The following is a 246,377-nucleotide window of genomic DNA, read 5'->3' as shown; positions in this document are numbered from 1 at the left end:
TGCAACAGTTTATTCAAATTCGTTCTAATGCACTTAATATTATCTGCTCCCACTTTTTCCCTTCTTTGAATTATATAGTTACATACAGGAAAATTTGCTGCTTTTAGTGTACCTTTCTGTGATTTTTGACAAACACACAGAATATAAGGCCTCCTCCTAGAATATGGAATAGCCCATTCATATGGGGTTTCTTTAAATGAGAGAAATTCCAGACAGAAAATATCCTTAAAAGGAATGTAGACAGAATTATAACCAATATCAAGTATAATACTATGCTACAAAGAAAATAAGTAGCCAATTTGGACACTTATGTTGTAGCCACTGCCACTTGTGAGATATTTGGAACTTTTTGTACAAAAACAATAGAGTTCCTGGCTCTGGTCAGGTTGCTCAATTGGTTACAGCCTTGTCCCATACACCAAGAGGTTGCAGGTTCGAGTCTGGTCAGGGCACGTACCTAAATTGCAGATTTGATGGGGGCGGAGCGCCAAGGCGTATATGGGAATTAATGTTTCTCTTTCACATTGATGTTTCTCTCTCTCCGTTTCTCTCTCTAAATATATCTTGGGGTGAAGATTACAAAAAAAAAATAGTTTCTGGTTTCTAACCTTATTTTTATATTTGGTTTCTCTTGGAAATCTGAGGTGTTTTAAATATATCTTACAATTAGTGTGTTTTCTTCTTGGTTACAATATTCTTCCTATCATAGATTCTTAATATTAGTTTTTTCTCCCTTGGAACTAGGACATTTCAAGACTTGAATGCTGCCTAGGAAATGTAGCCAGTTTTCATTAACTGATTCAATTCAGTCCAAATACTTTTCTTCATTATAGTCTAAAAGAAATGCATGTAGAAATTTGTCATTCAGCGGAGGCACAGATTTTGTGTGTGGTCGTATGGCTGCGATATTGCTGAGGAGAATGTCCTTGTAAATCAGGGAGCAGGAGGGCTCTCTGGTCTGACCCTGGTCTGCTGCACATTGGAACCATGTCTGGGCCAGGAGGAGGGACCTGCTTCCCCTGCAGGGCTGGTGGCAAGCAGAGTCTTTGGGCTGAGGGCCCCTAGACATCATCGCTTCTCCATGCTGCTGAGGCCTGTGGTGCACCAGTTTATTGCTGGCTCTGAGACTGGCAAGTATCCCAGGCATGACTGGGTACATGGGAAGTTGTGTCTGAGTCCAAGTATATTAGTAATTCAAGTAAACATAAATGTATGTGTTCAGTGAGATGCCTGCCCCTTGGGCCAATGCTTTGATAGGAGCAAGTGAGCCAAGTCTGGGCACAATCAGCAGCCCAGGCCTGGGGCCGGGAGCCCTGCAGGAACCCTGAAGGCCTATCTGTTTTCAGGACGGTAGCCCTGTTGGTTTTTAAATGTTTTAGATGTTTTGGGGACTCATCTCTCAGATGAAGGTCTTGAAAATTAGGTGCTTGATGTGAGGCGTGGACTTCGTTCCTCAGGGGGAATCTGCAGGCTTTAAGTTCCCCCCTGACGGTGGATTGTTGCACGTGGGTTGAAGTTTACCGTGATACTGGGCCCCAGCCTCTCCTACCCGATTAAATGTGTGTGTTTTTTCTTGTTTGTCTGATGCGTTGGAGTTGCTTGGCCAGCCTTTATTTAGGTTTTATCCAGAGGAAACTGTTCCTGATGGAGATCTGAGCGTGTGAGGGAGGAGGTGAGTTCAGGGTCTCCCTTTGCCTCCGTCTTGAACCGAACCCTAGGGCTCCGTCTTGCTCATTATGGAACCCCTGGTGGGAATCAGGGTACTTGGTATATCGTTTAATCAACAAATACTGGTTGTTTGAGTTAAGGAACCAGCTCTCTTGTGATTATACCTAAGGATTATACTATTTAAGGTTGATTATTTCTGCTTTTACTAACATTTCTTAATGAGTCCTCTTGGACATTTTATCTGTGCATTTACCCTATCTTTTTTCCCCTTACACATAGAGATACAGCCTCTACACACATTTCTGAAAGCCAAATTTTGGGGCCAATACCTTGCAAAAATGTTTTTTGTTGTTGTGGGGGTTTTTTGCAATATGTTGCTGAACTCTATTGTGAAATCTTGAAACAACTTGTAATTCTTCAATAGCTCTGATCAAATCACTGGAAGCCAATTAGCTGGAAAAAGGGTGTTGAAAAGTGTCTTGTATTTGATCTACGAGTGTTTGCCATTTTACCGGCAGAGAAGTCAACACTTCAAAAAATCCTAAATAATCTGGCAAATTGATTTCTTTTTCTTTTTTTCTTTTTAATAATTTTAGTGTGTTTATTTGAACCAAACTGTCTACAATTGCTGGGAAGGAGAATCTCAAGGTATTGAGATAATCCTCCAGAGAATGGTGGTTTTTCACCTAGTGTGTTTTTAAAAATTCTTTATTGTTTAAAGTATTACATGTGTCTCATTTTCCCTCATCGACCTCTCCCAGGCCGACCCCACACCCAGCACATGTCCTCACCCTCCTAGTGTCTGTGTCCATTGGTTATGCTTGTACGCATGCATACAAGTCCTTTGGTTGATCTCTGGCTCTATTTTTGTTCATCAGTTTATGTTGTTCATTATATTCCACAAATGAGTGAGATCATGTGATATTTATCTTTCTCCGACTGGCTTATTTCACTTAGTATAATGCTCTCCAGGTCCATCCATGCTGTTGTGAATGGTAAGAGTTCTTTCTTTTTTACAGCAGCGTAGTATTCCATTGTGTAAATGTACCACCATTTTTTAATCCATTCATCTGCTGATGGGCACTTAGGCTGTTTCCAAATCTTAGCTATTGTAAATTGTGCTGCTATGAACATAGGGGTGCATATATCCTTTCTGATTAGTGTTTCTGATTTCTTAGGATATATTCCTAGAAGTGGGATTATTGGGTCAAATTCAAGTTCCATTTTTAGCAAACTGATTTCTTAGTAAAATGATATTTGATTATTTGGAAACCCTCCCTCAGCAATTGCCATAATAATTATAGATACACTTTGGGCAAATAAATATTTTATACCCCAAGTGATCATCCTGAAGTTAAACTTGAAATATGAATTACAAATACAACACTAAGCACTTGTGCTAACACATCATTACATCTCTGTCACTTTAATTAAAGCCCATTAAGTATATCTACCTATTCTGAGAACACTGGGAAACTGTTCTTCAAATTATGAAGAAAAAAAAAAAAAAGATCCTTCTGGTCTAAAAAAATGACTCATAATCCCACCAATTTCATTCAAATGTAGAATGGGTCAAGAAACTATGGACTATTCTTACAAGGAAATACTTAACATTAGTGAATTAGACCAAGTACAAGTAACAACATGATAAATCCCACAAATATGCTGTGGAAGAAAGAAGCCGAACATGAAGGAATACATGTTGCATTATTCCATTGATAACGTTTAAAAACAGGAAGAAGCATATGCTAGTGTATTGTTTACCTTTGGAGAAGTACTGAAGGCTTTTGGGTACTAGCAACATTCTATTTCGTGATCTGTGTACTGGTGTTCTGAATATTTACTTTGAGATAGTTTATTATGCTGATAAAATAAAGTTAAAACTAACAGAGCTTAATGGTTTAAAATCCACCCAGCAGTTTTCTAAAGCCAGGACAGCTTTTAAATTATGCATTTCTACAGAAAGGTGCACCAAGTACTGTGTTGTGGCTTTACTTTTAGCATGTGAGTTAATGGTGTCATGAACCAGAAACAGCCATGAAATGTTCATGTTTCAATAATCACAGTGAATACTGCCTACCTGAGTTCTTACATCTGATTGCAAAAGGGTGTGTTTGGTGAAGTTGATATGAGTTAACAAATCGATACTAAGAATATTCTTTTAAAAAATATATCAGGGTGCTTGATAAGGATACAATCCATAACAGGAAGTTTTAGAAAGTCTCCCAAATTTACAAGCTGCCCCTATTCTGCAGAAATACTTCTCAGTGGTCCACAGTGCCCAGTGTTTGTTCGCTTTGCCCAAATGCATGATTAGCATCAGCAGGCTCTGTGCATTAGCAGAGTAGTCCTGTGATCTTTAAAATACAGAGGTCTCAGTGTGACACTTGGCAGCCAACCAAGACCACAGACTATGTCTAAGAGGAAACCCTAAGGAACAGCAGATACTGGTCAGTGGGAGTTAGCAGGAAATCACACTGTTTGTACTGGAGAAATAGGATGGGTTTTTTTGCTTGATAGGTGTGCCAGCACTGCAATAAGCCCAGTGCCAGGCAATTAAACTGAGGATGCCATATGGCCATCCTGAATGATTTGCAGAATCCAAAATGCCACTCAGCTTAGGACCAGTGGAACAGTAAGTCATGCTCTCGTATAGAAATGCTTTTGCTATGCAGTGCCATGCAATGAAGAAGCCTAAGAGGGCACACTCCTGAGGCTTGTGCACCTCACTCCTCTAGCTGCCCCTGTCCTTGCTGGTCCTTGCTGGTGAGCCAATGGAAATGTCCATTCTGTCTGCCCTCCTCTCTACTCCCATCACTATTGAAGCTTTTCCTGAATTCTATTTTCTGGCACTAGAACATTTATATATCTTATTAGAGGCCTGATTTCTTCACCATCGTCTGTAGATGCTTGAGTCCTAACACCTGATTCTACAAGGTGGCTTCTTGGGGAGAACATATCTGTATTGCCATGTTCTGCTGGGAGAACCTAGAATATTCTGAAGCATCATCATCAACCAGCTGCTTTTCCCTAAATAAGGGTTTATCTGGATCTGGTCCACAGAGGATTCATTGGGAATTAGAAAGACTGGACCTTTTTTTCATAAAATAATAAAGTAAAATCATACAGAAGTATATGAAATAAAAATACAAGTTCCTTCTCCCAATCCAATTCTATTTTACAAGGTGACAGCTATTCAGTTTTCTGCTAACCAGCAGAATTGGATCTGGAAATAGAGATTTAAAAAATATTTTTGTCACAGAGTTGAATTTATGGGTTGTGAAATGTGTAGCCAGTAGACTAAGATTACTGGGTCAGAGTAATGACCCAGTGCTCTGTGAATGGCACAGCCTCCCTAAAATTGAGCACATTTGAAAGTTTTCATTTTTTTTACATTTGGATGTCACATTTATTAGGAAGCATGAATGCATTCAATGATACTGTCTCTGCTATCAAGACAGTACGCGCTGGGGACACTGGTCCTCTGGTCTTCTTGCTCAGAACTAAAGAAGCAGCAGAAGGTGCTGGCGGGGAAGTGGCCACCACCTTTCTGTCGTCCCAGTGACCTGCGGAGGGGCTTCTCTCTCTGCTCACCAAGAGCAACTGCATAGTGATGGGTCTGTCAAAAGTCTGTTCTTCATCTTCCAACCTATGAATTTGAATACAAAGATTCAAGAAGACCAATATCTATTTCAGAAACCCACAGCATACTCTACCAGACAAAGATAAAAATAGGAAATGAATGTGACACATGACTCATGATTCCTTAGACTTGGTGTTGCACACTGGACTGATTCACAGAAATTAAAGTCCCCAACCTGATTCAGCTGCAAGAGGAGTGAGAGTAATGTGTCTAGATGGAAAATTTATTCCAGAATGAAGATGGAAACTCATCTCACGATGATGAAGCCAAGAGCACTGGGTATAGGGTATGCTTAGTAATTAAATGGATTTGGTCCACTTCCAACACTCCTTCAGAATCCAGATATTTCTTCTCTAAGAGGAACAGAAATCTTGAAATTTGGGTGTTCTGTGTTCATGGATGCTCACAGAATGGGGTGCAGTTGGGGCTGTTTGGACACACATCCAAAGAAGAAATAGGGCTTGGCTGGCCATGATGGGAGGTGAAAGGTGTTTGTGGTGATGATGCCTTCAGACTGCTGGCTTCTTGATGGGTGACAGCACTTATATATTAACTCAATTCTCCCAACAACTCAACGGGATAGTTCCTATTAATTTCTGTTTTATGGCGATGATAAACACTTGTCAAGTGCTACTTTAAACACCTGTTATGGGGAACTGCTGACTGCCTGTTAGACAATGGCACAAACTTCATAATGTTGGCATTCTGTAAATAACTATCCAAAGGTCAATCCTTGGCACCATATGCTCCTTTGAAATAGTGAGCACTGCTTTACCTTTGCCAAGGAAGGGCGTGTTGTTGTGGGAAAGCAAATATTCCTGATTGATGGCCCTGGGAGGCTCAGTGGGACCCCTTATGCTGTAGTTATAGAAGAGAGGTGAAAGGTATGAGTTTTCCAGCCAGTTACCCAGGCCAACTGCTAATTATATGGCCATGAAAATCACTTTTCTAAAGTTCAGTTTCATCATCTATAAAATCAAGGTGAGAATAGGACAACTTAGGGGTAGTGTGATGACTAAATGAGATAACACATGAGTTTAGCCAGGGACCCCATGAGCTCTGTGGAAGGGCCAAAGGCATGCTAGTGGGAGGGTCTGCAGTCCCCACCCATTTTCCCCTGGGCAGTGCAGGGGGAGGGGCTTAGTTAGTAATTGCTACTGTTGGTATGCTAGAGGAGAATGATATTTTTCTGGGATTTCAATCTTTCCTTTTTGACTGCTAATAAGGCTAATAACCAGTTCTTTTGGAGTGCTTATGCGATGCAGTAATAAAGACATATATTAACTTATGTCTTCTGGATATTTCTCTGATATGGTTTCTTTTAATACTGCTTCTCTACCATTGCCTCTATCTTGTTTTTTTTTATTTGTTCCTTGAATATTTGGTGGACTTCATAGTGAAGCTACTTGGACCTAGAGTTGCCTTTTGGGGAAGATTTTAAGTGACTGGTTCAATTTCCTTAATGTTTCTGTTATGATTCAAGTTTTAAATAAGTCAGTGTTTATAAGTTGTATATTTATAGAAAATTTCTTTTTTCTCTAAGTCTTTCAAGCTATCGGCATAAAGATGTTCAGGGACATTTTGATATTTGTAGTCACTACTTTCTAAACATTGTCTAATTTTCATTTCCTATTTAACCCATGGACAAGTTGGAAGTCTGTAGTTATAGAAGGAAGGTCAAAGGTATGAGTTACTTTCCCAACTATGAGGATTTTCTAGTTATTTTCTTGTCATTGATTTGTCATATAATTACATTGCGGTCAAAGAATAAATTCTGTGTGATTTCAATCTTGTGAGATTTGTGTAGATTTACTTTTTGACTCTACAGGATGTAGTCTGTTTCCTTGAATATTGTGTGCACCATGAAAGAATGTGTATTACCCAGCACTGTGTGCAGATTTTTATGTACATCCATTTGTTTGATTTTGTAATTCTGTTGTTTATAGTTTCAATATTTATATCGGCATATTTTGTCTGCCTGTTCTATAATTTACTCAGAGAGGTGAGTTTTAATCATTCACTCTGTCTATGGATTTGTCTATTTTGTTTTGTAATTCTATGATTATTTATTTACTTATTTATTAAAATATATTTTTATTTATTTCAGAGAGAGAGGGAGAGGGAGAGAGATAGAAACATCAATGACGAGAGAGAATCATTGATCGGCTGCCTCCTGCATGCCCCCTACTGGGGATCGAACCCGCAACTGGGCATGTGCCCTTGACCGAAATAAAACCTGGGACCCTTCAGTCCATAGACCGACGCTCTATCCACTAAGCCAAACTAGCTAGAGCCTTATTTATTTATTTATTTATTTGCAAAGTTGTTTAGGACAGCAACTTAAAATTATTTTATCTTCCTGGGGGATTGAGTCTTTTATCACCATCACCACCACCACCAACAACAAAACTCCTCCACTGGGCACCCTACCACAGAAAATGGGTGTAATAGCTAAAAGGTTGCTACTTACAATAGTGTGAAAGGTGAATAGTGAAAGTTATAAACCTGATGTCAAAAAAAATCATTGAAAACCATACAATGGAGAACACTTTGCAATGAATTAAGAACAAAATTATGAAGTAAGTTTAGTATTCATAATACATTATTGAATTCCAATGCAGATTAAAAAACAATTTGAAACATCTATGTATAGAGAAAAAATCTGGAGGATCTGCATCAAAATGTTAATTGTCACTGGATGCACAAATTATAACCTGTATTTGCTTCATTTTACTTGTATGTAGTTTCTACCTTTCACAGTGCCCATGGAGTACCAGTGTCATCGTTGAAAGTTGAGTAAAAATGAATAAATCCACCTACTTAATTCCCCCTCCTGCACCTAAGAGAACAAACATACAGTGTGTGAATATTTTGTTCTCATAGCACCTTCAGCCATCTGACCATGTTAATACTGTGTTCTGCTGATGGTTTGTATCCCCTTCTCACTCTTCCTGCCACCTCTCTCCGAGTGCCAACTGAGCAGCCCTAGAAATTTCAGTCATTCTGACAGGACTTTGTTCCTGCTCCACTTTATTTTGCATTAATGAGTTCTCTTCTCACTGTAGTAGTAATTGCTAGGGTGTTCTCTAGAGACCACACCACTGGCTGTGTTTAGTTCTGAGCCTCTCGATTGCAGGCAAGAGGCAGGAAAGACTTGAGAGAAGATTGCTGGAAGTACTTCAGGGGGCCCTGGAGGCACTGATTTAGGAGGCGGTTGAAAGACATACATGTGAATATGTCAACTCTGCACTGACTAAATAGGGAATGTGGGAAAACAGGCTTCCGGTTTGTGAAAAATGTAAACACCAGGAGCATTCCATAGGGTGAGTAGGTGAGACCCCCTGGGAGGGAGAGAGCGGGGGCTGGGCTGGGAAAGCATCTTACACAGGGCAGGACAATTCTGCCTCCAGAGAATCCCTAAGAAGAGCGTTCACCCCAGGATTGCCAAATTTTGAGAAAACATTCAACAAAGCAAATGGGATGAAGAACTTGTTTTTTCACTCACCATCACCTCATGGAAATTGTTCTATACCAGTACATCTAGTTTCCTTCCTTAAAACAAAACAAAACAAAAAATTGCATTGTATTCCATAGTATGAAGGTATCAAATTATTTCAACATCTTGTTTTTTAAGTTCTTTGCAGTCTCTTTTGCAGTGAATTTCCTTGTCTACACATCTCCTGCACTTGTGTCATTGTGTGATGGAGTTGCATCAACACATTTGAGTGAGCTCAACTAGTGAGAATGAAAAACATCCCATAAATTTCTGAAATGATGGATTCCTCTGTAGCCATGATAACAAGGAGCCACTAGAATTCCACATAATCCAACGGGTCAATAACTTAAACAGGTTTTTGTGTTTGTTTGTCTTTTACCAGCCAATCAATTAACGTCACTCCCACCCTTCTGAAAACCAACCAGAGAAGGAATGCATTCCAATGAATATGCCTTAAATTCCAAACAACCAACAATGTCACCCAAGTAACCAGACTTCTATAGATGATGTCAGCCCACTTACACATCTGAAAAGCTGCAACCTCTCAATTTTATGTTTTAAAAAACAAAGCAGTTCATGCCAGTGTAGCTCAGCTGGTTGGGCGTCATCCAATGCATCTGGTCAGGGCACAGGCCTGGGTTGCAGTGGAGATCCCCCAGTAGGAAGCCTGCAAGAGGCAACCAATGGATGTTGCCCTTAGATTGATGTTGCCCTCTCATATCGATGTTTTTCTCTCTGCCCCTCTCTCTAAAAATCAATGTAAAAGTCTTAAAAACACACACACAGATAAGCTCCGCCATGTACTCTATGCAGAGGCAATGTGCCCGAGCAGAACTCCCCTTCAACATCAATAACTTCAGCTTGGCCTTCTTATTTCAGGTGCTGTGTGATGGTCTCCTCATCCTTTGTTACTAGAAATGCTGTAAAATTATATTTGGCATGTGTGTGTCTACACATTTATACATTTCTTACACATAGATTACATTACAACTCTGTCAGGCATGCTGTACTTGGAGGTGAATTGAAGGGATTTCAAGGTAAATTTGTAACTTTTGCATAGATTTTAACAAAATCTGGCCCCTTCAGAAGCTTCGACTTCGGTCCATTTGTGGTCCATTTTTAGAAGTGGAATTGCTGAGGAATAAGAGATGGATATTTTGAAATTTGATACACACTATCCTGCAAAGAGATTTCTCAATTTATTTAACCATCATCAATGAGCAGGATGCTTATTTGTCTCATAATCAATACAATTTTTAAATCTTTTGTGACTCCACAAAGTTAAAAAAAATTTTTTCCTTAGATTTCTATTTCATATTTTTCCAATTAAATAATCTTCTCTATATAAAAAATGTATTTCCTTTTTTGTGTGGTGTGTATAGTCTGTGGACTAAATGATTTTTGGAAATGATCCTCGAGGCTGATTGTCTCAGGGATAGTACTCTGCATGAAGAAAGGAGAAAAGCAGTTGTCATGCATTTTTGTGTACAGTTGGTTAACCACTAAATGTTCTATTTGATCAATTAATTTCTAATATCAGAAAAACAATTCATTATTTGAAGAAAAACAGAGTGTTCTTAAGATGAAAAGGAGGAGAAAAGTTTGAACTAAGGTTGAGGCAGTTCTCTGCCCCCACTTGTGTTAAAGCCCACACAGGTTAAAGTGGTTTCTATTTTTAAAGAGCAGAGATGGCAGCTGTTGTGGAGTGCAGGCCTGCTCAGCAGGCACCTGGGGAAGATAATTGGCAGGTACCACTGAAGGTCCATGCAAAGTACTGAGCGCTGCCCACTCTGAGAGACCCAGGGAGGCGTGGGCTCAGTAAACCTGCAGAGGCTCAGCTCACAAGTGACCATTGGCCAGCTGCCACGTTCCCTTCTTATCTGGGAAGGTATGTCAAATAACGTTAATAAAATTCTTTGTGTGGGTCTTAGTGTTACTGAGCACTTTTACCGGTATTATTCCTACTGCCATACTTTATGCTAGAGAACCGGGCCGTTTGGGGAATGGAAACAAATTTTAAAGTAGCCCAAATAAAGAAAAGTTAAGAAGGTAATCCTGGCATCCTAGTGTATGAGCTTTATTTTTACCACCCCCCCTCTAATAAATGGGGAACACTTAAAGCACAGAGAGATTAACAGAGGGTACCTGCTGTGAGGGTGAGATGGAAATACAGATCTGCTTACTTGGAACTCTGTCTCTTTGCATCATAATACACTGAAAACTATATACATAAACACGCCAAAATATTACCTCTTCAGTATGTACATACTAAGAATCATTTTTTAAAAAAAATATGTTTTTATTAATTTTAGAGAGGAAGGGAGAGGGAGAGTGAGAGAAACATTGATCAGCTGCCTCCTGCACGCCCCTTACTAAGGATCTAGCCCACAACATGAGCATGTGCCCTGGCTGGGGATGGAACTGGTGACTTCTTGGTGCATGGGATGACTCTCAACTGACTAGCCACACCAGCAGGGCACTAGGAATTCTTTTTCAAATAGCAACCTAATTTGCCAAGTATACGAATTAGTGGAGGATGAAAGAGTAATGCAGAACGACAGAAGATTTGAATTTATGTTGAAAGCTTTTGGAACCAATGCTGTATCGGACAAACAGCACGAGTACTGCCGATTTGGTTCTGATTTCAAAGCTTAGGAAAGCTGTCTAAAGTGGCCCACGTGGCATTTTTGTATTTATAACAATTGTTTTAAGATTTACTTTTATTGTCTGAAATTAGTTTGTATATGTTGTCTCCTGGTGCAACGTCTGCCTCAAGAACTGAGCTGTTTGTTTCTCCTTCCAGCAAACACTGGTTGTAGAGCTTAATGATACAGTATCTTTGTCTGATTATGCAGTTTTTATTTTCAACTTGTACAGTAGAGCTGTCATACTAATAATGTCCTCAGACCCAAAATTAATTTTGATCCTTTAAAGGTAAACATCTATGTGCTCTGTGTGTGTGAATGTTCTTGGCAATCTTATTGAGCAACTTTCCCTCCACCAGACCATTATGAATTTGACAAATTTGGCAGACCTATGAGGAACTATTGAGCTGAGAATCTGCATTGTGCTTATAAACTCTAAGATTCTTTGCTTATCACTGATTTAAATTTTCCGTTAGGAAGGAGAAGTCAGAAAGAACAAGCAACATAGTTGAAGAAATCAGAGACATACTGGATGCTTAAACAAAAAACAACGGAGGACACCAGAGGTCAGTGGCTGGGCCTTTTCTTGCCTCTAGCACAGCGGTTCTCAACCTGTGGGTCGCGACCCCTTTGGGGGTCGCCTAAGGCCATCAGAAAACACATATATAATTATATATTGCTTTTGTGATGAATCACTATGCTTTAATTATGTTCAATTTGTAACAATGAAATTGGGGGTCACCACAACATGAGGAACTGTATTAAAGGGTCTCGGCATTAGGAAGGTTGAGAACCACTGCTCTAGCAGTTAATGACCTGACTCTCACACTACAGTTGTCAGTCTCAGCTTTGCAGTTGCAACTGGAAACCTCAGCAGTGCCCTGCAATGCGGGGCTAGCTTGGCAGCCAGTTCTAGTGTCAGATTCAGATTCTTAATTTTTAGGAATGCCTTCCTTCTCTAAATTTCTCACTTTAATTGCACTTAGTATTTTGAATCTATCCATTTTTAAATGGACATTAACTGAGTTGTTACCATGGGCCAAATATTGTCATTCATTCACTAAAAATTAATCATTTGCCTGCTATGAACCAGGAACTGGGTTAAATGTTATGGATTTGACAGTGAGCAAAACTGATGCTCATGGGGTTTACAATAGTGTGGGGGAGAGAAATGTTTGTGAAATCACATCACACACACACACACACACACACACACACTACATACATGGTTATAATCTGTGATGAGTGCTCTGAAGGAAAAGAATGAGGTGCCCTAAGAGAGTGGGGAGTCAGGGACCTTTTCCCTGGTCAGTGTTGTCACTTTCATATGCATTACTCGTTTACTCTTCATATCCACCCTTTGGTACAGAAGCCACCATCCTCACTTTGCAGTTAAGGACCTGAGAACACAAAAGAGGTTCAAGTGCTCATTATACCACACCTAGGATGCTCCTGTAGCAATTAAATACAAATGAAAGGGGAGTGCTGATTGGTTGGTATATGAGCTCTTTGAAATCATCCTACTGTCCTTTGTTTATTCTGAAAATTTTGTGTCAACATATCCCTGAAAAGATAAACAGGCTATTATTATAGCTTCGAAATGATGTGGAAATAGTTCAAAATGTCTGTAGCAAAACCAACCAATGGCAAATATTATACACTTGTAATTGAAGGCACAGTTATCCTCCATTATGTATATACAGTTCATCAGCTTCAGACTAGCTGCTGCATGTTTTAACAGCAAGTCTGACTTCAGATGCAACTCCTCCCAAGGTTAGAGGAGAGTTGCTTTAAGTGAGGCCCACAAGAGGCAAACGAGCAGCACTGTTAGAATTAGAAATAAAAGTTCTTGGGCACTAACCAGTTCTGGTAAGTCAGACTCGCTAGGGGCGGGGCGCAGCAATCTGCCTTTTAACCATCTCTTCAGGTGATTCTTATGCATGATAAAGCTTGACCTGTGTTGCCCTTTAAAATGTGGGCTAGTGCTAAAACTTGCCTCAACCATATAATACTTACAAATGAGAATGCACGTAGACCAATGAATCCATATCAGCTATTGCTCTACTTATATAGGATATTAGAACTGGCAGGAAGCATTGACTGGCAAAGCAACTTTTACTTTTGAAGAAGTTGCAAAAAGTATGGACATGTGAGTAAAATATATGCTGATGCATATTTTTGGTATCATCCATTTTACTCTTTCTAGTATGTTCTCTAATAACTCTGATAATCAAGTGTATCGTGGTATATGGTGAGTTGCTGAGAGAATCAGAGGTGGGTCAGTCAGTAAGCTTGCTATGTCTGTCCTGTAATTCTGCTTCGAGATCAAGAAAAGAACCTCGTGGAAAATTATGCATCGATCTCATACGAACACATCATCTCTCTGGGATAAACTCCAGGCAGGTGACCAGCAAAGTCATATCTCTGTAACTGACTAGTACAAGGGGCCTGGCCCTGGATTTAACGGTGGATGGGCAGATTAATAATAATCATGTTCATTTTCAAAATGCCCCTCCTGCCCTCCAACCCTTTTCTCAGCTGTCCCCAATTTACTTTTTATGTTTGCTTTCACCTTCATACAAATGGCTCTGGATCAAATCCAACCAATGGCAATATAGCTGCTGTTTATGTATTTGGTAGTTTACAAAACATGCCAATGTGCCTGTGGGCATGAGAACAATATAAATCATAAGCCATAAATAAATGACAGAACAACAAAAACAAAACCAAGTAAAAGCTGAAACTCACGTGCCTTTGTAAGTAATACGCCTTTTTTTCGCTTATCAGAGGAAAAGGCAGCCAATTCTCTATTAGCTCTCTCATACCTGCGAGTATTCTTTTTCAATAAAAAAGCTGACTGGATACCAGGATTAGCTGGCTAAAGGAAACATGTCAGAAATAACTTCTAAAAGAATTCTAATGGTTGCCTTCAGGTAAGGAAATATGGTTGATTTAAGCTTTTGTCTTTTTACTTTTCCATATTTTCTTCAATGAGTAATAACAGTAATGACAGCCATTATATATTTAGTGCTTGCTAAGCTGTTGTTTACTTTTCACAATAAGCTTATAGGGTCCTTGTGGGTTTACTGTAAAAGCTCCTATAAATTCAAAGCATCTGAGTAATTTACCTGGTTACCCAGGTAATGAAGCCCGGGACTGACACTGGGCCCCAAATCGGCCTCCTCCAAGGTCTCTTACTCTGCTCCTCAGCATGGCTTGCTCCTTCCTTGCACTCCCAACCCTATGGGGCTCCCTTTCACTTCTTGTTAGAAAAGACCTGTAAACATAAGAGTTGCAACAAGAAGGCGAAGCATCCTCGTCAACCTCGGCTGGGAAGGTGTGCACCCAGGGACTTCTTTCCAGAGGGTTCAAGAGGAAGAAGCTGGGGCTCAGCTTGCTGGTTCCCTAGTTTGACCCTCTGACTTCCACTCAGTCTCTGCGAACAGGAAAGCACAGCCCCTCCCTGGCGCCTGCCTTGACCAGCAGATGGGAGGCAGGAACTCAGCAGATAAACCTGCCCAGTGCTCTCCGTCAGCATTCCATCATGGGCAAGAGCTCCTCTGCCTGCCTTCTCAGTGACTCCGAGCTGGTTTTGGAAAGTTCGGTGGCCCTGAGAAGAAAGTGCTGATGACAGAAATGACGAGGTGGAAGAGAGCGATGGCTGTTAGGAAACAGAAGTTTGGGATAAATTAAAAATATAAAGTCACCCGCCTGGCATGGCTCAGTGGTTGAGCATTGACCCATGAACCAGGAGGTCACCACTTGATTCCCAGTCAGGGCACATGCCTGGGTGGTGGGCTAGATCCCCAGTGGGGGGAATGCAGAGGCAGCCGATTAATGGTTCTCTCTCATCAATGTTTCTCCCTCTCTCTCTCTCCCTTTCTCTCTGTCTCTCAAATCAATCAAAACATATTCTCGGGTGAGGATTAAAACATAACGAGAGTAATAATAGTGTCTCTCTCACAGGGAGTGGGGAGGAGTGAATGAATTAATGTATGTAATATGCTTAGAACAGTGCCAGGCATGGAATAAGCATTCATGGTTATGACCATGCTTTGTTATCCCAGCGACCTCCTCCCTTTGGTTATCTGCTCATCCCTCCTTTAGATAATGGGAGTTTGGTAAGGCCTCCTCTCTCTGATCCACATCACACGTTGGGTGGACCTATCAGGGCAAGCCAGTCATTTTCAAAGGACCAGGCTGCTCTGAGTTAGAGGGAGGCCGGATGCAGCTCTATGGTGCTTATACCAGAACCCTTTCCACAGCTTCCACTCTTGAAAGAACACCTGCTTCCCAGGGGCTTCCAGGGCACACATCAAAGCCAAGAGGCTGTGGGAAGAGAGAATGAGATAAGAAGGAAGAGCAGGATACTCAGATGATAGTGAAGTGACAAAGGAGAGGTGAGAAAGCCTAGGAGAGGGTAAGACGAGGATCCCGGGGCCTCCCTTCTTGCCAAGTCAGCCTGCATAGTTGCAGACAGTGTCTTCATGGATCCCGGTGCATTACAGTGCTGTCTCCTTCGCCATCCATCCTGCCAGAAGGTCACAGATCCAGGACATACAGAAGTTGGTTCAGAATTTGAAGAAAAGTCTCCTGTATGGCACATGAGTCTATGACTGTTGGAGCTCTTGTCAAAGGACTGCGTCCTTTTCTTAACACCCGGCAGCGAGATCTCTGCACAGAAGACCAGCAACATGGGATTGGGTTCCCCAGGATTTGCAGCCTTGGATGCTGGAGCCAGAGGCCCAAGGTAGGTCACTGCTGGAGTCAGGCGCCAACGTGGAGACAAGGGTACCTGGCCCTCCTACCCGCGTCTAGGGAAATGCTCACCACTAGCAGCAAGGTAAATGCGGGTAGAAGAAAGGGGTTATTCCTCATTCGTGCCCAGGGAGTTGCACGAATCCCTGGGCTCCCCCCACCCTGCCACCCCGCCTCCCTGCTGCTGTAGGGACCCTGCCCATAAGGCAAGAACTTGGGACCATTGCTCCCAAATGGGCACCAGTAACCCCAAAACCTCCAGGAGAGAGAGGGCCCACCAAAGAGCCAGGCCCAGGCCGGTTCCAAACCAACGCCCGGGCCCCTCTGAGCGGTCCCGGCGAACAGCAGGTGTCACCCTTCTGCTTCCAAACCCCCACTGCCTCCAGGTGCATCTCGCTCTCCAAACTTGAGTGTTCTCAGCTGCGCGCCCCGCAGAGCGGCTGCGCCCGCGTGCGCTCGCCGCGCGCTCCCGCGCCCCGGGGTAGGGTGGGGGTGGAGGGCCGCAGGTGTCCGAGCAGCCCGCCGGGCCGGGAGGTGCGGGCCGCGGCTCCGCTGCCAAGTCCCTCTCCTTCCCCAGCAGTTTCTCCCGGCGCCCGGGGCGCGGAGGAGGTGCCGCCAGGGTTCCGGGCGAGGCGCGCGCACCATGGCCGCGGCCCCAGCTCCAGGCCGGGTCCCCGCGCGCCTGCACTACCGCGTGCAGCTGCGCTTCGTGACGGAGGAGCAGCTCTTCACGCCCGGGCCGCTCACGACCCCCAACCCGAAATCTCTGCGGCTGGAGGTGCACGCAGCGGGGGAGGAGGCAGACGCCACGGTGACTGACGGTGAAGTACTGGGCGCCACCCACCCCGCCAGGCCCGCTCGCAGTAGCGGCCTGTGGGCGCGCGTACGGGGAGCCGCGGTGGGAAAGGACGCGCGAGGGCGGGCGGGGTGTGAGCCGGGCGCGTGTCCCCGGGCGCGGGCGCGCATCTGGGGCCTACGCAGGTGTGCACCCCGATGGGTTCTGGGGTGAGGACCCCGGCCCCGAAAAGGCCCAGTGCATCCCCATGGGTCTGTATTGCTCTCCGAGAAGTTGGACGCCAGGGACAGAGAGGCCCTGAGAATTAGGCTTGGCCTACGTCAGCGATGTCAGCAGTGAGTCCTGAGAAGAAAGGCCTGAGTTCTCGCTGGGAACCTCCTTTTTAAAAAAATTTATTTATTTATTTTAATTTAAATTCTTTATTGTTGAAAGTATTACGTATGTCTCCGCCCCCCTCCATCCTCCCCCCCCCCCCCATTTAACCTCTCCCCGCCGCCCCCACCCCCCAGCACATGCCCTCACCCCCCTGCTATCTGTGAGTCGCTGGGAACCTCTTCGCGGGCAGAGCAGGGCAGGAACCCGTCCCCTGACTTCCCGTCCTGCTGAAGTTCGACCTGCTGGGAGGACTGGGTGGGCGTGCACCTGTCTGAGCGGCTGTCACAGCCGGTGTAGCGTGTAACTAGGGATTAATTTTTGGTTCCAAAGGTAACCTATATCGAACTCGTGCAAGTGCAATCCCCTGGGTCTCTGCAGTTGTGGGTATGTTGAGGGAATGCTTCTAACTTTAGTGGAAATCTCAGACCTTCTTGAGAATTCAAGGAAATGTATGGAACCTGGCCCCCAGAAAATGCGCTTACATAGGCACTAACTCTGGATATAATACATGGGAGAGGCGCACACCTCCTCCCCCCAGCTTGTAACCCTTTTGTAGTAAGTGCAGAGCCATCTTCCCGCCCTAACATAACATTTCAAGTCAAGTTCAGAGTGCTCTGCACTGCGGTGTGGTTCCAGTGGGGATTTCACGTAACTCACAAGTGCCATGGAAGGCTCCTCAGTGATAAGTAGAATACAAATTCACCGCTCTATCTCCAAGGCCTTATACAGCCTCTGGCACGTAGTAGGCACTCAATAAATGCTTGTGAAAGGAAAGGAGGCCTGGAAATGGGTCTTCTAACTTTATGCTCCTTTGGGAGGGGGTGGTTTGGGTATTTAAAAGAGAAGTATTAAATACCATTTGACTGATGTCTTGGGAAGCTGGAGGCTTGGCAAGAGATCAAAAGCCTTACTCAGCAACTCATTGATTTCTCTTTTAGATGCAAGAAGGAAAAGGAGTAGCTTTCAGTGTTTCTCCTGGGAATTCTGAAATGCAAGCTGCCAGAAAAGAGTTCAGTTTGCCTATTATGGTAATTTTATTTAATCTGTAGCCAGGCTCAGAGAGAAACAGAAGCAGATTTTGAGATTTACACATTGCTTGGTGTCCTACGAATTTCTTTCCTACACGTGTGCGTTAAGAAATGTGCTAGGTTAAAGGTAACTAAGGGTGTAGACTCCACAACGCGTAACCGAATGCCTGGTCTATGAGGATGTAATTATCTTACAGAGAGGAATAAGCTTTCCTTCACTGCAGTAAATCGAGTCTAGAGATGACCTCGGTGATGTGTATTAAGCCAAACTAATGGAAATGGAAAGAATAATTCAAGCTAAGGCAGGCAGTCATTGTCACCAGATTTTAACTAAATTTCTTGGGAAAGAGTTATACAAGGAAGCAGAGAACTCTCTCTCTAACAACTTGAGTCCTAAAATGTGCTCTATGTATGATCACAGTTATTAAAGCTTGCTAGTCTTCTATGGAGAATTTTTGGAGAGAGCCTATTCTGGAGTTTGTTTTTAGTAGCACATTTTATCTTATGACCAAATGGACCCCTGTGGATGGTGGCCAGGCAAAGCCAGCTTAAAAACAAATTCTAATAAACCATTAGCAGAAAGATTCTGGTATACACAAATATCACAGATTTAGTAGCAACATTTTGAATGGGTAGAATATCTCCTGGGATGAAGATTGGCCCAAATTCTTTAATGGAATTAACAGTTTCTTAGCTCACATCTAGAATTAGTTGATAAACAAGTGTACTCTGGAGTAACACTGTCTGGGTTCAAGTGCTGATGCTACTTTTCATTAGCTGTGCTGCATTTAGCAAATTACTTAAGCTTGGGTGTTTTTCATCAGTAAAATAAGGGTGATAATACATGTTAAGTTATTAAATAAAATGATGTACACACCATAGGTATAAATTAAGAGCCCAATAAGTGCTCAACTTACAAGTTTAATTTGTTCCGTGACGGAGCTCGTAACTCAAATTACTCATATGTCAAATCTTAAAGTGAACGAGTGAGACACGTGATGCTGGGCTGATGTTGGGGCGTTCACTGTGACGTTCGCTGCGCCAACTAGCTGTGGGGTATCTGAAGCTGGCTCGTAACCCGAATTTTAGCTCGCAACTCAAAGCAAAAAATCGGCCGAGTGACGGCTCGTATCTCGAAAAACTCGTTAGTCGGGACACTCGTAAGTCAAGGCCCCACTGTAATATATTTATGTTCTGTCCCCAAAAAACAGTTCCCTCCAGCTGTTCTGAGCGATAGTTAGGCTGTATTTCTGTGAAGATATTCCAAACAAGACTTAAGTTAAATCTTGGAAAAATTGAATAATCTTTCATATTCCCAACCTTAATAGCTTGTGTAAAGAATGGAACAAAAAGACAAGTCAGTTTATTCTCTTTTCAAGCCCTCTGATGTTGACAGTTATTTTATGAATGGAACACACCAGGTTATCCAGCAAGTAATTCATGCCTGCTTGTGAACTCTGGGAAGACATTCATTCATTCCTTCTCTTCTTAAATATTTCTTGAGTCCTTACCCTGCCAGGAGCCTGCCTGAGAGCATGTTTAATTCATCCTCCTGTCCCCAGAACTTTCCATAATACCTTGTATACTCAAGGCATCGATAATTTTTTCTTGAGTGAATCAGTGATCTAAATCAAGAATTTTAAAATCTTGCTAAAATAAGACTTAAAATGCTGTGAGCACTGAGAGTGCAGAATCTCAGTTGCGCCTAAATGATTGAGACACTGACTTTATTTATTGGTGTTTTAAAATACAGTCTATTAATTGAAAATTTGGGTTATAGTATGGTCATTGGATCAGAAGATGACTGCCATGGGAAAGTTAGTTTGTTACAGTTTCCAAGAGGAGGGGACACAGCACACTGTGGGTGGGGGTGCAAGGAGAAGCACCAGACTTGGTCCAGAGGCAGAGGGAGACGTGCAACTGTGGGCAGGAGCCTTCCCTGTGGTTCTGTGGGAAGGAAGGGGTGAAGCAGCATCAGCAGGTTTAGCGTGGCTAGTTTGAGTGACTTCAGTGGGTTCTGGGGTGTAGAGGCTGTCCCTAGTTGTTTAGTGCCTGCCCAAGTAGAGAGTAGCCCTTGAGTATGAGAGACCAGTCAAGTTAGTGGTTGAGGGTGAGCCCTGGATTGGTTGGCCTTTGAAAAGTGTGCTTGCAGGCGAGCTGTTTCTACCTCTAGGAATTGGCTAACCTGGGAGGGGCAGGCTTTCCAGGGGCAGCAAGGCCCCAAATGTCAAAGCATCGGAATACAGAAAATAAGGACATGGTTCATAGGAGGGAGAATCCTAATCCAAGGGGATTAGTGAGTATGCAGATGGGAGTGGATGTCTGCTAGGCTCGGAGGGGCTGTAGGTGGGAAGGGCCTGCAGATAAGGTCTTGAGTTCAGATGATGGGAAAAGTATATAAAGTGTTTTCATAGCTCAAGTGTATGAAAGAACTGGAAAATGAAGGGGAAACAAGAAGGGTAGGGGGTGGGCCTGCTTTCCACCTCCTTCTCCAATTGCTGGGGGCTGCGGGAGAAAGACATCAAGAGCTGAGACTATGTCGCACCAAGGCCAAGGCTAGAGTGGCTCTCCAGGAGAGACGATGGAACATTTTCCCTTTCTCAGTTTAGATTTGTCTTTCAATTAATCTGGAAGAGTTAGGAAAATATCTACATAAGCCACATAGACAGTCAAGTATAAAAATGCAGTGATTTTTGTCTCTGAGATATTGTAAAAGGATTCTAGGGGTTTTGTTCCCTAGTAGTTGCTCATCTCATTAGAGGAGGAAAAAAGGAACAGAGGAAAAGTCAGAGAAAAACATCCTTTGTATCACATAGGAGTTTTAATCTTCCTTCATTAAATTCTACGAAAACAGAGTTAGTAAATTGAGGCCTGTGGACAGAATCCTGAAGTCAGTCACCTACATACTATATCAGCATTCATTACTTTTCATTCAACAAATAGTTATTGAACACATCTTCATGCTAATCACTGTGCAAGCAATAAGTGAGCTGCATAAAGACCCATCTCTATGGAGCTAATATTTTAATCAGGGAGGACAATAGCCAAAGACACAGCAAGATAATTTCAGATCAAGATAAATGTTTTGAATAAAATGAGCAGAATGAAAAAAAAAAGAGAGACATAGAGAGAGAGGGAAGCCAATTTTAGATAGTATGGTCAGCGAAGGTCTCTCTGAGGAAATAATATTTGATCTGAGGCAGGAAGGATGAAAGGTGCCAGCTAAGCAAAGAGCTGGAGGAAAAGTGTTACAGGCAGAAGGAATGACAGTGAAAAGTAGAGGTCCTCAAACTTTTTAAACAGGGGGCCAGTTCACTGTCCCTCAGACATTCCACACATGCGCACTGCGGGCCCGGGACGAGTCGGTTGCTAAGCAGGACAGGCAGCGGCGGCAAAAACACCCAGCGGGCCGGATAAATGTTTTCGTCGGGCTGCATGTGGCCCGTGGGCCGTAGTTTGAGGACGCCTGGTGAAAAGGCTCTGAGGCTAGGAGTTGGTGTGTTTGAGATGGTCAGTGTAGCTGATGCTTGTTAAGAGGGATGGGGAGTAATTCAAGTTGGAGTTAGCATTCCAGTTATTGGAGCATAACAAGCTACCTGTACACTTGGTGACTTAACTATTTTATAGTGTTCTCGACGCTGTGGTTAGGAACAGGCAGTGCTTGGCCAGGTGATCTTTTGCTCCTTATGACATCAACTGGGGGTTCTCTTCGGCTCTCAGCTGGTGGCCAGCTGGTCTGGAAGAGCCAAGAAGGCTTCATTCACCTGAGCTGGTATCTGGGCAGGCGTGATGGCTCATTTTTTTGTGTTAATTGGGTGGGCCATGTGCCCAGATATTTATTCAAACATTGTACTGGATGTTTCTGTGAGGGTGTTTTGGGTGAGATGGTTTAAATCGGTGACTTTGAGTAAAGCAGGTTACCCTCCAGAATGTGGGTGGTCCTCATCTAATTAGTAGAAGGAGCTAATAGAACAAAGACTGATCTTCCCTGAACAAATAAGGATTCTGCCGGCAGTGCTTTAACTGCAACACTGGCTCTTCCCTGCACCTTCCCCCTGCCAGCCTACCCTGCAGATTTTGAACTTGCCAGTTTCCATAATTGTTTGGGTTCATTCCTTGAAATAAATCACTTTCTGTCAATATGCACACTTTAGGGTTTTGTGTCTTGGGAGAGCCTCAACTAATACAATGGCGATGAATGAAAGACTAGGACTCTCAGTGGGGAGCCCTCACACCATAGACTTCTCCCATGGAGATTCATGGTTCCAAGTGGGAGTTTTCTAGCAGATAAAGCCGGAGCTGCATTATTGTTTGTGACCCATCCCTGGCAATTAATTGACATCACCTATGTCATGCTCTATTGGCCAGAGCAGGTACAGGCCTGCCCACGTTCAGGAGAAGAGGATGTGAACTTCCCCACTTTGTGGGAGGACTGTCAGAGACATTGAGGACAGTGCTATAACATTGTCATGTGGAATGTGACTCTCATTCATTCACTCTCTCTTTCTCCCTCTTTCACTCTTGTTTTAGGGGGGGGGGGGGGGGGTGGGCTGTAATAACAGCCCTCTTCATCACCATCACTGAAAAAGCTGTCCAGAGAGCATGAGTTTTGATGTGCACCCCAATAAACTTCCTAATTCTTCCCTCATAATTTGAACCTGTCCCCACCCCCAAAAGGAAAAACACATGCAGGCCTACCACTTGGGCAGAACAGCCCAGAAAACACCTTCTCTGTAGGCAAGCACACCAGGAAACAAGGGATGAGGTGGCCGGCCTGGACAGGTTTCTGTCCTTCTCCCCAAGAGAACCCTGGGTGGGGAGAGAGACTAGAATTGTTACGGGGGCTCAGTATTTCTCAATGCAGCATGAATAGCATATGTGCTGAGACCTTCTTCATTGTGAGAGACATTGCAGAATGGTTAGCACCGTGGTTCCTTCCCAGTAAATGCCAGCAACCCCCACTCTCGTGCCCCAGTTACTGTGACAGTGAAGAACAGCCTTCATGCAAGCTAGCAGAACTCCTTTCACATGGACACAGGAGGGAGGACAAATGAACAGTCCCGTCTCCTGACCTCTCCCCTCCCCATAACCACAACCTTGGACACTCCCACACTTCTCCATCTAAACCAGCGGTTCTCAACCTGGGGGTCGAATGACCCTTTCACAGGGGTCGCCTAAGACCATCGGAAAACACATAGATAATTACATATTGTTTTTGTGATTAATCACTATGCTTTAATTATGTTCAATTTATAACAATGAAAATACATCCTGCATATCAAATATTTACAGTATGGTTCATAACAGTAGCAAAATTACAGTTATGAAGTAGCAATAAAAATAATTTTATGGTTGGGGGTCACCATAACATGAGGAACTGTATTAAAGGGTCGTGGCATTAGGAAGGTTGAGAACCACTGATCTAAACGATCTGAAAGTCACCACATCGATCTTTGGCACAGTGGCTCCCTCTCCCAAACAGTAGACCACTGCTTATGTTCACAGTCACAACCCACCTTGCAACCATTTCATCCCAGCAACTATCTAGATATTCTGGTTGCACGGAAGAGTTGCTAAAGCATGTGAAATAGTCAGAATCCTGCCAAGTAACTCCTTTCTTTTATTGTTATTTTACCAAGAGCAACGTTTACATGATTTCGTTACAGCTTTCCAAGAAATAAACTTAATGCCCCTACACTGAGACTTTCAGCTGGACCTGCCTTTGTGTTCCAGCATTATGGGCACATCAATGGAGAGAAAGCATTTCCTTCCTCTTTCAGGCTGTAGCGGTACCTCGAATGGATGACAAATGGAAAACCGTCCAAGGCCCCTGTGTATCTGAGTCTAAAGACACCAGAAGTGAAACCAGATGAAAAGACTTGTTTTCATGGTCAAATAAAGACCCTCTAACATCCCTTTCTCCTCCCATTTTCAATAGTGGTACTAAGATGGGGTCTGTATTCAGCCGACGAATAAATCAGCTCAAAGACAGGCAATCCGCTGATTAATACTTTCACTCCATGCCACTGAAAAGAGAAACAAAGCATGCGGATCTGGGGCGTAAATTGTAGATAGCACCATAGAGCTTCATTTTAAGAAGTAGTACTGAAATAATATATGATAAAAAAAGCATTAATACTGAAACCAAGAGACTATTGAGCAAGAAAAGGACACATCACTGACATCATGTTTGTGCTTTGTGTTGTGTTGTGACTGGCCCCTGGATATTTGAAATAATGAGGCTCATAACCATGTGCCAGACCAGCACCGCCCTGATGATGAAGATCCCTCTTCACTGCTTCCTCCCTCTCCCTGGAAGAGGTTGAGACTATGTCGCACAGGGTCACAGACAGGAGCACCTCCCCCCCCACCCCCCACCCCAGGGGTTTGAAGTGGATTAAGGACTGAGTCCATTCTGTCATCAGGATCCCATCTTCCCAGGGTTTTCCTCCCTCAAAATCCCTATGCCTGGGCCTGGGGCTTCCCCCCCCCCCCCTCCCCCCCAGAATTCCTTTTCCTTCCAACCTGGGGTTTCCACCTGAAGAGTTTCTGATAAAAGGTTTACCCAGCGCATTAGCATTTTAATAGACAAATCCATGCCTCAGAGCAATGACTTTAGATTCTTGAGTAGGGTCTTTCTTTCAGGTCTGAGAGATCACTGGGTATCCCAGATCACTCTCTTATTATTATGTTTATTATTATTATTATTATTATTATTTTAGCTAAACTACTCTCTTATTGTGGGTGCTAGACACATTATCTCTAGCCTCACAGTAACCTGGAGGGTAGAAATATCAGAAATTTCCAGGTTATTTTATGGGTTCATTTTGTCTCAGATATATTGTCCTCAAAACCTGTACTCCCCACTTTCCATGGCACCACCTAGGGTTTAGTTATCACCTTTAACCCAGAGTAAAGCTGGACTTCTAGCCACAGACCCATAGTTGCATTTGTCTATAGACTAAAAAGAAATTTTAAAAGTTATTTCCTTTTGGTTAATAAGTAAATAACCAAGTTGGAATCACAGGCTACAAATCACAAGTGTATTTAATGAGACACCTTCCGAGGAAGGGGAGGCAGTTGATTCAAATGCTTTTGAGAATATGAATAAGAAGCTTTAGGCATATTTTCAAATTAGGAACCATAAAGGCGAAAAGAATAAAAAGCACTAGCCAGGTCAGCTGAAAGGACTATTTGAGCTACACGTATTCTAAATATTGTCATCACGAAATTGAGTTCCTGGTCAGTCTCTTTGGTAAGATGGATAAAAAGGTCTCCAGTAACACTTCATCTTTAACTATAGAAAGCTTATTGTAATCTTCTGGGAAATATAAGTCAACCCTGAGGCTATATGAGAACTGAAAAACTGGTTTAACATGTTTGTTTTCAGAAATTGTATTTATTTATGATGTGTTTATTTTAGAAAATTGCATTTGTTAGCATGTTTATTGTAGAAAATTGAATTTATTCACCTCATTGTGTTGTACACAGCAGCGCTGAGATGAACAGCTTTCTCACTTTCTTCAGTAACTCTCCCCATACCAGTGACAGGAATTCATTTCATTTGTTGATTCATGCAATTCATATTCATTGCACACCGAGTAGGAGCCAGGTTACTATTCAAGACCCAGGGGAAATAGCAGTGTATTAGTTACCTGTTTAGTGGCTTAAAACAACACACACTGATGATCTCACTGCCTCTGTGGTCAGTAACGTCAATGGTCCTCTGCTCAGGGTGTCAGAGGCTTCAGTCAGGGCTCTGGCTGGGGCTGGGGGAAGGAGCCTCCGCAAAGCCCACGCGTGTGGGTGCTGGCTCAGCTCACCTCATCCGGGCTGTTCTCTGAAGGCTTCAGGTCCTGGCTGCCAGTTCATCAGAGCTCACCTTCAGGTTCTTAGCAGATAGGCCTACCCAGCTTGGCAACTCGTTCCATCAAAACCAGCCAGAGAGAGTCTGTTAGCAAGATGAATGTCTCAATCTTACGTGGCCTAACCTTGGAAGTAACATCCATGACTTCTGTTGTAGTTACTGATCTTCGGCCACTCCATCCTCCAGGGGAAAGGATTCCATAATGGCATGAAGTTGGAGACCGGGCTCCTTGAGGGCCATCTGAGAGTCTGCCTGCCACAAGGAATGAGCAAACCAAAGCCACCACTTCTACAGAGCACACGCGCTCTGGTGCCATTGGGGAAGCATCAAGGTTGCTGTCTGCGCTGCACTTCCGATAGGCCTGTTGGACAAAAACGTATTTGTGCTTCTAACACAAATTGTTAAACACCACGTGAAGTATTTTCTTTTTGCAAATGACTTATCAGATGTAGTCCTGTCCTGAACTCGCAGGGAGCCAGCAGTCACACTGCAGAACTGAAGCATGTGTATACAACAGCAGAAGACGGCCCTTAGCAGAGCTGCACTGGTCAGTGCAACAGAAAATAAGCTCCAGCGTGCTTTTGGTTCTGGATCCTGCGCTGCACTGTGGGTAGCTGGCCAGGGGAGGCCCCTATTGATGAAGACAAATCCCCTTGTGGTACCTGCTGTTGGATTTTTAGGGAGCTCTCCTTAGTCCTGACTTCATTCCTTTGTAGTCAGGGCTTAGCTAGCTTTTCTTTGCAGGGAAGAGGTGTATTGAAGATAAGTTTTGCCTTGTGTGTCTGTTCTCACACCAAATACTTTTATTAAATCACTAGCAGGGGAGCCAGAGTGAGCTGCTGTTTCAAATACTAGAAATTAAAGTGACGTTTTATGGAGTGAAGCAAAGAAGTGTGTACAGGATGGGAAAGGAAAAAGAAAGAGAGAAAATGGACAGTAGGAGAGAGGAAGGGAGAAGGGAGGGAGGAGGGGAGAAGGAGGAAAGGGAAAGGACAGAAGAAAGGAAAGAAGGAAGGAGGAAGCAAAGAGGGGAAGAAAAAAGTAAGGGAAGAGAACCGGAAGCTGGACCCTTACCGTGGACTTGCTGCATCTTGCCAGATAAATAAGTGGTACACTCCATGGACATTGCTGTGATCTGTACTGGCCATGGTTTAGGGCTTTAAATCATTATCTAAAACATGTCTCACGAACCTTGAAATTTCCTCAGTCGTGCGTTTAGAATTTAATTTTTAAAAGACATGGATGGAGATAGACTGTGGACAGGCTTGAGAGAACACCCGCGCCTTGGATTTCAGGTATCAGAAACATCAAAGATGAATGAAAAGCCATAGCTCAGAAAGGGAAGAGGAAGTGAATCTGAGCTGTGTGCATTGCCCTTAGCCTCAGCAAGTCTGGCTGATAACACCGCAGATTAATGTGAGGTATCCTGCAGGGACTTGGAAAAAATTGAGGCACAATTTTCAGGACCTGCCCTAAGACAATGGAGGAAAGAGCAGAGCTGAGATGCACACCCACTCACTGGGGGGCTAGTGTCTGAGGCGCCATAATGCTTCTCTGCTTGGGAAACGAAAGGCCTGTGTAATTGCTTCATGTCTTTGCTTTGGATAAAGCCTATTTCCCCTTACAGGGAAACTCATTTCTGATTTCTTTTTTTTTCTTCCTCAGAGGAGTTTTTTATCCTGTTTCCACAGATTCATGCCCTTCAGAACATGAATTGTATTTCCTTAGATTTTTAGGACTATCAGATCTGAAGAGCAGAGAGCATGTCAACTGTAGGCAATGGATATTAATTTCCTAATCTATAGAATAATAAGAGCCTTAGAAGAGAGTGTGGTGCAGAGCGGTGGATGAATCTTTGGGCTTACCTAGCAAGTACTTGCTAGAGCCAGGGCTAGAGCCCAGCTCCCCGATGCCCAGTTCCACGCTCTCTGCCGCAGGCTCCTTCGGGCCACACTCTCTCAGCCAACTCATAGGATTTTTATCTCCTGACTCCCAGGAATAGTTGTGATTTTTCTTTTTCATATTCAAGAGGGCTTTGTCTGTCTGTTTCAGAAAGCATTTGATTCTCTGATGTTCTATTTAGAATGGCAATACACTTTCTTATGTTGAAGCATTTCATCAGTTCTACTTCCTTTGCATTTCCCCACACTATGATGTGGCCCTTTACTTTCAGCTTTGTGAGATCAGGGCTTGTGTCCTAACCTTTCCAGCATTTCTAGCAAGATGTACAGTAGGACCTGGTTCTAGTGGGTAGAGTGATGCAGCATCTGGGTCAGAAAGTACAAGTTTTTCTAGGAAAATACGGACCTAGAACCCATATGAGCTTTACTCAGCCATTAATAAAGTGAGAGAATTTTTCTGTAACCTTTCTCAAAAATTAATCAAGTTTCTCCTTACTTTTATTGGTTAATTTTGTTCCACTTGGAGTAAACTCTTCCTAATCATAATGTGTGCCTGAACTTTAAAATAAAAAAAATAACATGACAAGAGAAGGGAGTCAGTGGAGCTAATTTGCAATGTCTACCTCAACAAAGCATTATTTAATGGAATCATCTCTAAGCTTTCACACACATGCCCCCCCCCCCACTTCTTTCTTAAATGTGTTGTCATGCTTTTAGTTAGTATAGTTCACATGGGGCCAAACATATTTGCAATCTTTAGCTAGCACCCACCTTTCAAAACAGCCCTGAAATTCCTAACAAACCCAAAAGTTTCCCTTAGAAATCTAGAGAGGAAAGTTTTCTCAATGTAGCTTAGATCCCAATAAATAGGGACTTCATGCCATTTGCAGCAGGATGATTCCTACTCTTGATCGTTTGATCTAAGAGGAACAGAGACTGTTGTCAGAAGTTGGTGGACCTAGAGTCTGCAGCTTATGAAAAGGTGCCTTCTTGCCCTTACATCTCTTGACATGTCCTCCTTGACTATCTCCTTGGAGACCATTAGCTCTTAAATTTATAGAGTGAAATTTCTAAGCCAAAAAAGCCAGTCAGAGAAAGACAATTATCACACGATCCAACTCATATGTGGAATCTACTGAACAGAATAAACTGATGAACAAAATAGATCCAGAGACCTAGAAGCATGGAACAGACTGTCAAATCTCAGAGGAAAGGTGCGGGTGGGTGGGAAGAGATCTACTAAAGAACTTGTATGCATATATGTATACATAACCCATGACACAGACAATAGGGTGGTAAAGGCCTGGGGTAGGTGGGCTAGAAGAGGTCAATTGGGGGATAAAAGGGAACATATGTAATACTTTTAACAAAGATTTTTAAAAAATTCATTGTTATGTTTTAAAAAGATACCAGTAATATATACAGAATAAGAGGCAAGAAACATAACACAGATAAATTGAGGCATGAGAGGCAGAGTAGTGAAGCCTTGAAAGAAACATGAACCCCTGTCCATCCTATCTAATAAAGAGGAAATATGTTAATTGACCCTCACACCATCACAAAGATGGTGGCACCCACAGCCAATAATGAGGGAATATGCTAATTGACTGCCCAGCCCTCAAAGATGGTGGTGTCCACAGCCACAAGATGCCGGTGCCCAGCCTTAGCCCTGCCTGGGCCACAGGTGCAACCCAAGGTGGGCCTAGCCGCTCCACACACCTGCCTCCGGAGTCCCCCAGTCCCCTCAGCCCCCCAGCCGCCCAGGGTCGCCCGAGGCACAGGTAACCAGGGCCAGCCGAGGCTTGCGCTGCTGACAGTGGGAGCAGCAGAGGTGTGATGGGGCATCTCCTTCCCCTCATCACCGAGTCACCTCCCGCCCCTGAGGGCTCCCGGACCATGAGAGGGGCCAGGCCGGGCTGAGGGACCCCCACTCCAGTGCATGAATTTTCATGCACCAGGCCTCTAGTCTTCTTATAAGAGCCTTCAGTAAAAGTCTTTTATTGGAGACCACTGCACCATGTAACTGCTCCCCAACATTCTGCTTTCCCTTTTTGTCTCACATTTTTCACTTTTAGCTAGTTATCTAGCTAGTGTATGGTGGTAGGAATCCATCTTTTTGGACAGACCTCCCAATACGTGTAAGTCTTCTGTGATTCTGGCACTCATTTTTCCTGTGTCATTTCAGGTATAACAGTGTACACCCACGAGAACTAGTAAAGTGTTTTGATATAGGTATGACAAGGGTTGGAAACTAGGGTTCTCACAGCTGACAGTCATTAGAAATGTTGTGTGTGGTGACACAGCATTATTAAACATTTAATTTGCTGGACAGTTGATGTAATGGTGATAGTATAAATTGTACTCTCCCCAAATGTCCTTCCCACCCCAAACAAAAATAACAATAAGAACTAAAACTCATGCTTTCAGCATAACAAGAAGACAAATACTGTCTAAACTTCAAAATACCTGCAGCTACAAAAACAAATACAAAAATCTCGTTGAGTTTTCTCCATCCTCCTGGGTTACAAGGGCAACCCCTGGAAAATCGCATAGAAGAGAGAAGGAAGAACTAGCAGCAGGCCTGATAGGATCTAAAATCATTACCATAAAGGGAAGGTTCACTATAAGAGTGAAAACAAAAAAAGTGATCTAGTAGATTAGGAAACTGAAAAGAGGGAAGAAATGTAAAATTTCAAACAGGTGTCAAGAGACAATTTTAGAAAGATAACACTTCAGGAGACAAGAAGTTTAAAATGGAGAGGCACCCTTTGAAACCACATGTAGAAGAGAAATTTTAAAGAGCACGTTGGTAATCCTACAAGGCAAGAGAAAAAAAGCGAATAGTCCCAACCCTAGTGCCCTGATTCTAAAAAAAAGGAACCATCCAGTAAATCAGCCACATTTCAATCCTCAGAGAGGAATGGATTTTTGAACTGGGTATCTCTCAAACTGCTCCCAACCCTAGTCCCATACACAGACGTACAGAGGCACAAACAGTTTTCATTTATAAATAACTACCATAAAAATATAGCAGGAAATGAGAACCAAATTAATTCAGCTGATGAACATTCCACTCACTAACTGGAAAGGAATGAAATATTCTCAAGTAAGCATTTGGGGATTTGAAAAGCAAACCACTTTGAAACGGAAATTTAAAACCAAGAACATGAAATGGACATATAATGAAAAAGACTAAAACGAGGATTGATTACATTCAGGAAAAACAGAGAAGAAATAGTCTAAATTATATAGGAAATGAAGAGTAATTTAAGAATTCCCTAAGGAATAAAATATTCAAACAAAAGTTAAGAGCATTGAAGAAAAACAGGAGAACATCAAGAGAATAACAAATGAGATTAAAAGATAAATTAAAAGAATAAAAAAGTGTTTTAAATGAAATGCATGTAAAGATGATCCAATTAGATATAATTGGAGTCCCTGAAAGAACATACAAAAGATACAAAACAATGGAACAGAATTAATATTTAAAATTATGATTTTAAAAATACCTTTATTGAAATAGAAGGTTAAACAGACCAATTTCCATCAAAGAAATAGAGAAGGAATCACCAAACCTGGATGGTTCACTGGAGAATTCTATTAAACATTCAACGACCACATAGAGCCAGTGTTCTATAACTTACCTAAAGTGTCAAATTCTTTTAAGGAAGTAAGCTAATGGCAGACTAATTAGAAAGTTATTACTAATATCACTTATGAATATTGATGCAGAGGTACTTAATAAAACATTAGTAATCTAAACCAAACTTCTCAATAAAACCTGATAAACCATCATTAAGCAATTTATTTTTAGGAGTGCAAACTTGGTTCCCTACTTGGAAATCCAGGAAAATGATATACTATATTAACAGATCTAGAGCGAACAAAGATCATATGAATATCTCCAAAGGTGCTAAAAAAAGATTTTGGACAAAATTCAACTTAATAAAAAATATATTCCGTTCTTAATACAAGTATCCTACTTAATGGATGGAAAATACTAGAAGCACTTCCACTAAGATTAAGAACAAAGAAAACATGCCTTATGTCTCCATTACTATTCAACCTTGTCCTGGAAGTAATAGCCAGGACAATTAGAGGGATGAGAACTGGAAAGAGAAAGCAATTTATATTTGCAGATAATATGATCATGTACCTGGAAAACCCTAGGGGAACAATGGTAAAAGTTTCTTCAATAATAAAATAATTCAGTAAAGCAGCAGAATATAAAACTAACATAAGGAAATGGAAATTACTAGTGATTAGATACAGAAACAATAACCAGTTTGTGAATATAATGGGAGAGAAACCTCATTTAAATAGCAACAAAGGAGATTAAGTACTTAAAGTTAATTCAACATTAAATTTGTAAAAACTAAACAAGGCAGTCTTTAAAACACTCCAGAAAGACACAGAAGCATGTGAATAAATTAAAGACTGCCTCCTCTGTTCTTGGAAAGGATGACTCACATCATAAAGATGTCACTTTCCCTAAATTAATTTAAAAGTTTAACACTATCCCAATAAAATAACAAACTTTTTGTTTAAGTGAAATTGGATGACTTAATATGAGAGTTTATATGGGAACAGTACATAGCTAGGAGAACATTAAAAAAGAAGAACTATGCCGAAACAGTACCCCTACCATATATTAAAAAAATACCACAAAGAGAGAACTCCCCTGCTTGGATTTCTTTCTTCCTCAGAGAATAAGAAATCTGTCTTTCTCTTCATATAATTAAAACAGGAAGAGAAAGACAGATCAATGGAATAGAATAAAAGCCTAGCAGTAGACCCAAGACTACCTGGAACTATAATATAAAGATGTCATCTCAAATCTTCAGACCAAAGATAGATTTTTAATAAGTGATTCTGGGACAACTGGTTAGCCATTTGGAAAAAGATAAAATTAGATCATACACATCACACACAAGGATAAACTCCAGATGGATCTGAAACCTAAATATAAAAAATAAAATCATATAAGTACCAGAAGAAAACATACATTCTTCTTCTTTTACCTGCATGAGGAAAGATGTGATTGGTCTCAAAATACTGATGCAGTTAAAGAAAGTATTAATAAAATTTAATGTAGAAAAACACAAAATGTTTGCAGTTCAATGCATAACTGACAAACTGAGAAGATTTTGCAATATATATCACAAAGGTAATATCCTTAATATATAAGGCAATCTTAAAAATAAGGGGGAAATTCAGTAATGTGCAAAATATATTAACAGATAATTCATAGAAAAAGTGAAAAATGGTCTTTCAATGGTAGCTGAATGGATGCGGTAACAAGATCCATATATATGCTATATACAACAGACCCACTTCGGAACAAAAGGCACATACAAACTGAAAATAAAGAAATGGAAAAAGATATTTTATACAAATGGAAATGAAAAAGGCTCGGGGTAGCAATATTTATATCAGACAAAATAGACTTTAAAGCAAAAGTTATAATAAGAGACAAAGAAGGAGAGTACATAATGACAAAGGGATCAATCCAACAAGAGGATATAATCCTTGTAAACATTTATGCAACCAACATAGTAGCACATCCTATATAATAAAAGGCTAATATACAATCAACCAAACAGTGGATCGACCAGTTGCTATGACATGCAACTGACCACCAGGGGGCAGACGCTCAATGCAGGAGCTGCCCCCTGGTGGTCAGTGTGCTCTCATAGAGGGTGCGCTGCTCAGCCAGAAGCTGGGCTCATGGCTGGTGAGTGCAGCAGTGGTGGTGGGAGGGCCTTCGTGGCAGCGCTAAGGATGTCCAACTGACTGCTTAGGCCCACTCCCCATGGGCCTAAGCCATCAGTTGGACATCCCCCAAGGGCTCTAGGACTGCGAGAGGGTACAGGCTGGGCTGAGGGACACCCCCCCCCCTCCCCCCAGTGCATGAATTTCATGCACTGGACCTCTAGTAAATATATAAAACAAATATTGATGGATATAAAGGGAGAGAACAACAGTAATACAATCATATTAAAGGAGCTTAACATCGTTGACATCAATGGATAGATCTTCCAGACAGAAAATCAACAAGGAAACAGCAGCCTTAAATGACACATTAGACCAAATGAACTTAATTGATATTTATAAAGCATTTCATTCCAAAGCAGCAAATATACATTATTTTCTAGTGCATATGGAACATTTTCCAGGGTAGACCACATGTTAAGCCACAAAACAAGTTTCAATAAATTTAAGGAGATTGAAATAATATCCAGCATCTTCTCTGACCACAATGATATGAAACCAGAAATCAATTATAAGAAAAATATCTATAAAATACACAGACACATGAATCTAAATAATGTTACTAAGTAATAAATGGGTTAACAATAAGATCAAAAGATATACCAAGACATCAAAAGCTACATGAGGAAATCAAAAGATATACTGAGACAAATGAAAATGAAACCATAACAAACCAAATCTGTGGGACACAAGCAAAAGCAGTCCTAAAAAGGAAATTCATAACAATATAGCCAACCGCAAAAACAAGAATCTCAAACAACCTAACCTTAAACCTAAAGAAAAAAAAAAAAAACTTGGAAAAGAACAATAAAGCCCAGTGAGTAGAAGAAGAAAATAGTAAAGATCAGAGCATAAATAAACAAGATAGAGTTTAAAAAAATACAAAATGATCAATGAATCCAAAAACTGGTTCTAAAAAAAAAGCAAGCTTAATTAACCTTTAACCAGACTCATCAAGAAAAAAAGAGAGAGAACCTAAATAAATAAAATCAGAAGTAACAATTGACACTACAGAAATAGAAAGGATTATAAGAAAATACTTTGAATGATTATATGGCAAAAAATTAGACAATCTGGATGAAATGGATAAATTATTAGAAATATACAGTCTTCCAAACGGAATCAAGAAGAAACAGAAAATCTGAACAGACTAATTATAAAGAGTGAATCAAAGTAGTAATAAAAACTCCCAGTAAAGCAAAAGTCCTGGATGAGATGGCCTCACAGGTGAATGTTACCAAACATTCAAAGAAGAGCTAACACTTGTCTTTCTCAAAAAAAAATTCAAGAGTAGGGAAGATGCTTAAGATTCCACCAAAAAACTACTAGAACTGATAAATGAATTCAGCAAAGTTGCAGGATACAAAATAAATACTCAGAAATCACTTTCATTTTTATAAACCAATAATTAACTATCAAAAAGAGAAGATAATCCCATTTATAGTTTCATAAAAAAAAAAATAACATACCCAACAATAGCTTTAACAAAGGAGGTAAAAGACCTATACTTGGAAAATTATAAGACACTAAAGAAAGAAATTAAAAAAGATACAGATAAATAGGAGCATATCCATAAGTGGATAGGAATTATCAACATCACTAAAATGTCCATACTGCCCAAAGCAATATATAGATTCATATGCACTTGAAGAGAATGTATATATTCTGTTGCTTTGGAGTAATATGCTCTGAAGACATCAATTATATAATCTGATCTAGTGCTGTTTGGAAGATCTATCCATTGATGCGGTGTATGATTGTATTACTGTTGATCTCTCCATTTATGTCTATCAGGATTTGCTTTACATATTTAGGTGCTCCTATGTTGGGTGTATAAGTGTTTATAAGGGTTATATTTTCTTGTTGGAGTGCTCCCATTATCACTACAAAATGATAATTATTTAGTGACCTTCTTTGTCTCTAGTGTAGCCTTTCTTTTACAGTCTATTTTGTCAGCTATAAGTATTACTACCCCAGCTTTTAAAAAAATTTTTTACACAAAATATCTCTTTTATTCCTTTACTTTTAGTCTGTGTGTATCTTTTATTCTGAGGTGCGTCCTTGTAGACAGCATATGCATGGAACTTATATTCTTATCCATTCAGCTACCCAATGTATTTTGATTGGAGCATTTAAGCCACTTACACTTAATTATTTATAGGTATGTATTTATTGCCATTTTATTCTTTTAACTATGTTCCTCTCTTTTATTATTCCTCTTCCTCCTCCTCCTCCTCCTCCTCCTCCTCCTCCTCCTCCTCCTCCTCCTCTTCCTCCTTCTTAAAGAAGACCTTTTAGCATTTCTTATAATACTGGTCTGCTGGTCACGAACTCCTTTAGCTTTCTGTTGTCTGGGAAGCTCTTTATTTCTTCTTTAATTTTAAATGATAGCCTTGCTGGATAAAGTAGTCTTGGTTGTAGTATTGCTTTTGAATACTTCAAGCCAATCTCTTGGTTGTAGTATTGCTTTTGAATACTTCAAGCCAATCTCTTCTCATCTGCAAAGTCTCTGTGGAGAAATCAGCTGACAGTCATATGAGAGCTCCCTTTTAGGTAACTGTCTTTCTCTTGCTGCTTTAAGATTCTTTGTCTTTAACTTTTACCATTTTAATTACGATGTACCTTGGTGGGCATCCTTGGGTTCATCTTGTTTGGTACTTTTCTTTATGCTTCCTGGACTTCTGTGTTAGGGAAGTTTTAACTCATTTCTTCAAATATGTTCTTGAACTCTTGCTCTCTCTTTTCTCCTTCGGTTATCCCTATGATGTAGACATTGTTATATTTTGTGTTGTTCTAGAGGTCCCTTAAACTATCCTCATTAAAAAAATTATTTTTCTGCTTCGGTTGGGTGGGTTCTGCTACCTTGTCTTGTAAATCACTGATTCAGTCCTCTGCTTCATCTAATCTATTGTTTATTCTTTCCAGTATATTCTTCATTTTAGATATTCTTCATTTATGATTGATTATTTTTTATTGATTTCAGAGAGGAAGGGAGAGGGAAAGAGAGATAGAAACATTCATGATGAGAGAGAATTTTTGATTGGCTGCCTCCTGCACAGCCCCTGCTGGGGATCAAACCTGCAACCTGGGTATGCTCCCTGACCAGAATCAAACCATGACCCTCTGGTTCACAGGTCGATGCTCAACCACTGAACCACACCTGACCGGGCTATGATTGGTTCTTTATTATGGTTTTATGTCCTTTTTCATGCTGTTGTAGTTCTCAGAAAGTTCCTTAAGCATCTTTATCACCCTGTTTTGAACTTTGTATCTGGTAAATTGTTTGTGCCTGTTTTATTTAGCTCTTTTTCTGGAGATTTCTCCTGTTCTTTAATTTGTGGCATGTTTGTTTGTCTCCACATTTTGGTTGTCCCTTGGTGTTTGTTTCTCTGTATTAAGTAAATCTGCTATGTCTCCCAATCTTTGTAGGGTGGGCTACGTTGTACATGGGATCGGTGGCACAGTCTCCTTGATCATCCAAGCGGGGTGCTTCAGGAATGTCACTTGTGCGAGTTATGTGAGCCCTTCTGTTGTATTTGAGTCTTGATTGCTATTGGCCTGTTTGCGTGTGGGGGCAACCCTCAGGGTGGCTTACTCTGAGGATCAACCATAACCATAGTGTACAACCTGTTGTGCAAGTCCTGACAACTCAGAAGGGAAGTCACCTCAGCAGGTCTAGTGCCTCCCAAGATCTGCCTTTGCATATGCTGCTTATGAAGCCAATTGTCTCCTGCTCTGATGTTGTGTGAAGCTGACCACTGTGTTCTGGGGCCTCTTGGGAGAGACTCTGGGATAGGTCAGTGTCAGATGCTGCCTGTGACTGGCCATGGGCCACCTGTTTTAAGCTGCCACCGTTTGTGGCTGCCTCTGCTGGACCTGGGTGTGCATGGCCAAGGTCATGTATGAAAAAAGACATATGTACCAAGGCCAGCTTCCCCAGCACTGAGTCCTGTGGCAGGTCAAAAAAAGGCCCAAAACTCCCAGAGATCCTCCTTTGCCTGCCTCTACTTGTAGAGGGTAGCAGTACTTACATCTACATGGCTGCCTGTCCCCTCAGTCACTGAAAGAGCTTCTGACAATAATCACGTTCCACCAGGAAGGTTCGCATTGAGTCACCAGGTAGGGGTGAGGTTCAATCTCGGTGCCAGTGCTGGGTCTGAGCAAACTCAGCAGATTTCTCAGGGTATACCGAGCCTAGCTGCCACCCACTGGGTGTCTGCATACCTTTGTGGTGAGGCCAGGTCTCAGGAAGCTGTCAGGGTTTTTTTTTTATATCAGGTTTTAAGCAGAATTTATCAGGCTTAAGCAGGCCAAGATTTCGCTGTATGAAGGTAAGGCTCTGCAACTGTCATTCACGCAAAGCAAAAATGACTACCATCCTAGAGCCATACAACTCAGTTTTTCTCAGATTCTGCCAGGAGCCTGCGCTCAGTAGGGAGTCAGAATGGTGGGGTTAATGTGTATCCCATGGGGTGGAGCGCCAGTCATGCTTGGTGGCGGGAGGGAGGAGTGGCCCCTGCTTCACAGCCACACAATTCAGTCACTGACACCCCTGAGTCTGCCTGTGCCTGTACACTCCTGAGCAGGCAGCTGACTCCTCAGTAGGGTGTGAGCTGTGCAGGTTGGGACAACAGGTGGGGCTATTGCATTCACCCAGACTGATAGCATAAGGAGGGGAGAGTTCCACCCAAGAAAGATGGTGTTTACAGTGTGGGAGAGGGACTTAGCACAGAGGTTCTGGCAACTGTCCCTTCAGCTCTCTTCTCAGAGCCCCAAGCCGCAGACTCTCCTCCTGCACCTCTAGTCTGTTCTACCCTCCCTCCACAGGAGCCCATGCTGAGTGTCTGTGAACAAGATTTTGTGTGTTAGCCCTTTAAGAGTGTGCCTGTGTCTCTAGCAGATTTCTGTCTCTCCCTGGAAGACAGACTCCCTACTGATTTTCACTGCCAGATGTTATATGGGTGCCTCTTATGGGCTCTGATGCTCTGGGTTGGGGGTCCTAGCATGGGTTTGAGACTTTATGACCCTAAAGGGGAACCTTTACAGCTGAGATGTCACTTCTAGGATCATAGCCGCCAACTGTGGGAGCGGGGCCAGCCCTTTTCACATCCCCGCCCATCCTACCAGTCTTGCTGTAGCTTCTTTTATAAATCTTTGATCTTCTGCAAATCCGTGATCTTCTGTAAATCCTTCATCTTATGACTTCTGATCAGGGAGTCTTCAGTTGCTTATTTTGGTTGATTGATCTGTGTTTTAGTTATCATTCCAGTTTGGTCCCAAGAGGAGGTGAATATAGTTTCCACCTACTCCCCTGCCGATAGAAACATCAGTGTGTGGCCTACCCTAGAAAATGTTCTATATGCACCGAAGAGAATGTATATTCTGTTGTTTTGGAGTAAAATGCTCTGAAGTTGTCAGTTATATACATCTGATCTAGTGTGTCATTTAAAGCAGCTGAGAGATAAACATCTGATCTAGTGTGCCACTTAAGGCTTCTGGCCCGGTGTGACGAACCCGGGCATAATGCTCCAGGATGGAGTTCTTCCCTGCGTCTTGAATCCTGCTTGGGTGTTTTCTGTTATCTTGTCCTCTAAATTGGTGATTTGATCTTCTGTTTCGTCTCACCTGCTATTGATTTCTTCTAGTGTGTTCTTCATTTCCACTATTGTATTCTTCATTCCTGACTGGTTCTTTTTTAATGGTTTATTTGTTGTTGTTTTCTATGCTTGCTATCTCTTTAAGTTCTCACTGAATTTATACATTTGTCCCCTAAGTTCCCTGAGCACAGTTATAACCATTGTTTTGAACTCTGTATCTGGTAGATTGCTTTCCTACATTTTATTTAGTTCTTTTTTTCTGGGGATTTCTCCTGTTCTTTCATTTGGGGCATGCTTATTTGTCTTTTCATTTGGCTGCCTCTCTGTATTTGTTTTTGTGAATTAGGTAGATCTGCTATCTCTCCCTATTTTTGTAGGATGACATTATATGGTAAGTGCTTTGTGGGGCTCTCTAATACAGTCTCCCTGGTCACCTGAGCCAGCTGCTTCAGGAATGTCTCTAATCCTAACCCAAGCAACATTACCACCAGCCTAGACAAGGGCATTTTCCCACTCCTCAAACATTCAGTGAGATGATAGCCTGGAAATACTCAGAAATGAGGATTCACACTTATACCAGGCCCACAAGTTTTTAAGTCTCCCAGCTAAAGGAATAGGGACTTTATCCATCTATTTCACAGTGAGAATAGTCATAAAAATAAATATGAACAGCCATGTTATTTTTATGAGTTAAGAAACTTCACAAACACTATACAACCAAATTTCTATAAATAATTAAAAGAATTGGTTTTCCTCTATCTTAAATTCAATTATCATATAAAAGTTTCCTATTGGTAATAGGAGAGAATTGGTGGGATTTTTAGAAATGAAAGGTCATATTAAGAAGCAAGAAAAAAAATCCTTCCAACAGTGCATAGAAGTTAAACACCAGCCAAGTGAATATCATTCTCCCACAAGTATGCATGGGGAAATATTCTATTTAACTATATTCAATTATTTTTCAAATATATGCTCTGAGTAGTTTCAATGTTACACTTGTCATTGGAGTAGCCAATATCTGCTTTCTTATGGCTAAAAGAACTTTCATTTGAACCAGAAACTAAACAAAAATTAAACTGTTAAAAATTTGACTTCTTTAACACAGCCTTTCTATTTTGGTTAAATAAGAAAAATAATTTCTTACTTAAAGGATGTGTACTTTTATATTCCACAAAATATTTTGAAACATATTTTTATAGAGGTTTTTATTTAGCAATCAAATAAATTAATAAATTATATTTGAACTCTGGCTTGAAACCTCACTAAATCAAGACAGAAAGACTGAGAAAGAATTTTAAAAATATTTTACATGAACTTCCAGAGTCTCAGGAGAATTGTCAAATTAGAGACTTTTCTTCTGGTAAGTCAGTCTTTTCTTTTAGCACATCAACTTCTGTTTCATTATCTTCTTTTCAATTCATGTGAGAGGAACCTGAGGTCTTTATATGTCAGTACATAGAGACCCTGCACCCACTTTAGCAGCTGCTCAGCTTCCCTCATCCATGTGACCAGGATTGGCGTACCCATCGCCCCTCCAACTCCCTGCAATTTCATCATTGCCTGATGGGCAGTCTGAAACACTCATCTTTGAAGATTTCTGCAAGAATTTCTTTGAGGGAACCCTTTAGGGTGAGCACTGCTAGGTGAAGTGTACACCGTAAAACTGTGACACGTCCTGCACACTGTTCTCCCACAGGAGGTTCCTCCTGGGGGATCTGCTGGAGCCTCTGTTGCCTCACCTTGTCCCCAGGGCTGGTCCTCACTAGACAAGAAGCCTGCCAGTCTGAGGGTGACAGGGCTCTCTCCCCGGTGTTGACAGGGTGTGTCTCCCCACTGGGGAGGTGGGGCATCTCTGACATGTGCTGGTGTGGGCACTGCCTCTAGATAGACAGTGGTGATGCTTGCCCAGCATCATGAATGAACTTCATGCTCAGGAATGGCACCATTTAAAATACAAATGATATCATTTATTTATTATTTACAATGGATTATACAATGGAAAAATGAAGGCTAAAAACAGAAAAAAGATAATAATACAAGCAAATAAACCCCCAAATAATACAAATAAAAAAACAAAAAAATGAACCACGCCATGGAGAAGATAAAAACAAAAGAAAAAAAGAAAAGAAAAGAAAAAGATCAAAGAGTGGGGGTATGACAAGTTTTTCCCTTGGGACAGGGTGAGCACATTTAAGAGGCAGCCCTTGAGATGGGCCCTCCACTGGCAGCTGCTCCTCTGAGGCAGGACCCAGCATGGATCCCAGGGAGGGTTCTTCATCCAGCCGCGCTGAGGCCTCAGTTTGGTCTGGGGCCGGCCCTGGCTCCTCAGATGCAGCTGGAGAGGCTGCTGGAGGTGGTGAAAGCTCTCGAGATGGACATGCCTTCAGCTCTGAATCCTGCTCCTCAGGATGGACTTTGGGTGTGACAGGAGCCGCCTCCTCTGCCTCCTGGGCTGCTGCTGGAGTTGGGAGAGGAGAAAAGATCACCCAGGTGCCTGCATGTCCATCTGTCCCCCAAAGACAGAACACTGGGCACAGCCCAGGACCCACCACAGGACGTCCTTCACGCCCAAAGTCCAACAGATGGGTGGTCAGAGGCCAGTCTTTACTCCTGGCCAGGCTCTGGGGTTGCTCCCTGTGTGTCTGGCAACAATTTCTCCCCATAAACTCACATGGACTTCCCCCACCCTTCCCTCTCCCACACCTCCCCACCTTCTCACCCTCGGGCTCTGCCTTCTTGGGCTCCAGGTCTTCTGGACTGGTGTGATCATCATAGAAATAGCGCTCCACATCAGAGTTGAAAGTTACCCTCCGGGTGTTGGGACTGAACGGCTTTGAGGTTGGAGGCTTGTAGAGCCTGCGAGGCTTCAGTGGAGGAGTCCTCCTCCGTCCACCCACGAGCCCTGGCTCCCCAGATGCCCAGGTGGCCACACTCTCTTGAGGGTTTCCTGGCCCCTCAATGCTGGACATGGGGCAGGGAACTTCCTCCACAAGCTGCTGTTCCAACTTGATCTGGTTTGAGCTCTGCAATGACAGCGACCGGCAGCAGGTCAGGAGGCCTCAAGCCCTGCCCAACCCTAGTCGCTGCTGCTTCTGCCCCCTGGACCTTCTGCTCCCGGATCAGGCCCAGCCCTGTGTCTGCACAGACCTCCACCCAGGGGAAATGAGAGTCACCTCCAGGGCTCGGGATAGACCTCGGGCAGTAGGTAACCTTGATCTGGGGTTTGAACTTGACTGGTCCTGACCCCCCAATCCAACCTGTTCCTATTCTGGGCAGGACCTCCTCATGTGGACACCACTTCACCCCCCAACACACATATACACACACACACACACACACACACACACTCACTCACACGGAGGGGACATAGGGCTGCTCAGGTGGGATCAGAGTGGTGGCCCGGCCCAAACAAGACCTCCCTGTAATACCTCCGGGTCCCGGCGTGAAAAGGGCCACAGGTGTTGCCTCGGTTGAGCCCTGATCCAGTGGCGGGCACGGCCAAACACACTCTCATCGCTGCCTCTCTTGAGGCCTCGGCGTCGGCACACTGGGACACAACAGGAAAACATGGTGTCCTCTCCAGTGTCTCTGTCCGAGTGAGCCGGGAAGGGGCAGTTATAGAATGTGGTGCGTGGTTACCAGGTTCTGTTGGGCTCCATCGTCAGGAAGTGAGGTCACTGCTCATGTCTGAGGAGATGCTCAGGGTAGGGGACCCAGAGGTGACCTCACTTCCTGACGATGGAGCCCAACAGAACCTGGTAACCACGCACCACATTCTATAACTGCCCCTTCCCGGCTCACTCGGACAGAGACACTGGAGAGGACACCATGTTTTCCTGTTGTGTCCCAGTGTGCCGACGCCGAGGCCTCAAGAGAGGCAGCGATGAGAGTGTGTTTGGCCGTGCCCGCCACTGGATCAGGGCTCAACCGAGGCAACACCTGTGGCCCTTTTCACGCCGGGACCTGGAGGTATTACAGGGAGGTCTTGTTTGGGCCGGGCCACCACTCTGATCCCACCTGAGCAGCCCTATGTCCCCTCCGTGTGAGTGAGTGTGTGTGTGTGTGTGTGTGTGTGTATATGTGTGTTGGGGGGTGAAGTGGTGTCCACATGAGGAGGTCCTGCCCAGAATAGGAACAGGTTGGATTGGGGGGTCAGGACCAGTCAAGTTCAAACCCCAGATCAAGGTTACCTACTGCCCGAGGTCTATCCCGAGCCCTGGAGGTGACTCTCATTTCCCCTGGGTGGAGGTCTGTGCAGACACAGGGCTGGGCCTGATCCGGGAGCAGAAGGTCCAGGGGGCAGAAGCAGCAGCGACTAGGGTTGGGCAGGGCTTGAGGCCTCCTGACCTGCTGCCGGTCGCTGTCATTGCAGAGCTCAAACCAGATCAAGTTGGAACAGCAGCTTGTGGAGGAAGTTCCCTGCCCCATGTCCAGCATTGAGGGGCCAGGAAACCCTCAAGAGAGTGTGGCCACCTGGGCATCTGGGGAGCCAGGGCTCGTGGGTGGACAGAGGAGGACTCCTCCACTGAAGCCTCGCAGGCTCTACAAGCCTCCAACCTCAAAGCCGTTCAGTCCCAACACCCGGAGGGTAACTTTCAACTCTGATGTGGAGCGCTATTTCTATGATGATCACACCAGTCCAGAAGACCTGGAGCCCAAGAAGGCAGAGCCCGAGGGTGAGAAGGTGGGGAGGTGTGGGAGAGGGAAGGGTGGGGGAAGTCCATGTGAGTTTATGGGGAGAAATTGTTGCCAGACACACAGGGAGCAACCCCAGAGCCTGGCCAGGAGTAAAGACTGGCCTCTGACCACCCATCTGTTGGACTTTGGGCGTGAAGGACGTCCTGTGGTGGGTCCTGGGCTGTGCCCAGTGTTCTGTCTTTGGGGGACAGATGGACATGCAGGCACCTGGGTGATCTTTTCTCCTCTCCCAACTCCAGCAGCAGCCCAGGAGGCAGAGGAGGCGGCTCCTGTCACACCCAAAGTCCATCCTGAGGAGCAGGATTCAGAGCTGAAGGCATGTCCATCTCGAGAGCTTTCACCACCTCCAGCAGCCTCTCCAGCTGCATCTGAGGAGCCAGGGCCGGCCCCAGACCAAACTGAGGCCTCAGCGCGGCTGGATGAAGAACCCTCCCTGGGATCCATGCTGGGTCCTGCCTCAGAGGAGCAGCTGCCAGTGGAGGGCCCATCTCAAGGGCTGCCTCTTAAATGTGCTCGCCCTGTCCCAAGGGAAAAACTTGTCATACCCCCACTCTTTGATCTTTTTCTTTTCTTTTCTTTTTTTCTTTTGTTTTTATCTTCTCCATGGCGTGGTTCATTTTTTTGTTTTTTTATTTGTATTATTTGGGGGTTTATTTGCTTGTATTATTATCTTTTTTCTGTTTTTAGCCTTCATTTTTCCATTGTATAATCCATTGTAAATAATAAATAAATGATATTGTTTGTATTTTAAATGGTGCCATTCCTGAGCATGACGGACACTCACGATGCTATTTAAGCACCACCACCGTCTAGTTGCAGGATGTTCCATTCCCCAAAAGGAGACCCTGCACCAGCAGTACTCAGTCCCCAGGCCTCCGGTCCCTGGCTACCCCTGGTCTGCTTTCTGTCTCTGCCCCTTTACCTGTTCCAGATGTTTCCTAGAAATGGAATCTTGCAATAGGTGCCATTTCCTGTTTGTTGAAATATTTTTGTTTGTTTGTTTGTTTTTATCTGAAAAAGCTTTTTCTTTATTTGAAAGGAAAATCCCAGGTAGTAATCAAATGTTAAAAAAAAGCCCTTTAAGTAAGTGTGTACATGATCTATGATTTCCTGGTAGAGACCTCTGTGCTAAATGTGAACCCAGGGCCAGAAGCCACTCAGGCAATGGCTGGTTCATCTTGTGCTCAAAACAGAAAAAGAGAAAAATGCAGAAATCTGGAAAGATACCACAAGCTGGAAAGCATTCCTCACAACCCAAGAACCCGAGAGAGATTTAATATCCCTGTGGCGGAGAAAACTCTCAAAAGTGGGTGTTTTCTAAATGGACAAAGAGCAAACACAAGAACTTCTAGAGAGAGGCAGTGCACATATACTAGGATGTGTCAGAGCTGCCTGACTATCCCAGTGGGAAACACGCATTGTCAACACTGGGGAGAGCACACCGTCACCATCAGACTGGCAGGCTTCTGCTCTTGTGGGGACCAGGCCCCTCCTCTGGGAGAACAGTGAGCAAGACCCGTCAGAATCCCACAGGGGCACACCTGCACCTGGCAGTGCTCCCCCTAGGGCAGTGGTTCTCAACCTTCCTAATGCTGTGACCTTTTAATATACTTCCTCATGTTGTGGTGACCCCCAATTTCATTGTTACAAATTGAACATAATTAAAGCATAGTGACTAATCATAAAAACAATATGTAATTATATATGTGTTTACCGATGGTCTTAGGCGACCCCTGTGAAAGGGTCATTCGACCCCAAAAGGGGTCGCGCCCACAGGTTGAGAACCGCTGCCCTAGGGGTTGCCCCACAGAAACTCTTGCACCATTGTTCAAACTACCCGTCAGCACTGATGAAACAGCTGGGCATTAGACAAAACACTAATGTCCATAGGAAGCATTGGGATCTACCAGTCCTGGTCCACATGGAGGAGGGAAGCTGAGCAGCTGCTCACGTGGGTGCAGAGGTCTCTACGTGCTGACACATAAAGACCTCAGGGGTCCTCTCACATGAGACACATGGACAAACCGTCTACATCCAGGATCCCATCAGTCAGACCACATACATGTGATTTCAACAGGTAGACACGCATATTGTATGTAGAGAACCCTAAAGATTCTACCAAAAACTACTAGTACTGGTAACTGAACTTAGTAAAGTAGCAGGATCCACAATAAATTCCAGAAATTAGTTGCATTTACTGGTATATACACCAATAATTAACTATCACAGAGGGAAAAGAAGAAAATAATTCCATTTAAAATGGAATAAAAAAATAAATTATACTGGAATAAATTTAACAAAGCATGTAAAATATCTGAACTTCAAAAATTATAAGACACTGAAGAAAGAAGTTGAAGAAGGTACATATAAGTGGAAGCATATACTGTGTTCATGGATTGGAAGAATTATTATTAAAATACCCATAACTACCCAAAGCAATTTATAGATTCAGCACAATTCCTATGAAGATACCAATGGTGTACTTCACAGAATTGGAACAAATATTCCAGAAATTATATGGAACCACAAAAGATACCAAATAGTCATAGCAACTTGAGAAGGAACAACAAAATTGGAGGTATCTCACTACCTGATATCAAACTATACTACAAGGCCATCCTAATCACACAGCATGGCACTGGCATTAAAATAGACATAAAAATCCATGGGTCAGAATAGAGAGCCCAGGAATAAACCCATGTACCTATGGTCAATTAAGATTTAACAACGGTGATTGCTTAGGCAGCACACATGGGAAAAAAAAGATTTAACAACGGAGTCAAGGACATACAGTGGGGTAAATACAGTCTGTTCAATAAATGGTGTTGAAAAAGTTGGACAGATAACAGCAACAAATTGAAACAACTATCTTCTTACAGCAGACACAAGAATAAACTCAAAATGGATAAAGGACTTAAATGATAAACTCGAAGCCACAAAAATCCTAAAACAAAACATAGGCACTAAGATCTTGGATATTTCTCATAGCAAAATTTTTTCCTGATAATCTCTTCAGGCAAGGGGAACAAAAGATAAAATAAACTAATGGGACTAAATTAAACTAAAACGCTTTTGCATAGGAAAGGTAACCATCAACAAAACGAAAAGACAGCCCACTATATGGAAGAACATATTTGCCAGTGATATATCTGATAAGCGGTTAATATCCAAAATTTATACAGAACTCAAACTACCCGTTAAAAACAAACAATCCATTTAAAAAATAGGCAAAGGACCTGAATAGACACTTCTCCAAGGAGGACATAGAAATGGCCAATAGACATAAGGAAAGATGCTCAATGTCACTAACCAGCAGATAAATCCAAATTAAAATGACAGTAAGATATCACCTCACACCTGTCAGAATGGCTATCATCAATAAATTGACAAATAATAAGTATTGGCAATGATGTGGCAAAAAGGGAATGCTCTTGTAGTACTGGTGAGAATGTAAATTGGTGCAGAAACTGTAGGAAACAGTATAGGGGTTCCTCAAAATATTAACAATGGAACTGCCTTATGACACAGTAATTCCACTTCTGGGTATACAATCAAAGAAACCCAAACACCAATTCAAAAAGATGTATGCACCCCTACGTTTATTACAGTGTTATTTACAGTGTTCAAGATATGGAAACAACTCAAGTGTCCATCAATAGATGAGTGGATAAAAAAGCAGTGCTACAAATATACAATGGAATAATACTTGGCCACTGAAAACAATGAAATCTTACCATTTGCAACAGCATGGATGGTCTTAGAGGGTGTTATTGCTAAGCGAAATAAGTCAGTCAGAGAAAGACAAATACCATATGATCTCACTTATACATGGACTTTAAAGAATAAAATAAATGAACAAACTAAATAGAAACAGACTCAGAGATACAGAGAACAAACTGATTGTTGCCCGATGGGAGAGGGATTGGGGGGTTGGGTGAAGAAATTAAGAAATACAAATTGACAGTTACAAAATAGTCCTAGGAATGTTAAGTACATCCTAAGGAATATAGTCACTAATATTGTAGTAACTATGTATGGTGCCAAGTAAGTACTAGACTTATTAGGGGGATCACTTCATAAATTATATAAGCTTCTAACCACTATGCTGTACACCTGAAACTAACATAAAATAAAATTGAATATCAAATATAATTGAAAAGTAAAATTAAAAGTAAGAAATTATAAAAAAAACCCCATGACACTATTTTTATTTACTTTATGAATAAAAAACAGTAAATACCATGAATAATTTCTTTTTAAATATAACTTACAAAATTGACCATATTAGAAGCAGAAGCCCTATACAGAACAATTGTCACAGAAGGAAATGGAGGAAATATATAAAGAGTTCCCCCAATAAAAGCACCAGGCCTAGATAGTGTCATGGGAAGTCTGCCAAAATGTTTATAGGTCAAAATACAAAGAAAACGTAAACTACTCCAAAGCAGAGCAAGTGACATTTTTTTTTTCCAAACTTGTTTTACGGAACATTTATCATTGACCCCCAAACTGATGAAGACGTCATAAAAATTTATTAGTTTTAAAATGTATAACCAATCTCAGTTGTGACTGTTGATGCAAACATTTTAAATAAGAGTTAACAGATTCTAACAGAGTATTTTAAAGATAACCAATAAGGTTTCTTTCTTAGATTACTGAGAAACCATTAATTTATTATTTTAGGTGAGCTAAGGAGGAAGATAAGTGTGCGGTCTCCATAGATGTAGTGAAGACATTCGACCCTTCTAGGCCAGCCTGCTCCCTCTGATCGGCTGTCAGACTCTGCACCCTTTGCCACCAGGCATGAGGTGGCCCTCTCAGGATTCCTGCCCTGCCTTCAGTCTTTCTCTTATGCACCCAGTGGAGGCCCATAGGACAGAGTCGGTGAGTGGGCAAGGAATCCACTTGTGTCCGGGACTTCCAGGGATTCTAAACTCTCACGTTAGTCTACCTTTCATCTCTAAAAATTCATTAGTTTCCAGTTGATTCCCCCCTCCCTGGTTTTAATTTTCCCCGGGTCTGCCAAGAGTGGAACAATTTGTATCTTCCATCTCTCCTCAGACGGGTTTGTCAACCTTTTGAATTCAGTTTGCATGGTTGCTTTGTAAGCTCAGCTTTAGGTTTTCTAGAGAGTTCAGAGGGCAGAAGATCCGTGTCCCAGCTCAAGTAATCAGGAAAGAAGGGCTGAATACTTCCTACCTCTGCCTTTTTGTTTTATTCAAGTCCTCAGCGAATTGGATGATGCCCACCCACATTGAGGAGGGCAACCGACTTCACTGATTGTACCAATTCAAATGCTAATTTCATCCAGTTCACACCCAGAAATAACATTTAGCCAAATATCTGGATACCCCACAATCCAGTCAAGTTGACTCAAAACACACACACACACACACACACACACACACACACACACACGGCTTATTCATCAATGTCACCCAGTAACTAGTCATATTCACGTCTCCTATTAATAACCTCATTATTGGTTTAAAGTAGACAAGTTACATTAATTGGAGGATTTTCTATTTTTCTGTCTTCAATGTATAAAGAATTTCAATATTTACTTGTGGTTACTCCCCAGTGGTGGCATTTTGAAAACAACTGATAGTATTTATTAGAAAATTACCTGACCATATTTCAGGAATGAAAGAGGAGCTGTAACTAATAAGCCAGTATACAGGAGAAGAGAAACAAATCCTTCTACAGACAAATACATATTGGTATATTAAATAAAGATGAAGGAATAATCACCAAGCTTTTCGTGAACAGAATACCTTTCTGAGATTAGTCACTAACCTCAGGTTTTCAATCAGAGACTCTCTAAGGACCACCCGGGCTTTGTTTTGTGTTGTCAGAGTTCCTGCCTCATGTGAATATTGGGTTTAGGGTGAAGAGCACAATCACAAACCAAATCAGTGCAAAATTAAATGCATAGCTGGGTGATCCTTTAAAACTACATACAGCCAGCAAGACTGTAGAAATTAATGAGCATTCTATTTACTCTTCATCTCTCCTAGCCTCCGTTCTATAAGTTGTTTCTCTTGGTTTCTGACTTGTGTCATTTATTTATTGATCTTATTATTAAAAAATACACTTTTCTTCTGATTTTGGATCCTTGCAGCCATTGTTCTTGTGCCTAAGTTTGGCCTCAGCTTCACTACTTACCCCAGTTCTCGCTTCTCTGACAGGTGCTCCTGTAGGTAAACACCCCTGATGCGATCAAGCCCCATCCCCTGGCCAGTGTTCCAGATGTGATGAGGACCTTTTCCTTGGATATTTCACATCTCTTTCACCTTTTTTTTGTAATTTCTATCCAGTGGCAGCTTTATCTGGGTTAGCTTATATTAATCCAGATCCATCTACATCTCCTACTTGCTCATTCACTCAAACTGATTTGTGGGTTATTGTATCTAAGTGATATGTATACATTTAAAAAAATATACACACACACACACACACACACACACACACACACATTGATTTCAGAGAGGAAGGGAGAGGGAGAGAGAGATAGAAACATCAATGATGAGAGAGAATCATTGATCACCTGCCTCCTGCCGCCCCCTACTGGGGATTGAGCCTACATGATTCCGGTCATGTGCCCTTGACCGGAATCGAACCTGGGACCCTTCAGTCCGCAGGCCGACGCTCTATCCACTGAGCCAAACCAGCTAGGACGATGTGTATACATTTTAGTCTTTCCCTGTGATAGTGGAATCTGTGTATGACTCTGGTGAGTCATTGGTGGATCAATTGTGGTATGTCTGATCATAGGCAAGATCGAAGCTTAACCCATTGCTTAACCTTAGAACAAAGCTCAATTTCATGCTTTTTGGGAGGACGCAATGAAGCCTTTTGTGATTCTGGTGCCCTCCTTGTGAGCTGAAATTAACGTATACCTTTTAGTAGTTGTTTGGAAATGCTTGAGTTTAGACATGCTAGGGATGATAATGAGTTATATGAAAAGCAGTTTTACAGAGTTTGTGGAAGATAATGCATAGCAAGCATCCATATTATCTATTCTTATTATCTTTTGTACCATTTTCTTTTGGGACTGAAAAAAAAAAAGCATGTCCATAATTATTTAACCGCTGAGGACTCTGATAATCTCCATTTATTTCTGACAGTACAGGTGACCAATTCTTTTTTGAAGTGGAACAAATTCATTGTAACCCTGACAGACTTTCAAAAATGCTGCCTCCTTCCCCATTCTCAAATCTGCTGGTTCAGGCAGACTGTCTCCTGTGTGGACAATATCTAACTGAACAGATATACCACCTCTAGTTTACTTCTTCCTCTGTTGCTTTCCAAGTTAACTCTCCCCACCACCTTGACTTTTTACAAAATTTCTCTTTTCCTCAAAGTTCTTGAATGATGAGTGACTTCGTTTGAGCTGCTATAACAAAATACCATAGACGGGGTGTCTTATAAACAACAGAAGTGTGTTTCTCACAGTTCTGAAGGCTGGAAGGAGGTCGGGGTACCAGCCTGGTCAGGTCTGGTAACAACCCTCTTCCGGTTGCAGATGGCTGACTTCTCATTGTATCCTCACCTATGGAAAGAATTCCTGGGGGTCTTGTAATTGAGATCCCATTTATGAGAGCTCCACCCTCATGTCCTAAGCACCTCCCAAAAGCCCTACCTTCTAATGCCATCATTTCAGGGTTAGAATGTCAACATAGGGATTTTGGGGAGACATAAACATTTATACATGTCAATGTCACAGTTTGAACCAACTAGATCTTTTTTTTTTTAATTAAATATATTTTATTGATTTTTTACAAAGAGGAAGGGAGAGGGATAGAGAATTAGAAACATCGATGAGAGAGAAACATCGATCAGCTGCCTCTTGCACACCTCCTACTGGGGATGTGCCCGCAACCAAGGTATATGCCCTTGGCCGGAACCTTTCAGTCCGCAGGCCGATGCTCTATCCACTGAGCAAAACCGGTTAGGGCGAACCAACTAGATCTTAAGTTATGTGAAATTTTTGGCTATATAGAACACATTAAACTTCAAATATCTTTGGGAAAATTGCCTTAAAAATCAGTTTTGGTCAGCAACACCAGTCCAATTTTTCTTGGATAATCCAATTTTTAAAATCCTGGTGTTTGGGGCACTTAGGCTGTTTCTAAGTCTCAGCTATTGTAAATTGCGCTGCTATAAACATAGGGGTGCATCTATTCTTTCTGATTAGTATTTCAGGTTTCTTAGGATCTATTCCTAGAAGTTGGATTACTGAGTCTAATGGGAGTTTCATTTTGCAGATGAGTGGATAAAAAAAACTATGGTACATTTACACAGTGGAATACTGTGCGGCAATAAAAAAGAAAGAACTCTTACCATTTGCAACAGCATGGATGGACCTGGAGAGTATTAATGCTGAGCAAAATATGCCAGTCAGAGAAAGATAGGTATCACATGATCTCACTCATATGTGGAATCTAATGAATCAAATAAACTGATGATAAGAAAAAAATAGATCCAGAGTCATGGAAGCAGGAACAGACTGTTGAACCTCGGAGGCAAGGTAGGGGAGGCTGGGTGGGAAGAGATCCACCAATGAACGTATGCATCTATGTATAACCCGTGGGCATGGACAATGGTGAGGGCCTGGGGTTGGGAGGATGCGAGCGGGCTGGAAGAGGTTAATGGGGGGAAAAGGAGGGCCTATGTAACACTTTGAACAATAACGATTTAAAAAATAAATAAAATCCTGGTGTTTTGTTTCTCTCAATCGTGTCATACCAATTTACACTTTAAAAAGTTTGCTGTGTGAATTAAAAACAGTGTTATTTAGCAAAGGCAATTATTTGATTACCTCCCCGGTGCTAGTCACAGCCTGGCATTTAATCTGGCTGAGGCCCACAGACGGCAATTTGAACAATCAGGGAGGGTAGTTTTCTGTAATTGCAATAAATCATATCATTAACCATGGCAGACTTTTCCTCCCACAGATTTTTTTTTTTTTTCAGTAACAGTTAACTCCTGAACTCCTCGTGAAAGCCAGATTTCACTGCAGGCAAGTGAATTTCATAGTCATCTGGCAGAATATAAAGCTAGAGTCTCTGTTGGGAAAACACTGATGTACCAAGAGTGGAGCCTAAAGAGGTCGCTTCTGATGTAAGGAAAATGGATATGCCACACATAGTGGCCATCTGAAAGAATAATTCATGAATTATCTGCTACAAGGCTGTTTAACTTTCTAACAGGGAAACACATGGAGATCAAGACGTGAGGCGTACTTCCATTGTTACATTACATTTTGGTCATTTATATAAAATACACCTGCTACTGTATTGAGGCTTCCTGTGACAAAAACATGAAAAGAGGAAATATTTTAAAAGGAACATTTATTACCACCTTGTGTAAGCTCATTTTACAATATGTCCCCTTCATTATAGAAATTTAAAAAGTTAAAAATGTTCAGGGCTCTGCCATCTTAAAGACTTGATCTTAATATTGCCCAGTCCAGTGCCTGATAACATAGCCCTGTTTAATAGTTTATGATTTCAAGTGATACACTTTTCTTTGTTATGCAGTTGGTGTTCTGTTGCCTCTCACAATGGAAAGTGAGAAGTTTAGAGCATTTTTACTCTAACATTATTGATTTTGTTAAGCATGTATTCTTTTTCTCATTATTGATGTTTTAACCATTTATACTATGTTCCATATTTCTAAGTCTCCTGTGCTTTGTCTGTAAATTTAATAAAATAGCATAGTATGATGTTTATCTAAATTTTACTTAAAATAGTACCAAATACTAATTATAGAGAAATAAATTAATTCCATTTTGCTAAACCCTTGATAATCAAAGAGGAATGTCCCAATATCAAGGATTCATTCTCCTTTTAAATTTCTTCTGAGCTTTCTTTCTATTTTTAAGGTATTCTTGGCTCCTTTCTGTGTGCTGTATTGGATGCATGGGAGGTAAATTCTCAGTCTTGTATGACTCAAACTGTCTTTATTTTGTCCTCAAATTAATTTCTGTCTACTGGCTATACAGTTCTAGATGCAAGATTATTTGAATGCATTGCCATGGTCTCCTGGTATCCAGTGCCGTGTCAAGAAGTCTGCTCTTAGTTTAAACTATTTTTTTTGGTAGGTAATCTATCTTTTTCCTCTATAGTAGTTTTATTTTTCTCTCTATAGCTGGTATTCTGAAACATTATGAATCTTAATTTTTTTTTCTTTTAAAATTTATCTTCCTTACTATTTGGTAGCCTCTCACCTTTTTGTTTTTTACACTTGTTCATTCTAATAACCATGCCATTCCATTTCAAAATCCTTTTTAATTTTCATTCCTCAATTATTGTCCTTGTTATATAGATACGAGAAGCCTGGTGCACAAAATTTATGCATGGATAGGGTCCCTAGGCCTGGCTGGCAATCAGGACTGATCAGTGGGGCAACTGGTGGGATGATTGGGGAGCCCCCGCTGGCACCCGCCTTAGAGGCGACAGGGGGAGAGGGGCAATCGGGGGGCCTGAGGGCTGGGGTCAGCTCCTGCGTTGAGTGTCTGCCCCGTGGTGGTCAGTGCGCATCATAGTGACTGGTCGTTCCACTGGTTGTTCCGCCATTCAGTCTATTTGCATATTAGGCTTTTATTATATAGGATAATATCTTTTTGCCTGTTGACATTTAAAAAAAATTTATGAACACAAAGATTATTGAAAAGTGGGTTTAATGAATAACTATTTCCTTCCAATGTAATTCAGCCATTGCTAACATTTGATGCAATATCCTTTGAAATCTCTATGTGGATATCAAACCTCCTAAAATATCCTCTTCTTTTTAGTAAATTATTTCTCTTTCTTTTGGTGTCAATTGTTCCGGTTATTTCTCTTGGTTATTCCCTTTGGTGCCATTGGTTTTCCTTAGTTGCTTATATATATATTTTTTAAATATATTTTATTGATTTTTTACAGAGAGGAAGGGAGAGAGATAGAGAGTCAGAAACATCGATGAGAGAGAAACATCGATCAGCTGCCTCCTGCACATCTCCTACTGGGGATGTGCCCATGCCCTTGACCGGAATCGAACCTGGGACCTTTCAGTCCGCAGGCCGATGCTCTATCCACTGAGCCAAATCGGTTTCGGCTAGTTGCTTATATTTTATATTAGTTGTTTATATTAGTTAGTTTAATTAAAAAACAAAAACAAAACTAGCTTGACCGGCAGGAGTTTCCCATGCAGTTGTGTGTTGATTATTCTGTCAGCTGGCATGAGTTGCTGCTGGCATGCATTTGTGTTATTTTGCTATTTCTCATTTTTCTCTTCAGTGAGAAGTCTGATAATAGGCTCTGTGTGAGAGAGCGGCGGGGGGGGGGGGGTTGGGGGGGGGGCGCAGTTGGCAGTTGGCAGTTGGCAGGCTTCACTTTCAGTGCCAATTGCCAAAGGTAAGATGACTTCAGGACTTCAGTGTGTTTGTTTCTGGGCAGAGTGATTGCTCCTCTTTTTCCTCCTATGTATCTGTTGTGCTATTCCAGCATTATCTTCAGCTTGCTTTGCTTGTCTGGTAGATTTCTACATACAGGGCCATTGCTGAGTTAGAAGAAGGTACCTTGCTCTGCACAGATAAAGAGATGTGGTAACAAGAGCATGGCCTGGACTTCTGCCCCTGCTTAACACCTTGCTGGGAACCCATGTGCAATATAAACCTACACACCTGGCTGTGGTGGCCTTACCTACAGCCAAGACCTAAGAGCCTTCCCAGAGTGTAGTTCACTTTAAAAAAAAATACGTTTTTATTGACTTCAGAGAAGAAGGGAGAGGGAGAGAGAGATAAAAACATCAATGACGAGAGAGAATCATTAATCAGCCGCCTCCTGCATGCTTCAACTGGGGATTGAGCTTGTTACCTGGGCAGGTGCCCTGACTGGGAATCCAACCGTGACCTCCTAGTTCATAGGTCGATGCTCAACCACTGAGCCACACCCTAGTTCACTTTTAAAAGCTCCATAAGGATGAAGCAATAGATGGAAGGCTATAGTAGCATTTCTATTGCCCATCTCAATTCCCACCTAAATATAGTTTCTCCATTGCAACCTATTCGTAAACATAACATGTTCACTTGCCCAACAACAGAGGGAGATGCGAGTGTGAGGCCTCAGTCCTTAGTGAAGTTATATTAATAGATCATGGGAAGTCATGTTAGGGGAGCTACTGGGGGGTTGAGACAAGGGAAGGCTAAACAGAGATGAAGTGCCCACATGTGAGGTAAGAGGTGTGAGGGTAAAACTCAGGAAAGGTCAGGGTTAGAGATGATGTCTGGAGAACCACCTCGATGGAGGTGAGAGGTTGCTGAACTTGAGGGGTTTGCCACTTGGGGTGTTCTCATCAGGAAAGAGACGTGGTTGTCCTTAGGTAGTTTTACTTAACTTGCAGCCTTGTCCCCGCAGAGGGAGGCGTAGTCATTGCTTATGTACACCATTTGGTCAATTACATGTTGATTTCTTCTTTGTAGTGGGCTACCCTTAATCTGGTTGGGTTTCTGTCAAGTTCCTCTTGTTTACAGCTGCATCTTTGAAATACTGCGCTACATTTTAACATTTAGCAAAAATAGCATTTAGTAAGAACTGCCCAGCCCTGATACCCTCCCTTGTCCTATGTAACAATGAGAATGAAAGAAACTGCGAGGTGCTGAATGCACTGAGTACAGAGCATCACCAACACATCAAGGATGGGAAAGGCAAGAAGAATTTATTAAGCGAAGAGAAGAAAAAAACTCCAGGCACCTAACAATATATGCCATTTTCGTCCTAACATTTGTAGCTGTAAAGTCTCTTCATTGACACAGTCAGACTGTTGTGCATGACAAACAGTTTCCTCCAGGATGTGGCCACTGCTTAGCCTCCACCTCTCCCACTACCTCCAGCGTTTGTGTGCACTCCTGCATTTCCAAATCCTTTGTGGCACCTTGAACACTGTTTTCTCTCAGTTGCCTGCTTTGAACATAAGACTTTATCTAATTGTCTTTCACCAACCTGGAAAATACATTTGCCTTCCCCTACCCTTAGCGAGAGATCTTTCTGCCACTTAAAACCATCCCCATGTTGAGTTGATTTGCTCTTCCATCCTCCTCGCTCTGTATGTTGCCCTTAAATTGTGTTGCATTTGTTTAATTATTCATAGAGGACTATTTCCTTCCAGAATTGTCCTCATCATGGCATCCACATTACTTAATACTTAACAGGAAGATGCTTAGCAATTATCAGGTAAATGGATAAATGAGATCCATGCCCCACCCCTCTCTAACCCTTCATTCTCTGATACATCCTCTCCCTCTTTGGCCCTCTTTTCTATATTAATAACTTCTTCAAATTCAGAAAAACCCATCTGAAAGACTTAACTTCTCAAAGGATACGATAGCAGGTTATTCCTCCACCCATTCAATACACACTGTGTTCCCGGCCCTGGCACACACATTGGAGATGAACAAAAGAAGACCTAGTTTCTCATCTTAGAGCTGACTGTTTAGTGGGAGAGGTTGACGTGAATCACCTGCTTGTGCAGACAGGTGTAATCTTACTCTCCAAAGGAAAAACCCATGGTGCTGCGTGACCCTCTAATGGGGCAGTAGGCAGTTAAGAGAGCTACGGAAGGCTGCTTCGGGGACAGTAACTCATGAGCTGAGATTGAAAAGGAGGAGAAGAGTGATGTAACATGAGTGAGCAGTACATGCAAAGACCCGGTGGCTGGCACAGGGAATAGAATGCACTAAAAGGAAGGTGAGCACATTGAAGAAGGTGGAAGGCATCAGTGCACTGTGTCCTCTGGGCTCTGCTGAGTCGCGTTTGCCTGGGACCAGACTGCCTGAGTGTGTACCTGACTCTAGCACTTACTTCCTGTGTGACTTTGGGCAGTCTCTGCCTCATATTTTAAATCTGTAACATGACTATATTAGTACCTGTCTTATGAATATTAAGTGAGTTAGTATGAAAAGCATTAGAGCAGTGCCTAGCACATAGCACTATGATAATTGCTAAGTCATGGAAATCATATGTTTATTTATGAAATATATACCTCTGATGATACATATACACACATGTATATGATATATATACAGATGGTATAGCTATGCATATATGCATATACAGGGTGACCCCAAAAAGTATACACACTTTAACTGCTGATAGCTCAATTTTGAAAATAAAATGTTTACTGAACACTACCTTTATAAGTATTCAATGTATACATTTTGGGGGACACCCTATATCACATGTATATATGTGTATATGTATATATGTACATCTATATCATCATCAGTATGTATTTTATGTACACATATTTTTATAATCATTGGTGTATTTTTTATTTACATGTATGTGTATATATATATATATATATATATATATATATATATATCGTTGTACACACACTGATATATGATTTCCATGACTTCGTGTAAATACTTCCTTATATCTAATCCTGCCCATTCTTATTTTGGTAATATGCCTGGGAAAGACATTTTGTATTGGAAACTAGAGAGAAATTAAGGGATTGTTTTTCTAATTTTCCCTTTCAAAAACTGTAATTTTGAGACTTATGAAGTCTTTGACACAGTTAAAAACCTCTGTGTATAAAGGGTTATTTTTTTCTCTCCATTTCTCACCCCTATTAAGAGCAGGGAGACCCTGTAGGTAGAATTTTTCTGTAAGCTAAGAAACAGCATGCCTCAAGCAACTAAATACATTGATCCAGCACCTCTTGACCCCCTAAGTCAAGGTAAACGTGCAGTAGCAGAAATCTTGCTGATAAAAACCCTCTTTTTTCAAGTCACTAACTACTACTAAGACATACTTGCATAAAGGGTATAAAGGGATTTCATTTCAAGCATCATTGAGTTGTGAAGGTAAGAATTATACATAATTTGATTCACTGGAACCGTTATTTAAGTGGCCTTATTGATTTTCATTGGTGATCACATATAACTTGCAGCATTGCTTTCAATGATCATTTTGATTGCAATTGTGTTAAAATAGCATCCAAAGCACAGATAGGAGAAAAAGAGAGGTTTCATTTAGAACTCCCTTTTCACTGAGTGCCTGCTTTGTGGTATTTGGCGAAAGTGGAGCCTGGTGTGTGGGTGTGTGTGTGTGTGTGTGTGTGTGTGTGTGGTTTTCTACAAGGAACACCAAGTATAGTGTCTCTTAGAAGATATTAGCTTCTGAATACAGTTGGACCATGAAACAATATTTCTCTTTGTCTCCCTTTGTCATTGTTAATTAGGAAAAGTTGCCAGACTCCCCAGTGGTAGCATGTCTAATTTAATAACCTGAGAATCTGATGCTTGAAAAATATAATGAAATATACTAAATACCGTGGCCGTTTTATAATCACTGATACAAACGTATTGTAACTAATCTTTACTGATTACAAAAGACTTTTATAAAGCACAAAATATAGTCAGATGAGATCTACAGCGCTGTCTGCATAATTTAATATAATTATCGATCAGGAGAGTGTTTTTGAGCATGGTTTAACAGGCCAGAATTTGAAGATGAAGAATATCAGTTGACAATCCCCTGCTAGATTTTTCCTTAATGCTCCCTCCCCCCCAAAACACACACACCCACACACACCCACACACACACACCCACACCCACACCACACACACACACACACACACACACACAAATAATTTAGTGGAAATCTCTTTTTCTCTGGAAAAGCTTGTACCACGTGGTTTTCATCAGCAGCCTAGAGGATCATCCTAACAGAACTGTCGATTTTGCTTGATGTTTTGGTATGTTGTATATACTGCCTGAGCTAATATTTCTATTCACTTTAGAAAACCCAGTCTCTTTAGATATTTTCTTTATTTTAAAATATTATATAGGTGGCATTGTGGAATAGGAGGGCTTATTTGCATTGAATCCTGGTTTGAGTCTTCCCTGGTCGTGTGACCTCAGAGAAAGATAAAATCTGGCAGGTGACTTGACCTTGGAATCTCAATTTCCTTATCTGAAGACACAGGTACATTTAATATGGGAATTAAATGAGATTCCACTACATTGCACGTTACCTGACACACCATAGTTAATCCAAACATGTTCTTTCTCTTCTACCTTTCCTCCTGAGAGAGCAGCCATGATATGGCGGCAGTGACACACGAAGACTTAGTGTAACCCAGGTTTTAAAGCACAAGACATAATTTATTTGTTTACGTTTAAGTGCCTTTAATTTTATGGGAAGAGTTTAGCCCTGTGTGCATGGGAGATGGTTGAGTGTGGTGATTCAGAGCTTGGAGGCAAATGAATTCAAGGTTGGATGAACTTCAATCCTGGGTCTGTTACTTAGGAGTTTTGTGGTTCTGGGGAGATTACTTAGTCTCTGGGAACTTTATTTTCCTTATCTGTATAACGGGGATAATAATAATACCACTTGGACTTAAATGGTGAAGGTTAAATAAATTGAAGTATTTATACACCTCATGCAATCAGGGACACATGGATGTCTTCCTGTGTCCTGTGTTTCCAGGGTTTCTCTTACAATTCACACATCCTTCTGATGTTGTATCATCTGACATTCCCTTACGGCAAAGCATGGGTTTTTATTCCCCATTTAGCAATCAATTTGACTATGCATATATTGCAAGGATAGTTTAACTAATTAGATTAAGTGGATTTGTGATTGGTAATGGAATCAGAACTTATTCCTATTAATAGTAAAGGGGTTTGAGAGCAGACAGAAGCTACTACAGGCTACTCCAAAGAATAAAAATGTATCTGCATATGCTCTCCCACATCATAAATTTCGGGATAGTTTCAGGGAGTTGAAAAGATAGAAGCTCCAACATGTTGCCTGTTTCAAAACATGTTCACATTTTTTCTTTAGCAAAGACCACATTTTCTGCATATGCCATTTGTTTGTTTCACACACTTTATTCAATGAACATTTGTTAAGCACTTAATAGGATACAAAGGTTTGGGTATGATCCCACCCCCAATTTGTTCACAGTTGAGGAATGATGGGGACAGGCACAAATGTATAATGCTGTAATGTCCTAGATTAGGACAGAGTTAGAGAATGCAAAAGTGTTAAGGGAACACGAAAAGGGACCCCTGCCCTAGCCTGGGAAAGAGCAGGAAGGGAAAAAGAGACGATGAATAGGAATTGGTTTTAAATGAGAGGTGGTTCTATACTCCCAGGAGGTGTTTAGAATATGTAGAAGCATTTTTGGTTGCCACAGTGTTCAGGGGGCGGTATTATTGGCTTTGAGTGAGTGAGGGCAGCAATGCTAAACGTCCTTCCATATACAGGACAGTCTCACACCACAGATATCGTCCTTTCCCAATGTCCGCGTGTCCTGGTTGGGAAACATGGTGGGGTGAGGGGAAATAAAGGAGTGGTATTCATATCTCATGTATGCTGTGGGGTGGGGGAAAGGTTTGCTTTAAGCTTGTATCCTTTGTGAAAATAAAGGCAGTTAGAAAGCGAGAATAATCCTCTTCTGTCCATTGCTTCTGTCGGAGTTCCTTGAACTGGTTTTTCAATCCTCCGAGTTTCCCAAAGCCTAATGCAATGACGCATGTTAGCTTGAATATGCTACCGGGGAGGCCTGAGCTGAGGTCCCAGGAGAAGGAATCCACTTAGATCACGACCAGAATGATGAAAACCCGGGAAAGAACATTTTCAGGGTTTTTTTGTGTCTTTCCACAAACTGCCAAGTTACGAGGGGGCGAACTATAAAACAGTAGTGACATTCGGAACCAGAAAACCTGTTTTTATTTGCTTTGATACATAAAATAGATTTGCTTAGATATCTAGAGCAGTTAATAGAGTTGTCCATGGCTGTGGCCTAAAGGAGAGAAGACACCAGAGAAATAATTGAGTTGTATACATGCAGGAGCAGGAGGAAAGGAAGAGGAACTGGGGACCGGAGTCTAGGAGCCACTGGCCCCAGGGCACAGCCCAGACTCACAGAAGACATAGCCCAATAGTTCAGGAGCACACATGGAGCCGCAGGATTTCAGCAGAAACGGAAGTCTCAGGATGATATAGGCAAAGGTTCACACGCTGCTCCGTCACATCCCAGGGGTCTGCAGAGGTTGTACAGGCCAGAGTTGGGCACTGGGTGGAGGGGTAAGACAAATGCGAAGTGGGCTAAGGAGATGCCCATCAGCCAGTTCCTCCCCTTGCCTTTCTTTAGCCTGTATTTCTGACTATTAGACAGAGGATGTCCTGAAAAATGTATCCATACACTTTGAATAAGTATAAAGGCAGTCTTTATTAAAATATATTTCATTTTCAAAATGGAGCTATCAGCTGTTAAAATACATATACATTATTTTGGGCCACCCTGTATATCGGTGTCCTGTGTAGTGGAGTTCTGTGTAAGATTTCATTTTAGAATAATGAGAAGAGTTATTCTTTAAAAACTATTTGAAAACCATGAGTATTGAAAAGAGCATTGGAGTACTCATTCCCATGTCAGCTAATCATGTAGAAATTAGCCCGCTGTGCAACTTTGGTCAAGTGTCTAGGCCTCTCTGTGCTTCTGTTTTTTTTCTCCTCTGGGTAATGAGGGGTTCAGACTAAATTTCTAAGTTTCCTTCAGCTTTAACAGTCTGTGCATTTTCAAACGTATGAACCAATTTACTGCACTGTTCTGAAAGAGAATGATTCGGTAGCCTAAGTAAGGATTGATTCAGAACTACTAACAGATGAACCCCGCAGAAGACCTAGGAGAGTCTAGGTTTTTGATCTGAAAGTTTTAAAAGAGGTGTGAAATGAAAATGAGGTTATTTATGGAAATTCACAGTTTTCTGAATTTACAGTTGCTAGTGGTTTCATTAAGGCAGAACATCTTGACAAACAAAGAACAGGAGCCCTGCTCATCCATTTACTCAATGTTCTACTTCTGGTCTTTAACTGGGACAAAGAGTGGGCCTGCCTTACACTGGGTAGATGTGTTGGTTTTTATGGAGCAACTCATTTTTTTACTGTGGGATGGTCAGGAAAAGAATCCTAGCAATTCATGGTAAATGCTCACAGTGAGTTCGATACAGGTGCATGGGGTATACATTTATTTTTTAAGAGAATCCTTTGATTAAACAATACTCTCGTTATGGCTGTGCTTCCCATGCAGGGATTTGGAAACACTGTGCAGCCTGTCTATTCCGACAGTTCCATCCGTGCATTTGTTTCCCATTTTCCTATTAGCTGTTTAAAAATTGTGTTACTTTATTCGACCTCTGTTCATTTTAAGCACTTTATCCCGGCTGAAGGTTCAAGCTGCTGGTTAAGGAGCAGCACCTCTGGGTTCTGCTCTCACTTCCTCTGTTTGCCTGGGTAGGTCCCTTGGCCATTGCCCAGTAATTTAAAATGGTTTGCAGGGTTGCTGGATTTAGGCTTGCTTTCTGCTTGCTTTGAAATAGACTAGTGGCATTGTAGAAGTTTGTTCAGGGTGATCGCTACATTAAACAGAAATGAAATGCCCAAGGAGAAAAGCAGAGCTCTTCATGCAGTGATTACAAACCCACACACTGGTATTTGATTTAAGCCTCACAGTAACCCCCGAGGAAGGTATTATTATTATTACCACCATCATCATTATTATTTCATAATTATAGTTTAGGAAATTGAGGCTTACAAAGGTGAAATAGATTACCCAGAGTCTTATGAGCCAATTTCCATTGCTTGGTAAACGTTCTTAGCCAACATGAACTTGGTGGTTGCTTGTAGACATTATAAAGGTATATGGCAATATATCCTTCAGTCACTCATACACTTTTATAGCCTAACTAGAGGCCCGGTGCACGTGATTCATGCACTGGAGGGGGGAGATCCCTCAGCCCAGTCTGTGCCCTCTTGCAGTCCAGAACCCCTTGGGGGATGTCTGCCTGCTGACTTAAGCCCGATTCCCCCCTCCCCCGACCCATGAGCCCGGCTTCTGGCTGAGCAGCGCTCCCCCTGTGGGAGCGCACTGACCACCAGGGGGCAGCTCCTGCATTGATAGGAGGCAGGCAAAACTAAAATATTCTCTAAGACAGTCATCACTACTACTTTGTGTTTCTGTGTCTCTTTGTTAAATATTTTTTTTTATGTATGTGTTTTTACAATGTGCAAAAAATTGATGCTGTGGCTTTTCATTGATCATAATGGTAGTTTTGATCATAACGGCATTGCCCCCTGGTGGTCAGTGCGTGTCATAGCGACCATTTGTTCTGCCAGTCAGTCAATTTGCATATTAGGCTTTTATTATATAGGATATCCCAGAGTTCTGTACTAATTTAGATGGCAAGGAGAGCTCAGAGCTTTTATTAGATTAATTCACACTCAGGTCTGGTGAAATGTCTTGGACACCAAGGGAAGGTTGACTGTTATTGTGGGCAGGTGTTTTCGTGGTTTATTGCTGGTGCACCCATCCTCATACAGTGGCTAAGTAAAGTGCAGCCCGGTCCATAACTACTGAATGCACAGCCATGGATGTCTCTCAGTTATGTTTTGTGATTCTGAGTTGGAGAATTCTCCATCTGGTGCCTTTCCTTTGTTACGAAAACAGCTCAGAAACCTGCAGTCTTCTTTCTGTGAGTGCTTGTAGACCAATGGGGAGAGAAGAGGGTTCATTGTCTTCCAGCCTTGCTAACAAGAGAAGGAGTAAGCAGAGAGGTGGGTTCAAGTGATGTCACGTATCCATGCTGGTTTGCTTTGCTGGCCCAGCACAATCACTCCCAGCGGTTCTCAACCTGTGGGTAGTGACCCCTTTGGTGGTCGAACGACCCTTTCACAGAGGTCGCCTAAGACCATCCTGCATATCAGATATTTACATTATGATTCATAACAGTAGCAACATTACAGTTATGAAGTAGCAACGAAAATAATTTTATGGTTGGGTCACAACATGAGGAACTGTATTTAAAGGGCCAGAAAGTAGAGAACCACTGCTTCAGAATACTGTCAGCATTTAACATTGCCTTGCCTGGGGCCTCTGCAGTTCTCAGAGTTGCCAGGATTCTCAGGGACACAGTAAAATAGCGCAAGCACGGTGGCCGGTGCGTGCCAAGTTCACGGGATTCTTCAAGGAGGGTTGTCACAAGTTTTCCCCTCTTTTGACTCATCAGATCTTATAAACAGCCTAAAATCCTTATCTGAAGTAGCTATGGATGTAAATCACAAATGAATAATTTCTACAAACTGTGTACTGGGCCCAGTACCTCCCTCCTGCTGCATTTCTCTACTTCAATTTAGGCCAATTTCTTGCACTTTTTTTTAAACATGTTGCTCGGTTATTATTTTAATTTAATTTCATGTATGTGCAAATTGTCTCTTAAAGTTTTTGAGAGCATTGAATTATATTCATTTTTCAATATAAAGTTTTGATTTCTTTTTCTCAGAATTGAAGTACTACAAACGCATTATGTAAAGAAAAAAAGGAAAAGATAAAAAGATAGAAGGCAGGCAAAACCAAAATATTCTCTAAGACAGTCATCACTGCTACTTTGTGTTTCTGTGTCTCTTTGTTAAACATTTTTTTTTTTTACATATGTGTTTTTACAATGTGCATAAAATTGATTCTCTGGCTTTTCATTGAACATAACGGTAGTTTTCTATGCTAAAAAATAAAAACCTCTCTAAATGTCATTCTAATTAAATCTATGGTTATGTATTAAGAAATATCCAACATAATTTTATGCTATTAAACTAGAACAGGGAAGGGTTCCAAAAATTTTTAAGGCTATAGATTTCCACCCAACAGCCTATTTCATAATGATGAGATATGAAAAGCTTTAACTACTGGAAAGCACAAGGCAGGTACCACCAGATGGGTTGGCCAGGAGCCTTTGAGCTGTGCAGGAGTCTTCCAAGCCCCTGCTGTGTGAAGCTTTAACCTTCCTCAGGAGGAGACTGAGAGTTTCCTGGTGGTGACCAGACAGCAGATCTTTATCAGCCCATAAGGTCATACCGACAGACTGGCTGAAAATTCGTTCTGCCTTTTCTTTTAGAGTCAGGACCAGGACAAGGGCACCTGCTATAATTATGATTGTTTTGGCAAATTCTAACATATTCAGTGGCAATTGTCAAAAATAAGAAAAAAGGGAAGAAATAAAATTGATAAGTGATTTCATTATCAACCTAGAAAATCTAAGGAGAACCAATAGGAAAATAAGAGTTATCAAGAGTTATGTGATCAGATTAAAGAATATGAAAAAATAATTAACATTACCACAGAGTAGCAAAAACATAATAGAGCCTGTAATGGAATAGATTCTGCATAGATAGTTTTCCTAAATATAAAATCCCTAGTAATAGACTTAACAAATGTCTAGAGATCTATTTGTGTGGATCTTTACTGAGAGTCATAAAAAGCTTGGATAAATGAAGAAACTTACTGTATTCCCCATTGGGAAAACTCATCATTATTACTGCTGATGTTAAAATTTACTCCAAACTATAACTAATAGATTGACCAATTGGAGAGAATTGCCAGAAACAGGCCAAAGTATCCCATTGCACATACCATAGATGTTATTGTGGGGTATTATGGGATCGTATTGTGGGAGAGGATATATATGGAGGTTAAGGTAAATACTCTGTGGAATTAGACAGGCATGTATTAAAATCTCAAATATGCTAATTTTTGTAGTTTTCAGTTATTTTTCATTGATGTAAATGTGGGGATAATAACTCCTGTTATTGAGGATTAAATGGCACATGATATGTAGTCAATAAGTGGTAGAATTAATTAAATGTTATTTCATCTTCACATATTTGGAAAATTAGGCATTCTGATATTTTCCTTATATATTATACTTAAAATTTAAAAATATAGTCTTAAGTCTGTATTTGTGTTGGAATTATTAAAGATAAAGAAAATATCAAATTTTACTCCTTTGAAGTGTAAAGAAATTCATATTATATTTTACCTGTCTTCACAGTTCAGCCCATAATTAATCATCATGAACTCTATTTTTACCTAGGTTCTGGGAATATCTTAGAAACAAGTCATATATTTCTATGATTAAATTATTTGCAATGTCAGGTCTATGATATACCATACTGTTATGTCTAAGTGATCCTTGGTTAGAAGAATGAGAGTTGTCTATTGTAGAAAGTTTGAAAAACACCAAAAGGTATGAAGAAGAAAGTTGAATTACTCATAATTCCATCACTTAAAGATAACCATCATTAATATTCTGTCTTTCCTTCTGGATTCTCTTTCCACTTAGGTGTGCATTTGATTTTAGGAATTAGTAAATACATTTAACCCAATTTCAATAAAAATCTCAACTGAACTTGCTAGAAGTTCAGTTTAACATAAAATTATTTCAAAATTTTTCTGGAAGAATGAATAGTAAGAGCATTTTCAAAAATGCTTTGGAAAAAAAAATATTTAGGGGAGACTCTTCCCCTTCCAGATATGAAACTGTGCTGTGAAATTACCAGAATTGAGTTGTATTTTGGCAAGTTTGAACAGTGGACTTGTGGTATCATAGAAATCCCGGAAATAGAATTTACTGTTCAGAAGAATTTAGTATATGATAAGGATTGCTATCATTATCGGTGGAAGGAAGCATATAAGCAATTTTGCTGAGATAATAAATTAGATCATCACCTTCTACCATAAAGCAAAATAAATTACAAACTAACCTAAGGTTAAATCCATTAGAGTTTTAAGTCAGGTACCATGTTTTTAATTTTAATACAGGCTTTCTTTATCTTAGATATACCCGTCTGGTAATAGCTTCCTTTATTTTAAAAAAGGCATTTTCTTCTTTTATCTTATTGAGTAATTGGAGTATACAATTAAACATTTTTCTTTCAGTAAATGCTTTATAAAAGTGACTGTTATTTAAGAGCATTCCCATTATTTATTAGGATTATTTTGTGTTTCAGAATAATCTCATAGGCCTGGGACAATTTTTCTCTTTACTTATCTGTACAGAGAGAGGACTATTTATTTCATTGTAGCAGAGTAAGTTTTTTAAGCTTTGTAGATGGCTTCTGGGATCTTTTAAGGAAAATTCAGAAGGCATTTTTCATGGCACACACCCAAGTGCCCATTATGACTTATGTCTGGTTTGTGTTTGTTTGTTTATTTTTGTTTATCCTTACCTGAGGATATTTTTCCATTGATTTTTAGGGAGAGTGGAAAAGAGAGGGAAAGACAGTGAGAAACATCCATGTGAGAGAAACACATTGATTGGTTGCCTCCTGCACGAGCCCCAACCAGGGCTCAGGCCAGGGAGAAGCCTGCAACTAAGGTACATGCCTTTGACCAGAATGGAACCTGGGACCCTTTGGTCTGCAGGCTGATGTTCTATCCACTGAGCCAAACCAACTAGGGCTATCTAGTTTATTTTTCTTTCATTTCTCTCATTTTATATTGTATGTGCACACTAAGCTCCTCATACCTCATGACTCAATCTAATCTAGAGAGAATTCTACTTATTTGGATTTCTGTGAAGCAAAATAAGATTATGACTTGTATGACTCAGAGTTGCTTCATCAAATACAACTGAAAATGCAGGCAGAGGTTGCTGAGACTGCTAACATTTTAATTGTTGGAGATAGAGGAATTATTCCAGAAGGACCCAAGAATTCTGTGGCTGAATGATTGACACTTCTGGAAGGCTCTGTACAGTTTGATTGCACCCCGTAGCTTGCCCAGGATAGAGTAGATCCGTCATTCCCCTCGACATTTGATCACTTCACAATTTTTATTTTTGATTTGTGACATGCTGGGTGTGTTCAGTGATTTTAGTGGTGTTAGAAAATTCTAGAAACAGGTCTCAAGGTTAAAATTAATTGGGACGTATTATGAGCAAGAATCTCAGATGGCTTACAGAAGAATGATAGAGGAGTTTGATGTGATTAGAATTAAAAAAATAATAAATGAGTGATAGGATAATAAGCGCTAGTTATGAAGTCCCAAATACTGAAATGTCAAGCCGTCCCTGTTATGTGAACGAACCCTTTTTGTTAGAAATAAAGCTTGCAATAAAGTTGTTGTTTGCTTTTCCTTTTCCTGCAGCTGCCAAGAGGGTTCAGTTGCTAGTGAAAATGCCTTTGTCTATTTTTAAACTGTGTGTTAGAATGTGCTTTGGAGAGATGAGTACTTGTTTTCTTGTTTCACAACTCTTGTAATAATCTCTATCGATGTGCTAATCTTCTATTTGTCTGAATTTACAACGTGTTGTAAGAAATGTCATGATATAAGAACGTTCAGCATCATACCATAGGCAAAGAAGAGCAATATATACTATGTCCCTTAAGGTTTTTTTAAATTAACTATTTGGTGAGAAAGTTTGATGATTGCATTTAACTTAATATATTTGGTGTATTTATTTGAACAATACTAAGTTTTGAATGAAGATTTTTTTAAGGGGATAAAATGCATCATAGCATTGTATCAGCAATGTGCACAAGTGACAGTTTTTCAAGATAACAAATATAATTCATTCATTAACAAAAATATGACCTCAGAGTTCCATAATATAAAGATTTATTTAACTTGTAAAACCTATAGCAGATCTTTCATATATTCCGAGGTGGAAAATAGGCCAAGGAAATTTTTATCATGTGATCTCTAATACAGAATTAATTAAGGTAGCTATTAGTTAAGCAGTAAGAATGTGTGAATTTCCATGTTTCATGTTTCCAATTCTAAATTGAGGTGGATGGAACTAGAATACTTTTAGTAAGTATTCTCTTGAAATGAGAAGGAACTTTTCAGTGTGACTCTCCAATTTCAGGAAGCACATCGTGGCTTCTCAATATCTGAGATGACCCATACATTTACGAAATACTGCCACCAGGCAAAGTTTTCAGACGTGTTTGATGTTCATGGACCAGTGTGATTAGACTATCTGTGTAGTTTATGCCAGGTTTGTGCAAATCCCATAAGAGGAGAAAACAGAAGCTATACCTGGTTTTACGGAGCATTGCCTTGCCCAGAGTTATTATCCAAGTGGCACAACTAGGAGTAGAATATGTACTTACAATTACGTAATACAGGCCATGCGCTGTTTTCTCCTACTAAATTCTGTCCCAACGAGTTAGCTCCTCTGTGCAGTCAATCTCATGTGGTTGACATGGCTAAAAACCAAAGCCTAACTGTTTGGGTATTTTGAGCTCTTTTGGTCCATGGACAAGATTTTACAAACAGCATATGGTGCAAGTGTCACATATTGTGTCAATATCACCGTCCCCAAGCCAGTTGTAGCTGGTGATTCATCCCTTATATGGAACCACCAATAGCACTCCACATATATCCTCAGAAAATTGTGTTCCTCTGTGCCTTCTTTCCTGCCTTCTTTTGGATTATTGAAATAATTTTTAGAAATCCATTTAAATTTACCTATTAACGGTTTAGCCATACCTCTGTAGTTTTAGGGGCAGCCTTAGGTATTATCGTATACATTTTAACTTTTCACGGTTGACTTAGAATTATTATTATACCACTTATAAAAAATGTAGAAAATGGGAAGCCATAGAGTTTCATCCACTTTTCTATTGTTTATATTATGTTTATCATATGTATTGCATATCCATGTTATTTTAAATTATCACGAATGCTTACAAAATACCGGGCCTTGTGCAAGGGTTTTATAACTATTACTGTTCTCAGAGAGGTTAACTAATGTACCAAGTGGACTAAGAAAGGGGAAGAGCTGAGAACTGAACTCATAAAGTTTGCCTTTGAAGGCCGTGATATTGTTTACTTATCATAGTGAACTTGTGCTCTGCAATGACTCTCTAATTCCTCTCCCATGTATCATCTGCCTACGTGATTCATTATGTATCTTTCCTGAGGGCAACAATTTTGTCTTTTTCATCTTTATCTTAGGATAGATAATAGTGTCTTGCACATAGTAGGTGGTCAATAAATGTGTGCTGAATTAAGTTGTTTATATTCTATCATTGTAGTCTATCAGGCCTGCTATTATAATCTCTCACTGCACTTACATTTTCCCTTCATAATGATTTATATCATGATGTATTATTCTTTCTTTATAAGATTATTTATCTCTTCAACTATATCATGTGTATTTTATAAATACATATTCGATAAATATATACCAGGCAATGAACATATTTAACATATTGTATGACTTATTTGTTCATTTATTTATTTATTTTTAAAAGTTTTAGTATATGCTAGGCCTGTGCTAGATTCTGGGGATACAACTATAAAAAATGCAAATTCCCAAACTAATAACCATGCCTCCTAACTCACTAAATTTCCTGGAGAGCATTTCTCTAATTTTGTCTTTCGTCTTGAATTCAATATCCTTTGCCTGGGTGATTATCAAGCCTATAGAAATCAAATCTGAAAAAAGTATTCTATTCCTTCAAGTCATTGGTAAAAAGTCATTCCCAATCACAGTGCTCTACCTTCAAGCACTTTCTCAGTGAATTCAGGTGAATACAGTTGCAACGTCCAGCTGGTGGTGATTGGCACACGTCACTGAGCATCAAGAAGCACATCGGAGCTTCAGATTTACTGCTCAGACTTCAGGACAGCCCTGCTGAGACTTTAGATGACAACTTGTCCATTCACTGAGCGGCCTCCAACGGGAGACAGTGCTCTAGCCGGCTGTTCAGTGTGTGCTCAGACTCATCGAATGGCTGACCATGTCCGCGTGTAGCCTGTGATGGCGTTTCTCGGAGGGAAGAGTGGAAGACTTTGCTAGTGAGCGCTATGCTGTCTGTAACTGTGTTTGCTTGGCACACATATTTAAGACCATTTACTCCAAACACACCAGCCTACATTTCTGTTGGCAAGTGTTGGATTTTTGGTCTGAAAGTATCGCGGGGTCTCCTCTTTGGGGGAGAACTGCTCCTAAGGGCGTGAACTCCCTGACACTCCTAACTGGCTTTGCGCATGAGCTGAGCACATTTAAGAGCCACAAGCTTTCAGGTAAAGGGACACAGAAGCTCACGGTGGAAAGTTGTTGGCATGAAGCGGAAACATTCTCCTAGCTGCAGGTGATCACTGTGCTTATTGGTAGGAAGCTGACAGCACATAGTCCAGAGTGTGTTTGGTGTTTATATCCATCCGGTAAAGGTATCTTACCTGGAATATGAAAAGAACTCCTACAAATTAATAAGTAAAAGGCAGGCATATTAAAAGAAAAATGTACAAAAGCTCAAATTGGTTTTCAAAAAGAAGGATATTCAAATGACTAATAAACATAAGAAAAAGCTTTTAATCTCAGTAGGTCTTAGGGGAATTAATGTAATACTTTAAACCAGAGGTTCTCAACCTGTGGGCCGCGACCCCTTTGGGGGTCGAACGACCCTTTCACAGGGGTCTCCTAAGACCATCAGAAAACACATATATAATTACCTATTGTTTTTGTGATTAATCACTATGCTTTAATTATGTTCAATTTGTAACAATGAAATTGGAGGTCACCACAACATGAGGAACTGTATTGAAGGGTCACGGCATTAAGAAGATTGAGAACCATTGCTTTAAAAAATAAAGAATTTTTAAAAAGGAACCTTAGTAACATATCATTATGCATACACCAAAATGGATAAAATTTTTAAATCTGATGATACCAAGTATTGGCAAGAATTACATTCCTGGTGGGAGTGTAAATTGTTACAAGCCCTTTGGAAAACTGTCTGGCAGTAGTTATTAAATTAAACATACTCATATCCTATCACCAAGCAAATATGCCTGCCAGGTATTTACAGAAATTGTGCCTCCCAAGCATATTATAGAAATGCTTTTATATGTATGAGTGACATGCACAATGTTTGTAGCAGCACCATTTGTAATAGCTCCACACTGGAAGGAACCCAAATGCCCATCAACAATAGAGTGGATAACTTAATTACGAACTTTTTATAAAATGGAATATTTTACAACAAAAACAAAAGATGGAATTAAGTATTGTTACACATAATATGAAAGAATCTCAATATTTAGTTTAAGAAAAAACAGCAGACACAAAAGTGACTCACAGTGTGATTCCATTTATATGAAATTTAAGCAGACAGTGCTAATTTACGGTGCCAACAGTTAGCATAGCAACAAAAGAGAAGTGCTGGGTGTGAGTGGGTGCTAGAAGGTAACATTTCTGCATATTGGTGCTGAATACATGTTGAATTTATGAAAATTCACCAAACTATACCCTTACGGTTTTTAATTTTTTTTCACATTTCTTTTTTATGTTATATTTGGTATTTACTTAGGATATAGGTACAAGATGAAAAAATACAGTTTTGGAACTCTCCCTTCATAGTGAAATAGTTTTTAAAACATTCTGGTTGTGGAAAAGTACTTTTTACTCTTCTTCAGCAAACTTGCATGTCTTAATACAGAAGAACCAAGTAAACAAGTATGTAATGAAATTCTAATTAAATTTATTTCACATTGTGATAACCAATAATCTCTTAAGTAATTTGGGCATTCATTTTATTTTAATAACCTAGTTCTTTGAAATCTAATAGCTCAGACAGGCATTTAATTTGATCCAGCCAAAAAGTGAATATGGCCTTTTGATCCAATTTCTCTCTCTCTCCCTCTCCCTTTCTCTCTCTTCTCTCTCTCTCTTTTCTCTGTGGCTATCTTTCCCCTCCCCTCCCCTCCCCTCCCCTCCCTCCCTCCCTCCCTTCCTTCCTTCCTTCCTTCCTTCCTTCCTTCCTTCCTTCCTTCCTTCCCTTCCTCCCTCCCTCCCTCCCTCCCTCCCTCCCTCCCTCCCTCCCTTCCTCCCTCGCTCCCTTCCTTCCTTCCTTCCCTTTGCTTTTGGGAGGCTTCTGATTTTTTTATTGAATAGGTAAGGCTTTATTGACATACTAGTGGCCTGGTGTATGGATTCGTGCACACTGAAAGGAAATTAATTAGAAGAAATATTTTAATATCGCTATTCACCCTTTCTCTATAATAGAAGTGTCAACCAAATTCACGATTGACAATGGCAGATAGAAACACGCGTGCAACAGGAGCTTTATATGTATTGTGCATGTGGGAGTCAACGTTTATTTTTAAATTGCCAGTGCGCGTTATATGTACCGGCCAGTTGGTTGGTTGGTCAGATGGTCGGACGGACAGACGGTCAGTCACTTAGCCTTATATATATATATAGATTTTGTAGTGGCTCTGTTGAAGGAGAAATTTTATGAAAATCATTGGTAAGACCCTGGTTCTAAAGAGGTCATGATAATATGTTCCTGGATAGGATAATGATCTTGATGGGTCCTAGAGCAGTGATGGTGAACCTATGACACGCGTGTCAGAGGTGACACGTGAACTCATTTTTTTGGTTGATTTTTCTTTGTTAAATGGCATCTAAATATATAAAATAAATATCAAAAATATAAATCTTTGTTTTACTATGGTTGCAAATATCAAAAAATTTCTATATGTGACACGGCACCAGAGTTAAGTTGGGGTTTTTCAAAATGCTGACACGCCGAGCTCAAAAGGTTCGCCATCACTGGCCTAGACCATAGTTAACATTGTAGCTTTAAGTAACTCCCTTAAAGATGCATTAGCCTTGAGACACATGAGGGGAAAGGATATATAGGCCTCAGGCTAAATCTGAGGTGACCATATCACACTGAAGGATGTAATAATATAAATCTTCTGTGAAGAAGGTTAATTTTACATAATTAACCATAAAAATTCCCCATAGGAATATTTCCTCACATTTTTGAGCGAGCAGTTTTGAGCAGCTTTAAAGGGACTAACGTCACTAACATATGCAGAACTCATATAATGTGTACAGTCTATAGAGATGCCAATCAGTTCCTTAGCAGCAGACCTTATTCAGTTTGGACACTTCTCCATTAGAACTGCATTGTTATCCATTTGATGTTCATAAATTTCAGCATATTTTGATATTGTTTACTAAAACATAACTTGCTTTTGGTCTCCCTAAACCATTAATCCCTGTTATTCTTTTCTTGAATTATTTCTTTTGTTATATTATTTATGCCTAGCAGATTACCATCATTCATTCATTCAGTGGCTCATTTTCATAGTCATTCACTTATTCATAGCTAATCAAATATTTATTGAAAGTGCTTGGTGCTAGTCACAGTATAGGCTTCTCGAGAAGGAACTGTAATTAGGTCACAGTCTTGAGCCTTCAGGAGCTCCCTATCCACTAAGAGAGGCCAATAGCTAAATACATATTTGAAATGTAGTGAGCTAAGTGCCACGTGACATAGGACTCTACAAAGTGTAAGAGAAAGAGGTGTTCAGTTTTGCTCATAGTCCAGGGGGGTTGGTGGATTGAAGGGGTAGGGAAGAATCTATCTATCTATCTATCTATCTATCTATCTATCTATCTATCTATCTATCCATCCATCCATCCATCCATCCATCTATCTATCTGTCTGTCTATCTATCTCTCTATCTATCTATCCATTTTCAGAGTTTAGATACTTGGATTGGGTCTAGCAAAAGAGAAGTTCACCTGCTAGAATAGGTGGTCAAAGGATGGGACATAAAGTGGGATGTGGTGGGAATTATTTAATGCAGAGGTAACTGTAGCTATAAGTAGCTTGTTATTAACAGAACAGGTCACAGTTAATGAAGAAGGAGGTAAACTGTTAACAACAGCTAATATGATTTAAGCACTAAATCTCAGAAATTGTTCTTAATGTGTTATATATATATCAACTCTTATCACCTTCCCAACAACTCTATGGTAGTTACTCTATCGCCTTTACATAGATGAGGAAACTGAGGCCAGAGAGGTTACATAATTTTTATAGCTAGCAGTATATGGTAATTGGTGAGGCCAGGATATGAACTCTTAACTCTTATGCCTCTTAAATAAGAAATAAGAGTTTGGAGAAAGAAATCTTGGAGGCCCCATACAAATGAATTTGAAATCAGTTCTATATACAGGGTGGGGCATAAGTATGTTTACAGTTGTACATATGGAAAATAATACAATAATTAATAACTAATAATACAAGGATAAATTCTGTGTTTCGCATACTCACAACTGTAAACCTACTTTTGCCTAACCCTGTATTAGGAGATCCTTTAGAAAGTTTCAAGCAGGGAGTGGGATGATAAAAAGTTTATAATAGAAAATTCATTCAATATCCATGGGGAAAAGAAATATTATCAAAGCAATTCCAGAGGCAGGAATATCAGCTATTTATCTTTTTTCTTTTTCATTCCAAAATTAAATTAAGGCGACAACTTACAGTATAAAAACTAAGTAGGAAAGAAAGATAAAGAGAAAAAAAAGGGTAAGAATATGAAATTGCCAGGATTAAGGCAAGGGCAGCAAATATAAGGTGCTATGCCATATGTCTGCTGAGGCTGTATCACAAGTTTAGTTCTAATCCACCAACATGAACATGGAAATACTAGAGGCCCAGTGCATGAAATTCCTGCAGGGGTATGGTCCCTAGACCTGGCCTGCGGCCAGGGAAGATGGTTAGTGCACATGCCTGGGTTTCAGGCTCAATCCCCAGTTGGGGGTGTGCAGGAGGCAGCCAATCGATGATTCTCTCTCATCATTGATGTTTCTATCTCTCTCTCCCTCTCCCTTCCTCTCCGAAATCAATAAAAAAAAATTTTAATATGTTGCATGCCTGAATAGAACTAGTCTGAATGCCTCCTCCTGTTCCATTGCTCACCCATGCAGTCATGCACATGTATTCTGCTTGGAAATGAACTGCCGGGCAAGGGTTGAAATTAGAGACCCAAAGGCAGGATCAATATTATTATAAGGAAAAAAACTTCCATCTGTGCTAACATAGAGTCAGTATGTACAGACCAAGACTAAGCATTCTACTCCATAGCATGACCATGCAAAAGTTTAGTCTGGAAAAATTGTTAAAATAGGTGCAACCAAATATGCACCACAGTCATAATTCATTAAAACTTCCAACAGGCTAGGTTCGAACTGGACAGCCTCCTAGTGTATCTTCCAAGATTAATTATTTGTGAAATGAAAAGCAAAGGGACTGAAGTAATATGGAATTATTTGACAAAAATCAGTTCATAGTTTTTCTGAAGCTCATTGTAGTGGCTCTATTTAGACAATAGGATCAATTTCTTATGAAGGCTCACCTGGCTCATAATTAGAAAAGTCTTCTGTTATAAAAGATGAGGGGAACTTCAGATAGAAGATGAAGGTGATGGGGGACAAGACCGGGGGTCCAGTAGAGGGCTTTTGGAGGCCAAGGAGTGATGGGATAGTGGGCCAGATAAATGAATGACTTCAGAGGCTTGCTATTCCAGTTTTGTCTGAGGTTAATGAAAGTGTGAGGCATAATGGAAAAAGTCCTGACTGTGAGGAAAGTGAGCAACCAGCTGGAAGTCTGGGGCCGTGTCATCATTCTCTCCTGCAGTTCCAGGTGGTGTGGCAGCAAAGAGGTGGGTAAAGTTCTCTGCAACTATGAGGGGGTGTCTTTGTCTTTCCGGAGAGTGTGGTATTGGGAGTTGGGAGAGAACTGCCACTTCCTTATAGAGAGTAGAGAGTATACATAGTAGAGAGACACAATATCCTGAAAAACTTAGCAGATAATAGATATAGTGATGATGTAATTGGCCTTAGATTATAAAGCAGAGAAAGTAAGTTTCCCACGTATTAACCTGCATCTCTAGGCTTTCAATGTTGTAACTCTTCACTCTACCGCTTAAAATCCGTGGTGCCTATAGCTAACATTTTACTTAATTGTGGAATACAGAAAACGTGGTCCCTAAGATCAAGAATGAGACAGGATGTTCAATCTCACTAGTTCTAGACAACATGGTACTGGAGGTTCTATCCAGGGAATTTAGATAAGAAAATGAAATCAAAGGCATTCAGACTGAAAAGGAAGAAGCAAGAGTATATCTATCTGCATATAAAATATCCTAAGGAACCCACACACATTTTAAAAAATTAGAATTATTATGTAGTTCAGCAGTATAAAAGATTAGCACACAAAAGTAACTTGTCTTTCTAGACAGTCAGTCTGAAGATAATATTTTAAAATTCCAATTTGTTTGAATAAAATCCTTAGAAATAAATTTAACAAAATAGATGTGAGACTTATACAGTGAACACTATAAGAAATTAAGTAAGACAAATGGAGAAATATCCGGTGTTCATAGGTTGGAATACTTAATATTATTAAAATGATATTGGAAGACTAAATATTAAGATGACAATACTTGCCAAATTGATCTACAGATTCAGTACAATCTCTATCAAAAATCCAACTACCTCTATTGCAGACATGAACAAACTGATCCTAAAATGTATATGGAAATGCAGAGGACCCAGAATAGACACAACAGTCTTACAAAAGAAGAATAAAGTTGGAAAACTAACACTTCTCAATTTCAAAACTTTCTATGAAGCTATAGCATCAAAACAGTATGATATTGGCATAAAAACAGGCTTTTAGAGCAATGGACCTAGAATTGAGAGTTCAGAAATGAACCCATACATCTATGGTCAGTTGATTTTCAACAAGAGTGTCAAGTCAATTAAATGGGTGAAAATAGGTTTTTGGTTGTTGTTTTTTCTCAGCAAATAATACTAGGACAATTAGATATCTACATGCAAACAAAAAAAGAATTTGGCCCTTCCACCATATATATAAAAATTAACTCAAAATGGAAAACAGTGTAAGATTAAAAGTTATAAAACTCTTAGAAGAAAACATAGGCTTTAATCTTGTGACCTTGGATTAGGTAATGATTTCTTATATATGATACTTTAAAGTACAAGCCACTAAAGAAAAAACAACTAAATTGGACTTGATCAAAATTAAAAAAAAAACCACTTCTTTGCATCAGAGAATATTATAAAAAAGTGAAAAGAATATATAGATAGGGAGAAAATATGGGCAAAAGATTTGCATGAACATTTCTCCAAAGAAGATATAAAATGGCCAATAAATGAAAAGATACCAACCATCCTTAGTCATAAGGGAAATACAAATCAAAACCACAACAAAATACCACTTCACACCCATTAGGATGGCAAAATAACAACAACAATAATAATATAATAAAACAGATAATAACTAGTGTTGGAGAAGATGTGGAGAAGTTGGAAGCCTCATACATTCCTGGTGGGAATGTAACATGGTGCACCTATGGTGGAAAACAGTTTGACGGTTCCTCAAAAGTTAAACATAGAGTTACTATGTGACCTAACAATTCCACTCCTGGGTATATACCCAAGAAAATTAAAAGCATATGTTAAAACAAAAACAAGAATGTCCATAGCAGCATTATTCACGATAGCAAAAAACTGAAGACAACCCAACCGATGAATGGATGAACTCATGAATTTATAAACAAATTGTGGTATATCCACACATTGGGATATTATTCAGTTGTAAAAAGAAATGAAGTATTAATACATATCTAGGATGATGAACCTTGAACATACTATGCTAAGTGAAAAAAGCCAGACACAAAGATCACCTATTATATGAATCCATTTATTTGAAATGTCCAGAATCAGCAAATACATAGAGACAAAATAAATTGGTGGTTAGCAGGGGCTGGAGGAAAGAGGAATGGAGAGTGACTGATAATGGGTACAGGCTTTCTTTTTAGGGTGGTAAAATGTTTTGGAATTACATAATGATGATGTTTGTACAACCTTATGCATTCAAAAACACTGCTGAATTGTACATTCGAAAATGGTGAATTTTATGGCATGTGAATTGTATCTCAAAAAACAAAAAGTGCCAAGCTTATTATCATGGTGTGCTGAAGACCATAGTTTTGATCACTTGAATCCATCTCAACTCCCTTGCAGTAAGCTTGAATGCTTGCTGGAGACAGTGTTCACCAAGCAGGTGGACCTGGAAGCATTGAAAGCCCGAAGTGACACAGAGGCATTGCTTTGATCGTTCTACCATGAGCACATTGGGATTGTTAAATTTTGTATGTTTCTCAGTGGCAGAGGTAGCACAGTTCCCAGGATCTGTTTCATAGTTTCATGGGTGTTGAGAGCCAGGACTGAAACAGCCATTTGCAGATATCGACTGAAGCTGAAGGCGTGGGGCCCTGGAGCCAGCAGCCGCAGCAGTAGCTTCTAGAGCCCCCAATTCCGGATCACGGCAGAGATGGCTGCTTCGAGGATCATTTGGGAGGGGTTGTTGTGGGGCTCCCTCCTTAAAGATCAGCCTCGAAGCTTCTTACAAACCTCTTCCAATGATTTTCTAAGCCCCCGTTTCTCTGAATCACTGTCTTCTTATTTAATTTGCCAAAATGATTTCTGCTCCTTCAATGAAAACCTGATGGATGAACATGGTGCATGAGGCTCCTGCCAACCACCTGCCCTGCTTTTTCATGCCTCTGTGCCTTTGTAACTGCTGTTACTTATGCCTGGATTATTCCATTCACACTTCTCTGCCTAGTCATTTTCAAAGCCTCAGTCATCGCCTGGAGGTGTCATCGTCTGGAGGAAGCCTCTCCTGGAGGTCTCTTGTAACACCTCCTCCCTCAGGCTGGGCAGGTGCTCCACCCCTGTGCACACCGCCTCCGTACACCATGCTGCATTGCAACACTCGACTTATACGTTGAGACTGTGTGCACCTGCAGGGCAGGACCTCTTCACACTCTTCTCTCTTACCCCTTTACTTACTTAGCAGAGGCTGGACCATTCATGCTTGCTTTTCAGAATTGAATTGTATGCCTTTGAACATTCCTAGTAATGTGTGTGTGTGTGTGTGTGTGTGACATCATATAAGGACTAAAGACCAGCTTGAGAAAAGTAGGTTAAAATACCAGAATTATACATAAGGGAAAAGATAATAAATTGGGGCTCTATTTGTAGGTCCATGATGGAGTACAATTATTTCTTAATTTAAGTTGCCTCTTCAGGTTGATTTAAGAGCTCATTAAAATGAGAAATACTTTTCACAGAACTGTGAATATGGTGAAATTAGGATATCCTTTAATCTACTTATGCAGGCAGTAGTTAGTGTTTACTACTTAAATTAGAAAATTTGTGTAATATGTTCATTGAATGGTAAACACATTCCAAATTACCATTATTTTTTTCTCTTTATTGTGAACAAGTACTTTTAATCCACAGATATATATATATATATTGTATATCTTTATGAATGTAAAGGAGAAAGTGTTGCAAGGGTTCCAGAGCCACAGTCTGAAGACGGGTCCTCATCCTTGTCACAAGGCTGGACACAACTTTTGATTAAAAACATGGCAGAGGAGAGACAATAGGAGAGGGAAATTGTTGGCCTGCAGCCTTTCAGAGGGTGGCCTTGGACTGTGAGTGGCTGGGCAAAGTCTCTCATCTGTACACAGGTTTCAAGTTCTGGGCTTATCAGAAAGAATTAAACCAATAAAGATTGAGTCTTTTAAAAACTAGGCAGATGGTCAAGTTAGGAAAGCTCGCTACTCGACAATACAGCATGGTCTTTTTGAATAGTGAGTTGGGAAGATATGCATAAATACCATGCTAGTTATGAAATTGCACTAATTTCTTTGGGAGCCTATGTGAATTTTTACGGAAATGTGGGAAGACAGGCACACTCCTCACACTTTGTGTTGCACTTACCGAGTTCAAGGTCAAAGGCATTCTAATAATTCCCTGGACTGCAGTTTCAGTGCAGTCTCCTACGTACATATGATTCATTTTCTGGGCCTTTCAATTCAATAAAATACTAAGTGATTATTACCATTTCAAGGCATGTTGATATATGCTATGTTTCTCTCTCTTTTTTTTTGGTAAAAATAACTTTTTTTTTTTTATTATTATTGAGCAAGCTGTGCATACTAATTACTGGGAAATTAAAAAAAAAAATAAAACATGGAGGTAAGCAAGAAGATAACCTGTAATTCTACATGCCAGATAAAAATACTGTGAAAGCTCCAGTGTCTATGCTTCCAGACACTTTTCTAAGTGTATAATTTTTCCTTATGGAATTATAGTTACACTAATAAAACATTTTATTCTTCTAGAATACAAGAGGAACAGCTATCCGTGTTAACATTATTTTTGGCAGTTCCATGGTGTCCCTTCATGTGGATTACCATGATCTACTTAATTAATCCCCTATTGCTTGACATTTAAAATTTTCCAATTTTTCAAAAGTACAAGCAGCACGGTGATGAATAGAAATGTAATTAAATCTTTTCACACAACCTTTATTATAGTCTAAGGATAAACTCACCAAACTGAAATTACTGGGTCAGAGGGCATGATTATTTTAAAAGCTTTTGATATATATTACCAAATTGCCCTTTGAAAATATTCTATCATTTACATTTTCTTCATATGACAGTGCCATTTCTCTCTATTTTAACCTACAGCCACTAAAAACATTAAAAATATCTTCACAAATCTGGATAGACAAAAATGTGCTTATTTCTTTGTGAGTCTTTAAACATTATCCATTGTTGTTATTACAGCATATTTCCAGTTTGTAACTTGTCTTAAGTTTGTGAGCTTTTGAAGAACAGATTGTCAAATGTATTTGTTTTTTTTTTCCTTCATGGCTTCTGTCCTTGGTATCATGCTTGGGAAATGCATACAAATATTATGCAGCCCAAGTTTATGTAGCAATTTACCTATATTTTATTCTATTACTTTGTGCTTTCATTTTTTCAAAACAAAAAGAAATCTTTAGACCTAGCCATTTTGGCTCAGTGGGTAGAACATCAGCCTGTGCAGGGAAGGGTCCCGGGTTTGATTCTGGTCTGGGGCCACATGCCCAGGTTGTGGGTGGGGTCCCCAGTGGGGGGCTGGCAGGAGGCAGCCAATCAATGACTCTCTCTCATCATTGATGTTTCTCTCCCTCTCCCTTCCTCTCTGAAATCAGTAAAAATATATTTTTTTAAAAAAAAGTAATTTAGTTGTTTGAAAGTTTGCATTGTGTTCTGTAAAAACATGCTGATCTGAGCTTTTAATATCCCTTCCAGGACTGCAGTAAAAATGCAAATGCTGTATCAGATAGACTCATTTGTAAAGTGAAGGGTGGGGCAGCATTATTATTTGACTGCCAGTGAGGGCCTTCTTGGCCATCACTCTTTAAAACTAAAATGTCATAAAAAATTCCAAGGCAAGATCTGGTGCATTAAACAGCATTAGAAAAATATTTCCTAGGTGCTCCCTAATGGTAAAAGAATTTTAAAAATATTAGACATTTAAAAATTCTAGGCGGCTTATCTATTTAGTAACAAATTTGAAAAATAGAATACTAACTGATTTCTTGTACTTCTTAAAAAAATTAATACCATTAAGGAAAACTGGAAATGCTCCCATAAATCATTGATTATTATAAAAGCTGGTGTATCACAGAGCTGAATTCACTCAATAACTAATTAGAATTTTTTCTCATGTTACGTTTGCAAATATTATGATTTATAAGAAATATTTATTTGGTCACTCAGAAGACCAAATGAGAAATAAATATTTCTCATTCCACAGTTCCTGGTTCACAGCTCCCCAAACCCTTAGAATTTCCTAAATATTGAGAGAGATAAAGTGCCTTTTGTTATGTTAATGAGGTAACTTTGGAATTCACTTAAGGATGAAGGCTGGTTGCCTCCCATTGGGGCAGAGACTGGAGGTTGAATTAATCACCAAAGGCCATGGACAATGAATCATGCCTGCGTAATGAAGCCTCCCTAAAAACCCAAAAGGACTGTGTTCCTCAGCTTTGGTTTGGTGAACACACGAAGGTGTTGGGAGACTGGCATGCCTGGAGGGGACATGGAAGCTTCTTCACTTTTCCCATACCCTGCCCTTGCATCTCTTCCATCAGGCTGTTCCTGATAAACTAGTAATCTCGGAAGCAACATGCTCCTCTAAGTTCTGTGAGGGGCTCTAGCAAATCAAACCCAAGAAGAGGGTTGTGGGAACTTCTGATCCGTAGCCAGAAGAACAACCTGGACTTGCTATTGGCATCTGAAGTGGGGGTAAGCAGTCCTGTAGGACTGGACCCTCAACCTGTGGAATCTAATGCTATCTCTGCATTGATAGTGTCAAAATTGAGTGGAATTCTCAGACAACCTGTGATACCTGGGGAATTTCTTGTTGGTGTGGGTATCCTGTTAGGGTTGGCAAAGGAGGAACACATGAGGCCAAAGGGGGTAAAGAATTATGAATTTACTAGAGGCCTGGTGCATGAATTTGTGCATGGGTGGGGTCCCCCAGCCTGGCTGGTGATTGGCCGATCGGGGCGGCCAGGAGGGGGTGGGGATGGGGAGGACCACGGGAGATTGGCTGTGGGAGTGCACTGACCACCAGGGGGCAGCTCCTGCATTGAGCATCTGCCCTCTGGTGGTCAATGCACGTCATAGTGACCGGTCGACCTGTTGTTCAGTCGACCAGTTGTAATGGTCACTTAGACTTTTATTTGTAGGTAGGTAGGTAGGTAGATAGATAGATAGATAGATAGATAGATAAGGTCATCTGGATACCAGATGGGCTGAGCCCCAAAATGGTGCCAGAACCCAAAAACGGGGAGTCAGAGATTTTTAAAGGACTCTACTAGTAGGTGGGCTTTTTCTGGGCGGAGAATTCTCTGTGCAGGTCTGGATTCCGGGAAACTCCGGAGGGGGAGAGATAATGGTCTTAGCAGGTGGAATGTGGTCTAAGCAAGTGGAGTGTCCATTGTGAAGTGGCCTAAACATCAGTTCCAGGGGAGGGGGTATTGATTCAATGCTTTGATCAGACCTAACATCCCCCACACATTGGGTTTGGTACCAGGAACCTAGTTTAACCTTTATGTACACAAAAGAGCAAATATGTTAAATCATCTATTTATTAAGGATTACTGTAGCAGTCATTGAAGTAAGCTTACTTGAGTGGCGTTAGAAATTACTTTTGAATGGGACAGAGATTTAGTCAAAAGTCTAATGGTCCCAACAGTATTTTGAGTGGTCAGTTTTAGGGTTTTTTCAAATAGCAAAGGTGCTGAAAATATAGGCACATGTGCTATAAAGGGATGACCGAACAGAAAGCAATATGGAAAGAAAATATGTGGTATGACAGGAAAAATAGGGTGGACAACCCCTGCTTTTGGATGGTTAGAGCAGTCCTCAAACTTTTTTGTGTATATGAGTCATCCTGGGATCTTGATAAGATATATACATATTCTGATTCAGAATCAGAATAGGCCCGAGTCAACATTTCTAACAAGCCTCAGATGCCAAGGATCCTTGGAGCACACTTTGAGTAGCAATAAATTAGAGGAATTTGACTTCATTTCAGCTCCACAATTCTAGGCTTCGCGAACAGCAAGAGATTCCTCATTTACTTGGTAAAGAGACATCAGAGGCTCAAATTTTTTCAAGTATATTTCTGTTTCGGTATGAGAATCACCCACACTCACATCCAGAATCTAGACCAGGGGTGGGCAAACTATGGCCCGCGGGCCGGATCCAGCCCGTTTGAAATGAATAAAACTAAAAAAAAAAAAAGACCGTACCCTTTTATGTAATGATGTTTACTTTGAATTTATATTAGTTCACACAAACACTCCATCCATGCTTTTGTTCCGGCCCTCCAGTCCAGTTTAAGAACCCATTGTGGCCCTCGAGTCAAAAAGTTTGCCCACCCCTGATAGACCCTCGAGTAAATTACTTACCCCTGAAGGTAATGAGGAAGGTGATGGCGTGTTCTCAGATTTCTGAACGCAGAGATAGTAGAACTACAACGTAGGCAGCAGGACGTCAGTAGTGCCGGACAATGAAAACGTTAGCACAGAGCATGCAAACAGACTTGTGCAATCTCTTACACTGGGTAGCCAGGACCAGCCACCGTGGAGTCACTCTGCAGTAAGCTGTCCAAACCACACAAGAGCTGCTTCTGATTTTCCTGACCATCCTTGGGTCTGTTCTCTAATCTATGGTAATCGTATTAGCGGGCACAAGAGGCTGTGGAAGTGAGAATGTGGATGTGTATCAACTGGCAAATAATTTCAGGTTGTTGAATAAGTGTTTTAAGGCCAATGTAACCAACTACGAAGAAAATTCCAACTTTGCCGATTTCTGCTTGCAAGGAGGTTAATGGAAGACGTTAAAGATCTAGTCCCAGATCTGCTATTAACTAACTATATGGTCTTGAACGAATCATTTTACAGCCTGGGCTTCAGGCCCTCACTTATTAAATGAGTGAGGTGGGTAAGGTGACCTATAGTACCTTTCAAGTGAATAATGTCATAAAAAGAGCTTGATATAAAACCTAAACTTGGGCTTTGAGCCTTTTATTTTCATAAGGAATTAATACATTACACATGTTAGGCCCAGAGGGTCAGCTTTCTAAATTAAAAAAATATACTTTCTTAGTTTCTGATTTTGAAGATGGTTTATAATAGGAACAGCATCTTTCTTTTGGCAATTGCCAGTGTCATTTCCATTCCTGTGTAGTTGATGGATTTTTTGCTCTCTGGCTGCCTCAGTGATTTTTCTCTTAGATTTGGTATACTGAAATGTCACCACAATATATCTAAATATGAAATTTCTTTTTCTTTATCCTGATGGTAACTCATGCGTCTAGTATATGGTGATTCATATTTTCCATAAGTTTTATCATATTCTCATCCCATATTTTCAAGTATTCTTCCCCTATTCTCTTTATTATCATAGAACTTTTATTAGATGTGTATTAGTTCTTCTTGTTATGTTCTGAGTTTCTTAACCAGTGTTATGTTTTCTGTCTCTGTGTGTCTTTCTCTGTGATTCTCTGTAACAGTGGTTCTCAACTTTCTGGCCCTTTAAATACAGTTCCTCATGTTGTGGTGACCCCCAACCATAAAATTATTTTCATTGCTACTTCATAACTGTAATGTTGCTACTGTTATGAATTGTAATGTAAATATATGATATGCAGAATGGTCTTAGGCGACCCCTGTGAAAGGGTTGTTTGACTGCCAAAGGGGTCGCGACCCACAGGTTGAGAACCGCTGCTCTGTAAGATTGCCTGAGATGTGTTCATTAAATCTTTATTCAGCTGTTTCACCTATTATTTTAGTGTGTTTTTTAATTTTTAAACTTTCTATTTGGTTCTATTTTAAACCTACCCATGCTTTCTTCATCTTTCCTTCCTTATTGTGTCTACTTTTTCATGTACCTCTTTCATCATTGAAAAGACACATTGTGCTAGCAACACTTGATCTGAACACTTGCATGTACACTTAAGCCTTCTCTGATATTTGAGAAATACTTTTCTACAATCTGACTTATTTTGAAAATTGCTGTTTGCTCTTTATGACATTTTTTTTTTGAGTACAATACGATAGGTAGGGATCTCTATGAGTTAGGATTCGATGCAGCTGTGCACAATGGCAAACTCCCAAATAACAGTGTCTTTAAAAAATAGAAGTACGTTGTGCCTCACATAAAAGAAATGCAGTAGTCACCAGTCCAGAGTTGGCTCCAGGAAATTTTAAAGAACCTAGCTTCCTCTCAACTCACTGCTCTGTCACCTAACTCTCCTCGTATCAATCGTTACAAAATGGCTAATGAGCTCCAGGCGTCACACCCGCTCTCCAGGCAGCAGAATAAAGGGAGGAAAAGGGTAAATTTCCTCATTGAAGGAAGTTTTCCCTCTGTCAAGAAACTAAAATTGTCCACTGTTTTTTTTTTTTTTTTGGTATCGCTTGTTTAAAGAGCAATCCTTTACACATTGAACTTGCAATGCCACCTTCATCAAAAACTAAATTCTTAGATAACTTAATTTCTGAGCCCCGCTTCCCCCCCTTACATCCATCCATTTGCTTACTGATACAGCAGAACTACATAGCTTTCATTTTCAACTTTTAATTTCTGATATACTGTAGCTGCTATTTATCCCACCACTACCCACCCTCACCATAAAGAGAAAACTCGTGGCTATTTTCTTTTTTTAAAATTTCTTGATATATAAGATTTTTATTGTATAATAAGTATAAAGTTTGTACTATATTCTTGATTAATCATGCAGTTACATATATAATAGTATAAGAGCACATTAGGAAATAGTATAACAGATAAGAGTATAATATTCCTTGATTTGCCTTAGATATTGCAAATTTTGAGAAGCTTTGGCTTTAGTATTAGTTCTATTGGTTAAGTTCATTGTTATTTATATTCTCCAAAATTAGTGTTAAAAGGAGCACAAAAGTGGATCTTGATGGGAAAGTGACAATATGACACCAATACAGTCCAAATACTTATGAAGATGAATGATGATATATTACTTCTGGAGTTCATATGGTCCAATTTATTTCTTTTTTAAATTCTTTATTGCTCAAAGTATTGCATATGTCTTCTTTGTTCCCCATTGACCTCTCCCTGCCCACTCCCGCCCCCCAGCACAGGCCCTCACCACCTTACTGTCTGTGTCCATTCGTTATTCTTATATGCATGCATATAAGTCCTTTAGTTGATCTCTTACTCTTCCCCCCTCCCCCCACTTTCCCCTGCTTTCCCTCTGAAGTTTGACAGTCTGTTTGATGCTTCTGTGTCTCTGGATCTATTTTTGTTCATCAATTTATGTTGTTCATTATATTCCACAAATGAGTGAGATCATGTGATACTTATCTGTCTCAGACTGGCATATTTCACTTAGCATAATGCTCTCCAGGTCCATCCATGCTGTTGCAAATGGTAAGAATTCCTTCTTTTTTTTATGGCAGCGTAGTATTCCATGGTGTAGATGTACCACAGCTTTTTTATCCACTCATCTGCTGATGGGCACTTAGGCTGTTTCCATAGCTTAGCTATTGTAAATTGGGCTGCTATGAACATAGGGGTGCATATATCCTTTCTGATTGGTGTTTCTAGTTTCTTGGGGTATATTCCTAGAAGTGGGATTACTGGGTCAAATGGGAGTTCCACTTTTAATTTTTTGAAGAAACTCCATACTGTTCTCCTCAGTGGCTGCACCAGTCTGCATTCCCACCAGCAGTGCAGGAGGGTTCCTTTTTCTCCACATCCTCGCCAGCACTTGTCATTTGTTGATTTGTTGATGATAGCCATTCTGACAGATGTGAGATGGAACCTCGTTGTCATTTTGATTTGCATCTCTTGGATGATTAGTGACTTTGAGCATGTTTTCATATGTCTCTTGGCTTTCTATATGTCCACTTTCGAAAAGTGTCTATTTAGGTCTGTTGCCCATTTTTTGATTGGATTGTTTATCTTCCTTTTGTTAAGATGTATAAGTTCCCTATACATTTTGGAGATTAAACCCTTATCGGATGTAACATTGGCAAATATGTTCTCCCTTGCAGTGGGCTTTCTTGTTTTGTTGATGGTTTCTTTTGCTGTGCAGAAGCTTTTTATTTTGACGTAGTCCCACTTGTTTATTTTCTCCTTAGTTTCCATGGTCCTAGGAGATGTAGCAGTAAAGATATTGCTACAAGATATGTCTGATATTTTTCTACCTATGGATTCTTCTAAGATTTTTATGGTTTCCTGTCTTATTTTAAGTCTTTTATCCATTTTGAGTTTATTTTTGTTTATGGTGTAAGTTAGTGGCCTAATTTTATTTTATTTTTTTGCATGTATTTGTCCAATTTTCCCAGCACCATTTATTGAAGAGATTGTCTTGACTCCACTGTATGCTCTTGCCTCCTTTTTCAAATATTATTTGAGTGTAACGGCTTGGGCAGATTTCTGGTTTCTCTGTTCTATTTCATTGGTCTATAATATGTTCTTGTGCACTTGTGGTTATTTTCATTCATTTACTTACTTGAAAAGAATTTAGAGTCATGGGTTAATTTACACACACACACACACACACACACACACGACAGACAATCTTGGAATCATAGGCAACTTCTAGACTTTGCATTGATCTGTGTTTTACACGCCCTCGCTTTTGCAGTTCTGTTAACATGGTCTAGTCCAGTGATGGTGAACCTTTTGAGCTCACCGTGTAAGCATTTTGAAAAACCCTAACTTAACTCTGGTGCCGTGTCACATATAGAAATTTTTTGATATTTGCAACCATAGTAAAACAAAGACTTATATTTTTGACATTTATTTTATATATTTAAATGCCATTTAACAAAGAAAAATCAACCAAAAAAATGAGTTCGCGTATCACCTCTGACACGCGTGTCATAGGTTCGCCATCACTTGTCTAGTCTTTCACAGTTCTTGCTAAATTCATTTCTAATTGTTTTTATGATTTTGTTGCTATTTAATATAGAATTATATGTTTAACAGTACTTTTTGGAAGAGCTGATATATAAAACAACTACTTAGTAATTTCATTTTGTAACCAGTGTTCTTTCTCAGCTCTCTACTTGGTGTAAGTTTTAAATTGATGCTCTTGATTCTTTCAGGCCCACAATCAAACCACCTCCTTTCTCATATTTAAACCTCTTATTTATTTTCATGCTTCACTACCTTGGTTAGAACTCTGAGAACAAGGTCAATTAATAGAGATTTGGGCAAACTCTTTAGTTGGTGTTATTTTCAACTTGAAATTAATTTCAAACTTAAGCCCCATATTGACTTTTTGGTCAATACAAATATTCCTTATTGTAATAAAGAGTTACCCTAGATTGCTAAAAGTTTTATTTTAGTGAAAGCTTTTTGTTTTGTTTTTCTCTTGCACTTTATTTGCTGTATTGATAAAAGGAAGTACATATTTTCCTTCAACATGTTAAAATGATATTAATATTAATGACTAGAGGAGTTGTTAATCATAGGGGACCTAGAGCCAGAATGCCTGAGTTCAAATCCAGTCTCTACCATATAAGAGCTTTGTAAAGGTAGTATTTTTCTGCTTGTTATCTCGGTTACTCCCTTGTAAAGTGAGGATTAGGGTAATAAGCCAGGGTTGTTGTGAAGATTAGATGTTAATGTACGTAGTTCTTAGAACAGTGCCAGATACGTGGTAAATATGAGCATCACCATTATTTTTTTTTGTTGAGTTTGGACTAACTTTATCTATAATAATAACAGCATAATATGCTAATTAGACTGGAAGTCCTTCCGGACGACCTTCCAGATAATGCCAGGGTTTTCGAGGGAAGCCCAGGTCCTGGGTGCCTGCTGGCAGCCAGAGGGAAGCCCAGGTCCTGGGTGCCTGCCAGCAGCCTGAGGGAAGCCCAGGTCCAGGGTGCCAGAGGGAAGCCGGTGCTGGCAGCTGGGGGAAGGAAGGCCTACTCTTGCATGAATTTTGTGCATCAGGCCTCTAGTGTTATATTATGTTATTTTATTTATTATGTTATGAATAAAAAGCATAGTTATGAAAAGTTTAAATAATATTTCTAAAGAGATAAAGTTAATAAGTGTTCTCACCAAGATTTAAACCAAGATTAACTCCATCCTCCCTCCATACTCATAATGGAATTTAATATTTATTTTGGGAGTATCATTGTCAAGTTTATTATTGCCTTATATTGGCGTTGTAAATGATTTAGGCAGTATCCCGTCTTTTCTGGACCAGTTTAAGTAGCATAGAAACTACCTGCTCCTCAAATGTTTGATAAAATATTGCTTGTAGACCATCTGGGATCTTTAATTTCTTTGGAGGAAATTCTCAGGTGCTTCAAAAATGTTCTCAGAGCCCAGTCAAAGAGTCTTGGGGAACCAACATTTAATGACTGTGTTTTGTGCCTAAGGGATTGTTCTAGGGATTGTTGGGTAAAAAGATATGAATAAGGCATCCGAAGGAGTTTACTGATTGAGACTTAGATAGGACTGGTTCAAAAAGAGCAGATAAACACCGTATGGCAAGAAATTAAGATAATGAAAGGAAGCTATGCTTAATCAATTATTATGGGCTAGAGTGATCCCATACCCCTTATGGATCAGGTGGGGTATGAAGCAGGCTTTTAAGAGTAGCTAAGATTGCCCTAGCTGGTTTGGCTCAGTGGATAGAGTGTCAGCCTACAGACTGAAAGGTCCCAGGTTCTATTCCGGTCAAGGGCACATGCCAGGGGTTGCGGGCTCAATCCCCAGTAGGGGGCATGCAGAAGGCAGAAAATCAGTGATTCTCTCTCATCATTGATGTTTCTCTCTCTCTCCCTCTCCTTTCCTCTCTGAAATCAATAAAAGTATATTTAAAAAAATAAGAGTAGCTAAGATTAAGTAGTAAGAGAAAGGGATATGAACCCCTGCTCGCCTTGAAAGCAGGATTTCAGAGCTCATAGATTGAGAAAACTTGACATGCCTTTGTCCCTTTCCCCTTCCTTTTCCTAGTCATAGGGAGCAACATAGCGCAGAGCAATGAGAATAGACTTTGAAGCGGTCCAGATGGAAGGGAGCTTACGCAAATGCCCCAGTAACTCTGAGCCTCAGGTTTCCTGTTTATAGGATGAACATAAGGAGCCCCACCTCATGCTGCAGCAGTGAGGAACAAATGAGGTGCAAGGTGGGAAAATGCTCAACAAAGGTAGCTAGTTGCCCAGTTGCCCCACTTCTCTTTTTCACAGGCAACTGTTCATCAGTCAAAATGGCAACACGAATTGCAGCAAATCGAAAGTGGCGTGGGGAGAGAAGGGGGTCCTAATACGTGGTGGCAGAAGAAGGTCTGACTTGGGGTGGTGGGCACACAGTGCAATATTCAGATTCTGTAACACAGAAACCCACACCTGAAACCTACCTGTTCATGTTGACCAATATCATCCCAATAAATTTAATTTTAAAAAATAAAAAAACCATTTAAAATTCCTCTTCCAGTTGCCCTATGCAATTTGATATATTAGCACTCATTCCTCCACCTACAAACCACGTGGGACTGCTTACTCCTCATTTCCAGACCTGCCATGTTCATTTATGACATGTTCGTTCACTAGCCTTTTAAAGAGGCTGTTCCCTTTGTTTGGAATGACCTTTTCCTCTTCTTTCCTTTCTGTTGAAAGCTCTTATTTTTCGTCCAAGCCTCGAGTCCGGTGTACTGTCTCCTGTGAGGGATCTCCCAGACAGAACGAGTTGCTTGTTCCTCTGGGGTACCACAGCATTTGAACAGATCCCTTCCCCTTGCACTGCAAGCTCTCTCAAGGCTGTGTCTACAGTTTGTTTGTTTTTGCATCTTCCCCTATTGCCAATCAACAGTGACTGGCTTACAGCAGATGCTCCTAAGTGTTAGCTGCATATGCATGTATGAATGAATTCCCACACCAAGCCTTGCAGACATCTGGTTCCACCAGATCAGCTGCAGGGCAGAAACAAAAATGAATCTCTAGAACAGCTCTTGACAGCCAAGTCATTATTTCATTCTCTTTCATTGGAAGCTCCCACTTTTTTGTTGTTATAGCTGGGGAAACCACATCGGAGCAATTATCCCCGACTGAGTGAATTCAAGTGGATAGTTTATAATCTCTAGCAACCACAAGGAGAAAGCTGATGATCTGAGGAAACGCTACCCAGAAAGACTGCAGATGCCATAATATTTAGCTTCCCCGAAGAGACATTCACAGTGAAATTAAATTTAAATCTCAGAGAAGCCGCTCGTTCAAGGAAAGTAGGGAAAACTTTACATTCTTATGAAGAAATGAGGAAGTGAACTTTTTCTTGACCTCATATCATAATTGGAAAAACATTTTATAAACCGGAAGGTCTAAACCACTTGTCAGAGTGGAAAAAAAATACAGTCAGCTAAAAATACCATGTGTTTGATTGTCCCTTTCACATCTGTACTGCTCTGAGATTTCATGCTCTTTGTTTTATGTAATTTAGGAAGCCACCAAGATTTTATGGTCGTATTGATTCAGTTGGTTAAGTCAATAAACATTATCAATCATAAACTACGTGCTGAACGCTGTGCTGGGAACAGTAGACATGAATTTCATAGGAAAGTGTTGAGATTTTTAAAGGAACAAGATCTAGTAACCCAGCGGTTCTCAACCTGTGGGTTGCGACCCCTTTGGCGGTCGAATGACCCTTTCATAGGGGTCACCTAAGACCATCCTGCATATCAGATATTTACATTACGATTCATAACAGTAGCAACATTACAGTTGTGAAGTAGCAACGAAAACAATCTTATGGTTGGGTCACAACCTGAGGTTGAGAACCACTGTTTTCCTGGGATTCCAAGTAACCATGGGTTCTCTGGCTGCTTGTCACCTTCCTGCCGAGAGAAATTCCTAGGGGAGCCGAAGGATTACTCAGACAAGCGTTGCAAATAAATTTCAGGGAACAGTGGGTTCTTAGAGAAGCTGTTAGGGAAGTGACATACTCTTTCATTAAAGGCAGAATGAAATGTTACTTCCTTCTGATCTGAGAATATTGGTCACAGAGGTGTTTAAAATTTCATTATGGAGTTGGTTTCAGTGTTTATTTGTTCTTTCTACTGTGATCATGTGTGGGGAGAAGGATGCGGAAGGAAAGGGAATTGTTTACAAAAATGAGGCTGACTCAGAGACCAGAAAGATGAGCTCAGTTTGTCCTTTTACTTTGTTTTTAACAGCGGGTATGGCGAATAGGCCTTATGTGTCTGAGCTGGGATGATGCTGATGGTGGTTCCAGTCAAATTGACTATTCACAATCCCTGCTGTGCACCAGGTCCTCCAGGGGAAGCAAAGATAAGGAGACACTCTGCCCTTGGACAGTCTGGCCAAACGGATAATAAGAATGGGGCACAAATGAGAAAATAAGCTACGTACTGTAAGGGAAGTACAGAGTGCTGTTGGGTTAGTGAAGTGAGGGAGGTAACCTGGGCCAGTTGTGGGGCAGGCAGGAAAGGTGCCATTTGAAGTGGACATTAATCAATTAGGACATTAATCAATTAGGTAATATTTTTGGTGGCAGAAGGGGCGCTTTGTCACTTCGGAAGTCCCGATCTTTTATTTCACATTTCTTCAGACACCATAATGATAAGCCCCTTCGGAGAGTAGCTGGTAGTTTGGCTGGAGTGTGGTAGAGGTTTGGAGAGCTAGGAGTTAGTGGGTTGGAGCAGGAATGTGCCTGTGGGATTTATAGTTTCAAGCCGGAGAGTCTGTCCTTTCATATTCAGTGGGGGTTATTGGAAGGTTTGAGCAGAGCATTGCAAGGACTGCACATGCTCTCCGTTAATGTAACCCGACAGCTTGGAAGAGTGTGAACTCACTTTCAATTGCAGGAGCAGGTAACAGAGGAGAGATGGTCGCAGTTGTCCAGTTAAGATGTAATGAAACCATAGGATGAACAGGTCAGGGGACTCAGGTGAAGAGTTCCTAAACTTGACAACAAAAGGTGGTTCATAAAAAAAAAAAAAAAGATTGATAGATTGGATGTCATCAAAATTTAAACTTTCGTCCTGTGAAATTTTGTTAAGAGAAAGAAAAGACAAAGCTACAGAATGGGAGAAAATATTTGTAGACCACATAGCTGACAAAGGACCAGTATCTAGGATATATGAAGAACTTCCAAAGCTCAATAGTAAAAAACAAAAACAATCCAATTTGAAAATGTGTAAAAGACATAAACAGGCATTCACTGAAGAGGATATACAGGTGGTAAATAAGCACATGAAAAGATGTTCCGCATCATTAGCCATCAGGAAAGTGCAAGTTAAACCCACAACGAGGCATTACTATACAGCTATACGAATATCTAAAGGAAAAAATGATGACAATCCAAATATTGTCAAGGATGTAGAAAAAAATGACTCATTTGTCTATTGCTGATGGGAATACTAAGTGAAACAGAATTTGGTAGTTTCTTATAAAACTGTAGTGTAATTTATCATCCTTCTAAAAGTTCATGAAATGATATTCACATAAAGATGATTAACAGGAAAGTACTGAGGTCAAATCCCAACAGTTACTATAAGAAAAAAGGCAAAAGGGGGCAAAATAACAGTCCTACCAACAATAAAAGCATGCTAGAAAGACATGCTACAAAAATATTCCTGTAAGATTTATTTGCAGAATAAATTAAGGGATATTAAGAAAATTATACAGGGCATGAAAGAATAACATCAATCAGAATTAGGAGAACTCAATAATGAAATTACAGAATTTAAGAAATAATTAGAAATAAAATATATATTAAAAATGAAATAATTTTTAGAAATGAAAGCTAAATTAGAAGGAATAAAAAATACATCAAATAAAGAAGAAAAAATAGGAAAGTTTTAAAATGTAAAAGGAAATGTAAAAAGAGATAAAATGGATTCAAAAGAAAGTTGCAAATGTTGAAGATAAACAAAAACAAAAAATTCCAACACACACATAAGAGTCTCTGAAGCAGACATCAGGAAAGAAAAAAACACAAACAAAAAAACCAAGAAACAAACAAAACAAATACTAAATTAATAATTAAGAAAATTTTATTGAAATAAATTGAAAACATATATTGAAAAAATGTACTTTATACCTGAAAATACTGGCCTAGAATGACCAGCGTAACACACATTCTGGTAAAAATTACTGGCCGTTAAAGAAAGGGAAACATCTTTTGGATATCTAGACAATGTGAGTATATTATTGTAAGAGAGAAATTAGATTATCGCTAGACCTTTTGATGCTATGTGTGAGAATAGAATAGCGTAACATATTCCATTGGAATACCATAAGATCTGAAAGAAAAAACATGTTAGCCAGGGATTTTATATCCAGAAAACCTGACCTTCAAAAATAAGAAGACGACAACTATTCGTGTGCAAGAATTTGAGGAATATTTTTTCCAATGACTCTTCCTAAGGAATCTTGTAAAGGATTTGTTCAGTGAGCCCTTCCTAAGATTCTGCTAGAGAACGACTTTGGACAATCGAAATGACTAGAGAGACAAGTACGTGGAACTGTTGGTGGGCACTAAATTGTTATTAAATGAGGGCCCAAAGGAGATAGTATTACTATGTAATGGCTGTATGATTTGGTTGTGTAGACTTGGTAAAATTAAACATCAATATGTAGAGGAAGGGGATAACATTTGTAAACAAAACAAAACAAAAACCCCCATCAAACTCAAAACCAAAACCAAATGACCAGACAACTGTTGTTCTGAACCTAATGTCCTAAAAGCCGTTTTTTCCCCCATCTCTCTGACTCTCTCACATATGGTAGCTACCCCAATTCTCAATTCTAAAACCTTTTCCAAATCCCTTCCTTTTTCTGCTTACCTTCCCATTCTTTTCATTTCTCTTCTGCTGTTAACACTGGGCCCATTTCAATCTGAAAGAATTAATCCATTTTCAGTTTTCTTCACTATCATTACTCTAGCTAGCAAAATCCTAGAAACTAATCTTTCAAATACAGAATTCTCCTTACCAGGTAGAGGAGAGGAAGAAGCTGTGAATATATATTACTATTTTTTCATATCTCATAGGAGATTGTTATTAATGTGCTCAGTATTGGTGCCTAATTTTAATATTAGTTATCTTTTTTAAACCATAATCATGTTCTCTTTAACACTCATTTTCTGAGGTTAAATTTGCTAAAAATAATAACTGCACAGTGATCCATATGATTTACTCCCATCTATATATGCGCTGCCTGTACCATCATTTTTTAGTTACCTGTTTCTAGGAAACACGTTTATTAGGTAGACTAACTTCCTATTTCTAGATAGGAAAATATTAAAGGGTCACTTAGCAAAGACTTGGCATAAATGCAATATTATTAGGTCATAAGTACTCTCTGTCCATGGATTTATACATAAAACTGTATCTTAGAACTTCTGTTCTAGACCATGCCTGATATATAATATTCTTAGTCAGGGCTGTAGTTTTCTTATGGAGATTGAATTTCTGCATCTGCATAGGCTGAAAGGAGAGGGGTATATGTAAGGAGAAGTAAGGCATTTTGTTGTTAAAGTCAAGGGCAATTCTCTCGACCTTACCCTGAGGCATTTTCCAGGGTTACCTGTGTGTACTTGTGAATGGGTAGGTCCTGGATTTCTCTGTGAACTGTTAAAAGTTTTGTCAAATGAGGCTGAAGTGGAGGATAGAGCAAGGCATCTGGATTCACCATGATTATCGTTTTCTTTGAGAGTCCTTTCGGGGAACTAGTGGCTTTTCCTCAAGGAGGGAGTGACATAGCTCTAGGCTTTCCTAAAGCCGTCTAAATTTTGTGCACAGGAAGTTATTCTGCTTGTTACTTACTTTGTTGCCACCAGCAGAGTAGGACTTGCCCTATGAAGAAGCAGCAAAGAGTGTCACTGATGAGAATCAAGTTCAAAAGCACAATTACAGTAGCTCTGGCCAGTGCAGCTCAGTCGGTTGGAACCTCGTCCCATACACAGAAAGGTGGTGGGTTCAATTCCCAGTCAGGGCACATACCCAGGTTGTGGGTTTGATCCCCAGTTGGAGTGTGTGTGAGAGGTAACAGATTGATGTTTTTTTCTCTCTCTCTCTCTCTCTCAAATCAATAAAAACAAACAAAAATAAAACCAAACAAACAATAAAACCATGCCCTCAGGTGAGGATTTAAAAAAAAGAGCCCAATGATAATAAATACACAGAAGCAGCCAGCCTTCTGTGCCACTGAAGATATGAAATGAGATGTTTGGCAAGGGTGTAGTTAGTATTATTATTATTATTACTAGTAATAATAACTTGATAAATGCCCTATACCTTGGTATAATGTACATTGAAAATGTATTTGATTTTTGAGTATTCTCAATAAACACATTTACCTCTGAATGTATTAGTACCTGATTTTAGCCATAAAAAAATAAAAAATAAAGAAAATGGTCTCCACACCATCCCTGTTTTTCCCAGTGTTGTAGTATTTCCTGGTCTTGGATTTATATATGTTCCTTAATTTTTTAGTGTATTCCTTAATTTTTCTAAAATAAATTCTTTAAATTTAAAAAGACGTATTTCTAGATTAATATGATATTCTCCTCTAAAATAGCTGCGTTTTCTTCTTGATCCCATTTGTTAACAGGAATCATTTAGAATGTTTTTATGTACTAACATGGTCAAGGTCAGGATAGGAAATCAACACAAGAAGTTTTTACATTAGCAAACAAAAATGTAAGAAGACATTCATTTCCATGAATGATTTAAAAACGGAGAATGAACATAATGATTATATTTACTATCTTGGATGCAGTAATTTCTAAATAAATATTTTAAAATGAATGAAGTACCAGCTAATATCTGGTAAACAAAAAAGTGTAAAGAATAGTGATACCCACCAAGAATGAGAATGTGGTGAAGAATCTTAGTGATAGTAGTGTGTCTTTTGCTTGATTGCTTTTTTTTTTTAACCAAATGAATAGCTTTCTTGTCTTTTCTAACTAGAAAAATAAGTAGTCACTTAGAAAATTCAAACAAGGCAGACAAATAAAAATGACCCCAAATTTCTCCATCCAGAGGAAACAACTAATGACACTTTGGTGTATATCTTTTTAAACAACTTTCTACAAAAATAAACACAATGTTAAATTGCTACAAAAATATCACACGTGCTGTTCTGCAACCTGAACACAGATGTATCATGTTTAATTTAACCAACCATGTAAGTGATGGACTCTTAGCTTTAATATACACATCCTTAAATATACATCCATTCACAATTGATAAAGTACATCCTGGAAGAAACTGTTATGAGTAGAACGTCTAACAGAGAGTACATAGATTTTAAATTTTAAACCATATGGCCAAAATACATTTCAGGAATATAGAAATTTACATTCTTAGTAATGGCACCCAGTGACTTCTCACAGCCTTTCCAATGTTTGATACAAAATTTTTAAAAATTTTGCTATTGACATTTCCCAGTTGTCAATTGCCTACTGACTCCTTACTAACTTTTTAATAGGGATGTTTATTTCTTCTTATATTTTAGAGCTAATTGTATATTGGGGATAGTAAGTCATTGTTATGTATGTTGAGAACATATGCCTAGCTTATCATTGCTTTTCAACTTTGTTTCAAGTATTAAAAATTTTTTGCCACAGGTATATTTTAACATTTGAAGTAGTTCCCAGTACTTTCTGGATATAATGGCATACTTAAAAAGACTTCCCCCACCATATTTAAAAAGAAAATAGGGAGGGAATAAAGAAAAGAGGATGTATGGCTAAGCATTTTGCAATTTATGAAGGTAGGAAAAAACAGCAACTCAATGTATACCCTAATTAAATCACAAACAAACAACAACAAAAGAAAAAAATCAAAAGTCTATCTAGTTAAGGAGGATTGAGTAATACATTTTTAAACTTATCTATTCTGGGGTGGGATGCAATCAATACATGGAGAAATGCTTTCACTAATTCAAAAAATATTAAGTATTAGATACTGTGCTAGGCTTTGATGCAGAGAGAAAAAAAAGAATGAACCCCCAAATAAAGTGAAATTGCCCTGCTCACAAAGAGCGCACAGACTGTAATATTCATGTTTGTACAAGGAGCTGAGGAAGACTAGAATCTCCTTCCTTCTTCATCCTATCTCATCCTACTTCAAAACCATAAGGAAAACAATTGGTAAATGCTAATAATCCCAATTTCTTGAAAAAATATTTCTTGTGACTTTAAGAAAACATATTGTTTCAGAGAGCCCCAAACTCCCTTCTGCATCTGCATTCACGGCTGCCACCCTGTGAGGAGACGTTGATGCCTTAGAGACACTGACTGGGCTGTAATAACAACCTGTAACCATGTTTTATGCCAAGAAAATGTTTTCAAAACATCTGCACTATTTAACCAGCCAAGATGTTTCATGAAAAGTATCTGTGAATGCCTCCATCAGGAGGTACTCATTCATATGAAGTAGTGGTTAAAAATATTTGAAAACATTTAATCATCTTAACTCTGTGTGTGTTTTTTGAATGTATGTGCACAAATGTGCATATGCTCATGTGTAACACTGGAATTTTATAAACAACTAGAGACCTGGTGCACAAAATTTGTGCACTTGGGGGGGGGAGGGTCCCTTATCGGCCTGTGCCCTCTCTCAGTCCAGAGGTGGGAGAGGCTCCCGCCAACGCCGCTGCACTTGCCAGCTGGGAGCCCGGCTCAGGGCTTCTGGCTGAGCAGCACTCCCCCTGTGGGAGCGCACTGACCACCAGGGGCAGCTCCTCCGTTGAGCGTCTGCTCCCTGGTGGTCAGTGCACATCATAGCAACCAGTCGTTCTGCCGTTTGGTCAATTTGCATATTAGCCTTTTATTATATAGGATTATGTTTTTAATTATAATTCAATTTAATACACATACTGTAATTGATTTTGTAAAGGAGAACAGAAGACATTAAAGATAAGAGCTAAGAATATATATATATGGCTAATATGCTGTGTCCAACCAGTCGCTATGACGTGCACTGACCACCAGGGGGCAGATGCTCAACACAGGAGCTGCTGAGCTGCAGTGACTTGGCAGCAGCAGTTCTTGGGTGACACACCTCGAAACCAGAGAGGAGGGAGCCCGATTCCTCGTAGGGCTGCACGATTCCACCTTCAGCCGTGGGTTATGTTGTTCCTGGGGCACTGTCAGCCCCGAATCTGGTTTACTGCACACTTGCATTTGCGTTCCACACCCTGTACCAGAGCAACTTTGCAGAGTGCCCTCTTGCACTCCGGGACCCCTTGGGGCGGTGTTGGAGAGTCAGTTTGGCCCAATCCCTGCAGGCCAGGCCGAGGGACCCCACCTGGTGGAGGGACCCCACTTACTCCACAGATGCCAGGAAAAGACTGTGGGAGGTTGGCTCCAGGGCGTGTCGAGCCCGTTTCGCCCAGTCCCGCCCCGCCAGCCACCTTCTAATTAATTTCCTTTCAATGTGCATAAATCCGTGCACCAGGTCACTACTTTATAATCAGAGAAATATTAATACTCTCTTATTGGTTTAATAGGATTTTAGAAATTATTTAAACTTTACCATTCAGTCTTAACAAAGCATCAATATTTTCATTTTACGTAATGAAAAAACGTGATTCCATGTGTTTAGGTGATTAAGCTCCTCAGTAAGTATCTATAATAATAAAAACGTAATATGCTCATTAGACCGGACGTCTTTCTGGACGTCCTTCTAGACAAAGCCAGGGCTGTGAGGGAAACCTGGGTCCCGGGTGCCAGAGGGAAGCCGGTGTTGGCAGCCGGGGGAAGGAAGGCCTACTCTTGCATGGATTTCATGCATCAGGCCTCTAGTAAAAGATAAAGCAAAACCCAAAGTCATTGCTTTTCCCACCACACTACAGCTGCCCCAATGCTAACAGCATTAGTGAGTTAGTTCCCAATTATCTATGCATGAATCTAATGAGAACCTAGCCACTTACCATGGGCCCTTCTTGGGAAACTTTTTATCACACTTGCCTTGGCACAATGTGGTAGGAGCAACATGGCTTTGGAGTCAACTTCAACCCTGGGCTTGAATTCTTGCCCTGCTGCATATTAGCTGTGCATATATGGACGTAAACTCTGCCTCGTCTTCACCTAGGAACATTGGCAGTGATGATACTTGCAATGGAATTTTTGCGTGATATCTCTGGCACATAGTAGGTGCTCAGTCACCCACAGCGACATTACCTGGTCTCTCCTAGGATGGCATCAAGAGATACAAAATGGTCCTGGCCAGTGTGTGTCAGTGGTTAGAGCATCAGCCTGTGCACTGGAGGGTCAGAGGTTCGATACCCGGTCAAGGGCACATACCTGAATTGCAGGTTCCATTTGCAGGTTCCATCTCCAGCCCTGGTGAGGGAGGCTACCAATGGATATGTCTCTCTCACATAGATGTGTCTCTCCTCTCCCTTTCTTTCCCTCTTCTGTCCCCCCCACCCCCACACACACAAACCAAAACAAACAAAAACCCAGCCTCATTTGTCCGGTGAGGATTTAAAAAAAAGAGAGTTATAAAATGATTTTGGGAATATTGGGTTATGGGTAATGGAGCCCTGGCAAGATCCAATAGGAGTCTGTTTTAAGTGGTGTTAAACACCTGCAAAGAATTGGTATTCGGCCATATAGTCATTTCTTGAACTCAGTGGTCGGCAAACCGCGGCTCACGAGCCACATGCGGCTCTTTGGCCCCTTGAGTGTGGCTCTTCCACAGAATACCACATGCGGGCGCGCACGTGCAGTGCAATTGAAACTTCGTGGCCCATGCGCAGAATTCGTTTTTCGGCCTGAGTGAGTTTATTTTGAAGAAGTGGCATTAGAAGAAGTGGGGGGTGTCGGTCAGTCGGGCAGCGGGATACACAGCACGGGGAAGGCGGGTGCGATTCATGCACCAGTTGAGTGAGACTGGCTACAAGACGAGTGTGGATGGGAGAGTTGGAAGGGGTCGACCTCAGCGAACGTACCTCAGTCAGACTGAGGACGTTTTTAGCAAAGGCCAGCTTAGGAGTACCCTAATTAAGTTAATAACAGTGTACCTACCTATATAGTTTAAGTTTAAAAAATTTGGCTCTCAAAAGAAATTTCAATCGTTGTACTGTTGATATTTGGCTCTGTTGACTAATGAGTTTGCCGACCACTGCTTTAACTGATATCCTCATATTCCCATATGTCCCAGGAGAAATTGTATTAAGAAAAAAGAAATGAGGCACCTAGAGAACATGAGAAAATGTAGGAATGCATTTAGGCATTGGTGAGCCTTTTGACAATGCTCAAAATGGATTTTCCTAATCCTTTTTTTTTTCCACTCTTTATAGCTGATGGCGTCTGTGTCTTTAAATGCCTACTCAACCGAGACACCGAATGTTGCAGGGTGGGGAAGGAATCCGTCTTGATTACCCTGGGGTACAACAGTGCTCTGCTGAAGTTTGAGTCTTATGCTGGTAAGTTTTGTGCTTGTCATGACCCCCTGTCTTTGCTGAAAATGAATCCCCTGATTGGTTGACTTTTTGCTGTTAATGATTGGTTGGCTTTCAGCAGAATGTTTCCTGATGTGGGTTGTTCTAGATTAAAACAATGATATAAAACTGGTTCTGGTGCTTACCTGATACCCAGGCTGGAGCACTGTCAGCCTTTCCCTAGACCATGAGAACGTTTCTATTCTCCCCACTTTGGGTTCTCCTTCATCCAGAGCTGATTTTCCTTGAAGAGGAGGCTGTTTGCAGAAATGTGACTTCCCGCTTCTTTGCCAATCAGAATGTTTTCATCCTATTTTTGTCTTTGGATCACTTGTCGAACATTTTTAGATTCTGGACAACAAATGTCAGGCAATAGGGAGGTAAACTAAAGTGTAACTAGAGCTATTTTAAGAAAGGGCTAAAAGGCACCCCGGGAGATTTCCAGTCCGATAAAGGTAATTAGGGTTAACAATGCCATCGTCTACCTTTGATGGTCTGTCATCATTTCTTTAACTTAGATATGAAGTGTTCATTTCATGGTGTTAATCCAGACGACACAAAGTATTAGCAGTGGTACAGATTCTCCTCTGGGTAGTTAAATATTATGGTAACTACTTGGGATAAAGAAGTTAACCTGGTTTGTAGTTTCGGAACTGACTCGGAGTCAGCCAGAGAGCGGAAGCTGTTTTATCATATACCTATTCATCTCTTCATCATCCCTGGTGAGACACATTTCTTTTTAAGAAAGAAATAGCCAGTGAAATAACAGGGAGCGATTGTACAGTACGAAGACTGAAGGGAAAAGCTTTCTTCTAATGTGTTCACACTTGGAACACTCAATGCTCGAGGAAGTCATGCTGCTCAACTCCACATAGAATGCGTATGTCCACAATGTCCATGTTTCAAGCATAGGGTACTGTTCAGAGTTGGTATGTAGAGTCTAAACAGGGTTAGGAGTTTTATTTTTTAGGGGCTCTCAACTTGAACTGCCTTCACTGTCTGGACAAAAACTTTTCTTTGAGTCTTTCTTTAAATTGCAGTGAAATAGAACTAAGTCCAAAGATATTGGGATCCATTTTACTGCGCTGCTTCCAGCCCTCTAGTTAAATAGCCTAGATAGTTGTGAGGCCCGGAACCAACTCAGTGTTGGGGGCCAACGACAGGAGCCTATTGGTCCTACACAAAGGCCCCTGTAAGTAATATCTGATGCCTTAGCGGACAAGGAGAGGGAGTGAACGGACCCTTTTCGTTACATTCCTTGATACAGAGATTTTGGACTTAGTAATGAAATTTGTATTCCATGTGCTTTTGCCTAACTTAGAATACAAATGACTAAGTTTCTACATAATTTGTTTATACCAATCAAAAAAGCAAGAAGGGAACTTTTAAATAGGGAGCTCCTAGGTGGGACTAATTCTGAGATCATGAATTCATTATTGGTTCAGCGTGTAACCTGTGTTTCAGAAATGAGCACAGAGACCTTGGCCTACCTTGCTTTAGGACACTGGCTGTAATTGATTAGCCTCCTTTGTTCTGTAAGAAGGAAAGATAATCGATACCAAGAATTTCAGACTCTACTTGAGAATTTTCCCAAGGGTACCTTATACCATCTTGCTATTCTGGAGTTTGTGTGTGTCTTGATTTTGCTAGGATTGAATCGCAGCACCATATGGATCCCAAGTACAGATGTTTGCAAATTAATGGTCCTCCTTAGTTTAATTTAATAATAGTTTTCAAAAGCAACTGATGTCCCTGGGGAGTGGGTTGCCTGTCTGATTTTCCTGGCCCTAGAGACTGAACAAGCCAAGCACCTGGTCCCTCATTCTGGATCTGTCAAGGCAGGTTGTGTGCGAGGGACCGGAGTCCACAGCTGCAGGCTGGTAGTGTGGCAACTGAGGAGCAAGCTGGCTGTGACTCAGTGGGTCCCCGAGGGCCCAGGTCCCAGGTGGCAGTGGGATCCTGTCATTTGTCAGCTTGGGTGTTGACAGAAAGCTGTGTACATCAGACACAATTGCTACATTTTTGAGATGTGCTCTGCTTTTCTGGAGTAAGACCATGTGGCATTTGAAATGTGAGCCTGCGATTTTACATTTAGAAGTGAACAGCTGCCAATTTTCTAGAGCTTGGGTAAGAAAGAAAATTCAACTTTATTGGGAAGTTGATCAGTAGTGATAATTAGACACTACTAGAAAGGAATGATCAAATACCCAAATATATCTCTAAGGAATATTTCTTTCCTTCCTCCTTTCCTTCTTCAGAATTGTGACTCGGTGCTCTCCAAGCCTGATTTAGTCACATGTCAAATACTCGCCAGTGTTCTCCGAGACCACTGTGAAATCTGGCCATTAAATCTCACTGTATTTTAGAAGCAGTGGGAATATTTAATGATGACAGATGTCAACAGAGAAAAAGGTTTTAATTAAATGGACTTAATATCTATGACAAACTGACTATGAATGGACTAGATATGTGCAGGGTTTCCTTCCTGTTCATTCATTCATTCATTCATTCATTCAACAAATATATATTGAGAGCCTGTAATGTGCCAAGCACTTAGTTATGTGCTAAAGATACAGCACTGAGTAAATAGAAGTCCTTACAAATATGTAGCTAACATTTTATGAGGACACAGACAATAAATGAACATACTGGTAGATAGTGAAAATAAACCAGGGAAAGAGACAGAGAATGACTGGGGATTAAGTGTGTATACTCTTCTAGGTACTTTCTGAGGGAAAGCCTCACTGATTAGCTGCCATTGGAGCCGTAGTGGACGAGGGAAGGAGCAGAGCCCTGTGTGTGTCAGAGTAAGGGTGGTCCAGACAGAGGAACAGAACCACAAAGACCCTAAGCCAGGTTGTACTTGAAGAATAGCACTGAGAGCAGAGGGCCCAGGTGGAATGAGGGAGGAGAACGGTGAGATCAGCGAACTGGAGGCCAGATCAGGGGGGACGTTGGAGACCATGGTGAGCGTCTTGGTTTTCCTCTGAGGAGGATTGAAAGCATCTGAGGGCTTGCCGCAGCGGCCCAGCATTGTCTGAGTCTTACTTAACTTTTAGATTCTTTTTAGAGGTAGGTATTTATACCTTCTCTCTTATTCTCACAGCAGAATTATTGTTGGTGTTTATTCCCATTTTTAAGCAAAGCCATTAAGGCTCATCGGTTCGAAGGAAATTGCCCACGTGACAAAAAGAAAATGTAAGGCCCATGTTCTTTCAACAGCTTCCCAACTTCCCCTCCACTCTTCACTGGTTGACATTTCATCGAGAAAACTCACACTTTGAATTGGGGTAACACAGCCATGGAAAGCCAGCTTTTATCGGCATTTCACTAATGGAGAAAAAGAAATAAAGATACTGGTGGTCCTTATTTTGGAAGTTTATGAATCAAGAGAAATTTCTTTATCCTTTTTTATTTTGAAAAAAATTTCCAACTTAAAAGTTTCTTAAACAATACTGAGAATTTCTGGAAATCCTTTAAACAGATTCATTAATTTACAATAGTTTGTCACACTTGATTTATCTACGTGTATGTGTGTGTACATATGTAAATACATATTATCATTTTATTTCTGAAACCATTTGAGAGTAATTTGCATGTCATACTCCTTTACTCCTTAGTACTTCACAGGAATATCCCATCTTATATAATAAAAGCCTAATATGCTAAATGTCCAGTTGTCTGGTCACCCTTTCAACCAATCAAAGTGTAATATGCTAATGATATGTTAAGGCTGCTCAACGGCTCACTATGACATGCACTGACCACCAGGGAGCAGACGCTCCGACCAGTAGGTTAGCTTGCTGCTGGGGTCCTGCCTATGGGGAGTGAGTGAGATGGGCCAGACATGCCCTGGAGCCCTCCCAGTCCCTCCTTGGCCCCAGTTGTGCACCAGTGGGGTTCCTCAGCCTGGCCTGTGCCCTCTCGCAATCTGGGACCCCTTGGGGGATTTCGGAGAGCTGGTTTCAGCCCGATCCTGCAGGCCAGGCCAAGGGACCCCACTGGTGCACAAATTCGTGCACCAGGCCTCTAGTAAACAAGAATATTCTCTTTTGTAACCACAGTAGGATTACCAAACTCAGGAACTTAGCATCTCTATGTATTTATATTTAATTTACAGTTCATAGTCCAGTTTCATAAATTATCCCAATAATGTCTTTTATAGCACTTTTCTCTCTTAGTACTACATCTGGCCTAGGATCATGTATTGTACTTAGTTGTCATGTCTCTTTAGACTCTTTAATTTGGTTGAGTTCCTCACCCCTTTTTCTTTCTTTGATGACATTAAGATATTTGGAGAAGAGGGATCAGTTATTTTATAGAATATTCTCTAATTGGGGTTTTTCTAATATTTCCTTGTGAAAAGGTTCAGGTTTTGCATCCCCAGTCAGGAAACTACCTACCTGATATTGTGTCCTTCTCAGAATATCACCTCAGCAAGCACTGAGGTCTACCTACCCCTTGTTGGTAGTACGAGTTTTGATCACCAGGTCAAGGCATTTTCTATAGACAGTTACTGTGCTTTCCCTGATAGATGTAAATAGTAAGGAGTCTGGGCCAAGGCACTTTGGTATCATGCAAATATCCTGTTCCTCATCAAATAGCCCAAATTTAGTATATATTTATTATCCATTTCTTTGGATGTGAAGTTGAGGGTTTTTTTTGATATGTTAACCTTGTATCCTGCAGTAATCTTGCTAAATCACTTAATTCTTGTAGGTTGTTTTTTTATAGATTCCCTAGGATTTTCTACATAAATGATTGCATCATCTGTGATTAGAGATAGTTTTGCATTCCCCTTTCCTAGCTGCATTTGGTGTGTGTGTGTGTGTGTGTGTGTGTGTGTGTGTGTGTGTGTGTTTTGTTGTTGTTTTTTGTTTGCACCAGCCAGGCCTTCTAGTATAATGTTGCAGAGAAGAAGTTAGAGCGGGCCTCCTTACCTTGTTCATGATCTCAGGAAAAGCATTCAGTTTTCACTCTTAGTTGTAGGGTTTTTGTTGTTGATGTTCTTTATCAGACTGAGTAAAGTCCATTATATTCCTAACTTGCTCATAGTTTCTATCTTGAATTGTATTTTAATTCAAGATAGAAACTCTATCTGAGTCTATGAAGATGAACGAATCATTTTTATTTTTAGCTTATTAATATGATTAATTAAATTGATTGAGTTTTGAATGTTGAAACAACCTTGAATTTCTGAGTTTAAACTTGGTCATGACATATGAGCATTTTATATAGAGCTAAATTAGATTTGCTAGAATTTTATAAATATTTTTGTGTCTATGCTTCTTAAGTATTGCTTTGTAGTTTTCTTTATGTCTTTGTCTGATTTGGGTATCAGAGTAATATTGGTCTTATAAAATAGGAGCATATTCCCTAACCTCCTTTGGTGAATTCTTTGTAAAGAATTTGGCATCATTTCTTCTTTAAATGTTTGTTAAAATTAACAACCAAATTCAAATGGATCTTGATTTTTTGTGTGTGTGAAAAGGTTTTAACTACAAAGTCAGTTTATTTTATACAAATAAATCTATTTAATGTATCTTCTGTTTATTGATTGAGCTTTAATTGTCTTTCATGGAATTATCTATTTCATCTTGGTTGTCAAATTAATTGCTATTAAGTCATTCATAATATTTCTTTATGTCAGTATGATCTGTAATAATGTTCTTTCTCTTATTTCTTATATGATAATATATGTTTTTATTAATTTACTTAGAGGCTTATCAACTTTATTGATTATTTCAATGAAATAGCTTTTTGGTTCATTCATTTTTCTCCATTTTCTGTCTTATTGATTCTTGCTTTTATATTTATTTTCTTCCTTCTCATTACTTTGATTCTCTGATTACTATTTTCTCTTTAACTTTAAAAATATATATTTTTTATTGACTTCAGAGAGGAGGGGAGAGGGAGAGAGAGATAGAAACATTAATGATGAAAGAGAATCATGAATTGGCTGCCTCCTGCACCCCCCCTATTGGGGATCATGCTTGCAAACCAGGCATGTGCCAGACCGGGAATCGAACCATGACCTCCTAGTTCACAGGTTGACACTCAACCTCTGAGCCACACTGGTCATGCTTCTATTTAACTTTTTAAGGAAGAGGCTTAAATCATTAATTTGAGTCCTTTCTTTTTCTAATACATGCTTTACTGCTATACAGTTCTTTCTGTATACTGTTCTAGCTGCATCCCATAAATTTGGTATATTGTGTTTTCCTTGCCCTACAATTCAGAATAATTTGTATTGTTATTTGTTCTTTGGCCTATGAATTTTTTTGACCCATGAAGTATTTAGAATTATATTGTTCAATTTGGAAACGTTTGGAGATTTTCCAGATAACTTTCTGTATTTTTATTGAACTCTTCTGTGATGTGAATGAAAATGTGGTTTGTATGATATCAGTGGTTTCAGATGTGTTGGAGTTTGTTTTATGGCTCACAATATGGTATATCTTGGTGAATGTTCCATATGCACTTGAAAAGAATATGTGTTCTGTTATTATTGTGTGAACTATTCTCTAAATATCAGTTAGGTCAAGTTGATTGATCTTTAATGATTCTTGGACTACTTGTTTATCAATTTTTGAGAGAGGAGATTTGAAATTACTGACTATAACTGGATTTTGTCTGTTGTAGTTGTTTATGACCCTTTGCGATATGAAAGTTGATATTCTATTGAGTATATGTGAGGTTATGCTTCAGATAATGACTCAAAGAAGCGAACAGTGAAGATCCAAGTTTCTAGTAGCTGTTTTTCAATTTTTTTCTTTTATGAGGAAAATTCATACTTGAGTGAAACCCAGCTGGAGCATGCCTGATCCCTGCCTCCCTGCTCTCAGCATTTATTACAGTAACCATATTTTCTGGTTCCTATTTTCTGCTGAACAGTCTATCTGCATACTACTGAAATATTTATGGGATCAAACCTGCAACCTTTTCGCGTATGGAACGATGCTCCAACCAACTGAGGTACCCTGTCAGGGCACACCCTATTCTTATGCTTTATCTTGCTGGGGCGTGTCAAAGGAACTTATCCTATCTAATAAAAGACAAAAAGGGTAATTGACCTTACCTTCGCTACGCTTCCCATTGGCTAATCAGGGAGATATGCAAATTAACCGCCAACAAAGATGGCGGCCAGCAGACACGCAGCTGAAGCAAGCAGGAGGCGTGCTTGCTCCAGTAATGGAGGAAGCCAAGGTTCCCCCCCTGCCGCGGCCCGGCTCTGAACTCCGAAAGCAACAAAGTTTCAATTATAGAAGCTAAACAAACTCCAGATACCTGCTTTCAGCAGGCCGTGGCCACAGAGCTGGAGCTCGGCTCTTAGCTCCAGTGACGGAAACAAAGTTTCAATTATAGAAGCTAAACAAACCCCAGATAACTGCTTTCAGCAGGCTGTGGCCTCAGAGCTGGAGTGAGCAGTGGCCTGTTTCAGCTCCAGTGACAACAACAAAGTTTCAATTATAGAAGGTAAATAAATCCCAGAATAAAAGGAAAAAAAAGAAAAAAAGGAGAGGCTGGGAGCTTCAGTTGCCAGCCAGCCTGAAAATGGCCCTCAGCCCCTCACCCAGACTGGCCAGGCACCCCAGTGGGGACCCCCACCCTAAAAGGGGTGTGGCCAGCCTGAAAACAGCCATTAGCCCTTCATCCAGGCTGGCCAGGCACCCCAGTGGGGACCCCCACCCTGAAGGGGGTGTGACCAGCTGCAAACAGCCATCAGCCCCTCACCCAGGCTGGCCAGGCACCCAAGCGGGACCTTCACCCTGATCCGGGACACCCTTCAGGGCAAACCAGCCGACCCCCACCTGTGCACCAGGCCTCTATCCTATATAGTAAAAGGGTAATATGCAAACTGACCCTAACAGCAGAAAGACTGGGAATGACTGGTCACTATGACACACACTGACCACCAGGGGGCAGACGCTCAATGCAGGAGCTGCCCTCTGGTGGTCAGTGCGCTCTGCTCAGCCACAAGCCAGGCTGATGGCTACCAGTACAGCGGTGGTGGCGGGAACCTCTCCTGCCTCCTCAGCAGCACTAAGGATGTCTGACTGCAGCTTAGGCCTGTTCCCTGCTGGCAAGTGGACATCCCCCGAGGGCTGCTGGGCTGCCAGAGGGATGTCTGATTGCCAGCTTAGGCCCAATCCCCCAGGGAGCAGGCCTAAGCCAGCAGGTGGCCATCCCCCGAGGGGTCCCAGACTGCGAGAGGGCACAGGCCGGGCTGAGGGGGCCCCCCCTCCCCCCCAGTGCACAAATTTTTGTGCACTGGGCCTCTAGTATCATATAATAGGTTAACACAAAAGAAAATGTTTAAACATCTTTAAAATATTTAAATTTATTCATAAAAATTTGTTAATGCACTGTGTTGGTGATGATGTGGGGAAATAGGTAGGCATTATTATACATCCCTGTAGAGAGTGAATTGTAACAGCCTATAGAGGGCACTTTGGCATTATATTTCAAAATTAACATGGGCCCATCATTTGATCTCATTTTTAGTGATTTAACCCACAAACATACTCATAAATAGGAGACATGAAATGTAACAAAATATTAACATCAACTCATTGTAACAGTAAATACTGAAAACCACCAAAATTTCCATCATTAGGCTATTGGTGATTTGGAATTCCATGCAGATGTTTAAATATATATACTTTGTTACCAGCCAAGAGCCTCCCTCCCCAATTCTTCCAACCTTCTCTTTGAGAGAAGACTCCCTATGGTTCCCAGGTAAGGTATTGATGCCCCAAACCAACTTGGTTCTTGTCAAATTGGATATTTTGGTGTGTCCTTATGGAGTCATGGACCATATAGGAAGAGGCAGTAAGTTGAATTAAACCCATCTCAGGGAAGGGAACTCTTTTCAAACAATTTATTGATGAGAAAAATGTTGGTCTGCCCATTTAAAGAACTACCAGATCTATTGGGATGTGTAGTCAATGGCAATCTTACATTAAAATTGAGTTAAAATCTGTTGTTAATAGCCTGAAATTCAGAAACCATTCCTCTACTGAAATAACTTGCAAGAGGTATATGTCCAGGCCAGTTTGCAAATTTCACAGTATACCTGAAGCGTAATGCTCAACCTCTTTATAGTGTTATAGAGTAAACTTCCATAAGAATAGTAACATGGGTAAAGGTTTTTCTGAGGGAAAAAATTTAAGGTGACAAAACATCTCCGGTGGTCAGTGTGCTAATGAAACATATTTCCAACAACTCACAGATATAATAATGGTACCCGTAGTCTGTGCAGGTCACTGCCCATCACACAAATATGTGGATGAGGAGCGAGGGGAGGGGGCAAAGTGGTGCTTACAGGAGTCCCCAGAATGGGGAGCTGAAACAACATTTGCCTAGGAATGCCTACAGTTCTAATATCTTGATCACCACCCCCTTTCACTGTGCTGGGTCTAGAAACTGGTTAACCCTTTTTCATTTCTACTAGCCACATCTATATATAGATACTGCTTAGGGCTTAACGATTCGCTTCACATCAAGCTAAAAGCTTCCTTTCTCTTTTTTTCTGTATTTTATTTAAAATATATGTTTTTATTAATTTCTTTTTAGAGACAGAGGAAGGGTGAGGGAGAGAGAGAGAGAGAGAGAAACATCAATGAGAGAGAAACATCATCAATCTGCTGCCTCCTACATGCCCCCTACTGGGGATTGAGCTCACAGCCTGAGCATGTGCTCTGATTGGGAATCAAACCAGTGAGCTCTTGGTTCATGGGTTGACACTCAGTCACTGAGCAACACAGGCCGGACTTTCTGTCTTCTAATTCTCACGTGAGTTCTTCACCAGTGACACCATTGACATTTTAGGCAGGATTATTCTTTGTGGTGGGGGTGTCCTTCATTGCAGGATGCCTAGCAGCCCCTCTGGCCTCCACTCACTAGATGCCAACAGCTCACCCTTCCCCAGTTGTGACCAATGTCTCCAGACATTGCCAAAAGTTGCTTGGCGGGTGGTGGGGGTGGGGGATCAGCAATCAGCCCTCATTGAGAACATTAACTTGTAAACCTTTTGCGGTTTCTATGGTTTTTGACTGCTGGAAATAAGGAGGGAAATTAAGGTTCAACAAATAAGCTGCATTCTGTTCTTCTTTTTTCTTTTATTTCCATCACTTATTTGACCGAGAACCACAGTCTGCAGGCTGGTGGCCAGAGGGATGAATTTACCAGAAGGCGAATTACATTTAGCTCCAGGATGATTGTTTTAAAATGAAGCTCAAAGGCCTTAAGACTAGGTCTTATACTCTCAACTAGTTTCTTCACTGTTCCCTCTACTTTCTAAAGATGCACACACTTGGCTTGCTTCACCTGCTTACATAACCTGTCTGATCAGGAAGCATTTGAGTGTGCCACCTTTTTCTCCATGTGTGTGCTCACGGTGCATGCCTCAGAGCCACCAAAGACCACGTAACACCTTGTCCAAACCAGGAAAAACAAAAACCTCCCTTTAGAGTCCAGCGGTTCTCAACCTGTGGGTCGCGACCCCTTTGGGGTGGAACAACCCTTTCACAGGGGTCGCCTAAGACCATCGGAAAACACATATACAATTACATATTGTTTTTGTGATTAATCACTATGCTTTAATTATGTTCGATTTGTAACAATGAAATTGGGGGTCACCACAACATGAGGAACTGTATTAAAGGGTCAAGGCATTAAGAAGGTTGAGAACCATTGCTTTAGACAGTTTTCTCTCACCTGCCAGGACGTTATCATGAAATACCAATTCTGTTAGAAAACAAGATAATTCACTGCCATTAGCTAAAGAATTGTAGTAAATAAGTCTATGATGCTTTTGATAGATAACGTAGCCCCACGGCTGTGCATTGCACATCCAGCACAACCATGCATGTCAATCTTGCGTGTTTAAGGGAAGTAAGGTGTGTGTTCCGTAGCAAAACCTGGATTTAGACTTTGCTGGGAATTTCATTAAATTATCTGAGTGTAGAGAGATCACTAAGACAACAGGGTGGATCCCAGTGAGGGCATGATCACCGTTATCTCGTATTCCCTGTGGTTGAAGGAAAACAACTGTTCTTTCTAATAGGTGTGTGTTCCAACTCAGACCCTGCCCCGAGCCAGTCTTGCGGGTAGGAAAGCTGAAACTCAAGGAGGGGTGGTTGAGGGGGAGATGGAAATAAAAGCAGAGGAGACTCTTATATGGTGGTGACATCAAGGAAGAATTGAGAGTTTCTGTGGCTGCTGGAACCCTCTTGCCTACACAGAACTGGTCCTAGGAGACTGTTGTTCTTAATTTTGAAAGCTATTTCTCGTTACTGATGAACATACCCTAGCCAGGGTTCTTAAGAGAGATGGTCCCTTCATTGTTATGTTCTGAATTCAACATTCATTTATTGCTGTTTATCTTTTCTTCATTTTTTAAAGTTTGTTTATATAATAAATGTTTTTGAGCACCTACTATGAGCTTGCACTATTAAAAATCCCTCTTCTTGTGGAGAGACCATCTTCTAAATGTCATAACTATGTATGGTGCCAGATGGGTGTTAAACTTATCATGGTGATCACTTCATAAGGTGTATAAGTGTTGATTATGCCATATGCCTGAAACTAATATCATTTTAAAAACTACATGTTCTGCCCAGGCCAGTGTGGCTCAGTTGGTTGAGCATCGTCCTATGTACCGGTAGGTCGCTGGTTTGATTCCCAGTCAGGGCACATGCCTGGGTTGCTGCAGTAGGGGCCATGCAGGAGGCAACCGATTGATGTTTCTCTCTCACATCGATTTGTTTATCTCTCTAAAATAAAAACATATTTTTAAAAAATACACATTCTGATTTCTGATTACTCTATCAATATATCATTTCATTGAAATCTTAACAAAATTGGATATTGCAGGTTTTACTAATTCAGTTGTTCTTAAAAAGTAGTGCATCATTTCAGTTTGCATTTCATTGCTTTCTGTGGTTGTGAAATTGAGGGGGGTTTCGTTGGCATTCCAGAATTTGATCTTGGGACGCAGGGTGGCATCATATCTCTGCCTTTGTGAGACCGTCTACTCTGGCAGTGGCTGTCTTCATGGCTGTTCATGGATATTCATTCTGCTTTCCCTTCTAGTCACATGATAGGATTCCACTTCCCTACTCCATTGAAGTTAGGTGTGGACATAGGACTTGCTTGGGGCAATGAGTGTGAGTGAGAATGATGTCATTCCAGCCTGAAGGTTTCACAAGCCTGGGACTCACCATGTTTCTTGCGGCCACAATCCTGGGCACCTTCTAGCTGGGGTCCTGTGGTGAGACTAACATGAAGCAAAGCCCTGTGCTGAGCCATAGCGGACATCCATGAGAAGCAAATGTTGTTCCAAGCTACTAAGACATGGTGAGTGTACGTTAGGAAGCATAACCTGCTATCCCCTCTGATTCAGACGGTGTGGCCTGTCTGCCTGCCCGCATTGCTGGGCCATCACGCCAGTGTCCGGAGCCACTTCAGCACCCAGCAGACCTGACAGTCAAGTGCTCTTCCAAACAAGGAAAGGAGGGTGGTGGTACTTATGCATAATTCGTTCAATTCCAAGCAACAAAGTGGGTGACAACACTGTGCCATCTGCCAGCTCAAATTATTTTTGTCATCTCAGATTAAAAATTGTTCTAATATTCAGCAGGGAAATGACTTAATGCGGATTGGCTTCGGGCAACTTCTTAAAAATTGCTTTTCCTTCACAACAGGCCCATAAAAGTTAATAAAAATAAAGCTAACATTTATTGATCATACATTATGCTTCGGGGACCGTGCCAACAGAATCTCCTTTATTTTTCCTTGTACCATAATGAAGCTGGTGCTGTAATCATCTTTGGGTTACAGATGAAGAAACTGAGGCTCAGGGGGAATGTCCCTTGTCCAGGACAGTCACTGTTGAATAGTAGTCCGAGGATTTGAACCAGGTTCCATGGGGCTGTGCACCAACCACTTACACAACAGGGGCCACATTGTCTCATCCAAGACTTTCTCAAGGCCCCAGACTGGGTACATTGTGGTTCTGCCGGGCCCTCATCCTTTACTACTATCAGCTTTCCATCTCTCCTGCCTTTGCCATACTGTGATCAGAGTTTATCCTGTGTATGACTTTGTCCAACCAATGCTTAGCAAACAGGCACTGTACAGGCTCGAGACACGAAAATCAACAAGCCACAGTTGCTTCCCTCCAGGAGCTTATACTCTAGAGCAGTGCCCACCAAGAGAAATACACTGCGAGACACAAAGCAAGCCACACATGGTCATTTAACAATATATATCTATGTATACATGTTTTAGTTAAAAATACATAAAACATGAAATTCACCATCTTCACCAGTTTTTCAGTGTACAGTTTGGTGGTTTTAAGTACATTCATAATATTGTGCAACCATCACCAATACCCATCTCCAGAACTCATTCCACATATAGAATTTTAAGTTGACTAGTAAACACATTTTTAAAGCCAAAATAAACAGATTAAATTCATTTTAATAATAGAGTTTAACTCAGTAAATCCAAAGTGTTATCATTGAAACATGAAATAAGTATAGGAAGTATTAATGAGCTACTTTACATTTGTTTTTTGGACTATGTTTTGAAACATCTAAATATGGACTAGCCACAGGTCAAGGACTCCATTGCCATATGTGGCTAGTGGCTATTGGGATTGCACGGAGCAGGTCTCTAGGGAAAGATAAAGGCTTGGACTGCTTGTCTCAAGGTAATACGGAGAAGGATGGGATGAAATGTCCATGGGACACTGTGGGAGCACAGCCAAGGGACACTTATCTCAACGTGGAGTCCGTGGGAGGCTTCCAGAAGAAGATACCTGGTTGGGCAAAGAAGAGTGAAAAAGACTAGATCCAAGGCACAGAGGCAGGCCATCCAAGGTGGCCTGTGGTGAACACCAAGTGCAAGCCGGGGGGAGTGGGTGGAGATGTGGCTTCTCAGGCACAATGGGGCCCAATCATGAAGGGCCTTGGATGGGAGCCAAAGAATGTGGATAGTATTTGCATGACCCTCTGCAGCTTTACTACATCCTTTTAAATACATTAGATTATTTGGAAACAACAGCATCAGCCCTCAAGCATTTGTGTCCAAGACTACTAATTGCCTCCTCATTCTAGTCGCTCCTTCTTCCATATTATAAGAAGTCCTATATTATTAGGGGTAGCAAAAAGTGTAGCTAAAATGTGCACCTCCCAGCCAGTTTTGCAAATAAAGATGACAGCTGAAGTGGTTGGATAGAATTTCTTGGGAATCGTCTTAACAACAGCAGATTCAATAAGAAGTATGCCATTCATCCATTGCCCCTTTCAGCTTCCTGCTGCCTGGAGTGTAGACATGATTGCTGGAGCTGCTGCAGTCACTTTGTGACTATGAGGTACCCTATGTATTCTCTAAGCACATCAGAGGAGAAGGGTACATGGTTCTTCTATCCATATAACTGTGGAACTGCTACACCAGCCCTGATCTGCCTAATTCAGGACTTGTTTTATGTGAGAAAAAATAATACTCTCACTTAAGTCACCATCATTTGTTTTCTTTTATTATATGCAAACAAACCTAATTTTGAGTCATCTAGGATACATAACCTATAAATTAACTCTTTAAGTTTATTTTACCAAGGATCTGTAAAATTAAGTGATCATGCAGGGAGTGGTGTCAGAGACGAAACTCAAGCCTGGGGATGCTGGCCCCAAGGCCTGTGCTTTATTTATTGTATCATTTTGTTTTTCAAGGATGTGGTTTCTGCTACCTCCCCCTCCTGTTGCCGCATATTTTCAGGGCAGCTGTCGTACAGGTTACAGTTAGTGGCAACCTGTATGGAATTTCTAGTAAGAACTCTGTCCCAGCCTCTACCTGGACAGTGGTGTCCTTTGCCTCAGTCATCTGGCAGGAGACCCATAAAGCATAGGGGCAAGCAGAGACCATCTCCTTTCCTCTTCCTTGCCGTTAGGGCTCCCTCTGGCTGCTTCCACTGGGTTTTCCTGGCTGTGCAACCAGGCCCTTCTCAGCTGCACGTACAGTATTGTACAGGCATCTGGCTTGCCCCCTCCCTTCCTGCTGTGTGCCTCCTGGCTATGTCACTGCTCAATTAGCATCCCCAGCACAGGGTGGTGATGCTCAAATCTGTCAATTCTGCAACTTGTTGGCATCTCTACAGAGAGCTCAGCGGGAGAGGAGGTTGCTGACTCAAGGCTAAATGGGATTTTCATATCATCTGCAGAGCTCAGTCATCCGCAAGATCCTCATTATTTGCAAGGTGGGCCAGATCAGTCGATGGTTTATTGAGCATCCTCACTGACCTTCAGAACGACCACCAGCAGTACCGCTTCCGCCAGCAGATGGGCCTGAGCCACGTGCCTTGTACCGGCCTCACTGGTTCCAGGTGTGGCCAGGTGGTAGCCAGGGCCTTCCGGCGGAGGTGCTTTCAAGCCAACCTGATACTCATCACTCCACACTTTCTCTGACTTTGTGTGCCAGTCTGCCTGCACAGCTGGGCAGAGAAGTGTGTCTGCTTCTTAGCTGTGTCTCTAGAGGTGGGTGAATAAACTTTTCCCGTAAAGGGCCAGCTAGTAAGTGTTTTGGGCTTCATGAGCCATATACGGCCTTGTCGTAACTACTCAGCTCTGCCATTATGGCATGCAAGCAGCTGGGACAATACTAGTATATAAAAGAATGAGTGTGGCTGCACTCCAATAAAACTTAATATTTGGACACTGACATTTGAATTTCATATAATTTTTCTTTTGTTGTAAAATACCCTTGCTTTGATGTTTTAAAAACTATGTGAGAATATAAAAACTATTCTTAGCTTGTAAGCTGTACAAAACACGTCAAAGGCTGGATTTGGCCCATGGGGCCCGGTTTGCCAACCTCTGATCTAGAGGCAGGTTTATACGGTAGTTAAACACATGAGGTGGAGTGTTTTTCTGGTATAAATCCCGATGCCATCACCAGTCAGGTGTGTAACTTAACAACAGCTATTTCCTCTTTCTAAGGTTCAGTTTCCTCATTGTGAAATGGGGATCATTCCAGCACACACTGCAGAGGGCTGCTGGTTGACTAAATGAAATAATAGATGTAGGTAGCCCAGCACACTCTTGCATGTCCACGATGGGCCCAGTGCTGGGAGATCCACAAATGAACCAGACACAGTTGCCCTCTCCAGGGCAGGGAGTCTAGCAGGAAGCTGGCGCTGTGCCCCAGCAACTGTCACACACAGGGCACCGTGGTCATAGCTGTAAGAGAGGCACAGCAGGGACAGTCTGTCATCTTGATGTGTGCAGTGCAGCTTCTGGGGTTTTGAAATGCTCAGGGTGTTCGCTCAAAGGAAGAGCAGCCCGCCTGGGACCACCACCCGAGGCCAATCCCTGCACCTCTGTGAACCCCTGCCGCCCCCCATGGCTCTGGGGCCTTGGAAGTCTAGCTTCCCCATCAGCCTTGCAGCACCTCTGCTCACGTTCCTCAGCAGCCACAGAGGAGACTTCCCACTTTCCATCGCTGTAAGGTAACCCAGTTGAGCTATGGCCAACATCACCTTGTCACTGGTGAATTTCTACTAAATGGAAGTCATTCTAATACAATGTGCCCAAGTTGTCAATAAGTCGTTTGCAAGCAAGGTAAGGTATATGGTAACGGATGCTTTTTTGTGTGTTTGCATTATTTTAACTCCCACTTAAAAACCAATCTTACCCTTACTTCCTTGTAAGATTACTTGTTCTGCCTAATCTGGCCACCGACTAGCATCTTAACTGGGCTTATCACCCGGGGACCATCAGTGGTCCTCAAACTTTTTAAACAGGGGGCCAGTTCACTGTCCCTCAGACCGTTGGAGGGCCGGACTATAGTTTTAAAAAAAACTATGAACACATTCCTATGCACATTGCACATATCTTATTTTGAAGTAAAAAAACAAAACGGGAACAAATACAGTATTTGTATTTGCATGTGGCCCGCGGGCTATAGTTTGAGGACCCCTGATCTAGGCTATATTCCTTAGTTGTGGAATTTCTTTGTCTTGGCTAAATTTAAATTTCTTTAATTTAAAATGGCTAAATTAATATGGTTTTAATGGCACCCAGTATTCTAAACTGTTTTCTTTTATATAATGTAGAAATCAGACACACTTCTGAGACTATAATCATAAATAGTGATATTCAGCTGATCTCATCTCCAGAAAGAAATGGTAAATTCCTTAGCAACAGTCAGTCATGTTCCTTTTCCGTTTGTTCCCGGAAGTCTTTCTGGATCTGCATCCCCCGTGCACCCTGTGTGTCCCATGTTGCTCGAGCCAGTGCTGTTCCACGCCAAGTTGATCTCTCACACTCTTGAGTCGGGTCTTCTATACCAATTGCAGAGCTTTCTCTGTGTCTCTGACTGCACTTACCCAGCTGAAGCTTTTAACGTGGGGATCTTCCCATTCTTCCTTTTTGCAAACCCTCGAGGCGGACCCTTTTCTTCCAATACACTTGAAACACCTGCTGCAGCTGCCGGCTGGCTGGGAATTACTTCCCGCTTTGTGGCACTGTTACGGTTTCTTTCTGCTTTGTCCACTCTTTGATGTGCCTTCTGCTCTGACAGCAGGAAGAGTTTTTGAGGTTACGCTAGGATTTTGAAGTGTGAAAGGAACTTGCAAGTTGGGTGTGACATGGAAAGCTTGCCTGTGCAGGGCCGCTGTGCAAGACAATTCCAGGCAACGCCGCTGTCTTCGTAGTCTATGTGAGTGTTTTTGCAGTGCATACCTGCATGGCAGTACTCAGCTACCCTGGCCCAGTGGACAGGACTCACTGAGCTGTGAGGTGTACTCTGTCTGATGCTGCCTTTTTCCAGGGGAGGTGGGGAGGATATGAAAGAGGACGAGGAGGATGAAGAGAGAATAGCAGTACTTTTGTGGAGCTTCTTCAGTGCTAGGCACTCTTCTCAGCACTTTACATATATTAACACGAAATTACCAAACAGGAGATTTTTAAATTATTCATGGTAGTAGACTGGCTCCTACAATGTTCCGGTCCCTGTCCTGGGCAGTGCAGAACAGGTGGGAGACAGACTCCCTTCCCTCATACAGGTGGCTGCCGAACACATTTTGATGGAACTGCTAAAAAAGCCAACTATGATATCCATGGCAGGACCACAGCAAAGGAAATGGCTAAAATTGTCATCAGACCCGCCTCAAAAACCCGCATAGACTACCTGTTGCACGAGATGATAAATCCAACTTCGAATGTAATGTTCCATCACCAAGCAATGGCCTTTCAGTTCAGTTTTAATATTTTTCTCTGTAACTCCTTATCTCTGCCCCTTCACACTGAAAAACCAGGCCACTTCCAAGCCTGCACAGAGACTCAGAAATCTCCCTGCTGGGAGATTCGCTTCAGGCCTTTCCCCTCCGCCTTCCTCTCTGCCTGTCCATACTCCTCCTACCTCCAGCCCACCTTTCACCTGCTGTAAGCACAGGCTCCCCTGGTGGAGTGGATTTGAATGCAAATTATCCTACATCATTTTATATGTAACAATGCAATGCTTTTTAGGGTGTGTGTGTGTGTGTGTTTGTGTAGTCACATATTTCTAATTTTGTCTGCAACCCCTGCCACAGCCCCGGTCTGCGCTCAGCACACCACAGGTGATCAATAAATGCTTTTTAATAAGGAACTGACTCACCGCCAGCACTCAGGCCCCCTCGGCGCAGGCTGTTCAGAGGCATGCAGCCTTTCAAGAAAAGCTGGCTTTCTTGCCTTCCTTCCACAGTGCTGGTGTGAATTCCAGTGCTAGACCTTCAGAGAGAGAACTCGGAAAGAGCCATCCTACCCCTCGTCATTGCGAAGGAAACAGATCCCCAGTGGAGAGGAGCCCTAGGGGCCACTTGGATAAAATTCGCACCTATGTCTACTCATTTTCGTTTAGCAAAATAATTTCCAACCTGAGCTAACACTGAGCACTTACTCTATTTTATATACAGGAGTAAGCAGAAGTAGGTGTACAGTTATCCATATAAAAAAGGACATGCAGGTTATGAGTATTACAATAGCTTTATTGACTCTGGTGTTCCATGTACTCACAACTGTAAACCAACTTTTGCCCACCCCTGTATGTGTGTGTATGTATGTATGTATGTGTATACACACACACACCCACACACAACAACAACAACAATAACAACAACAACAACCTAGAATAATAGATAACTAATATTCAAAGAAACATCTCCAAAGAAGGAAATTCTGGAGTTACACCCAGAGGACCCATTGCTGTCATGATTCTGTAACATTTGGAATCAAAAGCTTTTCCCTGTCTAGCCAATCCTTCTGGCGGTAGTGAAGTCATTTCTCTGTTACTTATGTTACATTATGTTCCATGATAATTTTATCTTTGCTCCTTTCCTTCCCAGCCACCCTCAATTACTACATAGACAGCATCTTCCAATGTAGGACATGCCACTCAAGGATTCCCTATGTTTTAGACTCTCCCACCTTCTGGAATGCAGATACTGCATTGGGATGAACGTTGGCCTTGCTAATGTGACTCGGAGGCAACCATCTGGATCTCTTCTTCATCTGTACGGTGGAGACCATCATCCCCCTTGGCAGTGGGGATTGAATGCCATGATGCCATCCATGCAAAAACATTGTCAAATGGAGCAGTCCCTACACGTGTGCTTGCTTGTTAACCATGGCTGAGACTGGTAGCAGGAAGCGTCTCTCTTCTCTGCTCCCGATTGCTCTTTTGTGTTTCTCTCCCCTCGTGCTCCGTCCCCGAGCCTCCTCCTCTTCACTTTGCTTCCTGGGCAGCTGCTACTGTGAAGACATTGCAGCTCCCATCTGCTTTCAGCATATGGGACCAATACTGTTGCTTCCAAAGTTCTGGTATTTGCTGTTCAGAGCAGGGCGGGTTATTGTGTAGAAAGTGAGGCAGAAAATTGCAGAATGATTTAGCCAGTGTTTGTCAAGTCTTCCTATAGGCATGATGGAATTAATAAATCAATCTCTTTATTTATCATGCATCCATGCATGCATCTGCCAACATTTCCCACTGACAATTTGAGTTTCCACACACACTTATACGAGTTCAGGGAAAATATGGAAAGCACAGAAGACTGGGGCCAAGAGGAAATTAAAGCACAAATATTACTCCCAAGCCATGGTTTTGGCTCTGAGAACCCTGGCAGCCACACAGAAGTGGAAACACTATTGATGAATAAATTTCCCAGTGTCCATGAGGGGACAGTGGCAAGTAAGCAGAATATGTCAGGCAAAGCTTCTCTTGGCATTTAGCTCTGAAGAAAAAATTTCAAGCGGGTTCCTATTAAGATTTGGAATATCCTTCATACCAGAGTCTCAGGGTTCTGAACCCAACACTCCTTTTAGCGCCGGGTGCAGTTAAAGCTTCAGGTAAGACACACATATAAAAAGGACTGCTGGTTGTAGTTATGGAAACATTGAATGATAACCAAAAGCCCTGGATTTACTTCTGTTGACTTTAGGGCCATGTTACCTACCATTTCATATGAAGATGGTACAAATGGATGTCAACCGGGAAGCATTCATTCAACTATTGCTGAATGCATTGGTTGCTTGTTATAGAAGTAAATGGCTGGATCAGTGTGTTAGGGGGTGATGGTAATGCAGTGCGGTATTGTGGGCATGCGTTCTGAGGGGAATTGGTCTTCAGCTGTAGATATCACACTTCTGAGTCCTGGGCCTAGATCATCCATAATTACAGGGCAGGGATAGGGAGGTGGGTTGTCTAATAAAAACTCACCTTCACAGCTGAAATCACGCTGTAAGTTGGTCAGCAGTACCATATCCATATGAAAATAGGTTGTTTGGAAATAACAGTGGCTAATTCACAGGATTTATCTAACAAGCTCTAGATTTTCAACTTGCCCTAATGAGTGTTGGCACAAAATAGGTAGATAAACGCATTGCCATGAAACCCAACAACTTCTCCCGGAAGCTTAGCATGACACAATTGATTTAAAAATAGCATGATAAAGCGTGTTTGTCATTTTCCTTAGTGTTTATGATTACACGGTGCTTAGAAATCGAAAGGAAGTAATTGATACTTTAACTTGCAGACTTGCTCTCCACTAAGTTTTGCAATGGATCGTAGGGGATATGGGAGCACAGACTCAAACGCCTACAGTGTCCAGGCAGGTCATGAAAATGCGTGAAGTGGGCTGCAAATAAAAGAGAATGGGGGCAGCTTGATGGCACGGCAGAGCTTGTATTCATTCAAAAGGTGGCAGCAGCCACTCCCCTGGTGCTGATGATCACCACAGAGAAATTCAGACCCAGGGCTAAAACGCTGCACAATTTTCGCTAGAAATTTGCATTTCCTGTGAGTTGTTTCTGATTTTTAAGACACATGATGGTCAAATTTTTAAATGCCTGTGGATTTAGTCTCTGCTCAGTCCTTGGGAGCCTAGTGGACCAGCTATATAAATGTGAAAGAGAAAACGAGAGGAGAACAAAGATGTGGAGCTAAGGAGACACCTGTACATCCATGTAATTAGACAATTATAGATGCACATCATTGAGCAAACTACAGTAGGTGCATTTTGATTTCTTAAAAATTAAGACAAGATCAATTTCTTGTAAGGCAGCACACTATGTAGTTATTGCTGTTAAATCCGTGTTTGAGTGGGAAAGGAGCTAGTTCTTAAAAGCATATTGCAAAACCAAAAGATGCTACTTGTCATCTGAACTGATCTTTTTATATGACTTGAAATCTCAAGTCTGCCAGGTACAAAGTACAGTCTTTCTTTTGCCCTGCAACAGGTACAGAATTTCTCAACTGAGTTTATAAGTATTTTTGTCTTACTCGTTTTCAGTTCATATACTAGTATAAAGAGGAAAGCCCAGACAGATTTCTATATCTATTATGCTAAATTTTCACTTGGCAAAATGAAGTGTCCAAACATTATGTACTGACAGTACAGGTTGCTAGTTCAGTTTTTAAAAAATAATGTTATGTTGTATTAATGCTTACCCAAAGTTAGGGTGTGTTTTGGAAATGTAGGGAGTAGGGCATAAACAGCCATAGAAACATTGATTTAAACTGTTAAATGACATTTTAAAAACTCTGTAAATCTAATCAGATTGGAAACGTGCCACCTGTTTGGTGTTCACCTGTGCTGCTTTGCTTGCTGGGAGGCATGCAGAGGCCTTGGGAAGCCACGAGCACTAATTGAATAGTGGCTTATGCTGCCACATAAACAAATTAGTCCCTCTGTGAATATATGTTAAATGCTCCAGAAGGTGCATTCTGGCTTCACTTAATGAACTGAGATACCATTTTTCTTTTTACAAGACTGGTGACCTTCAAGTGCCAGGCGGCTTTGTGGCATTCATTCTTGATCCTAAGTGAAGTATGCATTGGAGGGTCTTCACTCTAATAGTTTTAAAACACAGTTGTAGAAATGAGCCCAATTGCAAATTGGCTGATTCACCTCTAGAGTAAAGTATTGTGTAGATCAACTAAATCAATAAGTAAATAACCACTTGAAGTAAGTACCACATAAAAGTTGTTAGTAAAACCAAAAATCGAACCAAATCAAAACCAAACACAAACCTGTCAGTAAACTGGCAATGAGTCAGAGGGGGGAAAATAATGTTGAAAAGAGAGGGAATTTCTGTTCAAGTCAAGGCTATCTATACAAAATAGCTCAAGTTCAAAAGGGGAAGGAAGTGTCTCATGGCATTTGAGGAGTAGAGAGTCCCAGAACCATTGTGGGGAAGCCTGTATCCATTGCATGGTCTCCCCCATCTGCATCTTTTTTTAAAAAATCCTGCCTTCACCCTCACCCCCTGTTGTCTGCGTCCATTGCTTATGCTTATATGCATGCATACAAGTCCTTTGGTTGATCTCTCCCCCTTACCCCCACCCTCCCTTACCTTCCCTCTGAGGTTTGAGCATCTGATCGATGCTTTTCTGTCTCTGGATCTGTTTTTGTTCATTGGTTTATATTGTTCATTATATTCCACAAATGAGTGAGATCAGGTGATATTTATCTTTCTCTGACTTATTTATTTCACTTAGCATAATGTTGTACCCATCTGCATCTTTCTTTCTCATCTCTCTCAGGTGACTCTTCCTCTTGTATTTGACCTAGCATGCTCCCTCCCCCAAGACTGCATTTCTTTATAGCTAGGATGACTCAGTTATTTATCATCCAAAACAGGACTCTTTTGAGTGTGAAAGGGAACACAGTCAATAATTTCTCCAGGATAGCAGGCATAAATTGGGCAAAATAAAAAGTAGATTCACACACACCCCTTTCGAGCCCTAGAACCCGTCTCTGTTCATTATAGTGCCTGGGTTTTCTGGTTCAGGCTGTGCTACCCTTTGATCAGTGCTCATCCTTACTCACCTACTGGATGGAATATAGGGTCAAATTGTATAAACAGGAGCTGTGAACAGGGCCAAATACTCTTTGGGAGTATGGACAGGAAAATAAAGCTGGTAATTGTGGCAGTGTGAGAGATTCAACATGTTACGGAACCAGAAATGTTAGATCAATGGCTTTGTAGTGGTCTTTCACAGTAATAGCCTGCTGCCCAAAGCAAAACCTGGCTTTAGGCTGGCCCAAGCTCAGAAGCCAAGAATCTGAATGTCTGTTTCCCATGCCTCACTATCCCCTGAAGCACAGTTTTTCCAACTCTCACTTCCCCTGTTTCACCTTAGTCTATAATGTTTCTACCTCTCGTTCAGGGGTGGTCAGCTATGGGTTGGCCTGTCTTTAATCTACTCATCTTTCTTCAGATAGCAGAAGCTCAGTTTTCCTTTGGATTTAGATAGGACTGACTCAAGTCTCCTCAACTGGCATTGATCCCTGGCTATAGCAATTGATTCGGCGATGGGTCTTTAACTTGGTTCGATGAGACTTAATCTGTGGCCTTTGTTGGAACATTTTGGAAGGACTGAGCTTACTGATCTGGTAGCAATGTAGTTCTGGAAATGCTGACAATCATCTTGTCCTGTGAGGGGGGAGCCTGCCTGAGCATGAAGCTAAACAGAGAAATAGAGAGCAAGAAAGAGACATATAGAGATAGAAATATTAAGAGTAAGAGAGTGGGAGGGAGGGGAGGAAGGGGCTAGAGATGGGGGGGGGCGGAAGGAAGGGAAGGGAAGGGAGGGAAATCTTAACAATATCATTCTTGAACTCCTAGGCACAGGCATTCTTAAAAGTAAAATTTTAATACTGGATTTTTTCAATTTTGTAAGTCATAAAGTTCCTATCTCTATTAAATTTCAGTTTCCACCACTTGCCAACAGTAGTTTTCCTTAAAACCTTGTTCCTGCTCTGGCTCCTTCGTTCCTCTGGCCAAGGCTGATCCCTGATGCTGATGCCTATTGGAGATGGCACAGTTCTTGGATCTTGCGCTTGCCTCATTGGTGGGTGGAGCGTCAGGGCCAGTGCACTAAGATCCCACAGGGATCAGAGACCTGGCTCAGTATTTAAACACATGAACAACCTGTCCTTACTTTCATAAATGTTTAGGTCACTGCCAGTCATCTCAATAAGTGTTTAACTGGTTTTTAAGACATGCATAAAAATTGCCTTTGAAATTTGACAAGATCCTTGGCCCATTTGTTTGGCATAAAATTCTTGACATTTAGAGATGTGACAAATACACAAAATAGTTCCCCATGGTCTTTCCCAGAGCTTTGTAGTTATACAGTGATTTTTAACTAGTAGGTCACAAGAATTTTTAAAACATGCCATCTGACCCAGGGACACTGGCCTCTTTTCCCTTAGATTGACAAATGAAAAAATGACAACAGCCAACACAACAATAGCCATCTGGTGTGAATGAATCAAAATTATATCTGATTTTGTTGTCAGATCAGTAAGAAATATGTTTTTTGGTTTGCCGCAGAATTTTAGTAGTTTATGTGTGCCGTGAGACGAAAAAGGTTGAAAATTGCTGTACTAAATTTTTTGATTGCACAAAAATAGTGTTAGGTAAGTGTTAATATAGATTACAAATTATAGGTTTGGTTGCTAATTGTAAGGCTTTGAGAGAAGATAAAAGCCAAAAAATGTATTCATTTCCTTAGAGCTTATAAGTACCTTTGTTTTAAGAGGTTGATTTGGCAATTGCTTTCAAGGAATGAGGACATTTTTTTAAAGGACATAAAAGCAATAAAAGAAAAATTAACTTGAAGTCCATTCTAGTTTTCTCATGTATGCAATAGAAATATACATTGTCATAAAAATGCTACCTATCTATTTTGGGTGCTCAGAGAATCTACCTTATTTCTAAATGAAGCCTATATATGCTTATGTGAGGCCCTTCTTAGGGTCACCTTTATGTTGAATTTTACTCAACAGCAGAGTCCCCTGCAAGTATTTATGGTTAAAATGTATTCATTTTGCAGTCCTGCTTCACCTCCCACTACCTGAGACTGCTTTGCCTTTCTCTGGAAATATGCATGTGTACACACACACACACACACACACACACTGTATATGTGTACAGAAAATTTCCTAAAATTCAGTTTGCATTTATCTAACTGTGGGAGTTAGGATGAAAAAGGTATGGAAACTTTATTATGCAAACATTATGTTCTTCCTTGTTAAGACAGAGAGAGAAAGAGAAGCATAGTATTATTGTGATTTAGGAGTTCAGATAGTGAATAGAATTTAACTTAATATGCATCAGAGACCAATGATATTTGGTTCTGCCAGTGATACCTAACTAGAAGAAATTTCTGATTAATTTAAATGTCTCTAAAAGATAGAGCAACTGAGTCCTGGCTGGGTCACTCAGTTGGCTGGAGCATCGTCCAGTACACCAAAAAGTTTGTGGGTTTGATTCCCGGTCAGGGCACATGCAGGAGGCAACCAGTCAGCGTTTCTCTCTCACCTCTCTCTCTCCCTCTCTCCCTCTCCCTCTCCCTCTCTCCCTCTCTCCCTCTCTCCCTCTCTCCCTCTCTCCCTCTCTCCCTCTCTCCCTCTCTCCCTCTCTCCTCTCCCTTTCTTTTTCTCTAAAGTCAATAAAAACATATCCTTAGGTGAGGATTAAAAAATAAAATAATAAAAGTAGATAATTGCTGTGGGAGAACTGGACCAGTCAGGAAGTGAGAGTGGACAGGTATACCAAAAAATAAAAAATAAATAAATAAAATAAAAGGTAGATAGGAAAGGGGAAAAAAGAATGTTTTCATCCACTCATTCATTCAGTGATATTTATTGGACACTTCTATGGGCCAGGTATCCTAGTAAGCACTGAGATTTAATGATAAGAAAGTCTTTTTACCCTCATAAACTCTAAGTTTCATTGTCTAATAAAGAAAAAAATAAGGAGAAACCAAGATGGTGGCATAGGTAAACACGGGAGTTTGCTGCCTCGAACAACCACTTCAAAAATACAACTAAAAGACGGAACGGACATCATCCAGAACCACAGGAAAGCTGGCTGAGTGGAAGTTCTACAACTAGGAGGAAAGAGAAAAGCATACCGAGGCTCAGAAGAGGCGCAGTGCTGAAGTAAAATACTAAGGTTCGGAGTGCATGCAGAGCGGGCTGGCTGCTGAGGGCACGGTTGTCCTTTTCAATCGGGAGGGAGTCTCAGGCTCTGAGCTCCAGTTCCGGGCGAGTCTCTAAGGACCCAGACTCATACGGGAGAAGCGGGACTGTCTGGCATCGCTCAGAACTTGAGGGCAGCTTTCTCTCCGAGGGGCTTGCAGCAATTACCGGGACACTGAGAAGCAGAGCCTCTGAGGGCAAGACTGAGAGCAGCCATAATTGCTAACCCCGCCCTGTTGATCCCGTGGGACTCGCACCGCCCAAGCCCTGCAGGGAGGCTTTTGCTGGATAGCCTCAGGCAAAGGCTAGATTAGCACCTCCCTAGAGATCCGGGAGCCAGGAAGCCCAGAGGTCAGAGTGGGACCATCCAGTTTGCAGCTCCGTGGAACCATAAAAGACACACTCAGGGGGCAGACTCAGTGAGTACCAAAGCCCCATTGAAGCAAGTCTAGCCCCAGAGGGGTGTCTCCAGCACAGAAGTTCTCTCACTGCAGACACAGCTGATTCTCACAGCCAGTTGGCCTGGAGGTCAATTCCTCACAGTGATAACTACAACAATCAAGGCTTAACCACAACAAGACTGTGCACAAAGCCCACAAGGGGGTGCACTAAGAGTGTCTACCTCAGGTAATTGGGTCACTTAGCACAGAAAGGCACTCTATCGACACAGCGAAGCATAAAAAATGCCGAGACAAAGAAACAGGACACAAACGACAGAATTGGAGGAAAGCAAACTGTTGGATATAGAGTTCAAAACCACACTTTTAAGGTCTTTAAAGAACTGTTTAGAAGCCGCCGATAAATTGAGTAAGGCCCTCGAAAAGACTGGTGAGACCGCCGATAAATGTAGTGAGATCCTCAAGAAATCTAATGAGACCCTCGATGTTGTGATAAAGGACCAACTAGAAATTAAGCATACACTGACTGAAATAAAGAATATTATACAGACTCCCAAAAGCAGACCAGAGGGTCGCAAGGATCAAGTCAAAGATTTGAAATACGAAGAAGCAAAAAACACCCAACCGGAAAAGCAAAATGAAAAAAGAATCCAAAAATACGAAGATAGTGTAAGGAGCCTCTGGGACAGCTTCAAGCGTACCAACATCCGAATTATAGGGGTGCCAGAAGATGAGAGAGAGCAAGATATTGAAAACCTATTTGAAGAAATAATGAGAGAAAACTTCCCTTACCTGGTGAAAGAAATAGACTTCCAAGTCCAGGAAGCGCAGAGAACCCCAAACAAAAGGAATCCAAAGAGGACCACACCAAGACACATCATAATTAAAATGCCAAGAGCAAAAGACAAAGAGAGAATCCTAAAAGCAGCAAGAGAAAGAAAATCAGTTACCTACAAGGGAGTACCCATACGACTGTCAGCTGATTTCTCAACAGAAACTTTGCAGGCCAGAAGGGAATGGCAAGAAATATTCAAAGTGCTGAATACCAAGAACCTACAACCAAGACTACTTTATCCAGCAAAGCTATCATTCAGAAGTGAAGGCCAGATAAAGAGCTTCACAGATAAGAAAAAGCTAAAGGAGTTCATCACCACCAAACCAGTATTATATGAAATGCTGAAAGGTATCCTGTAAGAAGAGGAAGAAGAAGAAAAAGGTAAAGATACAAATTATGAACAACAAATATACATCTGTCAACAAGTGAATCTAAAAATCAAGTGAATAAATAATCTGTTGAACTGGTGATTGTAATAGAATCAGGGACATAGAAAAGGGAATGGACTGACTATTCTTGCGGGCGGGGGGGGGGGAGAAAGGGGTGTGGGGGGTGAGTGAAGAGATTAGACAACAATCGTGCACCTATGGATGAGGACAGTGGGTGGGGAGTGAGGGCAGAGGGTGGGGTTGGAACTGGGTGGAGGGGAGTTATGGTGCGAAAAAAGAGTAACTAATGTAATAATCTGAACAATAAAGATTTAATTTTAAAAAAAAGAAAAAAAAGAAAAAAATAAGCATTTAGACAAATACATTAGTAATTATTATGTCATATGTTGTGCAGAGAAGTAATAAGAGGCTGATGGAGACAAGATCCTCAGCAGCCTCTGGCATCACACCCATCCTGCTGGAATGATGCCCTAGATACCATCCTGTTTCTCAGCTCTGACCAGAGAGGAGATGTGGGGGTCAGTGCAGTCTGTCCTGAGCCATATCCATTCCGAGGGGAGAGCACCCAGACATGAAACCAAGGGAAGGAGAGCTGAATGGGGCACGTGGCCAGTACTGTTCTCCTTTTTGTCTGCTGACTGCAGGATAATAGGTAGCTTCCCGAGGTGCCCAGGAGAAAGAACTTAATTTGGCAAACTTGAGCTGATGGACTAGAGAGCATTAAAATGGGCTTCCTGTAAATTATAGTCCAGAAGCAATTCTGCAGCAATGTCTAGAGTTTGAGGTGTTATTATTATTTTTTTTTAAATCTACATCATGATGATCATATTGTCAGTTATGGATTCTCCGGTAAAATTTTGGGACATGTGGCCAGAACAGATGAGGTAGTCAGACAGGTATTACCCTTCCTTGGCACAAAAAGATGCTAGTTTCTAGGTAAATAAACATTTTACGTAAAGCACCACAGACAGTATCACTTGTAAATAGCAGCTATTTAAGAGAAGCAAGCAAACAGAAACAGATCCCTCCAATATGGTCGGAGTAACAGAGCAGAAGGGAAATGGCGTGCCTCGGTAGTCTTTATTGATCCATGAATATAACTACATGCTAACATTGAAAAGCAATGGCTTGTCAAGAAGAAACCTAAGTCCACCCTGCAAATACAAAGGGACATAATCATGGCCTTGGCATGGAAGTGCCATGAGTTTGGTTAGTATCTGTATGACAGAGAAGATTGCATCTAGGTATTTGCGGTAAAAAATGGCAAACATGACGGGTTGACAGCCAGAGTGGTGGCAATGGCAGTCCCACAGGTCATCTCCTTCAGATGCAATGTGGGTAAGTATGTCCTTTGCAAGGAGTTTCCACTTTACTCAAAAATCCATCTGTGGCAGAGAAACTTGGCTTTTACTAGTAACTGAGGGTGGTTCCCATCCTTATAGACTCTGCCCTCAGACTTTGGGGAAATACCGCACAGGGATCTCTTTAGTACAGAGCAGTGGTTCTGACCCATGTCCTCCCAACTCTTTTGTCCTGAGCAGCTGAAGGGGCCAATGTGCAAATGTGAACATCCACTTTGACTCGCTTATGTTCCAGACAGCTGCCCTTTCTTTTCTTCCTGGGAGCCACCCTGGCTCTTCAAAATTAATGGCATCTTTCAAACAAATAGTGCCTTGAAATCAAAAGGCTCCTCCCTCCAGAAAATCGTACTCCTTGGCAAAAGTTCTCCAGAGGCAAAATTAAAGAGCCCTTCACTCCTTTTACCAGAAGCCCCTCCCCCTGGTGTGGAGAACTGGGGAAGAGAGGAAGCTGTGCTGTATGGGCCTCATCTCATTTTGGATTCCTCAGTGAGTACTGCCATGGCCTGAATGCTTGTGTGCCCCCAAATTCATATATTGAAACCTCATCCCAATGTGATGGCACTTGGAGGTGAGGCCTTTGAGAGGAGATCAGATCATGAGGTACCTTAGTGTCCTGATAAAAGAGACTCCAGAGAGCTCCCTGGCCCCTTCCACCATGCGAGGACGCCGCCGGACGTCGGCAGTCTATTGGAAGAGAGTTCTCACCAGAACCAACGATGCTGAGACCTTGATCTCAGACTTCTGGCCTCCAAACTGTGAGAAATAAATTTCTGTCATTTATGTCACCCCATCTGTGGTACTACATGTAGCAGCCCGAATGGACTCTATTAGCACCTTTAGTGGCTATGTGTCAGTCCTTCTGGAGGCTGAGGGGAGGGGAGGGATCAGCAATTAAATGTCTTTTCCTTTTTAAGGTGTGTGGGGCTTTTAAAAAATCTTTATGTATCAATGTGGAAACACATTCATTTCCTTTATGTAGAGACATTTATTTAACCACTAGAGGCCCGGTGCACAAAAATTTGTGCACTTTGGGGGGGGGGGGGTCCCCCAGCCCGGCCTGTGCCCTCTCACAGTCTGGGACCCCTCGGGAGATAACGACCTGCTGGCTTAGGCCTGCTCCAGGGTGGCAGAGGGCAGGCCCAATCCCTAAGTGCAGCCCCTGGTCAGGCTCAGAGCAGGGCCAATTGGGGAGTTGGGGCACCGCCCTGTCATGCACAGAGCAGGGCGGATTGGGAGGTTGCAATGCCACCCTCAGTCACGCTCAGGGTAGACTGATTGGGGGGTTGGGGCACCGCCCCCTGTTACACTCAAGGCAGGGTCGATGGGGAGGTTGCGGTGCCACCCCCATCACGCACAGAGCAGGGCCGATCAGGGGGTTGGGGCGCTGCCCCCTGTCACTCACAGAGCAGGGCCCATCAGGGGGTTGAGGAGCTCCCCCCTGTCACTCACAGAGTAGGGCCGATAGGGGAGTTGGGGCACTGCCCCCTGTCACACACAGAGCAGGGCGGATCAGGGGGTTGGGGCGCTGCACCCTGTCACACTCAGGGCAGTGCCAATGGGGAGGTTATGGCTCTACCCTGTCACACACAGAGCAAGGCCCGTGGAGGGGGGTTGGGGCGCCACCCTCTATCACCCACAGAGCAGGGCCGATCAGGGGGTTGGAGCACCGCCACTGTAACACTCAGGGCAGGGCCGATGGAGAGGTTATGGTTCTACCCTGTCACACACAGAGCAGGGCCGATCAGGGGGTTGGTGCGCTGCACCCTGTCACACACAGAGCAGGGCCGATCAGGGGGTTGGTGCGCTGCACCCTGTCACACACAGAGCTGCAGGGCAATCGGGGGATTGGGGAGCTCCCCCCCTATCAGGCACAGAGCAGGGCTGATCAGGGGGTTTGGGCACTGCCCCCTGTCACGCTGATCCCGGTGCCGGGAGCCTCGCTGCTCCGCTGATCCCAGTGCCGGGAGGCATATTACCCTTTTACTATATAGGATAGAGGCCTGGTGCATGGGTGGGGGCCGGCTGGTTTGCCCTGAAGGGTGTCCTGGATCAGGGTGGGGGTCCCCACTGGGGTGCCTGGCCAGGCTGGCTGAGGGGCTGAGGGCTGTTTTCCTGCTGGCAGTTGACTAAAAGCTCCCAACCGCTCCTTGTTTTCTTTTTTTTTTTTTTTTTATTCTGGGCCAGCTTTAGCTCTGAGGCCTCGCTGCTGAAAACATGGACACAATGTTGCGGTCCGGGGCTGACTGAAAGCCGGTTTTGTTTAGCTTCTTATTTGCAACATAGTAATAGTTGCTTAGAGTTGCAGTTGAGAGTCCGGCAAGTGAGGCCGGGAACGTTGGAGTCTGCAGTTCCTGGAGGAAGCAAACCTCCCTGCTCGCTTCAGTGCATGGCTGCCGGCCGCCATCTTGGCTGACAGTTAATTTGCATAAGGATACGCTGATTAGCCAATGGGAAGGGTAGCGGTCGTACGCCAATTACCATGTTTCTCTTTTATTAGTGTAGATTAAATGTAAGGGTAATATGTGAAGAAAACATTATTCTGGCAGTCATTGTGACAGAATTCAGCACTGACAGGAGTAAATGATGCTGACTCCTGGATTTGCCTGAATGCTCGGATTTCCTAAATCCCATAAATGCATCTCAAACCCGAGACCCTGATATTGGGTTTGTCAAATATGGTCCCTGTGCTGGGATTATAGAGTTGTGATTATAGTGTCTTTAATGTAATGATATTGGGCGGGGGGGGGGGGGGGGGGGTTAAAATAGCAAACACAGTAGAGCAGATACATCCAAATTAGTATTTATTCTGGAAGGCTATTTATATATTGGATGGATGCTGGTATAATACACAACTTCGTTGGGACTTCTCTTTTACATTTTCCTTTGGAGACAATTGGTGAGCCACACAAGAAGACGAGCTGTGAAAAAAAAAATAAAAGACTAGCTGTGTTACTTTATAGTCACAATCTTGCTTTTTAACAACCACAAAAAAATTGGGCTTTTCAACTTGCTTCATAGACACAGATAACAATATGGTGGTTACCAGAGGGAAAGGAATTAAGGGGGTGTAGTAGGTCAAGGTGGGTAAATGATGATGGAAGGAGACTTGACTTGGGGTGGTACAAATACAATATATAGATGATGTATTATAGAATTGCACACTTGAAACATATAATTTTATTAACTAATATTACCCCAATAAACTCAATTTTAAAAAAGACTATTTGTGGAACAAATGAATATACTATCGTCTTTGAAAGTCCAAACAACTGAGATGCCCAGGACTCAGAACTCACAGATGATTGACATAAACCCCTGCTGGAATTCTCTGAGAGTTCACAGGGAATTGGAGCAGGCCAGAAGACTAGAACTTGGTAAACATTATCCAGGATCTTTTTTTTCCCCAGTATGTCTGAGAATTTTATTTTATTTTATTTTATTTTATTTTATTTTATTTTATGTTTTGCTGAGAACATTTAAGTTCTCTCTTAGCAAACTTCCATTATAATGTAGTGTTATCAACTGTAGTCGCCATGTTATGTATTAAAACCTTATACCTTATTCATCTTATAGCTGAACATTTGTACCCCTTTACCAATGTCTCCCTAATTCCCTCATACCCCAGTTCTTGGCAACCACTTTTCTACTCTGTTTATATTAGTTTGGCATTTAAAAAATCCACATATAAGTGATATTATACTGTATTTGTCTTTCTTTTTCTGGCTTATGTCATTTAGCATAATGCCCTTAATGTCCATCCATGCTGTCTCAATAGTAGGTTTTTCTTTTTGTTGCTGAATAATATTCCATTGGGAGAAAGTGTGTGTGTGTGTGTGTGTGTGTGTGTGTGTGACATCTTTATCCATTCATCCATTTGACAGATTGACAGGCACTTGGGTTGTATCATGTCTTGGCTATTGTAAATAATACTGCAATCAACATGGGAGTGCAGATATCTCTTTAAGATAGTGATTCCATTTCCTTTGGATATATACCCAGAAGTGGGATTAGGTAATTATTTTTTTAAAAATTTTTGAGGAGCTACCATACTGATTTCCATAGTGGCTGTACCAATTTAAATTCCAAATATTCAAAAGGCTATTGCACAAGGTTTCCTTTTCTCTACATTCTTGCCAATGCTTGTTATCTCTTTTTTTTTATGATAGCCATTCTAATAAGTGTGAGGTGATATCTCTAGTTTTGATTTGCAAGCATTTCCCTGATCTGTCCATATGGGAACACTAGCTGAGGGAGGGTTTATAAATTGCAGTGAGCATCTATAAGGTAGTGAAACACTGATTGTTCAGGATGCATTGTATCTAATCTGGATATATATTTACACCAAGAATCCCTTCCTTTATCCCTTTCAAAGTTTCTTTAGAGTAGATGGCATTCCCTTGAGCAGAATGGGCTATGTTAAGTATGCTTACATATTTATTCTCCAAAAAGATGTTTTTCAACTGCCCCCACATGGAATATTCCCAGGGCTTCAAAGGTTGCCTCACCAATTAAAAATAGTTTCACCAAATTCATTAGCCATTTCCCCAAATTTACATTTTAGGCCTATTTATTGGGTGGCTGCTATGTTAGTACCATGTTTTGAAGAGGTAAATAAGACTGGAACCACTAAATCTATCTATCTCTCTCTCTCTCTCTCTCTCTCTCTCTCTCTCTATCTCTATCTCTCTCTCTCTCTCTCTCCTCCCACAACCCAAAAGAGCATACTAAAATTTTAACAATAATTAGTAGCTTGTGTAATGAGATTTGTATTCTTGTGTTGGTTTCATCATTATTTTAAAATCAATATTTTTTTAAAATATATTTTATTATCGCCAAAACCGGTTTGGCTCAGTGGATAGAGCGTCGGCCTGGCGACTGAAGGGTCCCAGGTTCGATTCCGGTCAAGGGCATGTGCCTGGGTTGCGGGCACATCCCCAGTGGGAGATGTGCAGGAGGCAGCTGATCGATGTTTCTCTCTCATCGATGTTTCTGACTCTCTATCCCTCTCCCTTCCTCTCTGTAAAAAATCAATAAAATATATTTAAAAAAAAAAAATAAATAAAATAAAATATATTTTATTGATTTCTTACAGAGAGGAAGAGAGAGAGATAGAGAATCAGAAACATCGATGAGAGAGAAACATCGATCAGCTGCCTCCTGCACACCCCCCACTGGGGATGCGCCCGCAACCAAGGTACATGCCCTTGACCGGAATCGAACCTGGGACCTTTCAGTCCACAGGCCGACGCTCTATCCACTGAGCCAAACCAATCAGGGCTAAAATCAATATTTTGATTCTCTCCTTTATAAGGGTGCAAATGCAAAAGATAAAGAAGTGACAGAAATTTTCAAATGGATATAAAGTTTTAGCCAGAGAAGCATGTCCTAAAAGAGTTTGATTCACAGAGAGAGATGGGCATCTTAAAAAATTGATCAATTCAGTAAAATATGAAATACAATGGTAAGCTGGGAGAGTGAGATTAGAGCAAAGGTTCTCATCCCTAGCTACACATGGAAACTAACTCCGAGGCTTTCGGTAAAATAGAGATGCCTTGTGTCTACCCCCACAACATTGAATTAGCAGATGTGGGATGAGGGGTCAGCATCCAGATTTAAAAAATTATTTCAGGTGAATCTGATCTATAGCGAAGTATTGAGGGCCACTGTTTTACAGCAACTACATTCTGCCTGTGGGTGTTCCAGAACATAGCAATAGGAAATGCTGGTTGAACTGAATCTTGGAGGATGAATAGGAGTTTGATGTCAAAAGGTAATCTGAACAGAAGAAACAGGGGATTTACAGTCAAGAGCCAGGCCAGGACCAGGTTGATGTGGGGATTTGTAAGCGTGGAAGATATGCGTGTGAAAAGAGAGAGGGCATGGGTACCCACTCAGGGCAGAGAGAATGTGAGGGCTGGAGCTCATGAGAGAGAGTGCTGGGCACTCAGGACCCTGTGGGCTATAAGGGGAAGATCTGGTCACAACGCCAGGTGGAGATGGAAGAGGCCACAGGCAGTGAGGGCCACAGGGCAGGATTTGAGAGTCATTTTTTAAGGCAGAAGTCACCAAATTTGACTACTATGCATGCTGTGTTAGCAATATCATTTCCAAGATATTTTTGAGTCTTCACTTATGTATTTCCCCCTCAAATAATAGAAAGCATTCTCTTGTATTCACATAGCCCCTGCTATTTTGCCTTTTCTCTATATGCTTAGAGACTACTGTAAAAAAAAAAAAAAGGATGCCCTGTCACTATGTAACAGAATGAGATTTACATATACGTTCATTTACATATACATACATTTTGTATTCACATATACATTTTTTTCTGTATCAACAGTCACCTTCCCCAGAGCGCATACTGAATAAGCCTGGAAGCTGTGGGAGCCCAGGGGCGAGAGAATTCAGAGCCCAGTCTGTGTGCCGTTGTGCTCTCTCACTTGACATTTGTGAATGCAGATATGTCTGACAAGTGTAAATAAGGGTGTCACCCCTCGGAGTGGTACCCATTTCCACCTCGCCATTCCTCAGGCGTGTGTTCAGCGATGAACGTGCTATGATAATCTTCCAGCGTTTTCTCAGTCGGAATTTTGTAGAGTGCAGTGGTGAGTTCTGTGATTTCCAAGGCACAGACACGTATTTGCTTCTTTCTCCTTGCAGAATTCAGCGCATTTTCAAATACCTTGAAAAGGTGCCGGAATGAGAAAAAGAAATACTCAGTGTTTAACCAGCGGACAGAAGAGGCGTCTGCCACACAATACTTCCAGGTCAGGGAAGTTGCCCCAAGTGGAATTGACTTGTTTCAACATGTCACACACCTGTGAATACATCTGAACAGGGTGGTGGGTGGGGAGGAGACTATTGATACTGTCCTGCAGTGGTTCTGAGAGCATGGTCCCCGAGCAGCAAAAGTAGCATCACCTGGATTGGAATCCCCACTCTGTGACTTATCAAGTTGTCAGGACTTGGGCAATTTTCTGAGCCTCAGTTTCCTTAGCCAAGGAACATAATTCATCAGATTATTGTGATGATTGAATTTGATAGTAGGATGTATGTGAAGCACTTAGAATGGTGCCTGGAAATAGAAAACTACCAAAAGATGGCAGGTATAATGAAGATATGTATTGCTTATGGATACAAGTCCATAAACAATAAATATCTTTTGCCAACTGGCTTGCTTCATCAGGGTTACCACCATCACAGCCTTCGGCTGCACCACCAGCCTCAACCAGGAGTTCTACCTAAGTTCTGTTTTTCTCTCTGGGCTGATGGGACTCTTGGGGCCATCCTTTGTGACCCTGGCCCTTTCTCTTATTTCTATTATGCTCAGTCTGTGCTGTCTCAGAGCCTCTGCTTTGGGAAGGACCCCTGGGCATTTACCTGGTCAAGATCTAGACCTGAAACTATTGTATGGAGTAGCAGTCAGAAGTCTGGGGTCAACTGAGAGTTCTGCTCTCACAAATAGGGCCAGTGTCGACCAGTCACTGTCTGTCAAAGCCGCGGCTTCCCTGTGTGTTAGGCTAGGCCTGCCTTGACCAGGTGGTTGTAAGAACCAGATGCTCATGCAGGTGCTGCCTTGCGGGTTGTTTATGCTCCCTCTGGCTCTCTTTTCCTTGCAGTTTTATGGCTGCATTTCCCAGCAGCAGAACATGATGCAAGATTTTGTGAGGACAGCCACCTACCACAGAGCCATCCTCCAGAACCACGTTGACTTCAGAGACAAGGTAATGCTGGCTGCAGGCCATTCATCTCTTATCAGTGGTTGTAACCATGTTCAGAAGTCTTGCCAAAAGCTAGAATCAAAACTAAGCTTTGATAGAATTATCATATGACCCTAAAATTCCACTCCTAACTATATACCCCTAACATTGAAAGCAGATATTTAATCAACTGTATGTACATGAATCTTAAGCAGCACTGCTCACAATAGCCCAAAAGTGAAAACAGTCCAAATGCTTATCAACTTATGAGTAGATAAAAAAAAAAATGTGGTATAACCATACAATAGAGTATTTTGAATATTACTTATATTTCCATTATCCACAAAAAGGAATGTAATGCTGATACATGCATCAACATGGATGAGCCATGAAAACATGCTAAATGAAAGAAGCCAGTGACAAAAGCTCATATGATTCCTTTTATAGGAAATATCCAGAATTAGCAAATAATATAGAGAAAGCAGACTCGTGGTTCCCAGAGGCTTGGGGGATGAAGAAATTGGGGGTGGCTGCTAAGTGGGTACAGGGTTGCCTTATGAGGTGACAAAAATGTCTACAAACTTGATGGAGGTGATGGCTGCACAACATAGTGAATGTACCAAATACTACTGAACTGAACCCTTTCAAATGATTCATGGTCAATTTTATGTTATGTGAATTTTACCTCAGTAAAGAAATTAAGCTTTGAGTGTGGAAACTCAGGAGGCTGTATGCACTGTTGTGGTGCACAGAATAGGTTAGGAGCCTAATAGCTGCCTAAGGACTAGCTCTTACTGTGTCGATTTACTTCCTTTTTTTTTTTCATGGACTCCACAAGTGCCTGTATCTATTTCCTTCACAAAATGGATTTGAATGATGAATGATTGTGAACACATCATTGTTCTCCTACCTGTGTTTGAACACAAACAAAGTGTTTAAAATACGGTACAGTTCATCTCAAAGATGAGTACTGCTCAGTGGAATCAGCAGTCATAAGACCTAGTTTCATATTTTCCCCATGGGTGATCTTAGGCAAAACACTAATTTCTCTGAGCTGCACAATCTCTTCCACGACCATAGTAATTGTAGATCTGCAGTATTAATTCCCCAAGAAGGAGGTGGTGGAACATTGAAATAATGATCCAAATGACTCATGCTTCCCTGTGTTCACATCCACTTGCAAAGTTATGTAGCTGCTTCTTTCATCACGAAATGTTCTCATTTTTTACCCCCTATCTCTGTGCTGTCCTTGTGATGTACTTTGATCAGTAGAATAACAGAGATGACACTGAGCGAGTTTCAGATCCTGGGGCTTAAAGAGCCTTGTGACTTCTGGTCTCACCTTCTTAGAACCCTGAGACCACCATACTGGGAAGAAGCCCAGTTTAGCCAAATGGAGGTGGAGAGGTCACATGGAGGAGAACTGAGGCTATCCAGGCAACAGCCAGCACCAATTGCCAGACCTATGAGTGAGGCCATTTGGGACCTCCCAGTCTAACCATACCCCCAGCTAAATGCAGAAACATGAGTAAGTCCAAGCAAAACCAGCAGAGAAACTGTCCTGCCCTCCCATAAAGTTGGGAGAAGTAATAAATTGCTTCCAGTTTAAGCCACTACATTGGGATGTGGTTTGTTCTGCAGCAATAGCTAATTAAAGCAGAGAGATCAAGAGTGAAAAGGTTGTGATAAATAAACCTGCAGTTAGAAGTTGATTTGCCTCTGGCTTTCTTTCCTCTGCAGCTCCATTCTGATATCAAGCCCATCAGACACTTTTTGTTGTTCTTCTCATATTTTTCAATTCCAAGTTTCTGTTTGGCTCTTCTTTATGCCATTTGGTTTTTGACTGAGACTTTCTGTTTTTCCATTGATTTCAGCAGTGTTCATGATTACTAGTTGGAACTTTTTAAATAAAAGCTGCTTGAAAGTTTTTGTCAGATAATTCTAACGTCTATGTCACTGCTGTGTTAGCATCAGTTAATTATCTTTTCCCAAGGAATTGAGATTTTCATGATTCTTAACATGCCAAGAAATTTGGGATTGTATTTATGTACATTTTCCATATCATGTTCTCAGGCTCTAGGACTTGTTTAAAGCCTATGGATAATGTATTTTTGTTTTTGTATTCATTCAACCTGGTTAGGTTCAGGCTGTGAGTTCCATGCCACTAGATCAGCCGTGGGCAAACTACGGCCCGCGGGCCGGATCCGGCCCGTTTGAAATGAATAAAACTAAAAAAAAAAAACTAAAAAAAAACAACGTACCCTTTTATGTAATGATGTTTACTTTGAATTTATATTAGTTCACACAAACACTCCATCCATGCTTTTGTTCCGGCCCTCCGGTCCAGTTTAAGAACCCATTATGGCCCTCGAGTCAAAAAGTTTGCCCAGCCCTGCACTAGATGCTCTTCTGAGGGCTCTGGTTCCTATGTCAGTTCAGTTTTCAAATCCCTAGCAGTATTGTTTGGATCTTTCCCATGTGCATGTCACCCAGTGGTCAATATGGCACCCTAGTGGAGTTCTCAGTTTTAGTTTGTTAATAAAGATAAAATCCATGCATGCACAGGTTGAGGATAAAGCAAGGAATTTATATATAAAACAACAAAAACAACAAAACCCCACCGGTGGTTCAGTTCATTGGAGTGTTGCCCCATGCACCAAAAGGTTGTGGATTCAATTCCTGATCAGAGCACATACCTAGGTTGTGGGTTCCATCTCCGGTCGGTTGTGTATGGGAAGCAACTGATCGATGTTTCTCTCTCTCCCGTCCTCTCTCTCTAAAATCAATAAACATATCCTCAGGTGAGGATATTTAAAAAAAACAACAACAACCAACAAATACCTTTATGGGATTGCTTTGCCAAGTTCCTTCCTCTTCATGATCTCCCTGCTACTTTTTGGTCTCCTGGGAACACTTTCCAGTCTCTGGGCCAAAAAGCTCCCGCTGCTGTACACATCTCTGACTTTGCCTACATACATATTGGCCAAACAGAGAAAAAAGAAAACCAATGGAGGTTGGTTCCAGCCTTTGGGAATGGAGGCACCATTGCATGCAGAGGAAGGTTCCCCTCTCTCATAGTTTTGGCTCCTGAAGGCTTACGTGACTGATGACGGCAAGATTGCTGAGGGCTAGAGCACAGAAGAAGGGAGGGAAGGGAAACAAGGAGGGAGGAGGAAAAGAAAAGAGGAAGGAAAAACAGAGGGCCTCCACACTGTCTCTGAGCATTAGGACTCCCCTTTCGAGTGTTGGAGCCAGAACTAGAAGGCATCTCTGGGAGCTCTCTTGTCTGCACACCGGTGCCCATTTTTGGTGTGTTGAGTTCAGGCCATGAGTTGAGGGTCAGGGGATATGGTTTGGTGGCATTTCAAATTCTGGCCTTCTTTCCCAATCTACTGCTCCTGTTTACTTTTCAGGCCTCAAGTAATGCTCCATGCGTTCTGTCCGGGTTTTACAGCTGTAGTCAGTGGGAGAGAATTGGGGAAGTGACTTTCTCCAGCTTGCCCATGATGGGACAGTTTCTCAATGCCAAATCTGGGTACTTCGGTAGGGTGAGGGTGACGGTAAGAGACAGAGGTAAGACCAGAAATGGCCATGCTTGGCTAAGGCGTACCATGTGTCTTGTCGTATGTCTCAAGGTGCCAGGACCCTTGCTTTGCCAGCGGCACATGCCTAGTTAACAGTTATGAAGCTAGCTTTCCTAATGAGGAGAACCTGATTATGGTAGGTGGGTAGGCTGAGGGTAGAGGAGAAAAGCTTGTTTCTTCTGACACCTTATCTGGTATTCAAGATTATGGGTAAGCAGTCATTTTGACCTAAGGTAGGTTTCTTGCCAAATTAAAAATAAAAATGCAACTCTCAACTGTTGATCCATGGCTTGAAGATGTTTTTGAGGGGGTAATACTTTTATTTAGAGACATCATCTCCCTTTAAATTTGTTCAATTCGAATCTATAATCTGTCTTCTATTATCCATAATGTATTTTCTATATTATCTAAAATCTGATTTTAATTTTGCTTACAGCTTCTAAAGACCACTCCCCAAACTACTAATCATACTAATACCTTGCATTAGATGACTCTCAGAATTTCATATGGATTATGTCACTTGACCACTCTGTTTGTATATCTTTTCATCTACAAAAATGAAGAAAGTGGAACAATTCTTCTCTAAGGTCACTTCCAGCTGTAACTTCATTTGCTTCTACAAAATACCCTTTTCCCTGCCAGCATGAAATGGGTTTATCTGCCAGTGAAATAAAATAAGCATCCATCTGTTGGGGCTTATAAAGGTGATAATTAATCGCATGGTTGATAATTAATTATATCCCTTTCCCCCTCTGAGTTCTGAACTGATTTAAAGGTAGACACAGATGTCAGGTAGAAATTATAATACCAGTGTTATTGTTAGAAATGCTGTTTGGAGTACAGGACTTGGATGTATGTCCAAACGGAGATTCCTACTTTGTTTTTCCTCCAAACAACGTTTCTACCCACTAAACAACCGGTCTCCCCAGACGAGTCCAGAGCCTGGAAAGAAAGAAGGAAGAGGAGGTGACCATTTTTACTTCTAGTACTGCCCACTCCTGGGGATCAATTTTTCCTCCCCTATGAAAACTGGAAGAGCAAATTGTCCTGGTTTTAGTGTCCCAGGACCCCTCTCAGTCCCAGACTCACTAGGATGACTGGTCACCCTAACTCCAAATCTGCCACAAATCCAGATCCTTTAAAAGCCTTTTCGTCTGCTTTATCATGCTGAAGACCATTTTTAATAACCTGTGTGCCCATGGAGGATGCTACCTTTTCATTAAGCCCTTGTATTCTTTCCCACTGAAACTGATTACCTACAGAGACATAATTAATACCAATGGCTATTATTTATTGAGGAACTCAGTATATGCAAGCACCATGCTCAGACCTTTCCATACATTGTTTCTGTCTCAGTCAACTCAGGCTGATATAACAAAAATACCATGGACTGGGTGGCTTAAACAACAAACATTTATTTCTCATAGTCCAAGATCAATGTTTCAATAGAGCTGGTGTCTGGTGAGGGTTTATTTCCTGGCTTGTAGACAGCAGCCTTCTCACTGTATGTTCACATGGCTGAAGGGAGAGAGGAAGTAAGCTGTCTCCTGTCTCTTTTTATAAAGTGCACTAATCCCATCATGAGGGCTCCACCCTTGTGACCCAGTCACGTCCCAAAGGCCACATTTTCAAATACCATCACCTTGGGGGTTAGAATTTAGGAGGGCCCAAACATTCAGTCTACAGCAGTTTCCTTTGATCTTCATTACAATCTTATTATTAATATTTTTACCACTTTAGAGCTGAGAGAACTGAGGTCTGGAAATGTTGACAATGCACCCGATTTAATACAGCTAGTAAATGAAAAGGCCAGGATTTGAACCCCGTTAGTCTAACTTTCGAGCCACACACATAACCTCTGACAGGTACAGCCAGTGGGAAAGTTAGTGGACATTTCCAAGGGAGACTTTTGTTTCTCTGAGTTTAAGGGTGGGGTGAAAACACTGGTTTCTTAAGCATCCTCGTGTGTGCATGAGGCAGCATCGCACAGCGGTTATGTTCGTCAGGCTGGAGCCGGAATGCTGAGTTGAAACTCCAGCCTGGCCACTTACCATGCACCTGCCATAGACCTTTATCCTGTTTGCTGGCGATCTTGCGCAGGTTACCTCCCATCTCTGGGCTTCCCTGTCCTTATCATAAGAGCTAACAGGTATTTCGTAGGGTCACTGCAAGGTCAAGATAACACTGCAGATGAAGTGCTCAGTACATGGCTCACGTATGAACTCAGTACATGGTAGCGAGTATTATTATTATTGATGGGTTGGGCATGGTGTCGTAGTTTCCACCTCTGCTGTAACTTTAAATCTTTCAAATTCTGATTTTTCATTCTGCCTCCGCCATGCAGTTTTAATGAAAATCCTTTCTTGGCTAGAGCACTGCTGGCTGAGAACTCCGTTTGGAACCCATTCAGGAAACTGACCCCGCTGGAACCCACCCCATTCTTCTCCTCCGAGTTTCTGTTAATTGCCATCTGGCTATTTTTAGTTTCTTCAAGTGTGTGCTGGGTGCAAGCAGGGGAAGTCCATCCTGCTGAGGGTGTGGGGCTGTGCGAGCAATGGGGTTTTAATTTGGAAATGTTTTGACACTTCATTTGTCAGGGCACCAGTTGCTGGAAACTTGTGAAAATAAGCAGGAGCTGAGAGCTTTTTTATTTTTTAATCAGCGTTTTCAGAGGAGAGAATCCCCAGTCGCAACAGCTGCTTAGTGCATTCAGATGTGAGGTTGGCTCAGGCAGGAGGGGTTCAGGGATTTGAAGGCTTCAAAGAAAACATAAACAACAACAAACATGCTAAGCAACCTGTTCGGATAGTCGGCTGGCATTCAGATGTGCAGAGGCTTAAGGCTCTTCGGCCCTGAGCTTTCCTTGGGCTTACCAGCAGTCTGGTCCGAGGCTCTTGAGTTCATCTCTAATCCTGCTGTGCAGTTCTCCTCCCGCTTGGAAGCACCACACACCTTTGGTTAACCTGGTGCACGAATGGGGCCTGACCTTAACCATCAGTGGGAATAAGGCTGCAGCACAGGCCTGCCAGTAGTCCGTCTGCACATCATGAAATAGCTCTTGCTCCCTTACATTTTGTAAACCTCTTTAATGAGGTATGGATCACATTCAAAAAGCGGTACATATTTAATGTATACAACTTGATGAGTTTGGAGATAAGCATACATTCGAGGAATCATTACCACAATCCATGCTATTAACATATCCATCACTTCCAAAAGTTTCCTTCTGCCGTTATAAGGACTACCCTCTTAGAAGGTTAATTTTGTGTTCCCTGGGCTGGCTGAGGGATCGCAATGTAATTAAAATGAGAAGAGCACTTGGAAGATGGGGTGATTTCATATGGCCTCTTTGTAGATGTCCTGTGACATAGGGGACACGATCAAACCCAGTACAGAAGCCAAGGTTCATGTGAGGTTCTATATCATAAGAACTCCCCCTCCCCCCACCCCACCCCCTACCCCCACCCTGGGATTAATTCCCTGTAATAGAGATTGAAGAGAGAGAGAGGGGTAGAAAATAGACTTCAGTCTTAGCTGCTCTCTTTGGCTTCTCAGCCCTTAGAAGGACTCTGCATGGATTTCCCGATTGTGAATGGGAAGGAGAGGGCGTGTCTGTGCCAGGGCTCTCCTGAACTTAAATAGAATCTACTCCTGCAAGGGAACTAGAAGAAGACGCCAGAGTCAGCCCAGGAAAGTGCTTTCATCCGGTGTGAGAGCCAAGTGCAGCTTTTAAGGACAGCCAAGAAGACGGAATAAACAGTGGCCACAGGCTACTTTTAGGGCATTTGGGAAAGAGGGAGCTGGGGCTGCAATGCAACAGATGATGACTTGTGACCTTAATCTTTCTGAGATTATTTTTAAATTGGGATTAGAATACAACACACGGAGGCTGGAGGAACTCAGTGAGCTACCATTGCACAGTCTCAGCACGGCATCAGAATGCTGTGGGCATAGCTAGGGAATCCGAGTCAGAAATCATTGGCACTGCAAGGCTATGGCTGACTTAGGCTTGTTAAGATAAACTAGGTTATGCTGCTGCAACAGTCAACTCTCAGACCTCGGTGATTTAACCAACATACTCATGTCCATGTCCGTTATGGGTTAGCAAAAGGTTGTGCTCTCTCATTCTTGCTCCCAGACCCAGGCTGAAGGAACAGCCTCCTTGTGACACATACTAGTTCCTGTCACAGAGAAAAGGAGAGAGGCAAATCACACCCCTGGTTCTCAAATCTTCCTCCTGAAAATGACCCCTGTCACTAATGACCACATGACACGGGCTGAAGCAAAACATGTGACCACTGCTAATTTCAAAAGGGCAAGGGAGTGCAATTCTACTAGGAGCCCATAAGGAGAACGAGAAGTATTTGGTTAATGGCACTAATAACTATCATAACAGATGGCACTTTTGCAAAATCATTAAAGAAGGGACAGATTGCTAAGGTGATATTCTCAGCTCATCATCTGTGCATGGGAGGAAACTAGGAAAACAAGAGGGGGTTTGAAGGATTAATATTGCACTGATATGGTTATTGGTTGACTTACTGGTAACTTCTGCCTGGTGGGTTGCCTACCCACTGAATGCAAGGCGTTTTAGAACGTTCCTGGGTTGAATTTCTAAACCTTTCGCATTGCCTCTAAGACAACATCGTGAAGGGCCAATTGGGAGCAACTACCGACTTTGCAAAGGCTTACATAGAAGGCTCTATGCAACAGTAACTTCTAAAGTAATGCTTTTGCTTTAATATCTGCTTTCCAGGATAAGAAGGTAAGTAGAAAAAAGAGGATAAAGTCAGTAAGAACAGTTAAATTGGACAAAACAATCAAAGAATAAGCAGTTCAAAGTACTGTACTAAAACCTAGTCTTTTCTGGCAACGAACCAGGAAGTGGGCTCCAGTGAACTCAGAGCTTGTACCTAAACCCTCTTTTCATGTATTTTCCTAAGTCTGTGCTATTGACACCATCACTCAACTTCAGAGTGGTGGCTTAGGTTTAGAATTTATAAGTTCCAGAAACCCAGGAAAGACAGAATCACAGAAAGCTGTCAATAAACATGGATTTCATGTAACTAGCACCATTTCTAGGTTCCCTGAACCATAGATCAGGAGGCGCAGGCTTATATGCTAGGACTTAATTAAGGAGGGCAACCTTGGGAAAGCAGGAGTTAGGGAAAGGGGACTCAGGCAGGGAAAGGGGGGGGCGTGGGGGTAAGTGTAAGTAAGTCTGTCCCTGAGCTGGCCACATTTATGAGGAACTGATTGTACCAGGTCACAGGAAATCTACAAAGAGGCCATGTGAAACCACTCCATCTTCCAATAGTTTGTCCATGGGAAGAAAAAAAAGAATGATTTACCCATTGGCTGCCATCTCCCATTTGTCAAAAGTTAATGTCCCCACCCCGCTGGCGTGGCTCAGTGGTTGAGTGTCAACTATGAACCAGGTGGTCACAGTTCGATTCCCCATCAGAGCACATGCCAGAGTTGCGGGCTCAATCCCCAGCATGGGACATGGAGGAGGCAGTTGATCAGTGATTCTCTCTCATCATCGATGTTTCTCTCTCTCCCTTTCTCTTTTCCTCTCTGAAATCAATAAAAAATATGTATATTTTTTAAAGTGAATGTTCCCAGAGGGTACTCCCTTGCCCCACAAGCGTGCATGTGCACGAGTGCCAAGTGGGTGCTGTGGTGCCTGTCTCCTGCCTCACAGCACCAAGAAACCCTGTGGTGGGAGGCGAGGGATGGAAGGCGTGTGGCATGAGCAAGGTGAGCACTGCTTGGCTGTGCCAGGAGGACTAGAAGTCCCTGCAGCAGATCCTTGGGCAATAGTGGCTATAGCGGCAGTGGTGGCAGCATCGAAACTCAGCTCCACTTTTAAAGATCAGCACAAGCCAATCCTAGAGCCACTCAGGCTGAGAGCAAGGCACGTGTTCCGTTCTGGCACAGTACAAAGCTGAATTTGCAACAGTAGTTTCCCCTCATCCGTGGTTTCGCTTTCTGCGGTTGTTACCCACAGTCACCATGGTTCAAAAACATTACATGGAAATTTCCAGAAATAGACAATTCATGCATTTTAAATTGCGCTCTGTTCTTTTTTTTTTTTCTTAAAGTATTACAAAGAGTATTACATATGTCTCCTTTTTTTTTCTCCCCTTGAGATTCCCCCGGGCTCCCCTACCCCCCAGTGTCTTGTGTCCATTGGTTATGCTTATATACATGCATACAAGTCCTTTGGTTGATCTCTTACTGCCCACAACCCTCCCTGGCCTTCCCGCTGTAGTTTGACAGTCTGTTCGATGCTGTTCTGCCTCTGTATCTATTTTTGTTCATCAGTTTAAAATGGTCTTTATTATCCATAAATGAGTGAGATCATGTGGTATTTTTCTTTCATTGACTGGCTTATTTCACTTAGCATAATGCTCTCCAGTTCCATCCATGCTGTTGCAAATGGTAAGAATTCCTTCTTTTTTACAGCAGCATAGTATTCCGCACTCTGTTCTTAATAGCATGATAAAATCTCACACCATCCTGCTGTGTCCCTGTGTCAAAGGGATTTTTTAAAAATATATTTTATTGATTTTTTACAGAGAGGAAGGGAGAGAGATAGAGAGTTAGAAACATCGATGAGAGAGAAACATCAATCAGCTGCTTCCTGCACACTACCTACTGGGTATGTGCCCGCAACCCAGGTACATGCCCTTGACCGGAATCGAACCTGGGACCCTTCAGTCCGCAGGCCGACGCTCTATCCACTGAGCCAAACCGGTTTCGGCAAGGGATTTGGATCATCCCTTTGTCCAGCATATCTAGGCGGTATGTGTTCCCACCTGTCAGTCACTTGTAGCGTCATGGTTAGCAGACTGACTGTGATGGTATCACAGTGTTTGTGTGCAAGTGATCCTTATGTTACTCAATAATGGCCCCAAATTAATTCCCATATTTTATCACAGTATATTGTTATAATTGTTCTGTTTATTAGTTCTTATTCTTAATCTGTTACTTGGCCTAATATATAAATTTAATTTTATCATAGGTATGTATGCATAGGAAAAAAACATATAAGGTTGAGTATTATTCAAGGTATCCACTGGGCCTCTTAGAATGTATTCCCTGAAGGTGAAAGTGGACTTTTATATTATATACATCACCCAAACCAGGAACCTGGAGGGGATCAATCTAGTAGACTTTTTTTTTTTCCTTTTCGTTCTCTAAATTCTTTAGTGTCTACTAACTCAGGAATTTTGCAACTCTTCCATTCCCCTTTGTACCATGCTAATTTTAGTTCTCAATTTTTTTAAAATCTTTCCTGGAATATTGCAAACGTTTTCCAATTAGTTGCTCTACTTGTACCAGTTATCTTTGGCTTAAGTAGGAGAAAATTCCCACTCAGATTGGCTGACACAGTCGGAGGTAGTGTGAGCAGGAGGTGTTTAGTCCAATTACTCTGAGCACCACATCCAAATTCCACCACACTCAGGAGAGAAGAGGCATCTGCTCTGCTACCTGTATCAGAGGGAGGAAGTCTGCCAGGAGCCACCGGCAGGCTTCCCCTCGGTCTCATTAACAACATTGTTTCACACACCCGAGCCTGCAGCCATCACTAGCAAGAAGAACCAAACCGTCTGTGATTGCCCTAGACCAGCGGTTCTCAACCTGTGGGTTGCGACCCCTTTGGGGGCCGAACGACCCTTTCACAGGGGTCGCCTAAGACCATCAGAAAACACATATATAATTACATATTGTTTTTGTGATTAATCACTATGCTTTAATTATGTTCAATTTGTAACAATGAAAATACATCCTGCATATCAGATATTTACATTACCATTCATAACAGTAGCAAAATTACAGTTATGAAGTAGCAACAAAAATAATTTTATGGTTGGGGGTCACCACAACATGAGGAACTGTATTAAAGGGTCGTGGCATTAGGAAGGTTGAGAACCACTGCCCTAGACCAATCAGAGCCCCTCCCTGGGACTAGGGATGGAGAACCACATGGACGAGGGGAAATGCTCAATAAAACTGAGGTTCTGACCGGAAGGAGGAAGGGACCAGTGTTGGTTAGAAACCATTCTGTCTGCTCTGCTGCCTCTGATCTTGTGCCTTCCAACCCAGGTCCCCAGAATGATGCTGTTGAAATGCAACTGTGGTCATTCTACTGTGAAAAACGTTTTCATGATCTCTCTTTGCTTAAGGACCAAGTCTAAGTTCTTAGTCTTGCATACAAGACCGTGTATGATTAAGCACCTGCCAGTTTCTCCGGCTTTTGCTCTTTCCATGTTCATGTCTCAGCCATACTCCCACTTCCACCTCTTAGACATACATCGTGCTCCTGAGGAAATTTACTGTCTTATCACAGTGACTGGCTCTATCCATCTTAGGTGCCTTTTTTCATATGGATCCGTCTTCCTGGAGCTGCTGCCCTTCTCATCATTCAGATGGTACCACATTGACTCATTTTTCTATGTTCATTACCCAGGCCACCTCAAATCTTTCCAGAACTATTGGTAGAGTGGACTATTCCTCCTTCATACTTTGTGCCCTTTATATATTTCTAACATTGCCACTGTCGCACATTATTGTACTACTTTCTTTCTTTTTTTTTTCTTTAATCCTCACCCGAGGATATTTTTCCCATTAATTTTTAGAGACAGTGGAAGGGAGGGAGAGAGGAGGAGAGAGAAAAAAACATCCATGTGAAAGAGACACATCCATTGGTTGTCCCCCCACCCCCCCCCCAACCTCCGGCACGCTCTCCCACTGGGGCTGGGATCCCACCTGCAAGCCAGGTATATGCCTTTGACCGGGAATTGAACCTGAGACCCTTCAGTGCATGAGCTGATGCTCTAACCATTGAGAAACACCAGCCAGAGCTGTACTACCTTTTTGTATATGTCTTTCTCCTTCCCAGGCAGTCATGCTGCATTCATCTTTGTATTCCCAGCACCTAGCAGTGCTTGGCACAGTGGGTAACAGGAGATACTTAGTAGATGTCTGGTGAATGATTGAGAGCCTAAGGGTTTGAGCTGAGTAAGCTAGTCTGAGTCTATTGGTAACATATGAAGGGGGTTAATTGAAATGAGATGAACTAAGAGTGATCAACATACTTTATTTTTTCTATAATACTAGAGCAGTGGTTCTCAACCTTGGCTGCACATTAGAATCACCTGGTAATCTTTTTAAAATCCTGATTTCTGGGCCTCATCCTCCGGAACTTCTGTTTCTTTGTTACGAATGTTGTGGCCCCACCGCATAACAAAGACCAGAAGACCAGACAGAGTTAGTCAGGGGTGCTCACAAGCATGGGTTCTGCATTATTGAAATACAGGCAGCCTTTTGGTTGAAATCAAATTTCACTGCACCACAGATGTAGAGTTTTGTCTTATATGGAGCTGTCACTGCAGAAATTTTCAGCCCTAATTAAAGTGCTAATTATCTGAACAGGATTCAAATCTAAGCTGCAAAAGCCGTAAAGGGATCTCTTCTGCAGCCCAGGAGATGAAGTGGAATTTTCCTTCCCTGACAAAATCCAGAATAAGAGATGTGATGGGTGGCAAGAGGCGGTGCACTCTCTGCTCATTCTGTTACTGCCTAGAAGTTGTTCCGTCAAGTAGTTTGGTTACTGAATGAGGCGGATACAGTCTATGGAGATCGGCAGCCCCTGTCAGGTAACGATGGTGATAAACGTACATGACACTGGCCAGGTTGGTGTGGCTCGGTGATTGAGCATCAACCCATGAACCAGGTGGTCATGGTTCAGTTCCAAGTCAGGGCACATGACTGGGTTGCGGGCTCAATCCCCAGTGTGGGGTGAGCAAGAGGTAGCCGGTCTTTCTCATCATTGATGTCTCTCTTTCTCTCTCTCTCTCTCTCTCTCTCTCTCTTTCTCTCTCTCTCTCTCTCTCTCTCTCTCTCTCTCTCTCTCTCTCTCTCCACCTCTGATATCAATAAAAATATATATTTTAAAAATTACATGATACTGTACAAGGGCATCAGTTACATGTGTGGTTGAGTGGAAGCATCTACAGGTGTAATTAAATAACGGCTGGCAGAAGCAGTGATGGCAGTAAAAGTGCCCAGGTGGGTGGGCCATAGAATTTAGGAGTGCAAGGCACACAAAAATGGTAGTTGGGATATTGCAATTCAGAGCAGCCATAGATATGCTCAAGAAAATTAAGAAAAATGAATAAATAATAACTGGCATAACTTGAGGAATTTATTGTGGGATAATCAGGACCTCAATATTGGAAGATAATTATAAAACTGTTGGGGTGAAAAGAAAGTTAATGTGACCAATATTACTATAGCCTCAACAGTACAAAGAATAACTTAGAATTGAAGATGCGGGGAGTGGCTAGAGCATAAGGTTTGCATTAGATACAATTGGTTTTTTATCTCATTTCTGGAATTTATTAAGTACATAACTTGAACTCCATCTTATTCTCAGTCTCTTTATCTACCATATGGAGGAAATGATTGTATCCACATTATAGAGTTGTCATTACAAGTAAACAAGCCTGCAAAGTACTAAACAGGCATAGCACATAGTAAGTATAAAACAAATGGTACATGTTTACTTATTTTTACTCTATTATTCAAGGGTAGTTTCATTTCACATTTTCATAAGGACTTGGGTATTTCTTGCTAATTTTGAGCTAGTTAATCCAGTGAAATAGCTTTGAACCCACTTGGAGCTTTTTTTTTAGCCCTGTCCAAACATTCTGCAGGGTTTCTTTGCTCAGGAAACCACAAGAGCATGTAATTAAAATAGTCTGTACAAGCAAAATGATGATCCTAATATTTAAATATTTTTAAAGTTACTTTAATTACAAATAAATTCATAGAACTTTTGGCCACTGTTCCATGGACCAACTGTTGACTTTTTCCTATTAGTCCTGGCAGGGATTTCACACCACTTTCTGGTGTTCCCACATATAAGCCCCAAATTAATCATGTCTACAGTTACTGCCTGTGTAGCCAGGGGCAGCTGCAGATGAATTCTCTCTCTAGAGGAACATTGTGCACAAGAACTAACTGTATTATAATATCATGGTAAATGGCAATGTCAAAAGCAAGTTATCCTTTAAAGGATGCTTAAGATCCCTAGATTGGAGTGGATGTGCTATGCTGATTGAAGGTGCTTTCTCGAGGCAGTAACAGATTTGCACTATATTTTCTAGATCGTGACTCTGTTCCCTATTTGTGGTACTTAGACACAGTATTATTTATTGAATTTGTTCAACAGACCCCATGTTATATCAGAGATTCAATAGTGAGTGAGAAACAGATGGTGGTCTCTGCCTTAATAAAGCTCAGAATCCAGGGGAGGGAGCACATATTAATCAAATATCAGTCATTGAAAGGAACATTATAACTGTGATGAGTGTTATGAAGGAAGGGTATGAGGAGGTGGTGATAAGAAAGCACCAACAGGAGGACTTTACTTATCCTGGAAGAGGAGCAAAGATGAGAGAAGTCTTTCCTGATGGGAGTTGTCTGGGGATCTGAAGGATGAGTTGTATATACCAGCCAGGGTGCCTGCAGGAGAGAGATGGCATGCATGACAGGGTGGTTTAGAAGAGTTAAATAATGGCACTCTTTACAAAGATGTGGGCGGAGGTAAGGGAGCCAACATGGGATGGTGAAGCACCCTGGCACTAGCAAGAGTAGGGATCTGTTACCACCACTGGGCCTAAGGGGGCAAAAGAAGAGGTCGTTACTGGAAACCTGAGAGATGGTGATACCTGTAAGAGATGGAATCCTAACAAGAGCTGTGGCTTTTGGGGGGGCACTACCAACCTCTTGTTTCTTCCAGGAAGGAAGATGCCAGGAGAGTAAATCATCTGACCTCACTGTTCTCACTCCTACTGGCCTCTTGTTGTCTTTTCTCTTGACTGATCCCAACTAGAGTCCAAAGGAGTCCCATTGCTGTAGTCCATATAGGTCAGCCTCTTGACAAAGAGCAAGATGGAGAAGAGTGGAGACTAGATCTGGAGAAGCAAATTGAAAAGATCTAACAAAATGAGCATTGTAATCGTTTCAACAATAAAGATTAAAAAAATACATCAAAAGAGTGAACACTGAGTAGACAAAATAAAAATTACCATAGACAGATACCACAGAGTGTAGTGAGGAGCATCCCAGGCAAAGGAACGCCATATACGAGGGCCCTGTGGCAGAAAGGAGCACAGAGCCGTCCAAGAAGGCCTGTGTCAGGGCAGAAGGCTGCCTCGGGTAGTCAGAGGAGGGACCCAAGGGACATGCTTGGATCAGAATCAACGAGAGAGGGCAGAGATCATGGAGAGAGACAGGGTAGAAAGTGTCATGTCTGTGAGGTGACTTGGAGGCCAAGAAATAAGAACTAGGTCAGGGGGCAGAAGATGAGGTTGGGTGAAACAGTTCAGGATATAAGGCAAGGGCAATCTGAGCTCATCCTCTTTGAGTGCAAAGTTTGCGATCCAAGAACACTCCCAAAGTCCGAATGACTGGCAAAAGTCGTAAGCCTTTTCCAGAGATATTTCATGGTGAGGTTAGAATTAGGAGACTGCCATATTGAGTCATCCCACTCGGCCATTTAGTCAACAAATATTTATGAATGGCTTTAATAATAAATCAAAACCATTAACACCAGTGTGCTAGGTGTTAAGAGACAAATGAGGTGATTCTTGTTTTTTGAGAGCTCAGAGGCCAAGTAGGGAAGATAAACATGTAAGGAAATATTTCCAATATCCTATAGTAACTGCTATTTCCAGGTGCCAGAGAGCCCAACCTAGACTTACTGGGAATGTGAGGTAAAGCTCCCCTGAGATGTGGTATCTGAGCTGGGTCTTGAGTTCCCCAGGTAGAAACGTGAGAGGAGGTGCATCTTGTTTGGTGGTCATGGATTGTACTCTCCAACTTACAGCCTCCACTCCCTAAATAGCAGTCATAGGTGTTCTTGCAATGGACCAGGGATCATCAAAGATGATGCATTTCCTTGGGAGGATGAGGAGAAGTGAATATTGGTATTTCTAAAAGTATAGACAGCCTGACAGCAAATTCCGGGGCCTAGGTGACATTTTAAATTGATAATGCTCCTAATTACCAAACCCTAGGAAACCATATGGAATCCAGCCACAGCTCTAGAATTAATAGAAGCAAGTACTGAGAGCCCATTGCTAGCAGCATGTTCTCTTCAAATAATGGCACAGGATCTGTGTCAGCACAGTGTGAGGTTGCAGTTAACACACATATGTACAACCTTTTGATATTTCCTATGTTTTGGAAAAATTTTCCAGCCATGGAAGTAAAAACAAAACAAAAACTTAGTGAAGTTTTCCTACAAAAAGTAGAATTTTGTCTCCTTGTCAAACATTGCCTACTGGTATTGCTGTGTTAAAATGTCATATTTGTAAAGATGAATTGAAGTAAGCTATGTGTGATTTTATGGAACATGAGCTTGGAAGGCAGAAGTGTCCAGATTCAACTCTTAACTCCTGTACTTCCTGCAACATGAACTTGGGCTGGTCTTCAGTGTCTCTGACTTTCAGGTTTGTCATTTATAAAGTAGGCATAATAGTGCTGTCTACTCATGTGTTTATTGTAAGGATTTAGTCACACTAAATGGCTTGCTCGGAGCTAGTTCTAAAAGATGCTGAGAAGAAAAGTCACTGGTGAGACAGAAAGACAATAACCTGAAATTTAACGATCAGACAAGGCTCCAGCTTCAGCAGTATTTGGGGAGAAGGGCCCAATGTGTACCCTGCACCCTTGCCTGTCAGCATGTACGTCTAAGTGTCAGACTTTTTGTACCAGTGAGTGATAGTTTTCTTGACTTCAGTCCCAGAACTGAGCACAGAGAATAAAAGAAAAGTTTCTCTTAATTCCATCTATCCACTGCCTTAATACTCTCCGTATAAACCTTCCAATTTTGTGGAGGGAACTGGTAAAACAACAACAACAACTCACTTTGGAATTTCTAAAGATTTTATGTTCAGTTATTTCTGAAAATTTTACATATTGTATATGTATATATACTAGAGCCCCGGTTCATGACATTCGTGCACTGGGGTGGGGTCCCTCAGCCTGGCCTGCACCTTCTCACCATCCAGAACCCCTCGGGGGATGTCCTCGGGCCTAAGTTGGCAGTCAGACATCCTGCGAGGGGTCCTTAGCGCTGCCACAGAGGCAGGAGAGGCTCCTGCCACCACCGTTGCACTCACCAGCTGTGAGCCCAGCTTCTGGCAGAGTGGTGCTTCCCCTGTGGGAGCGCACTGATCACCAGGGGGCAGCTCCTGTGTTGAGCATCTGCCCCCTGGTGGTCAGTGTGTGTCATAGCGACCAGTCATTCTGCTGTTCAGTCGATTTGCATATTAGGGTTTTATTATATAGGATATAACATGTAATATATAATGATATATATAATTCTAATAATTGTTGGAGACAGTGTTTGCTTTGTTCATGCTGACTTGGTAAGCAAGCTCATTCACAACACTCTACTTTTCTTGGCCCTAAACATCCTAAAAGTAACCCAGGCTACAAAAACTATAATAATGATAGCAACAACATGAAAACACCAGTTGTGTGCCAAGTGCTTTGCACACACTTCATATTATTTAATCCCTACGGCAAACCTTAAGAAGTGGGTATTAATAACCACTGTTTAACAGAAGAGAAAAAGGAGTCCCACAGAGACTCATAACTTGGCCCCAGTAAGACTACGTGTAGTAAATATCAAAGCCAGCACTTCAGTCTGGTTCCAGTGCTCAAGGTTCGGGTGGCGCCAACAGCCAAGCACCTGCTTGTGTTTTCACCCCATTTCTGTCTTCTCCTTTCCTTCCAGGTCGTTCTAGATGTTGGTTGTGGAACAGGAATCCTGTCGTTTTTTGCTGTACAGGCTGGAGCCAGGAGAGTCTATGCAGTTGAGGCCAGCTCAGTAGCACAATACGCTGAGGTAAGTGGTATTTTCACAGCTGCTACTCACTAATTCTCGTAAGCTTCAGGGGACTCAGTGATGGACTCTTCCAGTAAGTAATTTAGAAGAATTTTTTATACCAGTTTGATTTTTTTGCCTATTGAGATGTTACTGGTGAAAGAGCCCAACTTCACTATAGTGATTGATATGAAAGCAATTGTTTTTAAAATGTCACGATATTGAAAATATAACACAACTTTCTTCTCATCCACGAGATGGAGAGAGGAAAAAGAGAGAGAGAGAGAGATTGATGTGAGACACATTAATTGGTTGCCTCCTGAACAACCCCCAACTGGGGCTGGGGATCTAATCTGCAACTGAGGTGCGTGCCCTTGACCGGGAGGGAATTGAATTTGAGACCGTTCGGTGCTCAGTCTGATGCTCTAACCACTGAGCATACCAGCCAGAGTGGTGAATGTGTTTTTATCTTTAAAGACCTACCAAGGTGAGGATCCAGATCTCACTGGAGCTAGGTTTATTTTATTTGTAAGTGCTGTACTGACAATAGCTGCACCACTCACTTTAAATTTTACTTTTTGTTTAAGGGGCTGCTGCTACATGGTTGATCTCAGACAGGTGTCTGCGTTTCAAGGAGTTTTTTCAGATTTTATGTTCTAATTGGAGGACAGGGAGATGCTTTATTTTAAATATGGTGCTCTGTTATCATTATGAATTGTGTACAAACAGAAAATAAGTCAAAGTCAAGAGTTGGGTAATATCTGTGTATGACAGGGGTCCTCAAACTTTTTAAACAGGGGGCCAGTTCACTGTCCCTCAGACCGTTGGAGGGCCGGACTATAGTTTAAAAAAAAAACTATGAACAAATTCCTATGCACACTGCACATATCTTATTTTGAAGTAAAAAAACAAAACGGGAACAAATACAGTATTTGTATTTGCATGTGGCCCGCGGGCCGTAGTTTGAGGACCCCTGGTATGATAACAACCCAGGCAAGCTGCAGAGTTTGGGTGTGTGCGTGTACTCGTGTGAATAGGACAGTGGTCTTGACATTCATATGTGAAAGAAGCCCGAATTTTAATGAGGGATAGATAGCATGACAGAGAGAGAGGAAAGCTTGGCTGCTGCTTCTGAAGGAGCACCATGAAAATTCCCTCCAACCCTGCACCACTGGTAGCTCTGAGTGATATTTGGTTTGGGGTTGAGGGAGTCGAGTGGGACTGAGACAAGAAGCCCGGTAGGCTTGCTTGGTAGAAAAGACTGGTAGGGCCTCATGGCTGGAGGGTCATTGCACTCTTTGTTCTTCTTTCAGCAAGTCTTGGATAAAAATTGTTTGGCCATTTGCTTCTTCAACAATTCTTGAGAGTCCTTTTTAATAAATACTGGCTGCACACAAAAGAATATTTGTTAAATGTGTACAGTGTAAAGAATGACAATACAATGAATGTGTGCCCACACCTCTTTTAAGAAACAGGCTCTTGGCATTTCCATTCAAGGTCTGTGTGTTTTTTCCTGATCACTTCCCCTTTCTGCCCTAAAGAGATTTAACCACTACTTTGAATTTTTGTTTATCATTCTTTGGTTGTTTTTATAGTTTTCCCACACATGTTTCTGTCCCTAAAAACAAACCTATATGAACTTCCCAAAAATGGAATCGTACCATATGTCATCTTCTGCAATTGGCTTTTTTAAGTCCAGCATTGTGTTCTTGAGGGTCATTTTGTTGGTGCATACAGCTGTTCTTTACCCATCTTCAATGCGGGATAGTGTTATGTTGTATGAAATGCCTCAGGCTGTTAGTCTACTGTGCTGCTGGCAGACCTTAGATAGCTTCCATTATAAACGTGTTGTTATTGTGAATACTCTTGCATAGACTCCCACCGCCTCTTTGTCAGAGTTTCTCAGCATATTCACAACAGTACAATTGTTGGAGCACAGGGTATGCATGCCTTCAGTTCTGCTCTGTGATGCCAAATTGTTTTTCCAAAGTGGCGTGCCAGTGTTCACTCCCTCCAGAAGTAAATGAGAGTGCCATTGTTCTGCAACTTTGTCAGCACTTGATATTGTCCGGCTGTGGATTTTGCCACTCTGTGTTGATGACGTGGTATTTGTGGTTTTAGTTTGTATTTCCACTTATTAATGATTCTGAGCATCTTTGCAAAGTGTTTTGGCCATTTGTCCTTTCTCTTCTGGAAATACCTGTCCCAGATTTTCACAATATTTTAAAAATCGTTTTTGTAATCTAAATTCATTTATAAGAATGATTTCTATATTTGAATATTAATCCTATTTAGTTATATGGGTAGAAAATATCCTCTCCCCGTTTGTACCTCACCTTTTTCTTTATGGTCCTAGTAAACTTTATATATGGAATTCTAAATAAGAAAAGAGGAAAAAATAAACTTATATAAAGAGAACCCCATAGTTAAAAACGTCTCTGCTTAGGTTTTAAAATATCTTAAAATGCATCCTTAAAGATGAGGAGTTGAGTGTAGAACTTTGTCTCAGGTGCTGCTCATTCACTTAATCATATCTACTTCAGTTGTGTCCACGATTCTGTTTGTTGGCTCATATAAGAAAAACAGTAATGATTGAGGTCTACTCTATTTGGAGAGCTCTGTTCTAGTAAGAAACTGATCTTATCTCTTGCATCAGACATCCCTCCCTATCCCCACCTCCCCCTCCCCCCAAAAAAAGAGTGGTATAAAAAATTTAGGGATTTTCTTCCTCTCATCTAGTTTGTTATTTTCATATATTTTAATTTGGTTTGTGACACATTCGATATTTATTTCTAAAACGTTAAAATTCTAATACTCTTGATTGTAGTATTTTAAGGGAAGAGAGGAAGAAATTAACTAGATATGTCCTTGCATTCCCTAGCCCTAATCCTGTTTCCATCCCCAGCAAAAACTCTCAATAATCACAGGCACACCATGGAGGAGCCGTGCTACAACTGTCTGTGTGATTGGTTTCTCCAAGAGAGTTCTCATTCTGATTAAACACATCAGCAGGGTTGTTGTCTTCTCGCGGAGTGGGGCTACCCTCACGGACACTTTCACCCACAGTGTGGCCGCTGTATAACTCTAAGGGCCTCTAGCAAGAAGCCAGTCAATACAGAGATGAAGAAAGGGGAACTAACAACATTTAAAACTTTTAAACTATTTAAAACTTCTTAAGCTGTTAAACTATTTAAAACTTGGAAATAGTTTCAAACGTACAGATAAGTGGTAAAAGAAAAATATTTCAAAGGCTACCCAAATTCCTTTGCCTAGATTCACCTGCTGTTCACATCTTCCCCCATTTGTTTTATCATTTACTCTTGCTCCTCTATCACCACACACACACACACACACATACACACACACACAGTTATACACACCTAGATGTGTATAAATACATTTCCATATTTGTAGCTAGCGATTAGAGATATGCACATACCTTTTTTCTGTGAGTCATTTATATAAAATATAACTGTTTCTTTTTAAACATTCCAGTGTGTATTTCCTAAGAATGAGGCTATTTTCTATGTAACCAAAAAATAACCCATTTTAAGGTGAAAAAGAAGCTGTCCAGTGACTTATCCATCGAATCTTTCGGTATTAAAATCAGAATGTGTTGGGGAGGCCCCAGCATGAGTAGAGAAACTGTCCCCACGGGTGTTGAGGTGGGAAGACCCTCTACTTAACTGTCTCTGTTCTTGTGTGGTATTTCTAGACAGATCTGATTTGTAAAGCTTTACAAGTCAATGTCCTGATGAATTCCAAAGCGCCACAGTGTTATTTTATCTTTGGTTTTGCCTTCTGGAGAGGAGGTGTGTGTTGCTGCAATCTTTCTTCTCTGGGTACCTGAGGCAGCCTGGGGGCAGGGGTGGCTTTCCAGATGCTGCAGAGACTGCAAAGAGTCCCTTAAATTCCTGCTGGCAAGGCCCTTTTACCTGGAGGCCTTCGCTGGATGTAGCCCTACGGACAAGCTAGTTAAAAATGCACTCGGGACCAAGAATGATTACAGTCTTCTCAAAGTGCGAATCTAATGACAGCCGGGTCCCTCTGGATTCACACTGTGGCCTGCGCACCCCTCGCTGCTGCCTTGGGTGTCGTGCGCTGATCCCTGTGGGCTAGGCCCTTCACCCTTGTGCAGGACCATCTGTACCAGCTCTCGGTTTCTGCTTCTTACACTGACACTCGCCCGTACTATTGGTGGGTGGCAACATGCGAGTGTGAACAGCCCACAAAAGAGACTCACTCTAAGAATAGGCTTTTCTAGCAGCTCAGCATACAGTGCATGGTGCTCCTTCCGACCTTTTCATTATGTGGTAATGGAAGCAGCAGACAGTTAATTCTTTCCTCTGGAGTCTTCATTAAATTGCTCAGAAAAGATAAATTGCAACAAGAAAGAAAAATGTACAAATTTAACTACCATCGCCTGTCCCTGGGATTCTTCTTCTCACGCCAGGCTTCTGGGCTTTAAGTAAACAAGGATAGTTTCAAAGTGCGTCGGATTCCATGTCGGTCGCATTCAGCAGCTCGGCCTGATTGCGTAAGGGCCAGCCCTCAGGTGGCAAGGTGATGCCAATGACTCCTTGTCCGGAGGGCATGCACGTCCAGTCATTTTTGCAGAATGGTCGTGAACTTGCCTGGTGCAGCCATGTGCTCTCACCCTCGGCCCCATTTGACATTTCTGAGTCAGTAATAAGAGATCATCCTTGTCTGAGGAACAGGGCAGAACTAAAGGTCTTCCATGCATTCCCAAGCTGTGAGCCCGCCCATGTCAACATGGCAACTATCTCTTGCTCTTTTTCTTTTTTCTACATATGAAATGTAAAGGGAAAGCCCCCACATCATACAGACATTAATCAAAGTTATACACATACAGAGTCATGGAGCGGGTATTCCTTAATTTAAAATGACACACAAATGCATGTTCTGTCTCTCCATCTAGGTGATAAACCCCTTGAAGGGCCAGGAGAATGAAAGACTAGGAGGGTGAGCCATCATGAGTAGATTTATGTGTTGTAATCAGCATAAACTTACAGCAAAGCTCTCCGACACTTAGATTTAACAATGTGCATAATCATTTTGGGGCTCATTAGACTGTACTCATACACGGTCCCTATATAGGACTCATTAGGATGAGTTTTAAGGAATCAGGCCAAGTACCCTGGGTCGTGGTAGAAATAAAAGCAGATGGAATTGGATCTATTGTGGTCCTGCCTTTCTGGACCTGCTGGGTTCACAGGCTAGGGCTGCCTGTCTAATATGACAGCCATTAGACACATGTGACTATTTATATATAAAAATTAATTTCTTTTAATCCTCACCTGAGGATATGCTTATTGATCTTTTTTAGAGAGCCGGGGGGTGGGGGAGAGAAACATTGATGTGAGAGAAAACATCAAAACATCAATTGGTTGTCTGCTATATGTGCCATAACCTGGGATTGACCCCGCAACCTAGGTATGTGCCCTGACTGGGAATCAAACCCACAACCTTTTGGTATATGGGATGATACTCCAACCAACTGGCCACACTGGCCAGGGCTAAATTAATTTTTTAAAGGTAGTCAGTTCCCTTAGTCACACTAGTCATATGTCAAGTTCTCAGTGTCCACTAATGGCTGGTGGCTATCGCCCTGGGCAGTGCAGGCAGAGAACATGTCCGTCACTGCAGGAAGTTCTGGTGGGCGGCACTGACGGAGAGAGTACAGATGGCCAAACTTCACTTTTCTGGCACTCGATGTCCACGCTGATGGCTGTGTTCACTGCCAGGTGTTGGCAGCCATGGCGAGACTGGTATGGCTTGACATTAGGAGAGGCAGCGCTCCCAGTCCCTCTTGCTATGGGCATTGTTTATCCTTTCATTGTTTATCCTTTGCTCATTGATGTGTAAGATCAGTCATAGGGCAGGTTCCCTAGGAGACAGACTCTAACGCAGAGATTCACATGCAAGATGTTTAATGCAGAGGGCTCTCAGGAACCTGACCTGCGGGGAAGTGAGGGAAGCAGGGTAGGACTGGGCCGAGGAAGGAGTTCAGCTACACTAGAGTTGTAAAAAAAAAGGGCTCAGCCAGTCCCACAGGGAGTCTGTAGGCTAGGAAAACCCTTCTCAGTTGAACCACCTTTAGGCAAGAATTTTTATATTCCACATTTGTAATGTATGGTCCCTTAAAAGGTATGTGACTTTGGTAAGCTGGCTCTCTTGGGCTGAGGGAAGTTTATAGCCATCATCTGCCAACATTCCTAGCAGTTCGGAGCATGGGTGCCTTGATCCTGGAGGAAGGATCTGTAAGGTATGCCACAGCAAGTTCTACAAGTTCAAGATTTAAGATCCTAACTTTGGGCTACGGAGAATAAAGGGAAAGATAATAACAGTAAATCAAGAAAGTGATGGAACACATGGGGTGATACTAAAAGCTTAGGCGAGGCCACAGGGCTATTAGGTGTGAGCTTTAGGTGTGAGCAAAAACATCCTAGAAATTGAGTTCATCACCTGATCTCAGATCTCTGTACAAGTCTAAGCCCTGTGCGGACACAGAGCACGTATAAGACATGATATCTTCCTTCAAGTACTTTACAACCCAGATGGGTTTCAAACAAGTGAAATTCTGACACAAGACAGTGAGTGCCAAGTGCCTACGAAAGGCAGAGATGGGAAGCACCACCACCAGGAACGGTTGCCATCGCCTGGGCTGGTTTGGGAAGCTTCAGAGGAGAGGTGTGACTTGGATTAAATGCTGAAGGATGAGAAGTGAAATGCTCCTCCCCTCATTTTTCACCTCTGACTGCCAACAATGAGATTCTGGAAAACCCTTAGGTTCTCATGGAGTTCCCCAGCTTCAGTGAGTTGGCAATCTCTGCACAAATGCTTTAAAGGCCATTTTTTAGAAAGATATTTCTAATTTTTAATCTTGAGTACTAGAAAGAGCATAATCTTTGGAGTGTTCTAATATGAATTTATTCTGATTTTGACTCTTTGAGCTGGGGTTTTTCTCCAGTTTCTTTACTGTCTCCAATAGGTAACTTCTACTTCCTTCTCACTCTACCGTAGACACAAATGCCTGAGTAAGAAAAGTTCATCCAGCTCATTAATACCTTTTATTTTTCACACTGATAATGAAGTTAAATGGTGGTAATAAGGACTCTGTTAAAGAAACAATAATGTGCATTTTTTTCATAGCTGAAGTTTTACAGTTTAGGATGCATTTCCACATCTATAAACTGATAGATCTCAAGGAAGCTTCTGTGAGGTGCTTGGAGCAGATCATATCATGCCCGTATTACAAGTAAGGAAGAACTTTGGAGAGGTCAGGTCATAAGAGGGTGGCTTGTGAGACACAAGTCCTCACTGCCGCCTCCTTCTGGAACATGCAGGTAAGCCGGGGTAGTGGTTCCTTTGGAGGTCAAGAGGTGAATATGTTTGACTAGAAGCTAAGCACCTACCCTGTAGGGTAGTTCAACCAGGAGCCAGGAGAAAAACCACTTTTCTCCCCTCAAGAAATCTACTGTGAAACGTTTTAACAGGCAGATATATCTGCCATATAAGAAGGAAATCTTCTTTCATTGGAAAAATCAGCTAGTAACACACTTACCAGAGGAGCATTTTAAAATAGTCCATGTGAAAGGCCATGAAACCCCACCCAAGAAAGAAGAACCCTTCGTATAGCTGGATTAGTGATGGACAAGACAGGAAAACCACTTGGGAGAGAATATCCATGCCTCTTCTTCTCACCACTTACCTCCTGTAGGGAAGGCCCTAAACACCGTTGCCAGAGTTAGAATTGAGGATACAGGTTCAGACATTGTGGAGTTGTATTCTTGATCCACAGCCTAATGGCCTTGTGACCTTGACAAGGGTATTAGTTGTCTACCGCTGCTATACAACAAATTAACACCAACTTAGTGGCTTAGTACAAATTTGTTACCTTACTGTTGGGGGGTCAGAAATCTGAAATTGGTACAATGGACTTTAAAATCAAGGTGTCAGAAAACTGTGTTCTTTCTTGAGGCTCTAGGGGAGAATTTGTTCCTTGCTTTTCTTCACATTTCTTGGCTAGTGACTGCATCACTCTGACTTCTGTTTCCATCATCGCAGCTCCTTCTCTTATTCTTAACCCTTCTGCCTCCCTCTTATAAAAACTCCTACGACTGTATTGGGCTCATCAGGATAACCTCCCCGTATAGTGCCCTGACTTTAACCACATCTACACAATCCGTTTGCTGTGTAAGATAATAAACTCACAGTCTCCAGAGATTAGGATGTGGAGATCTTTGGGGGGACCATTATTTTGCCTCCCATAAGAAGTTACATGACCTTTCTTTGTCTCATTTTCTTCACCTACAAAATTGTAGATAATAGTAATTCCTCATTAAGATATTCTGAGTATTAAATAAGAAAACCCATTAAAATTGGCACAGTGCCTAGCATTCTATAGCTATTATTATTACTGTCACTGCGGTTATCATCTGTGTGATTCTGGGGCCTCACTTTATCTCTGTACAAATCGACTGAACAGTTATTATGGAAGTGGAGGTCACCAGGCAACAGTGGAAGCATAGGGCCAGGCACAGTACAGTTTTCATGAGCATGTTGTTTAAATTGCCTTTTAAGTTTTTCTTTATTAGTGTTTTTTTTAAAGCAAAGCATTACAAGATGCAGGGGCTCTTGTACTATTTTTAACTCTGCTCGGGGTTCTGCAGACTGGGCGGGGAAGTGTGTTGAGCAGTCTCTGATATTCAATCTGCAGAAGAAATTCTTAACTGTTCTTAAGTCCCTTCCCCAGTAGGGACTTCCCTTGCTGACCTGAATCTTCTAGGTTCTCCTCTAATGGCCACAGTATTGGTGATGGTTTGGAGGGAACACACCTTCTTCAGCATCAGAGAATAGCACAGTGGCTCTCAAACAAGGAGGCATCAGGACGCCCTGCAGGGCTTCTGTAACACAGAGCTTCTGACTCAGTACTTATGGGATGTGGACGGAGAATTTGCATTTCTAATAAGTGTGGGTGATGCTGATGCTTTTGATTAGGGGACCACACTCTGAGAGCCATTGGAGTTCCATAGCTTCAGAGATGAAACAGCCCTAAAAAGGGTTCCCACAATGTTTTTGGAGGATGCTCCACGGAAACTCTTCAGGTACTGAGAGAGAGAGGGGAGTTTGAACAGCAGCATTGAGCCTACCTGCCCCAAGCAACACCCACGTTTTTAAAGCATTATTAAAGTATAGTTTCTATTTAAAAGTTGTAAACAGTTCATGTATATATCTCAAGGAGTGTGGACATATGAATACATTCATGAAACCATCACTACAACCAAGGTACTAAATATATCCGTCACCTCCAAAATGTTCCTTGTTTTTTTATGCTTTTTTGGTATGTTTGTTTTTTGATAAGAACACTTAGCGTGATACTTTCAACATATTTTAGATAGATACTTTTAACATATAGATAGATACTTTTAACATTAGATGGATAGATTTAACATTAGATAGATACTTTTAACATTGTAGATACTTTTAACATATTTTAAAGTGCAAAGCACTGCATCATTTACCATACTACAGATGCTATGTTGTATTGACGATCTCTAGAACTCTTTCATCTTACGTAACAAAAATGTTATGCCCACTGAAAAATAAATCTTCATTTCCCCCTCTCTTCTCTGCTTCTATAAGTTTGACTATTTTGGATACTTCATATAAGTGGAATCATGCAGTATTTATCCTTCTGTGATTGGTTTATCTCATTTAGCATTATGCCCTCTACATTCATGTCACAAAGTTATTTTATTAAGGTTGAATAACATTCTGTTGTATATATAATATTTTCTTTATCCGTATCTTGGCTATTATGAATAATGCTGCAATGAACATGAGGGTGCAGATATCTCTGACATCCTGATTTCACTTCTTTTGGATATATACTCAGAAGTGGGATTGTTGGATCATATTGCAGTTCTATTTTGAACATTTTTTTGTGGGAACTCCATACTATTTTTCATAGTGGAGATGCCATTCAATATTCCTCCCAATAGTGTCTAAGGGTTCCAATTTCTCCAAATCCTCGCCAACACTTACCATTTTGCTATTTTTTGAAAATACCATCCTTACAGGTGTGAGGTGATATCTCATTGTAGTTTTGGTCCATATTTCTCTGATGATTAGGAGAGCAACACCCTTTTCATCCATTTCACTTATTGGGCTTCTGAATAAACTTACATTTAAAGAAGGGTCTAGAGGCAAAAACAAACAAACAAACCCAGAACAACCCTTTTGAAACTGATGTTCAGCTTCCTCAGTTTACAGAGGGGGCTTAGAGAAGGTAAGGGGTTTGCCCCAAATCCACAGTTGTTTTCCCTCTGCCATGGGAAGTTGTCCCCATTCCCAACACTGACGTGTGTATCATATACCCACTTACCCCATAATTCACCAGCCACTTAGCTCACTTTGCAGCTTCCAAAATCTGCTCTCCTTAAGTGAAAGTCCGAACTCACTGCCACTCAGCTTCCTGTTCTTCTCTCTCCCCCTAGCAGCCCCATGGTGCTTAGCGGTTGCCAGCGACTATATAAGGGCCAGTTTGTGTCTGGGCATTAGTAGAAAAGCAGTATATTTGCAGAACGTGTTATTGACATAAAGCATTTTTTTTCTGCCCTGGCGGCTACACATTTTAGGGGAATTGTGATTAGGCCACACATATTCTTGGCAAGCAGAGTGGGCAAGTTCGCCTAAATAAGAAAGGCATTATTTGAGCTCTCCCAGGGAATGTAACGGAAAAGCATTCCGATAGTTGATTACCAATCATTGCTAACAATGTCTTGATGTCTTAGAACTCAGTGAATTTGCCTCACACTCACACCGCCCCCCCCCCCCCCCCCCCCCCCCGCCACACACACACACCCCAACTTTACTTTGCCCGGCCAGTTCCAGGTAGCTCAAGAGTTTGACCCTGTAGGAAGTCCCACAAGAGAGAAAAACAAAAAAACAAGATGACTGCTTGGCTGTGTGAGACTCTTCAAGACCAGACCGACATCTGAAGAGCAACACATGCAGTCAAATCAACAGGTTGGCTTGCCCACACAATGCTAAGTAATCACTTTGACTCCCTATTTTCCACGGAATTGATGAATCCGCTTTCACTCTGGGCGGATGGTCGGGCCGCCATAGCCCCAGATTGGTGTCCAATCTTGCTCTTTTCATCCACGGCCGCTGAGGAAATGATAACTGGCTCTGCCACCCGGGTTACTTTTTAATGATCTGAAAGACCACAAGGAGCCCGCATTTCTTTTGTGCAGCCCCTCATTCAACAAGCTAATAGCTATCTGAAAAGAGCTTTCTTGAAAAGCAAAGAAAGTCTGCTCCTCTCAGGCAGAAGCAGTAATACCGCACGATTCTCTGATTAAACTGTCACACTGTGCATATTACTGGGCATCTGACCTGCACGAAACGGACTGACTGCTGAGGCTTCTTGGTATTTGCGCTGCTGCTTTCCTGCCAACAAGCCGTGAAATGACAGATGAGTATCCCCACACTTTAGAGTGAATGGCCAGTAAAGTGCCCGACGGGCCTGGCCACCTCCTGGGGCTGTGCTGGAAGGAGAAACGTGTTTTTCTTTAGGGTCACCCTCTGTGCAAATGAACTTCAATCAGGGTGAGACCAAAGCCAGCACCACGGGTGACACAGTGCTGGAGCAAAAATGTGTGGCAGAGTCTCCCCGCTGCCCCAGGGGACAGGCAGCCTCTGCTAACAGGTGCCAAACTTAGACCTGAAAGCAGGAAATGGCTCTCTCTCCTTTCTAAATTCATATGAATTAAAAACATAACCTTTTAAACCTCGAGCCCAAAGCAATCTCCTAGGCTCTGGAGTGGCCAGCACTTAGGGCAGGGACCTGGTCGTCACTGTGTGTTGTGTATCTGCTCGGTTTTGGTTGCATATCGTGACTGGTGAACATTTTTAGCAGCCCCATCGACACACACAGGTGGATCTGTTTTGGAGACGATATGTGTACTACTGTACTCCCACATTAGGTACATTGTAAACATACTCCAAAGGGAAAATGATGAGATACCACTATATACCCACACATGGCTAACACTTATAAGGCTGACAAGAAAGCAGTGGGACCCTCATACATTGTTGGTGGGGATAAAAAGGAGTCACAGGAGCCCAGCTGGTGTTGCTCAGTGGTTGAGCATCAACCTATGAACCAAGAAGTCATGGTTTGACTCCCAGTCAGGGCACATGCTCAGGTTGCAGGCTTGGGGCATGCAGAAGATAGCCAATCAATGACTCTCTCATCATTGATGTTTCTATCTCTCTCTCCCTCTCCCTTCCTCTCTGAAATCAATAAAATATATATTTTTAAAAGTCACAAGAACTTTCAAAAACAGTTGAGCAATTTCTCATAGTGTTAGACATGCACTTCCCCTATGGCCCAACAACCCTAGTCCTAGGCATTTACCTAAGAAAAGTGAAAATATCTGTTTGTACAAAGATTTGTACATGAAAACCTGGAAGAGACCCAAGTGCCCATCAACAGATGAAAGGACAAACTAGTTATATATCCAACTAGTTTGGATATATAAAAGGAATAAACTACTTATGCACATAACTGTGTATAAATCTCAAAGAAAAGAGCATATAAGATTATTTATGTAAAATTCTAAAACAGGAAAAATAATCTGTAGTGGCAGAATGCAGATCAATGATTGTCTGAGGCTGAGTGGTGGTGAATTGCAAGGAGCTTGGGACTAACTACAAAGAAGCATGAAGGAAATTTGGGGGTAATGGATACTTTCTATATCTTTACTGTGGCTGTAGTTACATGGGTAAATATATTTATTAAAATACATGTAAGGAGAAACCAAGATGGCGGCATAGGTAAACACCGGAGATTGCTGCCTCGTACAACCACTTCAAAAATACAACTAAGAGACGGAACGGACATCATCCAGAACCACAGGAAGGCTGGCTGAGTGGAAATTCTACAACTAGAAGGAAAGAGAAAAGCATACCGAGACTCAGAGGAGGCGCAGTGCGGAAGTAAAATACTAAGGTGCGGAGGTGCATGTGGAGCGGGCTGGCGGCTGAGGGCGCGGTTGTCGTTTTCAATCGGGAGGGAGTCTCAGGCTCTGAGCTCCAGTTCCGGGCGAGTCTCTAGGGACCCAGACTCATACGGGAGAAGCGGGACTGTCTGGCATCGGTCAGAACTTGAGGGCAGCTTTCTCTCCGAGGGGCTTGCAGCAATTACCGGGACACTGAGAAGCAGAGCCTCTGAGGGCAAGACTGAGAGCAGCTGTAACTGCTAGCCCCGCCCTGTTGATCCCGTGGGACCCGCCCCACCCAAGCCCTGCAGGGAGGCTTTTGCTGGGTAGTCTCAGGCAAAGGCTAGATTAGCACCTCCCTAGAGATCCAGGAGCCAGGAAACCCAGAGGTCAGAGTGGGACCATCCAGCTTGCAGCTCTGTGGAACCATAAAGGACACACTCAAGGGATAGACTCAGTGAGCACCAAAACCCCATTGAAGCAAGTCTTGCCCCAGAGGGGTGTCTCCAGCACAGAAGTTCTCCCACTGCAGACACAGCTGATTCTCACAGCCAATTGGCCTGGAGGTCAATTCCTCCCAGTGATAAATACAACAATCAAGGCTTAACTACAACAAGACTGTGCACAAAGCCCACAAGGGGGTGCACCAAGAGTGTCTACCTCAGGTAATTGGGTCACTTAGCACAGAAAGGCACTCTATCGACACAGCGAAGCATAAAAGATGCCGAGACAAAGAAACAGGACACAAATGACAGAAATGGAGGAAAGCAAACTGCTGGATATAGAGTTCAAAACCACACTTTTAAGGTCTTTAAAGAACTGTCTAGAAGCTGCCGATAAATTTAGTAAGACCCTTGAAAAGACTGGTGAGACCGCCGATAAATGTAGTGAGATCCTCAAGAAATCTAGTGAAACCCTCGATGTTGTGATAAAGGACCAACTAGAAATTAAGCATACACTGACTGAAATAAAGAATATTATACAGACTCCCAACAGCAGACCAGAGGATTGCAAGAATCAAGTCAAAGATTTGAAATATGAAGAAGCAAAAAACACCCAATCGGAAAAACAAAATGAAAAAAGAATCCAAAAATACGAAGATAGTGTAAGGAGCCTCTGGGACAGCTTCACACGTACCAACATCTGAATTATAGGGGTGCCAGAAGAAGAGAGAGAGCAAGATATTGAAAACCTATTTGAAGAAATAATGACAGAAAACTTCCCCTACCTGGTGAAAGAAATAGACTTCCAAGTCCAGGAAGCGCATAGAACCCCAAACAAAAGGAATCCAAAGAGGACCACACCAAGACACATCATAATTAAAATGCCAAGAGCAAAAGACAAAGAGAGTATCCTAAAAGTAGCAAGAGAAAGACAGTTAGTTACCTACAAGGGAGTACCCATACGACTGTCAGCTGATTTCTCAACAGAAACTTTGCAGGCCAGAAGGGAGTGGCAAGAAATATTCAAAGTGATGAATACCAAGAACCTACAACCAAGATTACTTTATCCAGCAAAGCTATCATTCAGAAGTGAAGGCCAGATAAAGAGCTTCACAGATAAGAAAAAGCTAAAGGAGTTCATCACCACCAAACCAGTATTATATGAAATGCTGAAAGGTATCCTTTAAGAAGAGGAAGAAGAAGAAAAAGGTAAAGATACAAATTATGAACAACAAATACACATCTGTCAACAAGTGAATCTAAAAAATCAAGTGAATAAATAATCTGATGAACAGTATGAACTGGTGATTGTAATAGAATCAGGGACATAGAAAGGGAATGGACTGACTATTCTTGGGTGGGGAGGGGTGTGGGGGGGTGTGGGAAGAGATTGGACAATAATCGTGCACCTATGGATGAGGACAGTGGGTGGGGAGTGAGGGCGGAGGGTGGGGTGGGAACTGGGTGGAGGGGAGTTATGGTGGGAAAAAAGAGGAACCAAGGTAATCTGAACAATAAAGATTTAATTTAAAAAAGATAAAAATAATAATAAAACAAAAAATAAAATAAAATACATGTAAAATAATGTATATGTAAATTATTAAACAAACATTCAGTAAGCATGCTTTTTAAAATAAAAGTAAACTTGTATTCACTTTTATATTTTTAGTCTGTACAATAATATAAGAACAGGAAATAAAATGATTGAAAAGGAAGAAAAAGATAAGGATGAAAATCAGTACTGAAGTCTATATTTCATTAATGCCACACAAAAACCTATACCATTATGATTTAAAATATTTAATATTTGGAGATAATGTTATTTAAAGGTCTGGTTCTCTCTTAAATTTATTTTGACACTGGTTATGAGGGCTATTGCCACTGGAATGAAAACATACAGACTATGTAAATTCCGGAAGAAAGGCAAAATGAGTTGAGCTAAATCATAATACTTATTTTTTAACCAATATATGAAGTTCAGTTAATACATTTCTCTTTTTTTCTGATGTCAATCAGAAGGTCTTATAAACTAATTATAAGGCATTGTATTTTTACAGTTTTAAGAATGGGTTTTAAATTATTACAATTCTGCCCAGCCAGTGTGGCACAGTGGTTGAGCATCAACCTAGGAACCAGGGCACATGCCAGTTTGCGAGCTCAGTACCCAGTATGGGGCATGCAGGAGGCAGACTGTCAATGATTCTCTCTCATCATTGATGTTTCTATCTCTCTCTCTCTCTCTCCCTCTCCCTTCCCCTCTGAAATCAATAAAAATATATTTTTAAAAATAAGTTATTAAAATTCTTCTTTAACAGTGTGGTTATTACCTGGGGAGAGGGCTATGGGAGAGGTGGAGAAGAGTATAGGAGGAATAACTGGTTTTGGATGGAGACTTGACTTGAGGTGATGAACGCATAACACAGTGTACAGATGAAGTGTTGTAGAATTGTACACCTGAAGCCTATATAACTATGTTAACCAGTGTCACCCTAATAAATTCAATTAAAAATAATAAATAAAATGTAAACTGAAATTTTTTAAAATTACTAAAATTTTTCTTTGGAAGGCTTTTGGGAAAATTAGAAAGTTATGTTCCCAAGTTTTTAAAATTTTGCAGATTTGAGACTTTTTATGTCATTTTCAAAAACAAAATCATGGGTCAATGAAATATCCCAAACAACCATTTCAAAATGTTCTTTCCATAGCACGGGTTTCTTTTGAAAAATAGTACATCTCTGATTCATTACTAAAAGTCATCTTGACTTTGGAAGAGCAAATTAAATTTACTTTTTTTCCAAAGGCCTGCTAGGTAGAGTACTACTTGTCATCACAGAAAATTTTAAGAAATTACAACTCTTATCTTTAACAAGAAAATTTTATGATTCATCTGTAAGTGAGGCAACTCTTCCAAATACTTTGCTATGAAATAACCAGTAGAAGGTCATTGCTGTAAAGATTTTCAAGGACATCTCCATGTTATTACAAAGTTGTGAACAGACTACTATCTCTTAAAGGCCTTTTAAAAACATATACAATTATCCACATTGATGACACCCCATAGTGCCATTCCAAGTTCAACTACTTGTCTGTAGTAACTTGCTGATGTATGATGCTGCAGATGAATTTCCCATGTGGAACTCTCTCTGAAATGTGCTCTTCCTGTGCATTTTAGGAAATCCCACCAAAGTAACTGTTCCATTAGTGGTCGAGTTTTCCCATGAAACATTGATATAGTTAAAGATCACGAATCTTCTCCAGCCCATCCTTCCTTCAGTTGGCCCTGAGAAAAGCAGTTGGTATCTGTTATTCAAACAGAATGTAAAATATAACATCTCATGCTAGGAGCATTTGCATGTAATATAAATGTATGTAGCAAACCTTCTATATAGCATGTTTTCTTCTGGATTGTTTCTTAAAATCATCAATCATGTTCTCTCTGCATTATCTACAATATTTGCTAGCAGATGTGTGCATATTAGTGTTTTGCTATAGTATCTCCATGTATTATTTCAGTCATTTTTACTGCAGCAGAAAGAACAAGTGTTTCTCATTGACAAGTAGCTTTTATTCTTTGTTATTATGCAAGGGACATCCGAAGTGGTTTTTAGAGAGAAATTTGGGGAAACTTTATGCAGACTTAGATTGAGTAATGCATACCTTTAAACAGTGCTCAAATTTTTTTTTTCAAGTTTGTTTTCACATCCCAGATAATAATCTGTTTAAATGTGTAACCAGTCTGGATGCTTTTTACCAGCACTATATACAACCCTGAGCTGAGCTTTGTTGTTAATAACATGTGGTGTAAATACATATTTCAATAAGTTTCCTTGGGAATTTTGAATTTTTAAAGCTGTCTGCCTTGTGAGAATTAAATATCTATGATTTTGCATCAGAATGGATCTGACAAGAGCTAGTAATGAGGAGGGTCAGGTCTGCCCTTTGCTTGTTTTTGTACTTTTATTTTATTTTCCCATCACCATTTATCCCCTCTATGCCCTCTTCCACTTCCCACTGCCCCTCCCTGCACTTGCTTGCTCTTTGTACTCTGACTATATGGACCTGTCTTGGATATTCTGGAACCTGAGACAGGGTAATAGGGTGCTAAGTAAAAAGGAAATGGGTGAGTGGAGTCCCTCAATTTGCTCCCCACTTTGCTGCCAGGCATGATTGGCAATATAGTGTGGCTATTAAGAGGGCAGGCTCTGGAATCGGTGTCTGGGTGAAAGCCTGGCAGTACCTTTGCTAGCTGGATGGTCTTGCACAAGTTACTCATACTCTCTGCACTCTGGTTTCCTCATCTATAAACTGAGGATATTAATAGTACATCCTGTTATCGACTCCTTTCCCTCTTTGTCCATATACAACACATCTCCCTTCAAAATCTAGAATCCATCCACCCCTTCCCTCACCCCTCCTGGCAAAGCCATCTTGTACCTAGAATAGCCGAGTAGCCTCCTAAGTCATCTTCCTTCTACCCTTGTCCCTTCTATTCTGTTTTCCTTGGAGCAATCAGAGTAATTCTGTAAAAGTATGTCAGAACCTGGCACTTCTCTGCTGAAACTTTCCAGTGGCTCCCACCCCACTCGAAATAGAATCCCGAGTCCTTGCCGGTCCTGTGAGACCATTCCCACTGGCCTCCGCTGCCTCTGGGACCACGTTTCCCCCCATGCTCTTCCCTCACTCTGCTCCAGCCTCTCCAGCCTTGTCTCTCTTCTCAAAAACAACAGGCACACTTCCACCTCATGGTCCTTGCTCTGACTGCTCCCTCTTGTAGGAAAATTCTTCCCCAGGCAGCCACAGGGCTAGCGCTCACTCCATTCAGGTCTCTTCAATGTTAAGTTAAAACTGAGGTCTTCCCTGACCATTCAGTCTTTGCACTTCCCTTTGGGTCATTTTCTGTTACTTGACCCTGTTTTGTGTTTACTAATAGCACTTTTTTACTTAACGTATTTCAGTCAATAACCTTCTGTCCAGTGGTTCTCAATCTGGGGTGACATTTGGCAATGTCTGGAGACATTTTTGATTGTCACACTGGGGGCAAAGGGTAGAGGTCAGGAATGTTGCTAATCACCTGAAATGCCCAGGAGAGACCCCGCCACAACAAAAAAAATTCCCTAGCACAAAATGTCAGTATGTATTGCTGAGGTGAGGAACTTTGCTGGAGCCCTAGCTGGTTTGGCTCAGTGGGTAGAATGTCGGCCTGCGGACTGACGGGTCCCGGATTCGATTCCGGACAAGGGCACGCACCTCAGTTGCAGGCTCGATCCCTGGCCCTGGTCGGGGCTCATGTGGGAGACAAACAATCGATGTGTCTCTCTCACATCAATGTTTTTCTCTCTCTATCTCTTCCCCTCACTTCCACTCTCTCTAAAACTCAATGGAAAAAAACATCCTCAGGTGAGGACTAACAATAAAAAGAAACTTTGCTGGAGACTGTAAGTGGCATGAGTACAGGGACCTGGTCTGCTGTCCCCAGGGTCCTCAATGTTTGCAGCCTGCCTGACATATAGGAGATGCATAACCCATGTCTGTAGAGTGAGTGAGTATAGATGAGCGTGTGGTAAAGCATTTAGCAGTGTCTGCAAATAGTAACCATTCCCTTTAACTCCAAACAGATATTTTTTCAGCTTTAGAGTGTGCTAACTTCTAAAGATGTACCCATGAACAATGTGCCAGTGAGCAAGACTGCCTAGGCCAGGGGTGGGCAACCAATGGCACGCGTGCCAAATATGGCACGCCAGTAACTTTTACTGGCACACGAAACCCTCTCTTATAATCTTCCATTTACAATTTTTTTCTTAATATCGACTTTTTTTATTTTTTCAGATAAATTCAGTGTAGCTGCATCTTAGATAAATAAATAATTTTACATAACAAGTTATCTTAAAGACCATAGACATGGATTGACGAGAGAGGAGAAGAGCAATTTCTATGCCTCTGCCTTAACTCCCCCTGCCTTCCTAGATCCAACCAGTGTTTGGGTTTCATCCACATACGCTTGTGAATCTTTGTTCTCAGTGATGAATTTTGTTAAGTCTCGTAATAGGAGTAGCCTGACAGATGAAAGTAGTAGCTCGCGCATATCTTTGAAGGTCACGAAATATAAACCTGATGTAAAATCTGTCATCAGTGATGCAGCAGCAAAAGTCCCGCTGATAATATCAAACGGAGTCATAAAGTTTTCTGTCGGACTATCAGTGTACATGTTATACATTAAAAAATAAATGTATTTTTCATCATCATATACTGTGTTTTTGTCGCTCGAATTTTTATTATTTCTTCAAGGTTCTTCACATACATACACCTTAAGAGATATCAAGTAGGCGTAAAATGTTCTCAGAAAATTAGGGTTGGCACACAGAAGAATTTTGAGTTAGAGATTTTGCTGGTTTTGGCATATACTCATAAAAAGTTTGCCCACCCCTGGCCTAGGCCCTGATCTCTTTCAGGTGACCTTTTCCTGGACATTAAGATGAGCCCTTCTTGTTATGATTGTCATTGTTCATTATCAGTCATCCTGGCACTACCTAGAGTTTTCCATTAGACCATGGTTTCTTGTTTGTTTGGTTTTTATTTTTCAGAGATGCCCTGGGAAACTTGGAGAGTTAAGTAGGTTTGCTTGAAGCAGCCTGGCCTAGTGTAAATAGGAACTGCAGAATTTGGAATCAAATAGCCGGAGTTGATATTTGGGCTGTAGCTCTATTTGGGTGTGGCTGTCAGGGTAGGCAAGGTTTTTAGCAAGGCTCTGCTATGGTAATAAAAAACTCCCAACTTCTCAGGCCTAACCACAGCAGAAGGTTTATTCCTTTGCTCGCATACATGTCCATGGCTTATGGATTATTTGTTTGACTGAAGCAAGTCACACAACTAGCCTAATGTGAATGGGACACAGAAAATAATATATATGAGCAATAGGAAGACAGTTTGTTTTTTTAACTTCAAAAATCAGTCAAATTTTGTAAAATATATTGGTCAGGCTTTTGGTTGCAAATCACAGTAGAGTAACTCACACTGGCTTAAGAGAAAAGAGAATTTATTGGCTCTCATAACCAGGTAGTCAAAAGGAGGAATGACAAGTGATGCAAATGAGATTGCTTTCTCTCTCTTTATCTATCTACCTCTACCTCTACCTCTACCTCTACCTCTACCTCTATCTCTATCTCTATCTCTATCTCTATCTCTATCTCTATCTCTATCTCTATCTCTCTTCCTTTCCCTCTCTCCCCATCCCTGTCCCTCTCCCACCTGGCCTTCCTATCTCTTTGTCCAGCCCCCTCCCTTCCCCACCTTCTCTCTGTGTTGGATTTATTCTCCTATTACAGACATCCCATCCCCATATGGAGGGGAAGACTGCTGACAGCCCCTGAATAACACCCTTTGAGATCCATGACTAAGAAAATAAGTCACCTTCTCCAAGTCTAGATGAATGGAGAGCTATGACTGCCTGGATCTGGATCCAGGCCATGTCTGTGGCTGGGGTGAGGGAAGCTGGCTGTAATTGGCAGCCTACAGCTGCACCACATGCTCAGAATAGGGGAGTAAGAATTTCCCAGAATTACCTAAGAAGGGCAGGTCCTGCACAGGTGAAAACCACCCTGCACAGGCCTCCAACACATCCTGCCTTGCTCTAAAGAAGATAAAGTATGTGAAAGCCTTTTGTCAACTGTAAAGCATTGTCCAAAAGCTAATGGCTGTTCTTATTCCTTTCAAGGTGAATAAAAGCCCCATTATTTATGGGGGTAAATTAATGCTGGTGGCAGGCCAGTATTGTCCCACACACTCACTGAGGTGAAAGTAAAGTTGCAATAAATAGACAAGAGGTTACCTGCAAATTGAGTAAGTCGGTGACAAAAACGTGTTTAGTTTTTAAAACTAGAAATAGTGCTCGTTACTTCGGAATGGGGTTGTACCTGCAGGACAGCTATAGGGTGATAATGTGAAAAGTTCTGTCATATGCATTTTCTGAGGGCTGCTGTCCCTGGCTAGATGGTAGGAGGGGGTATTCTGGAAGAATAAGGCACAGCTCCTCTCTGGGAATGTTTCACTGTAACCAGATCCCAATAGCTCGACATATGCAGATTATGTCAAGGAAGGATCAGGACAAATTGACTGAGTTTCTCACTTTTCCTCCTGATGCCTTGACAGCCTGTTTCTCAGACACAGTGAATGATGTTTATTTAATTTGTGTGCTGGAGGCGGCGCGCTCTGCGTTGCAGCTGTGCACAGCTGGCTTGAAAGGGCTTTTGCAGCAAGGCCAAAGGCAGGAAGCACATTGCTGTGACACCTTGATGAATGCATCCCTTGGAAGGAAGCACCCTTATAATAAAGTCACAAAAGAAATCTTCAGACATGCATTCTGGGAAGCCCAGCGGCGTGCATGTATGAGTGCAGCCAGAATACTTCCAGAATGACCCTGTTGAAGGTAAATAAGGCCAATACTAGGCAGGATTTTTAAAAGTCTGATTGCTGTGTCTCCAGGCAACATTCCTATAGCCGTCTCCCAGTACACACACACACTCACACACTGCATCCATCTCTGTTATGAACCCTACTCCTGCTTCCAACACACAAGGCCTCCTACTTTTCCAATCAAAACAGGAAAGAAGAGATAGTTGTCACTTTCCCCTGATGAATGATCAACTGGGTGACGTTTGTGTTGCTGAATTTTGCCTGCTCAATAGGCATTACATTTCAGGCCTTGAACTCTAACTGTGGTAAATGACAGCATCTGAGCAAACAAGTGCCTGTTGGGGCGGGGGGAAGGGTGAGGTGTCTGGAATCACACCCAACCTTATCGGGACAACAGTCCTGATGGAGAAAGTCTGATTTAGTCTTTACAGCAAGAGTAGGGGACAGTGATATGGGAATCAAGTCTTCACGAGCCTCCCCCTCCCCAGAGCCTGATTGGCTGGGGGACTGGTCCCAGAGCTGACCTTGACCTTGACTGCACTCCAGGAACCAGAGCTGCATCCGAGATAGTGAGGATCCCTGACACATGTCTCTCTCTCCATTTTCCTTTATCATCCACGTATTAGTCTGCAGTAAGGTACCTCAGACTGGGTGGTTTAAACTACAGAAATTAATTTTCTCCGAGTTCTGGAGGCTAGTCGTCCAAGACCAAGTTGCCAGCAGGGCTGGGTTGTTCTGAGGCCTCACTCCTTGGCGTGTAGGTGGCCGTCTTCTCCCTCTGTCTTCGCATGGTCTTCCGTCTGTATGTAGGGTCTGTATGTGTGGTTTAGGGCCCACCTCACGACCTCATTTTAACTTAATTATCTCTTTAATGATCTTATCTCCACTTTCTGAAGTACTGAGGGATTAAGGGCTCCAACATGTGAATTTGGGGGGTATACAATTAGCTCATAAAACTCACCTCCTTCCCCTTATCCTGACCACTTTCCCTCCCTTAACTGCCTAATCCAGGTCAGGCCTGGCTGGCCCAGGTACTTGGTTGCCAGATGTGTGAAGCCAGAGAGAACTAAATAGTTCCCCCCTAAAAAGCCAGAAACGAAGCCAAGAGGCCCTTGAAGCTGGGGGTGAAAAGCTTGGCAGGGCTGAGGTGGTCACCAGAAGCTAAGGTTAATATCTGAGGAGTCAGGAAGCCAGAGAGAAAACAAATGATAGATCAAAATGGTGACCAGGGGCCATCTGAGCCAACAATAGACTGACCAGGCTCTGGTCCATGGCTGCTTATGAGAAATGTGTGGCATAAGAACCTGAGATAGAATGGACATTGACCCAGACTTGCACAGTTTAATTAAAATCTGGACATTCCCTTCCTTGCCTTGCATGATTCATGATTCTTTGATATTATACACATTGCTTTTGTTATCGTCATAATTAGCTAGTTAATATTAATAATAGGGAAAGAGCAAAGGGGAGGCCAGACGTTTTAAGCATGGTCATCTGGGCCGCTTCAACAAGAAGCTACAGCTTCATGCTCCCCATGGAACCACAGTTCATTCCCTGCAGATCACTGGGGGAGGGGTCAAACAAAGGGGAGATGGGGGCATGCGCAGAGAAGTCGGGGTGATGTAGGGAAGATGCTTGCCTGTCAGTCTAGCCTGGGGTACAATGGATTGGCTAGGAGGTGGCCCCCATCAGAAGCATGTGACATCTTGGAGAGTTCATTGGTTAGTTTGAAGAAGCTCCTGGTTAAAATCCTGAAACACAGAGTTCCTCTCTCTGGCTTGCTCTTGCTGTATCTTGCTTTGTGACCCACACTTGCCCATGCACTCTCCTGTTCTCTCTCCATAGCCTTTGGCCTTAAGCAGCCACATGGCCCATGGCATGTGGATACCACACACAATGGACTGCAGCCAGGAACACACGCTAAGCTAGCCAGATGCTGGACTGGACTTTAATATGGAACAAAAATTCTGGACAGTGGCTTTAATTCTGGCTCTGCTGAAGACAAGATTAAATTTCTTCGATGGCAAGACAGATGGGAACATGGAGGGAAACCCCCTTAATTTTACATCATCAATAAAGCTTTCCACAAAATCCCATTCTCCGGTGGGGGCCTCAGAAAATTCCTTTTCTCTAGGCACCCCAAGAACTCCACTTCCACCAATAACACTTTCTCTGCTTAAAATCTCCTTCTGCCACCGTGTTAACCTGGTAGCTCCTGCATGACCCTCTAGATTTTACAGAGCGTCACTTCTGATGAAGAGCCTCCCTAACTCGGGCAGTTTAATTTTGTTGTTTAGAGATCCAACTAGATTATTAAATTCCATGAGAGTAGTGATACATCTTGCTCTTTTTGAGTCCCTGAAGTCGAAAGTTCTCAGCAAATGCTTACTCAATGTATGTTTTAAATTAGGTTGTTCACAATCTTTCTTTGAACTCATGTGGCTTGTGTACCCTTTCTGTGTCCCTCATTCTGTCTTATATGTGGGAAAGTACACCGTGTGCTCCGTGCTTTAAGAAACATAAGCAGGTTGGTGAAATGGTTACGAGCACAGACTCTGGCACCAGACTGCTTGGGTTTAAAGTCACTGTTTATTGGCCTGGTGGCTGTGTGACTTTGCTAGGGCTACCATAACACAGTAGCACAAACTGGGTGGCTTACCCACACATGTATTGTCTCCAGTTCTGGAAGCTGGGAGCCTGAGATGGAGGTGTCTGCAGGGTGGTTTCTTCTGAGTGCTGTGCGGAAGACTCCTGGCTTCTGGTGGTTTGCAGGAATCTGTGCTTTTCCTTGGCTTCTATTGCATCACCTCAGTCTCTGCCTACACCTTCGCATGGAGCGCTCTCTGTGAGCATGTCTGTGTCCTAGTTTCCCCTTTTTGTAAGGAGACCTGTCATATTGGAGTAGGGCCCACTCTACTCCAGTATGTCTTCAACCCAACTAATTTCATCTGCAATGACTCTCTTTCCAAATGAGGTCACATTCTGGGGCCCTAGGGGTTGGGACTTCAGCTATACTAATCGCGTGTGTGTGTGTGTGTGTGTGTGTGTGTGTGTGTGTGTAAGGGCACATTCACCCATTACAGCGATCCTTGGCAAATTACCTGGTTTCAGTTTGCATGTTAGTAAAATAGAGTAAAAATATAGCCTAGCTTATAGGGATGTTGTGTGATGAAGTGAATTAATATTCATAAAGCATTTAAAATAGTGCACAGCACAAGTAAGCCCTGCATCAGCATTAACCATTATTTGTTGGCTGTGTATATGTCTTTCCTCTTCATTAACCTGTGGTGGTGGGGACTCTGCTTGGTCCTATTTCTAACGGTGTCACATCCTCTAGAGCACAGCACTTTGTACCTGATTGAAAATCTTTGAACTGAATTTATCAAACTAAACGGAAGGCACGGTGATCCTGGACTGGAATTGAAAGTCTGTCTGGATTTGTGAGATAATACATTTGGTAGATTACACTTCATCATGCCATTCACATAGTTGGTCCCAAGGCTTGCCCTACGATGCATCTGAAACCTCTCTTCTTTCTTGTTCTCTTCCTGAGATTTCCTGCTTTCTTAAAAGTGCTTGGGGATTTCAGTGTTACACATACAAATGCCATCTTGTCTCCAGGTACAGAGAGAGCGTTCAGCCTGAGCGTCTTACCTTTAGTCACTGGCATCATTGATGCTGTGGTTCTCTAATCAGTCGTGGTATTATCAGGGCAAGGCAGGAGCAAGAAGGGAGGAGCAATGTGATATTTCTTCCTCAGAGTCCTGGGTGGGCCATCTGGCAATCTTTAAATCCAGGTGCCAGATTGAATAACATGCTTTGGGTGACTTTATAAATGTATTCTTCGGGGGAGATGTTGTTTTAACCTCTGTGCTTCACACCACTTCCTCGCTGATGGAAATCTTTTCTGTCCTTTGCTTGAAAATTACGTGGAACACAGCCCAGTAGAGACTAATAAATCAGCATAAGAATTTCTCAGCTGGTCCGAACAGCAGCTAATGATGGGAAAGGTGGTTGAATTATTCTGCGTAAAGTCAGGACAAGAAAACGATGTGCAAGTATTGTTCAGCGAAAATGAGGCACAGTCTGGGGGTCCTGAGTGAAACAGCAATCAGTTCTTCCTCATATTCCAGTGACAGGGGAGACCATCTCCATGTGGGGGTCCAAGTGATAAAATGAGAAAATGCTGCATGGGGGACAGTGAGTTCAGGTTCTAGCCTTGCCTGGGTTGCTTATTGGTTCCTTGAAATTAACAAGTCATGTTACTTTTTGTGTCTCTATTGCCTCTTTTGCACAATGAGGTTGTTGAACTAGGACCGTGATCTTTGAGGTACCTTCTATGCCAGTGATTCCCAACCTTTTTTGGCCATGCCCCACCTAAGCATCTCTAAAATAATGGTGCCCCCAATCCCCGTGACATATAATTCTTCTTATTAAAAAAGTGAACTCCTGTTCATGTGGAGGGAGCCTAAAAGGCCATTAACTTGGTCTCAACAAGCTTCCAAAGAACATGGCATCCATGAAAGAGAAAAATAAAAGAACGAAAGGACAGTTGAAGTACCGAGGAAGAAATCACTAAGAAATTGTTAAAAAATAATAATATGAAAAAATAGCAAATAAAGTTTCAAAACATTTAATAGAGAACTGAAATGCATACATATGCCACGATATATATTTATATACTGTATATTAGGCCCCTAGAACCATAAGAAATGCAAAAAAGTTCACTGTTAATAACTCATTCTCAGATTGTCTCCCTTAAAAATCAAATTGCCCCTCTGTGGGGTGTATGCTCTACTTTGGGAACCACTGTTCTATGCTTTCACTTCCCTCATCACATTTTATAAACCTGTAGACCTGCAGTCTTTTGACTCCAGTCTAAGTGGTTATAATCACTCTAGTTTCTGACAATTCACCCTTTAATTACTCTCATGGAACTCAGTTCCCAGCATGTGTATTTCTGAATTGCATTGTCTCAGAATTTTATATTCTAAATTGCATTGTATATTCTAAATTGCATGGTCTCAAACTAGTTCAAGGCTTGAATAAGAGCCTGAGTATGTATTATAACTGAATCAAAGGAAAAGAAGGAGCACATAGAGGTCAACTCTTAATACTGAGAAATTATCTGAGTGGCTTAGCAAAGAAGTGTCCCCACATAGGAGACAGAAGATTGTTCATCATCATTGTGCACATTTCTCTGCTCACAATACTTCTGGCACCAAATGTGTGGGCTTTATTCCCCTTGTACCAACCAATTTTCCAACGCTCGGGACCCCCTGGGCATTATATAATTTAATTTAATGTGGACACTACCTGGAGTTAGTGCCTAATTCCACAGGTTTAAGGGCTCAGTCCCACAAGACTGTCCTCAACTTCAGACACCAATCACACATGGTGGGTCCTCAGGGTACCCACACTCTGTCTATCTTGCCTACTAAGGTGGGGGTTCCCACAAACCCAGTCAGTTGTCAATAATTTGCTAGAAGAGCTCACAAAACTCAGGGAAACATCTACCTATATTTATTAATTTATCATAAAAGACATTATAAAAGATACAGATTGAAGAGGTCTTTAGGGGAAAGTCAGAAGGGTCTCACATGTGGAAACATCTGTCCTCTTGGAGTTGGTGTGTGCTACCCTCTCAGCACCTAAACCCCATTTAGAAATTTTTATGGAGGCTTCATCATGTAGATATGATTGATTATTAATTCAATCTCCAGCCCCTCTTCCCTTTATGGAGAATACAGGAGGGACTAAAAGTTCCAAGCTTCTACAAACTGTGGAATCTCAGAGGGAAGGCGGAGGTGTATTGGGGGGTGTGGGGGTAGGTGGTTGGGAAGAGATCAACTAAAGAACTTGTATGCATATATGCATAACCCATTGACACAGACAATAGAGTAGTGAAGGCCTGGGGTTGAGGACAGGGTCAGGCTAGAAGGGGTTAATGGGGGGGGAAGGGGGAGAGACATACGTAATACTTGTAATACTTTCAACAATAATGATTTAATTTTAAAAAATAATAAAAAATAAAAGTTCCAAGCTTCTAATCATGGCTTGATCTTCCTGGTGACCAGCCCCTCTTCTGAAACTGTCCAGGATCCAACAAGGAGTCATCTCATCAGAACAAACGATGCTTCTCTTACTCGGGAAATTCAAAGGGATTTAAGAGCCCTGTGTAAGATGCTCCTATCACTCCAGAAATTACAAGGGTTTTAGGAGCTCTGTGTCAGGAACCAGGGGCAGAAACCAAGTACATATTTCTTATGTCACATTGTCCTTGTGAAGTCTTGGAATAAAGCAGAAATAGAAGGAAATATAAAGGGTGAAAAGCATCCCTGGGTCTCACCTCTAACTCAGAGCTTCTTGGCAAGAGGATGGAGTCCTTGATATCTGACAGAAACGGATAAAGGGTCTCCCAGAAATACGCCAGCAGATCACTACCTGGAAGCGCTTGCTGCAGTATTCTGAGGGGGTCACAAGTCAGTCAAGGCGCCAACTAGCTGGGGATGAAATTTTTATTTTTATTTATTTTTGGCAAGTTTAGCTCAGGCAGCGTGTGGTTTGTGATGATCTTGGAAGAAAATGCTTTGTGAGGGTAGAGTGAGCTGGGTCACTCTGCCCCATATTGTGCCTGGATATTTCCCTGAAGCAAGGAGTAATGTGGATGTGGAAGAAGTTCTGAAACCTCCAGTCTTCCTAAACAGTCCCTGTAAGAAGAGAGGTGGGTGGGGGAGGAGGAAGAACACATATCAAGACCCAGATTCAAAGAGTCTCTGATTTTTAAGAGTAAATGTATTTTTATTCTACTTTCTCATAAGAGCCCCCAGTGCATTTATTCTCTAAGTCCCTCGTTACATTCACTTGATAATGAAGGTCTGCATGGACTCACACTTTTTTAGATCTGTTTTGGTTGTCATAATTCTTTCTATCCATTCATAATGCTGCTTGCTTGACCTTTCAGAAATGTGATTTTTTTTTTCTCATGAGCACTTTCTTAGACTAGGTATTCTTCTTAAGAAGAACCTGAAGAAAATGTGCAGAATGCCTTGGCTACATTTTTATGACATAGGCATTTTATCAGCCCTCACTACCCAGGAGTGATTCTATTTACTCATCTGCTGTCCCCAAAGCTCTGCAGAGCTGGCTGCAGATCAGGCCTCTAGATATTCCCAAGCCACTGGTTGCTCTCAAAGCCAAGGATGGGCTAATTAGCCGAATTTCACATTTGAAGAAAAAACATCTGAGAACATGAAACATTTGGGCTGGTGAAACCTGAGACAGTTTTTATACTCACATAACATTTGGTGGAAAATAAATGCTAATTCCTTCATATTTAAATGGTTAAAATGTTGCTTTGTCAGAATTATTTTATGGACACATAATATTTTTCAACCCAGCTCCTCACTTTGATTTGGCCTATAACCAGTTTACTTGTATTATTTTTCTAACTTCTAAATCAGCATAATCAAGCATATAGTTTGTCAACCATTTTTATATGTTGAAAATTCTGACTTCAAATAATCCTTTGGTATACATTTAAAAATCCCTTTTGCTATTTAAAAAACCTCAGTTAACTCAAGAGTTTCTTTAGTGACTGATTTGCTCTAAAGAAACAATATACTTGATAGTTATTTAATCATTTTGAATTTCAGTTTTCATATAAAAAATGGAAATAATAATGCCTCTCTTACAGTGGTGTAGAGTAGATATGAGATAATAAATGGGACATACTTGTGAGCAGAAAGGTCTAATATTAGTATTGATTTTACTAAGAGCAAAGCAACCGAAATATCATATCCTTATATATAAAAGCCTAATATGCAAATTGTCCCTGTGAGAGTTTGACCAGGAGACCGATTGCTCGCTATGACATGCGCTGACCACCAGAGGGCAGCGCAGAATGAAGGAGGCCCCAGCCAGCAGCCGGGGAAAGGAGGCCCCGGCTGGCAGCTGGAAGGCCCTGATCAGCCCTGATCGCTGGCCAGGCCTAGGGACTCTACCTGTGCACAAATTTCGTGCACTGGGCCTCTAGTATTATAATAATTATGTATGGTGCCAGGGGGGTAACTAGAGTTATCAAGGGAATCACATTGTAAATTATACAAATATCTAACCAGTATGCTGTACACCTAAAACTAATATAAAATAATATTGAATATTAACTGTAATTGAAAAAAATAGAAAAATGTTGGGAGTCTTGTTAAGCCCAAGGGGTGGGCCGGGGGGAGTTATTAGTGTCAAAGACCTTTGCAGAGTGTATACATGTTTGTTGTTGGCTTTCGGATGAATTGAAGCTTCAAAGGCGCTTTGGTGTCGGGGACACTTACAGCTTCCGTTTCTAAGCCTCTCCCTAGACAGGTAATGCGGTTTAGTTCCCTGCTGACAAACCCTCTAAAGAGAGGCCGTGGTGTGATGTGGCTGCCCTCTTTGGTAGTAAGCAGTGGAGAGAGAACGCAGGGAGATGGTGGTTGTGCTGGGTACCTCTCCTGGACACCTGACTGCGGGGGTGAGAGGGGGCTGTTGGGGGCGATCGGGGGCAGGGAAGGTGGTGGTTGTGCTGGGCACCTCTCTTGGACACCTGACTGATGGTCCAGACCAGCTGTGGGCAAACTACAGCCCGCGGGCCGGATCTGGCCAGTTTGAAATGAATAAAACTAAAAAAAAAAAAGACCGTACCCTTTTATGTAATGATGTTTACTTTGAATTTATATTAGTTCACACAAACACTCCATCCATGCTTTTGTTCCAGCCCTCCGATCCAGTTTAAGAACCCATTGTGGCCCTCGAGTCAAAAAGTTTGCCCACCCCTGGTCCAGACCGTGAGCAGTTTTCCTCCTGATCACTTGTCGTTCAGGTTCCTGGTCTATGAAGGCTGGAGAGCGTTTACTTACTTAGAATCACTGAAGGTCACACTTCAGTGATCAGGGAGGAAGGGGCCACAGGGGGGAGGGGCCACAGGTGGTTAGCTGGTCGCCCCTGCCCCTGATCGGGCTGGTTGGCCACCGCAGTGCGCATCATAGCCACCAGTCGTTCTGGTCTTTCCACTGTTCGGTTGCTTGGTTTTTGTATATATACTGGAGGCCCAGTGCACAACATTCGTATACTGGGGTGGGGTGGTCTCTCAGCCCCGCCTGCACCCTCTCACAGTGCAGGACCCCTCAGGGGATGTCCAACTGCTGGCTTAGGATGTCCTGTGGGAGTGCACTGACTACCAGGGGGCAGCTCCTGTGTTAAGCGTCTGACCCCTGGTGGTCAGTGCATGTCATAGAGACCAGTCATTCTGCCATTTGGTCAATTTGCATATTAGCCTTTTATTATATAGGATAGATTATTGACTGTGGTCCCTATGCTGTACTTAATCCCATCACTTTTTTACTCAGTTCCCCAATGCTCCTCCCATCTGGCAAACATCAGTTTGTTCTCTGTATGTATGAGTCTGTTTCTGTTTTGTTTGTTCATTTCTTTGTTCTTTAGATTCCACATATAAGTGAAATCATATGGTATTAAGACACCCACATTTATCTGTTAGTTCATCTCCATGTAACAGAAAACCCAAGTGAACACTGACTTAAGCCCACAAGAGCATTTTTTATCTCATGTAAAAGAAGTCTGATGGGTGGAACCTAAAGAATGTAGAAGCTCCACAAAATTTGTAGGGCCCCAGGCTCCTTGCATCTTCCTGCTGCACTATCCAGGTATATGGCTTATCTCCCGAAAGTCATCCCAGTATCCAACATGTTTGCTGTAGCTTCATCCCACAAATTCAATAGGATGGAGAAAGGAAGGACTCAAAAATGTCTTTCCCTAGTTCTTTCTCCCTATTTTAAGGAACCTTCCTGGAAGTCACTCCCAGCAATTCATGCATATATTTCATAGGCCAGAACTTAGTCAGTTGGCCACCCTTAGGTGCAAGAGAGGCTGGGAAATACAGTATTTTAGTTTGTGCATTGTTGCCCTCAGTTGTATAGGCATTTTATTAGTAAGATAAAAGGCAAGAATGGAGATTTGATAAGCAACTAGCAGTTCCCAAACAAAATGTAAATTATTTGTGGCATCCTGGGAAAAGAGTAGAAAGGAAAACCTATGGTCAAGGAGAATTGACCTGGTGACCTGACCAACTGCCTACATCCACACTCCCACTCTTACTGGACTAATAGCCTGGTTCTCCCACCAGTGGGGCTGGAGGAGGGGAGGGAATAATAATTAGCATCTATTATTTACTTGATATTTGCCAAGCCATGTATAATCACATTACATGCATTACCTCATTAAGTCTCAAAGCACACCTGGAAGTAGGTGCTAATATTATTCCTATTCTATATGCACTCAATTGAGGCTTGAGATTAATTGATTTAATTAAAATTACTAGAAAGCAGAGACTTGAACTCAGGTTATTATCTTAGAAGCAAATACTCTAAACCAGCAGTTCTCAACCTGTGGGTCGCGACCATCGGAAAACACATATAGCATATCAGATATTTACATTACGATTCATAACAGTAGCAAAATTATAGTTATAAAGTAGCACCGAAAATAATTTTATGATTGGGGGGTCACCACAACATGAGGAACTGTATCAAAGGGTCGCGGCATTAGGAAGGTTGAGAACCACTGCAAACTAACATGCTATCCATCATACCTAGAAGAGAAGAAACAAAGAAGAGGAGAGAAGTTATGAAGAAGTTACAGAATAAAATTATGTCCCAGAACTAAAGTTAAAAATGGTATATTGAAATGCTAAGAGATAATATTTAATGGTAAAGTGGTGACTCTCACACAAATATTAAATGAACATGTATCAAATAGTTTTATTAATGGGTGAGCCAGTTAGATATTAAACCTCCTCTTATAGGTAATGAGGAATGCTGAAAGGAAATTACAAATAGATGCAAGACTGGTCTATCCACAGGGCAGTAACCAATGGCATTCTACCAGATACTATTTTTTTCTGTTTCTTAGAGCAAGAATTACTTGCATCATCAGTTTTCTTGCAGAGTTCTAAAATAGCTCTAAGACACTGAAACGCAAAGATAACCTGGAAGGGTATGCTAGACAGGACCTCAATAACCTTGCCATCATTTTAAAAACTCATAATTTAAAATGTTTCTCCCCATTGCCAGGGATGCCAGCATTTATAGAGACATAAAGAATATCCCCCATCCTGGCTGGCATGGCTCAGCAGTTGAGCGTCGACCTATGAACCAGGAGGTGACGGTTCCATTTCAGGTCAGGGCACATGCCCGGGTTGCAAGCTTGATCCCCAGTTTGGGGCATGCAGGAAGCAGCCAATCAGTGATTCTCTCTCATCATTGATGTTTCTATCTCTATCTCCCTCTCCCTTACTCTCTGAAATCAGTAGAAATACATACATATATTTTTTTTAAAAGAGAACATTCCCCTAAGTTCCTTTTAACCAGTTACCCTTTATTGACCTGCTACCATAGGACCAGCATAAAGACTGGAAAGGGGAAGACTGATCTTTTCTCTTGGGACTGCTCCTCTGTGATGGTAATAACTTTCCAAACTAAGATGGAAACTAGATTCCAAGGGCTGCTATGTCCACCTCTGGTGACGTCATTAACAAATACGTATTGGATGCCTTCAATGTGCCAGATACTCTGCCAGCTGAGCAAAGCAGACACGGCCCCTGCTGTCAGATACAGTTCAAGAGAGAAAACTTACCTTCCAAATGAGGGCAAATAAACTGGCTAATAGGATGTGCAAAGGTGCAACCCTGCTGCCCACCCCCCCTCCCCGACCCCCACACACACAGCTGTGAATGTTTCTGAAGACATTCCAGGTTTCAGTGCTTACTCTATAACTTGATCAAAGCTTCCTTTCCAAGTCTAAACTGCTTGTCTGCCTCCTTGAGGCTCCTTTTCCCCAGTTTTTGAGCATTCTGGAACATCTTTAAAGGGACACAACTATCTGTATTAAAGTTGCCAGTGTGGTTTTTTTGTTTGTTTTGTTTTGTTTTGTTGGCGGCCAAACTACAGGATTGGCAGCATTTCCCTCATGAAAGCTTCCTGTGACTTCCTTCTGCCACCTTTGGAAATTCTGCAAGTGATAAAGGGGCATATATTTACTCAGTACAGAGACGCTTCTGGACTCCTCCCATTCTGCCCTTAAGTTGTCCCAAAGAGAAGCAAGGAGAAGTCCCTTTGTTTGACTCTTTCCCTTCCTTCTGCATCTGTCTCCCTCATCTGTCATTCTGTCTTCCTCACTCTGTGCTCTCCTCGTTGCCCTGCCAACTAGTTCTTGTTTGCAAAGGTTTTCTGCGCTCACGTCTCTGGCTGGTTCCTCCAGGGGCCCATTTATTCTTTCTTAGCAGCCGATTTCACAAGGCCCTGTTTGCTGCACACTGATAATTAAGCACCAGTGGCCCAAGAGGGGTCATAGGCAGTGCTCAGTGCTGTAATCACCTTGATTACAGGAGGGAGGCAGGTGTGCACTGAGGGGGAGAAAGGAAAAAGGAGGAGGGGGGGAGGGAGAGGGAGACGGAAACCTCAGGTACTTCCTCTTCAGACCCTTCTCAGAAAGGAGCCAAGCCATATGCCACTATCATCAATAATAGTTATGAACTAAACTTGTTGAAACACATTGACAAATATAATCACTTCCATCCAAGTCCGCCCCTGTTTAGCGGCGTGTCCTTAGGTTGGACACTGACCCCCCTTAGGACTCAATTTCCCGATTATAAAATGATGGGCTCAGAACAGGTAGTTAGCAAAAAACTTTAGCTCAAACATTCTGTTTAAGTAAATTAAAGCCACTGAACTTTTTAACAGTAAGCTTACTATTGCTTTTTTAAATGTCTGAGCAGAGGTTCAGAATTGCCATTAAGGAATGGGGCTGAAGGGAAATAAAAGAAACATTGGTTAGGTGTCCTGTTGTTTGGGGGGCTGGCTGCTCACTGACTTTTTTCTTTCCCATTAAAGTGCTAACTGTACATGAGGAAGGGGAATCAAGCAATTTAGGTCGGTCTAAAAGAAAACAAAGTCATCTCCCACCCACCCGTTCATGCCCAATCACGTTTCCCAGTGAACCACTCTGAGCTTTCGATTTTTTAGCTATTTAGCTGATTGCCATCATCACTTTTTATCGCTCTATATCCTAATACCCATTTTTCTGTTTCCTGAGTTATCTTCTTTGAATATACTGTCGACTCCCAGTATAGTCGAAGAGGAACTATTGTCTTCAGACGCACCTCCCAATTTTGTTTGATTATATTATTTCTAGATTGTCAAGGTTTAGAATAATCAGTTTTTAATGCTTTGTCTGTAGCTTGCTTCTGAAAATTTAACCTCCAGAAAAGCATATAAAGTATAATGATCATATAAATATCTTTCCCTATGGAACCAAGTGATTTCATTGGACCCATAGAAAAGGAAATGTTAGCCTGGCCAGTGTGGCTCAGTTGGTTGAACGTCATCCCATGCACCAAAGGGTCAACAGTTTGATTCCCAGTCAAGGCACATTCCCAGGTTTCAATCCCCACTAGGGGAGTGTGCAGGAGGCAGCCAACTGATGTGCTTCTTTTTCTCCCTCCCCCATCCTCTCTCACTAAGATCAATAAAAACATATTTAAAAAAAGAAAAGGAAATATCATCTTATGTCACTGATTCTTGCTACTCCAAAAAGAATAGTCTACATATCAAAAATGGGTAAACTTTTCATTTCTTTTCAGATTTATTCACTTCTAATTCATGCTCAGATTGCCACTCTTTCTTCTACCTACGCTATCCTTTTTCTTATATCTTTTCCTCTTGACTGATTCCTTGTGTCTTTTGTTGTTGCTGCTGTTGATTTTATATTTGTTACACACAGAAAACCTTTGAGGTTTTCTATATCTGAAAATATTTTCTACTCCCTCACACTGTGGATTAATCATTTTGGATTAATTTTATAGCAGCCTATAAAATTGGAATGGTTAGCATTCAGTTTCTTGAATTATAAAATGATAGAATTATTAGAATGCATGAATCCATTTCTAATCATTAGTCTTTTATTTTAGCTTCTTTATTGCCAATTTAAAAAATTTATCTCTTAATTATGTGGATTTATTTATTTTTATTTTTGGCAAAGCATTTTTGAAGAGGGCTTATGGGTGCTATATACCCTGAGTTTTTTCATGTTGAAAATGTGAATCGCACCTTCTGGATTTAATCTTCTTTTGGTCACAATTATTGCTTTTTCTAAATTCTGTAATCATTGTTCCACTGTTTTCCAAATGAATGTGACTATGGAGGAGTCTAATGCTAGCCTGACTTTCTTACACTTTTAAGGTGATTCATTTCGCCTGGGTGCCCAAGGAATTTCTTTTCTCTAAATCCAAAATCTTGACCAGAATATATTTCTATGTTACTATTACTATATGAAATTTTCCTATGACCATAATGTATTTTTTCTTTCAACAAACTCAGGTTTTTTCAGGGGACTTTCTTTTAGTATACCTTTGAGTGATTTTTCTATTCCATTTTTCTATGTCTGAAGTACCTTTATGCTGTTTTGTTTTAATCTGTCTTCCCTGCCTATTAGCTTCTTTCTGATTGCAGAAATCAGTATGCCTTTTTAAAATCTGCATTCATTATGATAATCTCAAACTTTTCTATTAATAGCATAATTTTAAATTGCCTATTATAAAATATTTCATGCATATAGAAATAGAGGTGAGTATAAATATAAGGTGTAAAGAATACTAAACAAATAAACACATTTATATCCACACCCAGTTTAAGATCAAGCAATGCAGTTTACTATTGAAAACATTTGAACTTTTTTATAAAATGAATTATGTTATATTTTCTTCAGCAGCCTGCTTCCTCCCTCACCCCCCAGCTTAAAATTCTGCTTGTTAAATTAATTCATGTTAACACATATATCTCCAGTCATTTCTTTCTCACTGTTGAATAGTATTCAGGGTTACCACCATTTATTCATTCGTTTTACTGCCATTAGTTACTTCATTTTATTTTAAAATTTCATTTTATAACTACCAATATTTTTTAAAATTATAGGTTATCTTCTATACATGTTCAAAATTTTGTCTAGAATGTATATTTCTAGGGGGTGATATTTTTAAGCCATAGAATTAAGAATATTGTTAGCTCTAGTATGCCAAATGCTTTTGTAAAATTATTATATATAATTTGAGTGCAATATATTATTTTCTTAGATATTGTGTATTATTCTATAACTAGAGGCCTGGTGCACGAAATTTGTGCACGGAGGGGGGGGGTGGCCCCTCAGCCCGGCCTGCACCTTCTCCAATCCGGGACCCCTCGGGGAATGTCTGACTGCCTCTCGCAATTTGGGACTGCTGGCTCCTAACCGCTCACCTGCCTGCCTGCCTGATCACCTCTAACTGCTCCCCTACCGGCCTCATCATCACTAACTACTCCTTTGCTAGCCTGATTGCCCCTAACCACCTCTGCCTCACCCCACACCAGGACCCAGGATTCCCTCCACTGGCCAGTCGCAGGCACCCGGGACCCGAGCTTCCCTCCTACTGGCCGGACGCAGGCACCCAGAACCTGGGCTGGCTTTGCCCATTCCAGCCACAACCACAGGGGACCGTGGGCAGGTGGCTTTGCCCGGGTCGCAGCCACAGGTGCCTGGGACCGTGGGGCAGGCGGCTTGTCCCTCTCCGGTCCCCATTCCTCTTTCGTGAGCTCATTTGTGCCTGGCTGGTCCCCATTCCTCTCTCCCCAGTGTTAAGTGGCTGAGCAGTCATGGCGTGACAGGCATGAGGGTGTGAAGACCATTTGCATATTAGCTTTTTATTATATAGGATTATGTTGCTTTGCTACTTGATTTGTTTCCTTGGGTCTAAAATCTCTCTTTTAATCTCATTCTATTGATTTATCATCTTGTCTTTAAATTCTTCTTCCATTTAATCTATATTCTCTTTAACTTATATATTCCTTTGTTCTTTCTCATTTGATTTGGTCCTTGAAATAACACTGTGAAACAGGTAATATTTTTATTCTCATTTTATAGGAGAAAAAAATGGATTTCCAAGAAATTATGTGTCTAGGCCACAGTCTTACAGCTAGTGAGTCCAGGACTCACAACCAGCACCCAAGTATTCCACCTCTAAACTCTTGCAGTTTCCACTGCTTTAAGAGAAAATAATTGAGGGCTACATTGTGTAGTATGGCCTCTAAGACTAATTAAGCTTCCAAACTGAGCAGGCAAAGATAACCAACACTTACATAACACGTGTAACTCAATGAAAATCCTCCCCAATAAGATAAGAACAGCAGGATACCAGGTGACATTATCCCTGACCTATCTTGGAAGTTATTGTGATAGTATAAGGAGGAATTCTACTGCTACTACCACCTAAAGAGAGAGAGTGTGTGTGTGTGTTAAGCAGCTGATAACAAGTGACAGGACTATTGAAACAGGCTTTTGAAACCCCATGTAATACCAAGGAAACAGGATGGAAACAAGAATATGACATGGGTTTTCTTGTACCTTGATAGTATCTTGGGAGAAGAGCCTTTATTTGGAATCTCCCGCTATCCTCAACGCCCTCTGTCCTGAAGAACCAGGTCACACAGTGAAAACCGGTGCAACAATGAATACAATGGAGGACGGAGCCTTCTTCTGCATAAGGGCCTCTTCCAGCACTTGGAGGGAGAGACCAAAGTGCCCTTTTTCCTGGAAAGGACAGTGGCACTGAGTTTCAGTTTTGGAAGAAAGGTATAGGAAGTGACATAAATGATCTCTACTGAGAATGATGTAAACCAAGGGTGAAGGACAGCAAGACTGACTGAAAAACTATTATATGTCTTATCTCTGAAATTGGCTGCTCTTGTGTCTTAAAGCTGGTTGAGTTTAGTTCCTACTTTCAAATGTCTGTCAAGAAATTATATTCAAACATAGGAATATCCAGTAACTATTTTCATTGTTTCCTAAAGGTTGTTCTATGGGAGGTCAATAAATTTTCAATGAAAAAAAAAACAACTGCAAAGTATTCAAATAAGTTTGGATGTATTTTATTTAACCATGCCAACAATATGGTCTAAAACATATTACAGAAAAAATATTATTTTTATATTAATTAATAAATATGTAATTGCAAAATATTATATATTTTTATAAACAGAGATGCACTAAAATGCTGCTAGGAAATATACCCTGGCCACATCTGGGTGGTGGGAATACAAGTGAATTGCATTTTCATATCTTTACTCATTTTCATTTCTTTTTTTTTAGTGAATAATATTTTTAAGAAATTTAACATGACAACAATAACTTTAATACTTAGCCCTTAATATGCTTTATGTCACATAGGCCTAAGAAGTAGGCACTGTATTATTATTGTAGTTATTATAAATGCTATTTTTAAATTCCAGATTTAAAGCTATGAGGAACTGGACAAGTTGGTTCAGGCAGAAAGGAGAGAGTGGAAATGCGACATATCTGGAAGGCAGAAATAAGAAAACATGGAAACTAATTGTCTGTGGGAAGCAACTATGTATGCCTCCAGGACACTGAGGCTTATAGTATTAGTGACAAAAACAGAATCAAGGAAATCCAAGATCATATAAAGATTTTAATGAAATTTAAAGGAATGGTTACTTTTCAAGAAGAAGCTGGCGTTGGCTCTTGTTGATAATTGAGGAGGTGGCAAAGCACATTGGTGGAAATGCTTGGTGCTGGCCGGAACTCCGGAGAGAGAGCAACCTAAAGATGTGGTGTGGGCAGCCACCCTCAGTAGAGTCTTTTTGAGAATCGCTCATGTGAATGGGCTCTCCCGCCAGGTCTCTTTACAATCCCAAGAACCTGACCAACGTGTGGAATGATGATAGAATGGAATTCCAAGAGTCCTTGTGCATGGATGAATGTTGACAAAGGATGACATTTTCAAATAGTTTTCTCTATTGTTTTTCCTTAGAGATTCCTTGATTTCTTTTTTTTTTTTTAAATAAAAGTAGAAATGACATTTAATAATGTTACACCCTAGAAGATAGGATTTGAGGTGAAAGATACCCTAGCCACGTGAAGATGTGATCAGAAATTGAGAATTGAGTCATGATAAATTCATGGTATACTGCATGGAGGATGAGGAAAGGGATCAAGGTTGGAAAATACAAAATGAAGGTCTCTGACTATGTATAAATACAATGAGCAAAGATGTAAGAGTCTTGGGGTCTCAAAGAACCCCAACTTAAAAAGAAATGTGCTGTATATTATGCTGGCACGTGTAAGGTATTTATTAGGAAATATTTTTTTCAGGCAGTAAAAAGACATAAATATAACCATACAATCACCTTGTCATATTGGGCATTAGGAAGACCTATTTTAGAAAGATAATAAATTCCCTTCTCTTCAAGGCCCCTCTTCTAAGTGAGTTCAAAGTTATTAAATAAAATATAGAGGGCATCAAAGAAAAATGAGTACATAACTGTAAAATGTACTTCTAAAGACAGCTTAATGAATATGGTATTATTTTTGGAATCAATAGATCAAGAGATAACTTAATAAGGATCAAGATAATTAATTTGGGCAAGGTTATCCTACAGAATTTTCTGGCATCTTTATTGCAGGCAGAAAAATGGGAAATAAGCTGAAACCATTAGTAAAGAGTAATCCCAAAAAGTACCTGTGCATATACAGGGTGGGGCCAAAATAGGTTTATAGTTGCAGCTACAGAGTTTATTCTTGCATTATTATTTATTATTTTATTATTTATTTGTATCACAAGTGTAAATCTACTTTTGCCATTCCCTGTATACACACACATACACAGATCACACATACTTACACATATAAATATACAGTGTTTGTATAAAGAGTGTTGGAGGGTATGTTTCAAACTCTTAATAGTTATTATTTGTATGTGGTACAATTATAGGTGTTTTTATTTGTCCTATATCTGAATTTTCTCACTTATCTATATTAAACATTAAATATTTGTGCAATAAGGAAAAAAAACCTGCCCCAGCCGGGTGGCTCAGTTGTTTGAAGCATCATCCCATACAACAAAAAGGTCAGGACGCCTGCCTAGGTTGTGGGTTCCATCCCAGGTTAGGGTGGTATGACAGGCATCCAATCAATGTTTCTCTCTCATATTGATTTCTCTCTCTCTCTCTCCCCCTCCCACTTTCTCTAAAAATAAATTAACATATTCTCAGGTGAGATTTTTTTTAAAAAACCTGTTTGAAGTGTTTATAGAAAAAAAGATATGTCACTTCCCTCTCATCCCTATCACACTGTCAACCCCTAACCTATGAAACTTGTTTTTTATAAGATTCTATATAACAATAATACTGCTACTCTATTTTATCTTTTTCAGATACTAGTGAAAAATAACCATCTTTCAGACAAGATCATTGTTCTGCCAGGGATAATTGAAGAAATCTCACTTCCCGAGGCTGTAGATGTGATCATTTCTGAACCAATGGGCTACATGCTGTTCAATGAAAGGATGCTGGAGAGCTATCTTCATTCCAAAAAATGGCTGAAAGCAAATGGTGAGTTGGCCAATCCTGGTTTAGAAAATAGGCTAACTTGTCTGTAAAATTTGCCAAGAGTCCTGTCAAAAATTTCCCCCATGTTCAATTCTGACAGAAAGGATAGAACATTTCCATTGCACCAATTCTTTTATTTTCTCATCTTATTCCCTAACACATGAGATAGTCTCCAACCGTGAGGACATTGACGGCAGTGTGCTGCACAGGATTCAGTATAGTATAGGTGACCAGTTCAGAGTTATGTATTTTTGTCCTGGTTCTATCACATCCTTCCTTAAGGAACTTGGCCCAATACTTGACTGTTTGACTTTGATTTCTTCACCTATATGGTTAAAAATAATCTCTAAAGCCCTATGAAATGTTTGCTTTCTATAATGTAATAAACTCTCTGGGGTCTGCTAGTTCTTTCTAACATACTCTTTTTTTTACTGCTTATATTTTCCCCTATGATCACTACTTATAATCAAGATAAAAATATATAAAGTCCAATAATTTTTGTGCTTACTAAGTGTCTGCATGCACTAATCAATTTGCATGATTTTGTAAAAACCTTACAGAGTGTGAATGATGGAGGTTTTTAACTTATTGGAAGGGTTATTGTTGAGGTTCTTGTGATTTTATATTTCTTCCCCAGGGGTATTTGGCAACATTTGGAAACAATTTGGGTTTCATAACTGAAGGCGGGGCCACTACTGGCATCTAAAGGGAGAAGCCAGGGATGCTGCTAAACATCCTTCAGAGTACAGTACAACCTCTATGCATCAAAGAGGCATCCCCCTAAAATGCCAATAGTGCCCAGATTGAGACCTGGCTTAGGGAGATAGGCTTGAAAAGTCCTGGCACAATGAGGAAAACAACCTAACAAGGGCACACCTTTAATAAGTGACAGAAAGACCCTTACACATGCTGTCTACGAGAGATTCACTTCAGATTGAAAGACACACACAAACTGAAAGTAAAGGAATGGAAAGAGATATTTCATGAAAATGAAAACAAACAAGCAAAAAAAAAAAAAAAAAAAGCTGGGGTAGCAATACTTACACCAGACAAAACAGATTTTAAAACAAAGGCCATAATAAGCGACAAAGAAAGGCCTAGCAATTCTATTTCTGGGTATTTAACCAAAGAAACCCAAAATTCTAAATCTAAAAGATATATACATCCATATGTTCATGGCAGTATTACTTATAATAGCCAAGATATGGAAGCAGTCTAAGTGTCCATCATTGGAAGAATGGATGAAGAAGAAGAAGAAGAAGTTGTGCATATAATATATAATGGAATATGACTCAAGCATAAAAAAGGATGAAATCTTGCCATCTGCAACATGGAATGACCTAGAGGGTATTGTGCTGAGTAAATAAGTCAGACAGAGGAGGTCAAATACTATGTAATATCACTTATATATGAATCTATAAAACAAAATAAATGAACAAGCAGAATAAAAACAGACTCGTAGATGCAAAGAACATTTTGATGGTTGCCAGATAGGTGAGGAATTGGGGAAAAAGGTGAAGGGACTAGGAAGTACAAGTTGGTAGTTACAGAACAGCCATGGGGATATAAAGTACAGCATAGGGAATATAGTCAATATCGTAATAACTATATGGTGTCAGATGGGTAGTAGATGTATCAGGGCAATCCACTTAACAAGTTATATAATGTCTAATCTCTGGGTTGTATACATGAAACCCCTCATATAATATTGTATATCAACTGTAATTGAAAAAAATTATTTAAAGTTTAAAAAAAAAGTGACAGGGATTTGACCCCAGGTCTGTCTGACCTGCACCCCACACTCACAACTCCTGTGCACACACTGACTTTCTACTCTTTACCAGAGAGAGTGGAAGGAATTCTAACAGCCCATGTTTTCAAATAAGACGTAGGAGGTAACTGAATTGTAGCTTCTTACCTTATTTTTATTTACTCTAAATTGCTCCCTATTTTGATATCCAAGGAAGACAAAATAGGGAATAAAAGTACAACTCATATTTAACCAAGTGACACAGTATATGCGTACAAATAAAGCTTGAGACTCATCCATACATGTTTTCAAAATTTAGGGATTCAGAAATATGCACTTAAAAAAAACCTCATGTGAAAAAATAACTAAATAAACTTAGGAAAGGATACCCAACGTCAAGAACTTCATTAGTGTTCCTGTTGTAAAACAGCCCAGGTTGAACTTGGAAGCCTTGTGTCCACGCGATAAAATTGAACTGTGGGAGAGAAAGGAAAGGAGCAAAGCTGCTTGGATTCTTCCTCAGTGCCCCCCAGAGAAGAATTTTTATACTTTTTTTTTCTGGAGAATTTTTCAAATGGTGAGGTGCTTTTGTGTGATGAGATTTTACACATAGTTAATTAACGTGCAACTGATTGAGCCTTTCTAAGCTGAATATTTCCCCAGATATTTGAAGTGGATATGAAATTTTATATTGGGCTATATATTTTTAACTAGACAAGTAGAAATAAATGCTGATTTTATCAGTTTTTTACCCTGGGTGTTCCTGAGGGAATAATGATTGCATTTTTTCCCTAATTATTTTGATTTTCCATCAAAATAAGACATAGTTTACAACATCAAATAATAATAAAAGGCTTATAATGAAAAATAAGAACCCTCTGTCACATCTCCTCCTATGCCGAGACTGCTACCTGAAGGCTGTCCCTTTCAACTCTATTCTCTGTTTCTTCTGTTATTTACAATGTTTATATGTAAAGTTATCCTATTGCTATTCTTGTCACTCTGTGGTTGAGAAGTTAGCTTTCCTACATATCAGCTCTCTTCCTTCTTGATACACCCTCCCTTCCCCCATCCTCTCAATATATTTATACAGGTCCTCAATACCTTATCCTAACCTTTGGGGCTAGATATGCTTCATAATTCAGAATCTGGAGGACTTTGGAAAGGTAATACACTCATATACCATGTATTACTTAATGCCTCCAGTCAGATATGAGGCAACACTCCATAATGAAACACATTATATGTATCTCTGCTACAAAACATATGAATATGGATGCCAAGTGAGATAAATATAGACTATAAATCAACTCACATCAGTTCAGGTCAGGTTTTGTCATCAAATGATGTTGCAAACTTACAAAAATCTGTTGCTTTGCAGAGTAGAGCTTTTTAAAATTCAGAATTTAATATAAAGAAATATGGACCTAGCTCAGCTGGTGTGGCTCAGTGGTTGAGCATCTACTTAGAAACCAGGAGGTCACGGTTTGATTCCCCGTCGGGGCACATGCCAGGGTTGTGGGCTCGATCTCCAGGAGGGGGCATGCAGGAGGCAGCCAATCAATGATGCTCTCTCATCTTTAATGTTTCTGTCTCTTTCTCCCTCTCCTTCCTCTCTAAAATCAATAAAAATATATTTTTAAAAAAAGGAAACATGGACCTAGGTAATTATTTGGTTAAATGAGTAATCAATGTGTTTATATTACTGTCGCAGTGTAAATAGTGTGCAGTGCCAAATCAGGTGGTATAGTGGGTGCATATGATTATACATTTTCTCATGCAATCGTTTGCTTTTCCTGGAGTTAATTGCCTTTTCTCTTCATTGGCTTAGTTTTCTATATACTCATTACTAATTTTTTCCATGTTCCAACAGGTCTGACAGATCCTATCAGTATTTATTCTGTGAAGCCTTCCTCCTGTGGCCCTCTGTCCTCTACCAGTCCTATTGCATGGCTACCACACTTTGACTTTCTCTCCCCATTCTTGTGTCTTACACCATCATTTCCACAAAGAATATTCTCTAACAGGTTCTGGAGAAAGGAAATGTTAGAAGTTACTTTTTATTGAGTCCGTGGATTATCATATTGCTCGTTAGAGAATTTTAACTTGAAAACAATTTTTTTTCAGTATTTTCAAGGCACCTCTTTCTGGTTTCTGGTTTCTAATACTGCTATTGAGAAGTCCAATGCCATTCTGACTCCTGATGCTTTAGCGTGACATACTTTTCCCCTGTGGACACTTTTAGTATCTTGTTTTTATTTCTAGTCTTCTTAGTACGAACTTTTAAAGTTCTTGTGCTGGACATGTAGTGAGTGCACTGAATCAGAAGACATTTTCTTTAACTCTTGGAATTTTTAAATATTTTACCATGGATGATTTCCTCTCCTCCATTTTTATCTGATATCTTTGGAATTCCTATTAGGCTTGGGCTCAGAACATCCTCCTCTGAAGCTTCCCAAGTTTACATATTACTTTCCTAAGGTTGTTTAATAGCCCTCTATCTTGAAATTGAAAAACCCCCGTGCAATCATTGCTTGACACCAACGCATGAGATTTAGAAGGTGACATATGAATGATGTTACAATCATGCTTTTTCTCTACCTCTGACCATACCCTAAATAAAACAATCTGTTTTATTTTAATAGACTTTGAGTTAAAGTATGGGGCCATTGACTATCGAAGGGTATTCCATCCCTGGACTTTGTCCTTCTACTTATTAGCTCTGGGATTGTGGCTGAGACACTTAAATTTCCCTGTTCCTTATTTTTCCTCATTTATGAAATAGGCACAATAATAAAACCTACTTTATATTGTTATGAGGATTAAATGAATTAACGCATAGAAAACCCAGAAAAAAAGTTCATGGCAAAGTTAACAAAATCAAGACATTTTAGGTATTATTATTAGTTTTGTGGCAGCATCTCCAGCCTCTTAGGCAGTCCTCGTTTTTGAAATAGGGTTAATAGTTCATCTGTCTTTCATGTGCAGTTTAATAAATGACTATTAGAAAGGGTCTCCCTAAAAACACAAGAATAATAATGCTGATCACCAAGTCTATCTGCTCAGAAAGGTCTTATTTCAGACATGCTAGTCTAGGTGTTTGCTTGCCAGCCGAAGAATCTGCCTTTCTCCTGGTGACTATAGATGTCGGAACAAAATACAAGCGTGGTTGTGCCAGCATGGAGGATGGTGAGCATGCATATAAACATAGATTCCAGTAGCACCTAAAAAGATAGTCAATATCATTATAGACGGACAAGTCTGAGAAGGGAAATAAAAATGTGATAGAATGATGAAATGTTTATTATTTTCAAAGCCAAGTTTCTTGTATAATGAATAAGAGAGAAAAATTAAATTAAGGAAGTGCCCAGAATTCAAAGCAGAAGACATACAGAAAAGAACAAAGCCACTAGCTAGGAAGGCAAATAGGCCAGGTTGAATGTCTCACCTAGGACTGTATAAGCTTTTATCAGCACATAGCTTAGGGACTTGATTTGGTATTCTTTCTTATATCCCCTCTGATCTTCTGCCTAATTTTCTTATCTTTGCTTTGAGGTGAAATTGTATTTTAGCCTGTTGTGCAATAGCTGAACTAGATGGAAGAATGAAGGTGGTCAAGAAGCAGGTAAGTGGACCGTTCAATCAGAAGGCAGCACGAGTCAACTTTTGGGTCTGTTGTTTTTTGCTCATTAGGAAAGATGTTCCCGACATTCAGTGACATCCACTTGGCCCCCTTTTCTGACGACCAGCTCTACATGGAACACTACTCCAGAGCCAACTTTTGGTAATGTTCTCTCTTTCTTTCCTTTTCCTTTAGCAGTGGTTCTCAACCTTCCTAATGTCGCGACCCTTTAATACAGTTCCTCATGTTGTGACCCAACCATAAAATTATTTTCGTTGCTACTTCATAGCTGTAATTTTGCTACTGTGATGAATCGTAATGTAATTATATATGTGTTTTCCGATGGTCTTAGGCGACCCCTGTGAAAGGGTCGTTCGACCCTTAAAGGGGTCACGACCCACAGGTTGAGAACCACTGCTTTAGAGTAAATTAGAGTGTCTGAAATGATTGACATTTGGGGTCATATTTTGGGACTGAGGGCTGTCCTCTGCACTGTAGAATGTTTAGCCGCCTCTGTGGTCTGTATCTACTAGATGCCAAAAGCACCTTCCCCAGGGTGACAACCAAAATATCTCTAGACATTGCCACGTGTCCCCTTGGGGGGAAAATCACTCCCCATTGAGAACCAGAATAGACAAGTCAAGAGAACTGCTTAGTAATATCAAACACCCCAAAGGCTACCCTTGAGGCTAATATGACATCTTCCCCCTGACTGCTGTAGCTCTCTTTCTACTTTTCAGCATCCATTTTGTTGTCTCAGGACTATGGCTTCTTTTTTTTTTTAATATATTTTATTGATTTTTTTTTTTTTTACAGAGAGGAAGGGAGAGGGATAGAGAGTTAGAAACATCGATGAGAGAGAAACATCAATCAGCTGCCTCCTGCACACCCCTTACTGGGGATGTGCCCGCAACCAAGGTACATGCCCTTGACCGGAATCGAACCTGGGACCCTTCAGTCCGCAGGCCGACACTCTATCCACTGAGCCAAACCGGTCAGGGCAGGACTATGGCTTCTATTAGAACATGCCCTTGTCAGAGAACATATCAATCAATGTTCCTCACTGTAAATGGGTTGATTAAAAAATTTGTGGAGTTTTCCAAATTGGCTGTTGGCTTTTGGCAGTTCACCCTCTGAGACTTGGTTGTTTCATTTGAAAAATGAAAACTAACACAAAATTCTTTCTGTTCTAAACCACTATTCCTTCTAGCATTCTTTTCTGAGAACTGGTTTTTATAAAGAGTAAGAGGGGAGGATGATGATCTTGGACCCATGGAGGGAGAAACAGAACAAATGGCATCCTAGTGGGAATGTTAGGTGTGTAGGAGGGAGCACAGGCATGTGCTGGCAGATGGATGAGGATGGATGCTAAAATTTAAGCTTTGAGTTCTAGATGAGGTAAGCAGAGCCCTCCAATAGAGATATCCGAAGTTCATTTCCCAGGTTTGCTCTTTATAATTCTTTCTTTTGGTGAAATGACAGCAAATAGGAAGTGCTTTGGTGTCCTGGGTTACAAATTCTGTGAGAAGTAGGGTCAGAGGGCTACACTTTTTCTTTTCCCCAATGTTTTCTTGCAAAATAGGCTTTCCTACCACAGATTCATAGCATTATGTGGCTTCTGCTCAATCTGTATTTCTGAAACTTCAAGCCAGAGATTTTCCAGTGGGGATAAAGAGCCTATTGGTATGTGGAGGGCAATGAAATGGGGGAAACCTTACTTATGATTATTGTTCTGGAAGGCCTACCCTAACTGTTTATATTTTAAATGTGTCCTCCTTATTCAATCTCCATTGAAGAGTTCAGAATTCAAATAAAAGAGTAGACGGGGAGGTTGATTGTCCAGGCATTCCTTGTGTGACCTCCCAACCATACCATCTGCAGGCAGCTTACTACCTTGAGACTATAAATGATAACAGTGGACTGGCTAGGCTCCCCATAAGTATATAAACATGCTGCTACTTATTCCATCTAAAAAGAAAAATAACTTTTTTTATATCTCACTTCCCCAGTCAGCCACCGATCACCCATTTAAGTCCCTTTGCAGCAAAATTTCTAAAAAGAGTCATCTATACTCAGCCATCTCCAACTACTCCCTTCAGTTTTTCTCAAGACACTCTACCAAAACCACCCTTATCAAGGTCCCCAGTGCCCTGACCTCCACATTGCTAAAGTCAGTGATCAGTTCTCACTTCTTGACTTATTTAACTTGCCAGCATTTGAGCAGAATTATTTATTTGTCCCACATTCTTTTGATTTTTCTCCCTGGTCACTTTCTCAACCTGTCCTCCTCTGGTTTGTACTTGTCTCCTTAACCCCTTGATGTTGGAGTGCCCCAGGATGAAGTCTTTGGACCTCTTCTCTGTCCACAGTTGTTACACCCTTGGTGAGTTCACCCATTCCCCAAGTTCACATACCATCTATATACTGATGATTCCCAAGTGTATCTTTCTAGCTCAGACATGTCCTGGGAACTCCAAATTTTTCACAGTCAACTGCCTCCTGTAAATCTCCCTTTGGAGAGACTTACCATGTCTAAAACTCAACTTCTGATCTTCTCCACTAACACACAAACCTGCTCAACTCATAGTCTTTCTACCCCAATTGCTAAGAAGTTTATCTCTCAATCACTGAGCCCCCAAACCTTAAAGGCCTCTCTTCTTGTACCCCATAGGAAAACCATCAAGACATTATGTTGGCACTGTTTTCAAAATATATCCAGAATCTGACTAATTCTCAATATGTTCACTGTTCTCCCTTGATCCCAATACTATCATCTCATCTTGATTACTGCAATAGATTCTTAACCCATCTTTCCCAACATTTCCAAAACCTTCTAGTGGGTTCTCCCTAGTCTGGCTCTTCATTTCCTACTACCTTATTCAGTCAGCTCCATCCACACTGGTTTCGTGCTCATCCTTAGACACATCAGACATGCTCCCACCGAAGAGCCTTTGCATTTGCTGACCTTTCCATCTGGAATACTTTTCCCTCGATATTAATGGCTACTTCCTTCACCGCCATAAAGTCTTCATCAAATGCCACCTTCACAATAACCCCTACCCTGACCACCCTATTTAAAATAGTGACCATACAACTCCCAACCCCACGTTTTCTGCTCTGTGTTTTTTCTCTAACACATATCACCTCCTAAATGACATATACTTCCTTTATTTGTCATTGTTTATTTTTGTATCCGTCCTGATAGACTGTCAGCAATTACAAGAGCCAGAATTCTATCGATTTCCACTGTCTTCGAAGCACCCAGAACAGTACCTGCCACATGCTAGGCCTTCAGTAAATATTTCTGAATGAGTAGAAATTTCAATAATCTCAAGCATCTACAGAAATAATTACTATTAAGATTTTAGTTGATATCTTTTCAGTTTTTTCTGTTCTTCTTCATAAAATAAGAATCATACCACTTTATAGCATTTATTTTGTTTTTTCTTACTTTGACAATACCTTGTTGACATTTTCTCATTCTGTTATTCTTCTATATTCTACCAGAATATAGAACTTTATAGAGTTTTATACTCTAAATTCTAAAAGTAACAACACTAAAGTAAGTTTCCTATTATAGAAATCTTGATGTACATTCTGATTATTTCCTTACAATAAATTGCTAGAAGCAGAATCACTGGACCAAAAGGTGTGAAGAAGGAACTTTAAAAATTGTTCTTATATATTGCCAAATTGCCCTGTGGAAAAGTTTTACCAATTAACACTTCCACCAGTGGAATATGAGAATGTCTGTTCAGTCTTGCCCATAAGGGATATGTTTTATTTTTCTAAATGCCAATTTGATTTGCAAAAAAAAAAAAAATGGTGGCCAGTTTATTTTTAATCTGTACTGCTTTGATAGCTGGTGCATTTGAATTATTTTATTTTTAGTCAATAAACACACAAAAATATTTTTAAAACCATATAGTTCTCAAAATTTACAGCCTTTGCTTTCTTTCTAATTTCCCTCCCTTTATAAAGCAGTTTCTACATTAGACTACTAGCATGTGGATCTTCAGTTGCATTGCCCCAGGGAACAGGTGGTGAAAGCTTGCAAGGTTTCTGTTAGAAGAAGCAAAGAAGTGGAAATGCTGGCTGAGAGGAAGAAGGGGGATGAAAAAAGAAACGAGTTTGGGTGCATTCTGAGGGAGTCAGCTGAGAGACTGAGGAACAACTCACAGGCTGGATAAGATCATCAGATGTAATGAGTTATTAGCCTTCACATGACTTTCCTACCGATAGCACTTGACACCATTGGCTCTTCACATCCGGAGCCTAAACTTTGTTGTCCTTCTTTACTGGCCCCAACTGCTCAGTCTCCTCCCCATCATGATCCAAATCTTCAACACTGGAATGACTTCATTGTCTTCCTCTTTCTGTCTGTACTCACTTCCTTACTGATCTCATTCAGTCTCCTGGCCGTCAATATTGTCTTTAGGCTGACAACTCCCATGGTTAGAACTCCAGCCCAGATCTCTCCCTGGAACCATAGACTTCGGTTGTTAACAGGTCTACTTAGATTCTGTCGGGTATCTTAAATTTAACATGTCCAAAGGCAAGCTGCTGCTCTTCACCGCCACCCCTTAGTACGTTTATTGCAGTTACCGAACAGAAAGCATAGGCAAACTGGCAGTAGTTAAAAGCTGGATGAATCAGACTCTAGAACCAGACTGAACTGTGCTTAATTTTAGGTTCTATCAATTACTAACTGTAAAACCTTAGCCAGGTTAGTTCAGTCTTTCTGAAACACAATTTCTTTATTTATAAATTAAAGATCACAATATTACCTGCCTGGGGATGAGGGAGTTGCAGTTTCAGGGCAGTTGAGGGATCTGCCAGATGCTGCATGTATCTATCCCAATTGTAGATTCAGGGACTGTGGAAATAAACAAGGGTGAATATGAGCCTTAGATACCCCGTGCAATGGACTTGGTCCAAATTTTCATTTACTACCTGTCCTCCATAAGCCCTTATCTCTAGAGGCATCCTAAACTCCCTAGTATCAATATCAGTTCACCCTTGTTATCTAACATTCCTTTAAAAATTGAGATATTTGCCTGACTAGTGTGCCTCAGTTGGTTGAGTATGATCCCAGGAGGTCACTGGTTCAATTACTGGTCAGGGCACATGCCCAGGTTGCAGCTCAATCCCAAGTGTAGGGGACATGCAGGAGACAACCGATCTATGTTTCTCATCGATGTTTCTGTCTCTCCCTCTCCCTTCCTCTCTCTGAAATCAATAAGAACATATTTTTTAAAATTGAGATATTCTCCTTTCTCCCACATAGTTACTTTGTCCCAGAAACCCAGGTCCTCTGGAGAAGGATTGGGGAATATTTATCATAACTGCTTGTGGTGCTTCAGGGGCCTGGGCCTCCACTTCAATCATGGACCAGTGGTCTCTGCACCCATAAGCCAGATCTGGAAATTAGTTCTGCAAATTAAGTGAGGGACCCACTCTTTGTATTGTGACAGCTGATGCCATCAGCTCACCAACTAGCAAGTTTGTTGTTGTCATTCTTGTTGTTCTACTAATTGAGTTCCATCCTAGTGACTGTACATCTCTTTCACCTCTCTGGTAACACTAGGATCTGTCAGCATCCACCACAGATCCCTGTGGGTCAAGGTATTGCCACTCTAGCCTTGCTGTCTAACACAGTATTATGTCATTTTTGCCTATGACAGTCAATTACTGCTTTATTGCTTCTGACATTTTAAAAATTCCATCCACATTGTGCTCATTGAGAGCATAATTTAATGGCAACACCACCTATTATTATTGATCTACTGAGGAGAGCCACCGTAAGCATCTCAAAAATGCCACTGCTCTCTCACTAAGTTACTCCAAGTTACCTAATAAAAGGAAGGTTTTCTGGACTTTGCCTGAGAACAGTCACGTTGAATGTTCTTAGATCTTCTATAGTAAATTCATCTATTATTTCCACCTCTCTGAGCCTTCTGACCCTTTCCTCAATACTATGCTACAGAAGTTCTGGAATCTCTGTTTCATTAACTGCAGGCCTCATGATGACCAAGCTTCAAAGCGACTTCCCAGCAGATCATGAGGACTAGTCTCTTGCTAGAGCATTGAATCCGTGGAGTACCCCTTGTCAGTAAATTGTACCCTCACCTGACTTATATTCTACGCTAGTTCAACACCTTTAAAAATCCATTCCCATACATATTTTCCTGGTTCTTAGCAGAAAATATTAACCAGCTTCTGCGGTTCCTTAGGTGTGTAAGTTATCTCTTCCTAGAATAGGAATCGTACTTACTGCTTAGACAGTGCTGGAGCTATCAGCCGGACGGCAGTGAGTGACCATGAGCTTGGAGGCAGTGGGCAGTAGTGAGGCAAATCCTGAGGGGAACAAAATTATCTTGCAAGGCACAAGCTTCAGGATAAGTTGTGCAGTCTTCAGGCAAAGGGAAGCTATTCTCTGCTGTGAACAGGCATAAGAATTCTGCTTCTACTGGCCTGAAGTAGTCATGGGAGTTGGGAAGGTGTTTTCAGGATTCTCTGCCTTGTCCACTCAGCTATCCCAACCCCAGATCTCAGAGCCCTACTCTTTCCCTGTCAGGGCCCCAATATGATACATAAGACAAAGTTGCCCGTCCAATCTCCTTCACAGCTCTTCTGCTATTACTCTTTTACTATCTCCTTTGGGGATGGGGAGATGGGCAATTCTAATTTGAGGAATTGTCCAATTTTGTACCTGAGTTTTGGCACAGCAGGTCTGGGAGCACTGAGGAGATAGGAATTCCTTTAAATTCTGCTAAGAAAACCCTTCTGGTTTCACAGTGTGTCTTAAGTTGGTAGTTGGCTGCCCTGAGAATATAATTTTCTTTTTTGCAATGCTTCCAATGCTGTTAACAGAGACTTCCCTGCTCCTCACTCCGTATAATTATTATCACCCCAGAACCTCAAGCACACAGTCACCATATAGCCCAATGCTTCACCTTCTACCTTTACTGCATCCTAATTAACCACCAGTGGGATCATTAGTAATTGCGATGAAACTACATGCCAAGAGATATCACTCCCTGCTAGCAGTGAGGATTCTCTTGTCATCACATTGGTGAGTAATTCCATCTTGAGGGTCTACATTCTAGGGTCACACTTTATATTGATTGTCTTTGCTTGGGGTCCCCAGAAATCCCGGTCCTAGACACAGCTTATAAGGTACCACTATATTAAAAAATATAATCTCAGTGAAACAAGAATGAGGAGAAACAAGAGTGAGGCAGGCAAGGAGGGAAATAATACACAAGTACATTACTGAGCTGAACACTGTGTGGTATCAAACATCAAGAAATTGTGCTTGATCCATTGATTGAAGCACATCTCAGGACAGTTTATACAAGGGTGGGAGAGAAGCAAAGGTATCCATTGGCTCTTATATCACCGTTGGTCAGATGTTCATCCTTCCACATTAACTACATTCTGGATTGTTCATGCATGGGCACCAAATGGGTCTCGAGGCATCTCATGATCCAGAGTCAGCAAGGATGCCTGGGAGCAGAAGGGGAGAGACACATGGTGCAGGCCTGAGAGGAAGCACTGTTGGGTTGTGCTCACATGGGGTCAGATGAGCCCCTACCTCGACATAGCAGGAGCAGAACACATGGTTGAGGATTCCAGAGACAGGTAAGACAGAGCAAATCTGACACTTAAAAAGTGATACACCACTTAAGGAACCAAAGGAAAGGAGCCATTTCCCTTTTCAGAGTGTTATGAATGGATGATATGCATCCATCATGCTCGACAAGAGCAGATCCAATTGAATGATATCAGGGATAGATACCCTTTATGGATGGCCTGTAGTCTGTTGTTCTTTACAGAGATCAGAAGTCCATGCTTGCAAAGGACAAGGGAAGATGAATGTATCAGGAGTCTGCCACAGGCAATAAGAGCTCCCATTTTGCACCATTCCACTCCAAATATACTAAATGTCTTGCTGACCATGGTACTGCTGAGAAACAGGAAATCCAGTCAGCTGAATGAACAATCTGCTAAATTCCACTGTGAAGATAATGGGTAGTTTGTTCCTAGGCTAATTCTGCTCCAAAACTGAAATTTCTACTAAAGGTTCTTTGGACATAGGTAGAGTTTTAGGCCTTCTGGTCTGTCCCAGTAATATATTTGGCCCTGATAGTCACTGGTTCATAGAAATGTTATGTGGGCCAAATAACATTTCAAATCACTGTGTGATAAAAAAAAAAAAAAGATTTTTGTCGGAAGCTAAGCATAAGCACAAAGTATCTCAGAGAAGGAACTTCTGCAGGAATACTGAGATCAGTACAATCATGTTTGGAGTTTCATAGGCCACTGTCGTTGTTTTGTTATTTTTCAATGATTTTTAGAGCCATAATTTCCTTTCAACTCCCCAGTATTTTGTATATATATATATTTCCTTGGCTTCTCTGTTCATATCTGCAGCTCTTGAACTTATCTGGCTTTTGCTTATAGAATAAGCCTTGATTTTTACATTCATCCTTTTTTGTAACTTGTGTCAAATTTATAGCTCTTCCATAATACTCTGCCGCTGAACCCATACGCATCCAGACCTGTGTCATCAAGGATGTAATATTTCAGTTTCTGGATCCTCTGACATCAGAGCTGACCATTTACAGACAGAATCACCAATCCAGCAGACATCCTCTTTACCATGCCCTGGCCTGGTTCTAATGGCTAAACCAATCTAGTTCCTTACACACAGAATTAGGAGTCCATAAAAAGCTATTTATTATGTTCATAGCACGTATACAGGCAGACTCTTATTGTTTTCTTTCTACTTTTGGTTTTAAGAAACAAACAAAAAAACAATGAAAAATTATAAGAAAAAGAATATTTCTGATGAATTTATCTGAAAACCCAAGAGTAGATTCAGCTTCTCAAGTACAAGTGGGTTGTGCTCAGGTGGGGTCAGATGAGCCCCTCCCACCGGCTCTCTCAGCCCCACTCAGTTCTTGGATAGGCATTTTCCTCATGGAAGCAACATGGTTTCCAATAAATCTAGATTTAGAGACTCATATCTCAATGTCTACTTCTCCTTTGTAACCATAGGAGCAAATATCTTAGACTTGATTGTCTTTGAGTCAGATGTTTAACTCTGGATCCATTGCCAAGGCCAGGGAGATAAGATGCTCTGATTGGCTGAGACTGAGCTACAAGCCAACCTTTAGAGGGCAGAGTCAAGACCATCCAAACCACAAGAACAGAAAGCGGGGAAGAGGTATCTCCCAGAAGATCTGTTGTCATTAACAGAAGAAGAGCAAGCATTTGCTGGTAGAACAAACAAAAGATGTCCACCACCCACAGTTGTCTTGACACTCTTCCTTCTGACAGGCTTTCTGTCACTTCTTATAGAAGAGCCACATCTGAAATTTGAATTCTTTTAAGGCCTGTGCACCCATTTACCCCTCTCCTTTGTACTAAAAAACATATTTTACAAATACAAAATGTATATAAATATAACACATGTAAAATATAAGCTGCATTATTCTGATGGGGTTTAAATCAGCAAAACCAGACACAAAATGAGTTGAGCATCTTTACACGATGGTACATCTGCATTCTGCTGATGCATAAAATTATCAGAAACAGCCAAGCCTTTAGTCCTGCCATATGTAAGGGATGTATAAGAAGTTGAATAAAGATGCAATTTGTTCCTAGACAGCCATCATTCTCCTATCAGCAGTGATGGCGAACCTATGACACGCGAACTCATTTTTTTGGTTGATTTTTCTTTGTTAATTGGCATTTAAATATATAAAATATCAAAAATATAAGTCTTTGTTTTACTATGGTTGCAAATATCAAAAAATTTCTAAATGTGACATGGCACCAGAGTTAAGTTAGGGTTTTTCAAAATGCTGACACGCCGAGCTCAAAAGGTTCGCCATCACTGTCCTATCAGTGTTCCCACCAGGCCATTCCAAACACCCTCCTATGCTGCATTCTCAGCACCCTATGTGACATAGGTGACATTCTTGGATCCTTGCTTTTGGTTTCTAGTTCTTAGGGTAATATATGACTTTCATTGATTGGCATCCCTTGGTTGTTAATTTCAATAAAGTATAGTGCATTAGGATACCCAAAAGTTGTTTAATTGTCCAACAGCAGAATGGGGTTTCCCTTCCCTCTTGTCTCCTTTCTTCCTTCATTATATTTTCTTAATGTTTTTGATCTTTTTAAAGGAAGGAAGCTTTTGATATGGATTGAGTGATTTTTTTTGTTGGAGTGAAGAAGCAAAGATTTTATTAAAGTAAAACATCTGAGTTATGCTTTGAGAGAGTGTGTTCATATGAGCAAGAGAAAGGAATGCTTGCATTGGAGAAGCTCTCTTCCGTTGAATCTAGAGACCAGTGCCAACTAATGCAAGAGAGCCCAAGGTTGTACCACCCTCCTCTAAGACAGATTCAGACACTGGTGGGGAGGAGGGACAAAAGACCAAGGTGAGCTAGAGGCGCGACTTCGAGAACAAGAGAGGCTGGAGAAGGGAGGCTCTCCTGGCTGCTTCCCTGAGCTAGGCTCAGCGTAGAGAATGTGGAGGAGTTAAGGTGATGGTAAATGGCTTGCCCCTTTCTCTGCATTGTGGGTATGTTTAGGCATAAATAACAGTAAGATGGTTTTCCTTCTAGACTGTAGTTGTAGGAGGTTCCAAATGCTGCATGTATTATGGAGAAGCGGGGGGTGGGAGGGGCGGTGAGTACACTTGGAATTTAGAAGACAGGACAAAAAAACACACACATAGATTCTGACTTATGTGCTTCTAAAGGGATCATAAGTTAAGTCGGAAAATAAAACCCACATATGATGGAAATGATCCCCAGCTTCTAAGTCAACGATTCATTTCCTAATCCATCCCCCCACCATGTATGGTAGGAGACCCAGAGAGATGCCAGCTCCCATCTGCTTTCATCATTTTATGATGCATTTCAGGAGATTTGAGATTTCTAAGAATTAGAAATATAGTCCAGCCAGAAAATTTTTAAAACCCAGGCAGTGGGCTCTGTGCCCACAACTCTCCGTCTGCCCAAGGAATGGTGCCCATTTGCACCACACTGATCATGGCTACTGGGCTTTAATTGGCACTGAACACACAAAGCAAATGGCACAGAGAGCTGTGGTTGTATGCGAAGAACAGAGAGCCGTTCTCAACCTCAGCCACTGCCAGGCAGGGGCTGTCTTTGCTCTTGGGGATTTCTCTTTCACCTACTTGGCGAGAATTCTAGACCAGCTAACTTAGTAGTGTTCAACCCTGATTGCACATTAGAATCACCTCTTGAATTTGGAAACAAATAAGTGCTAGGGCTGTACCCCAGATCAAATCAATCACAAATGTGTATGTGGGGGGCCGGGGGTGGGGTGGGGAGCATGCAGTCCCGGCCTCAGCACTTTTAAAAAGCTTTCAGGGGATTCTAGAGGAAGGACAGGGTGGAGTCCTTCTGGGCTCTCTGGGAAACTGTCTGTCTGTCTGTCTGTCTCTCTGACTCTCTGACTCTGTCTGACCCTTCCATCTTTCTCTTTTTACTCTCTCTCTCTTCCCCTCCCTCCTCTCTTTCTCCTTTTCCCTCTCTCTCTCCCCTCTTCCTCCTTCCCTCCAATAAAAACTTTTGTGACAATGACTTATTTCCCCATGAACACGTCCATCTCCTTCTAAATCTGAAAAGATTGTTTAAACATACAGTATTGTGTTTCCCAAGCATTTTCTAGGACTATAGGAGATTGTTTTCAAGATGTGTGTTTGTAAAATGAGATGCAGCACTGTTCTTCTCCTTTACCTGTAGGCAGCCTGGCTCTCACCCCTGGTGGAAGGAAAAGATTAAGAAACAAGTCAAGAACCTGAAGAAACTTGGAGGAATGATTTTCCATTTCTCCATTATCCTTGTTGACACTTGTGCTCACACATAGGGCCATTTAGGACACCAGTTTCTCAATTCATTCATTATATAAATATATAGATTTATATGTAGATATTTTCAGTCCTGCAGGTATGTGAGGTCCCATGCTAAGTGCTAGATATACACTGATGAAAAAGAAAATACTTCTGTTTTTTAAGTGGGTGAAACTTGAATATTTCATTGTCACACAAGGTTTTACATTTTTACATTATGGAAATATTTCATCTAATTCATAAAGATTGAATAGGAATTTACATGGTAAAAAATGGAAAGGGTCGCCGAAGCCAGTTTGGCTCAGTGGATAGAGCGTTGGACTTCGGACTGAGGGGTCCCAGGTTCGATTCCGGTCAGGGGCATGTGTCTGGGTTGCGGGCACATCCCCAGTGGGGGATGTGCGGGAGGCAGCTGATCGATGTTTCTCTCTCGTCGATGTTTCTAACTCTCTGTCTCTCTCCCTTCCTCTCTGTAAAAAATCAATAAAATATATTTTTTAAAAAATGGAAAGGGTCATTCTAGGTAGAGGGAAAGGCTCAGAGATGAGAAATAGGACAAGTTCTTCAGGATCTGTAAGGAGCTCAATGAGGCTTGCGTCGCACTTGGAGGTTGAGGACTGGCTGTTGAGTTAACACTATGATCCTTCCCTGAGTCTCTTGGGAGCATTGGAGACTTTGCCTCCTGTTGTAGAGCCTTCCTTTGGCTGTGCCTTCCATCAAAATCTAATTGCACCACAGATTTTAATGTTTATTCTGTGCTTTGCTTTGTTTTTTCTCTCGCTTTCCTCCATATTGGCAGGTGGAATTGGGGGGGAATAGAGATGGATGAATTAAATTCCCATCTGATTGACAGGCTATATAACACACACCCTTAGGAAACCTCTTTTTAATCTCAGGATAAAAGCCTTCACTCTTTAGTAGTGAGGTCCCAAGCCTTCCTAGCGTTGGACCTGGGAATTTGAAATTTTAACAAGCTCCTCCATTCTCTGAACTTCACTTCATTGTTCTCCCCACAAGAAATTTCCTTTATCTCAGCTACACCCTCCCTTTCCTAATCCCATGGTACAGACTGGGAACCATTGCCCTAGTCCCCAGCGCTGAAGTGAAGTTCAGAGAATGACAGCTGACACTTAGACAGCAGTGACAAAATGCCAAGCGAAATAAGCCAGTCAGAGAAAGATAAGTATCACATGACCTCACTCATGTGGAATCTAATGAACAAAATAAAATGATGAACAAAATAGATCCAGAGACATAGAAGCATGGAACAGACTATGGGACCTCGGAGGGAAGGTGAGGAAGGATGGGTGGGAGAGAGAGATCAACCAAAGAACTTGTATGCATATATGCATAACATGGACACAGACAATAGGGTAGTGAAGGCCTGGGGGCTGGCTAGAAGAGTTGGGGCGGGGAGGAGATGGGACACATAGATAATACTTTATTAACTATAAAGATTTTTTTTTAAATGCCAAGCACTGCTCAAAGGGCTTGGCTTATATTAACTCATTTAATCCTTACTGTAACCCTACAAAGTGAGCTTTGCATTATTTTTATTTTTAGAGATAAGAAAACTGATAGAGTTCCTGTGACTTGCCCAAGGCACACAGCCAGTCATCTGCAGAGTTTGAACAAAGCTAGTCTTAATCCAGATACTGGATCTCCTCCCTAAATAACCAAGACCTTTAGGCAACATGACAAAGAGCCCTGGCTGTGCTGCAGGTACCAGTGGTCGCTGGTGACTGTGTACAGCTGGGGCACTGAAGGAGAAAAGCAGGATTTGTAGCACTTGCCGGGTGTCACTGACCACAGAATTGAGAAGAAGTGTGCACAATGGACTGTGACAATCCAGCCGTCACTCACTGTGACTGCCCGTGTCTGCCATGACAGCAAAGGCTGTCGTGAAGGCGCGGCCAGTGGCTACAGAAGGACAGAAAAGGAAAATCCATTTCCCAAAACAGCAGGAGTGTCCAGAGGCTTTGCAGATCTAAAGTCGTGCTCTGGGTTGGGCTAATGAGAGGGCCCAGAAACTGTATTTTGGGACTTGCAGAGGGTGTCATACAGCAGGCATGAGATCAAGGATGGGGCGAGAGGTCAAGGATGGGAGCCCAAAGGCCTTCCTCCCCACCCCCACCCCCCGTAGCCTTCTCATTTTTCTCCCCACAAGAACTTTCCTTTACCTCAGCTCCACCCTCCCTTCTCTCTTGCCCAGCACAGGTCCAGTGCAGGTCTTAGAGAACATTTTCTGCTCTGCTGCTGCCTACTGACCAGTTGCCCTTCACACGGCCTCATTCTTGCTCCAGAGCTCACTTAGATGACCTGTGAGGAGCTTGAACACCACAGCTATGCTGGGCTTGGGGACTCAGGGGAGGGATGGGATGAGATACATGGTGATTCTTTATGCTCTTTCAGGTACCAGCAGTGCTTCTATGGGGTCAACCTGTCCAGTCTCCGGGCTGCTGCAGTGGATGAATACTTCAGACAGCCAATTGTTGTAAGTGTGTCCTCTTTACAGGCTTCCTCCCCGCGTGTTTATCTGTTGATTCATTCATTCATTCACGCACTCGTGAGCCTGCATACACTGTGCTGCCAGGCTGGGTGCTAAGCCATCACAGAAGAGCATATGTTTTCAAGTCTTCCAGCGCTGATCTCCCAGTCAATTAAGAAAATTCTCAGAGAATGGTACTGTTGAAAGCAAGGCGATTTGAGGACTGCCTTTCAATAAGTGACTCCTAATTTTCTTTCTGCTCAAACGCATCCCCTGCACACACTCGGCCTTCCCACTTCTTCAATAATTCACATCCTCCCATTGATTCCAGTGGTCCAAGGCGCAATTGAAGAGGAAGTGTGGTAAATAAATAGCTTAGAATAGGAGCTTTGCTGGCAAACAGATTGGGGTTTCAGTTGTGGCTCCATCTCGCCGTGTAACCTTGGGCAACTTGACGTTTGCGTTGTCTGAAACTCTTCCAGTTGTAAGTGGAAGGAAACCCAACTCAAATGGCTTAAACCAGTGGTTCTCAACCTTCCTAATGCCGCCACCCTTTAATACAGTTCCTCATGTTGTGGTGACCCCCAACCGTAAAATTATTTTCGTTGCTACTTCATAACTGTAATTTTGCTACTGTTATGAATGGTAATGTAAATATCTGACATGCAGATGTATTTTCAGGGGTCGCGACCCACAGGTTGAGAACCGCTGGCTTAAGCTGAAATGGAATCACAGGCCCTCAAGAAATGCGAAGCCTGGAGATAGAGCTCGCTTCAGGGACCTGCTGCAGAAGTTCAGACAGTGCCCCAGGCTCTTGTTTTTCTATCCTCATCACCCATTTCCTCTGATTTAACTCCATTTCCTCTCTGTTCCTAGGCAGGAGCCCCCTTCATGGCAGGAAGATGTTGCAGAAGCTCCAGGCTCATACTCTTAAAACTCTGAGTCCCAAAGAAGAGCCTGCCTTTTCCTAATAACTTGGACAAAAGCCCCAGAATTAGTTCCAATAAAGCCTGATTGTCTAGTGAATTTATTTACTGTGCAACTTCTTGGAATGTGGAGAAGAGGTCAATTCTGGATGGTCAAAAACCACCACATGCCTGCTCCAGAGAATTTGTGAAGATTGATATAGCCTAGTAAAGCACGAAATACTTAGGGCTGGGCATATAGTAACCACTAAATAAATGTTAGCTTGTATTAGTAATATTATTCTCATTAAGTTCATGCCTTCTAAAGTCTAACCCTTACTGACTTAAAATGCCAGGAGGAAAGCTAGACTGCAATCAGTCTTGCTTGAATTCAGTCTGTCCTGACAGAAAGATAACATCTTTGTGGTTTTTTTTCCCCAGGACACATTTGACATTAGGATTTTGATGGCTCGATCAGTCAAGTACACAGTGAACTTTATGGATGCAAAAGAGGCAGATCTCCACAGGTTTGTACCAATCAGAGACGCTCCAGATTTTTAAAGCTCCTCTCTAGCTCTCCCATCCCCAAAACTGCAGTGCAGAGATTTGCTGCTCACACAGGGAAGAGATTTGAGGTATGAGTCACACACGGGAATAGTACATTAGCACTAGTTTCCCTTATTGCAGAATAAGGGTAAGGATTGTTTTAAGAATTGAATGAGAAAAATTAAACAGTACATCTCTACTTGTATAACCAGACACTATTCCGAGCCCTTAACATATGACTCATTTAATCCTCACATCAGCACCATGCAAATGGTACTATTGTTATGTCCATTTTACCGATGACAAATATGAGGCAGAGTGGAACAATCAATTGCATAAGGTCACAGAATGAATAAATGTCATGAGAGCTAGGACTTGAACCGTTCAGAGTCTGGGCTTTTTAACAATTCTCCCAGGTCAGTGCCCATAAGAATGACAAGAAGAGCTACAATCTGAGGAGTGCTAACTACATGGTAGGTACTGTGCTAAATATTTTACAGGCACTGGCTCATTTTCAAAGAAGGCACTCAATCAGTGCTAGCATTTGCCCTCCTTCCCTCCACTTAAAGAGACTCTGCACTGAAGACTCATTTCTCAGATGGTGATATGAATCTTCTTGGGCGACCTTTCACTAGTATTTTGTTTTTACCTTCCCGAGAAGATCAATATTTATGTGTTTCTTTTCTGGGTAAGAAATTTAAGACCCAGCCAGATTATAATTTGCTTGGACTCATGAGGAATCAAGGGTCAGACTTTGGAAAATGCAGCTGGCTGACTCAAACCATTGCCTACCTTGAGATCACAATGGACAAAAGGTGTCAGTCAGGATAGGCCAAAACATGCTGCAGTAACAAAAAAGAATCTTTAGTGGCTTGTAATATCCCAGGTGTCTTTCTCTCCTACACTGTTTATCCATCATGCACCAGCTTCAGCTCTGCACACCCCTCAGTCACTCCTCAGTCAGGCTGGTGCGGCAGCCTGTGTCTGCAACGATGCCAGTCCCTGAGGAAAAAGGAGGAGTGTAGCAAAATATGCACTGGCAATAAACGTTTGTGCCTGGAAACAACACAGTGCACTTCTGTTCACATTTAATTGGTCAACATAAATCACATGGCGGTGCCTGAACTCAAGTGAGTGAATAAATGCAACCCTACCTCATGCTTGGAGCAAGAGAACTGGCATGTGGGGACAACCAAAGTAACTACCGCAGGGCCAGACAAAAGTGATTCCGACTGGCTCCATTGGCTGCTCTGGGCTACCTCCTGAGTTCCAGGAAGGTTTTTGAAAACTCTGAGATGTCATCTATCCATTTGGGCATTGATTCAACAAACGTTTATTGAGATCCTACTGTGTGCCAGGCACTGTGCTGGTGCATGCCCAGGTAGGAGCTCATGATCCATTTAGAGCAGCGGTTCTCAACCTGTGGGTTGCGACCCCATTGGCGGTCGAATGACCCTTTCACAGGGGTCGCCTAAGACCATCCTGCATGTCGGATATTTACATTACGATTCATAACAGTAGCAACATTACAGTTATGAAGTAGCAACGAAAATAATTTTATGGTTGGGTCACAACATGAGGAACTGTATTTAAAGGGCCAGAAGGTTGAGAACCCCTGATTTAGAGGAATGCCAAAAATGGGAGGAAATAATTGTAATACGATACCAACAAATTCAGTGTGACAAGTACAATGGAAATCTCCAGGAATGTACTGGCACTGCAGGTGGAGGAAGTTAGGCCTTTGGGGGGCAGCATACCTGCAAATAATGTACAACCCTCTTTGAAAGTTTCTAGAGCACTCACTAAAATAAGTCTCCTTGGAGGAATACAGCCTCAGCCATGGACCCGTAATATTGCTGTTTAATAGTGAAACACTTTAAAGTTTGCAAAACACTCTCATATACATTGTTTTCCTCATTTGACATTCACAAGAACCTTGTGAGGAAAGCAGGAGATTTTGTTACCCTTCAACAAATGAAAAAACCGAGGTTCAGAGAATTGAAGTGACTTTGGAAGGTCCCACAGTAAAGCAGGCTCCAGCATCTGGCTGTTGTTGTATCATTTCTAATCTTCTTTCCATTCCCACTTATTCTGTGTTTGGCATAAACCGTGGCCACTTCTGCATGACTTCTGCTGTAGCCTGGTGGGAAGTTAAATTGCCTCCCTGAAAAGTAAATGAACTATGGCAATGACCTTTGGAGCTTGCAACCCACTTCATTTTTCAGAGGCCTGAGCAGCCTTTCCGTTTGAACAGCTGCGCAGGGCGACTGCCACAGCCCATGTTTTGGCTTCTTGAAGGATGGTTGTCACCTGTGTCCTGGGCCGTCCCCCTCTTCGGTAGTCAAACGCGGCTCCAGGTGCTGCGCTCACCCAGCGGTGCTCTGGGTCGTTGCAGCACAGTGGTGTGGTCCTCGCAGAATTTTGTCAAGAGCAACAATCTCAAATGTGCAGCGTCACCCCAGCATTAATCACACCGAGAGAATCTTGTTGCCAAAGCACTTAAGAGAGAAGGAAAATATTCTGTGAGTGTTCCCACTCATCTCACAAGAGTATCCAGGATGTCTGTCAATAAGAAAATGTTCCTTCTTTCTCTTTTGTCTCCTTGCAGAGTAGAAATCCCCTTTGTGTTTCAGATGACACAGTCGGGCCTCATCCACGGCCTGGCGTTCTGGTTTGACGTGGCCTTTGTCGGATCTCTGTAGGTATCACCCCCCTTCTTCACCGCCTCTCTCCCATGCTGTCCTCTGCTGTTTCTAATCATACCTTTAAAATGTTTTAAAACTAATTTCAACTGCAACAATACTGGTTTTTACGCATTCCAAGAAGATAAGCATTGATGTTAGTGTTACTTTCAGATTTTAGGGTGAACTCAAAATAAGACGGGTTTCCATAGTGTCATATCCACTCTGGCTCAAAGGAAGGAGTGAGAGAGGGTCTGTGCTTTATCTACCCTACTGCTTTTTTCCAGAATAGATGTGGAGGGGCAACCATCCCACCTGACTGCAGAATCTCTTGTGTCTGGGGTAATACCTCGTGTCATTCTTTCTCCCCTTCACAGCCTTTGCTTTCACAGTCTAGGATCCCTTTTTAATGACCAGGCAGGCTGGTCGTGCTGATGCTCATTGCAACACTGGGTAACTTCTCCATCCTGCACTCCTTTCTCCCTACTGCAAAGGGTTGGAAGTTGCAGGGCTTTAAAAGAGGATTAAAAACCACCTACAAGTTGACTGTTAGGGCTTGGGACTCCTTGTAAAGGCTTCGCCACTCCCACACCCCACATCTTTGCTCTCCTGACTTCCCAGCCCTCTTCCTGGGCTTGCTCCAGTGCTCCAGCTAGCAAGAGATTTGCTTTGAGTCAAATGACCAGACAAAAGGGAACCCTTCACAGTACCCGCTCCTCTACCCCTTATCACACCATCCAGGCTCGTCTTTGTACCTGCTGAAAAAGAAGGGCCCATGGATCTGTGATAAAGTTTGGGGTTTGGGGAGAAGGGGGGTCCCTGGAGGCCTTGCCTAGGCTGGCAGAGAGAAAGAAAATGATGTGCAAGTCATTCCTACACCACATAAGCATGTCCATTCAAAGATTCCATACATTTTTCCCCTAAGACTTTCCCCCAGTAAATATCCCAAGTAAACGAATCTGTTCCTGAGAAGGTGATGGTGATAAGTTTTAAGTGGCCTGCTTCCAGAGGGAAATTTCTTTTAAGTTAAAAACGTTATCTTTAACAGCTATAGAACATTTGCATTCTACTTTGTAACGTAGCTAAATATATTTTGATATAAAAGCGGTTTATACTACTTAGTAACTTATATAAAATTTGTCCCCCAAATCTTCAAGTCAAAATATACACTGAAAATTTACCCCACGCTTAACATGCACATGCTCCCTATAAGCCAACATCACTGCCAGCTCCACAGCAAGTGGCCTCAGTGCTCAAAGCACAGCAAGATGTTCTCACTTCTTCATCTGAAATGAAGAACCTCAATTTAAACACTACCTCGTGCACGCACACACACACACACACACACAGAATATCTAAGTTGGAAAGGATGTAGAAGTCATGCACTCCAGTAGTTTTCCTTTTTATTGATTTTTAGAGACAGACAGACAAACAGACATTGATGTGAAAGAGAAACATTGATTGGTTGGCTGCCTCCTGAAAGCCCCCTGCCAGGGATCGAGCCCTCAACTCAGCCTGGGCATGTACCCTGACAGGGGATGGAACCAGCAACCTTTCAGTGCAAAGAATAATGCCCAACTAACTGAGCCATATTGGCTAGGGCTCCAGTACTTTTTCTTGCTTCCAGAATCTTCATCAGGACCCCATGAACAAGTTGGCATGAGTCATTAAGAACCCAGACTCCAAACTTCTTAAACAAATCAGTTCCCAATTTAACCCTGTTACTTTTTGGGTTTCTCGTGAACTTTGATTCAGAGATATGTCAATGGATAGGAAGCCTGGCTCTCCACTTGCCCTCTCTGTGACGTTAGGCAAGTCCTTTAACCTCTCCGGGCTTACCCATAGGCTTGTTGTGTAGATTTAATGGGCTGATATACATAAAGGTCCTGGGACAGTACACAGCACATAATAACTGCTCAATAAATTGAGCTATCATTGTCTTAAAAGGGTTCCATAAGTCAAAAACAATGAAAATTATCTATCAACCTAAGTCCCCAATCCAATCCTATATAATAAAAGAATAGTGTGCAAATTGTCCCCTCGACCTGAGTTCTTCTGGGAGTTCAACCAGGGGGCAGGCCGGCCAGGAGGAAGGGAGGGAGGCCCCAGCTGGCAGCCGCTAGGGACCCTACCATTGCATGAATTTCATGTACTGAGCCTCTAGTCCATTAATATAGGCCTGGAAGATAATTGGCTTTCAACTCTTTTCTTGCCCTACAGGGTAACAGTGTGGCTGTCCACAGCCCCAACCGAGCCTCTAACCCACTGGTACCAGGTGCGGTGCCTTCTTCAGACTCCTCTCTTTGCCAAGGAAGGGGAAACCCTCTCAGGGAGAGTGCTGTTCGTAGCCAATAAACGGTAAGCAGGAAAGTACAGCCGGCATCCCACCGCTGCTTGTGGGTGGGAGCAGGAAAAAGCTGGCAGGCCCCTGAGACTCCAGCACTGAGAAATAGCAACTTTCCAAAGGCCTGGCTGAATGTCATAGGTTGGGTACCCTCTGCCACCAAACTGGCAGGGCAGATGTCAACCTCACTGCGTGTGGCAAGGAAGAGGAGCTTGGGGTAACCAAGGGCCATGTTCTCCACCTGACCGTGGAGGAAAGAAGGGAATCCACCAACTCATGGGAACTCTTGCCAACGGCTTGAATTACCAAGTGCCTTCAATCCCACGTCAGCTTCCTGGCCTCACTTAGACCTGTCCAGCCACTCAGCCCAAATTCAGTGCAATGAAACCAATCGGCACTGCAGGAGCGGTGTATGGTGTATCAGGCAGGACTGGCTGCTTCCTGCTGGTCATGGATTTCACAAGGTCTCTGCAGTAATTACTTGGATTTATCTCATTTTTAATATCCTCTATTTTCTTTTTGCCTTGTTGGAGCTTCTCCTGGGTGCATTAGAGGAGAGAGGAAAAGCAGACTGGGTCCAGGACTCTCAGGATATTAAGGGTACTCAGAGGTCATCTCATTCAACTGTCTTCCCTCCCTACCAACCCCCCTTCCTTGGCCCTGTGCTTGAGCAGTCCAGGAGCAGAGAACTCACCACCTCCCCAATCAACCCTTCCACTTTTAAAAGTCTTTATTTATTTATTAAAAAATATTTTTTATTGATTTCAGAGAGGAAGGGAGACGGGGAGAGAGATAGAAACATAAATGGTAAGAGAAAACCATTGATCAGCTGCCTCCTGCATGCCCCACACTGGGGATCGAGCCTGCAAGCCTGGCATGTGCCTGGACCGGGAATCGGACTGTGACCTCCTCGTTCATAGGTTGATGCTCAACCGCGGAGCCACACTGATGAGGCTCTTTATTTCTTTAAATACAAAAACCTAACACGCTCCTATGTGAATTCAAAACTACAAAAGTGTCTCTAGCCCCCCTGTGCTCCCACCATTTGCCCCACTCTCCAGATGTGACCCATTGTCTGTTTCCTTGGAAGTGGCTTTCTGTGCGTGTGCCAACAAGTAACGTCCTTGTGGGTTGGTTGTTGTTGTTTTATAAGGAGGTTACACTAGCAATCTGAAACTTAAGATTTCCCTTAGTACTAAGTCCTGAATTTGTACAGAGAGATTGGCTTTGTTCTTTTAATAGATACATAATAATCTGGGGCATGGATATACCATAATGTTATTCTTCAATCCATGATTGATATTTAGCTTTCTTTCTTTCTTTGCTATTGCGAAAGGTTTGCACTAAATATCCTTGAACATATAGCTTGCCTATGAATATTTCTAAATGAGATGCCTAGAAATGGAAATGCTGGATTAACGAGTACGTACATGTTACAGTCTGGTAAATACTACCGATTGTCGCTCACACCAGCAGTGGCTAAGCCTGCTCGTTTCTCCACTTTTCTCTAGACTCAGTGTTGTCATTCTCTATGGTTTTTGCTAATCTAATAGTCCAAAAAATAATTTTTTAAAGTTGCATCTGGTTGTTTTGGTTTGCATTTATTGATAAGCTTAGGTAACTTTTCATACAGTCTTAGGCTATTGATGTCTTATACTTTAGATATCTCTAATTATTACAAAATTATTCTTACTGTTGATCCTATATCTTCCTATAAATTCTACTAGTTAATCTTAGTTATGTCTCTGAATTTTTAGAAAATGGTCTATTCCAACCTTCCAATAGCAGTTGTTCAAATATTTGGAGCATTTTATGAAATAGCCTTTCCATCTCTACCTTCAAGCTAACATCCTCAACTCCTTCCTTCTATAAGAGTGACTTTGAAGTAGTTTGAAATTCTAAGTCCACTCCTCTGGAAATATCCAGGTTATCATTGTCTGCTTTAAAATATTTCACTAAAACTAAATACAGGACAGCATATGTGTTCTGATAAGTGCTGGGTACAGAGTGACAGCAAACACTGCCATTTTGAGTACTGTACTTATAATAATGTACTTAAAGTTTAAATTAAGTCTAGGGGCCATTTTACTTGAGTGTTTAGTCAATTAAAACAAAAACTATTTTTATATGATCTAATTTTAAGTTATATTAGTGTACAGCTGATTTTTGTCAGCTTTGGTTCCATTTCTTATATATATACACATATTTTTAAATATATTTCTTTATTGATGTAAGAGAGGAAGGGAGAGGGAGAGAGAGATAGAAACATCAATGATGAGAGAGAATCATTGATTGGCTGCTTCCTGCACAGCACCCGAAACCCGGGCATGTGTCCTTGGCTAGAATTGAACCTGGGACCCTTCAGTCCACAGGCTGGCTCTCTATCCACTGAGCCAGACCGGCTAGGGCTCAATTTCTTGTATTTATTCCACTCATGCATTTATCATGCTATTTTTAGTTCCTTACTGGAGCCAATGGATTATTTTATTTAGTTTTAAAATTCTTTTGTGTGATTTTCAAATTTAATAGGCAAATTTTTATTCAAAAATTATTCAGCAGAAAGAGGCCAAGGATATACTCTTTCTTCAAAATTTGAATAGCCTAGTCTGCACCCTTTGAATTTGGTTATGGAAGTAGCTCAGATGCACCCACCTGGACTCAGGTCCAGCCCACATCCTCCATCCAGTCCAGAAAGAAAGATGACCTGACTTTTGTTGAATGTGATCTCAGGATAAGCTTAATCTCTGGCTTCGCCCTCATGGCCCAGTCCAATAACCCTGCCAAAAAGGGAAATAAAGCTAATTGGATGATGTTCTTATTAGTTTTTAGTGAAACTTATTTTCCCTGCTTTTATACCTCATTGGTAACATTCTATATATGTTTTACACATCTTCCTTTTCTCAATAGTACGTCTCGAAGATATTTCCATGTAAGTACTTTGAAATAGTTCCTTCTCTTCGGTGAGTTATTGCATTTCCATGTCATGATCTTCTTCCATAAAGGTTATTATTGCTTCCTACAGAGAGTGAGGGCTTAAATGTGGTTTTAAAAATTCATAAGAAAATATTTGCTCACGTATTTTATTTGTCTCAAGACATCATTTACCTGATGTGTGTTTTCTATCTGTTAGTAAATTTTGCTTGCTCTTGTTCTACTTGTTTTCTAATAATATCTTTGTATGAATGTTATGGTTGTTCATCAGACAATTAAAAGGACACTTCTGAACAGCAATTTACAAGAAAGAAGTTCCTGTGGTAGAGAAAGATGTGATTGTCTTCATGCCATCTGTCTTTCTCACTCACACTCTCTCCTGTGCTGCCACAGAGTCATTCTGCTTCCTGCAAATATGGCTCCTCTGTGAGTCTTTAGATCGTTCCACATGTTAAGTTCTAAGAGCATTTCTGGCAAAGTCTTCTTACCCCAATTCCTGCATAAGGTATTACAAATAAGGAATCAAGCTTTTTCTTTTCGGTTCTCAAGTTTTATTCAAGAACTCATACAAAATGTGTCAGATAAGTGAGTTTTAATCATCATCTTCCTCTTCTTCATCCTAGTTAATCTGGAAGTAACGCAGTCCATAACTCTCATTGCTTTTAGCAACTATGTACAACCAGTCATGGAGATTATTCTTCTGCAAATATTTTTTGGTGAGATATTTCAAATACCTTTTGGAAATAGGCACCTCAGAAGTTACAGTGATCTTGCTCTTGCTTCTTTCCACCTTTATTCCCAGCTTTTTCATTCACTTTGATTCTCTCCTGAAGAAACTGCTTAAAATAGCAGCATCCATGATTCCATCTTCTACAGGGTGGGTGCAGTCAAGGTTAAACTTCAGAACATGCTTCCTTTTTTTGACCCCCTTTGCCACAAGCTTTTTAAGGAGGAATTAAGCTTTTGCGTTCCAGAAAATGCTCTTTGCTGTCAGGGAGTTTGTTATTGCAAGCATTTTCTGAGATGTGCTGTCCCTGAGCTCTCCTGCCCTTCTTTGCATTTCTGTATTTTTTGTTTTGTGTGGCTTACAACCAATTGCAGGTGCTTTTACAGGCCTTGCACATACGTTGGAGACAGCAGGTTATATCTTTCTCCTGATTTTACAGACAATGAAGTCTGCGGTTTACAGTATCTTTCTCTTCTCCTTGCTTTTGGGTAGCTTCCAGGAAGAAAAGTGGGAAATGCTGATTTGAACATGCTCATTTTCCATGTTCATCATGGAAGTTACCACTTTCTTCCAAAATCCTTATAAACCATATGTTTAATGACCAGTTCTAAAAAAAAAAAAAAAAAAAAAAGTACTCAGTAGCAGCAGCCAACATCTGCCTGGAGTTTTGGACTTGGCCTTTTCTGCTTTGTGCCAACCAGTATTAACAATCTTTTGCTTTCAAATATTTATGTTTCTAAGGTACCTTAGGGTACAATTAGGTAAGTAATTTTAAGTCATCTTATTCTCTCATTACTTTTTTTCTGACATATCTTGGGTTGCATTATCAATCATATTCTTCTACCCTTTTCTCCTTTGTTTCCCTAATAGGTAAAGAAAAAGCAAACCATTTACCTCGCACACTTGCCTCATGACTCCCAGGGCTCCCACGGTTCTCTATCCCTTACTGTTGTACCACTGTTGCTAGCTGTTATTTGCCTATATGTGAGCTTCCCAAAAAAAGGGCCCGAGGTCTTACTCTGTAGTGTATCCCTCTTCACTTATTACATTCCAGAGACTCTGCAATATTGCGGAGTAAACACCTGAATGAAGGACTCAGAAGCAGATGATCCCTTTCTTATTAAGAACTTAGTCTGGTGCAATTGAAAGGAGACCGTAAAATGTCCTGGGCATATACTACTTTGCAGGAGGTAGAAAGGAAGGAGGGTGGGGGGAAGTTCTTTATCTCACTAGACCAGTTGCCTTGTGTAGTGAATGAGGCCAGGTTTTGGAGACTCACATGTCCTGGTTCTGTCCAGTTTCTTTAGTACTAGCACCCCAGTTTCCTGACCTCGTCATCTGTAATGTAGAATTTATAATAATTATCTCACTAGGCTTTCACAAATACTGAAGGAGAGAAAATAGTAATTAACACATAGTAGGTCCACAGTATGTCTTAGTTGTATCCATTGTATCTCATCAGATTTTTTGTTTTATAATTATTGTTTTTCTCGGTATTTCTACAGACCTCAACACTTTCTGAATGTCTGTGTTTTCACACTATTTTCCCAGTAAGGTGCTATGTCTTTGTTCTGCCTTGGATAGGATCTCCCCTCGCTTATTGTCAAATAATCTTTTAAACTCTGACCTCCTGGGAGAACTCCCTCTGCAACCACACAGGTGTGACAATGACTGACCTTTTCTTCCCCTGCCCCGCCCCCCACCATTTGTGATTGTATTGTTAGCATTTTATTTTTGACAGCCTGCCATCATTCTTGAGCTGTCACTCATTTTATTGCTCTGGACAATAAAGTAGAACTTACGTTTTTTATGAACTTTATGAAATTTATATCCCTAAAGTTTACAGATATGGTCTCCAACATTTTTTGATCCTGTGGACCTATGAGTAAAAACACTTCATGTATGTGCTTCCCAAGTATATTTCTCTTTTAATTATATATATGTTCTACAATACTAATAGAAAGCAGCAACCTAAGCTATCTATATAGATGGATATTATACTAATATACACATGCATAAACATGTCTCTATCTACACACATATAGAAACTCACATAACGTATATAAGATATACAAAACCAGGAATAAAAAGAATGAACTGAAAATTAAATGTAGGCTGATTGTTGGGTGTAACTCAGCCACCTATCCTGTGCCAGAATGTTCTGAAATATACTTTATGGGTTTGAGATCCCTGTGAAGGACTCTGTACCCAGGTTTGCCAGGGGATTTGGTTTGCAGAGCGTTTGGTGAACTTTGTGATTTACAGAATTAAAAAAATGCTGATCAAACTATTAAAGCTTTTGAAAGCTTCAAGTGCCGCTCCGAATGGTCTACCTTGGACCGCACCTGAGATAGCTGTATATTTGGACAGCTACATCAGAAGGAATTATTGTGCACAGTAAGGCACTGTGAAGCTGTAGTGTGTGCTGGTATAGTTTTAAGAGACATTTCTTTGTTCTATAATGTTACTGAGAATCTCCCAGCACATGATTAGTATTACTTAGTAATGTTAAACCACATTGTTTACGGTACAAACAGAATCTTACTTTTGCAGAAACTGAGAAACTGTGTGAACATGGCCGATAGCTTAGCTCTTAGCTGATGATTAGAATCCTGCATCTACCCAGTAATTTCACTAGTGTTCAACTTGTATTTGGTAAACAATTGCCTTAGTTTCCTAGGGCTGGTGGGACAAATTACTACAAACCAGTTGGCTTAAAACAACAGAAATTTATTTTCTTGCACTTCTGGAGCCTGGAAGTCTGCAATCAACATGTCAGCAGGGCCATGCTCCCTCTGGAGGCTCTGGGCGAGAAGGTTTTCTGTGATTTTCAGCCTCTGGTAGTGCCCGACAACCCTTCTGTTCCTTGTAGCTGCATCATTCCAGTCTCTGCCTGTCTGTACTTGGCCTTCTTTCCTGTATGTTCTTTCCTCCTCCTCCTCCTCCTCCTCCTCCTCCTCCTCCTCCTCCTCCTCCTCCTCCTTCTTCTTCTTCTTTTTCTTCTTCTCTTTTTAAGGTTTTCATTGATTCTTTGAGAGAGAGGAAGGAGAAGGAAAGAGAGGGAACAAAACATTGATGTGAGAGCAAACCATCGAACAACTGTCTCCCTCTCATCCCCCACCAGGGATCCAGCCCACAACTCGGGTATGTGTCCTGAGTGGGAATCAAAGTGGCAACCCTTTGGTGCACCGGACAAATGCAAACCAACTGAGCCACACTGGCCAGGACTCTCCTCTCATGGGGACACCAGTCATTGTATTTGGGGCATATCCTACTCCAGTATGGCCTCATTTAAACTTCATTACAGGTGCAAAGATCCTATTTCCAAATCAGACCATATTCACAGGCAATTGGGGTTAGGACGTGAGCATATATTTTGACAGGACACAATTGAATTCACAGTAACAACTAACTGGAAAAATTAAAAATAACTGTCCAGTATTTTCTTTCACACCCCAGTGTGTTGTTCTATATCCTCTCGAAGGCACACTCATGCCCTTGAAGAACACTGACCTAGACTTCATGCCTGTGGCTGCGGTGCTCATTCTTTCCTTTATCAGTAACTCCACAAGTGACTTGGCCATTTCCCCCGACACTTCCCACACCTTCTATTCTCCTTCCCCTTCTTCTTTGATGGTCAGCCCTATGCTGTCTCACTCTTGCACCTTCTGTTTTCTCTAAGATGAAATTATCTTGAATTACCACATTTTCCAGAAAAGACATGTTTCACTTATGTTCCCAAGTTTTTAATTCTTGTGGAATATTACAAAAGAAATATTGGTATATAAAGTGATTATTTTTGTATTCAAACCTTGAACTAGTTATATCCCCACTTATGTCACTTGCTCTGTCTCCATAAGACTTACATATATATGTATTTTTTTAATCCTCACCTGAGAATATATTTTTATTGCTTTTAGAGAGAGAGGGAGGGAGGGAAGAGATAGAGGTCAATGTGAGAGAGAAACATCGATTAGTTGCCTCCCATACATGCCCCGACCACCAATCAAACCCAAAACCTATATATCATGGGTTCTGACCCAGGATTCGAACTCACATCCTTTTGGTGTATGGGACAAGCTCCACCCAACTGAGCCACCTGGCCAGAGCTGTCTTTGTAAGATTTAAAATGGCAAACAACTAGGATATTTTATTTGTTTGTTTTTGATACACATTGCCAAATAATGGGTTCAGAAGAATTGATAATTATTTAAGGCCCTATTTACGGATAGTTTTAGAAGATTATCCATTACTGGTTATTTAATTATCGCACATTAATTTGGGGGCTTAAACTTGGCCTCCTGGGTACCTTTGCACTAGCATGACACTATTCCTGGGATAGAAAAGTGCATTATTTTCCTAAAATTTTAGGTGAGGTCACATTTCCCTTGGTTAGTGAATCACTATCAAATCAGTGAACCTAACCATCCCCCTGCTCACTCCCTAACCACCACCACCATCCCCCCCTCAGCCCCCCCCCCCCCCCCGGCCCCAAATCACATACACACTCATTGAAGGGTTTTGAGGACAAATCTCAGCTTTCGCTGACCGAACTGAGCCATAGCATGCCATGAGGTGACCTGAAGCTTTCTTTTTCTTCTGTTAGGGAAGGTGGGACTTAGATCGTGGGTAAGGAAGAAGAGTGGGCTGTGAAAAGTGACTATAAAGGACAATGTGACTGAAAAGGACTGTAACGGACCATACCTGGTATTCTGAAAAGAGCCTTGCTAAAGACCCTACAGCAAGCCTTTACTGACTGTTTTTCCCAACCACAGCAGGAACCATTCAGTTCTTAGTTGTGACGAATCTGACTCCCATGTGCATCCATAAGCATACACATTTGCACATACTTCGGAGTTCCATATTAATTATTTCAAATATTGTTAAGGAGGTATCTTTCATTTGGCAAAATGTATAGGTGTGTCCCTCCCTGACCTTTTCTTTTAGATATTTTACTGAATTTTTAGAGAAGGGAAAGGAGAGGGAGAGAGAGAAAAAGCATCAATTGGCTACCTACTGCACGCCACCTACCGGCATCGAGGGGCATGTGCCCTGACCAGAATCTAACCAGCTAGTGCACAAGATGATGTGCAATCAACTGGACCACACCAGCCAGGGCCCTCCCTGAGTTCTTTACCAGGCTGATCTCTCAGCCTTTCTGTGATTCCAGCAAGGGTTGCGCCTCTCCTAAGGAGCTCATTGTTCCCATGTCCGGTTCACCTCAAATCTGCCATCAAGTATCACAGTAGGGAACTACTAACTGTAAGCCTCCTGGCAGAAACAGAGAAGTTCTGAGTCAAATAGATAAATTGAAACAGGATCAAAGGACATAATTGATTTTTTTGCAAAAAATGTATGGCTATATTTTCCTCTTATTTTGTTTGGCCCCAATAAAATCTAAAAGTTGAGGTACTGGTCACACAGGATCTAACATTATATTTAAGCCTACTCACGTCACTATCGGCAATGACAAGGTGGGAGTGAGGATGGAAGAATTTATATCACTCACTAATATCTGGAATTGAAAAAGGAAACCTCGTAATTAAGGAAATTTGAATTAAATAATGAATAATATTTTAACCCCAAGCATTTAAATATTAAGAATTGGAAAAAGTGTAATGAAATTAAAACTGTCATACTTTGTCAGTGAGGAAGTAATTGAAGACATTCTGACAGTAGGTATTGGGAACCATAAATACATCTATGTGCTTTAGCCTGGTGAGTGTACATCTAGGAGTTTATTCCAAGCAAAGTCATAGATAGGACACAGAGCTGTATTACAAGAATGTCCTGTGCAACAGAATTTCTGTCATAAAACTGGATTTGTGTTACTATGAGTAATATCTTATTATAAAAATATAAATATTTAGCAATGGGGAATTATTAAATAAGCTAGTAGCCCTGTGCACGAATCCGTGCGTGAGTAGCTCACTGCCACTTGCCTCAGCTGGCCACCCTGCCCACCGCCACTGGTAGCTCTCTGCCACTCTGTAGCACACTGCCCCGCCCTCCTGTAGCTCTCCCTGCTGATAGCTCGCTGCTCCACCCTCCTGTAGCTCTCAGCTGCTTATAGATTGGTTGTGACTACGGCATCCCAGCTAATTCGCATATTCCTCTATTATATTAGATCATGCTATATCTACATTATGTTATTAAGAAACACATTTTTAAGAATTATAACATAACCCCTTGCTAATGTTAAGTAAAATAAGGAGGTATGAAGGTCTTTTTAAGCATCTTTTAGGTAAAAATTTACATCTATAAATACATACAAGAAAAAACATAGAAGGGAAGTGCTCTGTAATGTTAACTGAATTTTTGTCTAGTGGCATTATGGGTTATTTTATTTTTTTCTTATTTTCTCATTTTTTTCTACAGTGAATACTTAACACTTATAATCAGAAGAAATACATATATTCTTGGGGGAATGACTAATAAAAATCCTATAAACAGGTCCCTTCAAGGTTAATCATCAAGAATATATCATATTACTTGTTTTTATCAGCCACTTCCTCTTATTATAATTGTATGAGCCTTCATCCGAGGCCTCTTAAAATCAGTCACATTTGTTAGCTGTTTTATGTGAGGCTGCTATTTTAATTTAGGCAATCCTTTCATGATTAAGATTGTGTTGGTACAGTGGTGACCCGTAAAGTGTATCTGTTACTTAAAGCCATTTCTGTCATTGATGTTGCTAAAGCTTTTTTTTTTTTTGTCAAAAAAATCACTTTGACCATTCAGAATACCATTACCTTTGTAATTTTTAGATCAAGAAATTATAACTATTAAAGTCTTCTGACAAATAAAGACTTTAATTGCACCATTAATAGCATCTAAATAAATACACTTGGACATGTATATACTAATACGTACACTTAAAACCCTCATGAAGTAGGTATGTGTAGAAGATGCTCTAAATGTATGTGAGTAGCTAACCAGCCTTGGTAGATAACAGGTGTATATTTGTTTGTGCCATACAGACAGAGCTATGACATTCAGATCGTGGCACTGGTAAACCAGACGGGCTTCAGATCTGGGAACATCCTCGACTTAAAGAACCCTTTCTTCAGGTAAGAAATGTTTGCATCCGTTTCACACCTATGCATACAACATCTCAACTGACCGTATGGCCAGGTAAAGAGGTTCAGAATACTTCCCTCTTCCCTAAGAGGAGAACAAGCCTCTACTCTTCCTCTCGGAGGAGACTTTGTTCCTGGTACCGAGTTGATATGTTATGTGGCATTAAACAAAATCCAATATTTAACAATCTGGCCCTAAAACAGAGAGCCCTGGAGAGCTCCGCAAAGTGAATTCTTGTTCAGCTGAGCTGGAACGAGCTGTGTGACCCCAGGCAAGGTCACTCTTCTTCTGGCATTTGCTTTTCTCATCTGCAGAGTTTAAGGATGACCTCCTGTGACCTTCATTCGCTGAGGGATGATTTTTATGTAGTAGCACTCCAATTACAGCTTACACATGAGTCCATTTAAAGTATATTTTTGAGACTTTTTCTGAGGTCATGTAAGCCAGGACATACTTCTCTAGAAGATGTGCAGAGTTGGTCTGACACAAAGAACTTGCCACAATGAAACGGCTACAACACATGTTTCTGGGAAAACTCCCTATCTTTACAACCATTCAGTATGAGGTCATTAAAAATCCACACATGAAATCAACCACACAGATAAAACCACTGGACATGGTTACTCTTTACTTCCTTATTAAAAGGAGACCTGTCTCATATATTATAATGCCTCCCTAAGACTTTTATTCAAAGCATTATGTCTCTATAGCACTGAAAAGCTTAAAGAGAAGAGGGAACTCAGGAAACCAAACAAGAATTCTTTGGCAGAGATGGGAAAATGAAATTTTGACCTTGAGGCAGGGGAGGGAGAAAAAACAGGCAAAGCTAAAGTTTTGTGTGGGGTGTGCCTGTTGTTACACAGGGCATGATTTCTGAAATCCATCGCCAATTAAGTATGTGAATCTCATCTTTAATTCTGAGGCCAGGGAGGAGTCCTCGCTCCCATCCCTCATTTACATACTCCTGCCATGTAAAGGGAAGGACACGGGTTTCGGCCGGAGAGAGCAGACTAGTACTGTTTAACTTGCCTAAGCCTCAGTTTTCTCATCTATAAGATGGGATAAACAACACAAACCTCACTTGAGAGACTGCAAGAATTCCTGTACCATGTCCCAGTAATCAGTGCTCAATAAATGTGAGTTTCCTCCTTTCTTCCTCCCTTTCCTTCCTTCCCTCTGCTCTCCAACTCTCTCAATAAGGTAAATAGGTAATGATTTGTAGTTCGTTCCAAACAGAATCATTTCGATTTTGGAAAAGAAAATCGGTGTCTGGAGGGTTTTAGAAAGCTCACCTTTTGAATGCAGGAGCCATATAAACTTGACTCCCAGTTCTACTTCATCTTACAAGAACAAGGTTTTTACCAGAAAACCACCTAGAGAAGGCTCTGTGCTTGGCTTTGGCCAGCACCTGCTTTGTATGAAGGCAGAAACGCTGTGGCCGCAAGGGCAAAGTGAGAGCTTGTTAAAGATGCCCGAACGGGCCCTAACCAGTTTGGCTCAATGGATGGAGCGTCAGCCTGCAGACTCAAGGGTCCCAGGTTCGATTCCGGTCAAGGGCATGTACCTTGGTTGCGGGCACATCCCAGGTGGGGAGTGTGCAGGAGGCAGCTGGTCGATGTTTCTCTCATCGTTGTTTCTAACTCTCTATCCCTCTCCCTTCCTCTCTGTAAGAAATCAATAAAATATATTTAAAAAAAAAAAAAAAGATGCCCGAACGGCCATGCCCTGCCAGAACAGATGGACTGTTGAGTGAAGGGCAGGCGCCTTTCTTTCCCGCCTTTTCTCTCTCTCAGCAGCAAGTCTGACTGACATATTTAATTAAGCAGATGAGGATGCTTAAAAATTTGACTCCCCTGTAAAAGATAAACAGAGTAATATCAACCTGATTTCACGACTTAATATAAAGCTACCGCAATCAAGGAAGTGCAGTTCGGACTGGTGAAGGGATGATGTGTAGACAGATGGATGGAACAGAGGTCACAAATAGACCAAACATCTACATCGATCGATTCTCAACAGAGTTGAAAAGGCAGTTCAATAGAGTCTTTCAAAATTGGTGCTGGAATGGCTGGATATCCGTACGCAATGAAAAGTGAGCTTTCATCCATATTTACACCATCTATAACCTATCTATAAAAATTAACTCAAAAAAAATGAGAGATTAAAATGTAAAACCTAAAAAGATATATAATACTTTTAGGAAGAAAACATAAAAGAAAATCTTTGTGACCTTAAGTTAAACGAACATTTCTTAAATATGGGACCAGAAACACAATTCATAAATAGAAAAAAAATGATACATTGTACTTTATCAAAATGACAACTTGTGATCTTTGAAAGGCATATTATAATAGAATGAAAAAAAAACAAGTCACAAATTGGGCGAAAATATTTGGAAATCACATATTTGGAAAAAGCTAGTATCCAGAATATAAAAAGAATTAGTGATATAATACTCTCAAAAAAAGCCCAATGATACAAAAACAATTTTTCAGAAGGCAAAAGATTTGACCAGACACTTTATCAAAAAGATATAATAGCAAATTACATGAGAAGGTGCTCAACATCATTAGTCATTAGGGAAGTGAAAGTTAAAACCATAATGACATACCACAGCACACCTAGCAGAATGGCTAAAGTAAAAGTCCTGCTGATTTTTGACAAGTGCTGGTGAAGGTGGAGAGCTGGCAGGATTCACATTCATTGCCAGTAGAAATGCAATATGGTACCACCATAGCAGAAAGCATTTTGACAGTTTCTTATATAGTTAAATGTTCACTTACCATATGACCCAGCAATCCCACTCCTAGGTATTTATACAAAGGAAATGAAAACTATATTTAAATGTTTATTGCAGCTTTATTTGTAATTATTAAAATATGGGAATGACTAGAATGTATCTCAGCTGGAGAATGAATAAACAAAATGTGGTCCATCCAGAAAATGGAATAATTTTCTAAAAAAGGAATGATACATGTAATAATACAGATGAGTCTCAAAAATATTATGCTGAGTAAAAGAAGCCAAACTCAAAAGGCTGCAGATTATATGATTCCATTCATTTGACATTCTGGAAAATGCAACACTGTTGATTCAGAAAACAGATCAAAGCTAGGGTTGGGAGAAGCATTACTATAAAGAGGAACAGGGCATTTTTCACAATGATAGCATTTTTCTATATCTTGATCATAGTAGTGGCAGTATATGGTCATACACATTTGTCAAAACTCAGAGAACTATACACCAAAAAGGGTAAATTTTAATAAAAGGTTAACGTCAATGGTGAGAGGGCAGGCTAAATAGCCATCTCAGATGGTGATTAAAGAAAAATTGAATTTATTTAAGGAAAAGGGCACAGGAGATGGGGATATCCAAAGGGAAGGGCCACACAGCACTGAGCTGAAGGGTATTGGGTCCATGATAGACTTGAGACAATGAAACAAGGCAGAGCACAGAAGAAGCAACTGGAAAGCCTAGTCTGGGCTGCTTTGGCTCACCAAGAACTCAGAGAAAAGGGGGCCTTGGAGATAGGTTCTGGGGTTAGCCCAGGACGAGCTGCCGCTGCCCATTGCTCCCCTGGTTGCGAGTCTTGTGGAGTCCCTTAGAGGTGGGGGATATGTGCCTGTGGGAGAAGAGTGCACACTGGGTCCTTGTCCGGAGCCTATTTGTCTCTCTCTTGCAGGTGGAAATCTTAGGGGAGGTCTCAGGGGAGGGTTTTAATCGAATATTCATCCATTTCCCGGTGTGCTCTTTCAGGGTCGTGGGCTCCACTGATTGGTTGGAGCCAGAGCAGGGGGTCATTAGTCAGTGTAACTGGTCCTGAGGCAGCCACACATCACTTGTCTGGTTTGCTGCTTTTCTGGGCCTGGAGCTGAAATACAACTGAGGCCTAGCCTCTAACGTTATCATTAAGAAGGAAAAGGTCAGGGATCTAAACTGCCTGACCAGCGATATGAAAGATCAGGGTTCCAAACCGCAAGACCAGTGACATGCTAGAGGAGGAGAGGTTACTCCAAGGACAAGGTTCTTGTTTTCCCAGTTCTGCCCCTTGCTAGGCATCTGGGGGTCTCTGCCCTGGTGAGTTTCTATACCTGGCCTATCATCCTTGCTCTGCTCATGTTTAACATTTTCTAGATGTAAAGAACTTTTTCAATTACATAAAAACTTACCCAAAAAAGAACTACATAAAGGGATAGCAGAAACAAACAGAATGACATGCTAGACAGCAGCAATGCCAGAGATGGGAGGTGGAGTTATTTACATTGAGTGGTCTGGGCGGCCTCTCCAAAGAGGGGTTAACTGGTAGAGACTCAAATGTCGGAAAGGGCCCCTCATGGGAAGATGTACAAGCAGAGCCTTCGGGAAGAGTACAGTGAGGGCAAAGTTAGCCTATTGAGTAGCAAGAAGAGAGAGAAGTTGGTGCTTATTAGCCTTTGCTACCTATATATATAAAGAGCTAAGTGTCTGTCCAACTGGTTGCTATGACACTCACTGACCACCAAGAGGCAGACGCTCAACGCAGGAGCTGCCCAGCTGCAGTGACTTGGCAGTGGCGGTTCTCGGGTGATGCAGCCTGGAACCAGAGAGGAGGGAGCCCGATTCCTCCTTCAGCCCTGGGTTATGTTGTTGCTGGGGCACTGTCGGCCCCGCATCTGGTTTATTGCACACTTTTGTTTGTGTTCCACACCCTGTACGACAGCAACTTAGCAGAGTGCCCTCTCGGTGCACTCCAGGACCCCTCAGGGGATGTTGGAGGGCCAGTATAGGCCCGATCCCCGCAGGCCAGGCTGAGGGTCCCACCTGCAGAGGGACCCTGCTCACTCGGCAGACACCCTTCTAGCTGTGGTGACACCAGCACGACACCCCAGGTGTGGCTGGCAGGGGAGGACCATGGGAGGTTGGCTCCAGGGCATGTCTGGCCCTTCTCACCCATCCTGCCCCACTGGCCACCTTCTAATTAATTTCCTTTCAGTGTGCATGACTCTGTGCACCGGGTCACTAGTAAACCTATAAAAAGAAAAAGTTCTTTCAGTGAATAAAAATCCAGATCATCCTCTCAGATCTGAATTTAGGCTATGCATAATCAAACCTACTAAATATAGTGGGTAAATATAGATCTAAGGCTGCCCATAAAATCTCCGGGAAGGGCACAGGAATAGGAAGAGGGGAGGAGGAGGGAAGAGGAGGGAAGGAGCAGACATGAACACATGCCTCATCTATGGCTTTGGATCTTGCTAGAACTTCATTACTCTTGGTGTCATGGAATCACCTTCTCTGTTTTAGGTTTGCTTAGAAGATCAATAAGTAAAATGAAGGCCTGAGAAGTCCCTCAACATTCAAGTTCATGTCTCCTGTTTCAAACATGCATTCTGAATTTTACAAGTATATTAGCTTTATTTATTTAAAGTTGTTTGTTTGTTTTTTCTAACTCTAAACTGTGCATCCTAATTTTGTTGACAAGTCTATTTCTTGTGGCTTCTTAGACTGGCTCTTTATCGCTTTTTTGCATGTAGTTGAAAAACAATTTTTTAAAAAATTTTTGGTTTCTGTTTATTTTTACTTTAGTAAAGCCATAAGCATCGCTTCAAGTTCTGACGTATTTAAAAAAGACAGTTAACAAAACCCTACCTCATGTTTATATGTATGCATATGTACAACATGACATAGACCATGTTAGAAGGGATCTTCTATTTGCAATTTTAATCTATTTTTGCAAATATCTGCAACAAACCAATAGCTGTTCCTAGTTCAGCAGTGTGTTAAAGATTTTTTGCCTATTCATGTAATGGAATAATTCGATGTCAGGAATGTTCTTCATTGGCAATATTTGATGACTCTGTACATAGTTAAGAAAATGCAGATGGAACCTTTGTCAGTCCTCTTAGGTCTACAATAAAGAGTACAGTGTGACATACCAGTGGGAACTCTCCTTTACTTTAAGACATTTGTTATATGTCACACGTCAAATGGTGATGAAAGATAATCTTTCCAAAGAGCAAGTTTTCCCCAGGCCCCCAGAAAACCCTTATAAAAATGGATGTCGCATCAGCAGGATAATCTAATGAAGCCCAACAGGCAACCTGCTCACTCTTTCAGGGGAAGCGGAACAAACAGCAACCACAGATTCTCATCAGTCAGTCAGTCACCCACAGCATTCAGCTTTCCACACTGGTGCTTCCCCTCATTCTGGCCACTCCGTTTGAAACACCAAGCTATCCATTCCAACAGGCTATCCATTCCAGCAGGCTAACTCACATCACTGCAAGGCTCCGTTCCAATACACCCTCACCAGCAAGCCCTGCTGACCACCGTCCACACTCACACATCTCACCTTCGACCGATCTCCTATCCCTCCCCTTATCTAATCCTTTCTTGCAACATTTTATCACTTCATACCCTAAACAACCCACATCTTTCTCTTCTCTGAACTAAATTTGTTGTGGGTTGGATCCGAGTCCAATTCGTTTTTTAATGTTCCTCAGTACCTAAGAGCCCGCCTCAGGCATCACAGGTGTTCAATCAATGTATATTGATTAAATAAATAAATGTATCCTGAAGTTCAGAGTAATCGGAATTATGGAATCAGGTCTGACAATGTTCTAATTGTCTTTCAAGCATGGTAGGCAGAAACTATGTAAACCCTGGATTGCAGAAACACAATTTGGCTATTGCCACTGTCTCCACCCACACCCAGTGCAGACATTCATAATCAATCCCCACAGTCATTCCTGCCCAGCCGTGACTTGGCCTCACAGTCCTCCTTAGCCTGATGCCCTAAGAGGCCATTATCAGTCTATAGAAGTAGTCCTAAGAGATGAAACCTATGACTTTTAAGGACTCAAAAAATTGGTATTCTTTCCCAATCTTTGAGCAATTCCAAAGATCTGTAATATTTATGAATTTGTAATTTGCCCCATGACGTGGGTGATTGAGGAGAGGTTACTAGTAAGAGTAAAGCTGGGCTGAGCCCTAGAAACTGTGTTGGATCATCTATCCCGTCTTGGAGGAAAGGGATTAGGGTCGGCTTCTTCAACTAGCTCCTCCAAGCTTTCCCCAAACTCACACAGGTAACATTATTTTTAAATCCAAGGCCAGGAGGGAAGAATTAACAAACAGTTTTTTTCATTGCATGCCAAAATCTGGGGACAGAGAGGTGTGGCAGGCCAAGGCCCCTGGTATTGTCCATTAGGGGTCATCCCTCAGCCCACCTCACAATGGTGCAGGGTTCCCCTCCTAGGAGTGGATGCCCAGGTTCGAACCTCTAAATAGAAGAAACCCAAGCCTCCAGACAAAGTTTAACAATTTTTTTAATTCTGATTAGCCAATTTAAATAAACAAGTAATAAAAGATCCTGATCTAACCAACAGCAAGAACAAAAAAAAAGTGAAGCACAGATTTAATACCCATATATGCTACACAGTGGGTGTTGGGGAGTAAATATCTGACAATCACTCAGAGGATGTGTACTTAAAACTTGTTTTTCCTCCTCTTCACCTTATTTTTGGAAGTTTGTGTGTTCTTAGTAGATGTTGCTAAAAATGGTATAAAGTAATGTAGGGTAGGATTTATTTTAGTGGAGGAATTTAGTAACTTATTCTAATTCTATATCTATAGAATTATTAAGAATCAAAGGGACTGTGTTTTATGGGGCAATCATATTACCATGGTGTTTTCAAATTTGAAAGTGACCTCAAAGCAAGTCCCCTGAGAAGATGATGAAGACTATATTCTGCATTTAGGAAAATCTTGGGAATCTCAGTTTTCATGAAACCATCCCGCCACGATTAAGATAAGTGGCAGCACGTTGGACAGGAGCTGATGTCAGGGGCTGCTCTGTGGTTGCCTACTTCCCAGGATACCCAGCCAGGACACCACAGGACTCTGAAGGTGCACAGGCTGAGGAGCAACAGGACTTACCCCAGGAAGGTTCTCGGAGGTTCAGCTGTGCCTCTGACTGTGGTCACACAAGATGCCGGCTGAGATACTTAAACACAGAGAGTTATGATGTCACGTAACAAGAAGTCCAGCGGTAGAGTGGACTCCAGGATTGATGACTCAGCGGCTCTGTGGTTTCATCGAAGACTGAAGTCCTTCTCTCCTTTTCTCTGCCATCTCTGTCATAGCCCAGACCCCCACATGGGTGCAAGGCCACCATAGAAATTACAAGAATCTCATCCAGACACACCAATGTCCAGAGTTATAAAAACAGACTATCATTTCTGATATCGCCTCTTAAAAAATGATGATGAAGAAGAAGAAGAAGAAGAAGGAGGAGGAGGAGGAGGAGGAGGAGAAGGAGAAGAAAAAGAACACTTACATAACACTTATTGTGTGCCAGGCACCGTTCTAACTGCTTTACAAATACAGTAAGTCCTCACTTAACATTTTTGATAGGCTCTTGGAACTGCAACAAAACGACATCTATGGAAACCATTTTACCATAGGCTAATTGACATAAATAAGAATTAAGCGCTTACAACAGCATCTCATCAATGTTACATAAAACGACACTAAACAAAAGGATGTTATTTGCGGACCTGTGATATTAACCAATTTGTATTCTTTCAAAAATCCTATTAG

General features: G+C 41.4%; 1 protein-coding gene and 1 pseudogene across 2 annotated transcripts; one reads left to right on the top strand and one right to left on the bottom strand.

The window, feature by feature from the left end:
• Positions 1–16,766: 16,766 nt before the first annotated feature.
• On the top strand, positions 16,767–243,916 carry LOC139021224 (histone-arginine methyltransferase CARM1-like). 2 transcript variants are annotated; one of them, XM_070431573.1, is made up of 13 exons: positions 16,768–17,031; positions 103,615–103,740; positions 139,929–140,035; positions 140,888–140,992; positions 159,371–159,481; positions 200,653–200,830; positions 206,271–206,361; positions 220,508–220,589; positions 221,930–222,015; positions 224,643–224,732; positions 226,936–227,073; positions 237,698–237,787; positions 243,081–243,916. In XM_070431573.1, exons 1-13 carry the CDS (start codon positions 16,854–16,856, stop codon positions 243,088–243,090), a joined length of 1,392 nt encoding a protein of 463 aa, XP_070287674.1. In that variant the 5' UTR covers positions 16,768–16,853; the 3' UTR covers positions 243,091–243,916. The 2 variants fall into 2 exon arrangements, with proteins under 2 accessions (XP_070287675.1, XP_070287674.1); XM_070431574.1 differs by lacking the exon at positions 243,081–243,916 and having other exon boundaries at positions 16,767–17,031; positions 237,698–237,791.
• Positions 230,583–230,939, bottom strand: LOC139020912 (large ribosomal subunit protein eL22 pseudogene; annotated as a pseudogene).
• Positions 243,917–246,377: the final 2,461 nt, after the last annotated feature.

Source organism: Myotis yumanensis, unplaced genomic scaffold, assembly GCF_028538775.1.
Source record: "Myotis yumanensis isolate MYYU_CA2020_CCGP unplaced genomic scaffold, mMyoYum1.0.hap1 SCAF_12, whole genome shotgun sequence".
NCBI classification, from domain to species: Eukaryota; Metazoa; Chordata; class Mammalia; order Chiroptera; family Vespertilionidae; genus Myotis; species Myotis yumanensis.
Note: the sequence above shows the minus strand (reverse complement) of the source record. Positions and strands in the feature narration are given on the sequence as shown.

Excerpts from the sequence above, each read along its gene's own strand:
- LOC139021224 (XM_070431573.1), top strand. The coding sequence starts at position 16,854 with ATGGCCGCGGCCCCAGCTCCAGGCCGGGTCCCCGCGCGCCTGCACTAC. Across the intron at positions 103,741-139,928 it reads GAAGTTTGAGTCTTATGCTG|AATTCAGCGCATTTTCAAAT; the intron begins GTAAGTTTTGTG and ends TTCTCCTTGCAG. Across the intron at positions 140,036-140,887 it reads CTGCCACACAATACTTCCAG|TTTTATGGCTGCATTTCCCA; the intron begins GTCAGGGAAGTT and ends TTTTCCTTGCAG.